Source organism: Cyprinus carpio, chromosome A10 (genome assembly GCF_018340385.1).
Source record: "Cyprinus carpio isolate SPL01 chromosome A10, ASM1834038v1, whole genome shotgun sequence".
Classification (NCBI taxonomy): domain Eukaryota; kingdom Metazoa; phylum Chordata; class Actinopteri; order Cypriniformes; family Cyprinidae; genus Cyprinus; species Cyprinus carpio.
In genome coordinates, this window is record NC_056581.1 from 19,222,374 (window position 1) to 19,510,731 (window position 288,358).

The 288,358-nt window shown below is 35.9% G+C and overlaps 8 protein-coding genes, 1 long non-coding RNA gene and 2 pseudogenes across 10 annotated transcripts; 4 read left to right on the forward strand and 7 right to left on the reverse strand.

Moving 5' to 3' along the window:
* Positions 1-11,104: 11,104 nt before the first annotated feature.
* On the forward strand, positions 11,105-13,012 carry LOC109072270 (C3a anaphylatoxin chemotactic receptor-like). The gene is made up of 2 exons (XM_019088532.2): positions 11,105-11,246; positions 11,448-13,012. The coding sequence occupies exon 2, from the start codon at positions 11,480-11,482 to the stop codon at positions 12,425-12,427; it is 948 nt and encodes a 315-aa protein (XP_018944077.1). The 5' UTR covers positions 11,105-11,246; positions 11,448-11,479; the 3' UTR covers positions 12,428-13,012.
* A 13,510-nt stretch (positions 13,013-26,522) lies between these two features.
* LOC109072269 lies at positions 26,523-28,031 on the reverse strand (annotated as a pseudogene).
* Positions 28,032-65,453: 37,422 nt separating this feature from the next.
* On the reverse strand, positions 65,454-67,078 carry LOC109056287 (C3a anaphylatoxin chemotactic receptor-like). The gene has a single exon (XM_042765761.1). The coding sequence runs from the start codon at positions 66,923-66,925 to the stop codon at positions 65,978-65,980; it is 948 nt and encodes a 315-aa protein (XP_042621695.1). The 5' UTR covers positions 66,926-67,078; the 3' UTR covers positions 65,454-65,977.
* Positions 67,079-84,446: 17,368 nt separating this feature from the next.
* LOC109091542 (C3a anaphylatoxin chemotactic receptor-like) lies at positions 84,447-87,219 on the reverse strand. Its single transcript, XM_019105317.2, has 2 exons — positions 86,579-87,219; positions 84,447-86,366 (listed from the first exon to the last, which is right to left on the reverse strand). The coding sequence occupies exons 1-2, from the start codon at positions 86,693-86,695 to the stop codon at positions 85,302-85,304; spliced, it is 1,182 nt and encodes a 393-aa protein (XP_018960862.2). The 5' UTR covers positions 86,696-87,219; the 3' UTR covers positions 84,447-85,301.
* A 181-nt stretch (positions 87,220-87,400) lies between these two features.
* Positions 87,401-120,235, reverse strand: LOC109091532 (adenomatous polyposis coli protein-like). Its single transcript, XM_042765651.1, has 16 exons — positions 119,949-120,235; positions 116,377-116,529; positions 104,762-104,846; positions 102,455-102,644; positions 101,188-101,296; positions 100,987-101,100; positions 100,794-100,877; positions 98,016-98,096; positions 97,245-97,343; positions 96,766-97,144; positions 95,765-95,860; positions 95,518-95,657; positions 95,351-95,428; positions 95,095-95,233; positions 94,820-95,054; positions 87,401-94,728 (listed from the first exon to the last, which is right to left on the reverse strand). Exons 2-16 carry the CDS (start codon positions 116,509-116,511, stop codon positions 88,371-88,373), a joined length of 8,322 nt encoding a protein of 2,773 aa, XP_042621585.1. The 5' UTR covers positions 116,512-116,529; positions 119,949-120,235; the 3' UTR covers positions 87,401-88,370.
* A 7,455-nt stretch (positions 120,236-127,690) lies between these two features.
* On the forward strand, positions 127,691-173,909 carry LOC109100044 (band 4.1-like protein 4). The gene is given in 23 exon segments (XM_042765652.1): positions 127,691-128,155; positions 141,656-141,760; positions 147,070-147,121; positions 148,727-148,805; positions 148,920-149,017; positions 150,129-150,249; positions 154,666-154,753; positions 155,001-155,089; positions 156,785-156,848; positions 157,420-157,511; positions 161,022-161,099; positions 162,002-162,117; positions 166,210-166,297; positions 167,698-167,775; positions 169,110-169,223; positions 170,352-170,402; positions 171,457-171,537; positions 171,722-171,841; positions 171,952-171,999; positions 172,082-172,150; positions 172,384-172,494; positions 172,591-172,669; positions 173,714-173,909. Coding segments are annotated over 23 exon segments (2,025 nt in total). The 5' UTR covers positions 127,691-128,056; the 3' UTR covers positions 173,819-173,909.
* A 7,672-nt stretch (positions 173,910-181,581) lies between these two features.
* LOC109065053 lies at positions 181,582-187,323 on the reverse strand. The gene is made up of 3 exons (XR_006161023.1): positions 187,048-187,323; positions 184,599-184,647; positions 181,582-184,503 (listed from the first exon to the last, which is right to left on the reverse strand). It is a non-coding gene; the product is annotated as an uncharacterized LOC109065053 (long non-coding RNA).
* Positions 187,324-197,431: 10,108 nt separating this feature from the next.
* On the forward strand, positions 197,432-203,107 carry LOC109065049 (serine/arginine-rich splicing factor 9-like). 2 transcript variants are annotated; one of them, XM_042765654.1, is made up of 5 exons: positions 197,432-197,553; positions 198,481-198,665; positions 198,751-198,947; positions 200,298-200,470; positions 202,447-203,107. In XM_042765654.1, the coding sequence occupies exons 2-5, from the start codon at positions 198,508-198,510 to the stop codon at positions 202,666-202,668; spliced, it is 750 nt and encodes a 249-aa protein (XP_042621588.1). In that variant the 5' UTR covers positions 197,432-197,553; positions 198,481-198,507; the 3' UTR covers positions 202,669-203,107. The 2 variants fall into 2 exon arrangements, with proteins under 2 accessions (XP_042621588.1, XP_018937606.2); XM_019082061.2 differs by having other exon boundaries at positions 197,438-197,553; positions 198,317-198,665.
* Positions 203,108-205,625: 2,518 nt separating this feature from the next.
* On the reverse strand, positions 205,626-206,443 carry triap1 (TP53 regulated inhibitor of apoptosis 1). Its single transcript, XM_019082063.2, has 2 exons — positions 206,162-206,443; positions 205,626-206,034 (listed from the first exon to the last, which is right to left on the reverse strand). The coding sequence occupies exons 1-2, from the start codon at positions 206,306-206,308 to the stop codon at positions 205,957-205,959; spliced, it is 225 nt and encodes a 74-aa protein (XP_018937608.1). The 5' UTR covers positions 206,309-206,443; the 3' UTR covers positions 205,626-205,956.
* A 4,899-nt stretch (positions 206,444-211,342) lies between these two features.
* On the reverse strand, positions 211,343-235,230 carry LOC109065031 (small G protein signaling modulator 1-like). The gene is made up of 26 exons (XM_042765655.1): positions 234,903-235,230; positions 234,767-234,810; positions 232,816-232,891; positions 230,314-230,476; positions 229,258-229,410; positions 229,089-229,156; positions 228,173-228,315; positions 227,943-228,074; positions 225,852-225,976; positions 225,716-225,781; positions 224,872-225,037; positions 224,660-224,786; positions 223,001-223,127; positions 222,850-222,914; positions 222,631-222,776; positions 220,547-220,675; positions 220,303-220,473; positions 220,132-220,216; positions 217,853-218,907; positions 216,480-216,604; position 216,254; positions 215,854-215,935; positions 214,630-214,739; positions 214,442-214,538; positions 211,719-211,886; positions 211,343-211,631 (listed from the first exon to the last, which is right to left on the reverse strand). The coding sequence occupies exons 1-26, from the start codon at positions 234,907-234,909 to the stop codon at positions 211,543-211,545; spliced, it is 3,720 nt and encodes a 1,239-aa protein (XP_042621589.1). The 5' UTR covers positions 234,910-235,230; the 3' UTR covers positions 211,343-211,542.
* A 10,600-nt stretch (positions 235,231-245,830) lies between these two features.
* LOC122134582 lies at positions 245,831-265,975 on the forward strand (annotated as a pseudogene).
* The last annotated feature ends 22,383 nt before the right edge of the window (positions 265,976-288,358 follow it).

Sequence of the window (288,358 nt, forward strand, 5' to 3'; positions counted from 1 at the left end):
GTCCAGAGAATATTACTGCAGTGGTTTGATCGAGATTGAGTGAAAAACCTAGGACTAGTTCGCAAAAGTAGGTTTTAAACATTTTTGTGAATTATTAATGAACGATTTGACTGACAGCAATGGTTATGCATGATGGGGAGATCCATCTTATGATATGACGACGTAGTGTATGTGTGAATATATGAACCTTTTTTGTACAATATATTTCTGTTATACTTGAAATATTGTGTTTTTGGAGACTTAATTTACTGTTATAGCGCCAACTATAGTCCGAGATTCATGAAACTTTGCATGCTTGTTAAGAGTAATCATACACATGTTGTCACAGAGTTTCGTAAAGGTTTGAGTTTTTGTTTAGGTTTTATAGGCATTTGGGTATATTTTGGCCATGCCCCTTGTCTAAATGACACCAAGTAAACAAGTAAACAAGGAAATTCAACATTTTTTGATAATTATTGATTAGAGAATTGCTCTGCAGTGGTTTGATTGAGCAAAAAACCTAGGACTAGTTTGCAAAAGTAGGTTTTTAACATAATTGAGAATATTTAATGAACAGTTTGATTGACAGCAATGAGGAGATGAGGAGATCTATCAAATGATATGCATATTTTGTTGATGTGTGAAAAATTGTACAATATAAAATCATTTACTTGCTTGAAAAATGCAATTTCGCCCCCCAGTGGCCGATTTCTTTCAAAATTCTTACAGATCTTAAGAGCCATGAGTTGAACATGGCCACTGAGTTTTGTTCCGATCGACCTCCGATAACCTTGTCAAATAGGTGCTTAGAATTGTTTGGCCAGTGGTGGCCATGTTTTTTGAGATATGCGAATGTCCTTATAGACACTTGTGCCTCTTCAGACAAAGACACTGCATGCCAATTTTCAAGTCGATTGGACCAACGGTTGCCTAGTTATTGCCATTTATGTGTTTTTTTCTGCCTTATAGCGCCCCCAAGTGGCAGAGGTGCGCAATTTTTTTTATTTGACCAAAGATTAAGTTTATACACATGTGTACCAAGTTTGGTGAAGATAGCTCATTCCGTTCAAGAGTTATAGCTTAAATAACATTTGGCTAAAATTAGCATAGACACTTTTTTGCGTTTCGCACAAAAATCGAAATTTCAACTTTTTTGGATAATTATTGATATTCAGTGTCCAGAGATTATTTCTGCAGTGGCTTGATTCCGATTGGGTGAAAAACCTAGGACTAGTTCGCAAAACTTTTGTTCGTGCTGACCCAAGGATTGCAACGATGTAAAGTTTTTGAGTCTATGACAAACGGTTTATGAGCTAGGGCCAAAAATGGCTGAAATTTTAGTTTTTTGTGATGTAGCGCCCCTGTTAGGCTGACTGGGGCGAGCCTTTGGATCCAAGTAGCGGTCAAGACTACTATAATCTGACCAAGTTTCAGCTCACTAGGCCTTACGCTTTGGGCTGCACGATCAGTTTTGGGGAAGCTAAATTGAAGTCAAATGAAAATCCTCATTACAAATGCATCATCACACAATCAGCCTGTGCACAAAAAAACACATTTACTGTATATGTTTAACCCAACGCATCATATAGCGCTCACAGCAACAACAACAAATTAGCGGCAGACACTTCATCACAAACAGGCAGTGTTTATAATAAGTAATATTATTATTGGTACAGTGGCCTAGTAAATGTCCTCAGTTATGTTATTTGTGGCTTCGATCATGACGTGAATAATAGCTAGTCAGTTTATCACCGTATTTTATTTTTCCATAGAGATCCCCACAGCAGAACTTGTCAAAGTTAGTGATAACAAGGCCATCTGTTTAGAGGAAAGACATGATTAAAACTATACAAAAATAGTTCTTATAAACCTTGATAGACTTAGGGGTTTGATTGTCATCACTTCTTTATATTGCGCTGTGCCTGATCCATTGGTACAGTCTATATAACACAAAATTTGATTCCTAGCATATAAAAACAACATTTCTTTCCTTTGACCACTTTGTACAAATCTCATTATGCGTTGTAATTTCTACTCAATAAAACAGACATGATGCAGTGCCATTCACACCCCACCAGAGGTCAGGATCTCCTAACTGACATGGACTTTAATGTGCATCAATATGATTGTTCAGTTTTTCTAGTCAGCTGGATGTGTTTCTCTGTTGCTTAAAGAAATAGTTCACTTCCAAAATGAAAAATCTGTCATCATTTACTCATCCTCCACTTGTTTAAAACTGGTATGAGTTTCTTTCTTCTGTTGAACACAAAAGAAGATATCTTAAAAAATGTTAGTATCCCATCACTTGGATACTAATACATATTTTTTAAGATATCTTCTTTTGTGTTCAACAGAAGAAAGAAACTCATACAGATTTGGAGGGTAAGTAAATGATGACAGAATTTTAATTCTGGAAGTGAACTACTGCTTTAAGACATTTCATCCCTCACACATAAGTAGTTCCCTTTCAAGGGAACTTCAAACTGCATCCTCTATGGGTCGCTATGGGGAACACCTCGTCGTGACCCGTGTCTGAAGCATACAAATGAAAAAACCCCAACGAGTTGGCCGGCGACAGCCTCTGACGTCACTACCGGTGCGATTATAAAACAGGCACCGGGAAAAACACGTCATTCTCTTCTTCGTCTTCACTGACTGTTTTGTTTGAAGCGTGCATCCTGAAAGAACCGGTAAGAGCGCTCTTTCTCTGTCTATCATGGCGGACTACTAGCAAGCGTTTAGACAATGTATGCATCCGTGTCGGCGTTATTTGACACCCGATGACACACACGATCTTTACGTGATTTGTTTGGGTAAAGAGCACGTACGCACGCGATGTCTTTGAGGAGGCAATCTGCGTGCATTGCGAGCGTTTTTCAAGGAAAAAGCTCCGCTCTTGTTCGTCTCTCTTTCCGAAAAAAAAAAAAAAAAAAAGGGAGCCATCTGCTTCCCGCGGTTCAGGACCCGCCGCTGCTGAGGCACGGAGGAGAATGAGCTCGTGAGAATTTCAGGTGGATCTGTCTGAATGGTTTAAAGAGGGACTTTCCCTTTCGCGCTCATAATGGCGGCGGACGAGAAAGAGCCTCAGGAGGATGATGTTATATCTTTAACACTTTCTGATACTGAGGTGTAGTGCTCTGCTGGGGTTTTTACCCAGGAAAAGCAGGAGATATTTGAGGATGGTGAAGAAGCTGAGGCTGAGCCTTCTCAATTCTCCTGCCCTGCGTATGTAGAGCTGTTGGAGTTTATGGATCGCGCCTCGATGAGCGTTATCTTTCCGACCATAGCCCTCCAGCTCAGGTGAGCCTTCCATTTCTGCCTGATCTCCATACTGAGATCGAAAGGAGATGAAAGAGGCCCGTTTTCTCTTCTCGCATCCATCGGTTTTTCAGCATAAGGAGTTTTGCCGACATCGAGGCGAGCGCGAAAAACGACTATGAGAGGATGCCCCCTGCAGAAAGAGCTTTCATTCTGCGGGGGAGAAATCCTCTCTTAAATCTCCCTCCTTGCCATCTAAGCCCCTTCAAGCAATGCATCTTGCTTAAATGGACAAGGCATACGCAAGCAGCAGGTCAGCTGTGGCTTTATTACAAATAAATGCTTCAAGCATATCAGACTGATCTGCTAAGAGACCTGGCTCGAGGCAGAAGGCCTTTTTCCTGATCAGGTAGCCGAGCTGCGCCGCACCACAGGCCTCTCTCCGGCTACCAAGCAGGCCACCTCTGCCAAGCGCAGTACTATGGCGGCCATGGTGTGGCGGAGAGACATCTGTGGATGAACCTGGCAGACATCGGGATATGAAGAAAGAAAAGGCTTTCTTCTCGATGCTCAGGTTTCGCCTTCTGAACTTTTCGGTATTTCCCTTGAGACGGTGATCGAGAATTTCGGGGAGACGAAGGCGCACTCCGCTGCTTTCAGATCCTTCGTTCCACGAAGGTCCAGGTCTGAGCCCGAACAACATAGGGGTCCTGGCCTTGTCTCGATCTGAGGATCAAAGACTGGCACAGAAGGCTAGTGTCGCGACTCACGCTCCTCCCCCACCTGCGGGGAGGGTTAAGAGGAATTGTGGGTCACAAGGGGGTAAGCAGATCCTAAGGGATGTGATCCAGATGAGGCAGCGTTCTCGTCTGAGTCAGAGTGATACTGAGGTATCTACTCGTTCCCTTTAGGGATTTTTAACTTCTGCTTTTATCCTCCCCTTCCTAATTCCCCTGTAACCTGATCGAGGTTAGGTGGAAACCTCTAACACATAACAGTCTCCTATGCTGGACCTATAATGTTTTTGGCTTGCTGTGTTCTATGTTCATAGCAACCCACCTTGACTGATGGTCCGGACTAAAGGAGGCGCCCCTTGAGCGGGGCTCCAGCGCAGGAGGGTGGGAGTATAAAAATAACCCTTTCTGTATATACTTATGTGTAAATGGCTGGTGGTTATGTGTCTACTAATAAACTCTGTGAGGTTTCCTTTGCAGTGCTCAGTTACAGTGTTTACTAAAACACTCGTCAGCACCAGCCATCCGGCTTCATGTTCCGGTTTTAGGCGGCTGAGATCATAGGTTTCTGCGGGAGCCTCCTTGATCATCAGGCCTGGCACAGCACTGAAGGGAATTTCATGGATGTCCGGCCAGGTCACCCTGAGGGGTCTCCTGGCCGCTTAGGTGCTGTCGCATCCAGCGGGAAGTGAAGGTGCCAGTTACAGAATGTCTTCTTGTATATGCTGCCTCAGGTGATGCTCCCCTCGATAGAGGTTTATAAAATTGGAGCTTGCCTCTCCCGTGCGGTTCAGCGCCTCTGCGATGCTTAGGAACCTTTAGGTACACACGCTAAGCTCTGTGTACTTTCTGAAAACCACATGGTGGTCAGTGTGCATGTGAACACTTTGCGCACTTTCTAAAAATCTACATATTGGTAAGTGTGCACGCAAGACTCTGCGCACTTTCTGAAAATCCTGTATGGTAAGGGTTACGCGCTCCGCCTCGTTCCCTTTCTTGAGATGATTAGACCTTGGTTCCTTGGGCTACATTCAGCCAGAGTGTATTTGTTTATACCCTTCAAGCATCGCTTCCCTCAACACTGAGGGGCTATTCGGGGGCAGCGAGTCTCGTGGGAGTTTAGCAGCGCTCCCCTTTTCCAAGAAGGGTCGCCTATGAGTGTGCTACTCTGGATTCAGGAGTTCTCCTCTCATATGAGACTGAGTTCACTGTTTTTCCCAGAGCGCTCCAGCATTATTTCCACAGATCGAGTTGATGACTCTCAAACATACTTTTTTGAGATGCACCATTCCATCTATGAGCTGCTCTATCAGAGTGCCACGAGAGCCCTTCCTTAGAACAGTATTTGAAAATCCATGATATGGTAAGTGTGCACGTGAAGTCCTTTGCACACTTTCTGAATCCACACTGTGGTAAGTTCGCACGCTAGTACTCTGCGTTTTCTTTCTAAAATCCTACATGGTGAGGGCTTCGCGCGGTTGCTTCGTGCCCTTTCTTGAGTTGGTAAAAGCCCCGTTCATCTTGGGTGCCACACCACCCATGTATCCTCGGATACCTATCTAAACAGGGTGTTGCTACTGGAGATTTGTTGAGACAGCTCCTTCAGCAAGCTTTTGCGGAAGCAAAGCTGTAGCCCCTGTGTGACAGGCAAGACTTAGTATAAAATGCTAGGTTCCTAGCCGTATCCCTTTAAAGGAATCTTTCCTGATTCCAAGCCTTTAGCTCTACCACCGGGCCGAGGCCCTAACAATTAAGTTGGGTATGTAGCTTAGGCCTTTGGCCATAAGGGGTATTGTCACAGACAGCCGTCTAAACGTCCCGGGGCAACTCCCATTGAAATGGTAGAGTTGGTGGTACTTAGTGTTCGCCATGATTCTGGCCTGCACTCACCTCCCCTCAGCATGGCGGCGTGGGTATACTGTTCCCCATAGCGACCCCTAGAGGACCGCAGTTCGAAGTTCCCTTGAAAGGGAACGTCTCAGGTTTACTGAATGTAACCATGGTTCCCTGAGTAGGGAACGAGACACTGCGTCCTCTAGCTCCCTGCCATGCTTATTCTCCTGGTACCTGTTTATATTCACGCCAGTAGTGTTTTCCCTCCCCCGGTGCCTGTTTTATAGTCGCACCGGTAGTGACGTCAGAGGCAGTCGCCGCCAACTCGTTGGTGTGTTTTTCATTTGTAATGCTTCAGACAACGGGTCAGGACGAGGTGTTCCCCATAGCGACCCCTAGAGGACGCAGTGTCTCGTTCCCTACTCAGGGAACCATGGTTACATTCGTAACCTGAGACGTTTTCTCTTTACCCAGGATGACATCACAAGGAATCAGCAGAGATTTGGATAAAAGCATTTAAAAATCTTAATGCTTGAAAATTTCTCACTGAATTCAAATTCAAACTGCCACCAATGTTGAGATTATGAATCGAATTTAAAATGAAACTGCAGAATTCATAATCAACAATATCACTGCAAAATGTATTACTAACATTAGCTGACAGCTCTAATGCATATATCCAACTTTATCTGCTTATTATACTCAGATAGGCTCAAGCAAAATACAAAATGGCAACTGGTTGATCATTTATATTGAAGAAGAGGACAGCAGCTTGTAAGTGTTTCATTTCTTTTCTCATTAGATTTTAGTGTGTTTACATTAGATTTTAGGGCAGGATTTTAAAAGTAAGGTTAAACTTTCTTTAAGACGTGTTTTTGAAAGAGCGTCACGACAACAAATGCACATTATTATATTTTCATAATATATGTTTCAGAATAAAATTATTTTCAGAATAACTGTCTAGATCAAATACTCTTGTCAAGTATCTTAAAAATTATTTATTTTAAAACCGAAACTTAATATAGGCCTATGCAAAACAACATGGCACAAATAGCTTATCTTAGAACATTTTAGCATGAAAAAACATCTAGTCCTTTGCTTTTTTTTTTTTTGCTTTTTTTTTGTCAGAAAGTTAAGAAACTCTCATTAAGTGCAAAATAATCTGCAGTGAAGCAGAGATATGATAGAGAAGGGATTTTGTTTTATGTTAGAATGTTTTTAATTTCTTAATTAGCAGTTCTCAATTAAATTTATTATGAAACTGTGCATCTGCATCCTCTGTTGAATTTCACCAAATGGTGAGTGGACTAGTTTACCTCAGTTATGTAAACATCAAGATTAGCTAAAGAGTTTTACAGTTTTAAAGGGTTAGTTCACCCAAAGTTGAAAATTAGCCTGTGTTTTACTCACCCAAGCATCCTAGGTGTATATGTCTTAAGTTGTTTGAGAATATGGAGAAAGACCTTTCCATTTATAAGCTCCAGCGCACATTACAAATTACCAATTCCATATTTCATCTATTAACTATAAATTCCTGAACTCACAACTGCAACAACCACCCCCCTTAAGATATTATTCAGATGATTTATTTCAAGATAAACCTTCCGTTGCAAATTCCAGAACGTCATTTTAGAGCTAATAACAGAGGCTTGAGCCATTGATGCAGAGAGAACGGTAGAAATAATTTATGTATGTGATTTCCATACATAAAAAAGGTGAAAAACATGGAAATAGTTTGTCATTTTTTACCATATTGTTTGTTATATTTTTTTGCTCAATGTCTTCTGGTGTTTTGGTTCTTTCCTGTTGTAGATAGCCCATGGTATAACAAAAATATTTTTCAATATACTTAACTGACACAAACTAGAGCACATACTGTAATTGTGAACTAATTCAATCACTTGCTAATTATTAACATTTTTAAGTGAATTGTTTTAATTAGCCTATTATTCTATGTTTTTGTTTGAAATAAACAGAGAACATCCATCCTTTGTTAAGAGTAGTAGTCACAATTTCAACCTGTAGTCGACTTATTTGGGGGATATCATATTCATAAATTAGTTTACACAAAGAACCCTATTGTTCAGTTTAAAGACGTTACAGTTTTGATTACTAATTAACTGGTTATTCTTTATTAATTGGTCATAGTTCGCAAATATCTCAATGAGGATATATATATTTTTTAGTAATTATCAAATATCTAATAAGGAACTACCTTTGTCCTAAATTTGCTACTACTTATTGCTTAGTTAATCTTGCTTCTCTATTAGTTATTATTAAAGGGGTCGTATGATGCGATTTCAATTTTTCCTTTCTCTTTGGAGTGTTACAAGCTCTTGGTGAATAAAGAAGATCTGTGACGTTGCAAAGACTAAAGTCTCAAATCCAAAGAGATATTCATTATATAAGTTAACACTCGTCCACGCCCTCCTGAAACAGCTCGTTCTAAAAACAGCTCTCCCCACATCTCTACATCACTATGTGGGAAGATTTGCATAACTCCGCCCAGATGTTCACGCAAAGAAAGAAGGCGTACCTTTTATTCTCATTGTAGTATTGTTGTTGCTGCCGCCGCCGTCATGTCGTATAGACGCTGTGTTTCACTGTGAAAGAGAAACTACTTTGTTTGGCCTTCCAAAAGAGGAAGATATCCGCTTCGTCATGCCTGGAGCTGATCCGTGCTGGTTGCTGAGGAAATACATCAACTTTGCACTGTGGATAGCCGAATTGGCTTTCACCGTGGAGGAAGCGGTGTCCAGCCCGGGGTCGTCACATGTGGTTGCTGCAAGACCAAGGTACGCTCCTTCGTAGAATCTGCCTGCTGCACCGTTCTCATGCCGCCTGCATCTGCTCACTCTAGACCGCGGCTCACTCTAGGCATCTGGCCGTGTGTGACGTTGTTCCATTGAGAAAGCGAAACTACTTTGTTTTTGCCTTCCAAAAGAAAACACGTCTAGAAATCATGCTTTTATCACGCCTATAATGGGTTTTATGTTTATGTCTCATCACTCCAGGTGGACAAGGCATCACAATATGTTAAGAGGTGTAACATTTCCATCACAAGTTTGAGGCATTTGGCCAATCAAGTTTGAGGCATTCGGCTATTGAGAATTGCTGGCCAATCAGTGCACACCTCGCTTTTCTTTTCTTTTTTTTCTTTTTATTAAACATTCATTCAAAAATACAAGTATGACAGAACATATGCCAAGGAAAAGAGCCAGGGGTTCAAGGATAACCGACCAATAAAAAACAAAAACAAAAAAAAAAACAAAAAAAAGAAAAATAAATAATAAATAAATAAGAAAATAGATTACACAACAAAAAACATACTCTTCCCTCAAAACATAAAATAATTATCAGATGGAAATTATACAAAAACACCAAAAAGTGAGCATACATTCAAAGTTTTAGTTGCCTTTTTGTTACAGGAGGTAGATAAAGATTTTATATAAATTTTAATATCTTCTAGAAAGTAAGAGAAGTGGGGCATGACTTTCATAACCTTACATTTGTGGATAAAATATTTTGCAAGGCACACTTTGCTTTTCAGAACAATGAGCTTTGTGAAAATCGACGCGTTTCAGAAGGCGGGGCATAGAGGAGAAACAATAATGTACAGTATGTGGAAAATAATGTGTTTTTTTTTTACCTTAAACCGCATGAACACATTTCATTACACCAAATACAAAAAATAATGTTCTTTTTAGCTGTGTCATATGACCCCTTTAAGTTAAGTGTTAATGTAGTACTACCTATCACTTCCTGCATAGTTACTTGTTAACAATGGACCATTACTCTAAAGTGTTACCGAAAAGTGTTTATTACATTTGAAATATGGGTATTTTTCTTATGAAAACGCATGGATTCGCTACAGGAGGCTTTTATTCACCCCCTGGAGCTGTGTGAGGCACTTTTATGGATGCGCGCTCTTTATTTGACGTCTTGTGGACTGTTCAACAGAAACACCCAATGACTGCACTGATAGAATCTGGAATAGCCAGGACAATTTTTAATATAACTCCGATATGATTCGTCTGAAAGAAGAAAGTCATATACACCTAGGATGCGTTGAGGGTGAGTAAAACACTGGCTAATTTTCATTTTTGGGTGAACTAACCCTTTAATGAACGTGTATTAGATCTCAGGTCCTGCAGCTGGTAATCATTTCTTTTGAGTTCTTCATTTTAATCACTATTTTCCCATCCCTATTCATTTTAAACACTCCTGCATTGTACTAAACTTAGCAATATTACATAGTCTTTCAATTAATATGATCTCATAAATGCATAATATTTATTTAAAAATAAGCAAAATGCTGTTTAAAATAGTTTTAGGTGAGGGGGTTTTGGCATGTCACACCACAGCACCACAGCTTCCCAAAAGCATTAAAACGATCCAAAAATAGTTCTCATCAGCCATGAAAGTTAGAGACTTGATTGTCAATTGATTGTCTTGATTTACAGAGTCAAGAGTATTATAAAATATAAAAGAGTGTACATCAACAATCTTCTATTGACTGTCATACTGTCAAAAAATAACATTTCTTTTTATTGACCACATTGTACAAATCTTACCATTATACTTTGCAATTTCTACTCCGTATACCACAACATAACCAGAGCATCACTTGTGACTGTTTAGTGGTTAATCTAGTCAGATGGACGTGTTTATCTGCTCAACACATTTAATCTCTCACACAAGCAGCTTCCTCACCACTTCTCCTCCATCAGACAAAACAGGAGTCTTTATTCGTGCTAAAAAAAAATGGCAGCATTGATTTGGATAAAAGGGTTTAAAAATATGTTTGAAAATCTCCCAGTGACTCACATTGTTAAAAGCCATTCAAACTCAAACCACCAGCAAACAATTTTGCATAAAGAATTCAAAAACACAATATAATAAACATCAATATAAAAGAATTTAAAATTCAGAATGAAACATTGCAGATTTAATAACCTAAAATGAAGACTGTTATATATATACTCACTAATACTATATAGGAAATCTCAATTGAATGATCATTTATATCCTCACCCAATGTAAACTATCCTCGTCCAGCTCTCTATACTATAAATACATATTAAATACAATATTAAATTACAAACAAACAATAATATAAATTATCCTTATGAATTTCTTTAAACAACTGTACATATAAATGATATGTAAACAAAATTGACTTGCAATTGGTTGACTTAATTTCTGCATTCTGCATTTATTTACATGTTTAGATGCTATTTTAGTCTAACATCAGTATTTTTTCAATGTATAAATTCCAGCTTAACCAGCTTTACAGAGTTGGTCATGATGTTTCGCAACTCGACAATGTTTGAAATGTTGCTGACGCATGATGAAGTAACAAAATTGAAGAAGTGGTATAAAGTCTTGAACATTAGAGAAGAAAACATTTACTGGAATAATTGTGAATCGAATCATCACAACGTGAGTCATGATTACTTATGTAGAGTTATTATAGATTATTTTGTACTTTTAATGCTAAAATAGCATGTTGCATGTTTGTGATCATAATTCAGCTTTGCCGATAATAGAAATGCATTGATCATATAATCATTTAGCTATAAAAGTTTCTTACACTTAAAATATGATTTATGTTTTTACATTGACAAAATGTGATATTAGCAGGATAAACCAGGCACTTCAGCTCAATCACTGCAATGGGGGATTATTATGAAATTTTGAAATATCCGATGAGAGTGATTTCTCAGGTCATCTGCTACCTGACCTTGATCCTCGGTGTTCCTGGAAATGCATTTGTTGTGTATGTTGCTGGATTGAAGATGAAGAAGACTGTTAATACAGTATGGTTTCTCAATCTAGCGATTGCCGACCTCTTCTGCTGCCTTCTCAATCTTTACTATGTGACCGAGATCGCTTTTGATGATTACTGGCCGTATGGATCCATCCTGTGCAAGATTCTCCCCTTCGTTACCCACATCACCATGTTTGCCAGTGTTTTCATCTTGAACTTGATTAGTCTGGATCGGTTTACTCAGGTGATCACACCGGTTTGGGCTCAGAATCATCGCAGCCTGTTCATCGCACGACTGTCCTGTGCAGGGGCCTGGATTCTGGCTTTAATTCTCAGTCTGCCTTTTATGATTTTAAAAGACACTTACACGGGAAATAATGAAACATACTGTCTGAATTATCAACCTGATTTATACTATTATAAAATGTATAGCAGGTTAAGCGTCATCAGATTTTTGTTTGGCTTTTTGATTCCTCTCATATGCATCACAACATGCTACGGATTCATCGCACGCAAGTTAGGCAGGAGTCATTTTCACTCTGGACGAGTGTTTCGCATCATGCTGGCTGTAATTGTGGCCTTTTTTCTGTGCTGGCTGCCGTATCACATAGTGGATTTGACAATAATGTATGGAGGGGAAACAAGTTTTAGGGCAGCTTTGGCACTGGATCCGCTGGCCGTCTCTTTGGCGTATTTCAACAGCTGCCTGAACCCCATTCTGTATGTTTTCATGGGGCAGGATTTTAAGAGAAATGTTAAACTTTCTCTAAGACGTGTTTTTGAAAGAGTTTTCTCTGAGGAGGGAACACAAATGACACACACCACCCAGTCACAGCAAACCCACTCACTGTAGTGAAGATAAGAACTCATTCAGTTTTCTGATCGAATTGTAAAACTATTTCATTATTTCCTTTCAAAAGTCATCAAGTCAAACTCAGCAAGTCATCTAACTTGTACTCATGATTCCTGTTGTTTTTTCAATCTCTATTTTTATTTTGTATTTTAATATTTTTTAGTGTTTTGTAATGATCTGTTGCCAAAGTTTAACATCAGCATGATTGAATACTAAGCTTTATTATTGTTTTTTTTGTTTTTTTTTGTAATCATCTTAGAAAAAGCTTGTAATGTTTCACTAATAGTGGCATGTGGTTTCTACGCAGAAGTTAATAATGAAAAATAAAAAATGAATATACATAATTTAAAGGTTGCATTTGTGAGTACAACAAAAACATTTTATTTTACTTATACATATTACAGTGATTGTCATTTTATGATTGCGCTGTTCACTGTTGTGTTATGCAGTTATCATATGATAATTTAAAGCAAAGTGCATGATGTACAAACAGTGTTTTACAAATAAAATGCAAAATAGAACAGTTTTAACTGATCATTCTTGTAATGTTCATTAAACATTAAATTAACTTGTTTGAATTTTTAATTTTGAGTAAAGTTTGTTCTTAATCAGTGCTAATAGTTTTTTCACCCAGTAATTTCATTGTGCTAACAGAAGTTTTCTCTAGGACAAGTAGCTAAAGCTTCATGTCTTCAATGCTAAACATCTTTTAAAAACATTAAATGCTTTAAAAGCAAAAGCAAAAGAAAGAATCAGTTACATCTTTAGACCAGTAGCGGTTTTTGGCACGGGCGAACTGGGCAGCTACCCGGGGCGGCATTTTTTCATGATACGTGGGGGGCGGCACGAGCAGTTAAAAAAAAATAATAAAATAATAATAATCCTCTGCGGCGGCGCAGGGGACAGTTCACCTCTGGGTCTCTCCCAAATGGAACGGACAATTTCTTCCAAATAACGTACATTTCATTCATAATATTATAAATACAGGCCTATAGTTCCTGCACATTTTTGTTTTTCTGAATTGTGTGAAATGACTAATAAAAATAGGTAATACAAAATGATTATGTGGTCACCAAGGTGAATTGGTTTAGTCTTGACTTCTGGTCGTGAGTAAAAGTGTTGGGGGGGGGGGGTGAGAAATCTGTTGATTGTCGAGTGCCAAATAAACACAGAGATGGACAGGAAAAGGTCAAAGCCATCAGGTGCCCAATTTAGAAAAAAAAAAAAGATAAGAAGAAGAGGAGAAACGAGCAAAAGATAAAGGTATGCAACTACGTTCTCTTTGTATGATTATTACGGTATCCATGTCATGAATGAAGGGCTAATGTAAATTGGTGGGTATAACTCTTAAGTTTGTTAGCCTTTTTGCTATGATGCTTGCTATTATTATACAACAATAATTTGGTTTTAACTCAACAAACCCGAGATCTAATTTCACCATAATATTGTGTTTGCAACAAAACTGTTACAAGTTCAGTTATTATTTATTTCCATCAGTTGGGTTAATATTAGGCCCTGTAATTAGCCAATGGAATTTTTAAATCTGTGTAGGCCTAATTATAATTTAAATCGGACTACTTTACAAATTGTATTTCATAAACCAACATCTCAGACGTTATGTCAATGACTTTCTGTTACAGAACAGGGCATTGATTTCATACATGTCCACTGTAGAGGACATCAGGACTTAAATCATGTTTATCGGGCATTTTGGAAGACACAACAAGTGAATATGGAAATAAATTATACATCAATATTCCTATAAAATAGATATTATTATTATTAAAATGTTGCCAATTATTACTCCAATTATTAACTTATAATATTTTTGCTCTCTGCTCTTGTTACATTTTTTATATTTTATATATTTTTGGCACATTTATGTGTGTAGTGTATATTTATTTAAGTTCTGATAACTTATACAGTCATATTTTGTGCAGAATTGTGTTCATTGTCTTTTGGCAATGTTGGAGGTGGAGATTGTGCACCTTAAAAAAGTGTTTCCTGTTGTAGGCAATAGTTAATAATTGGATTCTCTTAAGTGTGTTTTTCAAATGTTCTAATGAAGGATTTGTGCAACTGAGAAATATAATTTTCTCTTTCACTTATGTTGTTATAATAAAATATAACTGTTTGTGCAGAATTTTGTGGGGGGCACTCGAAGGGTGTCTAAGCCAGGGTGTAATTTAATGTAGAACCGCCACTGCTTTAGACACACATTTGCTGACAATTACTAAGAAAACTGACCGCTTTTAAAAACGTCCTCTTTTTCATTACGACATACCGTAGGCTACTCAGGTAATATATTGTCGCCCAGCTTCTGTGGCTTGTCTGCGGGTTTAAGCGACCCCAATAATGCAATATTTAGCCCCTGGAATGTGAATTTTGCCAGGGGAACCCCTCCAAAAACGTGTATTTTACATTTTACCCCCCGGAACGCAATTGGGCTAGTTTTGAGTAGCAATTGGGTGGGTTTTGTTGTGAAAACATGGCAAACCTGAACAAAACAATTTCCTCTTTTTCGTCATGACAGGAAAGTGACCAGGTGACCCTTGTTAAATTAAATTACAGATGCCATATTTTAAGTTTCTAGATGCTTTGCTGTAAATGTGAATGAATATTATGTCAGTCTTATCCAGTAGGCCCTCTCCCCCTACCCTCGTCAGGGAACAAAAAACCAACTACATGGGCATTGCTAGGCCATTTTTAGGGGTCTATTGCAATTGGATCCATAAACTGCACAAAAATAAGTTTTGCCTCAATCCCCTTTAAATTTCATATGAAAACAGCGGCAGACTTTAATCGGCTCCTCCCCGTCTTTCAGTGCGTTCTTTTTCAATACGCAGACCGCGGCGGCACAGAGCGAGAAACAGAGGTGTGTGTTCATCGATAGACCTGTTTACTGTACAAACACAAAATTTTACTGTATGCATTTCTAGTACAACCCTCTTTCCTTAGATCAAGTATGCAAACCTCTTTGCCATATGCACTGGAATGTGTATAATATTGAAATTAACATTTTCAAATGAAAATGGCAACAAGATTGTTTTATAAAATATGCGTTCATATGAAAAAAAAAAAGTGAAAGTGACATACAGCCAAAGTACGGTGACCCATACTCAGAATTCGTGCTCTGCATTTAACCCATCCAAAGTGCACACACACACACACACACACACACACACACACACACACACACACACAGCCATTTATGCTGCGGTGCCCGGGGAGCATTTGGGGGTTCAGTGCCTTGCTCAAGGGCACCTGGTATTGCCGGCCCGAGACTCGAACCTACAACCTGAGGGTAAGGAAGCAAACTCTCTAACCACTAGGCCACGAATTCCACCTTGTGTGCTTCATTTTCGCTGGAGGAATAAGGGATGAACGCAGTGAAAACTTAGGCTAGAGTTAAGGAACCGATTATTTCTCCCCCATAATATTTTGTATCTGCATCTGTGCAGTTCTTTGTCATAAATCCAGTTTACAAAATATCAAAATTTACTCCAGGAACTGACTCTGCCACCCCTGATGTAACACATTCATTGAATTGGCAGATTTGAAGAGTTTATTTCCACAGAAATTATATTTATTTTATTTAGGCCTAGATGGTGATTGTCAAATTATGAATTGCTTTAATAGAAATAGAAATGATGACTTTTTCTTAAAAATAATCTTTAAAATGTGTCATTTAAAAAATGTTTACATTTACAGTATGGTCTTATCTTTAGACACACATTTACTGGTAATTATTAAGAAACAACAAGTTCCTCTTTTTCACATTGACTACTAAGAAACAAGTTTCCCTTTGTTTGTTTTGTTCCATGAGACACTTGCCAGTTAAATGACAGATGGCTGACTTTAAGGTTTGCATCCTAAATGCATTATAATAAATGCAAATGTAAACGGAATTAATGTGAAAATGTTTTCTTATAAAACTTTCTATATTATAAAACTCTATAAAAGTGGCCTATTTCTGGATCAATGTGACCATTACTTCTGCATGTCTTTTGTAGTATAAATAGTTCAAGTGTTGCTCATCTGCAAGTCGTCCATAGTAATGCGGATTTGGCAACACTGCAAAGTTGTGCAGGCGCTGTGATGGGGAAACAGGGAAACTGAATTCACCGGAACACTGTTAGTCTGAAAGAAGAAAGTTATATACACCTAGGATGCTTGGGTGAGTAAAACACAGGCTAAATTTCAACTTTGGGTGAACAAACCCCTTAAAACTCTTTAGCTAATCTTAATGTTTACATACTGTAATTGAGGTAAACTAGTCCACTCACCATTTGGCAAAATTCAACAGAGTTTAAGTTTCAAGTTTAATTTATTTATATAGCACCATTTACAATGTGCTTTACAGCATCAGAATAAAATAGATAGTAAATAGAACATCAAAAAAGCAAATAAATAAAATCACAGCTAAAAACCAAAATTATATCCACATTTAAAGGAGCCATGTGTAATGTCTGGCAAAAAAATCTAGTCATACTCCACATTCCATACCAGATGGGGGCAGTATGCCTCAATAAAGTGAATTGGTCTACTCTAGAGTAACAAACGAGAAACCGGCATAGTCTCTATGCTCCGCCCCGCACTTCACAACAACCCTAGAGCCATAGCCGAAGCCTGAAGGACGTTTTGCCTCCAGAGGAACGTTGGGTGATGTCAAGTGATTTTGAAACATGTCATCTTCAAGCTACTCCCCTTCACCTTTACCAGTGAATATGTTCATATTCGTTTTGTTCATATTACATTTTGATTTGTATATACACATTATTTGAATTAAATTAATTTGACAGACAGCATTCTGTCAAACATCATTGGTCAACATCAGACAGCTGATGTTGACCAAGCTATCGCCAACCAACGTAACCAGAGCTGCCAAGCTCTCAAGCATTCACCGTGAGACACACGCAATTGACTCTTTTCACACGCTTTCAAAAACTTGACCGCTCTGAATATAGTGAGTGAGTGCGCGCGCGGCCGGGGTGCGCTCTCTCTCTCTCTCTCTCTCTCTCTCTCTCTCTCTCTCTCTCTCTCTCTCTCTCTCTCTCTCGGGTTCATTATCATCGAAGACATTTCAAGCTTCTTAGGTAATGTTACATTTTAGCATCAGCTTGGTAGAGACGGGCTTTGGTAGATAACAGGTGAAAACCGGATCGGATCTGTGGGTAAGTTATAGCTAGCTAATTATCAAACGCAGCTACGGTTAGCCATCGCTAACATTAGCACGTTTATCGAACAGCCTTCGATACATTTCTATGTTATAACTTCCCCGAAAAAATACGCAAACATATAAAACAAACTTCTAGCGAAATACTAACAGCATCTTACTTACCAATCCAAAAGAAATGTTGCAAGATCGGAGTCGAACCTCATTTCTTTCAAGTCCATCAGTTGTCTCCAGCGATGGAAAGCAGTGCCGATGTTTACTCTGGTTCGGCTCCTTTTCTTATCGGATTTGATTTGTGATTCCGAGCGCGGTTGGTTCCCTGTGTTTTCCCATCCTTCCGCTCTCTTCCCTGAACTGAAATGAAGTAGTGGGCTGTACCTTCCACATGATTGACATCAGGTTCAAGTACGCCCACAAGCCGTGCGAGTTATTCGTGTATATGCAGGTTGGCTGGTGGTTATGTTGCCCGCATACCGCCTCCCATGGCTGAAACTGGTATTACGACACCTGTCGGGCCGTGGCTAGTAATGCTAATGCTAATTAAGGTTGATATCTCTGCAGCACTATAACTTGATATTTTTTTAATGACATCATCGCCCTTATTTCTTCTCATTCTTTTGATGCGTGTAGGTCATTTTTTGGATATTTTTACCTCAATTTTTACACATGGCACCTTTAAAATATATAACACAATATATGACATAAAACCAGAATTGTCATCAAAAATCGAGTAAAGAGATGGAACATCAAGGGACATAGTAAGCAATGGAGAAGTAATGTGTTTTGTGTAGAGATTTAAAAACCTGTAAAGTAGGAGCAGATCTAACATGAACTGGTAGGATATTCCAGAGTTTAGGGTCTACAACAGCGAAGGCACGTTCACCCCTTTTCTTTAATTTAACTCTAGGAACAGTGAGCAATCTAAGATTACTAGATCTAAAAGTTCGAGAGGGGTTATGTAAGGAAAGCATTTCATTTAAATATGAGGGAGCTAAGTTGTATGAAGACTTAAAGACAAAAACAAGGATTTTAAACTCCACTCTAAAACGCACAGCCAGCCAATGCAGAGAAGCTAAGACAGGAGTGATATGGGTAAATTTACGTAGACCAACGGGAGATGGGCCAAGTTAGTGGAATTCATTCCACAATACAAGGAGTTACAGTGATCTAAACATGATGATATAAAAACATGAATTACTCTCTCAAATTCTTGAAAATTGAGGAAAGGCTTGATTTAAGAGAGAAGATGGAGATGAAAGAAACAAGACTTAACCACTGAATTTAATTGACTATCAAGTTTCAGCTCACTGTCAAGCAAAACACCCAAGTTTTTAACAAGGGTTTTGGCTTGGGATGTAACAAAGTGATTATTGAGATATTTTAAGGGAATGCCACTAGGGGGACCAAAAGGTATAATTTCAGTTTTCTTTTCATTAAGGTTGAGAAAATTTGATGACATCCAGATTTTGAAATCCTTCATACAAGCCAACAAAGTGTCAAAGGTGTACTATCAGAGTGTTTAAGTGGGACATAAATCTGGGTATCATCAGCGTAGAAGTGTCACGGTGTCTGGTTTGTGTATCCCTGGGTGTCCACTAGAGGTCTCACTTCCCCTTATTGTCACCCCCTTCAGAACTACATTTCCCACTAGCCTTATCTGCTCATCACTGTTCATTGTATTCAGCTGTCACCACTTACATTGTTTGCACCTGTGTATAAATACCCTGGTTGTTCTGTAATTGTTACGGAGTCCTTGTTGCATGTCACCCTGCTTTTTCCTGGTTCCCTAGTGGATGTTCGTGTTTCGTGTTTCGTGTTTCGTGTTTCGGACTGTTTTGGACTGTTTTGGACTGTTTATGTTTGGTTTTGACCCCTGCCTGGACTGTTTATGATTTTGGATTACCCTTTAATAAACACTGCATTTGGATCTACCTGTCTGTGTGCGTTTCGTGACAGAAGGACTCCGTCATGCTTAGATCTAGTGGTACGTTTTTTGAGGGTTCTCCCCCAGCCAGCGAGCGGGAGAGAAGGATCGGTTTTGAGGGAACCCGCCTGGTCATTTTTCGTGGGACCCGGGGAGGTCGCATAGGAGTGAGTGGGCGAGAGGAGGTCCGGCATCGCTCTCCACCATGGCCCCCCTTCGACCCGGGGCTCGTGAGGGACGGATCGGAGCCGCCATCTCTCCATCACGGAAGGAGAGGAGGAAGGAAGCACACGTCTGCCGAGCCTGTGTCTTCGGACAACACGGCCGCGGAAACATTCTTGGATTATTTTTCTAGGCTGTCCAAGATCCTAGAGATTCCCAAAAGTGTTCACGTCACGGCTGCTGAGCCAGCACCACAGTCCAGGAGGGTTGCCAGCCCAGCGCCACAGCACAAGATGGCCGCCAGCCCAGCGCCACAGCACAAGATGGCCGCCAGCCCAGCGCCACAGCACAAGATGGCCGCCAGCCCAGCGCCACAGCACAAGATGGCCGCCAGCCCAGCGCCACAGCACAAGATGGTTGACTCAACGCCTGAGTCTTCCGTCAAGGAGCCACCGGCACGCCATCATAGAGGCCGCAGGAGGAGGAGACAGGCGTCAGCCTTTCCTCAAAGCCCGGAGGACGTCCCCGAGCAGGCCGCTGCCGTCCAGGAGGACGTTCCCGAGCAGGCCGCTGCCGTCCAGGAGGACGTTCCCGAGCAGGCCGCTGCCGTCCAGGTGGAGGTGCCCAAGGTTCCCGATGCCGTTCCGGAGGTCGAGGCAGTGCCCGATGCCGTTCCGGAGGTTGAGGCGGTGCCCGATGCCGTTCCGGAGGTCGAGGCGGTGACCGATGCCGTTCCGGAGGTCGAGGCGGTGACCGATGCCGTTCCGGAGAGGTCGAGGCGGTGACCGATGCCGTTCCGGAGGTCGAGGCGGTGACCGATGCCGTTCCGGAGGTCGAGGCGGTGACCGATGCCGTTCCGGAGGTCGAGGCGGTGACCGATGCCGTTCCGGAGGTCGAGGCGGTGCCCGAGGCCGAGGCTGTGCCCGATGCCGTTCCGGAGGCCGAGGCGGTGGCCGATGCCGAAGCGGTGCCCGATGCCGTTCCGGAGGCCGAGGCGGTGGCCGATGCCGTTCCGGAGGCCGAGGCGGTGCCCGAGGCCGTTCCGGAGGTCGAGGCGGTGCCCGAGGCCGTTCCGGAGGTCGAGGCGGTGCCCGAGGCCGAGGCTGTGCCCGATGCCGAAGCGGTGCCCGATGCTGTTCCGGAGGCCGAGGCGGTGGCCGATGCCGAAGCGGTGCCCGATGCTGTTCCGGAGGCCGAGGCGGTGGCCGATGCTGTTCCGGAGGCCGAGGCGGTGTCCTTGTCCCATGCCGTTCCGGAGGCCGTGCCCGAGGTCGTTCCCGAGGCGGTGCCCGAACCCGAGGTCGTTCCCGAGGTGATACCCGTGTCCAAGGCCGTTCCCGAGGCGGTGCCCTTGTCCAAGGCCGTTCCCGAGGCGGTGTCCAAATGCCGTGACCTGGCACCATCGCCAGACAGTCTGCTCCTCACTGGCTCCCCGAATGGCAGGTTCCGTTCGGGCCACTCAAATGGCGAATTCCTCCCTGGCCATCTGCACAACGAGAATGGACTGATCCACCGTGGCCACCTGAACTGCCTGGCCCCTCGTGGTCCCCTGAACTTTCGGGTCCACCGTGGCCACCTGAACTGCCTGGTCCCTCGTGGTCCCCTGAACTTTCAGGTCCACCATGGCCCCCTGATCTGACCGAGCCACCTGGGCTGCCAGGGGAGCCATCGCTGCCGGTCCCAGTTCCCCTACACGGGCCTGGGCCCGCCATTCCTCCCCCTGTTCTGCCTCCACCAGTCCACCTCCCTCCTGGTCTCTTTGTTTTGTGTTTGGTTTGTTCTGAGGAGCATCTAGAAGCTGCTCCTTAGAGGGGGGGGTAGTGTCACGGTGTCTGGTCTGTGTATCCCTGGGTGGCCACTAGAGGTCTCAATTCCCCTTATTGTCACCCCCCTTCAGAACTACATTTCCCACTAGCCTTATCTGCTCATCACTGTTCATTGTATTCAGCTGTCACCACTTACATTGTTTGCACCTGTGTATAAATACCCTGGTTGTTCTGTCATTGTTACGGAGTCCTTGTTGCATGTCACCCTGCTTTTTCCTGGTTCCCTAGTGGATGTTCGTTGTTTCGTGTTTTGGACTGTTTATGTTTGGTTTTGACCCCTGCCTGGACTGTTTATGATTTTGGATTAACCTTTAATAAACACTGCATTTGGATCTACCTGTCTGTGTGCGTTTCGTGACAAGAAGTTAAACGAGACACCATGCTTCCTGAAAAGAGAGCCCAAAGGGGGCATGTACAGAGAGAAAAGTGTTGGTGCAAGTATTGATCCCTGTGCAGAGGTGGAAAGAGTACAAAAATATTCTACTCAAGTAAAAGTACCATTACATTAATGAAATTTTAATTAAGTACAAGCAAAAGTACCGGTCTAAAAATCTACTCAAGTAAAAGTAAAAAGTAGCTCATTTAAAATTTACTCAGAGTAAAAATTATTTAGTTACATTTTAACAGTGGGAGGGAGGCAAAAATGAAACAGGCCAAGGGTGTCAAACTCAGTTCCTGGAGGGCCACAGTCCTGCTAAACAGTTTAGATATAACCCTAATTAAACACACCTGATCCAGCTAATCTAATCATTTAGGCTTATTTGAAAACTACATGATATGTATGCTGGAGCAGGGTTAGAACTAAACTCTGCAGGAACAGAGTTTGACACCCCTGGGATAGGCCTATTAATCTCAAACTAGTTGTTTTTAATTAAAGGAATCAGTTATTTAGAAAAATAAGACATTTAGGCTGTTACCAGGCAAATCAGTATCAACAAACTTATCTTTTCAATGCAGAGGAAATGCAGAAGCTTCATCGGAAGTGGCATTGAGATGCATTTACACACTGTTTAGTGCAGGACAAGAATGTATTTAACCTGCAGTTACAAATGCATGAATAATGTTTTTATATGCAAGACATAAAATGTTAAATTCTCATTCGAAATTATAAGAAATTATTAAAAAAAATCAAAAGATACTTTAAATGTGAAATTAAAATGGGCAGTATGTGTCAGCAAGTCACTGTTAATAAGTGAGTCATTGTGATTGAACCAAATCATTTAAACGGTTGATTCATTCAGGAACTAAACACTGTCATGTTGCTCAGAGACACAAAACTGTGCTATGGTGGCTGTATATAGAATTATTATTTGTTGTAGAAATAGAGCAAAAACAGGCAATATGGTGTATAAAACGCAAAGTCTCTTAATTAACTTGTTTACTGACCTGTTGTAAATATATATATATATATATATATATATATATATATATATATATATATATATATATATATATATATATATATATATATATATATATTATATATATATATATGTATTATGTGTGCATATGTAATAATGATGATTTTTGGAGGAAAAGACGGCATTCTTTGTGTGATTTTGATTTACTATATGAAATGATATAAATACGTAAATTTTCTGCCCCTATATCTTTAATTTTGTAATCATTCTAAATGAAAGAGAAAACTACTTATGTGTGAGGGATGAAATGTCTTAAAGGAGTAGTTCACTTCCAGAATTAAAATTCTGTCATCATTTACTCACCCTCCACTTGTTCAAAACTGGTATGAGTTCCTTTATTCTGTTGAACACAAAAGAAGATATCTTGAAAAATGTTGGTATCCCAACAGTTGATGGGCACCACTGACTTCCATAGTAGAAAAAAAAAAAATACTATGGAAGTCAATAGTGCCTATCAAGTGATGGGATACTAACATTTTTCAAGACATCTTTTGTGTTCAACAGAAGAAAGAAACTCATACCAGTTTTAAACAAGTGGAGGATGAGTAAATGATGACAGAATTTTCATTTTGGAAGTGAACTATTTCTTTAAGCAACAGAGAAACACATCCAGCTGACTAGAAAAACTGAACAATCATATTGATGCACATTAAAGTCCACGTCAGTTAGGAGATCCTGACCTCTGGTGGGGTGTGAATGGCACTGCATCATGTCTGTTTTATTGAGTAGAAATTACAAAGCATAATGAGATTTCTACAATGTGGTCAAAGAAAAGAAATGTTTTTATATGCTAGGAAACAACGTCTTATGTAGACTGTACCAATGGATCAGACACATTTGTCACAATATAAAAGTTATGACAATCAAATCCCTAAGTTTCTCAAGGTTGATGAGAACTATTTTTGTATTGTTTTAATCATGTCTTTCCTCTAAACAGATGGCCTTGTTATCACTAACTTTATGACAAGTTCTGCTGTGGGGATCTCTATGGAAAAATAAAATACGGTGATAAACTGACTAGCTATTATTCACGTCACAATCGAAGCAACAAATAACATAACTGAGGACATTTACTAGGGCACTGTGCCAATAATAATATTATTTATTATAAACACTGCCTGTTTGTGATGAAGTGTCTGCTGCTAATTTGTTGTTGTGGCCAGGGGCACCTTAAGATATCCAGAGGCCCATGGGCTACAGCATTACTGTGTTTTTATTTTGAAACATGCCGTGCTCGTTTTTGATTAATTATATCATAGCCGTTTACAGTGTAATGATTACATTAAAACAATAAGGTTACTGTTTTACTGCGGAGAGTGGAAGCTAATGCGCACTTTGCAGGACATGGAGGCACCAGCGCGATCACTTGCATTTTTTTTTTCAGTGGATGCGCAGATATTTTTGCTCATAAAGGTAAGAGTAATACATCATTTGTAACTGTAAAGGGTCTACTTGTATTTGTGTGCACTCACAATATCAACAAAATGTTTTGCTTTTATAAAATAAAGAAAACAAACATGATGCGCTTTCTGCCGTCTCGTCTTGAACAGAAGCGCTTCACAAAAATGAAGAGAAAATCAGCAAATACATGCCTCACAGACATACTAATATATATATATAGAAAGTTTTAAATTACTTAATGAAATAAAACAAATCAAAAACAAAAACTCTTTCATTATAATTATAATCCGTAAAGATGGTCTTCTTTATAAAGGCGTGTCTAATGGGGAGATGGCAACTCAGGATCGGCAACTTCATCCTTGCGTCATGGACTCAGAAAACACTATTTATTAGTAAATAATTCAAATATCTCCTTACTGTTTCCCCCCGACACATTTATGGTAATTACTTTTGCCAATGCTTTGTGGCAAGCTTAAAGGGATACTCCACCCCAAAAGGAAATTTTTTTCATTAATCACTTACCCTCATGTCGTTCCAAGCCCGTAAAAGCTTTGTTCATCTTCGGAACACAATTTAAGATCTTTTGGATGAAAACCGTGAGGCTTGTGACTGTCCCATAGACTGCCAAGTAAGTTACACTGTCAAGGTCCAGAAATCACCTTATGTTGCGTATGCTCTTCTGTAACAGCTGCGTATGCTCTTCTGTATCAGCTGCGTATGCTCTTCTGTAACTTACTTGGCAGTCTATGGGACAGTCACAAGCCTCCCGGTTTTCATCCAAAATATCTTAAATTGTGTTCTGAAGACGAACGAAGCTTTTACAGGTTTGAAACTACATGGTGGTAAGTGATTAATGACAAAATTTTCATTTTGGGGTGGAGTATCCCTTTAAGGCTATTGCATGCATTTGAACACAGAACTGTTCAGCTCCGCTGACGGCACGCACCATGCATGCTGCTGCTGCTGCTGCTGCTGGACACTAAACACCGATGAGCTGCTATTGACAGCCGCGGTTGCACAGTCTCATGTGGTTTCCACCAGCAGCAATTTTTTTCTATCACTAATTGATGGATGTCTAAAATATTAAAAGAATGAGAATCCTTAAATAGGCACGGGGCCCGGCCGTGTCTAAACTATGATGTGAAAATTGGCCTGAAGGGTGTGAAAAAGTCGGGGCCCGTCGGGGCCGGTGCAGGGGTGTAGCATGTTAACGACATGCACACAGAATAGCGCTCATTCTATGCTTCTTTACTAGCACATTGTGCATTCCACTCACAGTACATCAGTGGAATATACCAACTATACAAACTGTGTGGGGGAAGCCTAAACTTAACTATTCACTACAAATACTACAAGCAGGGCGGCACTGAAAATGAGTGTGTAAGTTTGTTTACAGAAAGCTGTTGTCACTGCTGCAAACTTCCATATATACAAATAATTATTCGAAAAATATAATTTCCCAGCAGCCAGTAGGCTCCTCGGCTTCAGCCCCTTAAAGACCGTGCATTAATGCGCCCCTGATTGTGGCTGTGAGCGCTGTCGTGATGTGTTGGCTTAAACATATACAGTACATGTGTTGGTTTTGTGCACAAGCTGATTGTGTGATGATGCATTTGTAATGAGGATTTTCATTTGACTTCAGCTAAGTTAACTATGTTTTATTTTGGTCATATCATTCACTCTCGCTGTGCTAGAAGACACCATGAACTGGGCTGGTAGTTTGTTTTTTTCCCCCCGACGAGACTAGGGGAGAGGGCCTTTGGCGGGGTTCCCCTTGTAAAATTCACATTCCAGGGACTAAATATCGTATTATTGGGGTCGCTTAAACCCGCGGACAACCCACAGAAGCTGGGTGACAATATATTACTTGAGTAGCCTACAGTATGTCGTGATGAAAAAGAGGAAGTAGTTAAAGGCGGTCAGTTTTCTTAGTAAATATCAGCAAATGTGTGTGTGAAGATGTAACTGATAATTTTTGCTTTTGCTTTTAAAGCATTTAATGTTTTTAAAAGATGTTTAGCATTGAAAACATTATGCTTTAGCTACTTGTCCCAGAGAAAACTTCTGTTAGCACAATGAAACTACTGGGTGAAAAAAACTATAGCACTGATTATGAACAATCTTTACTCAAAAGTCATTCAAATAAGTGTTTTAAATGTTTAATGAACATTACAAAAATGATCAATTTAAACTGTTCTATTTTGCTTTTTATTTATAAAACACTGTTTGTACATCATGCACTTTGCTTTAAGTTATCATATGATAACTGCGTAACACAACAGTGAAAAAATAACAGCGCAATTATAAAATGACAATCACTGTAATATGTATAAGTAAAATTAAATGTTTTTGTTGTACTCACAAATGCAACCTTTAAATTATGTATATTCATTTTTTATTTTTCGTCATAACTTCTGCATAGAAACCACATGCCACTATTAGTAAAATATAACAAGCTTTTTCTAAGATGACTACAACCAAAAAAATAATAATAAAGCATAGTATTCAATCATGCTGATGTTAAACTTTGGCAACAGATCATCACAAAACACTGAAAATCTATATATTTTTTTTTAAAATAGAGAGAGTTAAAAAAAAAAAACAGGAATCATGAATACAAGTTAGATAACTTGCTGAGTTTGACTTGATGACTTTTGAAAGGAAATATTGAAATAGTTTTACAATTCGATCAGAAAACTGAGTGAGATCATATCTTCACTACAGCGAGTGGGTTTGCTGTGACTGGGTGGTTTGTGTCATTTGTGTTCCCTCCTCAGAGAAAACTCTTTCAAAAACACGTCTTAGAGAAAGTTTAACGTTGCTCTTAAAATCCTCCCCATGAAAACATACAGAATGAGGTTCAGGCAGCTGTTGAAATACGCCAAAGAGACGGCCAGCGGATCCAGTGCCAAAGCTACCAAGGAACTTGATTTCTCTCCGTACATTATTATCAAATCCACTATGTGATATGGCAGCCAGCACAGAAAAAAGGCCACAATTACAGCCAACATGATGCGAAACGCTCGTCCAGAGTGAAAATGACTCCTGCCTAACTTGCGTGCGATGAATCCGTAGCATGTTGTGATGCATATGAGAGGAATCAAAAAGCCAAACACAAATCTGATAACACTTATCCTTCTATACAACGTAAAATAGTATCTGTCTCGTTGATAATACAGGCAGTATGTTTTATTATTTTCTGTGTCAATCGTTCTTAACATCATAAAAGGCAGACTGAGAATTAAAGCCAGAATCCAGGCCCCTGCACAGGACAGTCGTGCGATGAACACACACCGATGATTCTGAGCCCAAACCGGTGTGATCACCTGAGCAAACCGATCCAGACTAATCAAGTTCAAGGTGAAAACGCTGGCAAACATGGTGATGAGCATAACGAAGGGGAGAATTTTGCACATGATGGATCCATACGGCCAGTGTTCATTAAAATCGCTCTCTGCCACATAATAAAGAGTGGAAAGGCAGCACAAGAGGTCGGCAATCGCTAGATTGAGAAACCCTACTGTATTAACAGTCCTCTTCATCTTCAGTCCAGCAACATACACGACAAATGCATTTCCAGGAACACCGAGGATCAAGGTCAGGTAGTAGAAGACCAGAGAAATCACTCTCATCGGATTTTCCAAAATTTCATAATAATCCCCCATTGCAGTGATGGAGCTGAAGTGCCTGGTTTATCCTGCTAATATCACATTTTGTCAGTGTAAAATCATAAATCATATTTAAAATGTTGTGTCAGATAAAAAACTTTTATAGCTAAATGATTATTTGATCAATGCATTTCTATTATCAGTGAAGCTAAATTATGATTACAAACATGCAAAATGCTATTTTAGTACTAAACGTACAAAAGTACTAAAAAATCATATTAATAACTCTACGTAAGTAATCATGACTCACGTTGTGATGATTCAATTCACAATTATTCCAGTAAATGTTTTCTTCTCTGATGTTCAAGACTTTATACCACTTCTTCAATTTTGTTACTTCAGCATGCTTCAGCAACATTTCAAACATGGTCGAGTTGTGAAACATCATGACCAACTCTGTAAAGCTGGTTAAGCTGGAATTCATAAATTGAAAAAATACTGATGTTAGACTAAAATAGCAATTTAAATAAATGTAAATAAATGCAGAATGCAGAAATGAAGTCAATTCATTTACATAGCATTTTATATATACAATTGTTTACAGAAGGTCATAAGGATAATTTATAATATGTTATTGTTTGTTTGTAATTTAATATTGTATTTAATATGTATTTATAGTATAGAGAGCTGGATAAGGATAGTTTACATTGGGTGATGATATAAATGATCAATCAGTTGAGATTTCCTATACAGTATTGCTTTATGTGAGTTTATGTATAACAATCTTCATTTTAGGTTATTAAAACTTGCAATGTTTCATTCTGAATTTTTAATTCTTTATGCAAAATAGTGTGCTGGTGGTTTGAGTTTGAATGGCTTTTAACAATGTGAGTCATTGAGAGATTTTCAAACATATTTTAAACCCTTTTATCCAAATCAATGCTGCCATTTTTTTTTAGCACGAATAAAGACTCCTGTTTTGTCTGATGGAGGAGAAGTGGTGAGGAAGCTGCTTGTGTGAGAGATTAAACCATCCAATCAACAGTAAAAGTCCATCTGACTAGATTAACCACTAAACAGTCACAAGTGATGCTCTGGTTATGTTGTGGTATACGGAGTAGAAATTACAAAGCATAATGGTAAGATTTGTACAATGTGGTCGATAAAAATAAATGTTACTTTTTTATACATTAACTTTTGACAGTCAATAGAAGATTGTTGATGTACACTCTTTTATATTTTATAATACTCTTGACTCTGTAAAAGAGTGATGACAATCAAGTCTCTAACTTTCATGGCTGATGAGAACTATTTTTGGATCGTTTTAATGCTTTTGGGAAGCTGTGGTGCTGTGGTGTGACATGCCAAACCCCCTCACCTAAAACTATTTTAAACAGCATTTTGCTTATTTTTAAATAAATATTATGCATTTATGAGATCATATTAATTGAAAGACTATGTAATATTGCTAAGTTTAGTACACTGCAGGAGCATTTAAAATGAATAGGGATGGGAAAAAAGTGATTAAAATGAAGAACTCAAAAGAAATGATTACCAGCTGCAGGACCTGAGATCTAATACACGTTCATTAAAGGGTTAGTTCACCCAAAAATGAAAATTAGCCAGTGTTTTACTCACCCTCAACGCATCCTAGATGCACTCTTCTTTCAGTGCAGTCAGCGGGTGTTTCTGTTATACAGTCCGTAAGTCGTCAAATAAAGCGTGCGCATTCATAATAAAACATGCCTCACATGGCTCCAGGGGTGAATAAATGCCTCCTCCCATACAGAAGTCGCATAGATTGAAATATATAACGTTTTCATATGTATTTAAAGTTAAATACTTAAAATTAAATAGAAGAAAATATATTTTTATACAATATATGTAAATATATTTTTAAATATATTTTAAAAATATATTTAAATATTTGGTTTTGGCCACTTTTAAATATATTTCACATACGGGTGCTGGTCATATAATTAGAATATCATCAAAAAGTTGATTTATTTCACTAATTCCATTCAAAAAGTGAAATTTGTATATTATACACATATAGACCATTGACACCTTGCACAAGGAGGGCAAGACACAAAAAGTCATTGCAAAAGAGGCTAGCTGTTGACAGAGCTCTGTGTCCAAGCACATTAATAGGGAGGCAAAGGGAAGGAAAAGATGTGGTAGAAAAAAAGTGTACAAGCAATAGGGATAACCAGACCCTGGAGAGGATTGTGAAACAAAACCGTGGATGGTCGATGAATGGCACAACAATGGGCATCAGGATCTCGTCACGGTATCTCTGTGCATTCAAAATGCCATCAATAAAATGCACCTGTGTCCGTTGTCCATAACATACGTCTGCCCTGTTGAAAAAACAGCATAAACTGGTTAGGTATGTTTTGACGCTGGGGTGCTGGTTTATGCTGGTCCTTTGCTGGTTTATGCTGGTCCTTTGCTGGTTTGAGCTGGTCTTTTGCTGGTTTGAGCTGGTCCTTTTGCTGGTTTATGCTGGTCCTTTGCTGGTTTATGCTGGTCATGTGCTGGCAAAGGACCAGCATAAACCAGCAAAGGACCAGCATAGTACAGCATCCCAGCATCAAAACATACCTAACCAGCAAATGCTGTTTTTTTTCAGCAGGGTGCCCATACCATAACCCCACCGCCACCATGGGTCACTCGATCAAAAAGGCTGACATCAGCAAACCGCTCACCCACACGACACCATACACAATGTCTGCCTTTCTTTGGTTATGCAAACCGATTGTTGCAGCAGCTGTCTGGGTGGCTGGTCTCAGACGATCTTGGAGGTGAAGATGCTGGATGTGAAGGTCCTGGGCTGGTGTGGTTACACGTGTTCTGTGGTTGTGAGGCCGGTTGGATATACTGTCAAATTCTCTGAAACGCCTTTGGAGATGGTTTATGGTTCTATGTATGGTGCGTGCCGTCAGCGCAGCTGAACAGTTCTGCGTTCAAATGCATGCAATAGGCTTAAGCTTGCCGCAAAGCATCGGCAAAAGTAATTACCACAAATGTGTCAGGGGAAAACAGTAAGGAGATATTTGAATTATTTTCTAATAAATAGTGTTTTCTGAGTAGGTGTCGCAGGAATGAAGTTTCCGATCCTGACTCGACATCTCCTCATTAGATTAGATCTCTATATCCACGACTTGGGGAAGTCGTGGCCTAATGGTCAGAGTGTTGGACTTGCAACCCAAGGGTTGCGAGTTCGAGTCTCGGGCCGGCAGGAATTGTAGGTGGGGGGAGTGAATGTACAGCACTCTCTCCATCCTTCAATACCACGACTGAGGTGCCCTTGAGCAAGGCACCGAACCCCCAACTGCTCCCCAGGCGCCGCAGCATAAATGGCTGCCCACTGCTCCGGGTGTGTGTTCACAGTGTGTGTTCACTGCTGTGTGTGTGCACTTTGGATGGGTTAAAAAGCAGAGCGTGTGCACTTTGGATGGGTTAAAAAGCAGAGCACAAATTCCGAGTATGGGTCACCATACTTGGCTGTATGTCACGTCACTTTCACTTTTATAGATATATTTATCATGTCTGTGAGGCATGTATTCGCTGAGTTTCGGTTCATTTTTGTGAAGCACTCCTGTTCAAGATGGCAGAAAGCACATTATGTTTGTTTTCTTTACTTTATAAAAGCACAAAGTTTTGTTGCTATTGTAAGTGCACACATAAAAAGTAGACCCTTTACAGTTAAGAATGATGTATTACTCTTACCTTTATGAGCAAAAATGATGGCGTATCCAATGAAAAAAATGCGAGTGATTGCGCTGGCGCTTCCATGTCCTGCAAAATGTCTTTAGCTTGTCTTTAAACGATAGGGTCTATCGCAGCCACCGCACTTGGCAGGAGTTACGTCCTGCTCCTTAGGTGGGTGGCTAGCATAGATGTCGCTCCCCTCAAACGTCTTCAACTGACCGCAGAGCTGCATGATTCAGACTTGTCGTCTTCACTGGGTTTTCACTTCACAGATGTTTTGTCAACTACCCCACGACACCTCAATGGGGCTTGACAGCAGAACCAGCATCCTGGAACTGCTCCCTTGGTCATTCAGGACTTTACCACTCAGCTCTGACCCCCACTCTCTCTGCCAGCCTGGTTTAGCCACCACTCGCTCCTCTCCAACCACAGCCATCTGGATGCTGTCTCTGCCTGCTTTGCTATATTGTTCACCAGGTTCTTGCGGGTTGCCCCTCTAACCCCAAGCATCCCCAATGCTCTCCAAAGTGAATGTCCCGGGAAACCCCTGCAACCCACCTCCACCGGTAGATTCCAGGCTCTCCAACCCCTCTGCTGGCTCTCCGAGATGAGGGACTGATACTTCCCTAGCTTGCGTTCATTTGCCTCCTCGATCCTTTCCTCCCAAGGGACAGTCAGCTCTATTAGGGCCACTTGCCTTGTTGCCTGGGACCAGAGCACGATATCTGGTCGGAGGCTGGTCATGGCAATCTCCTCTGGAAACTTGAGTTGCCTTCCGAGGTCAACTCTCATCTCCCAGTCCTCTGCCGTATTAAGGATCCCTAGACATCTGTCCTCCTTGCCTGCTTTCTCCCCAGGTCTGAGGAAGCAAATGAAGCGGGGGCCTTTATCTTATCTTTAAGTGTCTTTAAGCACGCATACAGTCGTGAGTTTCTGCTGGATGTCGGCAGAACCGCATTTTTGAGTTAAACTCCGCGCACACAGAACAGCTGCGGGCCCTCGGTGAGGCCTACATCATCACCGACCCCCACTGCTGCATCTCGCCCACATTGGAGGTGCCACAAGCGGCGTGAGAGGAAGCAGAAGAGGGGTAAGCGCGGAGGTATCTGGGCTAGGCTAACGGCTAACCCACACAAGCCATCTATCCCCACCATCGTACTGGCTAACATACGCTCTTTGGACAATAAACTGGACTACATCCGATTACTACGTTCAACTCAAAGGACTGTAAGAGACTGTTGTGTTTTTGTGTTCACGGAAACATGGCTTAGCAACAGCATTCCGGACTGCGCTATTCAGCTCTACCAGCTGATGTGCTATCGAGTAGGAAGAGCTCTCGTCGCGGGCGGTAAAACCCGTGGTGGCGGGCTTTGTGTTTACATCAATGACGCGTGGTGCCGCAATGCTATTGTGTTCTGCAAACACTGCTCACCCCTGGTGGAGTTTATGATTATTAAGTGCCGGCCGTTCTATCTGCCGAGGGAATATACTGCCATACTGCTCGTTTCGGTTTACATTCCCCCGAACAACAACAACAGCAAAAGGAACGATGCACTAAATGAACTGCACCAGCACATCAGTGAGCAGCAGACAGCAAACCCTGATGCTTTTCTCATCATAGCTGGGGATTTCAACTATGCTGACTTAAAGAGTGTGTTTCCAAAAAATACACCAACACATTAATTTTCCAACAAGAGGTAAAAACATTATAGATTTTGTTTACACCACACAGAGAGGAGGTTACAAAGCCCTCCCCCACCTCAGTGCCTCAGACCACATCACTGTCATGCTAATGCCTGAATACAGACCGCTCATTAAAGTCGCCAAACCAGTTCAGAAACAGATTCAAGTGTGGCCGGAAGGATCGTCAGAGGCTCTTCAAGACTGCTTTGATACAACTGACTGGAATATGTTTAAGCAGGCTGCCACTTACAATAACACCACTGACCTCCAGAAGTACTCAGAGACTGTCACTGCCTACATCAACAAGTGTATTGAGGATGTAACCGTCACAAAAACCATCACTGTCCGGGCCAACCAGAAGCCGTGGATGACAGGGGAGGTCTACAGACTCATGGAGACGCGGAACGCTGCATTCAGAGCTGGAGATGAGGTGGGCCTGAGAACAGCCAGGGCCAACCTATCCCGCGGCATCAGAGAGGCTAAGAGACAGTACTCCAGGAGGATAGCCCATTAATTCAGTAACAGCAGAGACACTCGGAGCCTGTGGCAGGGGAAACAGACCATTACGGACTGCAAGCCCCCACCACAGACCTGTGACAGCAACATCTCTCTGCTGAACGAGCTGAACACCTTCTTCGCTCGCTTAGAGGCACAAAACAGCTCCACTGCACAGAAGACTCCACCTCCTCCCAGTGACCAGGTGATGACGCTGACCCCAGACAGCGTGAGGAGATCCTGTTTGTTGCTGTCGTATGCCTCTAGTTTGAGCTCCGTCACGTTATTCTCTATCTTCTATTTTTTTATTGTTGAAATCTATTTTATACACCATCATTTTCATTTCTATAACGTGTGAATATATCCTCTATCGTATTCTACAAGAAAAACAATCAGAGCGCCTTGTTATCACTAGTTTTATTTTGATTTCCCGAGTCCGCTAGTAGCCTATAGCCCATTAGCATCACCAGCGTGGTTGTCGCTAAACCCGCGTGCATCGCTAATACTCTATTCACACACATTACAATTGCTTTACTCACTGTTACTTGCTTTAATGGCGGATGTTTGTCTACCTTTTGAGTGCAGGTGACGACACGTTCGAGCTGCATTCGGTGCAGCTCGAGCTGGAGGCCGTGGAGAAGCAGATTCGGGTCCTGGAGCAGAGGCAGTCCCAGCTGAGAGAGCGGAGAGCCGCGCTGGAAACCTCCCGGGCTGACGCTCACAAGTCCAGGGTAAGTATACAGCGCGCTGCTAACAGTCCCACCACCTCCACTCCGTGTGTTTCTCTGCACAGGCCTGGTGCACCCAGGACGCGATCTGCCCAGATGTCCTTCACGCCGGCACCGGGACACTACGGACCCTGGGTGCATCCGCAGCGGAGGACGCGAGCCAGGCCCCAGGCGACGACTTCTCCCCCTCCGGTCTTCGAGATCTCCACACGTAACCGCTTCTCTCCCCTCCGCGAGACGGAACGCGACGCTGTGATCGTCGGAGATTCCATCGTCCGACACGTCCGTGCTACGTTAGCCGAAGGTAAAGTGCACACTCACTGTCTCCCTGGTGCTCGTGTTCTCGATGTTTCTGCGCAGATACCCGCGATCCTGAAGGCCGACGAGAGCCCCAGAGCGGTCGTGCTTCACGCCGGGGTTAACGACACCACGCAGCGGCAGACGGAGACGCTGAAGAGGGACTTCAGGAGCCTGATCGAGACGGTTTTGCAGCACGACGCCCGCGGCGACGATCATCGTGTCAGGACCGCTGCCCACGTATCGACGAGGACACGAAAGGTTCAGTAGACTTTTTGCTTTAAATGAATGGTTATTGTCATGGTGTAAAGAACAGAAACTGCTCTTTGTTAATAATTGGAATCTTTTCTGGGAGCGACCTAGGCTTTTTTCGCGCTGATGGCCTGCACCCCAGCAGAGTCGGAGCGGAGCTGCTCTCGGACAACATCTCCAGAACTCTACGCTCCATTTGACTAGTAAGCCAATTCTCAAATAACTGCTATGATGGCTTTTGTTCTACCCACTTAAATAGAAGTACTTGCGCTGTCCAATCTATTAAGACTGTGTCTGTTCCCCGAATAGTGAGGTCAAAATATAAATTTAATGTAAGATCTAGAAAAAATCTTATCGTGATTAAACCAGAAAAATGTAAAATAAATGAACAAAAACAATTTTTAAAGTTTGGGCTCATAAACATTAGATCACTCACACCCAAAGCAGTTATTGTAAATGAAATGATCACAGATAATAGTTTTGATGTACTCTGCTTGACTGAAACCTGGCTAAAACCAAATGATTATATTGGTCTAAACGAGTCTACTCCATCAAACTACTGTTATAAACATGAGCCCCGTCAGACTGGTCGTGGGGGAGGTGTTGCAACAATATATAGTGATATTCTTAGTGTTACCCAGAAAACAGGATACAGGTTTAAATCATTTGAAATACTTATGCTTAATGTTACACTGTCAGATATGCAAAAGAAATCTATCGTATCTCTTTCTCTGGCTACTGTGTATAGACCACCAGGGCCATATACAGAATTCCTAAAAGAATTTGGAGATTTCCTCTCAGACCTGTTGGTTACCGCTGATAAAGCGCTAATTTTCGGAGATTTTAACATTCATATTGATAATACAAATGATGCATTAGGACTTGCATTTACTAACTTATTAAACTGTTTTGGAGTAAAGCAAAATGTCACCGGGCCCACTCATCGTTTTAATCATACGCTAGACTTAATTATATCGCATGGAATCGATATTACTGACATAGATATCGTACCTCAAAGTGATGATGTTACTGACCATTTCCTTGTATCGTGCATTCTGCGTATTAATAATAATAACTATATAGCTTCGCGTTATCGTCCGGGCAGAACTATTGTTCCAGCCACCAAAGACAGATTCGCAAATAACCTGCCTGATTTATCTCAACTGCTCTGTGTACCCATAAATACACATGAACTAGACAAAATGACTGGCAATATGGGCACTATCTTCTCTAATACTTTAGAATGCTGTTGCCCCCATCAAATTGAAAAAGGTTAGAGAAAAACGTACTGTGCCATGGTACAACAGTAATACCCACGCTCTCAAGAAAGAAACCTCGTAGTCTTGAGCGCAAATGGAGAAAAACTAACTTGGAAAAACAGTAAATTGCATGGAAAAAACAGTATGTCCAGCTATAGACAGGCTCTAAAAACTGCCAGGGCCAAGCATATCCACAAACTCATAGAAAACAAAAAAATCAATCAACGGTTTTTATTTAGCACAGTGGCTAGATTAACAAATAACCAGACGCCACCCGATCTAAATATTCCCAAACAACAAAATAATAATGACTTTATGAATTTCTTCACTGATTAAATAGATAACATCAGAAATGCAATAACAAATGTAGATTCTACAGCGTCTAATACTTTAGGTTTATCTATCGCACCCAAAGATAAACTGCAGTGCTTTACAACTATAGGACAGGAAGAGCTAAATACACTTATCACTGCATCTAAACCAACAACATGTTTATTAGATCCTGTACCCACTAAATTACTGAAAGAGTTGTTACCTGTAGCAGAAAAACCGCTTCTCAATATTATTAACTTGTCGTTATCTTTAGGTCACATCCCAAAACCATTCAAGCTGGCGGTTATTAAGCCTCTTATTAAGAAACCACAACTAGATCCTAGTGAACTGGCAAATTACAGACCCATTTCAAATCTTCCATTTATGTCTAAAATTTTAGAAAAAGTTGTGTCTGCTCAATTGTGCTCCTACCTGCAAAAAAATGATCTCTATGAAGAATTTCAGTCGGGTTTCAGGCCCCATCATAGCACAGAAACTGCACTTGTTAAAATTACAAATGACTCGCTTCTTGCATCAGACCAAGGCTGCATCTCATTGCTAGTTTTACTTGATCTTAGTGCTGCGTTCGACACCATAGATCACGACATACTCATAGATAGATTACAAAACTATACAGGTATCCAAGGGCAGGCTTTAAGATGGTTTAGATCCTACCTGTCCGATCGCTACCACTTTGTTTATCTAAATGGGGAGTCATCTCATTTATCACCAGTAAAATATGGAGTGCCACAAGGATCTGTCCTAGGTCCTCTGCTATTTTCAATATACATGTTGCCCCTTGGTAATATCATTAGAAAATACGGGATTAGTTTCCACTGTTATGCTGATGATACTCAACTGTAGGGTCAAAAATTATCAAAGACTTCTGTTTTCCTGTCCCAAACTATCTTGAGTAACAAAAGGGCCATTTGACATTCCTGAAGGCACAGAATTGCTGATATCGATCAAGGCCTGTAGGCCAACATGTTTACACATCGGGGGTCTGCTAATTGTCACACCTTTTGCACAGTGGGTGAAGCTGTAGTCTGCTGATTGGTCAGTTTGAATGTCTCACATTTGGGTTTCAGTCACATGGTCAAGGAAGGGATAAAAGAAGACTGTAAATGTTGCTCTGCTCTTTCTCTCTGCTGGCTTTTCTTTGCTGGAGCTCTCTTCTCAGGGCTCTGCCCTCTGCCCTCTCTCCCTCTTTTTTCTCCCTCTCTCCATCTTCCCCTCTCTCTTTCTCTCTCAGGTAATATTTTACATACATGTTAGGTACATTTAACTATATGTTTTACTACCCTTCATCTATTTTGTAACCAATTCAAGTGTAACCATAACAAAATACTGTTATTAAACCATTTCAATTATTAATTATGTGCTAACTAATCTTGATTCAATATTAACTTTGAAGTGCTACCTATTGCAATACAATATAGTCACTTAATAGCAACGCTCTCCCACATATTTAGCTATTGTAACTGCGCTTATTTCCGTCGTTGGTATAAGTGGCAGTGGGTGGTAACAGACTAGAAATGTACAGTTTTATACCATCGTGCTGATAACATTTCTTTAGTCCTTCGGGCAATCCTACAGCCTGAACCACTGTAGGGAAACCACCCTTACAGATGGTGCCGAAACCCGGGATCCCTTGCAGTGAGTTTTCTGAGATTTACTTTGGTTGGTCATCAGAATGAGGATTTTTTCACAGTTGATCTTTTGAATGGATTAAAGCCAGCCTTCTGACTACGGACTGGGTAAGTATGTTTTTTATTGTCCATTTGTATGATATAGAAATTAGAAGGTTATAAGAAGCTTCAATAGTCCCATTACTGTACAATCCGACAACATTCAGATTATCTCCTCAGGGATGGAAGGGAAAATCTCTAAAGCAAGTGATGCATTGTTTGCTTTATGGAGCAAAAAACTTGAGCCTACCTTGTGCAAACTCAAGAAAGAATATATTGATACTAGATGTTCAAATGATGAAATGTTCAAATGGTGGGACATACTTGGTAAACATCAAAAGAAATCAAAACATGGTGAAACAATTGAGGCTTTAAACTTCATAAGCTGTACTCGGCTACGTGATTTGATGAAACATCTATCTTCAAGTATAGATGCTAATTGTAAAGAACTGCATTCTAAAAATGCAGAAATACAAAAGTCAGAGGCAATGATTCAGAATCTTCAATCACAGCTAGATAAATTACTAGCTGAACAGTTAGCTCTGAGTGAAAAATTTAAAAATCACAAGGGCACCATTGCAGATCTTAAGGCTAAGCTAAATGAACAAAAGTTCATGTCTCCCAAAACACTCAACAGCGATGGGGCTAAAAAAGCATGTTCACTTCTTGGAAGAGGTGACTTCCTGTGATGATTCTAGAACTTTTAGTTCAGAGGAAGCATGTGCCACTGCTCAAAAAAGTGTGCCGATTTCAGTTCTTAAGGCGATGCAGCATCATAATAGCGCAGGGTCGTGGACCAGAACACATGGTGTAAAGGAAGCATTAGAGAGTCAGGAAAATCCTCAAACTTCAGAAGAAACATAGCAAACAACCCTGTGGTGAAGATAGCAGGTTTTGTAATTCCTGTCACAAAAATAGGCCATACAGAGGAAAAATGCTGGTCACTGGGTAGGGGTAGACCTCCACCTTATTTTCAGAAAGATAGGAAACCACTTTCTAAAGGCAGAAATCAATGCTCATTTGCAGGTAAAACTCTTAGTGAGTTGACTGCATTGTTCATGCAAGGCCTCCAGCTACTGACTTCACTTGCTAGTGGGTTAGCAGCTTAATAGCAGATAGTTTAATATGTAAACATCCAAATGTCAATTATCCTGTTTGTATTGTAAGGGTGGTTTCCCTACAGTGGTTCAGGCTGTAGGATTGCCGAAGGACTAAAGAAATGTTATCAGCACGATGGTATAAAACTGTACATTTCTAGTCTGTTACCACCCACTGCCACTTATACCAACAACGGAAATAAGCGCAGTTACAATAGCTAAATATGTGGGAGAGCATTGCTATTAAGTGACTATATTGTATTGCAATAGGTAGCACTTCAAAGTTAATATTGATCAAGATTAGTTAGCACATAATTTATAATCGAAATGGTTTAATAACAGTATTTTGTTATGGTTACACTTGAATTGGTTACAAAATAGATGAAGGGTAGTAAAACATATAGTTAAATGTACCTAACATGTATGTAAAATATTACCTGAGAGAGAAAGATAGAGGGGAAGATGTAGAGAGGGAGAAAAAAAGAGGGAGAGAGGGCAGAGGGCAGAGCCCTGAGAAGAGAGCTCCAGCAAAGAAAAGCCAGCAGAGAGAAAGAGCAGAGCAACATTTACAGTCTTCCTTTTATCCCTTCCTTGACCATGTGACTGAAACCCAAATGTGAGACATTCAAACTGACCAATCAGCAGACTACAGCTTCACCCACTGTGCAAAAGGTGTGACAATTAGCAGACCCCCGATGTGTAAACATGTTGGCCTACAGGCCTTGATCGATATCAGCAATTCTGTGCCTTCAGGAATGTCAAATGGCCCTTTTGTTACTCAAGATAGTTTGGGACAGGAAAACAGAAGTCTTTGATAATTTTTGACCCTACAGTTCCCCCCTTGGCACCGTTGGCCACACCTAAAGAGGCAAAAGGTGACACAGTCCATAGAAATATGATTTCTGTTGTGTGCAGATGTCATCTTCAGACTTCTGGTCCAGAAGTGTTGCAGTTGCAACTGGTCAGTCTTTGTTCTCCTTTCAGCCCTGAGATCTTCCTCAGATGGTGTTGCACCCTTCATAGATATGCAAATCGTCCATCGAATACTTCACTTCGAAGCAGGCACTGAAGTGGGGTAGAACCCCAGTGTTCCTCTTTCTGAAGCAGGACACGGGATGTGAACTTATGCAGCAGGGATCATGTGATTTAAAAAGAACATATGGCACAACAAACAGCAAAAATAACATGGCATTTAGCATTGGTCAGACATTTGATGTGGTCAGATTGAATTTGTCTCTGGCAAAAGGCCCTCAAATTGATGTACTTAAAAAGATGGTCAAGGTGAGAACAAAAGATGATCTGAAAAGCTCTTAAACTGTTTTTGGAAACATAAAAATAATTGCATTATAATAAAATTAACAATTATTGTTAACACCCCCCTTCATCAGTAAGAGTATCAGCAAATATTCAGTGTGACCAAATACAGAAATTAAAATGCTCAAAAACAATCATTGTTGCAACTGAAATGAACAACATACAAAGAAACAGAAATCAAATTAATTACATGACATATCAATGAAAATGTTTGTACTTAGGGAAGAATGAGAAATACTAAGTTACATCTCAAACTTGAGGAACAAACTAAGTGATTAGGTAAACCCAAAGAAAACAAAACAAATGATAATGGGATGAAATCTACAATTATAATACAGTCTGAATGTATAGACTTAAAAACATTTTTTTGCATACATTTTTGAGGCAGTATCAGACAGATTTGATCCTGTGTGCGAAGATCAAATGGTGTTATCTGTGTGTCTGTATTTAGCTGTGGCTATGTGTAAGTGTAATCATGCTCCAAACAAAAACAAGGAAGTTTTACAATTGTGATGCAAATTTAGTCCTGTAGTAACAGGGAGCCAGCCTGAGAATGTGAGTATGAGGTGTGATCTGGCTCAAAATGCTTCCATACCAATGGTTTTTGTCAAGGGGCATGATGATATGCAAAGTTCAGAGGTATTGGATCCTGTTGTGAGAAAAGCATTTTCATTGTTAAGACAATTGTGAATCACACTGTGGCCCCATGGCAATTCTAGGCTCCTGTACATGGCTTAACTGCAGCTATATGGTAAATAGCAGAGTGTACCACTCAGGAGACAAACAAACTCAGCATAGACACACATTCAACTTGAAATTGCTATCCAATTCCAGTATTACAGTTATTCTAATTTCAAACAAGACACATGGTCTAGATGCATAGCATCTACAACCTTAAACCTAAGTGTTTCGCACACTTACAGTAAAGCAGTCATGTATTTTAAAAAGAATAAACTCAACTAGTCTTTGTACACATGTAGTTATACAAACAACTATAATGTGCTTTATGCACACAATGTGTTTAGCGCAATTACAAATTTGAAAATACTGTAAGGATCCACCCGCCAGCCCAAAAAGCGGAATCCAGCGGCCTGGTCGAAGGTTTAATGCGTATTCGGTCTTTTCTTTGCGCTTCTGAATTTATCAGGATTTAGTTTGAATTTTAGTCTAGCTCCATGTTTAATCTGACTCCAATTTCACGTGATCATTAAATTTAGGCAATATTTCTATCAAAAGCTGATCACAGATATCGATTGTTTATTAATTTAGATATTTGAGTATTCTGAAAATCCCATACTTTTAATTATTCATTCATTGCGGACCCGGTATCGCTTTAGAAGTAACATTTCGGCCGATTGAATGCTCTTCTCGGACACAAACTCGTCAGTCTGATCTTAAACATTGGATGCAGGGTAAATATCTACCTTTAAGTCGGTCGCGCCCTGCTTACTCGTCGTACAAAAAGTATAGTTTTTTATATATTTACGAAAACTGCAACTTATTTAAGACAGTGATAGTCAGAAATCGAAATGGACTCAATTGATGTGCCCCATGCTCCATCTATTAAACCTTTCGTATGAACAATCCTGAACACAGATTTGACGTAATACCTTTGCTTTAATCTACTAGTAATAATGAATTAAGAATAATGCAGAATAAATCAAATATAACAATTTATTATCAGTCAGGTAAAATTGTATCATGCCAATTACATAATGAAAATAATTAGAAGCTAATTTAGAAAGGATAGTGTAATTGTAAATCACATTGTAATTGTGTTGCAACTTTGCTCCTGCACAAAGACACTGTAGCCATATTGGGAACAGCCAAGTGATCCATGCAGGAGGCACACAAATTTAACATAGTCACACATGTAACCGTTATCCTAATTTAAGACACATGGTCTAAAATGCATAGCAAAGCACTCAGGTGTTTTAGAGAATAAACTTAACTAGCCAATGTGTACATGTAGTAGCACAAACAACAACTATACAGTGTGCTCTGTAGGCACAATGTGTTTAACACAATTACATAATAGTATACCGGACTTCAGGAAGATACATAGTATGGAGCATATGAAATACACTCCACACTACGGGCTTTCTGGCAACAGAATCGCCCAGTAGTGTTTTGTCACTTCCCTTAAATACTCAGACCAGATAACAAAGAAATCTTCAAATCAGTTGTAAAACCATAAAAGACCTTTTGGTTGTTTAGGTTCCCGCGGTCACATCAGGGTCACACCTGGCTGGAGATAAACATTCTCACAGACCCCTAAAGGGGGACACACACCCTTCTCAGCAGAACACAATTCTACAAAAGTTTTCAATCTTTCTCATAATATAAATGACTACTTTGAAATTGAGACCATTTTACCAATCGCACACAGACCTTTAAAATGATAAAAGTTTACAAGCATGAATCCTGAAGATATAGTAAATGTTTTATGTGAGCGTAACAACTTTTAGATGCCTGGACCATGTGCCCTGGGGGGAAGGAGGGGTGAAGGTACCAAAGAGCAAATGGTCTTTCTTCTAGATCTTCCTATCTGTTTGTTTGGTCCACGAGGAGATCAAAGCCCATTGTTTTGGTGCATCTGCATTTGCATTACGAGAGTTCCTGAAAGTCTGGCTTCACAAAGAATTAATTTCATAAGGAAATAATTTCACTCCTTACACAACTATATATCTCAACAAGACCAGGTGAAACTTCTAAATTATCTAAGCTAACAGAGTGTGTTAAAAATGTAAAAGATTGGATGACCAATAATTTTCTCCTATTAAATTCAGATAAGACAGAGATATTACTTAGTGGACCAGAAAACATTACACAGAATCTCGTAGATTACAATTTGCAACTAGACGGATGTACTGTTACTTCCTCTACTGTAAAAATTTGGGTGTTATATTAGACAGTAACTTGTCTTTTGAAAATCATATTTCCATGTTACAAAAAACAGCATTCTTCCATCTTAGAAACATTGCCAAGTACGAAAACATGTTACCTGTTCCTGATGCAGAAAAGCTAGTTCATGCATTCATGACCTCTAGACTGGACTATTGTAATGCCACTGCTAGGTGGTTGTCCTGCATCCTCAATAAACAAGCTACAGGTAGTCCAAAAATGCAGCGGCTAGAGTCCTTACCAGGTCAAAAAAATATGATCATATTACCCCAATACTACAGTCTCTGCACTGGCTACCTATTAAGTTCCGTATCAGTTACAAAATATTATTACTTACTACTAAGGCCCTTAATGGCTTAGCTCCTGCGTACCTAACTAGGCTTCTACCACGCTACAACCATCACGCTCCCTAAGGTCACAAAAACGCTGGACTTTTGATAGTACCTAGGATAGCAAAGTCCACTAAAGGAGGTAGAGCTTTTTCGCATTTGGCTCCCAAACTCTCGAATAGCCTTCCTGATAATGTTCGGGGCTCAGACACACTCTCTCTGTTTAAATTCTAGATTAAAAACACACACCTCTTTGGCCAAGCATTCAAATAATGCATCTCATAATTTTGGACTGCAGTTATATCTGATCAAATGCGCATTATTATTCTTAAGCTTGGGTTAAACAAATTAATTTTACTTGGCTGGAACAGCAGCTACGCTAATTATGTCTCTATTTGTTTCTCTGCTTTGCCACGGGATTTACATCCCGTGGTAACTAGGATTTAAACAAGCTCCAGTCTGGATCCAGAACACCCGAGAAGAGATGACGCAAGCCCTCAGAGGACCTCACATGATGCTAACCCAGAGACAACATACAGAAATACCACATTTTGCTATAAGTTTGATTGCATAATTGCTGTTAATAGTGTTAATCGTCTGTTTGTTTACGTCTTTTTTACATTGATTTTTCTGAACATTTCTGCCATATGCACATGAACTGACAGTCACCACTGATAAGCTACTACTAAATATTGTAGAAACTTAATTTTCTGTAAAGTTGCTTTGTAATGATTTGTATCGTAAAAAACGCTATACAAATAAACTTGAATTGAAACTTGAATTGAATCCTTCAGCAGGATCAATGCATGCAAAGCTCCGGGTCCTGACAACATTCCTGGGCGTGTACTGAGAGACAGTTTGCATATCGGTTCAACCGGTCGACCGATGATGCCATCTCAACTACCCTCCACTCAGCACTCACACATCTAGAGAAAAAGGACTCATACATCAGAATGCTGTTCATAGACTTCAGTTCAGCATTCAACACAATCATCCCTCAACAGCTCAATAACAAACTGATCGAGCTGGGGCTCAACACTTCGCTGTGCAACTGGCTGTTGGACTTTCTGACTGGAAGGACCTCAGGCAGTACGGGTCGGCAGCAACACCTCCAGCACCATGACTGTGGTGGCTGGGGGCCCCCAAGGATGTGTGCTGAGCCACCTCCTCTTCACTCTGCTGACCCACGATTGCACACCATCACACAACTCCAACCTCTTCATTAAGTTTGCGGATGACATGACTGTGGTGGGTCTCCCCATCTGGGCTTCTCCACTGACTCGACGAGGAGGTTCATCGCTGCTGCAAACAGAATCACAGAGATGGTACATCCGGTAACGATTCCGACCTCCAATCTCTGCCAGTTGGTGGTGAAGTCACCAGAGGTGAAGCACATCTTAAAGTTCCCGAAGTAGTTCCAGAGCAGCTGCACCTTCTGGGGTGTGGTCGACCAACTTGTGTGGTACTGTGCCATAAGCATTCGTTAGGTCAAGCCACAGGACAGCTAAATCTCCCTGGTTCCTCTTCGTGTTCTCGATGATCTTGGAGATGACGCTGTTGTGATCGATGCAACCGGAAACTCCTGGTAATCATGTGTCAATGTACTTTTTGTTAATCAAGAACTGGGTCAGCCTCTTCACCAAAATTCCAAAGAACAGCTTCCCCTCCACATTCCACAGCGAGATTGTGTGGAAATCTTTCAAGCTGGAAGAGTCCTCCTGCTTTGGGATGAAGCAGCCCTCGGCAATAAGAAAACTGTCTGGCAGATGGTTCTTCCTCCACACTACCTTAAGTAGCCTCCAAAGACGTCTCCTCAGCCTCTCACAGTTCTTATAATCTCTATACGGAATTCCATTTGACCCCGGTGCAGATCTTCCCCTCGCCTTTCGGATGAAGTTATTGACTTCCTGCCATCTGGGCTCTCCGTCATCAAAGGAGATGGTTGGCTCCTCTGGGCTGCACAGCTTTCCTTCCAGGTGGAGTTCTTCCTCTCGCCTTGGGTCACTGTGCACTTTATGGAGGTACTCTTCTACCTCCTCCTTCGGGACCTTTAGCACTCTTGATCTTTTTACTCTAAGGAGCCCTGACAGGTACTTGAAGGGGTTTTTGTGAACTTGACCCTCTCCTTTTCCTGCCTCCTTCTATCCCTTTGCTGGCACTGCGCTCGGCGCAAGGTCTTTATGCGCTCACTAATGTTATCTCGCATCTCTTTAAGGGCAGGTTTTTCATCTTCAGGAGCCTGCCGAAAGACCTTCCTCAATCTTCTCAAATCACCTCTAAGTTTAGCAATTTCCCTGTTCACTCCAGCCTGCTGCGGGCCTTTGATCTGTCTCTGCTCCGTGCCAAAGTGCTCTACTCCCATATTCCAGATGATAGTGGGCATTGCCTTTATCTTCCTGCCAATGTCACCCATGAGGACAGACTCCAGGACTTGGTCTATCTCCCCGTCGAAAGATTCCCAGTCTTTCATGGCTGCTGCTGTTGGCCACAGCACTACAAAACAGCCCATCCTACTCTGATGTATCTTCAGACACCTATCGCCTTTGTAAACTTTTCCACACCTACAGACTCTTGTTGTTCAGTTGTTCTGAACCATTTTCCTTTGATCGTCATCCGTGGTCATATCAGTTGTCTGTCCTGTAGGTCGCTCATCCTCCCCCGCTCTCGCACGACCTTGGGGGCATCTTACAATAAACTTTTCCATAGCACCTTAAGTTGGGTTCCTCCTCACGGAGGAAGTGCTTTGGCTTGCCAAGCCTTGGCACCCCGTTTCTGGTCTTCCCCAGATGTCAGCAGTCTCTCCCCGCTGTCACCACTCTTCCGTGGTTGCCAACTAGTCTTTCCTAGTGGTCACAGGGTCACCAGATATGGAATGTCTTTAAATGATAGGGTCTATCGCAGCCACTGCACTTGGCAGGAGTTACGTCCTGCTCCTTAGGTGGGTGGCTAGCATAGAAGTTAATGCACAAACTATTTGATATAACGCAAATTTATCTAGGTTTAGCGTTTAAACATTGTTATTTTCTTGAACTGTTTTATATCTATAGATTTTATTTTAGGCAAGTCGTGATGATTTGAGAATGCCAAATTGTTCAAACATAGGCTATGATCAGATTACTGTCTGCCGCTGGCTGCTTGGTCGTTACTTTAAAAAAAACAAAAACGTATATTTAATGAACAAAAGTGCTCCAAATGTTTTTCTTAATTTACCTTAATAAAAAAAACTAATCAAAATATAATCACGTTGCCAGTACATACAAAACTGAACCATTTTAATAGCTGTAACAGTAGTATAAGCTGTTTTGTGAGAATGGGGAAAAATGCGCTTCATGTGGAAAACGCCTGTCCAATTCAGCCAGCAGTGACTCAGTACACCACGTTTTTATTTGCGGGTTTATTAAAATATACAATGAATTTCCATTATTCAGTTAACTTGCTAAAGCGGGAAAATAATGAAAATAAATGCCTCTCATGTAGCCTATGTGACAAGTTCAAGAATCATGATGATGAGCCGCGGCTCGCCAGGATGGGGCTTAAATGTCATAGAAATTAATTTAGCCCAAAACGTAGGCTACTTATTATATCCACTAAAATAACAAGATAATACAAATAAAATGAGAAAATATAAATTATGTATTTTATTATTATAAATTTTATTCATAGCTCAGACAAAATCATGATTGCCTCTCGTCTAAACCCCCCAACCCATAACAACACTGTTACTTGTAAGTGCAATTCATGTATTGCTTCATGCTTAAGCAAAATAAATATGACGTACATGCTTCTGGCTTCCATTTTTCCATTTTTCACACTTTTGGCACAGAAGTACTGCAGGCCTGTGAACTGTGATTTGCAAGCGAAAACAAACTGTTGCAAATGTCTAAATGACCTGTTGTGCATGTGGGGCAAAAATTTCCCGAAATAATCCGATATGTACAGCTCCATCTTTCTTTTCTCTGCGCTTACAATTTTGGCACGATTCTCTCACTAACTGAGATTTGCAAGCGTGAGGGGGAGGGCGGGTCCACCTTCTTGTAGCCAATCAAATGAGCCTCTCGCTGACTCTTCATTTACTCTTATATGATTGGTTCAGTAAACACATCATACGCCAAGACATTAATCTTCATTTAGTTCAAAATAGTTATTGCAGCAGGAATGGTACTTTTAACGTACACATACAGTAAAAAAAAAAAAAAAAAAAAAAAAAAAAAAAAACTTCATTAAAACATTACAATATGATATTTTATAAGTTGTGTACCATTATGCTACGTGTTCTTACTGAATTTGGAGCTGTGTAGTTTCCTTCTCTTCCTCAACAGGCTATATGAAATATTAGTTTATTGTAATATTATATTGTAATTTTGATTATACTTGAAAGTCTAGTATCTGCACTAGCCTAATACATGCATAATTTTACATATCTACTGATCCATTTTTTAAACACAAATTTGGTTCAATAATAATTGTACCAACAGAACCAACGGTAATATTTTTTTATTTAACGTTGTATTAAAAGGGGATTTTACAAAATATTACTAAAATATTCATTAAAATATTTAACTTATTCAGCATTTATCATCTGTAATACTATCGTGTAACCACTAGATGGCTGTTTAGCTCTCTCTATATATAAACATATAAACATGGCTGTGTGTTCCCTATAATAGTTGGAAACTTTGGATTCCCACATAATTAGTTACCTGAATTTTGACATATATTTAGACATTATTAAAGACATATTTATCAAAGTTTTTGCATTAGTCAAATCTGGACACAAAGAAAGCATTATGTTACTCATTCTTGCTTCATATAATAGCTTGATCAGTTACATGAAAGTAATCAGTGTTAAATACCATAAACAGAAACATGGTCTAAAAAAATGAACAAATTCATATTTAAGTAGCTTTATTGGCATGGTAAAAAGGTTTTACAAAGTATAGCACTCTGATATCATAATGTTGAGCATTGTCACATAGCATCATTTTGATTATAAAGTTTAACATCAGCTCAGTGGTGTAAGCAGATTATGAAAGTTCAATGTAAAGCCAAATCAAATAATGTTAACACTAGCTCACAATTCAGTATGAACACAGCTTATGAAAGGAACATGTTTTAAATAAGTTGTTATTTTTATTTATTTATTTATTTATTTATTTTAATGTATGTGTACGTTAAAAGTACCATTCCGACAGCAAGAACGATCCAGAACTAAATCAAGATTAATGTCTTGGCGTATGATGTATTTAATGAACTTATCAGATAAAGGTAAATGAAGAGTCAGCGAGAGGCTCAATTGATTGGCTACAAGAAGGTGGCCCCGCCCTCCCCCTCACACTTGCAAAACTCAGTTAGTGAGAGAATCATGCCAAAATTTAAGCGCAGAGAAAAAGAAAAGAAAGACGGAGCTGTACATATCGGTTTATTTGTGGGAAACTTTTTGCCCCACATGCACAACAGGTCATTTAGACATTTGCAACAGTTTGTTTTTTTACACATACAGATTGGTTCTATGCAGTCAATCTGTTTGCAGTTCTTTAAACTGATGTTTTCGCTTGCAAATCACCGTTCACAGGCTTGCAGTGCTTTTGACCGTCTTTTAGCGGAAAAAAAAAACGTGTCAATAGTGTAAGCGCGGAAAAATGGAAGTCAGAAGCATGCAGGTCATATTTATTTTGCTTAAGCATTAAGCTGCAGTTTAACAATAGGTACATGAATTACACTTACAAGTAACAGTAAAATGCTGCAAATATATTTTTTCTTACGCTTGAAACGTGATTTACATCTTTACAAAGCTTCTCGTGCATGCAAATTTAATTTACGCTTACAGTCTTATGTACACTTCCACAAATATGGAAATATATTAATATATATCTGCGTATGCAAATCTTTTTGACGTCATTTTACCCTCATACCTCCCCCACATTAGGCACTGTTTTTAAATTACACCAAACTGCAGAAAGCAAATACTCCAAAAGGTGTGAAGCGGCACTACGCAATGCATCCGCCTCTGAGCACAAAAGCACAGTGCTGCGCTTGCGCCACAATGTAAAGTGATAACAGCGATAAGTCGCTTCATCCATTCAGATGTGACACAGAATTATTGTTATGGTCGTGTGATATATAAGAACATTAAAGGTTTTGTAGTGATTCTGGTTGTAAACAGCCACAACAATGTAAACTCCACAAAAAGGTAAAAAGAAAAAAAAAAAAAAAACGCCAACACATAGGCTTGTCAATTCAGCACCATAGTAATTTACCATGGTTTTACTTCTTGTGACCACCATCTTACTAATAGGCCTAATTATAAGCAAGAACTTCTCTCTTTAGATGTTTAGTTCTAATTAATTTTAATAGAAGTAAAATGTTGATTCAGTAAGAGCCAGATTAAAGATAAATATGAGTGTCTTATATAAATTAGGTGTGTATTATTTACACATATTAATGTTCTTAAAGGGATAGTTAACCCAAAAATTACCATTTACTCAATATCATGTCATTCCAAACCTGTATGAATTTCTTTCTACCGTGGGACATAAAAAAGAAGATAATTTGAGAAATTCACAACATTGTCCATACAGTAGAAATCAAGGATAGAAGCAAAATGGTTTGGTAACATTCTACAAAATATCTTCTTTTGTGTTGCACAAAAGAAACTAAGTCATTTTTGCTGCATGCAGCTCCGCTGACGTGGCAAGTATAAACCAGGCTCTACACTCGAAGCGCTGAACAGTTCAAACGAGTTGTTTTTTGATGTTTCACATATGCAACAGAAATGGCAGCACTTATGAGTTGAACACCTGTTTTTATACAGTCTATGGTTGAACAACGCGGTGGTTGCGTCAGTGCTACTGCTCACAAAATTTAATCACATAGGCAGAAAAAAATGGTTGCAGTCAGTCCTGCAATTGAATACAGGTCCTTCTCAAAAAATTAGCATATTGTGAAAAAGTTCATTATTTTCCATAATGTAATGATAAAAATTAAACTTTCATATATTTTAGATTCATTGCACACCAACTGAAATATTTCAGGTCTTTTATTGTTTTAATAATGATGATTTTGGCATACAGCTCATGAAAACCCAAAATTCCTATCTCAAAAAATTTAGCATATCATGAAAAGGTTCTCTAAACGAGCTATTAACCTAATCATCTGAATCAACTAATTAACTCTAAACACCTGCAAAAGATTCCTGAGGCTTTTAAAAACTCCCAGCCTGGTTCATTACTCAAAACCACAATCATAGGTAAGACTGCCGACCTGACTGCTGTCCAGAAGGCCATCATTGACACCCTCAAGCGAGAGGGTAAGACACAGAAAGAAATTTCTGAACGAATAGGCTGTTCCCAGAGTGCTGTATCAAGGCACCTCAGTGGGAAGTCTGTGGGAAGGAAAAAGTGTGGCAAAAAACGCTGCACAACGAGTAAAGGGGGCCGGACCCTGAGGAAGATTGTGGAGGACCGATTCCAGACCTTGGGGGACCTGCGGAAGCAGTGGACTGAGTCTGGAGTAGAAACACCCAGAGCCACCGTGCACAGGCGTGTGCTTTTGAACCAGAAACAGCGGCAGAAGCTCCTGACCTGGGCTACAGAGAAGCAGCACTGGACTGTTGCTCAGTGGTCCAAAGTACTTTTTTCGGATGAAAGCAAATTTTGCATGTCATTCGTAAAATCAAGGTGCCAGAGTCTGGAGGAAGACTGGGGAGAAGGAAATGCCAAAATGCCTGAAGTCCAGTGTCAAGTACCCACAGTCAGTGATGGTCTGGGGTGCCATGTCAGCTGCTGGTGTTGGTCCACTGTGTTTTATCAAGGGCAGGGTCAATGCAGCTAGCTATCAGGAGATTTTGGAGCACTTCATGCTTCCATCTGCTGAAAAGCTTTATGGAGATGAAGATTTAGTTTTTCAGCACGATCTGGCACCTGCTCACAGTGCCAAAACCACTGGTAAATGGTTTACTGACCATGGTATTACTGTGCTCAATTGGCCTGCCAACTCTCCTGACCTGAACCCCATAGAGAATCTGTGGGATATTGTGAAGAGAAAGTTGAGAGACGCAAGACCCAACACTCTGGATGAGCTTAAGGCCGCTATCGAAGCATCCTGGGCCTCCATAACACCTCAGCAGTGCCACAGGCTGATTGCCTCCATGCCACGCCGCATTGAAGCAGTCATTTCTGCAAAAGGATTCCCGACCAAGTATTGAGTGCATAACTGAACATAATTATTTGAAGGTTGACTTTTTTTGTATTAAAAACACTTTTCTTTTATTGGTCGGATGAAATATGCTAATTTTTTGAGATAAGAATTTTGGGTTTTCATGAGCTGTATAACAAATCATCAGTATTAAAAACAATAAAAGACCTGAAATATTTCAGTTGGTGTGCAATGAATCTAAAATATATGAAAGTTTAATTTTTATCATTACATTATGGAAAATAATGAACTTTTTCACAATATGCTAATTTTTTGAGAAGGACCTGTATAACTAAAACAGGTTATTATTTCTTTATATCAACAATAAAATAAATATAAATAAAACTCGCCCACTCAGTTTTGTAATATTCTTTAATTTTTTAGTCCGTATGAAAAGGTGCATTTATTTCTATTAAAGGTACGTATATGTGGAGATGACAAGTTAGCGTCGCATTCGGCAACTGACTCAGAAAGCACTAGTTTATTAAGAAATAATTAAAATGTCTTCTTTTCCCCCGACACATTCATAATCACTTTGCCGATGCTTTGATTGCTGTATGCACAAGCCGGAGAGCGGAGTAGGCTATAGCCTAATACACCTGCCTATTTATTAATTAAAGAATGGTAAATATATTATTATATTAATCAATTTAATATAATGAGCGACTAGTTGACTAGACAAATCTTTATTCGGGGGCAGGCCTATTTAACACAAGGAAGCGCTACATTTTTTAAATAAAATGCTATATTGACATTACGAAAATGCTGGGAATTTGCTGGGATGCTGGTTTATGCCTGTCCTTTGCTGGTTTATGCTGGTCCTTTGCCAGCACATGACCAGCATGAACCAGCAAAAGGACCAGCTCAAATTATTATTATTACAGCAGCACATATGTTAAGTCTTCTGGAGCAATACTATACTTTTTTTGTGAATATTAGATTGACATTTAAACCTAAACATTGTTAAAAAAATTTATTTAAACTAGAGAGACAGCTGATAGATCTTCCTCATCTCTAACCATCACTCGCGCCACAGTTCTGAAGCAATATATTGGTTGAATATTTGTTTATTTAAATGGGGAGTCATCTCATTTATCACCATTAAAATATGGAGTGCCACAAGGATCTGTCCTAGGTCCTCTGCTATTTTCAGTATACATGTTGCCCCTTGGTAATATTATTAGAAAATACGGGATTAGTTTCCACTGTTATGCTGATGATACTCAACTATATATCTCAACAAGACCAGGTGAAACTTCTAAATTATCTAAGCTAACAGAGTGTGTTAAAAATGTAAAAGATTGGATGACCAATAATTTTCTCCTATTAAATTCAGATAAGACAGAGATATTACTTATTGGACCAAAAAAAACATTACACAGAATCTCGTAGATTACAATTTGCAACTAGACGGATGTACTGTTACTTCCTCTACTGTCAAAAATCTGGGTGTTATATTAGACAGTAAATTGTCTTTTGAAAATCATATTTCCCATGTTACAAAAACAACATTCTTTCCATCTTAGAAACATTGCCAAGCTACGAAACATGTTACCTGTTCCTGATGCAGAAAAGCTAGTTCATGCATTCATGACCTCTAGACTGGACTATTGTAATGCACTGCTAGGTGGTTATCCTGCATCTTCAATAAACAAGCTACAGGTAGTCCAAAATGTTGCGGCTAGAGTCCTTACCAGCTCAAGAAAATATGATCATATTACCCCAATTTTACAGTCTCTACACTGACTACCTATTAAGTTCCGTATCAGTTACAAAATATTATTACTTACTTATAAGGCTCTTAATGGTTTAGCTCCTTGGTAGTACCTAGGATAGCAAAGTCCACTAAAGGAGGTAGAGCTTTTTTGCATTTGGCTCCCAAACTCTGGAATAGCCTTCCTGATAATGTTCGGGGTTCAGATCCACTTCCTCTGTTTAAATCTAGATGAAAAACACATCTCTTTGGCCAAGCATTCAAATAATGCATCTCATAATTTTGGACTGCAGTTATATCTGATAAAATGTGCATTATTATTCTTTTGCTTGGGTTAAACTAATTAATTTTACTTGGCTGGAGCAGCAGCTACGCTATGCTAATTACGTCTTTAGTTGTTTCTCTGCTTTGCCGTAACTAGGATTTACACAAGCTCCAGTCTTGATCCAGAACACCTGAGAAGAGATGATGCCAACCCCTCATAGGACCTCAAATGATGCTAACCCTGAAAAAACATACAGAACTACCACATTTTGCTATACGTTTGATTGCATAATTGCTGTTAATAGTTTTAATCATCTGTTTGTTAACATCTTTAATTGATTTTTCTGAACATTTCTGCCGTATGCACATAAACTGACATCTGTCACCACTGATAAGCTACTACTAAATATTGTAGAAACGTAATTTTCTGTAAAGTTGCTTTGCAATGATTTGTATCATAAAAAGCGCTATACAAATTTGAATTGAATTGAACCATGAATACAAAATCATGAATATATGATATCATGACATCCAAAGACCACTTATGTGTGATATAATAGTGTGCCACCATTTTGATTCAGACTTAAATAGCAGAGTGATCTTAAATTTCAGTTTGTCTTTCATTCTGTCAAAGTCTTTTTGCATTTTGTGTTGGTTCAGAAGAATACCAGTTAAGTATTTTTAGTTCTGAGTATAGTTATATACTTAACTAATATAGATGGTAAAAAATGATCTTTTAAATTTCTGCTTGCACTTATCCTAAAGTTGCTTTGGTCAATAATGGCATCAGTCATTCAAGCTATGATCCTGGCAGAGCTACTACTATCTGAAAAGAAGACTCAACGGATTTTTTCAAGACACACAAGGTAGGACACACATCTTTATATTTACTTGGTAACATTTTAAACTTTTAGCTGAGATCAGCAGAAATGACTGAATAGCTGAACATTTGAGTTGTCTTAAATAGATAGTCCACTAAAGAATTAAATATCTTCGGATCACAAATTAAGATATTTTTTATGAAATCCGAGAGCACTCTGACCCTCCATAGACAGCAGCACAACTGAAATGTTCCCAGACCTAGAAACGTAGTAAGGACATTGTTGTAACAGTCCATGTGACATCAGTGGTTCAACCTCAATTTTACAAAGCTACAAGAATACTTTCTCTACACAAAGAAAACAAAAATAATGACTTTATTCAACAATTCTTCTTCTCCAAATTAGGGGTGTAATGATTCATCGATATGGATCGATACATCGATATGATGTCTGACGATACGATGCATCGATGACACACGTAAAATATCGATATCTGTAATATAAATAGGCACCTTATTTGGCACTTTCCACATTTTCACATAATGTCCGTCTATGCATTACCGCCAACGGGTGCATTCTCGCTCAAACTCAGGGATCAAGACTCTCTATAAGGACTGCTCAAAGGCACAAGATGCTCGGGATTTTTTGTGGAACAGTCGAGCGCTGTGTGAGAAGTTTTCAGCGCACATATCTGAAGCGCGTGCATACAGACAGCTGCACCACGTGAATACTAAATTGAGCTCTCTTCCACTTTTTTTGTGCATGGATGAATAAATACAGACAAAATTACATCAAAATGCTCGTTTTCTAGTAAACAGAGTCATTTAGTCAGAGGTCTTAACGTAAACAGTTCAGAAAGAAAAGGCATGTGTATATTAAATCCGTGAAAAAATTTTGTGAAAGCAAACTAATAATAAATCTAATGTTGTCAAAGAAAAATACAAGTGCTCACTGCTCCTGACTAAATAACCTTTGTAACATCAAAAATGATTAATCTATATTTAATTTATACAGTGAAGACTATGCAGTTATTTTACATTTGATTGCTACATTACAATACATAAAAATCTAAAAAACACAAAACCAAAAAACTTAAAAGCAGTTTATTTAAAAGTTTATTGTAAAATATTTATTAACTTGTCTTTGTTGTATTGTATTTATTTTCTGCTATTGCTCATAATTTGGTTACCTGTAGAAAAGATTTGTATCACTGAGCCCATAGTAGCAGCCAGAATTGTTTTTCCAATTATTTATTTTCTGTATTATTATAAAAATAAAAAAAATGTGTAGGCCTATTTTTTGTTGTTGTTGTTGTGAATGTCCCAATTGAGGTACACAATGTGAAAATTTCAGATAAATGTTCATGTTATATATTTTGGTTGCATTTTTGAGTTAATAAAAATGTAGATGGTTGTTTAAAATAGATTTATAATATCAAAATAGAAGTATATCGATCGATATACTTCTGTATCGAATCGTAATCGTGAATAATTGTATGTTATGAGTTACACTGTGACACTACAGTTAATTGTTTGATGTGTTTGTGTTTTATGAATGAGAACATAAAATATCTGTAAAATGAGGCTAACTTTGGAGAAATCAATTTAAAAAATTGGAATGTGTGTGAGTATTTGTGCATTCCAGTATAATATATAGCCTAGAATATTATAATTTCTAAACTACTAAATTAATTAATAAAACATTACATGATTGAAGTGTTTACTCATGGTCCATTGCTTACATTATGAATGAATTGTTAATTTAGAATTTGGTCTTTGGATTTAACTGTATTAATGCATTAAGCCATTTTTTGATTAATGGGTTTCTTGGGGACAAAACTCTTAAACTCATAAAAGTTTTGTCTTTCCATTTGGCTTATACTGCCATTATCTTAGCGATATATGGTGCTTACAAGAAAGCTGTGAATTGGTTGTTCCTAGTTGTTGCTTTACAAGTTTTAAGCACTTCTAAATAACATTGTAAGTTCACTGATTAGCTAATATTGCAGTGTAATTTTAAGTTTATTCGTCATATTTTCGTCAACATTCTGAAGATTATGAAATATTCCGGGATTTGGAGGTGCTAAAATGTTATAACATACAGGTTTTTTCTTTCTTTTTGCCCAGAATAAAACAAAACAACCCTAATCTGTAGCACTTAAGACATTTGACAAAATCACACACACAACTGGAAAAAGGTATTGCAGACTACACTGCACAGACGTCACGTAGCTTCTCACATATCTTCTCATGCAGCTTCTCACGCGAGAAAGGGGGCAACGAAAGTGTCACGCTTCTTATCACACGTCATTGGTCACAGCTTCCGCTCACTCTCACCCTCCCGGCTATCCGCAATGGTTTCATCTTCGCTTCCTTCCCCTAAACTGTTAACATCTTTTGATGCTAACAGTGCTACTGATACTTTCTGCTCCACTCTTACATCTTGTTTAGACATTGTTTGCCCCTTGTCTTCCAGGCCAGCTCATACCACCCCTTCAGCCCCTTGGTTATCTGATGTTCTACGTGAACATCGTTCTAAGCTTAGAGCTGCTGAAAGGTTGTGGCGCAAATCCAAAAATACTACTTACCTTAATGTGTATCAGTCACTCCTCTCTTCCTTCTCTGCTTCTCTTGTCTCCACTGCTAAAAGGACATACTACCATAACAAAATTAACAATTGGTCTAACTCTCGCATGCTTTTTAAAACATTTTACTCGTTCCTTTGTCCTTTGCCACGTTTTTCATTAATAAAATTAAAAACATCAGTGCACAATTTTCCGCACCACAATCCATCAAGCACATCTCACCAGCAAACATACACTCATTCACATCCTTCTCTTCACTCTCTGAGGCAGAAGTCTCCAAACTCATCCTTTCTAATCATCCTACTACCTGTCCGCTTGATCCTATTTCATCTCATCTCCTTCAAGCCATTTCTCCTGCAGTTGTACCTGCACTCACTCACATCATTAACATATCCCTCCACACTGTTTTTTTCCCCTCATCATTTAGACAGGCTCGTATAACTCCACTAATTAAGAAACCCAACCTCAACCCATTTCTTTTAGAGAACTACAGACCAGTTTCCCTTCTTCCTTTCATTGCAAAAACACTTGAACGAGCTGTGTTCAGCCAAGTCTCTGCCTTTCTCACACAGAACAACCTCCTTGACCGCAACCAATCTGGCTTCAGAAGTGGACATTCAACTGAGACTGCCTTGCTCTCAGTTGTTGAAGCCCTAAGACTGGCAAGAGCGGAATCCAAATCTTCAATACTTATCTTGCTTGATCTATCTGCTGCTTTTGACACGGTTAACTACCAGATCCTCCTGTCAACCCTACTGGCAAAGGGCATCTGAGGAACCGCACTCCAGTGGTTTGAGTCTTGCCTATCAGATAGGTCCTTCAAAGTATCTCTGAGAGGTGAGGTGTCCAAGTCACAACATCTAACTACTGGGGTGCCTCAGGGCTCAGTTCTTGGACCACTTTTTTTCTCTGTCTACACGGCATCATTAGGTTCTTTTATTCAGAAACATGGCTTTTCATACCATTGCTATGCTGATGACACTCAACTCTACCTCTCATTCCATCCTGATGATCCGACGGTAGCTGCTTGCATCTCAGATTGTCTAACAGACATTTCTTGCTGGATGAAGGACCATCACCTTCAACTCAACCTTGCCAAGACAGAACTGCTTGTGGTTCCAGCAAACCCATCGTTTCATCACAATTTCACCATGAAGTTAGGCACATCAACCATAACTCCTTCAAAAACAGCCAGAAACCTTGGAGTTATGATTGATGATCAGCTAACTTTCTCAGACCACATTGCTAAAACTGTCCGGTCCTGCAGACTTGCTTTATTCAACATTAAGAAGATCAGGCCCTTTCTTTCGGAACATGCTGCACAACTCCTTGTTCAAGCTCTTGTTCAGTCCAGGCTAGACTATTGCAACGCTCTCTTGGCAGGTCTTCCAGCCAGTTCTTTCAAACCTTTAAAATTAATCCAGAACACGGCAGCAAGATTAATTTTTAATGAGCCAAAAATAATACATGTCACATTGTGTATTTATCAATTTGCGCTGGCTACCAATAGCTGCTCGCATAAAATACAAGGCATTGATGTTTGCCTACAAAACCACCACTGGCTCTGCACCCCTTTACCTAAATTCATTACTTCAGACTTATGTGCCCTCTAGAACCTTGTGTTCTGCAAGTGAAATCGCTTGATTGTGCAATCCCAAAGAAGCACAAAGTCACTTTTACGGACTTTTAAATTAAATGTTCCCTCCTGGTGGAATGACCTGCCCAACTCAGTCCTTTGCCATCTTCAAGAATCAGCTTAAAATCGGCAGCGTCGGACCAAAAAGCTGTGACGGAACACACCGCACAGACTACAGCCGACGGCAAACTAACACGTGCGTTCTGCGCATGCGTGCGAGGAACGAGCTGTTCATATCAGCAGTTATTAATAGTATATATTCGTCATTCAAAAGGAGAAACCGAAACAAAGATATACGAGATAACTGCAGATATAAGAAATGTAAACAAACCAGGGCTTGCTTACTATTTTGAATATCAGTAACGTTAATAACTTTAATAATTTTAAACGGTTCATGTTGTTATGAAAACATTCGCATATTAGAATGATTGGAAGGATCACATAACATTTGAACAGCCTTCTGTCTGTACCACCTTCATTCACATGCTTGTTTTCATCACTTTTGCTTTAATTCTTTGCACTCACTCATTCGCTAAACTGAACATCCAATCAGAGCTCTCCCTCGCGCTGACGGCCCGACGTCCCCGACGCCGATTCAACATGTTTAATGGGGCAAACTGCCGCCGATATGAGCCCGACGAGAGCCGACGAGTGGAACACACCTAGCAAACTAGCCTGACCATCTCTCGCCGTCGGCCCGGCGATGGCAAACGGCCGATCGTTGGCTTGGTGTGTCCCGGGCTTAATTCTATTCTTAAAAAAAAGAATAGAATCATTACTATTATTTTTATTTATTATATTATTTAAAAGCCCATGCTACGTGTACTGCGTTTAAGCTAACTGAGACTTGTTATAGCACATATATCATTGCTCTTTTGTTGTTTTTGATTGCTTCCATTGTCCTCATTTGGTAAGTCGCTTTGGATAAAAGCGTCTGCTAAATGACTAAATGTAAATGTCATAGCAAGGTACGTGACGATAGATATGACTGATTGCTTAGTTAGCAAAGTAAATGCATAATTCACACCTCATACGACGATCGACAAGACATTGCTTAGGTAGCAAAGTAAATGCATAAATCACACCTCATATCCGCACACTTCAGTTTTAGTTTGGGACAGCCTTCGTCGCACCGCTGTGACGCAATCATTCTTCAAATGGGTCCTTCGGAGTCCATGAACTTCAGTTTGCACTTCAGCGTCACCTACTCTTTATGAACTATGAGCAGACTTGTTTGAGATGCGCTTCGCCTAGCCTGAAATGTAGGCGAGAGTAGGCGCCTGCAGTAAGGGGAGGAGTGAAATAAGCGCAGTCAAGACAAGTGGAACAGAAGGTGCGTTCGACTTCATGCAGCACTGCGCAAAACGCAAACGCAAAAGTCAGCTCAATCTGACCCAAAGCATTCAGCGGAGGCAAGTAATATTATATAGAAGCTTCATAGACAGTAAAAGAAATGGACACAGCGACCCCATTGGATTCAGCGGAGACAAGTGAAGTCAATTAGAAGCTTACTTCCTGGGGATCGAGCATACTGCGCAGACTCAAACTGAGCTTGATGACGTAGATGTGACGTGAACAACCTGTCTGACAATTGTAAGTCTTCTAATAGCTGTGCCAAGAGAAATCTGAATCATCCACCGAATCTTGCAGAGACGGCGAGCATGAACAGGAGCAAATTTTGGTAAGTATTCTGATTAATTATTTTGTCATTTTGCATAATCACAATCCCCCCGATTGCCTCATAGACAGTAAAAGATTGCCTGCGAGCTTCTCCTCCTGTTCATATGGTAATTTCTCTACTGTGCGACAGAGAGTCGCAGATTATGATGCAATCGTTAGCCTATTTTTAAAAAAACTGCTTCTACGGGGCCATAACGTAAGATACAAGGTAATGGAGCCTTTTATACATTTTCGTGTTTTCTTAGAAATAATTCATGGACAAATGAAGTCTTTAAACGCCTCAGATGTAAAGTTATTCGCTGTCAAAGTGACGCCAAAATGAATGGGAGTCAATGGAATGGTAACAGCAGGTGGGGGTCCAGAGCGACTGCAGGGGCAGACGGTGTCCGGCTTGACATGTCTGTTTTCAACTCCGCCCCCGACTGCAAGCGGTTGCTCTCGTTGATCGCCCGTCTGGAGCCGTGCTTCAAGTCGAACGCACCCAGATATATACAAGATCAAAGGCAGATATCGCGTTATTCGCACTCACGTGCTGTGTTGCTAATAAACATGATATAATTTCAGTTGTGTTGCTTTTATATGAAAATAAATATGATTAACAAGACACTCAAAGTGCTTGTTATTTAATTCTATACGAAATGTGTATTTATTATACATTTTTACTTTCATACAAACATGTTTTTAAGATTTTTATAGAAATATGAAAACAAACACTTATCTCACACAGAGATCGCACTGTCATAGTGTTTGGGAACATTCATGCATAATTTAAATACATAATCACATGGAACCAGATAAAAAATAAATAAAACATTTTAGAAGAGAACGGAGCATCACAGTTGTCTGAACCAATGAGCATTAGGCTGTGTCGTAAGTCAGTCGTTTCCCATCATGGTCTTGATCAGCGCAGTCGGTGGAGTGCAACTGCGCCCAACTGCACAATCCGACACAGCCGCCTCGCTGTCGCAGGAGTTTTTTGGCACAGGTCAGCGTGACATCAGAGCAAGTCAGACGTAACTCGGACACTTTTATAACTGGCATGCATCTCGTGGTGATCACTTGTGATCGGTTCTGCGCAGATTTTGCTCATCTCATACGAGCCTATTATGTTGGCTACCAGAGCAATAAACTTTACCTCACTTTACCTTACAAGATTTGAAAATCGGCTAGTGTGTCTTAGGCCTTAGTTTTTGTCCAGCTCCTCTATTTGTTGCATTTGTTAAGTCAGCGAAGTTGCATACGTATTTAAAGATAGTGACGTGAAAAAGCAAGCTAATTTTTCATGCAACAAACAAGTCAAGTCAGCCTTGTTTATATAGCGCCTTATAGCTAGTGTGTCAAAGCAACTTTACAGTGTTAAACAGGAAAAACATCAGAACAAATCATAAAACTCATCTATGCCACTTTTTTAATCTTAAAGTGCATGTTTGCCAGTTTGGTGATTAAATAAACTGTTTTTGACTGCCACTACAACCAAACACAAACTAAAACTAACCAAAAGGGATACTCCAACCCAAAATGAAAATTTTGTCATTAACCACTTACCCCCATGTCATTCCAAACCCATAAAAGCTGTCTTCGGAACACAATTTAAGATATTTTGGATGAAAACCTGGAGACTGTCCCATAGACTGCCAATTAAATAACAGTGTTAAGGTCCATAAAAGGTATGAAAGACATCGTCAGAATACTCCATCTGCCATCAGACGTGCAATCTGGGTTATATGAAGCGACAGGAACACATTTTGTAAGCTAAGAAAACAAAAATAATGACTTTATTCAATAATTACTTTGTCAAAAGTCTCCTCTGTGTCTCTCCATATCACCATATGCTGTGTATGCTCTTCTGTGCCATCAACAAGGATGCCCTGTTTCTACGTGTATTTAGCTTTGATTTGAAATAAAACAGTGCATCCTTTTATTTAGCAAGGATGCTTTAAATTGACCAAACATGATGATAAAGACATGTACTGTATGTTACAAAAGATTTCTATTTCAGACAAATGCAGTTCTTGTGAACTTTCTATTCATCAAAGAAACCTGAAAAAATTCTACTCAGCTGTGTTCAACATCAACATAATAATAAATGTTTTTTTGAGCAGCAAATCAGAATATCAGAATGATTTCTGAAGGATTGTGTGACTGGAGTAATGATGCTAAAAATTTAGCTTTGAAATCACAATAAATTACATTTTAAAATATGTTCAAATAGAAAACAGTTATTTTAAATAGTAAAATATATTTCAAAATTTTACTGTTTTGCTGTACTTTGGATCAAAAAAACGCAGGCTTTAAGAAACATTAACAATTTTACTGTTCAAAAACATTTGACTGGTAGTGTATAGGCAACTTTATTTTCTCTAATTTCTAGCTTTTAATTGGCTTAGAAATCAGATAACTGCTGGACAATATTCAATAATAATGATTTGTTAATGTTTATATACTACAAACACTTTTTTTATCACATAAGGCAGAATAGTTTCTATACTGTAATTAATGCTATGTCAATTAGCACTGCATTGTTCATATACTTTATTACCTGGAGATGACTTGAAAAACACAAATAAACCATATATGTTTCCAAACGTTTCTGTTCTTCTGTGGGAAAAAAAACTGTTTTCATACAGGATGGCTGGATGCTTTTGTCCATATTAGGGATTTCCTGGTATGACTTTCTGTGCGAGAGCGCCCTCTGGCTTCGAGTATGAATGATACACACACTGCACGGAGTGCACACTACTCCGTGACATTCATCTGTGTCCGAATAAAACATCAGGTCATGGGCTGACTGTCTCTTTTTTTCACACTGATCCAGAAATAGGTCACTTTTATAGCGTTTTATAGTATAGAACAGGGGAGTTCTATACTATAAAACTCCCCTGTTCAGCTCCAACCCTAATTAAAACTCAACTGCCTGTAGCTTTCTAGTAAACCTTTTGACCTTGATTAGCTTGTTCAGGTGTGTTTGATTAGGGTTGAAGCAAAGTTCTGCAGGGCTGTGGCTCTCCAGGACCAACGTTCGCCACCCCTGATACAGAACGTTTTATAACAGAACATTTTCACATTAATTGCGTTTACATTTGCATTTATTATAATGCATTTGTCATGCAAAGCTTAAAGTCTGTCATCTGTCATTTAATTGCCAAGTTTCTCATGAAAAAAAAAAACGAAAAAAGAGAAACTTGTTTCTTAGTAATTGCTAGTCAATGTGAAAAAGAGGAACTTGTTGTTTCTTAATAATTACCAGTAAATGTGTGTCAAAAGATAAGACCATATTGTAAAATATTTAGAATTTTTTAAATATTTTTTTTAAATGACAAATTTTAAATATTATTTGTATTAAAAGTCATCATTTCTATTTTTATTAAAGTAATTTATAATTTGACATTTACCATCTAGGCCTAAATAAAATAAATACAATTTCTGTAGAAATAAACTCTTCAAATCTGCTTATTCATTGAATTTGTTACATCAGGGCTGGCACAGTCAGTACCTGGAGAGCTGCATCCCTGCAGACTTTAGTTCCAACCCATGCTCCAACACACAAACCATGTAGATTTCAAATTAGCCTGAAGGACGTGATTAGCTGGATGAGGTGTGTTTAATTAGGGCTGGAGCTAAACTCTGCAGAACTGAGTTTGACACCCCTGTGTTACATCAACAACCATTTTCTCCCATATTTGAATGTTTCCCTCCGAGCGTTTGTGGCTCTGTTATTGGCGGACCAGCTATGAAATACAGACGGCCAAGCAACAGTAAATCAACGAGAGAGTAATTTCAAATGACAGAAAAATTGACAATTCATGTCTTTTCTCTAAATGGACGGGCCTTGTTATCACTAACTTTATGACAAGTTCTGCTGTGGGGATCTCTATGGAAAAAGAAAATATGGTAATAAACTAGCTAGCTATTATTCACGTCAAGATCGAAGCCACAAATAACATAACTAAGGACATTTACTAGGCCGCTGTGCCAATAATAATATTACTTATTATAAACACTGCCTGTTTGGGATGAAGTGTCAGCCGCTAATTTGTTGTTGTGAGTGCTATCGTGACGTGTTGGCTTAAACATATACAGTACATGTGTTGGTTTTGTGCACAGGCCGATTGTGTGATGATGCATTTGTAATGAGGATTTTACATTTACGCATTTAGCAGACGCTTTGAATAAAAGCGACTTACACAGCAGTCAGGCTATACATTTTTTTTTTTTTATCAGTATGTGTGTCGCCTGGGAATTGAACCTATGACCTTTTGCACTGCTTACACAATGCTCCAGGTTCTGCTGGTGACAATATATTACTTGAGTAGCCTACAGTATTTCATGATGAAAAAGAGGAAGCAGTTAAAGGCGGTCAGTTTTCTTAGTAATTGAATTACTAAATTGTAACTGATTATTTTTTACTTTTGCTTTTGCAGCATTTAATGTTTTTAAAAGATGTTTAGCATTGAAAACATTATGCTTTAGCTACTTGTCCTAGAGAAAACTTCTGTTAGCACAATGAAACTACTGCGTGAAAAAAACTATTAGCGCTGATTATGAACAATCTTTATTCAAAAGTAAAAATTCAAATAAGTGAATTTAATGTTTAATGAACATTACAAAAGTTATCAATTTAAACTGCTCTATTTTGCTTTTTATTTATAAAACTTTGCTTTAAGTTATCATATGGTAACAGCATAACACAACAGTGAAAAAATAACAGCGCAATTATAAAATGACAATCACTGTAATATGTATAAGTAAAATAAAATGTTTCTGTTGTACTCACAAATTCAACCTTTAAATTATGTAATTCATTTTTTTTTCTTCATAATTTATGCGTAGAAACCACATGCCACTATTAGTGAAATATTACAAGCTTTTTCAAAGATGATTACAACCAAATAATAATAAAGCATAGTAACAAATAAAAATATGTTTAAAAAAATAGAGAGAGTGAAAAAAAACAGGAATCATGAATACAAGTTAGATAACTTGCTGAGTTTGACTTGATGACTTTTGAAAATAAATAATGAAATAGTTTTACAATTCGATCAGAAAACTGAATGAGATCATATCTTCACTACAGCGAGTGGGTTTGCTGTGACTGGGTGGTGTGTGTCATTTGTGTTCCCTCCTCAGAGAAAACTCTTTCAAAAACACGTCTTAGAGAAAGTTTAACGTTGCTCTTAAAATCCTGCCCCATGAAAACATACAGAATGGGGTTCAGGCAGCTGTTGAAATACGCCAAAGAGACGGCCAGCGGATCCAGTGCCAAAGCTACCGAGGAATTTGATTCCTCTCCGTACATTATTATCAAATCCACTATGTGATACGGCAGCCAGCACAGAAAAAATGACACAATTACAGCCAACATGATGCGAAACGCTCGTCCAGAGTGAAAATGACTTCTGCCTAACTTGCGTGCAATGAATCCGTAGCATGTTGTGATGCATATGAGAGGAATCAAAAAGCCAAACACAAATCTGATGACGCTTATCCTTCTATACATTTCAGAATTGTCTGAATCAGTTTCATAATCCTTGCAGTTTGTTTTACTATTTTTTTTGTAAGTCTCTTTTGACATCATAAAAGTCAGACTGAGAATTAAAGCCAGAATCCAGGCCCCTGCACAGGACAGTCGTGCGATGAACAGGCTGCGATGATTCTGAGCCCAAACCGGTGTGATCACCTGAGTAAACCGATCCAGACTAATCAAGTTCAAGATGAAAACACTGGCAAACATGGTGATGTGGGTAACGAACTGGAGAATCTTGCATGTTATGGATCCGTACGGCCAGTAATCATCAAAATTGCTCTCGATCACATAGTAAAGAGTGGAAAGGCAGCACAAGAGGTCGGCAATCGCTAGATTGAGAAACCCTACTGTATTAACAGTCCTCTTCATCTTCAATCCAGCAACATACACGACAAAGACATTTCCAGGAACACCGAGGATCAAGGTCAGGTAGAAGACGACCAGAGAAATCACTCTCATTGGATATTCCAAAATGTCATAATAATCCCCCATTGCAGTGATGGAGCTGAAGTGCCTGGTTTATCCTGCTAATATCACATTTTGTCAGTGTAAAATCATAAATCATATTTAAAATGTTGTGTCAGATAAGAAACTTTTATAGCTAAATGATTATATGATCAATGCATTTCTATTATCTGTGAAGCTGAATTATGATTACAAACATGCAACATGCTATTTTAGCATTACTTAAAAGTACAAAAAATCATATAAATAACTCTACATAAGTAATCATGACTCACGTTGTGATGATTTGATTCACAATTATTCCGGTAAATGTTTTCTTTTCTAAAATGTTCAAGACTTTATATCACTTCTTCAATTTTATTACTTCATAACGCTTCAGCAACATTTCAAACATAGCTGGGTTGTGAAACATTATGACCAACTCTGAAAAAGCTGGTTAAGCCGAAATTCATAAATTGAAAAAAAATACTTATGTCAGACTAAAATAGCAATTTAACATGTAAATAAATGCAGAATGCAGAAATGAAGTCAACCAATTGCAAGTCAATTTTATTTACATAGCATTTATATGTACAATTATTAACAAAAAATTTATAAAATTAATTTAAAATATATTATTGTTTGTTTGTAATGTAGTATTGTATTTAATATGTATTTATAGTATAGAGAGCTGGACAAGGATAGTTTACATTGGGTGATGATATAAATTATCTTTCAACTGAGATTTCCTATATAGTATTGCTTTATGTGAGTATATGTACAATTGGGGGAAATATTTATTTGATCCCCTGCTGATTTTGTAAGTCTGCCCACAAAGAGCTGTCAAAGTATGTCAGAGACAAAATTGTAGATCTACACAAGGCTGGAATGGGCTAAAAGACCATCAGCAATATGCTTGGTGAGAAGGAGGCAACTGTTGGTGTGATTATTCGGAAATGGAAGAAATACAAAACAACCATCAATCGGCCTTGGTCTGGAGCTCTGTGCAAGATCTCGCCTGCTGGGGTAAGGATGATCATGAGAAAGGTGAGGGATCTGCCCAGAACTACACGGGAGGAGCTTGTTAATGATCTTAAGGCAGTTGGGACCTCAGTCACCAAGCAAACCATTGTCAAGAGTCAAGAGTCAATAGGCATTTATTTGTCATTTGCATAGTTAACACTGGGGAAAACTGGGCATTGAAATGCTTGTGACAAGGCTCAGACATACAGTGACAATAACAAGACATAAAAGACATAGACGTACGTGTAGAGCACTGAGATTTGTGAGTGACTTCAGTGCCCATAGGCAGAAAAAGACACAGACATAGCATTATATACAAATAATTGGCAGTAACAGATACAATAAAGGTAGACAGTGTTAAGAGTTATAAGTATTCATAAGTAGTCCTGAGGTACTAATATGATTATTTGGGTAGAGCGGTGTCTAAAATGTCATTGTAGAGTGACGCAGAGCTACATGAGAGAAAATTAAAGTGGCAATGCAGATGCAATAAATAAACTTAAGAGCAGCACACATTCCAATTGTATTCCTGAGTAGAGCAATGTCCAAAATGGCATTGTAAAGTGTCACAGAGCTACATGAGGGAATATTAAAAAGTGGCAGTGCAAGTACAGTAAAAGTAAACATTTTCACATGAATTTGAAAGTCTTTATGCAAAATAGTTTGCTGGTGGTTTGAGTTTGAATGGCTTTTAAAAATGTGAGTGTCAGGGTCTGTTCCATGTTTTGTGTGTGTTCCTGTCCCCATTGTGTTATTTCCAGGTGTTCCCCATTTGCATTAATTTGATCCCAGATGTGTCTCGTCTTCCTATTGTCTTGTCCTGTGTATAAATAGTGTTCCAGGTTTGAGATCCTTTGTCGGCTGTTGTAATGTCTTCATGAGAACCTGTGTTTCCCCATCATTATTATATTAAAATTCCATGTTGAAGAAATCTCCAGCGTCTCCTTGCTCCCTGCTTCCTGTGTAATGTGACAGAACAGCCTGCCGACACAGTAAGTGGTGCAGCTTTTCTCGTGTTTTTGTTTTGTTTTAAAAGTCTTTTGTTTTCCTTATCACGTCATGAAATATGCATGAACAAACTATGTTTATCGCCATGGCTCAGGAGAGTCGCGATCCGATTAATATATGCGGGGGCGTCTGTGCCACTCGCCCTCGCCAGCTCCCTCGAGGGGGAAACCCTTGCGCCACTTTTCCGGATCGGGATGACGTTCTATCATCCCACAGAGCTCCCAGACACCACCGACCTCGACTGGAAGGAGACAGTAATCCTGTGTCTGGAGAATCTCCGATCCAGAACCCCTCCACCGGCCGTTCCCAAGTCAAGCCCGCCGCCTGTTAATGTCGCCACCCAAAAGAACATTAATATGGCAAGCCCAACGAACATTAATATGGCAAGCCCAACAAACATTAATGCGTTAATCCAGTGTCCGCACCTCGTAAGTGCCTTCCAGAGCGTCCTCAAGTGCCCTCTCGTCCAGAGCTCGCTCCAGTGTTGGCTTCAGCCCTAAAGCTCACTCCAGTGCCCACTCCTCGTAAGCCCCTTCCAGAGCACCCTCCAGTGCCTGCTCCTCTAGAGCTCACCCCAGTGCCTGTTCCTCTTAAATACCTTCCAGAGCACCTCCAGTGCCCGCTCCTCGAAAGTGCCTTCCAGAGCGCCATCAAGTGCCCACTCCTTAAGTGCCCGCTCCTCCAGAGCTCGCTCCAGTGTCGGCTCCAGCCCCAGAGCTTGCTCCAATGTTGGCCCAGGCCCCAAAGTTCACTCCAGTGTTGGCCCAGACCATGCCTTTTCCCCCTGATCCAGAAAAGGAAGCTAGGAGTGAGGAGCAGCGCAGGCCCCAGAGATCGCTCCAGTGTCGGTCCAGCCCCAGAGCATAGCCCACGGAGGGCTCCCAATCCCCAGTTAAGCCCAGGGAGGGCCCCTGATCCCCACATCAAGCCCAGGGAGGGCTCCTGATCCCCCGTTAAGCCCAGGGAGGGCCCCTGATCCCCACATCAAGCCCAGGGAGGGCCCCTGATCCCCACATCAAGCCCAGGGAGGGCTCCTGATCCCCCGTTAAGCCCAGGGAGGGCTCCAGGCTCGGAGTACAGCCCCATAAATTTCCCCAAGTATTTTTTTTTGGGGGTGGGGTAGTAAGGTTCCAGCCATAGATGCCGAGGCAGAGGCTGGGGCCGCGGCCTCCCGAGTGTCCTGATCCGCCATGGCGCCTTGAACGGGTTCCGCTCTGGAGGCCACTGTCCCGTGTCTGTCCTGAAGGACCTCCAGAGATCCCCCCCCCCCCATTGGATGTTGTACGGCGTGAGGAAAAGCCTTCCGGAGGGGGGGCATTGTATCAGACTCTGTTCCATGTTTTGTGTGTTCCAGTCCCCATTGTGTTCTTTCCAGGTGTTCCCCATTTACATTAATTTGATCCCAGGTGTGTCTCGTCTTCTAATTGTCTTGTTCCTTTGTAGTTCCTTTGTCAGCTGTTGTAATGTCTTTCTGAGAACCTGTGTTTCCCCGTCGTGATTATGTTAAAATTCCATGTTGAAGAAATCTCTTGCGTCTCCTTGCTCCTCGCTCCCTGTGCAACGTGACAGTGAGTCATTGGGAGATTTTCAAACATATTTTTAAACCCTTTTATCCAAATCAGTGCTGCCATTTTCAGCACAAATAAAGTCATGTTATGTCTAATGGAGCAGAAGTGGTGAGGAAGCCGCTTGTGTGAGAGATTAATGCTGCCTTCACGTGCTATAGGAAATGTCCTATTTCCCACTTGTGAAGTCGTGATTACAAGCTTGTCGTATTCAAGTGCTTTGTTGTCAGAAAGAATAAAATGTAGCATCCCATTGGTTCAAGATCAAGTCCAGTTTATTTTTAAAGCACATTTAAAAAAATTAGAAAAAAAAATAAAAGATTAAGTACTCAATAGCAGCAAAACAGTTTAAAACAAAACACACTTATAAAGTACACTAATAGTAGCAAAAGAGTTTAAGACAGAACACTCTTATAAGCCAAAAGCAACAGAGAATAAATAAGTTTTGAGACATGACTTGAACTCAGACAAAGTGGAAGCAGATCTTATATAGAGTGGGAGCTTGTTCCACAGTGTCGGGCTGGCCACTTCAAAGGCTTGATTACCCCTCGATTTTAGCCAGATTTTGGGTATCTGAAGGAGGAGCTTATCTTTGGATCTAAGGCCTCTGGTGGGAAGGTAGGGTTGAAGTAGATTGGACAAATAAGAAGGTGCTAAATCATTTAATGATTTAAAAACCAGAAATAAAATTTTAAAATCAATTCTAAAATTAATCGGAAGTGAAGGGATCTCAGAAGGGGGGTAGTGTGATCGGATTTCCTCTTTCCCTTCAGGAATCTCGCCGCACCATTTTCAACAACCTGTAGGCGTGCCGTTTGGGACTTAGATATACAAAATACAGGGAATTGCAATAATCCAGGCGAGAGGTAATAAGAGCATGGATAACAGTCTCCAAAGAGCGCTTAGGAAGAAAAGATTTGATTTTTGATAGAGAGCGAAGAGAGAAAAAGCTGGACCCATTGGCCGTGCTAATCTGCTTGTCAAATTTGAGTCAACTATCTACCATCACACCTACATTCCGTACTTGGGGAGAGATTAATTGATTTAGAGATTCAAGGTCAAGGTGATTTCTTGGCCTGAATTCTGAGGTTGTCTGAGTTCAGAAAAAGATAAGGAAAAAGATTGCCTAGAGAACTGTTATTTTTCCTAGACACGGGCATATAGATTTGCATATCATCAGCATAGCAATGAAATTAAACATTATGTTTCCTAAAAATGGGACCCAAAGGGAGAAGATAAAGAGAAAAAAGGACAGGAGCTAAAACAGAGCCTTGAGGCACACCACAGGAAAGATTGCTAAGAGATTGCTAAGAGAAGAAGAGAAACGTTAAATTTTTACTGAGAAAAGTCTATTGGTTAGAAAAGATTTAAACCAGCTTAAAACAGCCCCCCCAACCCAACGCAATGTTCCAGCCGAGAGATCGACAGTATCAAAAGCAAAGGACAGGTCTAACATTACTAAAATGACAGAGTCCCCCAAATCTGTTGCCATATAAATATCATTGAGAACTTTTACAAGAGAATTTTCAAGAATAAGATTGTTAGTCAAGAAGGTCTGGAGCTGTAAAAACACATTTTTTTCCAATATCTTTGAAATAAATGACAAAGTGGAAATCGGATGAAAACTCATTTCTTTAGTACAGGTGTAACCGTGGCCATTTTCAAACTAGATGGTACAGCTCCTTTGTTGAAAACTCAGAAGCGAAGACCAAGAGACTCTTGGGTAATCTTCAGCAGGACTCTTTATTGAGAATGCGCTGCGTGGCAGTGCAGTCATCAAAAGTCTAACTAAAACAGTAATGCTTTGTCGTTTATATCCATTCAAGGGGAGGGATACATTCAGTAGAGGTGGAGAAAATCTAACCCATAGCATGCAAATGAAGTACAGGAATCAGCCCGACGCCAGCATTTTCCCAGCTTTGATCTCATCAGCATAACAGTATTATTCAAATGCATAGGTGCTAATCCAATCAGCCTGACAGTATCACCCATACCTTCACATTATCATAGAGACAAAGGCACAGCTGTGCCTTGAGTTTAGCATTCACCTTTAACTTAGGACCCTGCCCTATAGTCAGGAAGTGCATGAAGATAAAAGGTTAATGTCTCAGACACCTGGGCTGCTTGAATTGATCTTCTTAGAATATCATAAATAACTTATTTAATATACATACACAATGTACATAACTTTATTGGTTTACCATTACACTGGAACCAAGATATAACATTTTATAAATTTGTAATCCCACAGTCTTACTTTGAGAGTTCTAATAACTCTCACATAATACAAATTTAAACCTTCATAAGTCCATTCTATGGCCTATTTTTGATAACATAAGCCCCCATCTTGTAGTCATGTAACTTGAAAAAGGTTACAGGCACATATAACTTATTCTGTGTCCTAGATTTACTTAGGTGTAATAGTTATTTTTAGAACCATAACTGTTAACACATACAACATGGATGGTAACATGTCGTGGAAACTACATGATGACAGAAAACCATGTAGTATATGAGTGGAAGTCCTGAAGTCCATGGCACCTGAATAGCTGTGAAGTCTGTTTTCTGTCGTCCATTTCCCACGTAGATTCACTCAGATGACTCTTGGTCCTCATGAAGCTTGTTCATTGGTGTCTAAGGTGATGCTTTACACCAGGGTGCTGCATATGAAGGTGACATGGCATGTACACATACCTGCAACACAAAAAAACAAAGAAACAGCAGACCAGCAGTATTCATGCATAGACATTTTTAGACTTCTGTTGATCGTATAGTGTTGTTCTCAATCTAGTTTTAAGTAATTTGACACCTATGGACCAGTGAGGTGGGGATGAAACTACTGATAGGAGAAAACCTATGAGGAAGTCTTCACCACAGGGTTGACCCCGAGGCCTGTTGCACTTCGGTTCTTCCCTGGGCTCCCCACTGGTCTGTGTGTCCTAGTCTGTCCGTGTAGTTGGTGTGCAAACTTTACTGTGCGACATGTCCATCCTCTAATGGAACATCAGTCATAAAAAAAAAACATCATAACCCAAAGAGGATAAATGAGTGACTGGAGTGTGCTGTAGTATAGGTTTGAAGGCTGTGAGTGTACTTAACTAGCGTTCTCTCAATGGAAGGAAGTGGCAGTAACCTTTCTGTAGTTTCATTTACAAAGAATCTTTCATCTTTGTTGTACATTACTGGGGAAGTTAAGCACTCACAGCCCTAACAGTTAACACCTGAGCAAGCTGCTCCAACAGTTAGGTGAAGTGGGGAGGGGCTGCTTCAGAGTGGGAAGTAGACTGAGTAGGAGCTGAGTAAAGCTGTTAATTTCTCCTAAAGCAGGGATCTCCAACCCTGCTCCTGGAGAGCTACCATCCTGCAGACTTCAGTTCCAACCCTGCTCCAACACAGCTGTCTGTAATTATCAAGTAGCCCTGAACACCTTGATTAGCTGGTTCAGGTGTGTTTGATTGGGTTTGGAGTTGAAATCTGCAGGACAGTAGCTTTCCAGGAGCAGGGTTGGAGACCCCTGTCCTGATGTCTTCTTGCTTTTCCTACAATCTTTCATCCATTGTCCAGGTTTACCACAGTAATGACAACTGCCCTCCCTCTTAGGATTTTTACGTTTCTGTCAGCTCTCTGTGTTGACCTGGAAGGATGCTGCTGCAATCCTTACTCTGGGCTTTAACATCAGAGTATCTTTCTCAAGTAGCTAGCCTGTCTATGTTACTTCTGAGAGTTCTGTTAGACCAAGTTAGATCTAGCAATGGCAAGGCTTTTCTGTACTCGGCTACAAGGCCATCTGACCATATGCTGACTAATGGTCCTTGTGTCATCTAGCACACTACCAGGATCATCAATTATTCCACTGTAAGTTACAGCTGACTAACAAAACCTTTCAGTGTATTCACTCACAGTTTCTTCTTTCCTTTGCACACAGTTAGTGATTCTAGACCAGTCTATTTTGGGTCCCATAATATTTTTTTTGAATTTTCAAAACACCTTCCCTCAAATCGCCTTTACTGGCATGTTGTAGTTCAGAAGTAACAGTAGACTCAAAACGTGTTGAATTCAGATTGTTAGAATTTGTGACATCAACTGTGTGTCCTTCTGCTAACAACATGTCAGAGATGCATTTTGCTGATCAATGCTCTTCTAAATTCAGAAACGTGTGCGTGGTGAGGGTAAACTCTGGGATAGTCTCTCTATATCTTTAGGTCTTAGTGCTTTGGCAACAGTTTGTACTTAGACAACAAGAGTTCAATTCCCTCAATTCCCTGAGATCTTCTCCTAGTGCCACATACCTTCACTGAATTTACAGGCACACCAAATATTGATTGGATGGCTACATCTGTTTCAAAGAAAGCTTGTAATTCAGGATAATTGTTATCAGGCTGACTAACTTCTTCCACATCAGTTTTTGCTGCAGCTTTGTTGCAGTTCAATTTCTTAGTCAAAGAGGATGCTCTAGCTCAGAGCTCTTTGTTCTGTTCCTCTAGCCCAAGTCTTGTCTGGATGAATCTCATATTTCTGCGTTAGTCAGATAATGCCTTTCACATTGTTCTTACGAATACTTGCTCCTAGTACCTTTTTACACTCATCTACAGACCAAGTCTTGTCTGGATGGATCTCATATTTCTGAGTTAGTTCTTGTCTAACTTTCTCAGTGACTATTAGGTTCATTTGCACTCCTAACAGTGATTTGAATTCACTATCTGACCACAAGGGAGTCGTGAGACCACCTTTTTCAGTTGTGGGGATCAATCTAGCATTCTTTCTTAACATTTTGTGAGTTTCTTTGTTACCACACAATCAAAACACTAAAACTTCTCTTATCAACAGAGGGTACACTTGTTAACACAGATCAACTATTGTTAACCTTCCTTGCAGAGCATAACACAAATTACTAGCACTTTACGCTAAACTTCCCTGCCAAAACAGAGGGTAACCAATTCTTCCCTGCCGAAACAAAGGATAACCAATATTAGCATGTAATGCTAATCTTCCCTGCCTGAACAAAGGATAATCTTCATCCTCTAAAAATAATTTTTTAGAGGATAACTTAGTTAACCAAACCCTACAGCTGTCTGTTAACTCTTCTCTGACGGCGCATAGGATAACACATTTGTACTGGTCTTAAAGGTTCTTTTGGATAGAGTGGTACTCACCAGCCCTTGGTTGTACAGAAAGATTCAGTCTGGAATGAAGTCAGATCTCTATCCGGGTCACAGCACCAAAACTGTTGGAAAACTCAGAAGCGAAGACCAGGAGACTCTTGGGTAATCTTTAGCAGGACTCTTTATTGAGAATGCGTTGTGTGGTGCTGCAGTCATCAAAAGAAGTACAGGAATCAGCCCGACACCGGCATTTTCCCATCCTTGATCTCATCAGCATAACAAATCAAATGCATAGGGTGCTAATCCAATCAGCCTGACAGTATCACCCATACCTTCACATTATCATAGAGACAAAGGTACAGCTGTGCCTTGAGTTTAGCATTCACCTTTAACTTAGGACCCTGCCCTATAGTCAGGAAGTGCATGAAGATAAAAGGTTAATGTCTCAGACACCTGGGCTCCTTGACTTGATCTTCTTAGAATGTCATCATCTTTACCTCAAAATGTAATTCACAATGTACAAACCTTTTTTAGTTTATATAGCATTACATTGGAACCTAGATATAAAATTTTATTAACTTGTAATCCCACACCTTCAAACAAAGATTTGTTAAATAGCGACACCTGCTCCAGGCCGACAGTGTCAAATATTTGTCTCAAATAGAAAGGATGTGTAGTGTCATGCGAACTAAAGGAGGATTTGAGTTTAAGCATCACTTCCTTTACATAATGTAGAGAGACAGGACTGAAAGAAGTCTACAGGACAGAAGTCATCTTTGTTGATATTTCCTGATCGGAGATCGGAAACTGGGCCCTCAGACTTGAAGCTTTATTGCCAAAATAACTAGAAAAATCCTCACAAAGTGCCAAAGACAGGCAGTGAAGAGAAATTACAGTGGGGTTTAGAACTGAGATAATAACAGAAAAAAAGAGCTTTTGAGGTGAGGTGAAGTGAGGTGAGGTTTCTCAATTTGTTTAAAAAAAATAGGAAGCCTTGGCTTTCTTAACAGCATACTGATATGATATGCAATTATTTAAGATGTCATAAGAAATCTGTAATTTGTCCTTTTTCCACTTGCTTTCTGCAAGCCTGTCTCAAGGAACGAATACTATGATCAACCCATGGCTCGATTTAGATGTAGATTTTGGCTTAAAGAGCTTAAAAGGAGCTGTAAGGTTTAAAGTATCTGTCCATGTGGTTGACAATCATATAAACATTCACCGCGCTACATATGCAGTTTGCTGACAATTCTGGAATTTCAGTCAAATGTATGCTTATTTCTCTGCTTATAAATCATACAATATGCTTTGAATTATCATTCATATATAGCCTATAAATACACTACTTTAGCGACAAGACAGAGGGTGTAGTTGATGGGAGAACAGCATTGACAGCAGCAATGGTTGTCCTCTCCAACATGTTTAAAGTTTATGCCCCACCCAACTCGGAAACCCTGGTATCAAAATTCTTACCAAATTTCCCAGTAGTAAATATGGCTCGAGAGGCGTTCACGTCTAATTTCCGATTAGGAAACTCGTATTTACAATAATTCCGATAGCATGTGAAGGCAGCATAAATGTGTTGAGCAGATAAACACGTCCATCTGACTAGATTAACCGCTAAACAGTCACAGGTGATGCACATTAAAGTCAGTGTCAGCAGGTAGGAGATACTGACCTCTGGTGGTGATGTGTTATAGGCTACTGAGGACAACCTGAGGTAAGATTTGTACAATGTGGTCAATAAAAAGAAATGCTTTTTTTTTTTTTTATATAGGCCAAGGAATTAACATGTTTTATTGCGTACCAATGGATGAAACACTATTGACAGTCAATAGAAGATTGTTGATGTACACTTTTATATTTTATAATACTCTAGACTCTGTAAAAGAGTGATGACAATCAAGTCTCTAACTTTCATGGCTGATGAGAACTATTTTTGGATCGTTTTAATGCTTTTGGGAAGCTGACATACTGTGGTGTGACATGCCAAACCCCCTCACATAAAACTATTTTAAATAGCATTTTGCTTATTTTTAAAAATATATTATGCATTTATGAGATCATATTAATTGAAAGACTATGTAATATGGCTAAGTATTCTTATTATGCGAGAAGATACAGTGTGATAGGAGAGACATGAAATATGATGACACCACTGGCCAATCAAAATCAAGTATCCCACAGAGGCCAGATGTCATATAGATTACAATTTGCAATTTGCAATTAGACGGATGTACTGTTACTTCCTCTACTGTCAAAAATCTGTTTGTTATATTAGACAGCATCTTAGAAACATTGCCAAGCTACGAAACATGTTACCTGTTCCTGATGCAGAAAAGCTACTTCATGCATTCATGACCTCTAGACTGGACTATTGTAATGCACTGCTAGGTGGTTGTCCTGCATCCTCAATAAACAAGCTACAGGTAGTCCAAAATGCAGCGGCTATCGTCCACAAAATATCAATAAAAAATTATAATACCACCAAAAAACTACAGTCTCTGCACTAGACACCAATAAAGATAAGTATCAGATACAAAACATTATAACAAACTAAAAAGGCCCCTAAATACTTAAAATCAACTTACCTAACTAGTCTTCTACCATGCTACAATCCATCACGCTCCCTAAGGTCACAAAACTCTGGACTTTTGATAGTACCTAGGATAGCAAAGTCCACTAAAGGAGGTAGAGCTTTTTCACAATTGGCTCCATAAATCTGGAATAGCCTTCCTTATAAAGATAGGGGTTCAGACACACTCTCTCTGTTTAAATCTAGATTAAAAACACATCTCTTTGGCCAAGCATTCAAATAATGAATCTCATAATTTTGGACTGCAGTTATATCTGATCAAATGTGCATTATTATTCTTTAGCTTGGGTTAAACTAATTAATTTTACTTGGCTGGAACAGCAGCTACGCTAATTATGTCTCTATTTGTTTCTCTGCTTTGCCACGGGATTTACACAAGCTTCAGTCTGGATCCAGAACACCTGAGAAGAGAGGATGCCAACCACTCAGAGGACCTCAGATGATGCTAACCCAGAGACAAACATACAGAACTACCACATTTTGCTATAAGTTTGATTGCATAATTGCTGTTAATAGTGTTAATCGTCTGTTCGTTTACGTCTTTTATTGATTTTTCTGAACATTTTTGCCATATGCACATGAACTGACAGTCACCACTGATAAGCTACTACTAAATATTGTAGAAACTTAATTTTCTGTAAAGTTGCTTTGCAATGATTTGTATCGTAAAAAGCGCTATACAAATAAACTTGAATTGAAAAAACTTGAATATAGAATAATGATTTTGTCCAAATTAAAAGACAATTTGAATATTTAATTATGACAAAACAGTAATTCTAAATTAAAACATACACTTATCAGCTTTAGCTAGAATATCCTTTTGAGATGATATGCTCTGCAGTCATGTGATATGTGGCATAAAAACAGAAATCTATAGCTTAGCAAAACTAATAAGTTCTGTATCGCTGTTACACACACAAAGTAATGGTATAGCATTAGTAGCTATTACATTAGTAGTATACTGTGTATATATAGACAGAATATTTATGGACATCAAGATAAGTGCCAGCAGACCACATCCTATCAGTAAACACACCATTAACCTTCTCCAAACTTAAGCATCTCAAAAAAATAATAATAATCCCCAAAAATTTAAAATTGCTAATTAAGAAATTAAAAACATTCTAACATAAAACAAAATTCCTTCTCTATCACACCTCTGTTTCACTGCGGATTATTTTACCATAAATGAGTTTCTTAACTAACAAAAAAAAAAAAAAAAAGTCAGGAAGTTAATATCTTCTTCTGTGTTCTGCTGAAGAAGATATTTTGAAAATTGTTTGGTATCCAAACAGTTGATAAGCACCATTGACTTCCATAGTAATTATTTTTCCTACTATGGAAGTCAATGGTGCCCATCAACGGTTCAGATTCCAACATTTTTCAAGATATCTTCTTTTGTGTTCAACAGAAGAAAGAAACTCATACCGGTTTTGAACAAGTGGAAGGTGAGTAAAACTGAACAATCATATTGATGCACATTAAAGTCCACGTCAGTTAGGAGATCCTGACCTCTGGTGGGGTGTGATTGGCACTGCATCATGTCTGTTTTATTGAGTAGAAACTACAAAGCGTAATGAGATTTCTACAAAGTTGTCAAAGAAAATAAATGTTATTTTTATATGTTAGGTAACGGGTTTTGTGTTATTTAGACTGTACCAACGGATCAGGCACTTCTGTGCAATATAAAACAGTGATGACAATCAAATCCCCAAGTCTCTTAAGGTTGATGAGAACTACTTTTGTATAGTTTTAATTTGGGGAAGTTGGCGTATCCTGTGATCTGACATGCTAAACCCAATCTAACACCACTTTAAACAACATTTTATTAATTCCTTTATAAATATAATGCATTGATGAGCTCGTATTAATTGAGACTGTGGAATATTGGTACTTTTACACTGCAAGTCCATTTGAAGTTGCATCCTCACTTCCTTCACAACACAAACAGTGCTACGGACACTTTTTGTTCCACTCTAACCTCTTGCTTGGACAACTTTTGCCCGCTGTCATCTAGACCAGCACGCACCACCCCATCTGCCCCCTGGCTGTCCGATGTTCTCTGTGAACATTGCTCTAAACTCAGGGCTGCAGAGAGGAAGTGGCATAAATCAAGAAACTCTACCGACCTCAGTGTGTATCAGTCTTTCCTCTCTTCCTTCTCTGCAAATGTCTTCCCTGCTAAAACATTGTACTACCACAACAAAATTAACAACTGTTGTGATGCTCAGACACTCTTCAAAACTTTCTCTTCTCTTCTTAATCCGCCTCCACTTCCTCCTCCTTCGACTCTTACAGCTGACGACTTTGCAGTTTTCTTCACAAATAAGACAAGAACCACCAGTGACCAATTCTCCACACCGCAGACTGGGGATAACTTCACAACGACTAATGCACACTCTCTCTCCTCCTTCTCTCCACTCTCAGAGATGGACGTTTCCAAACTTATCCTCTCCAGTCATCCTACTACTTGCCCACTTGATCCGATCCCCACTCACCTCCTTCAAATGATTTCTTCTTCAGTCATACCTTCACTTACTCACATTATCAACTCCTCTCTTCACTCTGGAACATTTCCCTCAGCATTTAAGCAGGCTCGGGTAAGCCCACTGCTGAAGAAACCATCTCTAAATCCAGCACTTCTAGAAAACTACAGACCGGTATCCCTTCTTCCATTCATTGCAAAGACACTTGAACGAGCTGTGTTCAACCAGCTCTCTATGTTTCTTGTACAGAACAACCTCCTAGACAGCAACCAATCTGGCTTCAAAAGCGGCCACTCAACTGAGACTGCCCTGCTCTCGGTTACTGAAGCCCTGCGACTGGCAAGAGCAGCTTCAAAATCCTCAATACTCATTTTGCTGGACCTGTCTGCTGCTTTTGACACCGTTAATCACCAGATTCTCCTGTCCACCCTCAGAAAAGATGGGCATCTCTGGAACCGCACTCCAGTGGCTTAACTCCTACCTTTCTGATAGATCCTTCATGGTGTCTTGGAGGGGTGAAGTTTGTAAGTCACAACAACTTGCTACTGGGGTTCCTCAAGGCTCAGTACTTGGACCACTTCTCTTCTCCATTTACATGACGTCATTAGGATCTGTCATTCAGAAGCATGGCTTTTCCTATCACTGCTATGCTGATGACACTCAACTCTACTTCTCATTCCAACCAGATGGTAGTTGTTCGCATTTCAGCCTGTCTGAGTGACATTTCTAGCTGGATGAATGACCATCACCTTCAGCTCAACCTTACTAAGACTGAACTTCTGGTGATTCCAGCTAACCCATTGTTTCATCACAACTTCTCTATACAGCTGGGTTCGTCAACCATAACTCCTTCCAGGACAGCCAGAAACCTAGGAGTTGTGATGGAACATCAGTTAAGCTTCACAGACCATATTGCTACAATGACCCGGTCCTGCAGATTTGCCTTATACAACATTAGGAAGATTAGACCCTTCCTGTCAGAGCAAGCCACCCAACTTCTTGTCCAAGCTCTTGTTGTCTCCATACTGGACTATTGCTCTCCTGGCAGGCCTTCCTGCATGTACTATCAAGCCACTGCAACCGATCCAGAATGCAGCAGCGAGGGTCTGTCTTCAATGAGCCAAAAACAGCTCATGTTACTCCTCTCCTCATCAGGTTACACTGGCTACCAGTAGCCGCTCGCATCAAATTCAAGGTACTGATGCTTGCCTACAAGACGACCAATGGCACAGTGCCAACTTACCTAAGCTCATTAGTTCAATCTTATGCACCCTCCAGAAGTTTGCGCTCTGCAAGTGAACGACGCCTTGTGGTGCCATTCCAAATAGGTTCAAAATCACTCTCACGGACCTTTTCCTGGACTGCTCCCAGCTGGTGGAATGACCTCCCGATCTCAATTCGAACATCTTTTACTCATTTCAAAAAAACATGCCATGCCTGCACTTAACCAACTAATACTAGTACTTACCTTTTCTTTTCTTGTATATCATATTCTTATATATATAAAAAAAAAAAAATCCCTGGCTACGTGTTCTGTACTAGACTAAGAGACTTGTCATGGCACTTGTATACTGTTGTTGTTCTCTTGTTGATCTGATTGCTTCTGCTGTTCTCATTTGTAAAACAAATACAATAAAATCCCCCCAAAAATTAATAAATGTAAAATGTAAATGTGAACTAGAGATAACAAAGTTGTGTTTAAAATGGATTTAAAAGAAATGGTGACAAGTTGCAGGCTCATTAAAACACATTATGAATCAACTTTAACCTAATAATGCTGAGAGAGCAGTGACACTCTGTTACATGTATTAAAAAGAGGAACATGCTTAAAGTGGAAAATACTGAGATAAGGGATTTCTTCTGAAAAAGAGTCAGCAAAACATTAAAAAGTTGTTTATGCTACCGTTCCTTTAATGTGTCATGTCGAAAGCAGTGACACAAACTACTTACAGTTTGGTGAATGGTGAAATACAAAATGATTTTCTCCAGTCGTAGTGGATGTCCAATTTCATTAAAAAAATAAATAAAAAAAACATTTAGGTTAGTCAGCATAAGACTTTTTATGCATTTACTCATAATGTCAACACTGTGTCAAAGTCTGTCACAAACTTAAAAAATAAATGACACTTTATAATAACAACAATAACATGGTAAACATGGTTATTGTAGTTAAACCATGGTAACCACAAATTAACCATGGTTTAACCATTGTATTTGTGGTAAAACTGTGGTTACACAAATGACAATCCCAAAAAAAAAAGATTACTAAACATTTACTATAATAAAGCCATGGTTAATTTTCATAAGGATCATATTTAAGCTAAATTTATACTTGATTGTAGAGGAAACTACTATTCATACAACAGACATTTAAGTAAAAGTACACCTTTTTGCAGAAATAAGGAACAATATTCACCCAATCTGTTATTTTCACAAAATAAATACCAAAAGGTTGACCAGGACCAAAACAAAGCTACTTACAAATAAACTAACAAAATGAAATAACATGAAATATGATTTGGGTTTAAATAGTTTTATTATAAAAAAAAGAATACTGAGTAATGATATAAAACATCAAGAACATCCATGAACAAAAAAAAAACATACGTGACTGACAACGTTATTAGATTAGATTCAACTTTATTGTCATTCTGCAGAGTACAAGTACAGAGCTAATGAAATGCAGTTGTATCAGCTGAAATATCAGTTATAGCCTACAGTTTAGCCTCGTTAAATATTTGGCCACAGAATGACACCACAGACTAATCAAAATCAAGTCTTCCATAAAGCCCAAATATCCTTCTGAGAGCCAGGGGAGAAAAAAAAAAGTTTTGTGAATTATTGTTATTATTATTTTTATGTCACTGCATTGCTCAGTGCATAATTATCAAATGGAGAAAAACATTTTTTAAATAAAAAATAAATAAAAAAAAAATATAGTCTTTTAAGTAATGATTTTTTACAATTTTACAAAAGTTTAGAGAAAAGTTAAGGATGCCAGGATTATTTAAAAAAAGAAAGAAAAGAAAATAGTCTTTTAAGTAATGATTTTTTACAATTTTACAAAAGTTTAGAGAAAAGTTCATCTGTAAATTTAATTTCATGTATGAAGTAAAAAAATGAGTTAGTATTATAGTAAAAATTACTCAACCCATATGCTGGGTTAAATAAACAACCCTATTTGTCAGGTAAAATGAATCTAAAATGTTTCTGTCCTAAATTTACCCAGCACTTGGGTTAAAAATAACCCAAATTGGGATGTTTTTAACCCAGCGTTTTTTTTAGAGTGCAACTAATAACTTGGCAACATTTTCATAAGAATTTCGATCTATCATTTCTTGTTGTGTTTCCCCAAAATGCCTGATTAACATCCTCTACAGGAAGACATGTCCTCTACAGAAGACATGCATGAAAATTATGCCTTGTTTCATAACAAGTCGTCATATTCCGATTTGAAACCTCTTGACATTTTTCTGAGATGTTTATTTACGACAATCATTTTGAAAATTAGTCTGATTTAAATGATAATTACAAAACATTATACTTCCCTAAGAGTGATACATTTGATCATTCTGTCAATATCAGTCTTATTTAAAGACCAAGAAGAGGAAGTGTTTATGGTCAAAGCTCCAAACGTGATATCTCTGAAAAGCCCTGAATGTGCTCTGTACAGGACACCCAGATCAAACTGTGGCATGTATGGTCTAAAATATAAATATCCTCTACACAGGACAGAAGTCTATGCCTGGGTCCCAGGAGGATGTAGTACTGAATAATCTTTTGTCCAAATTAAATGTCAATCTGAATATTTAATGATCATTACAGTAATTCTAACTTTAAACATACACTTCTTAAATTGAAAAGACAATCTTGATCAAATACAATGCAGTAAACAGTAAAATATTCAAATCTGGATTGATGTTACACACACAAAGTAATAGTAAAGTATTAGTAGCTATTCTTAGTAGTTTATGTAGCCTATTGTATATACAGACACTGGAACTTTGCATTTAAGACAGAATATTGATGTATATGTAGCCTGTTTTATTGACGATGAGTGTTCAGCCTGTAGAGCACACACGATCAGTAAGCACAGCATTAACTTCCTCAAAATACTGCACCTGCCTAAAAATAGCATCAGTATTACAGACTGCAAGCTGTACACAAGAAATCTCATCGTCATGATTAATTCAAGTAAAAGTGAATAAAAACAATGCACCAAAAATTGAGCATTGTTAATCAGAAAGAAAAAACACTCTTAAAACAGATGATTTTTCATGATTTTAGATGCACTTAATGAATTTCATAATTTCCTGACAAAGACGGAAAGCAGAGTGGACACTTCCTATTTAAAAAAAAGTGCTAAAGTAAGCCCTAATGCATATCTTAAGTTTCAGTTTTTAAAAGAAGACAGGAACAACATTTTTTCAAGATATTTCACAGGAGTATTTGGTCTAGAAAACTATTCTGAGAAAAATTCATATGATGTCTAATCAGAAAACACCTAATGTAATTTGGTCAAACTAAAAAATGTCTACATGTCACTGCATTCGATAAAATATTAAAGCAAGAGTAATGAGTTTTGTTTAAAAGTGCATAGGTTCAGTAAAGAAAAATGACTGAATAAAAGAGCTCATATCTTCACTACACTGAGTGCATTTGTTGTGACTGTGTGGATCGTGATGCTTGAGTTCCTTCCTCAGAGAAAGCTCTTTCAAAAACACGTCTTAGGGAAAGTTTAATCTTACTTTTAAAATCCTGCCCCATGAAAACATACAGAATGGGGTTCAGGCAGCTGTTGACATACGCCAAAGAGATGGCCAGTGGATCCAGTGCCGAAGCCACATTGGAACTCGAGTCCTCTCCGTACCTTACTATCAAATCCACTATGTGATACGGCAGCCAGCACAGAAAAAAGGCCACAATTACAGCCAGCATGATGCGAAACGCTCGTCCAGAGTGAAAATGACTCCTGCCTAACTTGCGTGCGATGAATCCGTAGCATGTTGTGATGCATATGAGAGGAATCAAAAAGCCAAACACAAATCTGATAACACTTAACTCCAATGTCGGAAGGTTGGAATCACCTTCTTCATCAGCATGAAAAGTGCAAAGCGTGCCTGAGCAAACATTAGTAAAAATTTGCCTTAATAACATAAAGGGCAAGCTGAGCGACAAAGCCAAGACCCAAGCCGCTGCACAGGACAGCCGCGCAAGCAACAAATTACGATGATTCTGAGCCCAAACCGGTGTGATCACCTGAGCAAACCGATCCAGACTAATCAAGTTCAAGGTGAAAACGCTGGCAAACATGGTGATGAGCATAACGAAGGGGAGAATTTTGCACATGATGGATCCATACGGCCAGTGTTGCTTAAGGAGGATCTCCGCAACACTGAAGGGTATGGAAAGGCAGCACAGGAGGTCTGCAGTCGCTAGATTGAGAAACCATATTGTATTAACCGTCCTCTTCATCTTCATTCCAGCGATGTACACAACAAACATGTTTCCGGGAACTCCGAGGAGAAACGTCAGGAAGTAGATGACCAGAGAAAGTCTCCTCATGGAATTGTTCACCTCTGAAGACACAGGGTCTGTCTTACTTTCATTAAAACACCACAGACAATCAGAGTATTCACTGGAGTAATCGTCTGTAAATGCCTGGTTCATTTTGCTCGAGTTGCTGCTGTCCAAAGTTCTCTGTTTATCCTATAAATATCACATATTATCAGTGTCAAACATTTCAATTAATTCATTTAGCAGATGCTTTTATCCAAATGAGGAAATTAACAAGCAACATTCAATATTATTAAACATTATTTTCAATTTTTTCCTAAATAGTCACTTATATGTTGATATGGTTTGAATCACACTCAAGTTTTACAGATCCAATATAAATGTCTTACAAAACTTGTACTCACCTCACCAGCTGCTCTGTACTCACTAGCGATCTTTGCCCCGCTTACCCCTTTAAGGCGGAACCACAGGAAATGGAAGGAAGTCTTACTGTTTAGATTAAACAACTTCAAACAACTCATTTCCTTTTTACCAAAATATAATTTTCAGTATTCCGTCAAGAATGCTGTTCTTGTAGCACAAACTGAAAGAGTTCTGATCTTCTGATGCGGTCTCTCACATTCTGTTTGCTATTGTGGTAAAACAAAACCACAACTGGAGAAGCATAAAGAAGCTGTGAATATCCACAGCTTTGTAAACTGCCAAAGTAACATGATTATAATTGCTAAAAAAAAATGGCTGCCACCACCAGACAACCCAAAAAATGAAATGTGTCCTATGTGTACTAAATGAACTATGTATGGCAGAAACATAACTATGTGCATTTACAAAATGTTGGTTCATTATAGTCATGATTGTTGGAAAGTACGGCATTCTTGAAAGCTGACTAAAAGAGAATCATGAAGGAATTTAGATATTTATCTGCCTTACCAAACTGGATGAGTAACTGGTTTACAGTAAGCGACCCAAGAGTTTAAAATTATTTAACTCAATTTAGATAAGACTTTTTTTCTCTTTATTTCTGGGAAAAGAAGAAAGCCCCAAAAATATGAGATCACATCATTTATTGGGTTTACTTATTTTTTCTTTTGCGTAAAAAAAAAAAAAAAAAAAAAAAAAAAAACTGGATACAAAAAAAAAAAATTCAAGATGTGTAAAATTAAAAAAAAAAAAAAGTCTAGAATAAACAATCAGGTCATAGTCACAGAAATGATACCATTTGTGTAATTTAATATATTTTATTGGAAATATTTTGCAAACATTGATTTGCCCACTTTATTCCATGATAAAAATAAACTCAAATAAAATGTGATTATTTACACCATGGTTTTGGCAAAACAGTTGAATCTAATTATGTGCTTAAGTACTAAATAAAAGGGGAAGCAAATGAGCTTTTAAAAAGATACCAACACCAAAACCTATAGAAATAATTTAATTTGCAAACATTACTTCAGACCTTCCAAGACCATTGTTTCATCGAAAAGACACCCGGCTCATCTGGAAACAACTATACACAAATAGCAGAGCAATGGAACTATGTTTTTTTATATAATCTATGTCAACCGTCAACATCATTCAACAGTTCCAAGGGTTATTTCTTGCTTTCAAAAATGCACACACAAAAGTGTAAAGTGTTACACTACGGATATCAGTACAGGTCTTATGTCCACAGAAATGTTATCTTTATAGGAAATACTATACCACTGAATCGGTTCATGCAAGGAGAAAATCCATTATGTAACATACAATATGCAACAGTAAGAATGTGTTTAACATTTGAATTAATACAGGTTTATTGTTTGTTCTAAAAAAATAAAAAATTAAATTAAATGCATTAGTATTGAATTCCATCAGAAGTTTAACAGCATCCCAAATAGTCCATCACTAGTCAATATTCTTGTCAAGTCAAGGTAAATACAGGACACTGATGTGTGGTTAAATTAAATATATACATAATCAAATCTGTACAGTACAAATTGTCAAATATTTTTGCCCTCCCTACTGCTGCTTCTCTGAATTCGAAACCAACATTAGCTTAAACATCAATCAACCAGCAAGAATAAGTTTCTGAGTACAGGCTGCAACAACAAGAAGTTCTAAGAAAGTGGCCTCCACAGAGGATTTTCCACAAAAGGCCAGAGTCTGTAATAAGTGTTTTCTGGTTGTCGCTATAAAGGTTTATGAGTAAGCCCAAACTTAGACGGAAGTGACAATGTAAGACCCACTTTCAGTCGTGTCTCCTTTAGTGTCTCTCTTTTTTGCATTGCTTGTAATAGGTGTTGGGATCTGGGATGGTCTTGGAGTTGTGCTGTCGGCACTACTCTTTCTGGGGCTTGGTGTGTAATTAAAAGGACTTACCCTAGCAGCCACAGCACCACTAGGGGAGCTGTGTTTGCTAGAGTTAGTTGAGCTAAACGGCGTGCGTTCAGCAACTGGGAATTCATGGACCTCTGTGCCAATGTTTGGGTTACTTGGTGCAGGCTTGATATCGGTGACTTTTTTATCAAGAGACTCGCTACTCCTGAGTAAATTCAGATTTGTTTCTGAACCCAGGTGGCCCATAGCTCCATTCTCACTTGCTAGTGGCTGTTTTGAGTGTGATTCGTTTGAGTCCCTGTCACAAGGTAGCCCTTTGTTTGATTGACTGTCAATAACGGGAGGTGTGTTTGCTGTAGGTGATTTACTAGACCTTGGATTGTTTATGGGACAGTCTTCAATTCTCACCCAGACATCTTCTGTCTTGGACATAGCAGCACCCATTGAATGAGCAGCATCACCAGTTGGATCTGGTAAGTCTAAGGTCATAGAAGGTGCATATGAGTTTTCACTCTCTTTCATTTTCCTCCATGTTCCTTTGCGTTCCAGGCCCCCCTCTTTACTTGATTTCTGAGGAGGATTAGCGGGTTGCCGTTCATCCTCGCTTCTTCCTTTCTCACTGGACTCAGACGAAGCAGAGAGAATGGAAGAGCTGCTGCCGGTTCTTTTCCAAGTGCCTACTCTTGGGAGAGATGATGAATGTTTGCTTTGCTCCCTTTTCCATGTCCCCGTCCTGTTGATTGGGAGCCTGGAAGGGCTTTCTGAATGGGATCGGGAGATGTCATGCCTTCGGAGTGACTTTCCATCACCATTCTCTGCAGAGTTCTGACTTTGAGGGGACTTTCTCCAACCACTTCCCTGGTAGGGTAGACTAAGTGACATATCCGGTAAGGATGGACTAGATACTGGAGTCTGTGACTGGCTTGGAGATGAAGGAGACAAGGACTCGAAAGATGCAGACTCCTCTAATTTCCTTTTTAGTGTTGGACTAGGGGCTTCTTTGATAAATGTTGACTGACGAACAAGTCCAGGCTTCTCGGACCGGTCAGACTCACTCCCACTGGATTTGGTAGATGACATTCTGGACAACTCTGCCTTCTTTGAAGGGCCAGAGGCTCCACACTGATTTAGACTTTTTGAGGCAGATTCACTTCTAGGAATTCCACTGGTACTTCTTGGCAAACCACTCTGCTTTGTTGGTGTCTGCTGGCCCAGTTGCCTCCCTGGAGAAGTGTAAGCCATGCGTCCAGATCCAAAAGATTTTGCTGAAGCAGCACTGGGGGATGCAGTACGAGGCAGCTGGGTTAATTTGCTAGATTGGTTCAAACTACTCCTACCAGGTGAAACTGAGGCACGGCCAGGGGACTGCATGGGCCTTGTTAGAGATTGCTGAACTGGTCTAGAAGGTGTGGAGTCTCTAGACCCAGATCGAGAGGAAGCTTTACTTGACCCTCCTTGAGATGATGCTGCATCCCTGGCAGGATTAGGTTCAGAACTTGCTGGGATTTTCATAGTTCTTGGAGAGTTTCCAGGACCAGGTGCTTGGGATGGTGGTTTTGACATTTGGCCACGTGGAGGGGTTTGTTTGGGTACCGGACTGGTGCTAGGAGAGCTACTCCTCACACCAGGAACATGAATCATTGTCCTCCCTCTGGAGATCACAGGAGCTTGTCTGTGCTGAGAGGGCATGCTTTCAAGACTGGGTCTGGGCTTTCCTGTGATTAGACTTTTATACACTTTCTTTCCTCCTTTCAGGCTCTTAGATTCTTCCTCTTTCTTTTTGGACTCTAAAGTGCCTTTCTCACCAGGTTTTACTATCCTTGGCCCTTTATTTGTAGCAGGCTTATTGTCCTCCTGATTTAAAGGGAGGTGGAAAGGTGATCCAATGGAAATGCCCGATTTGAGAGACAGAATAGAGTCTGAATCAGAGGAACCCTGTCTGGAGAGACTTGCTGCAGCCTGATGAAGACTGCTAACTATAGAATTGGCACCCTCTTGAATGGCTTTCCAATCAAATGATTCGGAGTCTGGTGATAAGGCTTGCTCTGAAATAGGGCTATGTGTGTCTGTGAGATCTAATATAAGATCTGGTTCCTCTGCTAAAATACCATCAGCCGACATGCTCTTTTCTTCCTTAACCCCTGGTTCCTCAGTCTTATTTCTTGCTGGCTGTTTCTTTTTCTTTGGCATTGCAGAGCTGATACATTCTTGGAGAAGATCATCTTCAGAATCAATACTGAGAGAGCTAAGGGAACTATTTCGAGAGAAGCACACAGGGGTGTCCTCAACATGAAAGGCCTTTGGCGCATAACCAGAGGCTTGTGGCCTGGGCACTTCCATCTGAGTTGCATCATCTTTGTGTGAGCAATCTTTGTTGTTGTTTTCTTGGTCAATGTCACTTAATGAGCTCAGGGATGAGTTTCTTGAAAAACATACAGGTGTGTCTTCAATGGAAAACTTTTGCTTTTCATCGCACACTGCAACTGTATTTTCTTTGGGTGCTTGTGGAAAACTTGGTTTTTGAAGGGGTTTTGTTGGAGCTGTCTGAAATGCCGATACTCTGTTGGTGTTTACTGGCTGTTCTGCACTGCACTTCAAAGGGGGAACTTTTCTTTGCTCTTTATCTTTTCGCAGCTCAGCTTTCTCTTTAGACAAGTCAAGATCATCATCCTCAAAGTCAAGTGAACTCAGTGAATCATTGCGAGAGAAGCAATAAGGAGTGCCCTCAATTGGTGTGTAATGATGCGGAGAATCAAAGGCAAACCCAGGACGTGTCCTCACCTCAGGATTAGCAGGCTTATCAGCAAACTCTCTTGTGACTACTTTGGGCTCTTGCTTTTCCATTTCTTTGTTTTTATCTGGATATGATGCTGCTTCTGACAAGCTATTAGGAGCCTCTGGCCGTTTGAGCATCCTTGCTCTGTACTCACTGCTTTGTGGCATAGGTTTTACAGGTGAAGTTGGCTTTTTCTTTTCTAAGTCTTGCTGAACTAGGTTGCCAGTGGCAGTGGAGGGATGCTGAGCCTGTTCAGGCATCTTCTGCACTCTAAATGGCTTGTGAATTTTGCCTTTGGGCATTGCCGAATTGATACACTCTGCAAGAATATCGTCCCCTTCATTCTCAGCCAAGGGAGACTGCATGGGGGGTGATAAACTTATATCTTTAGCCTCTGCACTTTTCCCCTCTGGCAGAGTGTCTCGTCTTTGACCAGATGCTTCTGCATGGGGAGCTGAACTTTCAATACCCGCCATCTCATTTGGGGGTGAATCAATCGTGAGGTCACTGAGAGATGTTGCTGTGGAAAAGTTAATGGGTGTTCCCTCCACACAGTACACCCGGGGCATGTCTTCACAGTGTGTTAGGGTAACATGTTTCTGCTGTTGTCCTCTGTTTTGTGGTGGCAACAATTTATAAACAGGGAGCTGACTTGGTTTGCGAGCCACAGATGGGGGTATTCTAGAGGTGCTTGAGGGTGATTGCTTTTTCGTTTTTCTTGATGATTTTGTTGGCATTGCAGAGTTTATACAGGCCTCTAGAATCTCTATGTCATCATCATCATCCGAGTCATCCAAGATGTCTTTTCCAGGTTCAGTTGATGATGGTGGTTTCTCTTGAACCCTGGGCTCTTGGATGTCTTCTTTCTCAAGCTCTGCTTCATTAGTATGGTCATCCTCATGAACTGGGGGCATTATCTTTAGCTCAACATCTTTCTGAATAAAGGGTTCATCTAAACTTAGTGCACTAAGACTCGAAGCGCAAGAGAAGCCATCTGGAGTGCATTCTGTGGCAAAATGTAAAAGAGTATCATTATCTGGTAAAACTTGCACTTTCTGTACAGCAGCACTCACAACTGCATGTCTTGGAGCTAAATCACGTTTTTCAGAATGAGGTGGCACAGTAACTTTTTGTTTCACTGACGTGGATCGTGGGGGTGGAGGCGGTGGTGTTTTGCTGCGACTTGGTGGCATTGTTTGTCCAGGGCTATCAGGCAGATCACTTGGACTGATAATCCCACTTACCATCCCACTACATGGCTCACTCTGCACAGAACTTGCAATGGAATGACTCTCAAAACTTTCAAGGGAGCTGACAGATGTGCATCTGCTGAACATGAGCGGAGTCTCTTGTACATAATGTTCAGGAGGACTCTTTGGTGTTTGGGCACCACTTTTGGATGGTGATTTAGCACCTGATGAAAATTCCACTGTTTTGTGATGCCTGGAAGCATCTCCATGTCCCAAGTGATGTCGCGGAGGCTTGATGCGAACATAATGGCCTGATGATTGGCTGTCAGTTGTGCGTTGGTCAGATGCAATGTTACTTGTGGATTCTTTTTCTGACATAGGTAGATTTGTGTAGTTTTTGGCTGAGTTGACATTACGCTTGCAGCTCTCCATTTCATCTTCCTCTGAGGACAATGATGATAAAGAGCTACCACGTGAGAAACAAATGGGTGTGTCCTCCACACAATACGTCTGTAATGTTTCTTGATTTATCGTGGGAGCCTTGCATGCTGGGTTCTTCTGAACTGCTCTTGTTGGTCCTCCTCTGCTTTGAGCAGACGAAGGGTGGAGTTGCTTTTGCCTACCCTGATTCTTTAAAGATGCCACAGAGGAGGAAGTATCTTGGCTCAAATGATCTTTGCCAGAACCTTGGGTAGAGGATGGCTTTGAATGACTAAACATGGCCTTCTTGGAGGAAGTATCAGAGTACTTCAAACTGTAATCAATAGGTTGTTCTGCATGATGATCCTCATTGTATTTCATGCTGTAGTTTGGAGTTTGCTCATCAAGCTGCTCTTCCTCTGAATAGCGCTCACTGTAGTTTGTTGGTTTGTCATCGGCATAGTCATCCACAGTGCAGATAGTTTGAGAGATCTTTTTGTTAAGTCCATGACTTGACCCACTGTTAGTTTGTTCATTTGAGCCCCTTGACTTAAATCCATGCAGGTCCTGTTGAACAAACCTGGGCTGGTACTTTTTTAGTTTATCTTCACCTTCACTGCCAGCTTCAGTGTACATAGGGTATCCTGGGCTTTGAGATCTCGGTGGTTTCTGATCTGGTCGCTTCATTTCATCGTCAAGGAGCTTAGGCCTTGCCCACCTTTCATTCTGGCTTGGGCTTTGTCGACCAGAGTTGAGCTGTTCATCAGAATACTTCAAACTGTAGTTAATAGGTGTGTCCAGATCTCCATTGTCATCTTCCATGTGATTTGCATTGTGTATCTTATGGGCAAGGTCTGCAGGATATTTTCTGTAGACACAGCATTTGCCTTCATCATCTTCTGAATAGGAATCCACTGAGGGCTTCATTTGACCTCTCTTTCCATAGCCATCAGTGCTGTTGACACTATTCAGACTGTCATTAGAAGCTCTGTACTCCACTTTGGGCATTGGGCACGGTCTGCCCGAAGGGTCAGTTTTGTTGTAGCTGTACATATTTTGGTGACCATGAACAGCAGTTTGGCGCCGTATCATGTCGTCTTGCACAACGTGAGGGTCTGGTGTGGATCCTGCGGTTCTCTCATCCATACTTAGGTGCATGCTCTGCACTTCCTCCATAACTACTGCAATTTGAGCTGCAGTCGTGGGAATCTGCACCATTCGCTTGGCAGCCTCAGCATCGGAATGGAAACCCCTTCGCTCTCGATCTAGACTTCTGTCCCTCTCGGCTCTGACACTTTCTCCATTTCCTCTGTTGTCTCGGGATGATGGGCTTGAGAGCACTGGGGTGTTCATATAAGGTGAACGAACGCCGACTCCACTGGGGTTATAGCCATCGGATCGACAGACACCATCATAATCGCCGTAGACGTTATGCTTATGTCTTGGCTTGGCCCTATGGGAGGCTTTCGGGCTTAAGTTGTCAATGTTATCAAAGGTTTCAGAGAGGTGCTGTGCATCTAGCTCTTCAATTAGTGCTTTCTGTTTTCTTACATGGAGGGACGGTAGACTGGATCCAGGAGACATGATGTTGGCATCCTTATACTTGGTGGGCCGATTTGCCATGAGGTTTCTCAAAGCAGCGGCACTTCCCATAGCTATCATCTTGTGCTTGGAGTGAATAAGATTCTTCAGCATGCTAACTGCACCCATATCCCATAATGCCTCTTGATCTTTTGCGTTCCGAGCAGAGAGGTTCCACAGCGTCCCACAGGCATTGCTCACTATCGTCAGACTGTGTGATTTAAGGTGCTGAAGAAGAGTCTGAAGGCAGCTGTTTTCCCTTAATATTTGCCTGAAATAAACAAAAAGAGGAAAAGGTTTGCTGACATGTGGACATAATAAAAATCTGTGAGTGTATTCAGCTTTCATACAGCATACTCTACCTGTGCTCCTCATTTGTGGCAATTAGGCTTGATACGTTTCTCAAGATGCCACCACCACTTTCTATAATGGCAAGGGTGTTGGTTTGGCTTCTGTATGTTAGAGTGCTCACTAAAAACGCCAAAGCTCCAGGTACAGCACATATATCAGCTTTGTTTTCAGTGCAATGTGCTGATAAGTTCCAAAGGGCACTCAAGACGCTTTTTAATGTGGATTCCTGTAAGATAAGTAGTAAGACTATTTCCTTAATGACTGAACAGCTTGTTTGCATTCTGACGACAGAAATGTCTAACACTGCCAACTTCTCGCAAGATCTTCTTACTGTTCACATCCGCCGCCATGACAACATCCACAAAGACACTCAAACAATTCACATCAGCAAACCATGAGAGATTCCTCAAAACACTGGCAATTACCTAAAGCAGTATATAATTTCTTAGTACAATAAATTGGGATTAATGCCTTTCTTTTTTAAGAATCAAGTATAGTAAAACAAAAAGCTAATTATAACATGAGTTTCCAAGCAGTTATACCTGCTGTAGGTCCTCACTCTCTGACTTCAGTTGAGCTACCATGGCCCTCATGCAACCTTTCATTGAGCAAAGTGTAGCCTATGGGCAAAACAAGAAAGTAACAGTTAAATGCAATAATAAACAATGAATGGAAATCTATCCATATAATGCTGAGAGAAATAACACACCTTGTTGGCTACATCTCCAAAGGTTAAATTCGTTAGAGCCATTCCAGCATATCGTCTTAGTGTAACACTGTAGTGATCATTGGTAAGACCGTAAATCTCACAGTCAACCTGCAGCAGCTCCCCAATAGCCTGAAGGCCACCTGCATAAAAAATACATTGAAATATTCAGCCAATGAGATTTAAATTTTAGGGGTTTCAATGTCTAACAAGAACAAACAGGAGGACAAGTTTCATTTGGAAAACCTACCAAGCTCATTCATCGCATGCCTGTGCTCTTCATCAAAGGAAAGTTTCATGAGAACACAAACTGCTGGGCAAATCTGATGCTCGACTGGTGAAGGCACTGCAGTGAAAGCAAAAGTATGTTAATGAGGTTGTACAGCTCCACATGCTTAAAATAATTCACAAACCACCTTCCCATCAGAGCATTTAAAAAAAAACAAATATTTATAAAATAAAAAAAACTATAAAATAAAAGTTTTATAAAATAAAATAAAAATTATATAAAAAAAAACAAATTATATAAAAAATAATAAAATAAAACAAATATTATATGAAAAACATCAACTTAACAAATCAACTTAAAAAAAATGTAACTAACTGAATAAGTACTAAAATTACTAAAATAAAAATAAATTATTATAAAATATAAATATGAAATAAATAAATATTAACAGTAATAAAGTGACAAAAGCACATAAAATGAATAAAACAAAAACTTCACATATAAAAATAAAACCTAATTCAAAATATAAAAAATAAATTAAAGCTAAAAAAAAATGATTAAAAAAGCATATAAAATTAATAAAACAAACTAATTTTAAAATAAAAAAGCAAATAAAAATTAATAAAAACATTTTTAATGAAAACTATATAAAATATATTTAAAATATATACATTTTAAATATATAAAAAAGATCATTCAAAATATTAATAAATATTATATGTTCTTTAATGACAGCTAAATGTGCACAAAATTTGCTGAAATTAAAAGAACACATTTTACTATGTATTCACTCAAAATTAACTAAAAAAAAATGAAATAAAATAAAAAGATAAAAAAACTTCTCTATTTAAAACACAGTAAATACAAAAAAAAAAACCAACAGAAGGATGCAAAACCACTTCTATTTATTACACACAGTAACTACAACTAAAAATACTGGTACCGCAAGGATACCATGTCACGCCCCTCTGCGCTATTCCTGACAGCTTGCATATATCATTGCAAGATATATTGGGTCTCACTTGGGTTCTTGTCCTGGTCCACGCCGCGCTCATGGCTTTCCTGCCACTCCCAGCACGTCTCGCAGTAAGCTCTGATCTGCTCCAGCAGGTGGAGCACCCGGATCTCCTGCCGGCCGCGTTTGTCATCGGGCTGCGAGTGGATAATGTTATGCAGGGCGGCACTGGCCCTCGCTCGGGCCTCTTTGCTGCCGCGAGAATTTCCAAGCAACACAGAGTCCTTGTCGTTGCCATGGAGGAGCTGGATGAGCAGCGGCAGGCAGCCGGATTGACGCATGGCGATGCAGCTGTCCTGAGAGCTGGACATGGCCAGGAGCGTGCGAGACATGTCGTCTTTATCATGGGTGCCCAGCATGGACAGCAGCGAGTACACCATTTCCACCTGAGCATATGCAGACTTGATTAAAGTGATGCATGATGTCATTATGTTTTCAATCATCACAGCAAATCATTTCAGCATTGAGAATCTAGCACTAGTTAACCTTAGTGCCCAAATGGCTGGTCAGTCGGCGTGGAACGGAGTAACTTCCAGCACTGTTTATCTCACTGGCGGCGTCATGATCGGCCCGAGAAATTGAGCCCTGACAGACAAAAACATACAAAGCAGATTCAAACAATATTCTTTATAATAAAAAAATGTTAAATGCACATGTCTTCAGCAAATAGAATCAAACACCTTTAAAGTTTTAAACACTAAAATCTTCTTATTTGTCCATTGTGTATGTTATACACCCTACAAAAGGTCAATACTTAAATATGTATATATAAATATAATTTATTTATTTTTAAATGTATGCATTTCATTTAAATGCATTTAATATTTAAATACTTAAATTTATTAAAAAAATGCACGTCTTCAGCAAACCTTATCAAACACCTTTTAAAGTTAAATAAAGTTGCACCTAATCCAGTGATATACCGCTCGCACCATCTGTCTGAAAAATACCATGCGGCCTTAATGCAAGTGAAACAGTATGGAGTCCAAAAAACCTTCCTGTTTCTGCTTAGAATTTCAAAGTCTAACCAGATCTCTATGACGAACAATAAAACCATTAGCATCTGCATTCAAATCATTATTATTCAAAGCACACCGAAGCTTTTGGCACAGACTGAAAGAGCTATTAAAAAAGGGCTGAATCCTTGGCACCCACTGGCAGAAAAAGGGGCCACTGGTGGACACTTCTGTTCATGAGACCATCAACAAAATGAGTCTAATTTAGTGGGAGACTACTGCAAATAGATACAGTACTCACCTGTGAGCAGGCCGCATTACCAGCGCCAGCATCTCCTGCAGCGTGAGCTCCTTCGGTTTGCGTCACAGGCTCATGCTTGACCTGAAGAGTCAATAAGGAGGAAAATGAATTACACCTGCAATGCAAGTCACTCTGTGCAACCGAGGTGAAAGGCAGGTGGCTACAGGAGACGGATAACCTGTGTAATCAGCTCTGTGAGGTGCGGATGATTCAGTGCATAGAGATACAGAGCGAGGCTGAGTCTTCAGCTACAGGACAGAAGCTGCAACAGCATCAGGCTCTTCTTGACCTACATTGGCTCTCATTCAGCCGGCGGGATTATGGTAACAGGGGAGGAAGGGCAAAAGTGTCCAATAGGATTTATCGACTCAAAGGGAAAATCACATGTGCAAACTCTGAGCATGCATACTATTTTACTATATAAAAGAGTTGTGCACTAGAAATGGCAATGTTTTTATTTTTATTATTATTTTAAGTTATGAATGTATAATTAAATTTATAACTTTATATTTAAATGCAAATGTAATATTTACTGATAAACAGTCTATAATTTTTTCTTTTTATGCTCAGAATATTATGTTACAGGAAGGGAAAGCTCTGTTTCATCAGTATCACTTGATATGTAAAACGTTTAATCATAAATAAATACGGATAAAATAATTGATTATTTGGTTTATGTATTTAAGTACATTTGTGTATCTATGCTTTCTTACTGTCAATATTGCAATTTTTCTGTTGAAAACCAATGAACTATAACATTATAATTCTAATAGTTTAGTATTTATATATATATAAATAATAGTTTAGTATTTATATATATAATCAGTAAGAGCCTGATTTATATATATATATATATACCTATATATATATATATATATATAGATATATACTATATATAATATATTATATAAATTAATAGATTTTATAAAATATAAATTTTTAATCATTTGTTTTATCAATTCACGACTACACCTTAAAGAAATTAATAAAATAAAATGTATATTTTGAATGCAATGCAATCTAATTAACTTGGATTTTTCATGTTTTCAGATTTTGTTTTAACTTTAGTTACACTGTTAATTTTTATGTGCCTTTGTCATTTTATATATTATAATATTTATTTTTTATACACTTATTTAAATAGCTTTATTTATATATTTTTTTTGTTTTATTAATTAATGACTTCAATTTTAAATTAACAAATAAAACGTAACTTGAATGCATTACGAGATGCTCTGGATAAAAGCATCTACTAATGCATGCATGTAAATGTAATAAATGCAAGCATTGCTAAATAAGCTCCATGCATCCTAAAGCTGTGTCACGCTACTGTTTTTTTACGCTCAGCCTAACAGAACACGATCCATTAGTGCAGCCTGCTCATTCAATTAAACTTTTATGGCTTCCCTTTTTATGCACAGATGCATTTTCTGTGCACCATTTCCATGCATTTCTGTACAAGCTCTAAAAGAGGAACATTACAGACTGGAAGAAGCGCAGCAAACACTGATGCAGAGATGGAAATCACATCCTTTCTAAAGCAAAGGAATTAAATGTGCGAAGAGGAACAAGCACTTGCACAATCTGACCACAAATTTCCATAATGACAACATATACTGCATAAAATGACTTTCACTTGTTCATGTGGACACAAAAGCCATTTCTGGAAATCCGTTTCAATCCGTTTCAGTCCGCTCAGGTCGGATTTAACGTAGCTTTTCACGTTCTCACACCACGTAAAACGGGACTACGGGACACACAAATCACAACTGAACAGCTGTTATACACAGTGTGGACAGTCAATCATTTAGATCAGATTCCAATCGGATATGCACAAAAATAAGATTCGGACTGACAGTCTGAACACGGCTAAATTGACGTCATAACACTGAGCTTTTGGGGAAGCAAAATTTTAAAGGAATAGTTCACCCAAAAATGAATATTTGCTGATAATTCACTCACCCTCAGGTCATCCAATATGTAGATGAGTTTGTTTCTTCATCAGATTTGGAGAAATGTAGCACTGCATCAGTGTCTCAGCAATGGATGCTCTGCAGTGAATGGGTGCCGTCAGAATGAGAGTCCAAACAGCTGATAAAAACATCACAATAATCCACAAGTAATCCACAGCACTCCAGTCCATCAGTTAACATCTGGAGAAGACAAAAGCTGAAACAAAACCAGCATTAAGATGTTTTTAACTTCAAACTTTAATCCATAATAACGCTTCCTCCAGTGAAAAAGTCATGTGGTTTGAATCAGGAGAGAAATCTGCGCAGATCAAGCACCGTTTACAAGACAAATCGGCTCTAAACGAATACGTGGCTGGATTTTGATGTGAGAGACAACAGGTGATGCACTTTTTCACTGGAGGACGCGTTATTATAGACTCATATTTTAGTTAAAACGTCTTAATGCTGGATGTGTTTCATCTTTTGTCTTCTCCAGATGTTCACTGATGGACTGGAGTGGTGTGGATTACTTGTGGATTATTGTGATGTTTTTATCAGCTGTTTGGACTCTCATTCTGACGGCACCCATTCACTGCAGAGCATCCATTGATGAGACACTGATGCAGTGCTACATTTCTCCAAATCTGATGAAGAAACAAACTCATCCTGATCTCGGATGACCTGAGGGTGAGTGAATGTTCCGCAAATATTCATTTTTGGGTGAACTATTCCTTTAATTTATTTATAATTTTAAGTACTAATTACTACTAATCTTGAGTCTGATGTTCGATCATGACTTATTATAGACAGCAGAATAATCCAGTACCTCTGCGTCGGCTGCCTGGGCCTGTAACCGTGTCTGAATCCTCAGCATGTCTTTTTCTATCTGCTGTATCCGAGCCACACGGCCCTGAGGACAGATGATGGAAACTTCATTACTAAACTCTTGGTTTCACACTCTGAATTTAGAAGTTCCAGTTTCAAATCATAAGTCTCTCAGTTTCAGCATCTCAGCCCACCTGCGCTCGTTTCTCCATGTCCTGACACGTGCCCAGCTGCTCCTCCATGGCGGCTCTGATCTGCCGGGCTTCGTATTCCAGCTGCCTGCGCGTCATATCGGTCTGCAGAGAAAACTACAGCAGCAGAAGCAGCGTGAAGCTACAGAGATCATGCACTGAATCTGATGCACTGAACGCCGCATGCACACTGTACATACTTACATTCTCAGTCAGCGGCAGACTGTCAATCCTTTTGGTGAGGTTTTGTAACTGAGCATAATACCAGTCTTTTTCCTTTTCCTCCTTCTCAAGCTCTGCCATCAACAAAGACCTAAAAAAAGCAAAAGCATTTCAATTTGCTTTGAATTTTACACTCTCTAAATTTGTTATAGATCAAAATGTAAACAGAGGTAAAAAGGGTAAATTTTTTGAAAGTGTGATGTATACATAATCTGAAAGCTGAATAAATAATCTCTCCATTGATGTATGGTTTGTTAGGAGGACAATATTTGTTTGAGATGCAACTATTTGAAAAGGACTGGAATCTGAGGGAGCAAAAAAATCTAAAAATTGAGAAAAATCATCTTTAAAGTTGTTTCAAATTAATTCTTAGCAATGCATATCACTAATCAAAAATTAAGTTTTGATATATTTACGGTAGGAAATTTTCTAAATCTTAACATCAAAACCTTAACCTCATAAAAATCCTAATGATTTTTGGCATAAAAGAAAAATCTATAATTTTGACCATACAATGTATTTTTGTCTATTGCTACAAATATACCCCAGACACTTAAGACTGCTTTTGTGCTCCAGGGTCACACATGCGAAATTTTTTTTTTTTTAATATGTTTTTAGCTAATATATATTAAAATATCTGCATATATTTGATTAAAAATACAATAAAAACTGTAATATTGTGAAATATTATTGCAATTTAGAATGACTGATTTCTATGTGAATATCTGTTAAAATATAATTTATTTCTGTGATGCGCAGCTGTATTTTCAGCATCATTACTCCAGTCTTCAGTGTCACATGATCTTCAGAAATCATTCTAATATGATGATTTGCTGCTTAATAAAAACATTTCTGATTATTATCAATGTTGAACACAGTTGTGCTGCACAATATTTTTGAGGAAACCTGATTTTATTTTTCAGGATTCACAGATGAATAGAGAGTTAACATTATAAATGTCTTTACTAGGACTTTTAATCAATTTAATGCGTCTTTGCTCAATAAAAGTATTAATTTCTTTCAAAAGCCCAAATGGTAGAACAGTAGTGCATATATCAGAATATTTTGAAATGAACTTGGAAATAAACACTTTTGTAATCAAAGGAACTTACCATCAGTCACAAATTGTACCACGTAAATCTCATACAGTAGCAAAACCCTCTGTGAGCTTTAGAAGAAATCTTTAATTAACCTGCTTAACGAGATCTAATCAACCATATGACCTTCATCTGATGCCCTTCTCGCTCACCGTTCCTTCTCCAGCTCCTCCAGGTACCCAGCGCTGTCTCGACCCCCGCCGGTCACCCCTCTCCTGGGGAAGGAGCTCATGGGGCTCGGGCTGGGGCTGCTGTCAGTCGAGTGGGCCGAACCGGAGCCCTGCAGAGACGCCTTGGACCTCATCTTCACACCAGAGAAACTGCTGGGGTCATGACTCATTTCTGCAGGACAGAAGAGAAGATGATGATGACGGGTGCCATTGTACAGCCACACGTAACAAGTTAAACTGCAATGCAAAATTGAGTTGCATCGGTGTATAAGACACATTTTATATTATATATCGAAATAAACGTAAAATGCATGAGAATAAAACCTTTATAAACATTATAAACACTATAAACATGTATTTCAGCTCCTCTCACTCCACAACAAATCCCTTTCGAAAATAATCATGATTAATTTAATACAATTTCAAGAGATACAATGTAATAAAAAATACAACATAATATAAAATAAAATGATAAAACAATATAATATTAAAATGTTATATAAAATTTTAAAATATATATAATAAAATAAACAACAAATAAATAAAAAATTAAATATTTAAATATAAAAAAAAAACGATATTCAGTAAAGGAATGAAAAATAAGTATAAAACAAACAAATTATAGTGACATTGATTATAACGATCACCAAAGCATACATTCATGTATTTAAAGCAAAACAGAAATTACTGGCATGTGTGAAATGCAGTATACAAAGACACATATCTCTCTCATTTGACACAAAGATGCATGTTTTGCATGCTTGACACTAACTGCACATTTTGATAAAAAGCTTGGCTTATATACTCGAAAATGCAGTACACTAAACTGAAATGAAATGACACAAGTGAGCAATTTAGAGCACACTACTTAGTAAGTAACCACAAATAGCATTTGATTCTGACAGCGTCTGACATGACCTTGTTGCTAAGTTAATGACCAGCATATGCCATGCATAACAATACACAGCACACACAAATACTGAGTGAAAACTGGACCAAAGCAAGTTATTTTTTAAACAGCTTGCTTTTTTTAGTAGCACACCTGTAATTGTCTTATTGCAAAAAACTAGAAGCAAAACTAGAGATTTTGGGCTCTTTTGCTTCCAGAACAGTGAAAAAAAAATTCATTTAAGTGTTTGTTTTATTACACAATATTTGCACCGCATTCCTATCTTTATTCTGTTTATATATATATATCTATCTATATATATATATATATATATATATATATATATATATAAACAGTTTTGTTCTTACATCATTTTCCTCATTTATATAACATTGTTATATATAAAACATGGTGGATTCTTTTTTTTTTTTTTGGCCTGATAACAGTGTTTTCTGATTTATGGAGTGATAAAAATGTAAATCCAAAATCCCTTTAACTCTAATATGTAAACAAAATCAAAAAAAAAAAAAAAAATCAGATTTCTGTTCAGGAAATGTATGCAAATTTTATTGTTTGATTTTGTTTACATATTAGAGTTAAAGGGATTATGGATTTAAATTTTTATCACTCCATAAATCTGAAAATACTGTTATCAGACACACACACAAAAAAACATTTCCACCATAATTTAATTAGATAAAACATAATTTGCATATTTATAACTTTCAGAAAACCTGTAATACCTGACCTTGACAATAAAAATAAATAAAAATTATAAAATATTACAATGCCTAATATATATACATATATATATATATATATATATAATATATTATATATATATATATATATATATATATATATATACATATATTTTTTTTTTTTTTTTTATACAAATGCGAAAAAATTATATAAATTAGAAAAACAATAACACAAAATAGCATAACTATACAAAAACATTAAAAAACAAAAAATATATAATACAATAACCATGTTATATAAAATATGTATTATTATACATACCGTAAAATAAATAAATAGATAAATCTAAATATTTATGATCACTTGGTAGAAATTGTGTCTAGATGTTTGACTCCGCAAACATCACAAATCAAATATTAACTGCATTTCAAATTCTTTTTTTATTAAAGGTCTAGTCTACTAATATTGCAAAAGTGATGTCCTTAAATCCTAAAATAACTAGCAGTTTACAGCTATAATAACTTAACATAACAATGTAGTTATTAGTTAAATGGGGAAAGTATCATGATATCTATTAGTTGAACTTTACTTAAAAGCAATCTAGGTGGACAGCTCACTTAATTTGTGTAACAGAGCAAGATTATGATGCTAAAATATGCATTGCTCAAATGAACGCTGAATAAGTCAACTATCCTCACCTTTAATTCTTTCCAAAAATTCAATCTGCCCTTGCGAATCTTTGGAGTCCTCTTCAATACTTCCTTGTAGGTGCTTCAAAACCTCCTAAAAGAGAAACAGACCTTGTTCTTTACTTATTCCAACACTGAAGATACACCGTCTGTATGTGGGGCAGGGTGTTAGAAGCCATCGTTAGATAATATAACATGATGCACAGAAGGAACCGGAAAAAAAGCATAAGAGATTTCCATCTCCCACCACATGTAAGAAGACTTCTTCAGCCTGTGGGTAAAGCGGAGCTGATAAAGAGAAGAAAACTTCCATCAAAGAGCTTCGAAGTGCTTTGAAGAGAGACATAAACAGCTTTGAAGCTCTAAAGATGCACCTGCTGCTTCTTTACCACCATTGTTCGTGATCCATCCGTCATAACCAACCATTTATCTCTCACTGAATCCAAATGAATTTTTTATTAGCACTCGAAGTTACCCAGCTTTACACATCAGCAAACACAGCATTATGCCGTACAACAAATGCAGCTAAGTTTGGAGATTAAATGACTCTGAATTACTAGAATCTTACATGACTAGATTTTTGCTTTTTAAGAAGAAAACAAGATGCTACGGTGTTCATGAACTAATGAATCGATGACAAACACTTCAATGAATCATTCACCCAAAAATGAACATTTGCTGGAAATTTACTCATCCTCAATCCATCTGAGATGTAGGTTTTTTTTCTTCAGTAGAACACTAAAGATAATGTTTTTAGCTGAAGATGATTCATAAAATGCAAGTCAAAGGCTACCGAGAGTCAAAACAGAGCATAACAGGCAACACAAAATTAATACTCGTGGCTCCTGACGATATATTGAAGTCTTGTGATGCAAAATGATCAGAAACTGAACATTATTTACAACATTATTACCTGTAATCCAGAGACTTAGGTAAAGGGGGAATCTGATTATTTTCAGTGTTTCAATTAACTGGTTCACAGTTTGTTTTAAGTAATCATGCAATGTTGAAACATATACACAATTATATTATTAAAGCACCCAACAATGATGTGAAACATGGATGTAAAGCATATAAAGTGATTAAACTAGTCTCCATCAGCTCACCTTTTTACAAAAACAATTGGAAACCATTACAACGTGTTCAGTTCTATTAGGAAACGGTACATACACCTGCATCTTGCACGGCCTCTGAATGAGTAAACAAACAGCAAATGTTCATTTTTGGGTGAATTATGCCTTTAATGTTAGAGGTTTGATCAAATCGTATAGTTACTAGAAATGACTGTTCAACATGTGCATCTTGGCACAATGAAAAACACATTTCCAGAACTTACCGCTGAGATTTTGCTCAATGTCCATTTACGGCTTCATAAAGATCCTAAAACCATATCAAATACGAGACATATGCAGAGCTCATTTCATCTCTGCGAGTTCTCCAGCGTGTTCGGAAGCCGAAAAAGCCCAAACAATGTGACTGCCTTACAGGAAGTGGCTACCTCCCCCCCCCACCTCATCCCATCCCGGAGACCCAAAGCCTCACGGAGAACACAGATGCTTCCCCATTCGGCTCAAAGCACCACCGTTCCCAAACGGCCCGGGGTCACTGCATCCACAGAGAAGGCTGGAGGTGTCCAGACGGGAAGCTCGACGTTTATCTTCCCTTATCCAGTAGAAATGAGCAGCACGGGGTTACTCTGTGTCTCAGAAGAGCCATCGGGTGTTTTTTCCCAAGGGAGCGTGACGTCACACTTATAGGTCTCAGGAAACAACATCTTCATTATATGGGAGGGATCACATGATTACAGACTCCTTTACTACACTGTGAGTCAGAGAGATGACATGACAACGTTATTATTCTCTGTCTGCTTGTTCAAGACAATGTGGAATTGAATGGCTTCTATTTTTGTTCTTAAGAAATGTGTCTGGTCTTATTATGCACAAAGTAAACTTAATTAAATTAAAAGAATTTAAGCATATAAAATATAATAAATATTTAAATGCATATATAAAATAAAAATAAATATAAAAATATTAATTTAAAAATTAATAAAAAGTAATAAAATAAGCATTATATGTAATATAAAAATTTTAATCACAAAATTAAAAATATATCAATGTATAAAATAAATATATAATATAATAAATTTAAAAATAAAAATATGTAAAAAAAACTAATTAATACAAAAATGTAACAGTAAAAATGAATCAAAATATATAAATAAAATAAACAATATAATATATACATTTGAAAATAAAAATCAAATAAACATAATACTAAACATAATTATATAAAATAAAACAAATAATAAATATATAATAAAATAAACAATATATAATTATATACATTTTTACATAAAAAAAAAAAAAAAAAAAAAAAATAAAAAATAAATCAATAAAAATAAAAAAAATAAATAAACCAAAAATTAAATAATTATATAATGTAAAAAAAAATGATAAAAAAAATAAAAAATTTACTTTAATAAAATATATTATTATTATATGAATTTAAAAACAAACTGGATTAAAATGATAATAAAACGTAATATTTACGATCAATTGGTTCAAAACCCTGAAGAATAGCAACGGTACTAGATGTTTGACTTATTAACATATCAATATTATTAAATATATTATGTAAGTTAATTGCATTGGGAATTCTGATCCATGTTTTAAAAGGTCTAGTCTTCTAATATAAAAAAAAAAAAGTGATTTGCTGACATCCTAATATAACCTTTATGGGAGTAGATTACAGCTGTAACAACATTTTCAACAGCCAAATCCACATCCGGATGGACTTCAGTATCCTAATGCGTCTCTGAGGCTATAATGGAGTCCTGGTTTTGCTCTTCCCAGAGTCAGTGTCCGAAGGAATCAGGTTACCGTGATGCAGATGCCCTTGGTACAATATTAGAGTCATCATCCACTCATGTGTGGAGCTGCAAGCACACAACGCTTTTAAAAATGTCATCCTATCCTCCCAGAAAAGGAAATCAATGCTCCTAGGCATCCATCTGCAGGGAGCCTGAAATACCCGCATCTCTGAGCCCTATCTAGTGTGCGTTTATCTGACCTGGAGAAAACATCACATGACACACATGGTATGCACTAAGGAAAAAACAAGCATGGCGACAGACGACAAACCAGATCTAAAACATGAAATTGGCCACGCTTCTAAAAAAAAAAAAAAAAAAAAAAAAAAAGATTGCGGACATCAAGAAAATGACGTCAATGAATGAAATTATCCGAGATTCCCCATCAACTTAGCCTGTTTGTTTGAGAAAAAAAAAAAACAAACAAGACTGAGAACTAGTGATGCACTGAAATGATTTTTTTACTATAACACCAAAACTGAAATTAAAGTTTTAATTTAGTCAAAAACTAAATGAAACTAAAGTTTAATAATTAACACTCAAAATATTAAAAAAAAAGTATTATTTAAATTGCACAGGGTGTTTTTATTGAAATACAAGCATTAAAATAGAAATATTTAAACAGCAGCTGTATTTAAAACTTGTTTATAAAGCGATAGTTCCGGTCCTTGATTCTGATTGGCTGAGCCGCGTTCAAAGCTTTTGTTAATGACTCTACAAAGTAACATGCACCTTTGTTTACGTTTGTGTGTTGCTCGGCAACCACTTTGTTGGAACCACAACTGTTTCTGAGGAACTACATTTTTTGGTGGAAGAATACTGTTTTTATTAATATCACTACACTTTATTTGCTCCTAACTTTACTACGTTTATGGAATAACCATTTTATAAAAGCAGTAAGCCCCGTGAAGCCATGGTTTACGGTGAATTTATAACAGCTAAGGGGCGTTGATAGGCACGACAGATTTATTCAAATATACATAAAATAAAAAAAATCAGTCAATGATTTCGGTCCTCAAAAACCATTTCGTCCAAAAACAAAAATTATTTAAATTTTTTTTTTTTTTTTTTTTTTTAAATTTTGGTTGCCAAAATCAGTGTTTTTAACAATATTACACATTTTTTGAATTTAGATATTTTTATATTTATATATTTGATATATATTTATATTTTCTGTTTTTATTTTAATTTTAGTTCAAGTTATTTAATTTTTTTATTCATCTATATCGTTTCTATTAATTTTTATTTTAGTTTTAGTTTTAGGAATTTTAGTTCATCACGTTAGAAAAATGTTGTTTTGGCAACTAGCTTAAACTTAGAGTTTTAATATTTCATTTTATTTCAGTTAACATTTATTTTATATTAAGTTACAAACATTTTTTTTAATGCTTTTAGATTTAGAGAACTATAATAACCCTGGCTAACATTTGGGTGCATCACTACTAAGAACTGAGTTTGGAGAACATTATACACCCACAAACACACCAGCTAGACCTACAAAGACCTTTAAAGATGAAGAAGAAAACAAGATCTGAACACAAGAGGAAACATCGACACAGATTTTCCCCCTCCAACGCTGCACTTGTCTGGGCAAGGTGCAAACTACGTCCAGTAAATCCAGCAGAGATGCTTTATAAGAAGATTACAGCATTCTGAGTCATTACTGTAGCGACTGAGAAGCTTTGTATGGTGTGGGCATCGTTATTAAGAGTTACTGAGCTCATCCATCGAGAAAGTGAACTTGGGAACCTCTAACATCAACGTGACCAAATCAAGGAAGAACTGTGTCATAAATCAGAAGCATTCTGGAGAGAAATGACACACCTCCTGTGACTCATGTGAACCGCTGGCACTATAACATCAGCTCGAATTGGAAATGACAACCCACTCTTGGCTTTACTAGAACCAAGAAACAAGCGATAAATCCTCTCTCTTCTTTGTAGCCTATGTGAAAAATGCCTTTACTGTTTCTGCAGTGCATCGAATTGTCTGTACACATATCTAGACCACATAGACTTGCCAAAAAATAAACCATATCTAAGAATGGGGATGAAAGATTTAGAGGGGAAAAACTGTTGCGATTTTTATGAAAAAAAGTGAATGCAATTTAAAATTTGGTTAAAAAACATTTCCAGGTTTATTAGTAGTGCTGCACAAAAAATAAAAAATAATACAAAAAATAATAAATATTAAAATGGCAATATTTCACTGTAAAATAAAAAGATAGAGTATTTAAAAATATAACAATTTTATTTTTACATTACATCTCAAACATTATAATATTAATGTAGAAAAAGATTTTGGAAAAAAATCCAAGTCCAGGCACTCAATAGGATGCAAAAGTTAAAAAGCCTTTAATAGTTGGGCTAAAGCATTAAAACACCAACGCGTATCGGCCCATTGGCCTTCATCAGGGTGTTGGTAACAAACAGACAGAATCACGCAATACTTATAGTTGCATTGGTTTCAGGTGTGCCACTCTGGTACTTGCAACACAATTTTTGGCCAACTATTAAAGGCTTTTTAACTTTTGCATCCTATTGAGTGCCTGGACTTGGATTTTTTTCCAAAATCTTTTTCTACATTTAACCCTTCCAAGAGCACCAGAGGATACAAGGGATTCCAGCAGCGCTCCAGTTCTCTTTTGTCTAGTATTATAATATTAATATTTTTATATTTCAAAATGATGATATAAAATTTTAAAATACAGATTTGCTGTGCTTAACTGTAGTACTGCACAATAATATTTATTAGAATTTATCAGCACAAAATTAGTATTATGAGTATTTATTTATAGTACTGTTAGTATTTATTAGTACTAAATAAAATGTAATATTAATTAGTAGTAAATAAAAAAATTAATATAAAAATAAAAATAAATATACTTATTATAATATAAAAAATATTATTATTGTAATATTTCACCGTGCAATAAAAATGAAGTATTAAATAATATAAAATTATTTTATTTTTATATTACAATACTAAACTAAATTCCTTAAATTTTCAAACATCAAACTTATTTATTTTGACAGAAAACTAAAGATAGGATTAATCGTGCAGCCCAGTCCCAGAATACAATCTCTACTGATTAATGACACTGCACTGATCATAATTGGACAGACAAAAGTTAACACAGAATTAAATTAAAAATGCAAAAATTAAACTGATTATAATATTTTTACGTCTCCTAACCAGGCATGACAAGTTAAGCAACTATAAGTCATTTCTCTGAAAACCCAAACGACTCTTGCATTGCTCTCAAGTGTTGATAAATGAAAATGCTCTGGCCGTTTTATTTGTGAGCGCCAAGAGGGGAAGCCCAGAAACGCTGTTTATTTTCTGCCTGCAGATGTTTGTTTCAGCTGCCGGAGGGGAAGGGAAACGACAGCAGGATGGAGCGGCGCTGCATTCATCCAACAAACAAAGACAGGAAGGGAGACACTTTCTAAATTAAGCCGCGAGCATCTCACAGGCTGAGAAACGGAAGGGGCCTCTGAACACTTCCGTGAGAAATAGGAAGAGATTATGATGCTGGAAAAACTGGAGCAAGTAGATCTCGTGAATAAAAATGAAAGTGTTTTTCGTTTAGAGACCCCGAAGGGCATTTCTGATGAATGAGAAAACCACTGCAACGTTGAGCCAGTGTTACCTCGGACAGAGAGACGGAGACGCAGCGCTTTAGTGCTGCAGCTTTAAATGGCAAGATAAGAGACGTCTAACACAAATGCTTTGGAAAAAACTGCGTTCCTAGCAGCATTTCATCTGTACGAAGTTTCATCGGCAGAGGGCAGCACCTGGAGACGCCTCATAAAACCTCATAACACATAAAACGAACAATATTCACTGCAAATAATGAAGAAATCGTAAAGAATTTAAATTTTACATAAATATACATTTTTATTTACATTTTTTTTTTTTGTTATAAAAAATTATATATATGTAAATTATAAAACATTAAAATGTTTGTTTAACTCTTTCCCCGCCACCATTTTTGAAAAAAGTTGTCAGCCACTGCCAGCGATTTTGATGATTTTCACAAAAATGTTATGGCCTCCAGTATACTTTGCTGTATGAATATTTGAATATGCAATACACCTAAATAAAGATCAGAGCCTCTTCTTTTAAACAAAATAACAATTTTATTCTAGCTTGAAGCATTCCTTTTTTCCAGCAACACTTGAATATAGGTAGGTTTATAAAAAATGCAGAATTTTGAGCAAAAATCTAATTTTTATCAAAAACTACATCTGGATGATATTTAGTACGATTATCAAAGCATAAATCCAGTAAATCGCTTCCATCAACACCTCCAAAGCTTGCACAGACATATACCACTTACTGGATCATCATTTTACTCCATAACATTATGCAGTTTTCATTTATATGCTGTCTATTGCTGATGGTCGCATTATTTTTAATATGCATCTGTTTACATAAAAGATCGCTCGTTTCTCCGTCCTGTTCATGTGTGTTTTTGTTCAGGAGGTTTTGTACTCGTTCAGAAGATGTGTAATAGCGCCCCGAGTGTATAACAGTGAAAACACGAAAAGCCGCAATAACTCGTCTTTGGCGGGGAAAGAGTTAATATATTAATATATTATAAATAGTATATATATATATATATATATATATATATATATATATATATATATATATATATATATATATATAAATGCGGTGAAAATTAGCACGTTAAGCATGCAAATTTTTTTTTTTCAGTTTTGCGTGTTACAATATTTAATGCAAGTAACGTGGGGCGGAACTAGGGTTGGCCACAACTGCTGCTTCGATCTCTTTTTTTCTTGACAAGAATTGCGTTAACTTTATTTCGACGCAAAACATCTTTAGGATCACATCAAACAGGAGACTTTTCAGAAGCGCACTCCAGCTTAACTCGGCAGCTCTTAAAGCAGTCACAATAACCTCATAACAGCTGCAGTGATGCTGTTCATCACAGAATAAAAGAAAAAAGAGAGAAAAATCACTTCTGTAGCTTTAAGGATTCATCTATATTCCATTTAGAATTTAGGGTTTATTTTATATGGTGATATGGCACTATATGAACAAGATGATATAAATGATCGTATTGTATTTATAGTAAATAACCAAAATCACCAAACAACAAACTATTACACTGCTAAGAGATTTTTTAGAGCAGCATCACTTCTGTAGGTTCTCCATGCACAGCACAAAGAGCCGAATAACCGATAATGCAATTGTTGATTATAATCATTACAGATTTTATCGATTAGTTGTTGCAGTCCTAGAAATAGCAGCATCTCAAAACTAGAAAACAGCATGAACTCTGGCCTCCGCAGCATCTGTCACAGTTAAAAACCCAGCTTCTCATTAAGTGCTTAAAACACTATGATTACGTCTGGGGATGGCATAACCGCTGGCATCAGGGCGTTCTGGATGTGCCCAGTATCAGATCATCCTGATGAAAGAGGTTACGTCCAAAAGCTCTTACATAAGCCAAACATCAACAGCAATATCACTTCTTTTATTAGCCATGTGTGTTATCTTCCATTAACAAGCCTCCGCAAGCCTTCATAAGAGTTTAAATCCCCCAATCAGAGCTTATTTCTTAAAATCGATACATTTTCTGCCCAGTGGTTTATTTAATCTTCCCAATCTGGCAACCAAGCTCACATGCTCTCTATATATGTGACCCTGGAGCTCAAAAGCAGTCTTAAGTGTCTGGGGTATATTTGTAGAAATAGACAACAATACATTGTATGGGTCAAAATTATACATTTCTCTTTTAAGCCAAAAATCATTAGGATATTAAGTAAAGATCATGTTCCATGAAGATATTTTGTAAATTTCCTACCGTAAATTTATCAAAACTTAAATTTTGATTAGTAATATGCATTGCTAAGAACTTCATTTGGACAAATTTAAATGCGATTAGATTTTTTTGCACCCTCAGATTTCTAGATTTTCAAATGTTTGTATCTCGGACAAATATTGTCCTATCCTAACAAACCATACATCAATGGAAAGATTATTTATTCAGCTTTCAGATGATGTATAAATCACAATTTCGAAAAAATTGACACTTAAGACTGGTTTTGTGCTCCAGGGTCACATATTAAAAAAAAAAAAAAAAAAAAAAAAATCGAATGTAGAAAACATCGGCAAACATGTATGTTGGAGTTCAGCAATCTCAAATAAATGTAATTAAGGCATTAGTGAAATTCTGTTTTCTTTCACGTCATCATTTTGTTTTATTTGTTTTATTTCCATCATCAAATTTTCGTTCTATTGATTGGTGCTTATGTGAAAGTGCAATAATTCTGATGAAAGAAAAATTTAAATGACAATAATCATGATTAATAACCAACAATCATCAATTTCAACACACGAAAGGAACTCATACAGGCTCGGAGCAATTTGATTGGGAGTAAATAATGACAAATTTCATTTTTGGCTATTTAAAGGGACAGTTCACCCAAAAATGAAAACCCTGTCATTATTTACTCACCCTCAGGTTGCTCCAAACCTATACGAGTTTCTTTTTTCTGTCGAACACAAAAAAAGATATTATGAATAATACCAAACAACAGATCAGCACCATGAAACCATCAAAATACCTCAGAAGAAAATAAATACCGTGGAAGTCAATTTTTTTTTTTTTTTTTTTTTAAATATCTTTTTTGTGCTCAACTGAAGAAATAAACTTATACAGGGTTGAAACAACTTGAAGGTGAGTAAATGATGACAGGATTTAAATTTTTAGGTGAACTGTCCCTTTAAGGCTACTTTTACTACAGCAGCCAGTTAAAACAACAATTAGTGTTAGTTACGACATATATTCATGACTATATATTTAAAACCTATGAAAAATATGAAAGCATGTTCATGAGCCAATCAGTTTGCTGTAGTTATTGATGTCTCGCTCTTCATTATCACATCAGAAACATGGCACATGTTGACTTTGAGTGTCTCCCAAGTGAATGAGAACAGTTTAGCAAAGAATACTGGAACTCTACGCAGCAAACTTAACGCTATTAAACACCGAAAACAATCACTGTGATCTGCTGACAGCTAAAACAGACTCCTTTAGTGCTCTTACATCCGTCATATTCACTGAACCAAACAAAAAAAGCCGCTCTTCCCCCTGAAGGACTTCACGACGTATGAACATGCAGAGAGAAAATCTGCTTCCGCTTCAAAGATTCCTCCTTAGCAACACGGATCTCACATCCCCCTTCAAGAGACGTTCACACGTGTTAAACAGTGATTTATCACTGAGCACTCGTCTGAACCTCGTCTTGAATCCGGGCTGACAGTCTCGCTCTAAAACCAGCACATTAGCCAACTTCTAATGTCTCGGCACGCTCATTTTGGGCCTGAAGTTCTTTCAAAAACCCTCTCTTGGTCTTTTTTGTCTTCTCTCCCGAGACTGCCAGGTCACATCTAATTTCTTAATGCCCACCTAGCAGGCTGTCTCTTCCACTTCAAAAGCAGGACTCAAAGAAGAGCCTGCGAACCCTGCCTTTGGTGTCAGGAGCTGAGAGAAGGAAGGGGACTTGGTGGAAAATCAGTGGCAATACAGCGTTTGGACGACAAAATGAAAAAAAAAAAAAAAAAAAAAAACAGCGTTTGGACGACAAAATGAGGAGCTGACGACTTCAAATACAAACCCTTTGAGGCTGAACAGAACCTGACTGGAGGAAGGAGGAGAACGTACAGTAGTCTAGTTGTATAGTTAGTCTAGTTCTAGTTCACTAGTTTACTCACCAGTTAGCCGGTAATATACTTTACCAATTCTAACAATGCCAGATAAGCGTGATCATCAAATCACAGAGAATTTATTGTAACATGTACCTTATAATGTGAATTTAATAAATGCAACATGTGCCAAACATCTTTCCATAATTTTCTGTTGTTAAAAGAGAAACATTAGTATTAGTAAATATATATATATATTTTTTTTTAATAATAGCACTTGTTATTATATCATTATAGTTACATAAATATTATTATGTAAACTAATTATTATTTCATCAAAAAAATAATTTCAATATTATTATTCATATATTTCATATAATTTTTTTAATAAAACATAAAAAACAATAAAAATTATAATTAAATTAACAATAATAAATAACAATAACAGCAATTAAATGTGTTTCCCCAATTTATTCTGCCTGTTTTTTTTTTGTTTTTTTTTTTGTTTTATAGCTGGTATAGCAAATTTTCTCAAGTCAATATTATTTTTTTCCCTACATCATAATGAAAGATTATGAAAACTATTTTATTCCCCAGAATAATGTGTTTGTATATATATATAAATGTGTGTTATACTTTTTGGACTTTTGGTTTTTGGACATAAGCTTTTTTTTTTTATATATATACTTTTTGGACTTTTGGTTTTTGGACATAAGCTCAAGATCTTTTCATGTGTTATTCTACGACATAAAATAGATCAATAATTCCACCTTGTGCTTTTTTAAAGCTTTTACTTGTCTTGAAAACTAACAAGTGGCTAAAAGGGACTACTGAGGACATTAAATGTCATTTATATTAACATTTATGCATTCATCACATCAAAAACAGATAAACTCATCTACTCAAAGGAACCAGAGTGATTCTAACTCACAGGTTTGCTATAATAATATCCCATCGCTGCAGCGCTTTATGAGTCAAGAAACACATGTTAAGTAGGTAAACAGACTTGGATTATATTTCATGTAGTCAAGAACACAATTAGGCTGCTGCATGACACAAACAGATGCCGCACCTTCATATTAGACGCCTCGGTCTCCAGTTTGGTGAGGTGGTTGGAGTTGTCCTCGAGCTCTTGTCTCAGGTTGGAGTTCTCCATCTTCAATGCCTCCACTTGCTTCAGCAGCTGATCATAAGATGCTGCAGCCATCTTGGACTATCTCTTGACCTACAACGACCCAGAACAGAGGAACGATCACGTGTGGTTCAGAGTCATGCTCGGGGAACACGGCTGATGTCAAAATACACAGAACACTGATCTATAATAGAGAATATATATAGATCAGTCTATATAACACCTTTAGAAAGGATACAGGTTTGGAACTAAATGAGGGTGAGTAAATGAAGACAATATTATTTTCTGGCTGAACACTTATAAAGTTTATAAAGATTAATTGATTTGACCAGTATATTAGTATATATTCAAGTTTTTATCAATTAAGAAAACTAATTTGTTTATATAGCACATTTCATAGACGATGGTAATTCAAAGTGCTTTAAATAAAAATGATCTAAAATTAAAAATATATAAATAAAAAATAATAATAAATAAAAAAGAAAATAAAAAATAATAATAAAAAAAATATATAATTTTTTTAAATAAAACAAAAATATCAATAAAAGCAAAGAACGATTTAAGCTTACAAAATTTTAGCTAACAAAAATATCTGCAGAATCAGCGGCAACATGGTGATATAACAGTATATGGATCACAGTACAATTATCTGTATTTCCTTTGTTTAATATACAGTTATTCACTAAACTGTTTTTTATATATTGTGCAATTATATATTAGCTCATTTGGATTTTGGTCAAGCAGAAATAATTAAACTGCGCAGGGAGGGAACTAAAGCTACTAAATATATATATATTAGTTATATTTATATATATATATATATAAAAAAAATAAAAAAAAATAAAAGATATATTTTAAATAATATATATTTTTACATTTTTTTCCACAGTATTAGAATATTGATGGCTTGTGGGGTAAAAGACTGCAATATTATAAAAATTGTAGATTATTTTTTCCTCCTAGCAGAAAGATTTTGCATGCAAAATAAAACACGCAGTGAAAAGAATAAATTGCGAAACATGATTCTTAATGCACGTATGAGGGGTTGGCCCGAGGGTTTCCTCTTGAGTTTGGTCTGTAAAAGCCCATCAGTGTCAAGAGTCGATCATGAGTGAGCATCATGCTCTGAACTGGTCATGACACTCACGAAGAATACAATAACAAACGTGTGTGTGTGTGTGTGTGTGTGTGTGTGTGTGTGTGTGTGGATGCTAGAGCCGATGCCAGTGAGTCCGGTCAAGCAAACGGTTCAAACAGAGAACGTGGAGCTGCGGTCATGAAGTTCCTATTTTTATCTCCATCCTAAAGTGAAGGCCTGATCAACCATGTGGAAAAATCTATCGCCACTAAATCACCACTGACATGCTAAAGATCAACGGCAAGCCCTGTTCAGCATGACTCTAGATTTCTGTGGCTGCACAATAATGCGTGCAATCAGGAAAAAAAAATACATTTTGCATTTTATGAAGAACCTGTTTTCAGGTCCAGCAGGCGAAAATGCTGCATCTGATCACTTAGTAAATTAAAAGCACATCTCTCCTCAAAAACACAAAGAGGATGCACATTTTGAACTTGAATACTTAGAGTCAAGTGAGCAATGCAACTATGTGCATTTGCCCTCAACAATTTCAACAGTTTTTTGCCAAAGTACTAAATTATAACATATCTCAGCATTAGGAATATTAATAGCTTGCGATTCAAAATATTGCAACATTATCCAAATACAGATTTTCCAGCAAAAACATGTAATGGTAAAAAGAACATATTGTGCATGCATTAGAAAAAATACTCAACTTTAATATGTGCATTTGCCTTTAAAAACAGGTTTTTGCCAAAATACCAAATTATCATCTCATTATGAATATTAATGGCCTTCGAAGTAAATTATTGCAACTTTATTAAAATATAGATTTTCTAGCAGAAAAAGGAGAACGGAAAAAAGAAAAACATTGCATGCAAAAGAAAAAACATTGAACTTTAATAATTATGAGCATTTGAGCAATGCAACTGTGCATTTGCCTTCAAAACGGTTTCTGCTAAAATTGCACAGGGCAAAAACTGTGAAAGGGAAAAGTGACTGTGCATGTCATGACCATTTCACAACATGCACAATAAACTCAATTCCTTCCATTCCACTTCGACCAGGTTCTGTTTAACCTGGTTTTACATTAACCAACACAAACAGCCTACATTACAAGCAGCCGGTCAATGTGTCGGGCTAATTTGCAGCTGTGACCAATCAATGTGACTCCGCTACAGATTCTGCCACTGTTTCCAGGGCATCCACGGCCATTACGAAGAAGAATTTATTACAAAGGGGAATATACTATTCCTATCTGCCTGTTTATTACAGATTAGTCAGATTTCAGAAGGGAATTAAATGCAGGAGATTCTGACAAAAAAAAAAATGCATTAAATATCTTTGGTTTGCATAATCCTCATAACTACATCATAAAGTAACATGACTAATTAACCAACATGGATGCGTATGATTTAATTAGGGCTGTTATGAGGGCAGAAAGAGTCCAATTGACACAGAAATCTGCTGACACACATTTTGTGCATAAACAAACACTTGCACTTTTAAAAGCAAAAAAAAAAAAATAACACAGTTAAAGGAGAAATTCATGTATATAACGATGCATTTTATGCTCACAAATAAGAATCCTGCTGAGTGTAGGCTTCGCAGTTTTATAGTTAATAAATCCATCATAATAATGAGTCATGAAAACGCAATTAATAGATTTACAAACCTCTCTCTGGCATGTAGACAGAGCAAAATGGTCGACATCTATTCAGCAAAAAGGCTCTAGGTATGAGACAGAATCAAAAGGAAACAGGGAGGAGTAAAAAGGAGAAAGACTCATTAATATTTCAACACTTGTGATTGTTTGCACCTTCACACGTCTGCATTGTTCCAAGCGTTTTCCAAATCCTGTGTGCATTTATTCCCCAGAGGTGCTTCTGATGTGTTAAAGCAGACACCTCTTCACCAGCAATGCAAGATACAAAATTCCCTGCAGTCGAGATTGCCTTCCCTCCGCGCACAAAGACACGCCGAGCAACGACATCCCAGTCTCACATGCACCATCTAACCTGCCAGACCAACCCACAATGCTGTTTTGCACCAACATATCCAGTCTGCTTTGTTCGTGCATCGCCAGCATAATCAGAAAAAAAGGCTTTTCTTTCAACAGCCCCTTCATCTTGTCAGGAGCAATTACTGCTTACATTTAGTATGGAATCCGTGTCCATCGCTATAAATAATCAGCCTTCTCGCGCATCTGTCCTCTCACAGCACAAAAGAGGCTTTTTAAGCATCCTGGCGAACAAGCACGAATCCCAATCTATGCACATCCCCCCACACCCTCTCATCAAAACAAAAGGCTTATCAGCACCGCCTTGCTGTACCACAAACACGCTATTATTTCCTCTGCGCTGAATAGCCGGAACAGTAGACGACGCATCTGCACGCTTGCATCGAGAGATCAGGGCGTTAAACGGAGACTCACCCCATTCTGCACCAGTGACAGACTCCATCCCAGCAACACATCTACTGTGTCAGTTGCCGGAGAGCATCCAGCCAGCCCTGAGTCACATGGGCGAGGGCTCGGCCAATCAGAAAGCAGCCAGTTCAGGCTGGTGTTGGTGCAGTGGCTCACCATACAGCTGCTTCCCTTGACTGGCTTTAAAAGCCCTTGCGGGGGGGCGGAACGGCGGAAGGTCACATGACCTGATATACAAAAAACGGATCGATACGGCAGCCTAATCACGGATCATATAGAATGCTCAACACATTAAAGCAAAGTTATGAAGCTGACAGATGCAACTGAAATCTAAACCAAAATTCGATAACCAATGAATCAAATCGAAACCAACATCTCACAAACTGCATTTGCAACAATATATGTACAAAAAAGTAAAAAAAAAAAAAAAAAAAACATGATGTCTGACTTTGCATAAACACACGCTTTACTAATTATTGTGTGCAATGTAATTAATTATTATACGATATGAATAATTATATGCAATGTCAGACATTATTTATTAAGTAACTTTCATTTAAATTTAAATTATTTTATTAAAAGAAAACAAATAGACAACAATTTAACATTATGCAATTTGGATGCATAATTTAATAATTAATGCATAATATTAAATAAATCATTTATAACATTTAATTGTGCAATAATTTAATAAATGCAAGCGATTCTTCAGATTCTTACATTTTGCATGCAAGATGCACAAGTACACTATTTCTATAAATATAATCTAACCAATCAAATAGAAAACTTGCGCTAAACTATTAATGTACAAAAATCCCAATTTAAAGGAAATGTATCACAGTGTCTACTTTAATAATTATATGCAATGAATAATTTAAGTTTTTGCAATGTCAGACATGTAATTATTAAATGGTTTTTAGAATGCATAATATAAAATTAATTTAAGTTATACATTTAATTTTATAGTTATGAATTAACAACTTTAAATTACTTGTAATACACATTCATTTAATACCTTTATCCAAAGCCTAAAAAAAGCCTAATTTAAAGGACATAATGTCTGATATTTCATGCACAGTACGACCGATAAAAGAATCATTTTAAAACCCTACCATTTACATTTATTCATTATAGACTCTTTTATCCAAAATTGAATTTTACAGTCTACAGAAGAAATATCTGACTTTACCACACGAGATGCACAAGCATTTCCACAAATATACAAAACCAGCACAGTATGCATGAAACTCGAGCAGAACAAATGTGTAAACCTTTCAATTATAACAAAAGGTTTAACTTATGATTTACATAGAAAATTGTTCTGTTTGTGTTTCATGAAAAGGAGCCACAGTTTCACAGATAATCTGAAGACACAACCCAATGCACACACAACATTTGCTCCAAAACTAGAGGACATAAAGGGTTTTGTAAACAGCTAATGCTCAGAAACGGGTGTCTCTTGTCCACTAAAAGAAGCAAAGCCATTAAATGCTAGCCGCATACATCATGTCCAAAATCCAGCGAATACAACAAATAAAAGTCTATCAATCACTGTCTTAAACAAATAACACATCTCTTAGTTCATAATCTGTAAAAAAAAGTGAAGTTACTGTCCATAACCGTGCGTTTACTGTACTGTACAACTTTATCATTGCAATTACAGTCTCAAGAGTTCCTGAATAAGCCTTTGTGAATAATAAATCGTGCTCTATAAGTGGCTGTGATTTGCGTTCTCAAACTGAGGTGCTGAATAGAGAACACAGACAGAGGGCTTTCTCTATATACGCTGGAAGTGTTTTTTTTTTCTTTACATGTAAATGAGCTTTGGGTCTTTGAGAGCTGAAAATGGACATGTTGGTCAGTCCTCTCTTGCGGAGCAATTCAATGGGAAACTGTCCACACCTTTTCTTCCTTGTGTGGGAAAACACTCCAAATAGCAGAGAAAGGGCTACTGTTTCATGCCATTTAAAAAAACTTCAATCTATAATTTCCTTTCTTAAGCATCCCCGTTCATTTAGTGCCAATGAAGTGTAGGATCTACGAGACAAAACACCAATATCTTACTCCACACTTGACGTGTTCCACCAAAAATCAACTTTTCAGGAAGAACTTAGAAGACAATGACTGTAACAATAACACATTCTGCTATTTGAAACCAACTTATATTGTAAAATACACCAAAACAGGCCAAATCTCACAAAACTAGATTAAATATTAATAGGTTTGTCACGGTCAAGTTTCTTCAGATTAATCTCAGAAATACAAACGCATCAAAAATGTACATTCTGTCGTTATTTATTAATATTTGCTTTACTTATTATAAAGGGTTTCGGCACGTTTTATAAAAGGTACAGTTAAAGACTTTTTAAAGACCAGGTGAAGAAAGTTTAAGGAATAAATTGAATGGAAAACAAACCATCAATTCGGTCTCTAAATGTAAATGTCTTGCAATGCTTGAAAAATACAATTCAATCTCCATTATTTTTCTATTCATTTTGCAAAAAAAAATTAATTAATTACAAAAAGTGATGTTCCTTCTTAGTATTTTGTCTTGTTTTCCAGCCTAAATATTCTTAAATCAAGATGCATTGACTTAAGAAGCAAAATTACATAAAATACGTCTTGTTTTATAAGAAACTGATCAAAATGACGCGAGTTTATGATTAAAAAAAGAACAAATATCTTCCAATGCGCTCAGAAACAAACACTTAATCTGAGCCCATGGACAGAAATTTCTTCTTGTTCAAAACAGCAACGCAATATCGCATTCATTATCCCAGATGAATCGCCTTCGATAATCAACGCGATAGGTAATGGGCGATCGTGTCTAATGGTTTAGATCATACGCATCTAGTCATAAATCTGGTTCCTTGATTAGCGCTAAATCGCCATCACCTGCTTTCAAATGGAGCGGCATTTAATAGACAGGAGGAATAGATCACTCTGTTAAGCTACGCAATATCGCGTTGATTATACGACCATAGCGATTCATCTGGGAACATGAAAGCGATAAAATTGCTCAGCTTGTCAGTGCATCTACGGCTAAAAGAGGATATATTAAATGCCGCTCCATTTGAAAGCAGGTGATGGCGATTTTAGCGGTAATCAAGGAAGGCATTTTATACTGATTAAATGCGCATGATCACTAAATCGTTAAAGGATTGTATCGCCCAGCCCTACATTGTGAAAAAATCCTAATCTAATCTTAAAAATTTTTAAATAAGACAAAAAAGACTCCATAATAACACCCAATTCACCAAAACCTGACTTTTACAACCATAGAATACAAACGGAAACATTACAAATAAAATATACTGCTCACTGTTTTGGATTTCTGACTTTTATCCTAAATCCATATTTATAAACAAAAGAAACATTAAAAAATAAAAAAAAATATTATAAAGCACACTGCTTTTGCCATGCAAAATACAATAAAAGACAATAAAAACAAATCAAGTAAATAACAATAAAAAAATCAACAACCACCACAAAAAAAATTAAAAAATTTTAAAAACCAATAAGGCAAACCATTTATTAGGCAATTAAACTATTATAATAAATAAAAACATCACAAAAAACATTACTAAATACAGTGTCAAAAAAGATTAACATAAAAAATCATATGACACTGGAGTAATGATGCTGAAAATTCAGCTTTGACCACAGGAATAAATTACATTTTAAAGTATATTAACAGAGTAACGCTGATTAACGCGCATCTGAAAATTCAGCTTTGACCACACTGGAAGCTTTTAAATTACATTTTGCACAAACATTCGTATATAAAAGCTCGAGCGAAAACGCAGCCGGATTTAAATCATACTGCTGGAGCCCATAATATTTTACAATATTATGTTTTTTGCTTTTTCATTAATACCTTTTTTTTTTTTGGATTTCTGATCAAATATCCTAAATCCAGGATTTATAAACAGAAGAGACTTTCTTAAAAAATAAAAAAAAATATTATAAAGCACACAGATCCCAAACTTTTGCACAATAACAACTTACAATAGAATTAACAATAACAACAAATAATCTTAAATATAATTTAAATAATTTATTTTAAAATATTTTATTAGAGAGAAAGGAAATGCATTGTCAACTTCAAATAAAAGCAGTAAAATAATTAGCATTAAACTACACAGTATCATATTAATACGTGAAGCATTTTTCTGATATGTTTTTTTAATAAAACAAGGTAATCGCAACGATTGCTCACATTCTGAGCTTTTTTGCACACAGCCTTTTATAAAGAGAATCAAAGCATCATTAACAGAATTAATACGCTGATTCGAGGCTCAGCTTTAAAAGCGCTACTTGTTTAAGCACACAGCCTTTTATAAAGAGAATCAAAGCATCATTAACAGAATTAATACGCTGATTAACACCCAACAAAGAATTTTTTATTTAAACAAACACTAATCAAGCTTAAAAAATTACTTAACCTACCAAAAAAAACACTCTCCCTCTTCCACTAAACGCAAGCCGGAATAAATCCCCGGGAATCATACTGCTGGAGCCCAGTAAACGGATGTGTCTCGGTTTGCTGATTAAATCATGTGTTTGTTGGAAACTTTTTCTTTTGTGTGAGTGATCTTTTGCTCAGCAGCTTCAGTCCCCGCGACGCTGCGCCATATTGTAAGTGGACGCGCATGCGCAGTGAGCTGTGTGCGCAAAACGCCACCATGCGGCAGGCAAAATAACTGCTTCATTCTCTTCAATAATGTTTAGACGTAATGGATAATAATACTATGGCAGCCCGTTTCCGCCACTGAATAAAAAATAAAACAAGGTTATTGTGACTTTTTATCTCACAATTCTGACTTGACTTTTTTTTTTTTTTTTTCTCCAGAATTGCAAGTTTATCTAGTAATATTATTCTGACTCGCAAATTATTAATTATTATTCACTAGTATTTTTATCAGTATTACTTATTCTGACTGGAAGCCCGTTTCTGCCACTGAATAAAAAATAAAACAAGGTAATTGCAACTTTTTATCTCACAATTCTGACTTTTTTTCTTGGAATTGTGAGTTTATATCTTGCAATTGTGACTTTATAACTCGCAAAATAGTAATTATTATTACTAGTATTAATAAAAAATAAACGTAATTGCGACTTTAAACGTAATTGCGACTTTAATAAAACAAGGTAAATCGCAACTTTTTATCTCACAATTCTGACTTTTTCCAGAATTGCAAGTTTATCTCACTTAATTCTGACTCGCAATTACTAATTATTAATACCACAATTATTACCATTATTAATATGGAAGCCTGTTTCTGCCACTGAATTAAAAAAAAAAAATGGTAATTGCTACTTTTTTATCTCACAATTCTTACTTTTTTTCTCAGAATTGTGAGTTTATATCTTGCAATTGTGACTTTATAACTCGCAAAATAGTAATTATTATTACTAGTATTAGTATCAGTATTAATATGGAAGCCCGTTTCTGCCACTGAATAAAAAATAAAACAAGGTAATCGCAACTTTTTATCTCACAATTCTGACTTTTTTTTTCCAGAATTGCAAGTTTATCTCACTTAATTCTGACTCGCAATTATTAATTATTATTACTAGTATTAGTATCAGTATTAATATGGAAGCCCGTTTCTGCCACTAAATAACAAAAAATAAAACAAGGTAATTGCGACTTTTTATCTCACAATTCTGATTTTTGTCCCTCAGAATTGTGTGATATACGCAACTCTGAGATTTTTTCTCAGAATTGCGAGTTTATATCTCGCAATTCTGACTTTATATCTCGCAATTAGTAATTATTATTACTAGTATTAGTATCAGTATTTATATGGAAGCCCGTTTCTGCCACTGAATAAAAAATAAAACAAGGTAATTGCGACTTTTTATCTCACAATTCTGACTTTATAACTTGCAGTTTTGAGAAAAGAAGTCAGAATTGTGAGATAAAAAGTTGCAATTACCGTGTTTTTTTTTTATTCAGTGGCAGAAACGAGCTTCCATATTAATACTGATACTAATACTAGTAATAATAATAGTAATACCACTACTACTACTTCTTCTACTACTACTACTACTAATAATAATAATATCAATACTACTACTACTATTAATAATGCATTACAAGTAATATGAGTTACATAATCAGGTTACTTTTTTCAAGTAACTAGTAATGTAATGCATTACTTTTACATTTACAAGAAAATATCGGAGTTACTTTTTCAAATAAGCAACGCCATTTACTTTGTTTTTCCATGTATTGACTGACAGCTCTCCTGTCCACATGTTGAGAGAAACTGGGAGTAAGTGCAGAGGTGTTGTGTGAACATGATGATACTGTAGTTCTAGACTAAATTTCAACATGTATTTACTCATTTAATTTTATTTAATTTCATTTTATTAACCAGAATCTCACCCCCTTACAAACCAACATCAAAAACACTAATAAGCAAAAATTACTTTAGATAATTTACTTTAGATTAATTACTTTAGTTTCTTTTTTTTCTAAAGAGAGAAAAATGAGGACAAGGCAGATGAGAAAATGTAACGCAAAAGTAACATAGCGCATTACTTTCCATAAAAATTAACTAAGTAATGTAAGTAGTTACTTTTTTTAGAAAGTAACACAATATTATAATGCATTACTTTTAAAAGTAACTTTCCCCAACACTGACTACTACTACTACTATACTACTACTAATAATAATACAGTGTTTGTATTATATAATCATGTAATAATACTGTACAAATAATCATTCAATCATTGTACTAAATACATTTACAAAGTAAGATAACTGTATTTATTTTTATTGTCACTGTCCTTGGAACAACAAAAGACATTAAACAAAGTGACAGAAAGGTTTTGAAAGGTTTTGAAACAGTAGCAATAACTGTAGTTACTTTAGTGTTTTAGCACAAATGCAATGGATCATTTCTGCAGAAAAAGAAAAAAAATATAATAACCATAATTTTTGTATAATAACCATAATTTTGTATTTTTGTAGAGAACATAACATACTCATGCTCTCACGAAGTTGAGGAAAACATAATGTATTTTAACTTAAATTATTTTATTTTATTTAATATTTTATCATTTAGAATTATTTTTAAATTAAATTATTTTAAAAAGTAAATGTATCGAATTATTATATCATTTACCATTATTTAAAATTCAACATTATTTATATAGATCCTTTATTAAATTATTTTATTATATATGATTAAGAGATTTTGCACCGTTTATTATAGTGTAATCTGGATAGTAGAGATTAGAATAGAACAACTGACTTTTGAGCAGACTTTCAAATAGAATTCAGTGACGTATAGAAGATTTTTAGAGTACAATAACCTTTTGTAGAGAATGTTTCATACATTCATGTTGCTCACAGCAAGTTAAGAACATAATGTACTTTATAATAAATTATTTTATTTAAGATTTTAATATTTGACCGAAATATTTTTAACTAATAAATTTGAATTTATTAGTTTTATTTTATAAATTCAATTGATTTATTAATCACTTTTTTCACTTTATTATATAATTGACCATTATTTAATATTAAATTATTAATTTATTAAATTATTTTATTACAAATAATCATTATTTATAATAAAATGTTGATAAATAAATAAATGCATGAATGAATGATACAAAGAATCACTGACAGCATTATTAGAGGAAAGGATGTGCTGAGTTTCCAACAGGTGGCAGGACAGTCTTGCTCATGACACACTGATGTGCGCGCGCGCTTGGGAGGAGTCACACACATGAACAGCCTCTCGGGCTGCTTGGCAACACACAGCATGAATCCAAGTGAAACACGTTCAGTGTACCAGGAGATTTTGATGGGACACTTGGATCAGTCCAGCTCGACACCAGCAGCTCACGTCGCCTGCAGGCCGAGAACACAACTAAATGTTCGGGGACTTACTTCCAGGAGCGCGATGAGCCTTTCCACATAGACTTTATTCATCTCATGAGCTCAGATGGGACGTTCGGATGGTGCAAACATCAGGTGCATGAGGACTGAAGAGGAGAACATGTAACAAAGGAGGACACGAGCTGGATGATGGACAGGTTTCTGTAGGTTCTTCAGTTCGGATCAGAACTCTGTGTGGATCTTCTCTAGTTCAAGATGAGCTGTTTCTGTTCAGTCCAAGAGGAGTTTTACTGTGAGGTTCTGCTCCTGGATGAGTCCAAGCTGATTTTAACCACCCACCAGCAGGGAATAAAGGTAAAATATGCTTTTATAATAAATTATTTCAGTGCATATCCTCAGAAAATGAACTATCCTGATCCAGAGGGCATGTAGACTCTGCTTTTCTTTCTTACCACACAAAAGAACAATGTAGATATATGTTGTGTTCCGTGTATATATGCCATGTAATATCATTGTAATTCATCATACTGATTTTGAACAGTTCCTGTGTGTATATTGAAGAGAGAGGTCCACACCCTGACCCCATGAGCCCAGCACACTGTTAACCAGATGATCTGGTTAAACACAACGAGAGAACAGCCTCATTATATATAGCTGCTGAACAGGGACTACGTCAGATTTCTGTTTTAAAGCAGTTATGGTGTGTGGAAAGAAAATGAAACCTGAAAGTGTACACTAACTAGGAGGTACCATGGGAGTTCTTGAAAGTTATGAGCAAACGTTATTAAAATGTTTGTTCAAAGTTATCTGGTCTGTAATAAAGCACAAAAACACACAGTATATAGAAACGTAACGTTTATACATTGTTCATAGACATTGTTCATAGAAACATTTTAGTTGGACGTTCTAATGTTTCTTAAATGTTACTTCTTTTTTCGGAACGTTCAGAAAACATTCAAAAGTAACGGTCGAAATGTTTTCAAAATGATAAAATGGAACGTTCCCTTGAGGCTTGTATATAACCAATATATTTTTAAAATTTAAGCTTTAAAAAAATGTAATATATACATACATACATTTGTATAGTGGTCAAAACGGTTGAAGTTGTATCCCAGCAAACAAAAATATGTTCTAAATACAATATGTTAATGTTTCCATTAAATTATGAAAACGTTATTTCTGAATGGCCATGAAAGTCGGGTTTTAAAGTGTTTTTTAAAATGTTAAGGAAATGTTCCATTTTAAATTTTTCCAAACGCAATGGGAATGTTACTTTTGAATGTTCTCTGAACATTCTGAAACAAATTACTAACATTTAAAAAAAATAAAAAAAAAACCTAGATGAGCGTCCAACGTTTCAGAAATAAAACTTTCCATGAACACATCGTTCATGGAAAGTTTTATTTCTGAAACGTTGGACGCTCATCTAGGTTTTTTTTTTTTTTTTTTTTTAAATGTTTTATGCTAATATTTGAGAACATTAATATTAAAGACCAGATAACTCAACCAGACATTTGATTAACGTTCACAGAAGCTTGAGAGAACGTTCCCTGTCAGCTGGGCTATTACTGCTCTTCTCTATGATTTGAACAGAGTATGGTCAGATATCAGATTGCTGGTTTGTTATGAATAGTTAATGGGCAGAGGAGCAGGAGGATCTTTAGCAGGTCTTTAATGTACAGTACATGAGGACTACAAAACTTTGATAAATGGGGAGTCTTTGGAGTTTGACACTTTTTTCAAAACAGTGTAGCTTTTAGCTGATATCTGCAGGGAGGAGGTAAAAACAACAATGTGAAGGACTCAGAAATGCATTTTCATCAGAGTTTTATTAGTTTGTTGCTGGTCATGTAGTTCATGGTCGTCGAGTTCAGGTTGAGATGAAAGTTGATGAAAGTGTTCTTGTTTCCCTCCATCAAGGACGCTGAAAAAAACAACACAGAACAAATTAAATTTTGATACTTTCACTTAAAATTTGAAGCTTTGGTGTTGCTGTGGAGGTCCTAAGGTGGTTGCTAGGTGTTCTCTTCCCTTTCATCAACCTTAATAATGTGTGCATGTGATCAAACCTTTAGCACTAACACTATAAATGAGCAATAAAAGTATTTTTGCATTTAAGTGCTTTATTTGTTCTTATAAAGCCATGCATTTGCTCATGTGCACAGATGCTCACACACATAAAACGCTGAGCGGTTCACACACACACTTACGACACAAAGGCCTCATTGATTTGACCCAGACGGCGGTGTGTGTAGTTGTGTGTGAGGAACAGAACGGCTCACATGTTTCCATCATCACAAAACAAAGACAGCAACTCAGGGACCGCGCTCGAGTCGAGGTGATGCTCTCCTGACGTTTGCAAAGACATTTATTTAGAGTCTGAGCAGATTTAGACTGTCTTCCTCTGTTGTGTTTCCTGTGAGAGAATAGCAGCGCTTTCTAAACAATAATGACCTTTGGCACATTTCAAAACAAAAAAAGATTATTAAAAGCCGTTATTGTGAAGTTCAGAGGTTCAGGATTAGGCTACAGTGCATGAGAATTGGTCTGAATATTGAAATGTTTTCATTGTACAGTGGTGATATCAGATATTTGAGTGAATCTCTGGCTCACATTTCACTCTAAAATTGAAAAGAAATTAAAGGAAGTAAATAAGAAAGTTTATTTTTGTGACAATTAAACAAATTTAAACCACCAAATTGTCTTATTTTAATGCAAAACACACACACAATAATATGTAATCTTAATTGTAAAGTATTTCATGTCATGATAGTGTTTGTTGCGCTGCCTTTAATTTATGCTTTCAATAAAAAAGACATGTTTTTCCTGTTATATTGAAAGAAGGGGAGGGAGTGTGTGGTGTTTGGGAGTGTGCTGGCTGCTCCAGACAAAGGCAGAGGAACCCCGGAGATGAGATGGAGCAGATTTCCTGGGGCTGGACTTGAGGTGGACTAATGCAAGTTCTGGATCAAATCCCACACTGATGCGTTTAATGGGATTCCACATTTCACAGCTCACATTAATAATGATGATGAGCCTAATTAGTTAATTATACAGTACAGAAGAGGACAGAATGAAATTATTGACCGTTTTGTTGTGCCGTCTGACCATTTAAGCCCATTATCTGGCACTCATCTTGTAATGACAGTGTGCCATAAAATATAATAAACTGTAGACTAGAATAAACCGCATTCGCAGCTCATATGATGTGCGTTTTTATGCATTAACTTTTCCCCATGGTAAAACAATTAATGCATTAAATAAGTATATCTTTTTTATTTTAAAAGTGCATTAAGTTTTCTTTTTAAGGAATGAGTTAGTCTGTAGTATGTAAGGTGTTTTAAATATTTTTCAAAGAAGTCTATTCTGCTCACCAAGGCTGCATTTATTTGATTTAAAATACAGTAAAAACTGTAATATTGTGAAATATTATTACAATTTAAAGTAACGGTTTTCTATGTGAATATCTGTTAAAATGTAATTTATTTCTGTGATGTGCAGCTGTATTTTCAGCATCATTACTCCAGTCTTCAGTGTCACATGATCTTCAGAAATCATTCTAATATGATGATTTCCTGCTCAAGAAACATTTCTGCTTATTATCAATGTTGAAAACAGTTGTAATGTAATAGAAAGTTCAAAAGAACAGCATTTATTTGAAATAGAAAGTATAGACATAGACAAGTATAGTATATTTAGCGTAGTTTTATATGAAATATAGAACTCATTGTTTATGGGGGGATATGTGTATTTACATGTTTCTGTGTGTACATGTACGTGTGTGTGTGTGTGTGTGTGTGTGTGTGTGTGTGTGTGTGTGTGTGTGTGTGTGTGTGTGTGTGTGTGTGTGTGTGGTTTTGTCGGAGACAGGCACAGACAGACTCCAAACCTGAACTCTGAAACCCCTGACAGCACAGAGATGTTTTATTGGCTCTGCCAACATCTCATTCAAGAAAGGAATTCACTCAGAATATTCTACACACCCATTGTAACTTTCTGCCAACCAACTGTAAAATTTGAATAAAATTACATGACATTTTTTATTAGTTTGATGACAATGGTGGCTAATATTAAACACCTTGAACACTTATATCAAGAATACCATGCCAACAACACCATTGTAAACATTCAAAACAAACCCAAGCTAATGCCTATGATACTTTTTTATTAGTGAATACAAGTGTGCCGGAGAGATATACGATATTCATTGTCCGTTGCTTCCAGTGAGCCTGTCATACAGCATTCCTCCGAGAAACCTCACCTCACAGCTAATTATCTGAAACCTGTAATTAAAAACAATTAGAATTAAGGTGTTATTTAAAACACATATAAACACCTAAATATTGCTCTTAAGAATTTAAACCATCATTCATTACCCCCAAGAATGGGCTCTTTTGTTCATATTTTAGATTCATTATATATATATATATATATATATATATATATATATATATATATATATATATATATATATATATATATATATATATTATATATATATATATATATATATATATGGTCCTTGAATCTGATTGGCTGATAAGAGTGTGATATTAGAGTAATCTTTGTCTTTGTTGCATTATATTCAAATGGTGACAGTCCAAAAATAGAAAAGAACACTTTTTATGTTTAAATACTTCTTTTGCATGCCTGTAACTCAAGAGATATTAAAGATACCTTAATATCCTTTTAGATTGTGGTTCTTGACAAACATTTCTTTTGGTATCTTCATTTTTAAGGCCCTATATTTCGATTCCAAATATATGGGGATTCCACTGCCACTTGATGTCCAAATGGTTGAATTTTACCCATTTTCACTGGCCGAAAACCAAAAGTACAGCGTATAATTTTACTATAATTTAGTAAAGTCGGTTGGCAGAAGGTTACCATGGCTGTGAATTTCTTTCTTGAATGAGATGCTTGTAAACCCCACAGGAAGTTCAACAGAACTGGAATGGAAATTCACAATTTACTGTACAATGAATTGGCAGATGCCTTTATCCAAAGCGACGTGCACTGCATTTAAAGTAAACATTTGATCAGGTCATGCATTCTCTGGGAATCGAACCCATGAACTTGGTGTTGCAACTGATTGAGCTTCAGGAATGCATTCAAATTCTTAATATCTTTGATTTGATTTGTGCTTTCAGTACAACAGTATTACTTTCAATATCTTAACATGTATAAATCCACCTAAATCCCACAGAATTCCGCTGATGTTGTCGCAAAATGGTGCAGACATGCAAAATCCATCTGTGGATTGGATGTCAGCAGTGTTTGTGTGTCAGATGAGGTCAGAGGATTTAACAGACATTTGAAGGCGCGAGAAAAGAACATGAGAATAATCTCTGCATCAGCGACTTTCTTCAGTCACACTGAGGGTCGTAATCTCTCCTGTCAAACGCAGAATCAACACTGATCGCTTTGTTTTTCTACAGACACATTCCTTCAGCGTGTGCAGATGGCAGAAACAGTCCTTAAATGAACCGCCGTTGGCAGTCAGAATGCTAATTATTCAGTTGATTGAGCTCATTGAGGTGCTCATCAAATTTACATCAACGATCCGTTTGAGAAGAGCTTTGAATTATAAAAGACTGATCAAAAATAATCAGGCCGGTTTGTCGCTCTTTTATGCTTTATTTAAACCTTAAAGAGTCATCCCAGAGCTATTCTGAATCGCGTTAGGCTTAAAAACTACCTGCTTCAGTCTTTAGTTTCATTCCAGGCTTCTGTCGTTTATAATGGCCTGGTAGGTTCCTTTCGATGTCGAGAGCAAGCGTTCAACAAAGGCTTTCAGAAACGCTCATCCGTCATCAAGCTGAAATTTCCACGGAGAGTATTTCAACAAGCCTCATGCATATGAATTATTACTGATGCAGGAGTCTAATTTTAAATCCGTCTGCCGTGCACAAACTCTCCCAAAGCGCAGAGCTCCAGAGAGACGTGGTTTCTGGGTTTTGGTTCCCAGAGAAACATGGAATATTCAGTTTCTTGATCTGTAGACTGAATCATAAACTCAAATCCAGTAGTAGGGGAATCTCTTATTAAAGAACTAAGAAACATACTTATCTGTTCACATCCTAAAAAATTAGCGTAGGATTCACTTTGAAACTATTTTCGGTCTGAAATTGCTAGTAAAGATCACAAATGATTGCAAAGAAACGCTAATAACACATTGTGAAACATACACCAATTTACAACTTCTCACTTATAACAAAATCCAATTAAAAACAACGACTTTTTTCTACAGTGTAGTATATTTAAGTTCTAATTATATTACGTCTGCTAGGGGTAAGCAGACACAATATAACACAATTCATTATAAATTTATTGTAAATCACTGAAGAAGAAATAACAGTAAATTTGTAGAATTCGTTAAAGGGACCCACGACCCAAACAAGATAAGATAACAATAAAGCGGTTCGTTTAACAACGATAAAGAGCTCAATCAATAAAGTGGTATGTTTGGTATGTTTCAAAACTTTCTTTTCACAATCTTGGCATTTTTGAGATCTTTTCAGGAACTCTGTAGGAGAAACGTGTGAGATTTCTCCTTATTCGGGATCTCAGGACAATCTCTCTCTTTTTTTAAATTAAATTCATCATAAATTAATGTAAATACAACGAATCCTTCCATTACGTATTAATACTTTTAGTATATAAATAATGTTTTCTTCTATTCACATTATTTGCTTTAAGAATTTCGGGCTTATATAATTGTCATTAAAAAGGCTTCACTTTCTTTATGCAAAATAGAATTTATTTCTTTCTGAAGTTATCTGAAGATTTTTGTTTCTCCAAAAATTTCCTCAAGATATTTTATTTATTTATTTTGCCTTTCTCTTGAGTTTGAAGATTTTCAGAAGATTCTTTTTCCCAAAATTTTTGGAAGAACATTATGAGACTATGGAAGCTTGTTTCCGCCATGGCATAAAAAAAATAATAATAATAAAACATTTAAAAAGGTAATTGCAGCTTTTTATCTCACAATTCTGACTTTTTTTCTTGCAATTCAGGGGGAAAAATCTGAATTGAAAATGTATTAAATCATATATACAATAATATAAACTCAGAATTATGACTTTTTTTCTCAGAATTACGAGATATAAACTCACAATTGTGAGTTATAATGTGAGAATTGTGAGTGAGAAGAGTACGGACCTCCTGCAGTTTTCTTCCTTTAATCTCACTGCTGTGTCGGAGATGTTATTTAGCTTTCCTGCGGGGTTTTCCCCCCCCCCAAGTAAATTAGTGTGCGATTATTTATTCACGTTTCATGTTTTGGTTAATGTTTGGTTTGGAGCTCAAAGCGCATGTTATCAGTGTTCGGTGTGTTTATTTGTCTGTAATTTCCTTTGCCTCTGATTGCATATGTTTGCTCCAGTCATGGTGGGATGTATTGCAGAACATAGACAATACTGTATATGCGGTTTGCTTTTTTCCTTGTGTTCATGTTTTTTGAGCATGATTGCATTGAAACAGCATGTTTTTTGGACATGCACCATGCAAGTCCCATATAAATACCAGTTTGGTAATCATTCTGCAGTATATCTCAGAGGGTCTTCTGATAGCATGCTTTTTACCTTGTAAAGCATTCCCTAAAGCATCCTGCATTTTTAACCTATTGTTTGCATTCAGTAGGTTTGTAAAATTGCTGGTTAACAATACGCCGTGACTCAAGACCGTGCTTGTCAAGTGTGCTCCTCAGTGCTGGTGTAAACCGCCGCTGCTCCATGAGTCGCATCTTTGTCTTTTATTTTTGAGTAACTATGGAAACGGGGAGGGTCTGTGCCGCCAGCGTAGAGGGGGTTTGAGACATCTGGACCGTTTCCAGCAGAAACCAGAAGAGAAGTGGCTTTTCTGTTGTGATTGGTCATTAAAACACGCTCACGTCCCACAGCGCTTTCTACCTTTGTGTCTACTGTGACTTCTCAAAGCAGAGCTTTCACTGTCTAAGTGAAATCAAAAGAATTTTTTTTTTTTTAAATAGCCTATTAAGGGTTATGATTTTTCATTGCTTTGTCATTCTTTTTATTGTAGGTTGTTCTCAGGACTATTTTTTTATTATTAATTTCATCATACAATAAAGGTACAACTATTAAGTACAGCAAATATCACCATAATGTATTGTGCTTGTACAATTATTATTATTATTTTTTCACACATTAGAAGAATTTTGAGGCTAATGTGTTTATTTTCATTGTCATGAAAAATGCTTCATTTTCTTTATGCAAAATATAATTAAATTCTTTCTTTGTCTTGAGTTTGAAGAGAAATACTCTTTCAGAGAATGTTCTCCACGTTCTTTCTTAAAGAATTTTCTCAAGATTGCGTCTCCACATATTTTTTTCAACAATCTTGAAAATAAAGATTATTTTTCCGATATTTTTGGGCTTATTGTGTTTAATTGACATGAAAAAAAATAACTTCTTAAAAAAATAATCATATTATAAATATAATTACATTTCAAAAAAAAATTCTCATCATTTAAAAACAAATAACTCATTAATCAACATCCCAAATAATTTTTATCAACATTCTTTTTCAGATTTAAGCAAATGTGTTTTTCATAAAAAAAGGCTTAATTTTCTTTATGCAAAATATAATTGCTTTCTTTCTCGTGAGATTGAAGATAAATATTTTTTCAAAGAATTTACTCAAGATTTTTTTTCACCATAGAATTTTCTCCACATTCTTTCACAAAGAGTGTTTCTTAATTTTCTCAAGATTCTTTCTCCACAAATTTCTTAAGATTATTTTTTCAAAGAATTTTGGGCTCAACGTGGTTAATTGTCATGAAAATGGCTTAATTTTCTCCTGGAGTTAGAAGAGTTTCACAAAGAATTTTCTCAAGATTTTTCTCAATGAATGTATTTTGTCTAATTGACATGAAAAAAAATAATTTTGCTATCAATTTCTTAATGCATTTTTCAATCATTTTCTTTATGCAATGCATAATTTCTTATTTTTTTTTTCTCTTGAGTTTGGGGTGCAATGTGACCTGGTCATGTTCCTGACAGTTTTCGTCAGATTCACCCGTTTAGGCTCTTTCAGGTCTCTGGGGGAGTGAAGGAGCATCTGCTGATGGACACACACACACACACACACACACCAGCGGTCAGCAGATGGTCGGTCCTCGTTAATAGTGACCCCGTTGCTATGGGAACAGCACGACAAGTCAAAGAAAGTTAATTGTTTCAAAGAATCTCCTCAATGATCGAACCTCCAGAATCTCACGGGGATCGGAGGAAACCTGTCAAGAGCACATCCGGGTCATATTTCACCCCCAATCACATGTTTTAGGACCATTACCAGTTTCTTTCAAGGCAATTAAGCACATTTTCCCAATTGGTTTATTGACTTGGTGTTTGAGTTGAGATATTAGTGTAATTGTTTGGATGTTCTTCTTTGTTTAATTAAGCAAATCTGGATGAGTGTTAGTAAAAGAGCAGAAGTGTGTGAGCATCTTTTATTTGATGAGCTCGTGTTTTCAGACACACGATTCTGCTTTCACTAAACAAATCTCGTTAGTTCATCTGTCTGATTGACCGTCCGAAAGGCTTCGTTTCACCACAGATCAATATTTAATTATTAGATCTGTGCCTGTGCTTGTTTTATTTACCTCCCAGTCTGCGGTTATTAACAAACTGTCATGAAAATATTAAATATTCTTTCTTTCTCATGAGTTTGAAGAGAAAGATTGAAGAGAAAGACCATTTTTAACAAAGGTTGTGTTCAGAAGGTCTTGCTACAATATTAATTAATCTACTTTTGCAGTATGCAGTATGTACTGTATAATTTTATAATAATATGTGATTTTTTTTATATGGAATAATATATATTTTATATATATATATATATATGTGTGGTCTTATATATATATATATGATTTCTCTTTGTATTTGGATTTAAAATGCATTGCACAGCTTTAAAAAAAAATCTAAAAATGCTGTAAAGTTGTTGTTTTTTTCCACTTGTCCCTCAAAATCAAGCTGTTATTAGTGCACACTTGAACACTAATCGGCTGTGGCTTCCTTATCAGCATTTCTATCCGATGGAAAGAAACAGACTTGGGCATTAAGTTTCAGTCCCGGCGCAGGAAAGCTTTGCCTGGCTAGTGTTTCGTTTTTATCTACAATAGGTGCATTTCTCTACACAAGGAAAGCCATTTCCTATCTATTCATTTCACTCTTCCCTGTTGTTTGAACGTTCCCACCCTGATCTGCGCTGAAGTCTTATCAGGAAGAGAGATACGGCAGGAATGCGGAGGGCATGTTTCAGGAGGATGCTTGGTGTTTGCAGTGTGTCGTGTTCAGCTCTCCTCCTGGGCTTTTGGGACTTGAATTACGAAGCTGACATCAGAGGGGTTTTTCCCTGGTAAGACCGTACCTGTGTTCCTCTGCGTGTTCAGCTTTGATAGATATTCCGCCATCGGCTGAACCTAAGCGTCTTAAACACACATACATCATCTGTGAGCACTCAGCGTCCACAGCACAAAACTATGTCCTTAATAAACCTGAGTTCACCATAGTTGACAAATCATGCTGTTGTGCAAACTGTTAGGTTTATTCCTGTAGTTCTGTTCAGAGAGAATGTTGTTGCTTAAATTTTGCTCATTTCTGGTTTATTGAGTTACTTCTGTTAACCTGTTACCTTCATTATTTAATGTATGTATGATGTGCAATTGAAATGTTTTTACTCCATTTTTATTTGAGTGTTGATTATGAAATAAATGTGATTCATTAATTGATTACGAAATAAACATTATTTTCAGTTTTCCGCTAAATAAAAACTTTAATTTGGGCTTTGTTAAAAAATAAATTTTGATGCATCTCTTATTTATTTTATTTATTTATTTATTTACATTTTTAATTTTTCTCCACAAATGTTCCGTTTTCTCAACATTCTTTCTCACAGATTTTTCTTAGCATATTTAAAATAATAATAATAATTACTTGCAGACCTATTTATTATTGTTATATATATAGTTATCAGATATTCTTACATTTTTCTTCTGATTATTATCAGTGGATTTCTCTTTGTGTTTGGATATAAAATGCATTGCAAGGCTTTAACTTTCGTTCTAAAACCACATTCAATTCAGTAGTTGTAAATAAAAAAGACTAGATCATTACATCATGTTTTACAAGAAAATTAAATTTCAGTTTAAATCAATTTAATTCATTTCAGTTTACTAGTAATTTCTAAATGACAATTATTTCAAAGTAAATTTGAAAAGTTACATCTCAAAAGAGAATGTGATTGCTCAGATTGTGATTTAATCACGTTTCATTGAAGTATCAACTTTGTCTCAGATGTTTATCTCAGTTTTTTTAACGATATCAATCAAAACAGGCCCAAATGAATCAATAGCTGTCATACAGTAAGAGTTTCGAGCTATTAAATGAGCGTGGAGCAGCTCGGCTAATTTAATTTAAAAATCATATTGAGATCTTTCATATTCAGACTTTTGGATCTGGAAAATCTGAGGCATTTTTGAGACACGTGTGAGATTACTGGGGTCTTTTTAGGAGAAACCTCTCCACTTGCTCTCCGTTTAATTGTATTGCTGTCTAGGTGAAGAGATCTTGTGTGTGATTTCTGAGTCCTGTGGGTTTGCTGCTGTAGCTAGATAGAGTTTCAGATGTGAAGTTCATTGTGTTTCACCCTGCAGCGTGTAACAGGAGTGATCGTGACATACGTCCCTTTGTGTGTTTTCTGTGTGTGTGTTCTTACAGCAAACACACACACACACACACACACACACACACACACACACACTCCCGGCGGGCAGAAGCTCCTGCAGGTTTCCTCTTACTCTCCGTGTGTCATACGTCTGAGCTGCAGTTGCACAACTATCAGCAGAGATGTCACATAAACACTGAAGATTTATGACCACAGTAAAGATTTTATTGGTGTTAACGTACTTGTTGCATGAATTTACTAGCACGAAGATGCTCATGACACAATGGTTTATTCAAAAGGTTGTGGTTGGTACAATTTTTTTATTTTTCATGTTTTTAAAAAGAAGGCTCTTTGCTCATCAAGGCTGGATTTATTTAGTGAAAAATGTAGTAAAAACAGTAATGATGTGATATATTATTACAATTTAAAATAACTTCTATGTGAATATGTGTTAAAATGTAATTTATTTCTGTGATGTGCAGCTGTATTTTCAGCATCATTACTCCAGTCTTCAGTGTCACATGATCTTCAGAAATCATTCTAATATGATGATTTGCTGCTAGAAAATGCATAAATATCTTCATAAAAATAAATATACATAAATATACACTACTGTTCACAACTTTGAGGCCACTGTGAGTTTTTTTAATTCATACTTCATCAAAAGTGTCAGTAAAGACATTTATAATGTCACAAAAGATTTCTATCTCAAATAAATGCCGTTCTTTTGAACTTTCTATTCATCTGTGAATCCTGAAAAATAAAATGTATCAGTTTCCACAGAAATATTGTGCAGCACAACTGTTTTCAACATTGATAATAATCAGAAATGTTTCTTGAGCAGCAAAAAAGATTTCTGAAGATCATGTGACACTGAAGACTGGAGTAATGATGCTGAAAATTCAGCTGCACATCACAGAAATAAATTACAATTTACAACATATTAACATAGAAAGCAGCTATTTTAAATCATAAAAATATTTCACATTTTATCTGTTTTACTGTATCAAATAAATGCAGGCTTGGTGAGCAGAAGAGCCTTCTTTCAGAAAAGTCAAGTCTATAACTCATTGTCAGTGTGTGACGGACTGAAACCCATCGGTACACGTGTTTCTTTGGTGTCAGCTGACATCACAGCTGTGTTTGTGAGTGATAATCGCTTATGTCAGATAAAGGTCACCTCAGCGTGTCTGAGCTGAAATATCAAACAACTGTAGGACATTAAGAGCAATATTCAGAAACAAGGAAAAGATCGTCAGACGGATTAGTCAGTGGTTTCCTTTATCTGAACTCTTTTTACCTCTATTTACTTAGTCATTCTTGGCTTCATTGGCATTAGCGGTTTGTTTTCATGTTGTGACCGGTGTGTGCACAGTTCATTTATCATAGGTGCGGTTTCTAGTTGAAAGTAACCTGTCAAACACTGCATTAAATCAGAACAAAGCCACAAACCCTCCTCTCACTGTCAGGAGAGATGCAATACGGTTGAGCTTGTAACTTGCTGAGAATGTGTTCACCCTCAGGCCATCCAAGATGTGGGTGAGTTTGTTTCTTCATCAGATTTGTAGAAATGTAGCACTGCATCAGTGTCTCAGCAATGGATGCTCTGCAGTGAATGGGTGCCGTCAGAATGAGAGTCCAAACAGCTGATAAAAACATCACAATAATCCACAAGTAATCCACAGCACTCCAGTCCATCAGTGAACATCTGGAGAAGACAAAAGCTGTGTGTTTGTAAGAAACAAGTGCTTGATCTGTGCAGATTTCTCTCCTGATTCACACCAGAACACTTTTTCACTGGAGGAAGTGTTATTATGGATTATGGACTCGTAGTTTAGGTAAAAAGTTTCAGTTTTTGTCTTCTCCAGATGTTAACTGATGGACTGGAGTGCGGTGGATTACTGTGATCTTTTTATCAGCTGTTTGAACTCTCATTCTGACGGCACCCATTCACTGCAGAGCATCCATTGCTGAGACACTGATGCAGTGCTACATTTCTACAAACCTGATGAAGAAACAAACTCATTGACATCTTAATTGGCAAGAGTGTGGGTAGATTTTCAGCAGATTTTAATTTTTTGAGTGTACTATTACTTTAATGTTGTTTGCAGTCTGAAAACTGTTTATTCATGATGAGATTTCTTATGTATATTTCACCTTCCTCCACAGAAATCAACCAAGGGTTCTGTAGTGCTGGACTATGTTTTCAGTCATCTGAACCTCGCTGAAACCGAGTATTTCGGGCTTCGCTATTGTGACCACAGCCATCAAACGGTGAGTTATTGAAGATTTTATCCCAAATCAGCTCTTAAAGAAACAGATCACCCCAAAAATTAAGATTCTGGCATTGTTTACTCTCCCTCATCTCATTCCAAAACTGTAGAACTTTTTTTCTGTTGAACATATATTTTAAAGAATGTTTTGGTTCCGATTGGCTTCCTTTGTACTTTCTGTCCAAATAATGGAAGCCAATGGGAACCAAAAAAGTTTTTTGTTTGTTTGCTTTCGATAAAAAAATAGAAAAACAATCAGATGAGGGCGAGTTCATTTTTGGGTGAACTATTCCTTTAAGGAAGTTTGCTAAGACATTAACTGGCATAAGGTCCTAAGGGTCATGTCTGAGGTTAAGGATGGTTAGTTTTACCCAGGGGCCAAATTTTGAGTAAGAAAATGTGCAGCATTGTGAAAGAACACAACAGTCATTACCTCATTAGCTCAACCAAATACAGAGGTGTTTCCCACAATGCCTTGCGGGCCCTGTCCCATGAGCCTGGATTTATTGCTGAGCATGCACTGTGCGAGAGGCACGTCATAAATTTAATTTACACAAATCTGTCAACTCTATGAACAAAAAGAGACAGAAGATAAAAATCCCTCCTCAAAACGGGTGTAATTTACACAGAAGCATGTTTTTTTCTGCTGTGTGGGTATAGAGGCATAGATGGTGCATATAATTGTAAGGCACAGAGAATTCCTTCGGTGGAGACATTTTTAACATGCTGTTATACATTTAAAATAAAACATCTGTCCACATCCTTTGGAGGAGAAACTGCTGCCTTGTTTTGAACTTGTTATTTACATTTCTGGGGAAAAAAAATGTAAGATGTTTGTTTGTGCAAAGCTGATTCTAGAGTGTTGCTAGGCAGTTGCTAAGGTGTTCTGAGTCTTTAACATCTTGCAATTCAGTAATTAGTTATTACTAAATACATGCTGAAGTTCAGTTGCTAGGGAGTTCAGAGTGGTTGCTAGGTCATTGCTATACCGTCACTAGAGTGTTCAATGTTATTGTCATTGCTAACATCTTGATATTTAGTTTCTAGGGTGTACTTGGTGGTTGCTATACTGTTGCTGTAGCTATGTTGATTCAATAACATCTGATTCATTAAAATTGCTAGGGAGTTCAGAGTGGCTAGGGGTTAGGGTGTTGCTAGGTCAGTGCTCTATGGTCACTAGAGTGTTCATTGTCATTTTCATTGGTAACATCTTGACATTTAGTTGCTAGGGTGTTCTGGGTGGTTGCTAGGTTGTTGCTAAAGTGTTCTGAGTCATTAACGTATTGAGGTTCAGTTGTTAGGGAGTCCTGAGCGGTTGGTAGGTTGTTGCTATGTAGTTGCTAAGGTGTTCTCAGTCATTAACATCTTACAGTTCATTTCTATTGAGTTTTGAGTGGTCGCTAATCAATTTCAACACATTTACAAAGGTGTTCTGAGTCATTAACATCTTGCAGTTCAGTTGCTAGGGAGTTCAGAGTGGTTGCTAGGTCAGTGCTCTATGGTCACTAGAGTGTTCATTGTCATTTTCATTGGTAACATCTTGACATTTAGTTGCGGGGGTGTTTTAGGTGGTTGATAGGTTGTCGCTAAAGTGTTCTGAGGCATTTACATCTTGCAGTTCAGTTGCTATGGAGTTCAGAGTGGTTGCTAGGTCATTGCTATACCGTCACTGGGTGTTCATTGTTATGGTCATTGTTAACATCTTGATATTCAGTTGCTGGGGTGGTTTAGGTGGTTGCTAGGTTGTCGCTAAACTGTTCTGAGTCATTAACATCTTGTTATTCAGTTGCTAGGGAGTTCAGAGTGGTTGCTAGGGTCATTGCTATACCGTCACTAGGGTGTTCATTGTTATGGTCATCTTAACATCTTGATATTTAGTTGCTGGGGTGGTTTAGGTGGTTGCTAGGTTGTCGCTAAAGTGTTCTGAGGCATTTACATCTTGCAGTTCAGTTGCTATGGAGTTCAGAGTGGTTGCTAGGTCATTGCTATACCGTCACTAGGGTGTTCATTGTTATGGTCATTGTTAACATCTTGATATTTAGTTGCTGGGGTGGTTTAGGTGGTTGCTAGGTTGTCGCTAAAGTGTTCTGAGTCATTAACATCTTGCTACTCAGTTGCTAGGGAGTTCAGAGTGGTTGCTAGGTCATTGCTATACCGTCACTAGGGTGTTCATTGTTATGGTCATTGTTAACATCTTGTTATTTAGTTGCTGGGGTGGTGTTAGGTGGTTGCTAGGTTGTCGCTAAGGTGTTCTGAGGAATTTACATCTTGAAGTTCAGTTGCTAGGGAGTTCAGAGTGGTTGCTAGGTCATTGCTATACCGTCACTAGAGTGTTCAATGTTATTGTCATTGCTAACATCTTGATATTTAGTTGCTGGGGTGGTTTAGGTGGTTGCTAAACACTCTGCTACTCAGTTGCTAGGGTGTACATCTTGAAATTCAGTTGCTATGGAGTTCAGAGTGGTTGCTAGGTGCTATACCGTCACTAGGGTGTTCATTGTACCGTCATTGTTAACACTTGGAGGGTGTTTTTAGGTGGTACCATCACTAGAGTGTTCTGAGGAATATACATGTTTAATTTCAGTTGCTATGGAGTTCAGAGTGGTTGCTAGGTCATTGCTATACCATCACTAGAGTGTTCATTGTTATGGTCATTGTTAACATCTTGATATTTAGTTGCTGGGGGAGGTTTTAGGTGGTTGCTAGGTTGTTGCTAAAGTGTTTCTGAGTCATTAACATCTTGCTACTCAGTTGCTATGGAGTTCAGAGTGGTTGCTAGGTCATTGCTATACCGTCACTAGGGTGTTCATTGTTATGGTCATTGTTAACATCTTGTTATTCAGTTGCTAGGGTGTTCTAGGTGGTTGCTAGTTTGTCGCTAAAGTGTTCTGAGTCATTAACATCTTGTTATTCAGTTGCTAGGGAGTTCAGAGTGGTTTTGCTAGGTCATTGCTATACCCCTAGGTCGTTGCTATGGTCCATTGTTAACGAGGTTGCTGGGGTGGTTTAGGTGCTAGGTTTTAATATTATTCTGATCATTAACATCTTGTACCTAGGGATTCAGAGTGGTTGCTAGGTCATTGCTATAACCGTCACTTTTATATTATGGTCATTTTTAACCTTTTGATATTTAGTTGCTTGGTTTTTTTAGGTTTTCGCTAAAGTTTGAGTCATTAACACTTTGCTTCAGTTGATGTTCAGGTTTGAGGTCATTGCTATGTTAGTTGTTGTTTGAGCATGCTATTTTAGTTTAGCTTTCATTTAATTATCATTTTTGCATCAGTTTTATTTTTATATTTCCGTTTTATTTAATTTCATTTGAGTAATTTTGATTACTTATTTCCGTTAGCTCCCAAGACATTTCTGTTTTGCATAAAAGCTTTAACCTGAAACCATAACACAAAACAATTATATTTAATATACTTATAACATTGATGTCTAATAGTTAATATACATTATATTACTTCAAAGTCTGTAGCCGGGGTCCTTTCCTCAATACAAGTTTGTGGGATTTTTTTACCTGTTTTGTTCTTCACCAAGTAAAAGTGTGAGTCTGATCACTTAGTAAAATAGTAAAGGTTTGTTCAAATCATCTGCTATGACTGTAGTAAAAAATCCTCCCTTGTTCTTGGAAATAAAGACTCTGTCTGTTGAGTTTTTGAGCTCTTCTGTTCAGTGAAACAGCAGCTGCTCTAATGTGATTATTAGATGAGTCGACTCAATTAACGTATTCTAATTGAATAACGCACAGCTCTAATCCTCCTCCCGTCTGCACACACACCTTCACTCAGTTCTTATTGTTTGCACAGATGTTTGTTTGCTTTGCCTCTCTCTGTCCATATAAAGTATTTCTTGCATGCTCATTTGCACATTCATTAAATGGCATATAAATCTTGTCTGCAAGGCGACAGCCGATAGCATTCCCTCCTGACTTCACTGAAATATCACCCGACAAGAGTTGAAAACAAGAAGAAGATCTTCAGGCTGTGTTCGTTATAGAGTTAATTAGCTGAAGCGCCTGATAGATTGAGCAAATCACTGTTAGTGCCCTCATAGTTGATGTTGTGATTGCTAATGGAAGCATCGCTTTAATTATTGCTTATAGTTGGTGTTAAAATTCAGTTTTAACATTGTCCTGTAGCGTATCGTGTTGTCATATTTACATTTACATTATATTTAAATTTTGTCATTTAGCAGACGCTTTTATCCAAAGCAACTCACAAATGAGGACAATGGAAGCAATCAAAACTAACAAAACAGCAATAATATGCAAATGCTATATTAGTATATTATTAAAGTGTTATGTTTTAATTTAACTAAGAAACGTGCAGCATTTAGCCCAAGCAATAATACAAGAGACTTTTATTTAATTTTATAATTTGTCTTAAATCTTATTTTATTACATCCCTACTGGATTCCGATTCCATCTGTGTTTTCCGCATCGCACAAATCATCCGCTCTAATCCTGGCATCACGAGGGTGAGTTTTGCACAGGCAAATTGTAAAAAATCATATTAGCTTTTAAAGGGATACTCCACCCCAAAATGAAAATTTTATCATGCATCACTTACCCCCATGTCGTTCCAAACCCATAAAAGCTTCGTTCGTCTTCAGAACACGATTTAAGATATTTTGGATGAAAACCGGGAGGGCTTGTGACTGTCCCATAGGGACTGCCAAATAAATAACAGTGTCAAGGTCCAGGAAAGTATGAAAAGCATCGTCAGAATACTCCATCTGCCAAAAATCATGACTTTGGGACAGTCACAAGCCTCCCGGTTTTTTTTGTTATCCAAAATACCTTAAATTGTGTTTGAATCACGAAGACGAAAACAGAAGCTTTTATGGGTTTGGAACGACATGGGGGGTGTCAAATAAATCTTTTTTTAAGTACACCAAAAACACCACAAAAACATTGTCCGATTAAAGTCTCACCAAAACCATCACAAAAGCATCATTCGACCAAATTAAGAATAAAAGAATAAAATGAAGATATGAGCTCCAGATGATGCTCTGACGTGCTCCAGCTTCATGTAAGAATGACAGAATGAGCTCCAGATGATGCTCTGACGTGCTCCAGCTTCATGTTTTATTGATGAAGGCCACAGTGACTTTTTAACGAGTCTGTTTGAGCGGCCGCTTTTATTAGGCCTCATATTGTGCCAACACTTGCATGAATGAACATCTCAGCAGCTCCAAGCTCAAAACTGAAGTAAAGCTTCAGTTCTTCTCACAAATGAAAGCTCCATGCTTCAGTTATGATGTTTCTGATGTTTTGATCTGATCACATCTCCTCTCTTATGTCTACAGTATTGGCTCGATCCCTCAAAAACACTCGCTGAACATAAAGATTTGATAACAAGTAAGTATGCACTGCTTTCTGTTTAAACACTCCTCAGAAATCTTCAGAGGCCGTCTTTAATGCATCATGGGGGGAAACACTGACCTAATGATGATCCTTCATCTTCAGTGGAGATTAAATATGGATCGGCACAGAAGGAGCCGGAGCCGTAATGATTCTCCTGATAAAACTCACATTGCATTTCAGATGATAATTTGGAAGTAATTATGCACTTAAACCCGTTTGAATATGTAGTAATGAATGCAATTATGTTTGTGTGTTTAGTTGCACAGCAAGCTGAGTATTTGCATATCTACTGTTGTGAATGTAGGGCAGAATTTACAACACATTTGTTTAATTCAGTAATTCACTCCTCTGGGAAATGAATGCATTATGTATTGGTCGGTACAACCTAGCTATATTGCTAACCGTATTGTTTAAAACGTATCCAAAATAACCTTGACCAGGTGTGGTAGTTTACCAGGAAGGTAAATTGGTCACTTTATATTAGATTTTCTTAGATGTACAGCATAATGCTATGTGTAATTATTTCGTGCAACTGCTAAAAATGACCTATAATTCTTCTTTTTGCTTTTATAATTAATTATAAGTGCATGTAATCTGTGTAACGATGGCAGTGTGTCCAAACCAGGCTTGTTTGGAAATAATTGTGAACATGCAACTTTTCTTTCCAAAGCAAAATTGCATACTACTGCGATACGGCAAAAATATTGCATCACATTTTTTTAAGACAGGATTACGATCCACAATTATTTTATTATTTAATTAATTATTTTTTTAAAGACTTTTACAAGTTACTGAGCAGTACAGCCAAATTCATTTTTCTTTATATTTTTCACTTTCATTTTATTTAATTGTTTTTTTTATTATTATTATTATTATAGAATGTTCTTTTATATTTAATAATTACATAATAACATATTATATAATTTTACATTTACGTATTTATTTAACTTATTAAAATATAAATTAACTTTATATAAATTTTATAAATTTTATCATTTAATTTTATGTATTTATTTATATATTTTATACCTTCATGTCATTTATTTATTTAACTGATTAATGTTAGTTTAGTTTTATTCATTTTATCATTTTATTTTATTTATATATTTTATACTTTCATGTCATTTTTTTATTTCATCATTTCATTTTACATGTTAATTTATTTTCATAATTTTTATAATTTCATTTTTTTAATTCCATTTCATTAACAGATTTGTTTATTTTCATAATTTCATTTTATTTGTGTATTTTCAAATTTCCTTTAATTTATTTTGTATATTTTCATTTTAGTTATGTGTCCTAACCAGGCTTCATGCTGTGGGTAGCCACGCCCACAACACAATCTTATTGGTCCAAAAGCTCAACATTAAACATCAGATATCTTCTGACTTCATGTCATTTATTTACATATTAAATCATTTCAATTTACAAATTAATATATTTAAAGTTAAAATAATTTCAGTTAATACTACTAATATATATTAGGACTGTTTAGGTTTATTGTACCAGTAAATTCATTTCCTATAGGTATTTTCTAGACGTTTTCTAGACGGTAGATCGCTGTGTATTTGAGTTAATGGGTTGCTTTCTTCTTTCCAGCTGGACCTCCGTTCACGCTCTACTTTGGGGTGAAATTTTACGCTGAAGATCCCTGTAAACTGAAAGAAGAAATTACTAGGTGTGTGTTCTGTGTACTGTATGGTGAGAATAAATCAGCACTATGTTGATATTAGAGGTGCATATATTCAGTAATATCATGCTCTTTACTGTCTGTCTTTCTGTCTTCTGTCAGGTATGAGTTCTTCCTGCAGGTAAAGCAGGACGTCCTGCAGGGGAGACTGCCCTGTCCATTAAACATCAGCACACAGCTGGGAGCGCTTGCTATTCAATGTACGAACAAATCTGTACCAGGGGATTTAATACAGCAAATGTTACTGCAGTCTAGATATTTATACAGAAATAAAGTGTCAGCAAATGAGTTATAAGCTTCCCAACCTGTTTTATAAGATGCTCTCTAAGATTAATAATATACTGTAGTAAGCACTTTTATGACTCATATTTTTGTGTAACATGAAAGTAAAATGTTATGTTGTGACTGTTGTAATTTTAAATTAAATTGTTTGGTATATTTTGATCATTTGTAAACGATTAATCACACCCATATAAAAGTTTTTGTTTTGCATAATATATATGTATGTTATGTGTATATTTATTATGTATATATAAATACACACACATGCATGTATATATTTCAGGAAAATTTTATTTTTATATATTAAATATATTTATTTATAATATAAATTATATGAATATAAATATAGATAAATACATATAACTATTTTCACTATATATATATGTGTGTGTGTGTGTGTGTGTGTGTATATATATATGTGTGTGTATTTGTATATACATAATACATATACACAGTACACACATATTATGCAAACAAAAACTTTTATTTTGGATGCACTTATAATTTTATTTTAGCATTTTATTTTTACTTATTTTATAATTTCTTTTTTACAATTTCTTTTTATGCATTTGTTCTATAATTAAATTTTATTTATGTATATTTATAATTAGACTTTATTTATCTTATAATTTTATTTTAATTCTTTTGCAATTTCTTTTAATTTATGTGTTCATATGATTTTAGAATTTCAATTTATTTATTTATTTTATTTATTTTATAATTTCAATGTTTTATTTCTTTGATTTTATAGTTTTATTTATTTTTCATTTCACTTTATTCATTTATTTGTTTGTCTAATTTCGTTTATTTTAGAATTTACATTTATTTATTTATTTATTATTAGAATTTCATTTTATTTTTATAGCTTAATTTTATTTAATTTTATAGAATTAGCAAAAGTTCTGGCAATTTATCATATAACAGCCAACATTATATTATATTATATTATATTATACAACATTATATTATATTATATTATATTATATTACATTATATTATATGATGTGGTGTCCTCTTTGTCTTCTACAGCTGAGCTCGGAGATTACGACCCTTACAAGCACACACCAGGTTACGTGTCTGAATATCGCTTTGTCCCCGACCAGAAAGAGGAACTAGAGGACAGCATCGAACAGATTCATAAAACGCTTGTGTAAGACAATAAAACACAGTACATCGCGCACCTTAATCTGTAATAATCCCGTCACAGATTTGATCAAACACCACACTCCTGATTAAACTCTTAAACATGTAGAAGCTCTTTCCACGGGAATCGGGTTTCATGTGCGGGACAGTAGAGATTTCTCCTCTGGCCGTCGTCCATGTCTTTGTAACGAGAGCCTGTGTGCATGTGGAGGGGCGCTGGGCTGCACCTGTCCCATCATGCACCCATCACTAAAGATGACAGAGGAGCTTAAATGAGCTAACAGGCGAGAGAGATGTTAATGTGCAGCTTTCCTGACCAAAACAGAATGACACTACTATACAAGGGTGAGCAATATATGGCAAAAATACCATATCATTCAAATATTATTGTTGTTGTTGTTTTTTAAAAGGCAGGATTGCAACATTTTAAGACAAGATGCAGTGCAATTAAATACAACCAAAATAAAATTAAATTAAAATAAAATAATTTAACATAACATTTTATTTAAATAAAATAAATAAATAATGTTTTATTTATTTATTATATTATTTTATATTATGTACTTATTTTTATAATTTTATTCATTTTTATTTTATATTATTCACTTTTTCATTTATGTATTTTTAAATTTAATTTATTTTGTTATTTTATTTAATGAATTTATTTTATAATTTCAATTTATTTAATAATTGATTTATCTTATGATTTTATTTATTTATTTATTTTAGATTTTTTTATTTATTCATTATTTATTTATTTATTTATTTATTTTATTAAATTTTTATTCATATATTTTTATTAATTAATTTCATTTTATTTATTGATTTGTGCATTTATTGATTTATTTTAGATTTTTTTTTATTCATTATTTGTTTATTATTTATTTATTCAATTTTTATTCATATATTTTTATTATCTAATTTCATTTTATTTATTTGTGTATTTTTATTTTATTTATTGAGCCATACATCCAAATTAAAATATTACATTTATTAAAAATTATTTATTAAAATTTGTTAAAATATATATTTATACAAGGTAGCAAAATATAAAAGAAAAAAAAGAATGACAGACCATTTAGACCCAAATAGGGATGGACTAAATAAACAAAATCTTATTTCATTTCACTTTATTTAATTATTTAAAAAATTGGACAAACAATATGACAAGTATACAATATACAACAGATGCAAATGACATTTTTTTATAGTAATCATGTACAGTAGGTCTATTTAACAGCCGTACTCAAGAAAGACATTGATAATCAAACGTAAAAAATAAAATGAAACTAGCTGAAATAAGTTTTTTTTTTTTGCAGTAGTAAAAATGTTTTTATGGTTTTAGTTTTGGTTAATAATAATGCTGCATTAAAACAATGATCAGCTGTATTTTTATTAACAAACATTAGCAATAGTTGATGTAAAAAAAGCTCATTAGTTCATTTTAGTAAATGCATTAGCTAATGTTAAGAAATTTCCTTTTTTTTCTTCCTTTTTGTTTCAGTAAATGTTCTGGATGTTACAGTATGACACAGAAAATCATGTTCAGACTCTGTTTTCCAGGTTCACTGTGCTCATATTTCAGTCAAATCTCGTAGCTTTCTCAGGTTTCCTCTGAGTTTGTGTGTTTGACTGCTGATTGTCATGTTTTTTTGACTCTTAAAAGGCCTGAATGATTGTTGAGAGCCGCGTGAGGAGCTGAAGTTCAGCCGATCAGTGGAGAAAAACACATTATACCTCCCTCACAGAAGCACTGCAAGATAAATCACATTATTAATGCGTGTCCTTGTGTGAAAATACAACAACAATTCCCTCAAAACAAGCTTAAATCCCTCGGGCAGTTCTGATTGTCAGGTAGTGTTTTTCATGGAAAACAGGGCAAAGATAGAGATTGGGAGCCTGATGTATTAGCGTGAGGTCGCTGAGAGAGACAGACGTGAGGGTTTGGACTGAATTAAAGCGTTCATGTGAATGACAGACAGCGGTAAAATGAGAAACTCTGATCAGGAATGCTGGAGCGCTTAAACATGTGTGAGGATGAAGAGCAGGAAACATGAGACAAGGAAATAAAGAGAAGGGTTAGGGTTCATTTTTGAAAAATAAAATACATATATATATAAAGAGAGAGAGATTATTAAAGATTATAGATCGATAGATACAGTGAGTATAGAAAAGAATAACCTCCTTTAAAATAATTTAATCAGTGCAAATTATAACATCCAAGTGAAAGATAAAACACGTCAGAAAGAAAATACAGTCGGTATATTTTTTATACCCACTTTACATAAATAGATATATTACACACAGCAAAAATAAGCAGATTTATACAAGTATATTTATTATATATATTATATTTTATTATATTAAACAATAAATTTTTGTATTTATAAATGTATTTGTATTGTCTATATTTTTATTATATGATTTTATAATATTATAATATTATTTATATTTTAATTATATTATTTAAAATATATTTGTGTGTGTAATATAAAATATTTTGTGTGTATATATAAATATTATATATAAGTGTTGTTTATTTATTTATTATTTTATATATATATATATATAAGGCTGAAAGTGTTTGTTTCTATATAATATGTGTTTATATTGTATTATATAATTTCTATATATTGTTTGTCATTTTGTTAGATTTTTGTTTATAATACAAATGAATCTATATATATATAATAGGGAAAAACATTTTATTATATTATATAATATATATATATATCTATATATATATATAATATAAGAAAATATATTGTCTATATATTATGTCTTTCTTATTATACATTTATATTTACAGTTTATAATGGAAAAAAAAGTCGACATTTTGTTTGTTTTCATTATCAGTATTTTTTGTCGAGCCCCCGTTTGAGAGTTTTTCCAGTGATGTGTGTGCTTTTTGTTTTGATTTTGTATTTATAATATATATAAAACAAGAATACATACTCTATCTTTTTTCTACAATATATTGTATATATAGAAATACATGCTATTGTTAAATATATATATATATACACATATATGCACCACTTGTTGTAGTATACTACGGTTTGACTTGCACACTGTTTTGCATACTATATAAACAGCATGCGCAGTATGCTAGAGTTCCCTTCTGCACGCAGCCGTAGACAAAGAGAAACGCAGTTAAAGTGTGTCGACCCTCTGTGAGACAGAACAAAAGCATCATGAGTGTCCCGTCTGTGTTGCATCATATATCTGTACGCACTGAAAGCGTCGGACATTAAGAGCAATATGCAGCCGCATGCACTCGACCCAAATGAAAGAGACGAATGCAGCGAGACCCCAGGGTGCCTGAAAATGATGAGGCCCAACACTTATAATACAGCATCTACAGTCAGCAGAGACCCGTCCACACCGCTCTGAGAGGATCCTTAATGCATTCATGCACATGTGACCACAGCAACACGACAGATCACACATTTATTCATGCATTGCATTTTTTTTAATAATTACAAACTGTACCAAAATGTTATTTTATATTATTATATTAAATATTACATTGTATAGTGATGAATCATATATACATATACAGTGGGTATAAAACCCACATTTTTTATACACATATAATTCAAGAAAGGCATCCCAAGAAAAAGTGCAAAAATTTTTATGAAAAAATTATTATTTACACTTAATTCACATACGTTCACTAAGCACAGTTTATACAGTGGACAATATAAAAAATATAATAAAATATAAGTAGTATTCATGATTAAATATATAGTAGTATTCATATATTTTTAAAAAAAAATAGTTTTAAAATAATCGTTTCACAGACATATGATATATATATAAATATATTTGTTATAAATTATATATATATATATATATATATATATATATATATATATATGTATAACTATTAAATATTATTTTTTTTTTTTATTATATATTTTTAAAACTCTATGCACTTTTTCTTGGGTCTGCTTCTTGAATTTCCTTATACTGGGATCTGTAGATTTTTCTCTTATCTTTACTGTTGTGTAAGATCATGCTCTGACTCCACGTTCCTGCATTAGTGTTAGTAGCTTAAATAAACATTGTTTCAGCATGACTGCTTTCAGGTTTGACCTCCCTGCAATCAGTCTGTTATTCAGTCTGTGACAAACACACATTTACAAATCACTGATTTCCTGAAATAGTTTAAAGCAACGCTGAAAATCACGTTCAATCTTTCTGTTAATGATTGCAGTTTGAATGTTTCCTTTCTTTTGTTTATGCTGCTCTTGTTTACTTTGGAATTTAAAAAGCTTCTTCCAAAACGGTTGTAATTGTTTTGAAGTGTATTTTGGTGGTTTCTCTGCTTCCAAAAACCAGGTTGTAATTGTTTTGAAGTGTATTTTGGTGGTTTCTCTGCTCAGTTGTGTGTTGTGTGTGTGTCGTCCTCTCTGTTCAGGGGTCAGGTGCCTGCCGAGGCCGAAAACAATTACTTAGCAATTGCCAAAACACTAGAAATGTACGGCGTGGATCTGCACCCTGTGTTTGTAAGTTCAGCCCTTTTACATCAACAGAGCTCTTTCTTTTTATTTGATTGGATTTGATTGTATAGAATATCAATGTTTGTCTTTTCTGTTAATGATTCAGTTCTTTGCATTTCTTCTCTGTTCTAGCTTGATTCCTAATCCAGCTTTCCAATAATCCTGGCAGTGTACTCTCTGAATATTGTCGGCTCTGATGAATTGCTTGTGTTTGTTTTTATAAGTCGCTTAATGCATAAATGTGTGTTTTCAGGGAGAAAAGCAGTCTGAGTATTTCCTGGGCCTGACGCCTGTCGGAGTCGTGGTTTACAAAAATAAAACGCAAGTGGGGAAATATTTCTGGTAGGTTGATGCATAAACTGAATTTTTCACCTATTAAAGGAATTATTCCCCCTAAATGAAAGCTCTGACAGTATTTACTCACCCGCATTTCATTCAAAAACTGAATTAATGGTGTTTTTGTATTTTTAGAACAAATCTTTTATATATGGTATGATATATGCTATGATATGATACTTTAAAAGAACAAATCTTTTAATGAGATATGAAATGAGATGTATGATATGATAATATATGATCATATATACGATATATGGTATAATATGATATATGATGAGATATCATATTATATCATATGTGATGTGATATTATGGCAAGCCGTTTTGACTTTCATTCATTCACAGGATATTAATTCTACACAGGATATTAATTTTACTAGTAACAGTGGCTATTTTTGATATCAGGAATTAGATTTCCGCTAGTATAAAAATTTATTATCTTTATATCAACAATAGACGTGCGTCTCATCACAGAAATCGGGTTTGTGATTCTTGATATCAGGAATTAGAACTTCAACTAGTAAAAATTTGTGATTCTGATGAGAGCAGTCAGTAGCACTAATAGAGAGATACAACCATGATCGGATAATAAGAGCAGGTCATTTGTGATTCTGATGAGAGCAGTCTCTGTTCGTACTAGATACGGTCTCTCAAGGTCTCCAAACTCAGCCAACCCTAATTAAACACACCTGAACTAGCTAATCAAGGTCTTACTAGGTATACTAGAAACTTCCAGGCAAGGCAGGTTGGTCTTAATCCTGACTGGTCTTAATCCTGACCCTCACAGACACCAGAAGGAACAAAGCTGAGAGGATACTGCCTTTTCCAGCACTTTTGACAGAAAAGGGAGATTTGGGATCGGTCTGCAATTAACTAATTCTCTAGTATCAAGTTGTGTTTTTTTTAATGAGAGGCTTAATAACAGATTTTGGGACATTTCCTAATGACATTGACAAATTCATAATATTCAGAAGAGGATCTATGACTTCTGGAAACACCTCTTTAGAAGCTTAGATGGAATAGGGTCTAACATACATGTTGTAGGTTTTGATGTTTTGACAAGCTTATACAATTCTTCCTCTCCTATAGTAGAAAATGAGTGGAATAGAATGAATGTATTGAATAAATACCTGGGGTTGTGTTTGTTCTCTTCTAAAAGAGATGAAAAGGAAGCAGATCTAGCAGTTTTTAGAGCTTTTCTGTAAGTGGAAGTACTTTCCTTCCATGCAATATGAAATACCTCTAGTTTTGTTTTCTTTCTTTTTTATTTTTATCTAGGTGAAAGAATCTCTATGTTATGAGAATTAACTGACTTGTTGATGATATGATGATATGGTATGAGATTAAATTTATGATATGATATGATATCATATATTATATGACATGAAATATGATATGTAATGATATGAGCTGTATATCATATATCTCATATCATTATTATATCATACCATATATCATATCAGATATGATATATGATATGATATGAGATATATGATATACGGTATGACATGAAACAAGATATATGGTGTGATTCTTTAAAAGAACAAGACATGATATATGATACTATATGATCTTATACAACATAGGATTACTTTTTGTAATATTTTATATTAAAATTGAAAAATTCTGACACTCTTTGTCTGTTTATTTGTTTTTACATGCATTGTTAAATAATTAACTTTTAATATGATTTTTTCAGGCCAAGAATTACAAAAGTGTATTTCAAGGAAACCCAGTTTGAGCTGCGGGTTATGGGCAGAGATGTAAGTCTTGTTTTAATAAATGAACTGTGTGCATGATATTATTGCCTAGCTGTAATGTTAATTTCGGTTGTACGTCATGGAGATATTAAGATATCATAAACATTAACATCATGATTTTGTGTGCAGCTGCTTTGAAACGATGTGCATTGTGAAAAACTCAATATAAATCCATTTGACTTAACTTGATTTTTGACTGTATTCAAAAAGACTTTTTCCAATTCCAAGGAAGCAACAAAATTCATGTATAAAACTGCTTTACTTTATTGTAACTGCTTCCATAACATCTTGAGCTCTGTGTGGAAAATCCTTTATGAGGAGTCAGTGGAAAGTCCATTATTGATGGAGGTTTATGACTGGCCTTAAGCCTCTTGACAGAGTCTCTAACCCGTTTCCTCCAGGGCCCAATTTAAGCTGCAGTGAAGTGTCTTCTCGTTCTAGGACTCTTGACCTTCTTCATCTGACCTAGTGAGATCAGACTAATGAAAGCACATGAGGGTTACCACCGGTGATGAACATTTAACATGAAGTTTATACACATATCTATTTAAACACAGCGTCCTTGTGTTTTCAGTGTAATGAGACGTCGTTCTTCTTTGACGCTCCCAGTAAGACGGCCTGCAAGAACCTGTGGAAGTGCTGCGTGGAGCATCACACCTTCTTCAGGTACAGCAACAGAGATTTTCTGATCTACTTAAAAAAACAATAAAATAGTAAATCAGATGGCAGGAATTGAAATATTATTCAATTTCATGGGTACTAAATAATGCATGTCCAAAAGACATAGTAACACCATGCTATAACAATTATTTATGATTTTATTTGTGCTGCCAAAATTAGTGCTTTAATGCATGCAATTAATTTTTTCAGTTTAACGTGTTCAAAATATTTAACGCAATTGACGCAGGGCCAGAGCTAGGGTTGGCCACCAGGGACATCAGTAGTATCACCTTCAGGCATAAAAAAAAACATTAAACAAATATTACTGTCTTTAAGTTGTTTCTACATTAATTTGAAGATTGAATGTGAAATTATTGCAATATAAAAGTATAATTAAAAACTTTAATGTTAGGTTGGATTAATCGTGATTAATTTCAGGGGAAAAAAAGTCGATTAATTAGTAATTTTTTTAATCGATTGATATCACTAGTTATATTTATTTACTATTATAGTTTAATATTTTAAATTAATTTTCATTTTTATAATTTCAGTGTACATTTTAATATTAGTTAAATTTTTAGTCATTTTAAATGTGCTTTTTTAATTTGTTTTTGTTCATTTTAAATATTACCATTTAGGTTTAATTTATTTTTAATTAAGTGTTAGTTTAATTTCAGTTTTAGTTGTTATTTTAGTGTTTCAAATTAAACTAAAATAAAATTCGAACTGAAAAATTTATCTAATATTTATATTTTATTTTATTCAAGCTTTATTTCAGTTAACAGGTTAAATTTAACATTTCTCATTTTCGTTATAAAAATGGAAATAAACCTCAAATATAAATAAAACATAAATAATAATATTTAAAATATACAAAAATGAATAAAAATGACAAAAGCTCATAATAAAATGACTAAAAATTTAAGTTAACTTGTTAAGTGAAATAAAATTTAACCTGTTAATTAAAATAAAGCTTGAATAAAATAAAATATAAACATTAGATGAATAACTAATTTCAGTCAGTTGCCATGGCAACTGTTCTATTTTTTATTTTTTTAAGTTAAAGCACTAAAATTGCTATCTGGAAATAAAGTAATAAAAGCTAAAACTGAAACAAATAAAGTAAACGTAAATAGTTTTACTTAAAATAAACAAAAACTAATAAACATGACAAAAACATAAGCTAATCAAAAAAAAAATATTATAGTGTAAAAATAATGCCAAATGCAAATAATTTGAATATGCATCATGCATGATTAAGTACACATAATAAGTATAATTTGAATTTCTGACATATATAAAATTAACATCTAATATACTGTTTAATCAGGTAAGTTAAAACATGTGCGTTTAGTGGTAGCATTTAATAGCAAAAATATCATTTAATATGACAGAATTGACCTGATTGCATTACAAGCACCAATAAACACACGAATTTTAAGCCTCAGTTCAGTAACAACTACACATTTACACTGCATGAACCTGCTTTAGATTTTTGGGGGGATTTTTTTAAGGGATTACAGTCGTAATGTTGTGTAATGATGTTCCAACAACCTCATGCACTTTCAAAACATCTTAATCCGGTCTAAACTTCTTGTTTTAGCACAGAAAGCCAAACCCGCTGCATTATGCTCTCCTGTACGCTCTTCACCTAAACCAAAGGGCCCTTCAGATTCCCGCGGCTTTACTGAGGCTCTTTATTTTCAGGAGAAGCTTTTGAGAGCTGCGTTCCAATCCTCAGCGTCCCCTCACGCGTTCACAGTCCTCTCTGGTGTTTATTTGATCAGAGCCGTCTCAGCCCCCTCCCCAAGCAGCTTTACTCGCTCAGAATGCAGGAGGCTGGAGGTTTCTGCTGCTAATCCGCGTGTGAAACTCAAGCGATGGGAGAGATTTAGACAGCTCACACCTCCAAACTCTGTGCAAACTTTACCATTAAGAATACAGAATTATTGGTAACACTTTACAATAAGGGCTCATTTGTTAACATGGTCACGCTTTATTTAAAGGTCCAATTCTCGCTATTAACAAACCATTAACTACGACTTTTGCCTCAATAAGCTCTTAATTGGCTGCTTATTAATAGTTAGTAAGGTTGTTGTTAGGTTTAGGTATTGGGTAGGATTGGGGATGCAGAATATGCGCTTTATTAGTACTACTACTACTAATAATAATAAACAGCCAGTATGTTAATGATAGGCATGCTAATATGCAACGAGTTAATAGTGAGAATTTATCCCTATACTAAAGTGTTAATGCATTAGCGAACAATATATTCTTACAACATCTTTAGTTAATGTTAGTTTACGATAATTCACAGATAGTTAGTAGATATTGAAATATGTGTTATTTTAGTATCATTAAGATATTAATAGAGTTTTTACAATATTTTTAATTCATTTTTATTTTATTCATTTTTTTTTCCATTTTAAAGTTTTAGTAATTTTGTTGTGTTTTGTCATGTTTATCATTATTTTTTATGTGTCTGTATACTTTTTGTATTTTTACTTCTATTTCATTTTTAGTTATTTTTAGTACATCATGTTAAACTAAGTGAAAATGATAAATGTTGCTTTGGCAACAATTCAAAATTTTGTTTAGTTTAAGCAGAAGCATTAAAATTGCTGACTGAGAAGTAAAATAAATTAAAAATAAAACTCAACTAAAACCAACACTGAAATTAAAAATTAAAATAAACAAGAACTAATAAAAATTACAAAAGCACATAACAAAATTACTAAAAATGTAACTAAAATCAAAATGAAAACTGAAAGTATAAAAATAAAACCTAATTCTATAAAAAAATATAAAAGTATGGAAATAATAGAAAACAATTCTGATCAAAAGCAAATACGTTTTTGACATGGTCAGTTTTTTCAGTATACATTATTATATAGTATGCATATATTCATCTTACAAAAATCTGCTATTTTTGGTAACATTTTAACTGTCAGAAATATTATTTAATAATACAGAATCAACCTAATTACAAGAACCAATAAATGCACACTAATTCTTCTTCTTATTTTTTTTTTATTATTTTTGTATAATATTTTCCGTTTCTGTTTTAGAAAATAAAACAGGACTATCCAGACCACAAAAACAAGCCGAATCATGTTCTGTCATCAAAACACACAGATCTCCGAATGTTTTATCCAGCAGAAACACCGTGGTGACAAATTATACAGAATACGACATTCTTCAGTTCTAGTCTGGTCTCTCATTATGTTTTGGCTTTTTATTTCTCTGCTGGTTGGTTCTGCGTTTTATCAGAGCTGCGTGTTTACAGCTTTTGAATTTTAATGAGAGGAAAGCTCTCCTTAACACTCGTTCTGTAATTTAGTACATTAAAATGTGGGTGTAAACAACAGATTTGCCCCACAGATGTTTGGAAGGAGGCTATGAAACGACATCCATGTTTCATCAGGAGTGAAAATGAAATGGAGAATAAATTAAAAAATGTTGTTCATCTAAACGTCAATATTTTTGTAAACATTCTTAATAAAATGTCTTTTACAGAATGCCAGAGAATGAGTCTAATTCACTAACAAGGAAACTGTCCAAATTCAGCTCTCTGGGCTCGAAGCATCGCTACAGGTTAGTAAATGAGAAATGAAATTAATACTTTTATTCATCAAGGACGCATCAGATTGATCAAAAGTGACATTAAAGTCATTTATAATGTTTCAAAAGATTTCTGTTTAAAATGAATGCTGTTCTTTGAACTTTTTATTTATTAAAGAATCCTGAAAAATCAAATGTATCACAGTTTCCACAAAAATATTCATCAGCACAACTGTTTTCAACATCGATAATAATCAGAAATGTTTCTTGAGCAGCAAATCATCATATTAGAATGATTTCTGAAGATCATGTGACACTGAAGACTGGAGTAATGATGCTGAAAATACAGCTGCACATCACATAAATAAATTACATTTTAACAGATATTCACACAGAAAACAGTTATTTTAAATTGTTGAAATATTTCACATTTTTTACTGTTTTTACTGTATCAAATTAATACTGCTTTGGTACGCAGAAGAGACTTTATCTTTAGAATGTTGATGTCATAAATCTATAGTCAGATAAAAGCACAAGACATGAGGTATTGAGAAATGACCTTTAATATGTACAGACAGCTATTAGTCACAGACAGTGATATAATGCTGAATGTGTGTTAAACAGCAGTGACTCATTTTACTGTCCTATATTCTCAGGGTTAGTTATTAAATAAGCATAAAACAGCAGCATCACATCCATCAAAATGTGGACTGAGCTCAAAAAAATAAAAGGCCAAATAATTGACAGACTGCAAAATGAGTTTTTAAAGGAAAACTTCTCCAAAATAGCAAACAAAAAAACATTTGTTTCATACGGAATAACATGCATTTTAATTTTTGAATGAACTATTCCTGTAATGAAAGAATTCCTTTAATGGCATATTTTTTATGGTGGTGCAGGAGGAGTTAAATCATAAAGTATATTTCTGCTTGTAGTGGAAAGACTACGATGCAGATTGGACGAGAGCAGTCTGTGACTCTACCGCGACCCGACCTACAGGTGATCCGAACCCACAGCAAGACCTACCCGAAGAGAAGCACACAGTCTGCAGGTGAGCTGCACCTCACACCCCATTTACACCCTCCGGACATCACGATGAGAGGTGTGCTGTTTCCTGACACATGCAGCTGCACAGAACACCCTAGCAATTACTTCACAACTGTACAAAACACCCTGGAAACTACCTAGCAACCACACGGAACACCATAGCAACTACCTAACAAGCATGCAAAACACCCTAGAAACTAACAACTGTACAAAACACCTTGGCAACTACCTAGCAACCACATGGAACACCATAGCAACTACCTAACAAGCATGCAGAACACCCTAGAAACTAACAACTGTACAAAACACCCTGGCAACTACCTAGCAACCACACAGAACACTATAGCAACTACCTAACAAGCATGCAAAACACCCTAGAAACTAACAACTGTACAAAACACCTTGGCAACTACCTAGCAACCACACGGAACACTATAGCAACTACCTAACAAGCATGCAGAACACCCTAGAAACTAACAACTGTACAAAACACCCTGGCAACTATCTAGCAACCACAAAGAACACTATAGCAACTACCTAGCAACCATGCAAAACACCCTAGAAACTAACAACTGTACAAAATACCCTGGCAACTACCTAGCAACAAAGAACACTATAAGCAACTACCTAGCAACTAAAACACCCTAGAAACTACCTAACAAGCATGCAAAACACCCTAAACTACCTAGAACACAAAGAAAAACTAAGCAACTACCTAACAAGCATGCACAACACCCCTGAAACTAACAACTGTACCTACACCTGGCAACTACCTAGCAACCACACGGAACACTATAGCAACTACCTAACAAGCATGCAAAACACTCTAGAAACTAACAACTGTACAAAACACCTTGGCATCTACCTAGCAACCACACAGAACACCATAGCAACTACCTAACAAGCATGCAGAACACCCTAGAAACTAACAACTGTACAAAACACCCTGGCAACTACCTAGCAACCACACGGAACACTATAGCAACTACCTAACAAGCATGCAAAACACCCTAGAAACTATCTAACAACTGTACAAAACACCCTGGCAACTACCTAGCAACCACACGGAACATCATAGCAGCTACCTAGCAAACATGCAAAACCCCCTAGAAACTATCTAACAACTGTACAAAACACCCTGGCAACTACCTAGAAAACAAACGAAACACATAGCAACTACCTAGCAACCATGCAAAACACCCTAGAAACTATCTAACAACTGTACAAAACACCCTGGCAACTACCTAGCAACCACACGGAACATCATAGCAGCTACCTAGCAACCATGCAAAACACCCTAGAAACTATCTAACAACTGTACAAAACACCCTGGCAACTACCTAGCAACCACACGGAACATCATAGCAGACACATAAAAAACACAAAAAACCCTAGAAAAAACTATCTAACAACTGTACAAAACACCCTGGCAACTACCTAGCAACCACAAAGAACACTATTGCAACTACATAAAAAAAAAACAAAACATAATACAAACTAAACAACAAAGCACACACAAAATACTACACACAAAAGACCCTAGAATCCACATAGCCTACCTCAGCATGCAAACAACCACACAGGGAATAACACTGGTAAACTACCTAGCACACACAGCAACCATACGGACACATAAAACGACCAAGCTGCAGAACACCCTAGAACCCTATAACTGTACAAACACCTTAGCAACTACCTAGCAACCACAGGAAACATCCTAGCAACTACCTAGCAACCACGAAGAACACCCTAACAGCTATCTAGCAACCATACAAACACTATCTTTATGTCCAAGTCTGATACAGTCGTGGTGTTGAACGACAATAAAACAGACACATGTGTGCGATCAGTTGAATTTTTGTGAAAGCATGTTCACTTCAACGCTCCGCAGGCATGCGATTGAGATAAACGCTGTTGAGCATACATCAGTTGAAAATAAACAACTGTACAAAGCATGTTCACTTCAACGCTCTAGCAGGCATGCGATTGAGAGCAAAACGCCTAGCAAGCGGCAAAGGCAGGAATGTGTGTGTGGTGTGTGTGTGTGTGTGTGTGTGTGGAACACCATAGTGTGTGTGTAGCAACCATGCAAAAAACACCCTAGTGGTACTAGTAAAAACTGTACTGTCTGTGTGTGGCAACTGTGTAACCACACGCGAACATCCATAGTGTATGTAACAAGTGTGTATGTGTGTGTGTCTGTCTACGTATCTGTCCTGTGTGTACTGTGTCTGTCTGCCAACTGTGTGTGTGTGTGTGTGTGTGTGTGTGTGTGTGTGTAACAACTGTGTGTGTGTGTGTATTACCTAGTGTCTGTCGGTGTGTCCATAGTGTGTGTGTGTGTGTGTGCAAACACCCTAGTGGTGTGTCAACTGTGTGTGTCTGGCAACTACCTAGTGTGTGTGTGTGGGTGTGTGTACCTAAAAGTGCAAAACACCCTAGAAACTATCTGTGTGTGTACAAAACACTGTGACAACTGTGTAGCAACCACACTGTCTGTAGTCTGTTGTGCATGTGTGTGTGTGGGAAGAAACTTGTCTGTGTGTGTTGTGTGTGTGTGTGTGTGGCAACTACCTAACAACCACAAAGAACACTGTGTCTTGCAACTGTGTAGCACCCATGCAAAACACCCTGTGTGTGTGTCTGTCAACTGTGTTCAAACACCCAGGCAACTGTAACAACCACAAAGTGTGTGTGTGCTGTACTTAGCAACCGCACAGAACACCCTGTGTGTGGTGTGTGTGTGTGGTGTGTGTGTCTGTGTGTCTCTGTCTGTGTGTCAAACATGTGTGTGTGTACTTCTGCAACCATATAGTCACCGTGTGTGTGTGTAGCACACCACAACCGCATGTGTTAGTGTGTGTGTGCAACCCAAACAACAAAACACTCTGTGTGTCTGTCTGTGTGTCCTGTGTCTGTCTGTGTGTGTGTGTGAATACTCTGTGTGGTGTGTGTAACTCTGTGTGTCTGTGTGTGCAAACTGTGGTAACCGCCATGTGTGTCTGTCCCTGTGTCAAACAACCACACAGTGTGTGTGTGTAACTGTGTGTGTTGTGTCTGTCTCTGTGTCGTACTGTGTGTGTGTGTGTGTGTGTGTGTGTGTGTGTGTGTGTAACCCATGTGTGTGTGTGTGTGTACCACAGTGTGTGTCCTGTCAACCACGTCTGTCTGTGTGTCTGTGCTGTGTGTGTGTGTGTGTGTGTGTGTGTGTGTGTCCATGTCTGTGTGTGTGTGTTGAAGGTTAATTACACTGTCAGCTGTGTCGGTGTGTGTGTGTGTGTATGTTACAAAGAAGCGTGTTGTGTGTGTGTGTGTGTGTGTGTGTGTGTGTGAGTGTGTGGTGTCTGTGTGTCTGTGTTAATGTGTGTGTCTGAAAGCTGTGTCTGTGTCTGTGTGTGTGGGTTGTGTGTGTTGAGTGTGTGTGTGTGTGTGTGTGTCTGTGTTTGTCTGTGTGTGTGTGTGTGTCTGTGTGTGTGTGTGTGTGTGTCTCTGTCTGTGTGTGTGTGTGTCTGTGTCTGTGTGTGTGTGTGTGTTTGTGTGTGTGTGTGTGTGTGTCTCTCTCTGTGTGTGTGTGTGTCTGTGTGTGTGTGTGTGTGTGTGTGTGTGTGTGTGTGTGTGTGTGTGTGTGTGTGTGTGTGTGTGTGTGTGTGTGTTTCTGTGTGTGTGTGTGTGTGTGTGTGTGTGTGTGTGTGTCTGTTTGTCTGTTTCTGTCTATGTGTGTATGTGTCTATGTGTGTGTCTGTGTCTGTCTGTGTCTGTGTGTGTCTGTGTGTGTCTGTGCCTGTGTGTCTGTGTGTGTGTGTCTATGTGTGTGTGTGTGTGTGTGTGTGTGTGTGTGTGTGTGTGTGTGTGTGTGAAGTGACACAGATCGGCGCGGGTCACTCCTGACCCCGACGCATTGTTCTGCCCAACACTCGCACACTTAATCATGGAAACGGCTTTCATTACCCGAAACAATAGAGCAGACACTAGAGAGGGCTTGAGTGGAGGATGCAGATGGACGCAGGAATTGTTCTGGTGTACTGCATGGACACAGTAACATCACACTGATGTTTTTGGCCTCAAAACACTGATGTTTGGGAATGATGTGCTTTAGGGCGGAGCAACGGAGGCCAGTCGGTCACCAAGATGGAGAATGCGACCGAAGGCCAGTCCAAAAGCACTGCACTTACACCGGTCAAGAGGTATTCAACACCTTCATTAAGTGTTATGTGATTACAGCCATCCAGAGGACTGTCTTATTGCTCTGGAGTCACTTTTTCACTGCAAACAATGATTTTATTCCAAATGGAGACTGCACTGAATCTCCTGCATCTCAGATGTGTCTCCTGAGAAACAGACCCCAATAATCTCCTCCATTTTCACTGATAAATAGAAACCACTTTCTCCCAGGATCAAGTGATCTGAGCTGCTTTGCACGTTCATTTTAGAGACTGGATGTCAACTACTGACTCATTCGAGTCTATTTTTAATTCTCTTAAGGAATTTTAGGAGAAACATCTGAGACAATGTTTTTGAGAGTTTTGTTTTCCAGCAAAAATATCTAAACATGCTTTAGATACATTTGCTTGAGAACTAAAATAATTTCAAATACTGAACATTTTCAGAAACATGCATCACAATTTTATTATATTCTATGATTAAAACTAATACAAAAATAAACGAAATCCAAAGGGAAAAGGGATTATTTTACTGACCCCATTTACAGATACTTTTCTTGTGTTAAGCATAAACTCACTTAATTTTAATATTGTTTTTCACTTAATATCAATTTAATTTGATGCTTACGAATGTGCATATATTTTTGTACTGAAAAACAAGACAGAAGTACTAAAGAAGAACAATTTCTTGCAGTGTAAGCATTCTTAAATCCAGATGCATTTACTGGAGAAGCAAAATGACTTGAAGTTAAGATGTTAAGTCCTGTTTTCTTGATCAGAATTAAGTGAGTTTAAGCTTAAAATAAATATCCGGCGATGAGGTCAGAAAAATAAACTTAATTCAAAGGGCAAATTATTTTTCTGACCTCATAGACAGGTATTTCTTCTTGTTTTAAGCATAAACTCATTTTTATGCGTTTTTTAGAAAACAAGACTTAATATCTGAAGTCATTTTCTCAAATGTAATAGATGTTTGGACTGAAAAAAAAAAGACAAAAATACTGAGGAAGAAAATCATTTTCGGTTTAAGACACTTGATGAAGTTCTAAATTGTTTCATTAATGTATCAACTTTGTCTCAGATGTTTCTCCTAAAATTCCATGAGAGAACTAAAAATAGACTCAAACGAGTCAGTAGTTGACATCCAGTCTATAAAATGAATGAGCAAAGCAGCTCAGGTCACTTGATCCTGGGAGAAAGTGAAAAGAAATGTCATATTCGTATTGAGGTCTCCTGAAACTGGAGGAGATCTGTGTGAGATCACTGGGATCTTTCTCTCAGGAGAAACATCTTTGAGAGGCAGGAGATTCAGTGCAGTAATCTGGAGAAACAATTAAGATCTCAGTTTAGAGTGTCAAGCTTTTAGAGACTATCACAAATGAAACCCCTGAAGTCAACACTGTTTCACTGCATTTTCCCCACAGTCCCAAAGCAAAGACAGACAGCACTTCAGAGGCGCAGAACAAGCCCAGTGCACCATGGGAGGAAGACCCCTCACAAAGGTACGGCACTGAGAGTTAAAAATTAATAACACTGAACATAGATATAGGTCATAATTACCATTGTGCTATTGGAATATATGAGTATTTTTTTTATTATTTTGTACAGTATTTATTGATATTTTGAATGTTCTATTTGTATATTTTCAGTTTTCGATTTAATTTTAGTTGAAGGTTTAATTATGTTATTATGTGCTTTAGTCATTTTTTAGTCATTTGTTTTTTTTATATATATATACTGTATATATATTTCTTTATAGCTTTAATTTCAGTACTTTTATCTGTATTTAATAATATTTTGAATTAGCTTTTATTTTTATATACAGTATTCTGTTTAAAAAATTAATGTGCTTTAGTCGTTTTTTAAATATATATATATATATATATACCTTTAATTTTGGGCACTTCATCTTAGTTTAGCTGTATTTATTAATATTTTGAATTAGCTTTTATTTTTATATTTTCTATTTAATTTTTATTTTTTATGTGCTTTAGTCGTTTTTTTAAAAATAATTATTTTTATATACCTTTAATTTTGGTACTTCATCTTAATTTAACAGTATTTATAAATATTTTGAATTAGCTTTTATTTTAATATTTTCTGTTTAATTTTTTTTTTTTTTATGTAGGCTTTAGTCATTTTTTATAATTATATAATATATATATTTGTAATTTTATCATTTTTAGTAATTTTGTTATTTGTTTTTTTTTTGTTATACCTTTCTAAATAGTTATATTAATATTTATCAAGCTTTTATTTTAATATTTTCATTTGTAATTTTACTTTGTTATAATAATTTTGTTATTTTTATTTAAATTTTAGCATTTCAACTTAAACTTTTTCACACATTTCACTTAGTTGTATTAATTTATATTTTAGCTTTTATTTTTTTCAGTGTTCATGTTAATTTAAGTTTAAGTAACGTATTTCTATATGGATTAAAATTGAACACTTACCATTTAGTTGAATTTATTTATATTCTGAATTAGCTTTTATTTTATATATTCAGTCTTGATTTTAATGTAAGATTGTTTTAGTAATTGTGTGCTCATTTTTCTTAATTTTTTTATATTTATAGTTTTCATTTTTAGTACTCCAGCGTAAGCTTATTTTATTAAACTTATTTTATTTCATGTAGTTGCCAAATTAATTTTTTTTTCTTTAAGCCTTTTAAGTTATTCATCTAGTATTTCTATTTTATGTTGACATTATTTCATTAGTTAACAATAACAGCACTGATTTATATTCATGGACTACTATGCCATTGTAGTTTTGCATCTGTTTTATCTGTGCATTCTTGTCCTCTCTAAGCCGTCCCATCTTTGTTTTTCCTCAGCGGTCTGTACAACTCGGCCAGCGAGCGGAACAAATCTCCCAAATTCCCCAAAGCTCACAGACGTTCACCCTCAGGAGGCAGCGAGAACGAGACGTCTCACTCGGCCCGCCGCAGGTGTGCACATACATCTCGCTTCTGCATTCAGACTCATTTAGGACCTCGAGTGTTGATGCATTTGAAGACGTGCACAAGAGTCATTAAACATCAGCTCTGAATCTCAATCCAGATGCATTTGCTCCCTCTAGTGGGCATGAACTAGAACAAATATATTTTGTAGTAAGACGCCAAACACAAAGAGTTGCATCCAGGGTTATTATCATTAATTAAAACTATTAAAACATTTCTGTTAATTGAATTAAATAAATAAAACTTGAATGAAATTAAGTAAATTTATTGGCATTAAAGTCTTATTAAAATGAAATATAAATATTAAATGAAAAACATCGTGCCAAGGCAATATTCCTAATTTTCATTTAGTTTAATTTGAAGCACTAAAACCTTTATTTCTACCTAGAAATAAAATAAATACAAATTAAGCAAACTAGTTTTTGTTAAATGAACTAAAGCTTAAATAAAATAAAATATTAGATGAAAAACTTAAGTTAGTTGCTAACGCGATATTTCTAATTTTCGTTTTGTTCACTAAAATTGCGGACTGGAAATAAAATAACAAAAAAAGAAACTTAAACTTATTTTATGTTAATTGAATTAAAGCTTAAATAAAATAAAATATAAATACTAGATGGAATGGTTATTGCCAAGGCAACATTTCAGTTTTTTTTTAGAAATAATACTGAAATAAAAATAAATTAAACTTAAATAGAAATGTTTAAAATAAACAAAAAAACATGCAAAGCAAATAATGAAATTACTAAAAAATTTAAATGAAAACTGAAATTTTAAAAATAAAAGGTAATTTAAAAAAAAAACTCTGCTTGCATCTGAATGAAAATTTCTTGATTTATTTTAGTCCTTTTAAAAACTGAATCTATTTATAAAAGGTCTTTGGCTTCATATAAACATGGTTTGATGTTTCTAGACTTTTCTAGTCTCATTGTCTGACAGTAAAGGAGCTTGAAGTTAATCATCAATAAGACGTGAGTCCAGCCGCAGGCGAGGAACTGATGAAAGAAGGGCTGAGAATAAATAAATACTGATAAATCCTCAAAGCAGTGCAGGCAGTGATGATGAAACAGTCCGTGTTTCTCTTTAAACGTCCTTCACTGTGTTGTGTCTCGACAGGAGAGCTCCAACCACTGACGACCCGCAGGCCAACAAACAGTACAGGAGGAGGTTCCTTCTTTTATTCGCTCGCTCCTTTAGATTTCAACAGCTTCACAACTAATATAATATAACAGAAAGGAAACAATCAGTGTTTGGTGTCGCGCAGCTCTCTGTTTTTTTTTAATGCATGTTTTTCAAGACAAGACAGATTCTTGGAGTTTGTCGCTGGCTGGTTTTAAATAGAACCAGACACATTTTTTGCATTTTTTTTTTTTTAGACAAAATCTGCAGAATGGAGTGTGTTAAAGTACTAGTTCACCCGAAAATTAACATTTGCTGAAGATTACTCACCCTCAGTTCATCTGAGATCAGGATGAGTTTGTTTCTTCATCAGATTTGGAGAAATGTAGCACTGCATCAGTGTCTCATCAATGGATGCTATGCAGTGAATGGGTGCCGTCAGAATGAGAGTCCAAACAGCTGATAAAAACATCACAATAATCCACAAGTAATCCACAGCACTCCAGTCCATCAGTTAACATCTGGAGAAGACAAAAGATGAAACACATCCAGCATTAAAGACATTTGCTGTTTGGACTTTCATTTTGACGGCACCCATTCACTGCAGAGCATCCATTGCTACATTTCTCTAAATCTGATGAAGAAACAAACTCTTCCTAATCTTAGATGAACTTAGGGTGAGTAAATCTTCAGCAAATGTTCATTTTTTGGTAAACTATTTCTTTAAACATAGCTGAGTGTGCATCACTGTTATTGGGAACTGAAAGCACAATTAAATTAGTTAAAATATTAAATAAATGGACATGCATGTAGATGGGGTTTTTTTTGTTTGTTTTTTTTGCTACAAAAAACTTTATTATAGTTTTAATTTTTTTATAATTTTTTTTTAGGGAAGGTGTTCTTGCTCTATTTTTTGATAACATCTCATTGGAACAGAGATACAATTTCTTGTATACTGAAAAAAAAATATATGTATATGTATGTATTGTTTAAAAGTTGCATCCTTGTGATTTTTATCAGTTTTTTCTAGAACTATTCAGGAATGTGTGTCCCTCTTTCATTCTGTCCTGTGACCTTTAACCCCTCTGATTGGCCCCTTTATATCACACTCCCCCGGAAAAAACACCAGCAGCAGCAAATAATACAATAACAACAACAAACAACATAAAAAAAAAAGAAACCGGTGGGTTATTGAGCTGTCAGGACAATAAAAGAGCTCAGGGCTCCTGGGATATATGGAGATTATAAATTAAGGTGTTATAAAAACTATTATTTTGGGTCACTGGGAAAATCTTTGGGAAGAGCAGGAAATCTTTGCAAGAATTGATATCATGATATAAATGCATTCACATCTCTGCAACCTGCAGGTCCCGTCAGGAGAATGAGATGGTTGATTCTGGTCCGCAGTGGGAAGTTGTGCTGCGCAGACAGAAAGAAAAAAACCCCAGCGATCCCAACCATCGGCGCTCGCGACACCGCTCACGATCGTAAGCACCTGGAACTATTAACCCTGTAAAGCCTGGCATATGAAGTCATAGTCAGAAAATTCAAATCGGCGTGACCCGACCCTCTTTGAACTTCATCTTTTCTATCACAGACGAAGTCCTGACGTCCAAGCGAAAGAGCAGCTCTGGAAGCACATCCAGTGAGTTTAATAACACTCTCAGAGACTCTATCTCTGAAAAACAGAAGACAGACGGTGATGATCATGTTGTGTTTGTGTGCAGAAAGGAGCTGGTCGATCCCTCAGGTCTCTCTGAGGAGCAACTAAAGGAGATTCCGTACAAGAAAGTGGAGTGAGTCAAATAAAACAGGACAGCCAATATTTCTACAAACATTGGCATCCCATAAAAATGAATGTGTGTCTCTGTCAGCGTGTTAGAACTCCCTGTGCAGTATGCTGACAGTTAACATGTGTTAAATCTCTAAAAGCATTCCTGATGAGCTGAATGTGTTTGCAGTAACACAGAAAAGAAGCTTTTAAGGACTTAAACCCTGCATGTAAACTACTGCATGTATCTGGTTTCAGAACACAAGGTGACCCGATCAAGATCCGCCATTCACATTCTCCCAGGAGCTTCCGGCAGTATCGACGCTCCCACTGTTCGGATGGTGAGCGGTCAGTGCTCTCCGAGGTCAAGTAAGTCCATTCTGAGCGGTCAATGGGATTTTTTGTATCACATTCGCTGATCTCAGATCAGAGTCATTTCTATTGTCTTTCCACTCACGTCTGTAGCTCTCGGACCGATCTGGTGCCTCCTCTCCCGGTTACACGCACCGCAGATGTGCCCGGTTCCAGCTTGACCCCTGCACAGGTCAGACACACACCTCCCTCATTAATTGCATGCTTAGATATTTAAAGGAGTAGTTCAACCATAAATTGACATCTGCTGAAGATTTAGTCACCCTCAGGTCATCCAAGATTCTTTCTCAGATTTGTAGAAATGTTGCATTGCATCACTTGCTCACTGCAAGTGAATGGGTGCCGTCAGAATGAGAGTCCAAACAGCTGATAATCCACAAGTAATGTATTCCACAGCACTCCAGTCCATCAGTTAACATCTGGAGAAGACAAAAGCTGAAACAAATCCAGCATTTAGACAGTTTTAACTAAAATATCTATATCTATAATCCATAATAACACTTCCTCCAGTGAAAAAGTTTGCTGGTGTGAATCAGGAGAGAAATCTGCACAGATCAAGCAGCTTTTAAACAGCTCTAAACAAATATGTGTCTGGATTTTGATGTGAGAGACAACAGGAGATGCACTTTTTCACTGGACGAACCGTTATTATGGATTATGGAATCATATTTCAGCCAGAAGCAATGGTCTTAATGATGGATTATTGATTAAAAATTAAATTTATTTATTTATTTCTTACAAACATGCAGCATTTGTCTTTTAAAGACATTAACTGATGGACTGGAGTGCTGTGGATTACTAGTGGATCATTGTTATGTTTTTTATCAGCTGTTTGGACTCTCATTCTGACGGCACCCGTTCACTGCAGAGCATCCATTGCTGAGACACTGATGCAATGCTACATTTCTACAAATCTGATGAAGAAACAAACTCATCCTGATCTTAGACAGCCTGAGGGTGAGTAAATGTTTAGCAAATGTTCATTTTTTGGGTAAACAAACCCAGTAACTAGTTAAAAGATACTATTGCACAAATAAAAATATACCTTTAGAGTCAGAGATTCTTCTGATTTCAGTTGGTTTAAGCAGACTCAGTTTGTCGTTTTATGATACTTTTGGATCAATTTGGATATTTTGACAGCTTAGTTATTTAATCAGCATCTGCTGTTTGCTCACTGTAATGTGTGTGCGCTTATTTTTGTTCCTTTCGGACGAAGAAGTGCTCCAAAGACACTCTCTCAGAGAGCTCCGAGCAGGAGGCAAAAAGCACCGCCAAGGTGGTGAAGACCGTACACACATCTCGAGTGAAAACAGAGACGTGACCGTGTCAAGGACGAACGGCAGGGTTGCCAGTGAAATGAAAAGTCAAGCTCTGGTGGAGATGGAAACACTGAAAAAAACCAAATACTCAGAAATTAGATTCAAAAAATACCCATACCATAAATCAGAGTACAATGTATTTCTTCACTGGATGCATGTGTCCCTTTATAGAGGTTTTGTGTATTACAAAGAACACTGCAAACTTAGAAATTAGATTCATTTCCTACTGACAATCAAATGAAGGACGGTGGACTGTCTGTCGGTGGTGTTAAATCTGAGATCGCAAACATCTCAGACTCTTCTGAACACATTTTCGTACAGTATTAAACGTCTGTGAGCTCGAGCAGCACGTGGGAATGATGTAAGCAGTGCTTGGTATTATTATTATTATTGTTGTTGTTGTTCGTTGTGTCCTCAGATTTTAGAATCAGCTCTGCTGTAGGAAAAGTTGCTGCTGTATTTCTATTTTTGTTTTTGCACTCGTATTTCTGTTTAAAAATCGCTGTAGATAAACTGGAAGCTGGAACAACTTGTCAATAAATACATTACTGTACATTCATACTGGGGTTAATGTACCTGTCTTGTGTCTTTGCAAAAGCAAAGTGGTCTGGTTTAAATTATTTCGCTTTGTGTATGTCTTAGCATGTTATCCTTTGAAATGACACACTGCAGCCAGCAGAGGGAGGCAAACAGCTTGGTTATTAAGTGTTAAAAAAATTGCATTTACAAAAAATCAGCTGACTGGAGCAGATCTCAACATTAGGTCTTTTAGTGAAAGAACCAGAATTCATGAATTTGATAAAATAAGAATTTTTTTTTTGTCCTTACTATTTTGATTACATGGTAAAAAAAAAAAAAACAACCGGCGATAAGGTGCTTGAAAAGCTCTGTAACTTGGTAAGATGTTTAAAGTAAGGTTAATTTCACATTATCGCTGTTACTATAGCGTGTATTTTAGCCAAAACCAAAGCTATTCTGTTTACAAAGCAACTTATTACATACAGAAGATTGAAACAATATTTCCAATAGCGTTTCTTATCAGGGTTGCCAGGTTTTCACAACAAAACCCCTCCAAATTGCTACTCAAAACCAGCCTCCCGCTCTCTCTCATGAAGTCAACAAGGAAGTGACTAAAACTGTAATTCATCGACTGGCCGCTAGAGGCTGGCTTCAAAAGGGAGTTAATCCCATAGACTCCCCATGTTAAAATGCCCAACTTTACAGCAGAAAAAAAAAAAAAAAAAAACATGTTTACAGCCTGGTTCAAAAAAATATTCATATATATATAACTATATTAAACCTCAAAACAACTCATAATAAAGTTAATTTTTATAACTCATCCATTTAAATTATATTAAGCCTTAAAGTTCTGCATAATTAAAGGCGTGGCCACTTGAGTGACAGGTGGATTGCCGCTGCTGACACTGCCATCGAGCTAGGTGGGCGTGGTTTCAGCAACCAGCTCCCGCCTCTTTGCCCATATTCGATTATCTGGGAGTGGGCGGAGCATTAGTTTTACCTTTGCTCGCAGTTATTCTTAGTGATGTGAACCTTAACCCTCAAGTTGGATTGCAATATTTACCGTTGCTCAGCGAATTTTTGGGGCGAAATCGTCATTCCTTTAGACCTTGTGCACCAGAGAAACATGCACGCTTTCATCTTTAGAATTCTGTCTTTGAACCTTCCGTTTCGCAGTCTATGTTATCTATAGCACATTTCACTGTTGAAGAGTAGTTATTTTTCTGGTGAAGCAGTTTGTAGGTATTGTAGAAATCCGTTAATTAAATCACGTTTATCAGCGAGCATTGCAATGTTTCGAAGCACGAATATTCATAACGATTGTCAGTAGGCCTCTAATCAGCATGAAGCGTCCTTGAAACAGAACAGTGAGGTTCACTCTTTCAAAATTTGTAGCCTACGACTGTACCTTCACGCTGTGGAAATACAGACGAAGACAGAAGACAATGAGCGCAGCGCTGAAAAGGGGCGGAGCTACATAAGTACTATAGAGTTTCGCGTGAGGATGATAAAGTTTCGTGCACGATTTCGTCTCATATGGCAAAAAATATATATATTTTTAAAATATACAAAAAGCACTGATAATATTTTGCTTATATTTCAATACAAGTAAATACACTCGTATCACAGTTATTAAAGTTAACTAAAACTAAAACCACAGAAAAGTTAAAAGTTACTTGTTAACTGAAAAAAAACAAAAAAAAAACATTTTATTTAAGATAGTTACCAAGGGAACATTTCTCATTTTAATTTAGTTTAACAAAAAAAAAACTAAAGCTCCGCCCACTTTGAGCTTCAAAAATGCTCTTCATAGGAATCTACAGGTGACGTCACGGACACTACTAAAATACACTTATACAGTTTAACCTCTTCAAAACAATCCAAATGCTCAAAACTAGCCCAATCGGGTTCTGAGGGGTAAAATACACGTTTGTAGGGTTACCCTGGTAAAATTAGCATTTCAGGGGCAAAATATCTATTCAACCCGCGGACGTGAAAAACAAACGCAGACTTGGCAACAATCAAAAACTTTTCGTCAGCGCACTAAGCTCGCGAGTCGCGCTCGGGAGGTAACCATAGCAACAGCTGGCCGCTCCCGCGCTTTCCGCGAGGATCAGCATGAGGTAGGTCAGCGAAATATAAATGTTTGTTCCACACTTTATTATAGCTTTACATTTATGTAATTATTTATGTATTAATACATTTACAAGTATGTCACACATAAATGCAGTATTTTGTTTGAAAAGTTTTTAATATAGGCTCGTTTGGGTTGCGAGAGACAGGAGTTACTCAATCGCTTTCGGAAAATTACTTCAGAAAATAGCATCTGAAATGGTTAACCTCTTTAAAAACAACGTATATTTTGGAAACTGAATGAATTTTGTAAGCTGGTGTAGATATGGGCATCTGCAAACGCTTTGTATGTGAATGGATACTAAGCCAAAACAAAATCCCTCCTTTCGATTCTTCCTTTAGAAAGTGTCAATCAAATTTACACTAGACCTTAGCAAAAATGAGCTTTGTGTGCAAAACTTTGGCATGTTCCAACATGAGACATGAAATGACGGTTTATAACACAATAGAGCTCTTGATAGCACGTTATAAATAGATTTAAAGAAAATGTTTGACTGTGAAAAACTCGCCAGGGGGTTGCTGGAGTGTTGCTAAGTATTTGTTTATTTGCAAGTGTCAAAATAATCCATCAAATCTATGATATTCAATATATTATAAAAATATATAAAAATAAATAAATTTAAAAAAAAATTAATTTGAGATTGAAAATATATTTTGTTTCAACATAAATACCAAAAATATTTCAAAATACATTAAATAAATTCATACTTACGGTAGCCTACATTTATATATATTCACACGTGATACACAAGTTTTTCTTCAAATGTGACATATTCAGTGTTGTCTTAATATTGAAATACTATTATAGTTTTTGTTAAACTAAATTAAAATGAGAAACGTTCCCTTGGTAACTATCTTACGGTTTAATTACTAAATAAGCTCTTGATAGCACGTTAAAATGGTCAGAGTTTTGACTGTGTGAAAACTGGCCATATCTGAAAAATTGCTAAAAAGTAGGCAAGAGTCACAGCCATCGAATATGATATTCTGTCTCATATGAACCGTAGGCCTATATGTTGGATGTAACGGACTATATTTTGGAGATTGAAAATATTTTGTTTCAGCATAAATAAAAAAGTATTTCCAAAAAAATTTTTCAAACATACTTAAATAAATTCATACTTACGGTAGCCTACATTTATATATCAAAACTTAAAAAACAAGTTTTTCCTCAAATGAAATACTAATATATTTCTTTAATAAACAAAAACAAAAATAGGAGAAACTTTCAAACTAAAACAAAATTAAAGAATTTCCAAACCCAACTACATAAAATAAAATAAGGTTTTTTATTTTTTTTATTTCAGTTAACAAGTAACTTTTAACTTTTCTGTGGTTTTAGTTTTAGTTAACTTTAATAACTGTGATGTGAGTGTATTTACTTGTATTGGAATATATGGAAAGCAAAATATTATCAGTGCTTTTTGTATATTTTTAAAAATATATCTTTTTTGCCATATGAGACGAAATCGTGCACGAAACTTTATCATCCTCACACAAACCTCTATAGTACTTATGTAGCTCCGCCCCTTTTCAGCGCTGCGCTCGTTGTCTTCTGTCTTCGTTTGTATCTCCACAGCGTGAAGGTACAGTCGTAGGCTACAAATTTATGAGTGAACCACACATTTTAAAACCTTCCAGGTCTACTGACAATCGTTGTGACATTCGCTTCGAACATATCAATGCTCATGATAACTTTAACTCTACAATAAGTAAAACTGCTTCACCAGCTAAAATACTCTTCAACAGTGATGCTATAGAGCTACTGCAAAACGAAGTTCAAAGACAGAACTCTAAAGATGAAAGCGTGCATGTTTCTCTGGTGCACAAGGTCTATAGGAATGACTGGATTTCGCCCAAAAAAATTTGCTGAGCAATGGTAAATATTGCGGTCCAGCTTGAGGGTTAAGGTTCACATCACTAAGAATAACTGTGAGCAAAGGTAAAACTAATGCTTGACTTGGCAAACACCATGTAATCTAAAGCTAGCAGACCGTAAATCTTTATCATCACAGATTTTCATAATGTTTGATGTTCGAGGCTGTACAAAGACCATGTTTGATGCTCTTCAAATGCATCAGGAGCATGTTTGGTCTGGTAAAGTGAACATGTGATGTTTCTCCAAGGTATTGGTGAAAGTGTGTCTTTTTAAGTGCTGTTGTGTCAGGTGTGTTTCACTTCCATTCCTTCACCTTCCACTGAGCTTCTCCTGGTTTCTTTAGACGACTCCATCTGAATTCTCAGCTCAAACACAACAGATTTATTTGAGTCACGCCACCAGAACAGAACAGCACTGACACACTCAACAAACTAACCTCATTTAATTTATTACAAAGAAAAAAAAAAACAAAGAAAGCCAATATACAATCACTTCATGTTTGTGACTGTTTCTACAACAGACCCTGATCATTTCATAGAAAGCAAAGCCATTATTTTTCAGGGTTTCCGTTAATTATAACAGCTAACAGAAACTTTATTTTTTTCTTCTCATGCATAGTCACTCAAAAGCATTTAATTTTGTTAGATAGATACAAAATATCAAGCTAGACAGCATATGTTTTAAAGAACAAAATCATAAGCACACATTTCGTTTGGGTTTTTGTTGGTGTTCGCCAAGGTTTGATAGTTGTTTTAGGGTGGTTTCTTAATGTCTTCACCTGGTTTATCATCCACAACATAATGCAATGATGTTTTTAAGTGCCCAAATGAATTCTGTGGTGACTGTAAATGAAAACCAGAGCTGCAGCTGTCCAGACGAGCAATGACAGTCATCTGTAATAATTGGATAACTGTGCTGTTTAAAGGGAAGGACGGTATCCTGTTTACATGAAGCTCATTGCACAAGGCTGTTGTCCTGCAGCGCTCAGAAAACAGGAAGTTTTATAGGGCACTAAGCTCAGATAATCTTGTTGTATGCCTTCCCAAATGCATTCGTTGAGTAGAATATTGCTGCAGAACACAAAGAGAAACTTCAGTGCCATTGTAGTGAAATCCTGTCCAAGTTCCTGCAGCCTAGAGGATGATAAAACCATTGCATGAACCCTAACAATAACTGCACCAAATATGAGTGCATTTGGACACTTACAATGTATGCATTTCATTTCTTTAGATTAAAACTACTGTTTTCCACTTGTTTTCGTCATATTTTGTTGTTTAATGCAAGTTGAAGGACACTGGAAGCCTCACACATTCAAGTATCAAATGGCCACGCCGCTCTTACATTAAAAATGAGAGCTGTGCAATAATTATGGAAGCCTGTTTCTGCCATGCAATAAAAAAATAAAATAAATAGAGACAAACTATCCCAAAATTAGTGTATTTTGTTACAAAAGTTTTCTATTTGAAATAAATACTGTTCTTCTTTTTACTTTTTACTGTTTCCAACATTGATAATAAATCAGCATATTAGAATGTTCATCAAAGAATCGCAGGTTCCAAAAAAAAAAAAGATTATATTTCAAAAAAATAAAAAACTGTTTCCAACATTGATAATAAATCAGCATATTAGAATGATTTCTGAAGATCATGTGACACTGAAGACTGGAGGAATGATGCTGAAAATTCAGCTGTGCATCACAGAAATAAATTATATTTTAAAGTATTTTAAAATAGAATACTCTTATTTTAAATTGCAATAATATTTCACAATATTACAGTTTTTTCTGCATTTTTTATCAAATCAAGAAACCTCTTTAAAAACATAAAAAATCTTATTGATCCCAAACTTTGGAACAGCAGTGTGTGCATAGTGTGCATATGTGTATGTGTGAAAATGTAATCCTCTAAATAAATAGATCCTGATTTAAGTGACATAAGTGTCTGAATAATTTGTGGGACTGCTGTATATGTGGTTTTGAAAATGTAATCCTCTAAATAAAGGGTTCCGGAGTTTGTTCTCTAGTATCCTTTCAGTCAGAAACAGATTTAAGTAGATCTTGTTTAATCCTGCAGTCCATTTCCGTAGAACTGGACACCTTCTAGTTCTGCCAAAATGTGGTTAAAAGCACCAGAGTTATATGATCATAGTGTGCACATGTTTGTTAATGAAAGCCCTTTTTGTGCAAAGAGATCATTAAAGCCAACAGATGGGGAAGCGAACAGATTTGAAACCAGGATGAAATGGTCACTGATGAGCTTCAGCAGAGCTGTTGTCCATTACAGAGACGTTTCGGTGCCATCTGCGGAAGACTCTCAGACGTCCAAACGATCAGCTTAAAGGAGGATCTGTGCCTCGGCATTCCAAATTCCAGCTCTGAATTCCGCTCGGAGGCCCTTTCCATGTGATTACAACTGTGAAAAGATTTCTTGTCCCCTCAGAATATAACCACGGAGTCTGTGAAACAGACATAATCACAGAGCGGGACTTTCCATAGTAAGCCCTGTGGTTTATTAAAGGACAGCGTTGGCGTCTGTATGAAAACAAACTTGAACTAAAAATGAACAAGAACTATATGACATCATCACATTTGTTTTCTTAATTATCTACTGACTGGGAAAAACACTGAATATAACCAATAAAGAATACTGTGAGTCTAAGAGCACATTGAAAAAGTGAGGTTTTTTTTCATTTAAACTTGGGTGAAAAATAACATAATGTGCTCTACTGTTAAAGTTTGAGGTCAGTAGGATTTTTTCATAGTTTTTAAAGAAGTCTATTATTGCGATAACACTAGAACTGTAAAAATAGTTTAATATTATTTCAATTTAAAATAAGTGTTATCTATGTGAATACATGTTAAAATATAATTTATTTCTGTGATGCGCAGCTGTATTTTCAGCATCATTACTCCAGTCTTCAGTGTCACATGATCTTCAGAAATCATTCTAATATGATGATTTGCTGCTCAAGAAACATTTCTGATTATTATCAATGTTGAAAACAGTTGTGCTGCACAATATTTTTGAGATACGATTCATTTTCTAGAATTCTTTGCTAAATAGAAACAACATTAATTTGATACAGAACCATTTTAAATGCCTTTACTGTCACTTTTGATCAATTTAATGCATCCTTGCAGATTTAAATTATGCATTTCTAAAAACCCCAAACTTTTGAACATTACTCCGTAAAACGCAATATTTGAATTACAAGACCAATACACAACACCAGGAATAGCGAGAGCTTGCATATTTATTCAACTACAGCTTAAGTTTCAAAATAACATGATATATACCTGTGCATCCTTATAAAGATGACAAGGCTAGACTTCATGTTTTGTACACCAATCATACACTTATTACAGAATAATTCAACACACTACAAGCTATAAACTGGCTATTTACAACACAGTTGGCATATCTAATCTATGAGAAGAAACCGCGAGGAGAATCATTCAGTTCAGAAACAAAAGGAAGAGCAGAGAGCATGCGATCAGTAAGCACTAAAGGAGAGACTAAAGCAAGCTGGGAAGGTCCCACTGTCGTGGGAAAATAAATGGAAGACTAAGAAACTAACGTGGGCTTTCCAGTCGGACTCTGAATTGGGATTCTTAAAAGTATGTGAACTGGAAGCAAAGACAAAACTGCAAATACCGAGTGACGATACTGTGCTACTTTGATGAATAGATATAAAACTTTGGGTTCGCATCCTTAAATCCAGGAAACTCATGTACAAAACCAGCTGCGTTGGTTTTGCTGCTACATGTTTTGCATGTAAGGACCCCGTGTGCTAAACGGATGAGCGTTTTTGTCCTTGTTAGACTGGTGTAGGATGATAAATCTGACCTCAGCTGCCCTGTGTATGTACACTATATAGACCACCGTCACCTGGGACTGTGCACAGCTTCGCTCTGATTGGAACACATCCTTGATGCATTCGAAGTTCATTGCTAAACAAAACCGTGCAATCGGCTGCGTAAGGACCCCGTCCTGTAAGTATGAGAGTTTTTCTATTGCCAGAAGTGACTAAAGTGCCAGGAACTGTAATTAAACCTTTACATTAAAGGGTAAGTAGTGTTAATAATTGCAGTTTTGTGATTGCTCCGACTGTCTACAGTTTTGCGAATAATCATCTCCGAGTAAAAAACAAAACAAAACACTCTCCAGCAAATCTGTTTGTCTGTCCAATGAGAAAGCCACACAGAAACAGCGAGGGGGAATAAAGTCGATCCGATCCGAGTTACGACAACCAGACAACAAAGAACCAACACCTCCTCCGAACATGAAAATATAAAATCAAACCCATCTGAGCTTCCTTACCCAAGGAGCAGATTAAAGTCCAAAATAGCACCATTCATCAGTGTCTCAAATCCGTGGCAGCATCTCAGTCACTTACCACAAGGAAACAATGCATCTCTACAGCTATTTCTAAATCACAACGTACATGATTACACTTTAATATACTGGCAAAGCAACAAAAAAAGTTAAAAAGCAAAACTTAACAAGCATATTCTAAAAAAAAATGAAACAAAAAAGATGAACTCTGTAGCTTTTCTAGTAACTGCGTGAGAAGTGGGGACTCTTAGCCTTAGTAAATACTGTAAGGTGTGAGTACTGAGTGACGCTGACATGGTTTAGTGATGAAGACGTATGGATGGAGCCGAGCGAGACGTCAAAGTGTTCCTGTGAGTGTGATTTTTGGGAGTGATAGACTGTCAAAATGGGAATAATAACCGATAACCAACCGGTTAACAGAAGTGCTAGTTTTGATTCCAAATACTTTTTAGAGAAATTTAAATAAATAAAAGTTACAAAAAATACATTTAAATTTAAATCTCATTTGCTTTTTTATTATTATTATTATTATAAATACTCCAGGGTTCCCACAGAATTGATGTAATAATTATTTTAGTGTAACTGATCGATTTCAAAAATCATGTTATGGAACGATTTCTAGATGATTAAATAATTGAGAGCAGTGCATAACTCAAAAACAGAAATCATATTCACTTTCCATGACTTCTACACAGTTTTAGACATTGTCGTGTATTTTTCAGATCGATAAATCACAATTTTAGGATTCACTGATATTTGACCATGCACTGTTACTAAAAATTTAAATAAAAATTGAAGTTGCAATAAAACAGAGATTATCTGAGTATGTTTTACAAGAATATACTTTTTCGGTCTTTCTACTTAAAAATTTCTTAATAAATGCAATGTGTTACTCGCCTTTCTTTACTTCCAGTTTCTGAGTGAAAATTGTTTGTACACCATGTGTGTGTGAGAGTGTGTGTGTGTGTGTGAGAGAGAGAGTGTGTGTGTGTGTGAGTGTGAGAGAGAGACAGAGAGAGAGTGTTTGTGTGTGTGTGTGTGTGTGTGTGTGTCAAATGTATTTAATTTTGGTGTGAAATTTGTTTTTACGTCTTTTTTGTGAAGTGTATTTAATTTCTGATTGAAAATTGTTTCTACACTAATTTGTTTTTGGGTATTTTTTGTGAAATTTAATTTCTATGTTTCCTCACCCATTTTTTTTTTTTTTTTTGGTGACTGAATTTTCGAGTGAAAAAATGTTTCGACACCAATTTTGGAACCGTGACATTGGTATCGGCCTTTAAAAACACATACTGCTCTAGTGTTTGTCACACTGGGTGTCAGTAACTGTGGACATTTCTTGATGGGTTCGTTCACAGGAATTCACAGAAGTATGAAAGAGTCCAGCCGTGTAAAGTAGAAGTGGACAAGTGGAAGACGTGCCGCTGCCGCGGGACCCCCGAGGGCCCCTGTGGAGTTTGCAAACACAGACATGTGGGTCTTTAGTGAAGCTCCAGTCTGTCAGGTCTGTCTTGAGGTGCTGAGTGTCTTTACTGCCGCCCCCTCCGAAGAGCATATCATCAAGGCTTAGAGTCCCAGGTTTTTCTAAAATGTTATTAATCACATAGATGGGGAAACAGCCCCAGCGTCATAATTCATCTGTACCGCTCGCCATAACCATAAAAAATAAGGATATACATGATTTAGGAAATAAAAAATAATATACATGAGGATATAATTTCCCCAGAGGGCCGTTCTCTATCCTGCTTCAGAGAGAAGGAATGTCGATCTTTCGTGGTCGTTCCTCTCCGTGCCACCGGGTTCAGGAACACAGCCGTCAGCTCTGAGGAAGTGAACGCACAATAGCGGGAAATCACCGAGCGCTCGGGATGCTGGGATGTCATCAGAACACTGTGATTACTGCAGGACTAAACCTACCTAGTGGGATCCCCCATTGCTCCTGTTGGTGTCATGTTGAAGAAAGAACCTGCAGGACAGAGAGACATTTTTATATCATCAGTTATTATTAATATTATTCCGTCGTCATTTACTCACCTTCATGTCACTGAAAAACAGGTTTGAAACAACATATTGGTCTGATTGAAGTAAAAGAGCTTGCACCCAAGATGCAGATTTTTCATTAATATTAATTAAATGTGTTTCCCATTTAATTATATATTTAATTTATATATATCCGGCAATATTATATTTTAAAAAAAAAAACATGGTGAAAGATAAAACATAAGCCATAAACTGTACCAATATTTAATTTTTTTGATCAAAACATTGCATACTTTAATTTAAAGTAAAAAAAATATATATATATATATATATATATATATATTTCTCTGATTGGTTGAGATTCTTATGCGGCATCATGGGAAATTGAGTTTTTCACCAGGAATTCTGCTGTTACATTCTCTGATTGGTTGAGATTCTTATGCGGCATCATGGGAAATTGAGTTTTTCACCAGGAATTCTGCTGTTAAACACAATCGTTTAAAAAATACGTTGAAATAATCCAGGGCTGATGGCTTCAACAAAAACATATACCATTATTTAAAGGAATAGTTCACCCAAAAATTTAAAATTATCATGGTCTCATATTTTAGCCGGAAGCAAAAGACTGGATTTAAAATCGTCTTGATGATGGATTTGTTTCAGCTTTTGTCTTCTCCAGATGTTAACTGATGGACTGGAGTGCTGTGGATTACTTGTGGATTATTGTGATGTTTTTATCAGCTGTTTGGACTCTCATTCTGACGGCACCCATTCACTGCAGAGCATCCATTGCTGAGACACTGATGCAGTGCTACATTTCTCCAAACCCGATGAAGAAACAAACTTGGATGGTTTGAGGGCGAGTCAGTTTTCAGCAACTGAGTGAACTATGCTTTAACAGCTTTGTAGCTCACAGGATGTTTCTAATAAGTTATTATTAATAATAAATTCACCTATGGAGAAAATGAACGGAGTCTTCTAGAACCCGACTGTTGCACACATTTCTGAGATGCATGCATAAAGTCTCATAAATTAAAGGTCATAATCTCTCTGAAGCAACAGTCATCCTCCTACAGTCCTGTGGAGTCAGACTTATACAGACGATACACTCCATGCAAGCCTGCAAAAACTGCACCGAAGACAAATGCAACCAGCAACAACAATGCAGCACATGCATTTCTTTTCTAAAGCAAACACACATGTTTGCATTCGCTAACCAGGCACATGCCTCCCATTGCACATTCCCGACTGCATCTTGGAGCGTTTCCAAATCCAGTCAAACGAGGTCACTCTTTCCCCCGCCTCAGCCCGCCATACTGAGCGCTCATGAACCCGATGAACCCAACCGACTACTGCAGAACAGACTGATTGTGGATACACACCCCTGCTGTATGTATATATATATATATACATTATGCAATATATACTATGCATATATATAGCATATATATATATATATACAAAATTGACCATAACTGCATGCATACCAAAAAAAAAGAACTCCTAAAATTGACCATAACTGCATGCATACCAAAAAAAAAGAGGACTTTATGCATGCAGATCCATTTAAAAACAGACCTCTTTAAAATGCATGATGCTGAATTCAGTCTAAAAGCAAAGGAGACACGTCTCCGTCGATGCCCGTATGCATGACTTCATCTCAGTGTCTAAATTTAGGACTGTTGCATGCATGCAACTGCTCTGGAGCTCCCTACACAGTCCTGATCTGTCACACAGATGCGTGGTATTCCTGCTCCGAGGACGCTGCATTCTGCTGAATGAGGTGGAAACGGTGAGGAAAAAGACATCTTGTCCTAACATGAACTGAGAAATGAGACGCATCCACATGCAAACGCTATCTGGCTTTCCCAAACCCCCAGACGTGCTGATAAAACCGAAAACAGGTTAAACACCACACTTTAGTTCAGATGCAAGTTCCCTACAGTCACATCAGTAACCCAGATAATGCTTTAAAGCTGGATTTGTGTGTGTGTGTGTGTGTGTGTGTAGGTGGCAGACTGGGGAGTATACAGTCAGTCTGTGTCTGGGTAAAATAGAACATTCAGTTCTTGCAGTGGGCTGCTGCTCTTTTATAGTCTTCGTTTTATTAATCCGAATCTAGTAACGTTAGATCAAGTGTAGACTTTCCTGTTCTACAGCAGACAGAACAAAGGAGGCGCTGAGACATCAGCACATATACAGAGGCACTTTCGTTATTCCTGTTTTTCGATTGTATTCCCATCTGTCACGCTTTTTTTTGTGAGCTGGGTACAGTTTTAAATTCCGAAAAACACAATTCACGCATTATCTTCAGAAGAATAGCTGACCAGCATTAAAGTAGTGTCGACTCGACTAACTTTTGGCGAATGTGTGAAGGTTTACTTACACATAAAGTATCTGTTTTTGTCCTTTGCTGTAAAGTTGCTGCTGGAAAAGGCGTTCGTGGACGACAGCGGACCCGAGCTGCAGCCTTGCGGGGCTCGGACACCCCATACAAGGCTGCGGGACTGGGGCGTCAGGATCTCAGCTGCTTCCACTGGCTGACTGCATGAAATTCAACAGAGAGCTAATTTTGACCGTGCTGGACCGGGGCCAAGCCCCCCATTCCGACTCTGCACTGCAGTTGGGTTCAGACGAACCGACGATTACCCGACGGTGGGCGGGATCTGCGAGTCTCCGCCCCCTCTCCGTGCGGCGCGGTTAAAGTATGGCAAGCCGATTTAGCATTTAATCTATAAAACGTACTTTTCATGCTACTAGTCCTTATTTTTTAGTAAGGTGAACTATTGAAAATTTTGATATGTTTCGATATTTTGGCATTTAGATACACGCTCCGAACCACTGTTTCAAAACAAATGATTCGCAAAAGTTTCAAAGCTTCATGAAGCAGTGTTTCAAAAGCGGCCATCACTATTACGTACAAGTACTTATTTGTTGGCTACTAGTGTTAATTATTTTGCGACTAGTACCTTTCTAATTGATACTAGTTGTTATTCATTATCATTAGATACTAGTTATTATTTTTTAGATACTGGTAGTCATTCATCAGATTCAAATACCAATTAAATAGACACTAGAACTTACTCATTAGACACTCATTATACCAAGATGGCGGCGCGTCCACACGCAGCGGCTTCTCTCTGTCCCGACAGAACGGTGTTTTCGTGTTTTTTGTCTTGTGAGTCGCAGTGTTTTTGTACGTCGTCATCGCGTCTGTCTGTCTTTAAGCGCGCATACAGTCGTGAGTTTCTGCTGGATGTCGGCAGAACCGCATTTTTTAGAGTTAAACTCCACGCACCCGGAACAGCTGCGAGATCTCGGACTACTCCGGAGGCCTACATCATCACCGACCCCCCACTACTGCATCTCGCCCACAGCGGAGGCGCCACAAGCGGCGTGAGAGGAAGCAGAAGAGGGGTAAGCGCGGAGGTATCCGGGCTAGGCTAACGGCTAACCCACACAAGCCATCTATCCCCACCATCGTACTGGCTAACTTACGCTCTTTGGACAATAAACTGGACTACATCCGATTACTACGTTCAACTCAGAGGACTGTAAGAGACTGTTGTGTGTTTGTATTCACGGAAACATGGCTCAGCGACAGCGTTCCGGACTGCGCCATTCAGCTCGACCAGCTGACGTGCTATCGAGCAGACAGAGCTCTCGTCGCGGGAGGAAAAACCCGCGTGCGGCGGGCTTTGTGTTTACATCAATGACGCGTGGTGCGCGCGATGCTGTTGTGATCTGCAAACACTGCTCACCCCTGGTGGAGGGTTTTGATTATTAAGTGCCGGCCGTTCTATCTGCCGAGGGAATATACTGCCATACTGCTCGTATCGGTTTACATTCCCCCGAGCAACAACAGCAACAGGAACGATGCACTAAATGAACTATACCAGCACATCAGCGAGCCAGCAGACAGCACACCCCGATGCTTTTCTCTCATCATAGCTGGGGATTTCAACCATGCTGACTTAAAGAGTGTGTTTCCCAAAAAATACACCAACACATTAACTTTCCAACACGAGGTAACAACATTTTAGACTTTGTTTACACCACACAGAGAGGAGCTTACAAAGCCCTCCCCCTCCCCCACCTCGGTGCCTAGACCACATCACTGTCATGCTAATGCCTGCAAACAGACCGCTCCGTTTAAAGTCGCTAAACCCAGTTTCAGAAACACAAGATTCAAGTGTGGCCAGAAGGATCGTCTGAGGCTCTTCAGGACTGCTTTGATACAACTGACTGGAATATGTTTAAGCAGGCTGCCACTTACAGTAACACCACTGACCTCCAGGAGTACTCGGAGACAGTCACTGCCTACATCACCAAGTGTATTGAGGATGTAACAGTCACAAAAACAGTCACACTGTCCGGGCTAACCAGAAGCCGTGGATGACAGGGGAGGTCTACAGACTCCTGGAGACGCGGAACGCTGCCTTCAGAGCTGGAGACGAGGGGGGCCTGAGAACAGCCAGGGCCAACCTATCCCGCGGCATCAGAGAGGCTAAGAGACAGTACTCCAGGAGGATAGCCCATCGTTTCAGCGACAGCAGAGACACTCGGAGCCTGTGGCAGGGGATACAGACCATTACGGACTACAAGCCCCCACAGCGGACCTGTGACAGCAACATCTCTCTGCTGAACGAGCTGAACACCTTCCTTCGCTCGCTTTGAGGCACAAAACTGCTCCACTGCACAGAAGACTCCCACCTCCTTCCAGTGACCAGGTGATGATGCTGACCCCGGACAGCGTGAGGAGATCCTTCAGCAGGATCAATGCACGCAAAGCTCCGGACCTGGGCGTGTACTGAGAGACTGTGCAGCAGAACTCACTGATGTCTTCACAGACATTTTCAACAATCTCACTTAGTCAGGCTGTTGTTCCCACATGCTTCAAAGCTACCACCATCATTCCAGTCCCGAAGAAGCCATCTCCATCCTGCTTCAATGACTACCGTCCTGTTGCACTTACTCCCATCCTCATGAAGTGCCTTCGAACGGCTAGTCATGCACCATATCAAGGTCTGATGCCCTCCCCCCCTCCCTGGACCCATTCCAGTTTGCATATCGGTCCAACCGGTCGACCGATGATGCCATCTCAACTACCCTCCACTCAGCACTCACACATCTAGAGAAAAAAGACTCATCATACGTCAGAATGCTGTTCATAGACTTCAGTTCAGCATTCAACACAATCATCCCTCAACAGCTCATTCACAAACTGGTCGAGCTGGGGATCAACACTTCGCTGTGCAAACTGGCTGTTGGACTTTCTGACTGGAAGACCTCAGGCAGTACGTGTCGGCCCATTACGCAGCAACACATCCAGCACCATCACACTGAACACTGGGGCCCCCCCAGGATGTGTGCTGAGACCCCTCCTCTTCACTCTTCTGACCCATTACTGCACACCGTCACACAATCTCCAACCTCTTTATTAAGTTTGCGGATGACTGTGGTGGGTCTCATTAGCAACAGAGAGAGACACAAACTACAGGAGCGAGGTGAGCCCCTGGCCGGGTGGTGCAGTGACAACAATCTCTCTCTGAACGTGGAGAAGACGAAGGAGATTGTTGTTTGACTTCAGGAGAGCGTACACTCAGCATGTTTCACCTCTGACCATCAACGGTGCGACTGTGGAGAGAGTGAGCAGCACCAAGTTCCTGGGTGTGCACATCACAGAGGACCTCTCCTGGACCGACAACACTGCAGCACTGGCCAAGAAATCACAACAGCGTCTCTACTCCCTCAACAAGTCCTACCAGAGCCAGAGCCCCACCCCCCATCATGTACACCTTCTACAGAGGCACCATCGAGAGCATTCTGACCAGCTGCATCACTGTGTGGTATGGCGCCTGCAACGCGTCCTGCCGGAAGAACTCTGCAACGCATAGTGAGAGCAGCTGAGAAGATCATTGGTGTCTCTCTCCCCTCCCTCCAGGACATTTATGGAACCCGTCTCACTCGCAAAGCCCTCTGCCATTGCAGGTGATCCCACACTCACCCCGTCACACAGCTTCTTCAGTCTGCTGCCATCAGGGAGGAGACTGCGGAGTCTCCAGGCCAGGACCAGCAGACTGAAGGACCAGCTTCATTCATCAGGCTGTCAGGAAGCTGAACTCGCTCCCGAACTTGCCCCCCCGTCCCTCTTCTGCCTCAGGCACCACTGAAACATTATGAACCCCCCCCCCCCCCCCCAGGGTCCCACATCCCCAGGTCCTTCCACCCCCCCTCCCTCTAACATACGATGACATGCACCAGTCACTTTGTGCAGCAGTGGTCTGCTCACTACCTCATTCACTCATTCACCATGGAACTGACATCATTCTACCACCTCATCAGTCAATTTAATAAAATAAACTGCTCTTGAGCCCTTTGTCACTTTGTCACTTTTAATCAGACTGAATAAGCTATTTTTTTTATGCACTAAAAATATTTTTATCTGCACTGTTTGTTCACTGGTTTGCACTCTATCTGCCATGTGCCTTGCGCTGCTTTTATTTAACCTTATTTTTTATTTTATTTTTTTTCTATTATGTCTTTTTACATTCCCTTATTGTATAGTTTTATCTTATATTTTATATTTGATCTAGATTTTTTAGGCTCTACTGTTCGTGTTATCTGTATGCACCGGGGGTCTGAGAGTAACGCAATTTCGATTCTCTGTATGTATGTCACTGTACATGTGGAAGGAATTGACAATAAAGCAGACTTGCAGACACACAAATAGAAAAAAACCTATTAAATAGTTACTAGTATTTATTATATAATTACTCATTAGATACTAGTACTTATTTTAGATAATAGTACCTATTAAATAGATACTAGTACTTAGTCATTTAATACTATTACATATAGTGACTAGTAACTGTTCTGTTGTTACAACTAATTTAATTTTTTTGTCATTGACTTCTATGGGGATCTGTCATTCAGATATCAACTATTCAGTTCTGACTAGTAGATATTCCAATAATGAGTAGTATATTTTTTTAAAGTACTAATAAGTATTCATATAGTGTTTAGAAGTACTAGTATCTAAAAATAAGCACTAGTAGCTAATGATTAAGTACTAGTGTTCAAATATGGAATAGATACAAGTAGCTAACAAAACAAATACTAGTAGCCTGAAAATAGATACTAGTAGGTTTTAAGGATTTAAATGTTATTACGGCTTGCCATAGCTAATGTTGTCCGGTGAGACACAAAAGATCGCAGGCTGAGCTTCCAGTACATATTTTTTTATGCCCTTCACTAGCAAACTTCCCTCCGTCTCGTTTACTCGGATGTACGTCATTGATTACGTTGCATGAGTGCTCACTTTTTTAGCGGAACCCTTGGAATGGCAAACAGTGAAGAGTTAAAATATGAGCATTGTCTTTTTGACCCACCCTACCTTAAAATGTACAAGCCACTAAGCCCCGCCCGTTTGGGGGGATGATGAATGTTGTGCTATCCAATGAGAGCCCAGCAATGTACATGTGCTTGAAATCGATTGGCGGACGCCTGAAAAGTCGGTTTGTAGTTTTGAAACTGACAGTCAACGGATTGAATATTTAAAAGAGACAGTGCCATATTTCTCTTTGTGGTGAAGTATGAGACGACAGCTTTTATTTTTTCATTAGTTTATTATCGCAGTGCATCTTAGATTAGAGTGAAAGCAAATACACAGATGAAATTAAAGAAACATTAAATAACATCCTTAAAACTTACTGAGGCTTCTACCAAAGCACTTAATTGAATAAGCCAACATTACTATTGCAATCTAGTAAAAAAAAAAAAAAGGTAGCAATAATATTTCAATATAATGAAATAATAACACTTCTCCAGTACATTTAGGACCCAGTCCCAGTCACAAATATATATAGTGCTGTATTTATGCATTAATTTAGAATTTCTTTACTTAATTATTTTAATTATCTACATATTTACAATTACATTTTTTAATAAATTTTTTTATTTACTATTTAAGTAAACTTTTATGTAACTATATGTAATTTTACTGTGCAAATACAGTTTTTGGAGCTAAAAGGTCATTTCCTGAAGTCTTTGCATATTACTTTTTTATTTTCTTTAATAGCCTTATTAAATTTCTTCTCTTTTTGTTATCAGTAATACTTAAGGATCTTTTGTCTCTTGTCATTTACTTATTTATTTCAATCAAATTTCATTTGTTTATGTATCTTATTTTTATTTTAATCTTATTTTTACCGTTTATTTGTTGTATATTGTTAATTTTTATTCCACCTCTTATTTTATTTATTTATTTATTTTAATCTTATTTTTATTATTATTATGCTTTTTTGTAGCCCATGACTTACATCAAGGTTGTTTTATTATTACAGAAATGTAAGTCCAACAAATGAACACTTATAACTACCAAATTTCCTATACACTGAGCGTAATATAAAATATATAAATAAGTATTTTTTTTATAAATCCATTCAACATATGAAGCAATTAAACTAACTCAACCCAAACTGAACAATACTATCTTTAAACCAGCCCCATAATAGTGACCCACAGATTGACTCCTAAATCAGTCAGATACTGGATCATCTTCCTGCAGAGCTCCTCATAATGTCGCTCCTCAGGATGTATCCTATTATAGAAGCTTTTCCGAAGGGCTGCCAGGGCTTCATGTGTCCATCCGTGATGTCCGCCGCCTCCACGGCTCCCCCGCCGTCAATACAGATGGCCTTCACTTGCTCCGGCCATAGGCCTCCACACAGGCTCAAAAATTAAATACAAAAGTTTAATAGAAATGCCTCACATATGTGCATGCAAATATGACAATAAAAATACTTATATTTATTAATATTAATATTTATTTCATTTTACTTTAGTCTTACATGCAACTTACATCAATGTTATGAATAAAGGCATAATTCTACTGTATATATATATATATATATATATATATATATATATATATATATATAGATATATATATATATATATCTATATATATAGTTGTAATATATAGTATAATATATTTTTTTATTTTTACAGAACAGTTATAAATGCTATAATAAAAAAACTTAATGGTTTAATTAATTATGTTAGCATTTATGTTGAAAAAACTATAAATGTTTTGTAATTATATGTATTTTTACTGTTAAATTTATAGTTTATGGAGCTAAAAACTATGAATTACCTTGTTTAAAAATAAAAAAAGATATAGTTAAAGGTAATTTCCAGAAGTCTTTGCATGACATATGATTACATTTTATTTAAACAATTAAATTCGTCCTCATTTTCATTATCAGTAACGTGCATTTGGGTGATTTGTGTTACATTTCAGCTTATTTAATTAATGTTTAACATTTTTGTCTGATGTTTTTTGTCTGAATATGTGTATTGACCTTGTTTTATGAGCAGGACATGGATTTATGATTAAATGTGATTCATCACGTGGCTTCTTCTCCATTATTATGGTGGTTATCAATACATCGTGTGGTAAAAAAAAAAAAAAAAACATATTTTGTCAGATCAAGTAGACTGGTATTAACATATAAATTCATAATTTACATGATTTAATTAAATGCATGGTTATAAGTTGTAAAATATACAGGCCTCTGAAACTGTAAGCATTGTCAGTATTGTTACACTGAATTTCTGACAACTACAGCTGGTGGTTTTTTTATGTACATTTAATGCAATATTTTTATATAATCACAGGACACCAAAATAATGCAAAAACATTAGCTAAATAACTTTACATGTTATATAAAACACTCTCATTATGCGTTATTATCACCAAATCTTAGATTCAATCTTTTTGTCAGCTTGTTTTCTTCCAGTTAGCACAGATTTTGTATTTCTTTTGCGAACGTATTGGTCGCAGGCCTCACTGATATGAGCTTATGCACCGGTTTTTGAATTAAAACAGCTTTATTTGTGAAAATATTCGCTCAAATCCTGAGGTGCATGTGCTCAGATCCATGAGATCAGTGATAATTACCAGCATTACCTCAAATCAAAACATAGAAATTTGATTAAAAATAGACTTATACCAAAGACTAATACCCTTAAAGGAACTTGGCTTATACTCACACACTCAAACTAGTTTTTAAGACAGTGGCTGTATTGCAGCTGGCCCTTAATGAGTTTTATAGGACATATTTTGCTTTTGTAAAGAGAGACACTTTCTTGATCTGTCTAGCTGAATTTATCAGAGTATCATAATGCACTGTTGTGTAAATAGTGTGTTTAGGAACTAGTTCAGTGGATTTGTACACCCGTGTCTCAGTATTTGTACTGTCTTATCCTCTCTGTTGACATACTAAACCAGCCAGTGTTTACATACGACTCCTGTTTCAAAGATTCTGCATTCATCTCTAATCATTTCAGCTCACCGTATAAATGCAGCATTTACTTTATGAAGTGATATCAGTGATGTATGACAAGTGGACAAAACTGATCGACTTCTACACCCTAACATAATATTCACCAAGTGCAGTTTATTGAAATCCAATAAACAAACAAATCGATGACTTCTACTAAACTTGGCATTAAGCAGAACTGAACTAATACAGCAGTGTTACCATAAATGAGATACTATTATAGTTTTATTAATATTTTCAGTTATTTGTATTTGCATATTTTCAATTTTCATTCCGTTTTAGCAATTTTTGTTGAGTGTTTTGTTTGTATGTTTTAATTAATTTTTATTTCAGTTTGAGTTATTCGTGACGCTTGAGCACAAAACCAGTGTCAATTTTTCGAAATTGAGATTTATACATCATCTGAAAGCTGAATAAATAATCTCTCCATTGATGTGTGGTTTGTTAGGAGGACAATATTTGTCTGAGATACAACTATTTGAAAATCTGGAATCTGAGGGAGCAAAAAAAATCTAAATATTGAGAAAATCATCTTTAAAGTTGTTCAAATTAATTCCTTAGCAATGCATATTACTAATCAAAAATGAAGTTTTGATATATTTACAGTAGGAAATTTACAAAATATCTTCATGGAACATGATCTTTACTTAATATCCTAATGATTTTTGGCATAAAAGAAGAAGAATTGATAATTTTGACCCATACAATGTATTTTTGGCTATTGCTACAAATTAATTAAAATTAATTAAAAATAAAATTTAAAACTAGTTTTGTGCTCCAGGGACACATTTAAGTACATCAAGTTAAACTAAATTAAAATTAGAAATATTGCTTTGGCAACTAGCTGAAATATATATATATATATTTTTTTTTTTTTAATTTTATCTTAGTTAACATTCTAATTATGGTATTATATTTTAATTATAATAAGCCTTTGTTCATAATTTGTCTGTGTATTTTCCTTATTGTAAGAATTTAAAGAAGAACAAAAAGTCATTGAAAAACACATTTAACACACTCATGCATCTTCAAAGGCTTTGATCCGAAATCACATTATGAAACTAACACAGTATCCTTACATTTATTGTACAGAATTTGTACAATAAGCTGATGTCATAAAAGATATAACCGCGGCCTGCCTACCTGATCAGTCCTCGTTAAAGCAGAATTGCATGATCACATCACTTCCCAAAATAACCCCGAGATCTCCAATCATGACCAAAGACAGAGATAACAGTTCTCAATACAGTGATCCTGTCTTTATATATCTTTAGCTCTTATCCAGTCTCGGGAACCCATCCCACTCGAGACAGAGCAAAGCTGGCTACTGTTTTCTGTGAATGGGGCGGGACGCTGCATTAGTAGAAGAGCACACCCCTCTGTGATTTGATCAAAACATCTTGTTTCATGATTTATGAATCATCTGATGTGGGAAATCCTTCTCTGTAACACACACACACACACACACACACACACACACACGGCGCTCATGTTCTGTCACGTTGCAGTGTGATCCACATGTGCTTACAGAGAATGCAGACTTGCGTTTAAAACTTTAAATAATCAGTAAGTGTTTTTTAGTACAATATGAACAGATTTATGAAGCAGATTCATCATTTATTCAGTGTGACCTATACAGAAATTATTGTTACAGGTTCCTGATGTATAAGTCCTAAAACACCATAATGCCATGATACTTTTTATTGACAATGGAAATATGTATATATATATATATATGTAGTAGCTATTTTTATGCTTTATAATATGAATTACATCAGTGTTATTTTTGTATCATTAAGATACTATTATAGTTTTTATTATTATTTTAAAAAAATATTTTAATATTTTACGTTGTCATTTAAATTCGTTTTTTTAAATATGTATTTATAATTGTTTTACCAAAGTTCTAGTTTTAGTTATTTTACTACATCAAGTTAAACTAAATGAGTAAGAAATGTTTTGTTGCAAAATTGTTACTAAACATTATTATTATAAAAATAAAAATAAAATAATGACATTTAAATAACTGGATTAGCCTGTAATTTTAATATAAATATTTATATTTTGAATAAATGCTGACCTTTTAACTTTTTATTCATCAAAGAATCCTGAAAAGAGTATCACAGGTTCCAATAAAATATAAAGCAGCAAAACTGTTTTCAGTATTGATCATAAATCATCATATTAGAATGATTTCTGAAGATCATGTGACACTGAAGACTGGAGTAATGATGCTGAAAATACAGCTGCGCATCACAGAAATAAATTACAGTTTAACAGATATTCACATAGAAAACTGCTGTTTTAAATAGTACAAATATTTCATAATATTACTGTTTTTTTCTGTATTTCTGATCAAATAAATGCAGCCTTTGTGAACAGAAGAGACTTCTTTAAAAAACATTAAAATTCAAAATCTTGTTCGCTGCAGTTGCTCGTCTCCGCCTGAAGGGGGCGGAAGTGTGTTCCACTTCCTGATCCGGGAGGCGAAGAAGCGTGTGCGCTTGTTTATCCTCGGTTTTTATCACGAGCTGCAAATCTCAGAGGTAAATCAAACTATTAATTTCACTTACATTTCACCTTCAACCGCATTCGCGCACGAGAAAAAAAAATCCCGAGCTCGCTATTCGCATGCGTTTGTCATTTAGCTTCGAGCCGTTGTGCTAACAAAGGAGCTAGCAGCTAGCATGCTAACACGATAATGTTGTAAAACGCAAACATATCACGCTTCAAAGCTCATTTAGGTGAGCACTTCACATACACATCAGTGGAACCAAAGAGGTTCCAGTTGATATTATGAATGAAATCGTGATTTAAATACGCGAGATGAGGGATATTAGCATTGTTAGCAGCTGTATTTGCATTAACCGTACTCCGTCCTTTTATCAAATTATCAGTAAAAGTAGATTAAACATGAACAGATTACATGTTTAACTATCCAAACTCACGTATTTGAACAGTGGTTCTCTCTACAAACGTTGGTTTCGCAGTTACTCATTACGTCCTGCTTATAATATAATGACTAAAAATATTTAACATATTAAAAGTCATTTTAATAAGCCTTAGCATGTAAGTATAGTCACTTAATATGTCTAAATGAGAGGATATTAGCCTTGCAGAACAAGTTTAATCATGATTCGCAGGCTAAATGTGATTATATTAGCCCTGCAGAAAAAGTTAAATCATGTATGGCAAGCTAAATAGTCATTAAATGTGTTTTGCACTGATGTTTGATGGAGGATTTGCAGCATCAGGCCCTCGTCTGAAACTCATGTGTGTTCATTCTGATTGATTCTCCTTGTTTCTAAGATTTCAGACTGTGGTCCTGGAGGGTCCTGTGCTGGTTTTCTTGACCTCGACATGTACTGCGACCGCCAGAGTTAATAGTAGAGTAAATAGGGACCGTTAGAAGGACGGACTAGAGTTTGGATGTTCTGAACGTCTTGACGCGGAAACGCTGTATTTCCTCGAAGGCTGCAGGTCCGGCGGGGTTCAGGAACATGTCGGACGGACGGATCTACGTGGGAAACCTTCCCATGGACGTCCAGGAGAGGGACATTGAGGATCTCTTCTACAAATACGGAAAAATCCGGGATATTGAGCTGAAGAACAACCGAGGCACCATCCCGTTTGCCTTCGTGCGGTTTGAGGATCCACGGTGAGTCGCGCGGCCTCCGAGAACACGGACGAGGCTTTTTCACGTGTAGAACGAGACTTAGGAGCACTTTCCTCTCTTCCTCTAGGGATGCGGAGGACGCCGTCTTTGGGAGGAATGGATACGGATTTGGAGACAATAAGCTGCGTGTGGAATATCCACGATCTTCCGGATCCAAATTTAGTGGACCTCCGGGAGGAGGAGGAGGAGGAGGAGGAGGAGGAGGACCGCGAGGAAGGTTTGGACCTCCGTCACGCAGATCTGAGTTTCGCGTTATTGTGACGGGTGAGTGTGACGGGGTTCGAGGCTAAAGCACCTTCACGCTACAATAAAACATTTCTGATAACAATACTTCAGGGTTGTTATAGTTAACTAAAACTATTAAGAATTCAAGTGTTAACATTTAAAAAAAAATTCAAAAATGTAATTCTGAAAATAAAATGTTGACTAAATCAGTATAAAAAACATTTATCATTTTTATTTAGTTCATCTTGATGTACTAAAATAACTAAAAGTGAATAAAAACTGTATAGACGTATTTAAAAACACATAAAAATTACTAAAACCAAAAATCTAAAACCAAAAATCTAGTTTAAAATATTAATATAAGATTATAGAATGATACTAAAATAACATGCAATTTAACAATATTATTTTACATAAAAACAATAAATGAATTATTAAAAATAAAAAATATATATAATCTTTAAAACTGATATTCTAATATTTTCTTAGGATATTCTTTTCATGAGTATTAAAGGGACAGTTCACTTCAAAATGAACATTGTCATAATTTACTCACCAAACCCGTAATTCATCTTCAAAATAGAAATTTAATAGAAGTTTGTCAATCTCATTATTGAAGAAATCTTTAAAGATTCAAAAATGTAATTGTGAAAATAAAATGTTGACTAAATAAGTATAGAAAATATTTATCATTTTTATTTAGTTTATCTTGTTGTACTAAAATAACTAAAACTGAAATAAAAGTGAATAAAGACTGTATAGATGTATTTAAAAACACACAAAATTACTAAAACTAAAAATATAAAAATAAAATATAGTTTAAAATATTAATAGAGATTATAGGAGGGTATGAATGATACTAAAATAACATTTTATTTTACATAAAAACAATAAATAAATTATTAAAAATAAAAATTATATAAAATCTTTAAAACTGATATTCTAATATTTTCTTAGGGTAATTTTTTTAATGTACTTCCTGAGTATTAAAGGGACAGTTCACTTCAAAATTAACATTGCCATAATTCATCTTCAAAACAGAAATTTAACAGAAGTTTATCAATCTCATCACTTAAGAAATCTTTAAAGATTCAAAAAGGTAAAAATAAAGGTTTCGATCCAACCGTCTCTTTAAATACTCAAAGTTCATTAGTGATTTTTTTCTCTCTCGATATCATTATTTTATTAATCAAGTATAAATAATAATAAAAAAAAGATATTCATTTATTTGTTTGTAAAATAATACTGTTAAATTATTGTAAACAATTTACTGAAGATTCATTTATGAAAACTCAAATAATGCAAAATGCGATCGTTTGTTTGCACAGATGTTTGCAGAACTGACAGTTTAAGACTGTAACACATGAATGCGTTTGGCTCTTCCTGCAGGGCTTCCTCCCACCGGCAGCTGGCAGGATCTGAAAGACCACATGCGTGAGGCCGGAGACGTGTGTTTCGCTGACGTACAGCGTGACGGCGAGGGCGTGGTCGAGTTCCTCAGACGAGAGGACATGGAGTACGCTCTGAGACGCCTGGACAGCACAGAGTTCAGATCACACCAGGTCAATACAAATAAAACTCTGACATATTCACTTCATCCCTCTGGGGTTTATTATTTATTTTGTAATTATAAGCTTATTCAGTGTTTGAGATCAATCTCTAATTGTCCTTTTGAAGTGAGGCTTCTCATGCGTTAATGCTTTAACCCTTTAAGTGCCACCCCACATTTTTGAATATAGATGTGAAAGTGCACTATTCAAACTTAAGTTGTTAGAATTCATGGATGCTTTGGAATACAGACCTAAGGTTGGACTCATTTTTAAGAAGACAATCTGCAGATTATTGCAGGAGTGAAATCATTTCAAAATGTTTAAGTATCAAAAAGTTAAATAAGTTTACATTTACGGTTTAGAAAATGCACTTTATCATTTTTATTTTATTTTACATTAAATAAATATTTTTCAAAATATTTTTGAATCCAAAATTGCTATAAAATGAAAGCCTTATGTCTAAATAAGTTATGTTCCAAATTTGAAGTTGATATAAAAAAAAAATTGAGGTTCCTGAGAGATTTTATTTAGGGCGTCATACCACAAACACCCACCGGGTGCCATCACAAACGCCACTGAATTTTTTTAAATGCATTTTTCTCTCACAAATGTCTAAATATCTCTGTCAATATTACTTCTATCACAAAATAACCACCAAATATGGAATCTTAAGACTCAGACCTTTCTGACGATATGTATTTTGTCAAGATTATAAGATATAATACATTTTGTAAAATGACACCTGACTCCACCCACTAAGGGTAAGGAGACTGCCAAAAGATATTAAAGTACGATTTCCATGGTAACGCAATGTCCGATTTCAAAATGGTTTTCACAGGATGAATTTTGAGGTTTTACGTTTTCAAATGATTTGTTAGTTATGAGTATTACTAAGATATGTGACAGAGAAAACAGACAATGAAAAAAAGAGCGCCAACGGGCCCGCCGGTGGCACTTAAGAGGTTAATTCCTAGGCGCAGATACATATTTATACCAGGGATGCACCGATAACATTTTCAGATTGACCGATTATTAAACCGATACTGATACAATACTCTGTGTGTTGACCTGATCGTCTTTTTTTTTTTTTGTGTTAAACACAATCAACTAAACATACACAACTTCATTATACAGAAAAATAACAAATGAAAAACAAAAATAATCATAATCTATGACAAAAAATACTGTTATAAATGATTAGGCAGCTAAAGTCCCTCTAGAAAAATCATGAGTGCACAATCATTTTATAAAATCTAAACATTTAGTGAAATAAAAGTGTTCTTTCAACTTATTTTATTTATTTACATTCTAGTTCTGCTATATATTTGTTTAATTATTAAAAAATGGGGTCAGTAAGATTAATAAATGAATGCTTATATTCAGCAAGGATGCATTAAATTAATCAAAAGTGACAGTAAAGACATTTATAATTCATAAATTTTCAAATAAATTGAAGTTTCTATTCATGACAGAATCCTGAAAAATAAAATGTACCACAGTTTCACTGAAACAACAGCACTGAAAATCCAGCTTTGATCACAGCAATAAATTACATTTTAACATATATTCACGATATTTAAATTGTAACAATATTTCAAAAAATGTTTTACTGTATTTTTGATCAAATAAATGCAGCCTTAGTGAGCAGAAGATACTTTTTTAAAACAAAAAATCTTACCTAACTTTTAAAAAAAATAATCTATAGTTTAATATTTTTGCTTATGATATATTATTAATTTTGCATGGACTTCTGATTCTGATGATATAATATATAAAATATCATTTTAAACAGAAAATCAGTTTTTTTTAACCTACTGTTTATTTATAATTAATGCAAATCTATGTAGCTGACCAGGTTACAATTCACTGCATGTTATATCCTGTATATAAAATACATATTGTAAAAATTCAGAAATGGTGTTTTTGTCCGGTGTCTCGTGAATCAGTGGTTTGTTGATTCATTGTTGAGTTCATTGTTTGTGTCGCAGGGAGAGACGTCCTACATCAGAGTGATGGAGGAGCGGGGCACAAGCTGGGGTCGCTCGCGCTCCCGCTCCAGGTCTCGAGGACGGTACTCACCCCCGTACCAGAGCAGAGGGTCACCGCCGCCCCGTTACCGTTCACCCCCGCGTCACATGACCCGCCACAGCCCTCCCCCCCGACGAGCCTCGCTCCAGCACCACAGCCCGCCCCCGCGCCACTATCGATGAGCGGCCTTCTCCACCCTTTTCTCTCTCAGTTTTGTAATTTACATTCCACTGTAGGAGCCTGAATGGCCTCGTTCACCGTTCAGTTCACGGAGAGCTTGCGAATGTGTTAATGATCACGAGGATGATGCTGTAGATGTTTACAGATGTGGTTATGATTGCGAAAGATCTGAAGATGAATAACCCGTTTTGTCCTTTGTGATGATTGACACGAGGCAACAAGATGTGTTGTTTATGATTAATCTGATCCATTTCATAGACATTGACTTTTATTTTATTTTATTTTATGATTTGAATAAAATGCTGCAATTTTAAAATGTTTCTTTCTGGAATCTCCCCGTGTGATTTATTATTTTTCTCTTTCTTGTTTTGTATCATGTGATTTGTTTGCATAATCTTTTCTTTTTTTTTGCAATTAAAGCATTAAATCAAAGTTACTGTACGCCGAGTCATTTTTACGAACTGCTGTTACAATTTTTAAAAATACAAAAATCAAGTCACTGAATTATTGGTCATAAAATTGTGCATGTTAGTTTATTTTACAGTGCGTTAATTTAAAAAATGCATTATTAAATGCTTGGTGATGCATTGACTGACGTTAACATATATTTGATTAAGATTATTAAGTAGTTTACAAATAAAATATCGCTCGTTTATGTTAGTGTAGTTAATAAGAGCTTATTGTAATGTTAACAAAATTTCATAACAGTTATTAATTTTTAATTATGCAGGGCTCTCAATATTTCTTTAGAGGAATATTTAATTAATTAGATGATTTGTTTTCCATGTAATATGTAATTGCTTAAATCTTTTAATTTAAAGCATTGCTAACAAATGGAAAACATGATTAAAAGCATGGAAATGCATTGTTCTTTAAATGTGTGAGAAGCCCATTTCAGACTAATTGGCACAATCAAACCTTTTAGTTTTAATTTTTGCATTGGTGTATTTTTATTATTATTATTTTTATTAGATTTCAATAAACAGTTAATTCCATTGGTGTAATGGACTGATATATTCTGATTTGACTAGAGTCATTATTTTGTTAGGCCAATCAGCGCTCGCCAATGACTGAGATGGCCAATCAAATCAAAGAAGGCGGGGCTTTAGTGCTCACTGGAGTCGAACGTGAACTTCAGCGCCACGCGTCAGTTTTAAAGATCAGGTATGATTTACTTTATTAAACATGTAAGATTTAACAATTGTTTTACGATATAAATGTTAAACGACCAAAAGAAACACTAATCGTTTTTTTTCTGTCTGTCACATATCGGTGGTTAGAGTTTAAAATATAGGGTGAATCGTTTTGGCGATTCGAGTAACGGCTGTTTCATTACTGAACGTAGCGAGACCAAAAATATATTTTGCCGTTTAGATTTTTTGACATAATGGTCATACGAATAAAAGTTCATGGATCCATGTTTTAAAATAAAACAATTCTTCTTTGTTTTACTGTTTTTCTTTTACGAATCATTTGTTTCGAACCAGCGATTCGGAGCGCGCTTCAAACCGTCACGAGTCACCATGGAAACGGATTAACGGACGCTAAGAAAAAGCGCGCCATATCGCTTCTTTCTTCTTTCGTTCGACATTTACATTAGTGCACATCGTATGGAAGAAGAAAAAAATAATATATAAGATAAAATTTTCCCCCCCAAAAACAAACATACACTTATACACCCCAAAAACAACATAACAATTATATATAACATTATAACAAATCTACCAACCAAAAATTCGGCCAATTCGGCCAATCACAACGCGCTGGATAGCTGGCCAATCACAGCACACCTCGCTTTTCAGAGCGATGAGCTTTGTGAAAATCGGGGCGGGGCATAGAAGAGAAACAATAACAGTATGTGGAAAATAATGTTGTTTTTTTTAACCTTAAACCACATAAACACATTTCATTACACCAAATACATAAAATAATGTTCTTTTAAGCAGCATCATATGACCCCTTTAATGACTTGACTATCCAGCTCTATAAAATACACAAAACAAGCCATGCAAAGGAATATTATATAGAGACTTCATTCTTTATGATATTAGATGATTTGTTAATTGCATTTAATAGATTGAAATATCAAAAAAACACTTGAAATTGGTTTGTAAAAGGTGTTTTAATGCATGTCTTGCTGTTTTGTTGCATTTACGGCGTTCTGACCAGTGCTTCTAAAACAGATTATTTTGCAATTGGTTCAAAGATTCGCAAAGCTTCGTCACAGACTGAGGCCCACCGGACACTTTGTGGAAAAAGCAAAACAGTTGTTCTCTTTGATGGCTTGCAATGAAAAATAATGAAAATGAAAATAAATCACCCACTGCCACACTGTTCTACATTAACAAACCTTTTCTGAGGCGCACAGAAAACTACAGAAGCTTGCTTCCACCACGGAATCCAAAAAAAAAAAAAAAAAAAAAAACGAAAAGCCTGCAAATTTTTCTTGCAATTTTTTTAAGCAATTGTGAGAATAATGTTATAATTGTGTTATAAACTAATTTGCGTCATCAAGTTCATTTCTCACAATTCTAACTTTATTCTTTATTATGAGGAAAAAAATAGATATACTCCTATATATATATATATATATATATATATATATAATATATATATAATAACAAACATAGAATTCAGAGAAATAAAGTCAGAATTGTGTGTGTGTGTGTATATATATATATATTCTGAGGGAGAAAAAAAAATCTGAATTATTAGTTATAACTTAGAATTGTGTGGTAAAAAGTTGCAAATACTTTATAAAGAAAAATTTATTCCATTAACAAAAAATTGTGGAATGTAAACATAATTAAGAGGAAAACGGTCAAAATTTTGAGATGGACCTTCGAGGAAAAACAACATAAATGTTTTCATAAAGTTTTCTATTTCTGTGAAATAAATAAATAAAAAAAATAAAAAATAAAAAAAAGAGAAAAATCTAAACTCAGAATTCTGAGAAAAATCAAATTATGAGACATAAACTAAAAGTTGCCTTTACCTTTTTTTTCTGTTAAAAAATTATTAAATATATCATCGCAATTACCTTTTTAATTTTTATTTCACGGCAGAAACAAGCTTCTGCAGAAACCCGCTGCACCTGGCAACCCAAACACAACTAACTTAGTCTCTTCTTAATGCACACATGCACAGTGCATTCTCCTGCATGTTATGAAACATACACGAATGATGAATAAACAGGCAGAGCACTGGATGTACAGTGGTAGTCTCAGCAGTAAGTGTCCAGTGCTGCAGTCCATGTCTCATCCCAGTCCACATGAAACCCAATCAGGGCATCAGCTGTCCGCTTTCTCTCTGTTTGGACCCATGAACTCCACACCTTCTACAGGGATGTCCTTCTCCTTGATGGCTTTCTGTAAATAAACACGAGAGCATCAGACAGCAGCCTGCATACAGAGTCAAGACTGCTGCTGTCTACATTGAGTGTTTTCTCATTATTTCAGATTTAAACGTTCACGTGTATGTATAGAGCTGCGGTACCTGGACACACGTGTGGTATTTGAGGAATAACTCGCTGCACGGATCCGCGCTCCGGTCTCCCTTCAGGAACTTCTCGGCGAACCAGCGGTTAAAACACTGGTCATACTCGCGCTTGAGCTCCGTGCAGCCCTCGCCGACGCTGTTCATCTTCACACCCGCCCCAGACACCGCGGCTTAGCGGTCTAATGTCGTCGTGTTCTGTCCGAGCCGAGGAGAGCTCGCTGTCGATTCCGTGATCTCGCTTGACTTTGCCGATACCACGTGGTCTCGCGTGGCGCACGATGATCACGTCAGCAAAGCGCGTTTAAAAGTCCCAAGGACAAAACTGCTAAAATAATTAAATAAATAAAAATGTTGGTAAAAAATAAAACAAACGGCAAAAGAGAGAAATGTTCTGCTTTAAAAATACATAAATAAATAGGTGGGAGAGACGAAAGGCGATATTTACCGAAGAAACAGAACTATTTCATTCTTCACAACAATAAATAGGTTAATAACTAGTTAATAAAAATATGAAAGTAGAACCATTTCCTTCTTTACACACACACACACACACACACACACACACACACACACACACACACACACACACACACATATATATATATTTCAGACTGTTCTGTGTTGACTGTCCTTCATAAATAAATAAATGTATGCATACATACATAAATAGTTAATAAAAATAGAAAAGTGCTGAAGGTCAATATTTACTTAAGTAGAAATACTATAATAATAATAATAATTAATCAAATTATTAGTCAATATTTACTTAAGTTGAACCATTTCATTATATATATATATATATATATATATATATATATATAAGAAATATATATATATAAAAATTCTAAATAAAATAGAAAGATGTTAATAAAATCAGGAACGTGCTAATGGTTGTCAATATTTACTAAAGTATAAGCATTTAATTCCTCCCCAAATAAATATATGAGATGCATCACGTTAATGCACATTTTATTCATTTGATCTTTTCATGCTGTTATGTAATGCATGAGAATATAATTTGTATCTCGCTAAGCATTTCATTATAGGCTGATTATTAAATCTAAATATTTTTGATTACACTTTTGGATGTTTGTAATCATATTTGTATATTTGTAATGTACATCAAATATACAAGTATATATATTTTCCCACCAGTCAAGTAAAACACGATTCAACAGAAAAACAGTCAACACATACATTTATTTAAATATTATAATACAGATTATATCATATGCAGCACGCAGTTCTGACAATATACTATGTAGTTTCACAGAGAACAATAAAAATATATACGTTTCCAATACAGTTTCAACAAATCTTTAGTGTCTGTCGTTGTCAGTAGTGAGGCTGTGAGCCGAATACATCGATCAGAAGTTTTTATAATTCACACGTCCAACATTTGTAGATATTGTTATATTGTGAGCTACGTACAGCGCCATTCAGTGTAAGCTAATGTTACAGAGCATAAAACAGCAATGCATACAAAGAGATGAAGGTGCAGATATGACGGGAGATAGTGTCGATAACACTGGCACTTCAGCCGATCGCTCTCGATTACAGCAGATCCAACAAGTGTTGAACATCTGGGACACCATACAAAAGTTTGGCTGCTGGTAGAAGAGCACGCCTGCACACACACACACACACACACACACGTGTCTATATGGCAGATATCAGATATACATGAACATCAAGCGCTCTGCACACACGTCCCTGAACAGAGAAACTTAAGGCAGAAAGATCAAGACAAATGAAACTCTGGATTGTTTTTACAGTAAAGTAGCTTCACTGAGTGAGGTACGTCATTGTGTAGCAGCTCAACAGATTCTCTGAGTGATGAAGACATGACGGTTAATGAGTGAATGCGGTGAGAACACGTCAGGCTCACATTTCACCCCAAAATCAAAAGGAAGAAATAAAACCTGCATAAAGGAAATTCAGCCTCATTTTAAGAACATTTCATGACAATTAAACACATTTTACAGTCAAATAAATAAATAAAATCTCATTTTCATTCAATGTACGGTAATGTGACAATTTTACATACATATACAATATATATATATATATATGACCCTGGAGCACAAAACCAGTCTTAAGTGTCAGTTTTTGGAAATTGTGATGTATACATCATCTAAAAGCTGAATGAATAATCTCTCCATTGATGTATGGTTTGTTAGGAGGAAAATATTTGTCTGAGATACAACTATTTGAAAATCTGGAATCTGAGGGATCAAAAAAATCTAAATATTGAGAAAATCATCTTTAAAGTTGTTCAGATGAAGTTCTTAGCAATGCATATTACTAATCAAAAATTAAGTTTTCATATATATACGGTAGGAAATTTACTAAATATCTTCATGGAACATGATCTTTACTTAATATCCTAATGATTTTTGGCACAAAAGAAAAATCAATAATTGTGACATTTTTGTAATTTTGGCTATTGCTACAAATATACCCCAGGACTTAAATTGGATACTCCACCCCCAAATGAAAAATTTTGTCATTATTCCTTACCCCCCCTGTCGTTCCAAAACTCATAAAGTCTCCGTTCGTCTTCAGAACACAATTTAAGATATTTTGGATGAAAATTTGTGACTGTCCCATAGACTGCCAAAAATAACAGTGTCACAGTCGCTAAAAGGTATGAAAGTCTCATCAGAATCACTCCATCTGCCATCAGACGTGCAATCTGGGTTATATGAAGCGACGGGAACACTTTTTGTAAGCGAAGAAAACAAAACAAAATAACAACTTTATGTCATATTCCTTTGTCAACAGTCTATGGGTGTCTCTCCATATCACCGTATGCTGTGTATGCTCTTCTGTATCATCCCGCACCACAAGATGTGCTGTTTCGTTCAAATCAAAGCTAAAATACACGTAATCAAAGCGCATCCTTGTGGCGCGGATGATATTGACACTGTAATTTATTTGGCAGTCTAGAGGACAGTCACAAGCTCCCGGTTTTTCATCCAAAAGGTGGAGTATCCCTTTAAGACTGTTTTTCTTGGTCCAGGGTCACATGTATGTGTATAAACATTAAAAATGGAAAAACCCTCAAATAATGTTTTACTATCCCCATAATAACATTTATCTTTATACATATACAAATAAATATATATATAAAAGCATTTAAAGTGGGTAGTCAACATTTGTGGACCACATGTGGATCAAAAAAATTCCTCAAAGTTGTCCTAAGAGAGAACAATGTTTTGGTTTTAGGTTTTAGGACAACTTTGATGAAAGGTTTTTGATCCACTTCAAATGTTGACTACTGTGTGTATATATATATATATATATATATATATATTTATATATATATTTATGTATGTATTACATTATACATTACATTACACATTGTATATTACAATGATGATGATATGCAAACATGCAAAAGTATAAATGATCCTAAAAATAGATTGCAAATCACTTATTTTTTTCATTGTATATGAAGGTGAAATTTGAGGGAAAAGTAAATTAAACCTATTTTTAAGACCATTTCTTGCCAAGTAAGCACATTTCACCACCAAATAAATAAAATCTAATGTTCATTACTGTAATGTAGCCACATTACAAATATACAGTAGTCAACATTTGAAGTGGATCAAAACCTTTCATCAAAGTTGTCCTAAAACCTAAAACCAAAATGAGTTCTTGTCTTATTACAACTTGACTACTGTATATATATATATATTTACACACTTATAATACTTCAAATGTTGACTACTGTATATATATATATATTTACACACACACACACACACACACACACGGGCAGACTTAACCAATAAGCAATGTAAGCAGCCACTTAGGGCCACGAGGCCCCATCTGATATTGGTAAAACATATTTGGCAAGCTTTTTTTGTGTTCTGTAGAGCATCAAATGTTCACTCAGCACTCAGAACGCAGAGAGAGCGAGCAAAAGGGATACATAAAATAGCACATAGTCATTGTGTTGGGCTCCGTACCTGAAATTTGCTTAGGGCCCCCAAATCACTAAGTTCACCCCTGCACACAAACGTCATTTTTCTACAGCCTTCTTTTTTTTTTCATTTAAATTAAAAAAAAATTACAATAATGATTTACTATATTTTCACAAAAATATTAATGGTTCTAAAAAAAATAATGCAAATATAATTTCTTTTATTTCTTCATATTTAGTGGTGAAATATGAGGCGAGATTCTCCCAATCAGCTGAAAATAATAATTCACAATAATTCACTTTCTTCCCTGACGTGAACAGGTGCCGTCTCTTTTTCCGTGCAAACATCACGACGTGATGTGTGAAGTACGCAAAACACCTGCAATAACGATTATGTCTTAATTTTCACATATTTAAAAAATAAATAAATATACAGCATCATTTTTAATACTTTGTGCTTTTGTAAACCTGTCTTGCGTGCACGCCATTCATAATCATCTTTATACATTTCGAAGCCATTTGTTTACATCCACGACCGCATCTCTTATATATTGTCAGTCGTATTTACTCGTACAGACCCTATGTAATCAAAATCAGTTTAGCTTTGAATCCATAACTCAATAAATGTCAAATGGGTGATTTGTCCAGCTCAAACTTCCTATTTCAATATGCATTCTCTTTAAATTAATCTGAAATATAATAAATGTTGATATTAAAGGGATACTCCACCCCAAAATTAAAATTTTGTCATTAATCACTTACTCCCATGTCGTTCCAAACCCGTAAAAGCTTCGTTCGTCCTCGGAATACAATTTAAGATATTTTGGATGAAAACCGGGAGGCTTGTGACTGTCCCATAGACTGCCAAATAAATAACAGTGTCAGTATCATCCGTGCCACAAGGTTGCGCTGTTTCTACGTGTATTTAGCTTTGATTCTAAAGACAACAGCGCATCCTTGTGGTGCGGATGATACAGAAGAGCATACACAGCATACGGTGATAATGAGAGACACATAGGAGACTGTTGACAAAGGAATTGTTGAATAAAGTCGTTAGTTTTGTTTTCTTCGCTTACAAAAAGTGTTCCCGTCGCTTCATATAACCCAGATTGCACGTCTGATGGTAGATGGAGTATTCTGACGACGACTTTCATATCTTTTATAGAGCTTAACACTGCTATTTACTGTGCAGTCTATGGGACAGTCACAAGCCTCCCGGTTTTCATCCAAAATATCTTAAATTGTGTTCCGAAGATGAACGGAGCGTTTATGGGTTTGGAACGACATGAGGCTAAGTGATTAATGACAAAATTTTCATTTTGGGGTGGAGTATCCCTTTAAAGTCTGGGCAGATGAAAACAACACTTGTTTGGCATTTACTTCAGCTGAGGGTTTGTTTAACGGCCAAAAACAGATACCGAGCATCTTCAGAATGCTAATGGAAGTCAGTTCACTTGTTCTCAATCAGGATCTGGACTTTGTGCACCAGCTCTCGGGCCGTGAGCAGCAGCTTCGGGACGTCGTGACGCTCGGCCATTTCTAGAGGAAGACATAAAGGACAACAAGCAGCACGTCACGCTGGCTCTGATTTTGCACAGCCCTATGATGACTGGTCAGTCGGCTCACCGTTGAAGAACTTGATGATGTCGGTGAAGTCCATGTTGTTCTCCAGGATGATGTCGCGGTACAGCTCCACCAGCGCCAGCGCGATGAACAGCACGAAGTGCTCCGAGGAGGCGTAACGCGCGGCCCAGACGGTCTCCCACACCGAGAACACGTCATCGTACACCATTTCTGACAGAGAGGGGAACAACAGCAGGTGACGATCTCTTCAGCTCAAAACAACCAGGAATGACATGTTTTTAAGAAATGTAGAGGAGAAAAAAGTACGATATCATGCTTTGCAATGAAGTAAAGTAATAATTTCTAAAAAAAAAGAAAAAAAAAAAATCTGTGTAGTCGTGGTGTGTTCTTAGAATGATTATTTCATGTCCGTAGCACAAATGTAGCAAGTAGAACTACTGTATTTATTTATGATTTAATATTAAAGGGGCTGTATGTAAGTTTTTGACTCTACTAAAGCATAAAAATACCATAATATGTTTGCAGGTATTTAACTATTTCCCCGCCAGCATTTTTGAAAAAAGTTGCCAGCTGCCGCCAGCGATTTTGTTGATTTTCTCTCAAATTTGATGGCCTCCAGTATATTTTTACACAAAAATAAAGATCAGAGCCTCTACTGTAAAAAAGATAAATAAAAATCAGTTTTATTCTAGCTTAAAGCATTCTTTTTTTATCAACATTTGAATATATGTAGGTTTCATTGAGCAAAAAGGTGGATAGACAACACCACTTCCTGGATTGAGCAAAAAGGTGAGAAAATCACATTTTTATGAAAAACAACATCAGTACAATAATCAAAACAATAAACAAAGCAAAAAACCCACAAAAATCACACACAAAGACACCACATACAACACCACTTCCTGGATCATCATTTTACCGTAAGACAGGGCTCCAACTGGGCGACCATAAATATTAATTTGCGAGAGAATGTTTTTGCTGAGGTCTCCAACTGCGATATGCCCGCCCGAAAGCTCCTCAGGATGCTGAAAAGGTTTTCTCACATTATGATTATGCTCATTCTAGCAGCGCCCCCCGTCTTGATATAACGACTCGGGCCGAAGGTTAATACACACAAACTACACTGAGTGTTGAACCTAGCCGCGTCCGTACAACAGTTTTCACGAGGAAAGCATTTAACCAAATTATTGCCATTCCTTTTCACAACACTTCGTTAAGTACTGAAGACACCCAAGTGGATTTGTTTTCAGTGGACTTTTGTCCCATTCTTCTTCCTGCAAAACAAGGTAGGTGCCACCAGAAGCAACTACGAGTTTCGTTGTACCAAATTTTGCGCTTTCAACAATGGCTCCACACATTCTCTTTTGGAGAAACACTGCAGGTGCAGGCCAGTCCAAGTAACTCGTACCCTCTTTTTTCCTCCGCGCCATGACTTGTGTAAATGTTTTGCAGAATGTGGGGTTTTGCAGTGTGTCCTTGGTGAAGCATGGACGTCCCTGGAAAGCATGTCTTCCCCCTTTCTTCTTCTTCCCTCTCCCTCTTTCTGAAGGCAGCATATTATGCATCCAAAAATCTCTATGTACTTTTCAGCACAATGCCTTCACAGAAGTGCAAGTTACCTTTGCTGGTGCAACTGACACAACCCTAACCCACAACAATGACGTTCCCTTGGCCGGACTGTGTTGTGGTAAACATCTGGATGATCCTTTTCCCTTCCCTTTGCGTCATGACAGGCGGCCAATTCCTACCCCCAATTATGAAATTGATTATATCGCACCACAGTACACGTTTCCACGGGTGTGATGGTACCAGCGCGATGCCTCCCGAGCCCCAGGAGAACCGACAGTGTATTTGGACACTGTTCAAATAGAGTGCTTCCTTTGGCACAGTACAGTTTAACTGCTGGCATTTGTGGAGTGAACTACATATTGTGGTCGTTGACAAAGGTTTGCCAAAGGTAGGCCGGATCCCATGTGGTGATATCGCTTATATATCAAACATCTTGATGCTTATGCAGTGCCACCTGAGGGATCCGGAGATCACGGTTGTTCAGCTTAGGCTATCCGCCCTTGTCCCTTTACGCACTGAAATTCCCTCCTCTGGAATTTGGACTGCAATACCTTAGTGAAAATAAAACCCTATCTTTCTTGGTGTCAACACCTTGAATTTAGTTAAAGGCACACTATGCAAGTTTTCGCCACTAGAGGTCGCCAATCATAATTACAATCAACCTGTCGCCTTTTCAAAACAATCGTTTATTCAATTTTACCTCGACGTAGCCCCTAAATGATCCTGTGGCCATCTTTGAAGGAGAGTGTTGCACGTGCTGGGATGACAGTATTGATTTATTAGCAGATTTGCATGATTTGATGGATGTAAAACTGAAAATATTTTTAATTCACCTGTCTGCACTTCAAATACCAAAGTTATTTAAAATAACTACTTTCCTTACTTTCTTTTTTTATTTTTTATTTAATTTGCGAATAATTATATAGATTTGGGGTTTTATAGAAAAAAAGCGAGCAAAGAACATTTAACGTTATATTGTCAAAGAACAGTAAGCCTGACTTCAGTCTAGCGTGAGTGCATCATACGTACATCTGCACTTTGTTGTTTATGATGAGAGAATACACTCAGCGGCTGTCGTAATCGATTTAGTTTAACTGCAGCAGCATTTCTGTCCACATGTGTTGCCATAGTTATGTAATATTTATGAGCATTTTTGTTTTGCATTGCAGTCTAAACGAGACGCCGAATGCGCTCACCTCTCTTGAAGTCCAGGAGGAACCAGCGGTAGCAGAAGTAGAAGTGTGTGTAATCGCCGTTCTGCTGCATCAGCTCGAACAGCTCCGCGTCCAGAATCTGAAGAGGTGTGACAGAATCATGAGACACGCACACAGTCTAAACATCAGCAGATTGTGTGTTTGAAGAGTGCGTGTGGTTGTGGGTAAACCTGGATGAGGGAGCGCATGTTGGCGAAGTGTGTGTCCATGGCTCCTCCGTGAGGGAAGTTCTGGTTCATTCGTTTCATGAGTTCAGAGAAGCAGCTGAAGGCCATGGCCTCTGATTTACAATCAAAGATCGTTCAGAAACACATAATCACGTGGAAATATAAAATAGGCTCATTGCTTTAGTTTAAAATCACAATATTTAACCTTTTGAGACCCTGCAAAACATTTTAGGAAAAAAAAATAGTGTTTTTTCATGTCATTACATTGTTTAGAGCATTAAAAATCTTTTATTTTTTTTTTATTAAAAATGATATTTCATTTATAAGTTATGCTACATCCTTGGTAGAAGACATCCAGACTCATTTTTAATTTTTTTTTAAATAAAAAGACATGAATAAACATGCATAGGCAAAAACAATAGATTTTTTTTTTTTTAAATCACCAATACATTTTTAGTTTTCAGGAATTTTATTTATTTATTTTTTTTTAATCACCAATACATTTTTAGTTTTCAGGAATTTTATTTATTCATTTTTTTTAAATCACCAATACATTTTTAGTTTTCAGGATTTTTTTATTTTTTTATTTTTTTATTTACCAAACTTTGTATAAAAATCATTCTCAGTTATGTTATAACAGAATGATTTGATATACAATTTTTCTTTATGCAAAATGTGTGTAAAATTGCCATAAACAGGTTTTCTCATTATATAAAATGTATCTATAAACTAAAAATCTAATTTGCATATTCATGTATTTTTGGGGCAACATGTGAAACAATGAAAAAAAGAAGTTCAATAATGGGAGTAATAATTGACAAGATTTTCATAATAATATTTCATAGGAATATTGAAATATGATTTCATTCCCTATTCATTTGTTGTGTCTCCCAAAATGCGTAATAAACATGCTTTTAGTCCCGGTGTCCTCATATGAGGACATGTATGAAATCAACGTCATGTTTTGTAACAGAAAGTCATATTTTGATTTGAAGCCCCATAACATTTTCCTGAGATGTTGATTTATGACACACACTTTAAAAATTAATTATAAATACAAAATATTATTATATTTCCATAAGAGTGTCACAGACTTAAAACTGTGGCATGTACAGTCTCAGAGAAATTCACTAAAATATAATGTCCTCATATGAGGACGCAGGGTCTTTTTTTGTTGTTGTAATATTCACATTAAATAATTGTCCCATCAACTCAGAGTGAACGTACCATCATCCAGGATGACCAGCAGGGGTGCTAATAAGTCACACATTCCCTGGACGTATCCGATGTCGAGGTGCTGCCAAACGTACTTAAAACACAAAGAAAACATGGTAAGATCCCCATTTACTTTTAGATTTTGAACAATGATACACTCCAATCTGCAAACAATTGATCAAAAATCAAAAGTGACAGTAAAGACATTTAAGATGTTACAAAAGATTTCTATTTTTAAATAAATGCTGCTCTTTTGAACTTTCTATTCATCTGTGAATCCTGAAAAATTACACATATCATGGTTTCCACAGATATATTGTGCAGCACAACGGTTTTCAACATTGATAATAATCAGAAATGTTTCTTGAGCAGCAAATCATCATATTAGAATGATTTCTGAAGATCATGTGACACTGAAGACTGGAGTAATGATGCTGAAAATACAGCTGCACATCACAGAAATAAATTACAATTTAACAGATATTCACACAGAAAACAGTTATTTTAAATTGCAATATTATTTCACACATTAACTATATTTTTGATCAAGTAAATGCAGATCTGGTGAGCAGAAGAGACTTATAAGTGAGCAATATTCGGAGAATATAAACTGAAATATAAGATGAGCTTTATTTTACCTGCACATGATGTTGCGCAGTTTCTCCAGGTTGGTCGGGGTGAAATACCAGTAGTTTCTGTCACATCGCTGGACGTCTTTATCAATGCGGTGCAGATTGAGTGTGTACAGGTCCACCAGCTCCTGCTGCAAAACAAACAAGGAGACAGTATAAATCTTTGAAGATCACACACATTTACAGGAACAGTTCAACCAAAATGACAACGTTAAAAGTAACACTTTTAAAGTAATTCAAAAAATTAATTAAATTTGGGTCTGTGCCTCACACAAAGCTATTGAACAAGACTTCAAATATAGTACATGAGTCCTGTTAGAGACTGCCAGGATGCTTTTTGGAGTTTGCTGTCTCGTGATCACAAAATAAAATAAAAACATAAAAATAAAACAAAATAAAATATTTATTTATTATCCTCTGTTTGACCAAAGATAGAGCCCAAGGAGAAATAGAATCAAAAATAGAACCAAAATGCACAAAATAAATAAATAAAAACACAGTAAATAAACACAAAAACATACCAGTATCAGAGTAAAAAATAACGGATGTCATAAACTAAACTAAAATAATAATATTTATTAAATAAATATTTATTTTATTTTAAGTTCCCATTGTATGGAAGGTATTTTAAAACTAAACTTTACATTTTATTTTGAATTGTGTCACTATTATTGCGTGAGCATTAATAAAAAGCTTTGTAAAAACTGTATTTGCATTTTCTTTTTCAGGTTTGCCTTTGCATTTTAATATTGAGATTGCAGTAAAAATTAAATAACAAATCACCAACTGCATTTTTTATGTTATTTTTTATTTGACAGGGACAATGCATTGTCACAGAGAAAATTAAAATCAAAATTAAATCAGTTCATTTGTAATTTTTGCACATATTTTGCATTTTTTTTTCACATATTTTCAGTTTTCTATAATGAAATTGTAAATCTGGTTTTCATTTTAATTTCTATAATTGAATTGATTCCTTTAAAATTGGCAGAAAATACCTTCCATACCACTGGCAATAGAAAACATAAACTAAACTAAAATATTAATACTTACTTAATTAATTAAATGTATTTATTTATTTAATTAAAAAAATATTTATTTTATTTTTATTTTATTTTAAGGTACCATTGATCTTGACAATGCAAGTCATAAACTAAAATAAATAAATAAATATATAATTTGTTTAACCAGTTGTTATATATATATTTATATTATTAATTTATTTATCCATCCATCCTTATATTTTTCCAGATCTTTAAAATACAAGTCCTAAACGAAACTAAACAAAAAATTTAACACATTTTAATAATATGTTTTATGGAAGGCACAATGTCATTTTGTGTGAATGATCCCTTTAAACTGATGTTTTAGTGCCATACCGAGTAGGTGGTCCCGATAGACGACACTGGAGACGCGATGTCGTTCTTGTCTCCTGCGACGGCTAGAGAGTCTGGTTTGGGGAATAAGTTGTCCATCTCCGGTTCCTCCTCCTCGGAGAGCGCCGAGTCCGTTCCCTCCGGACTCGTGTTGATGCCTGGCTCCACGCAGAGCTCCAGAGCCGGCGCCACGGGACGAGCCCAAGTCAGAGGCGTCCTGGACACGCCGCTCTCCGAGGACATATAAACCACCGAGGACGCAATCTCCTCCATCTCCAGCGCCGAGGGCGAGTCGTCAGACATGTCTGGAGATTGTTTGGATAGGGAGGTGATGGGAACGCAGCTCTCCGACTCGGATTCGGTCATTTGTCTGATAATCGATCGGGTCCTGCTGAGATCGGCGTCGTTCTGGGTTCGTGTCACATTCTGCGCTTCAGATGTGAGTTTTCCCAAAGCCTCAGGGTTTTTGTTTTCATCCGTTGGAGAGATTTTGAGAACGTCCAGCGATGGTTCGCCTTCGTCCACTTTCGAAGCCAGTTTTGGGTCAGTCTTCGATTTCGTGTTTTCTTCTCCAGACGGCGGAGACGCACCTCGTGGATCTCCAATCTCAGCCTGTTTTGACTCCGGGGACTCGTTCGATCCACTCACGTCATTCTCTTCAGATTTCCTGGCGCTGTTTTGCATTCCAGCTGCGCTTTCTTCTGAATCTACATCCTGAGATCCGTTCGAAGTCTGCAGCTTGTCACTTTCCAGAGGTTTTATCGCAGCTTCTTTGACCGTATCCTGAGTAGTCGAGCGCTTTTCCGGTCGCTCCTCTTTGGTCTTCTCATCTGATGGCGGCTCTCGGCCTGCGGTTTTGGGCCCCGACTCTTGCGTGGACGTCTCCTCTGTGCTCGGAGAGCAGTCTGAGAGCGCCGAGGTCACGGAGAAGTTACGGGACGACGGGTGTCCGGAGTCTGGAGAACTGGTGCAGTTGGGCAGAGTGCCGTTTGGGATTTTGGGCTGCGGCTTCCCGTCTTTGGGTTTGGGCTCAGATTCGATCCCACCCACCCCACATAAACAAACACAACACCATCCAAAAAAAAAAAACACAGCAAACACATCACATTACATAACATAACTTAAAGTAACTGGTTATGTGAGCAGTATATCAGAAATAGAAGAAGTTTATGAAGAATATTCATTAGAATTTATTTTATTATATTTTTATATATATATTAAAAATATAATAACATTTAAAAAATAATAAAAAAATTAAAAATAAAATAAAAATAAAATAATAATATAAATATAAATACTTTTTAAATAAATTTATTAAAGTAACCACACCAATCATTTTATTTATTTTTTTAAATTAAAGTAAACATTTACATTGCTGTTAACATTAAGACTCTTATCTTACTGATTAATGAATAATTTATATTTCTCCTTATTTTAGGAGTAAAACATCATACATCAGTATTTGTTAAATATGAAATATCAGGTTATGTTATATTATTTGTTATATTTGTTTGTTTTATGCTCACATATAGCATAATATAATAATACCGGTTATGTGAGCAGCAGAAGCTATAACAGAGTATGAATGATTATGAAGACAAGCACTTTTTTTCATTGGAATATAATATTAAAAATAAAAATTATAATTATAAAATAAAAAAAAACAATTACAATTATAATTATATTAAAAAATCTATAAAATAAAAAAAATTAAATAAAAAATAAAAAAATTAAATATAAAAAATTATATTAATTTTTAAGAAGTGCATTAATCAAGTAAATATCAATAGTATTTGATTTAAAGTAATTATTATATTAAATTAAAAATATGTTTAATTAAATTAGATTTGTGAAATATTAAATATCAGGTTATGATATTATTGGTTAACATTATTTTATCCCTGCCAACATGAACTTGGTTACATCAACAGATAAAACAAGGTATTTCAGAGATTCATTATTATTATTATTACAAAAGGTTCAGACAATTTTTTTCTTGTGACATTTTTAAAGATACATTTATTATGAAAGTAAATACCCATTGCATTTTATTAAATCAAATTATTATAGTTGTATCTCAGCCAAATATTGTTCTATCCTAACAAGCCATACATCAATGGAAAGCTTATTTATTCAGCTTTCAGATGATGTATACATCTCAATTTAAAAAAATGACACTTATGACTGGTTTTGTGCTCCAGGGTCACATTAGTGTCTCCTCATTTTAAGAGAAGCACCTGAGACAAAGCATGAATCTGATCTGCGAGAGGTTGTGTTGAGCGTGGCGCGTCTGACCTGAGTGCTGCTGTTGGATTCGCTGTGTGTTCCGGCGTGGCTCTGTTTATCGGAGCTGCTGCTCTGAGACGACTGCAGAGAGAAACACACAGGCATTCAGTAAAGCTGCATGCAGCACACACTGCACATATACAGGCCTCTCGAGCGCCAGCGCTTACATCCGTGCTGATGGTGGAGTCCTGGCGCGACTCGCGGTCCACGCTGGCGTCGGACGCACATTTGGCCAAAGCTGCGGCGTGCTGCTCCTTCTCCCGCTGACGCACGATGGCCTCACATCCCAGCCACTCGCTCATGGTCTGCTCGTAACACGCTCGAATCTGCTCGTCCACCTGCGGAGAAGGGCAGGGTTACGCTCCTCCTGCGTCCGTCTGGTCTCTGGATCAAGCAGTGACTTGTGCTCACCTCTCTGCGCTCTGTGAGGCTCATGCTGAAGTGATAGTGTCCCAGAAGGAAGGGCCAGACCTCCTTACGCAGAGACGGCTCCACGCCGCCGTAATACACCAGACGAAGCAGCTCCTCCTCCTTGTACGCCTGCACAGCAGAGACACTAGCAGTTTTCATTCACATTTACAATATGTTTTTATCTTTGGAATAATATTAGTTTTTATAAAAAATTCTAAATGTTATTTTAACAGGTAAAATTATTTGAATGGTATCATTGAGATTCAATTATAATTTTTATTAATATTTTAAGTATGTTTTTAAGATGACAGTATCACTGAGATACTTTTAGATTTTTTTATTTAAATGCTAAAAAGATATCTTAAATATACCATTTTATAACAGTACAATTGAGATACTATTATAGTTTTGAAAATATTTTTGAATTGTTTTTACAGTAACACATCATATCTTTGAGTTACTATTATAATTTTTATTAATATTTTATGTAACCATACAATCAACCATACAATAATATAATTTATATAAAAATATAAAATGTATTAATATTTTAAAATTACATTATCATAAAAATCACATTATAATTTAGATCCTAATATAAAATTCTAAATTAAATGCTAAAAATATGTTTTTTAATTATGTCTTTATAACAGTATAATTGAGATACTATTATAGTTTTGAAAATATTTTTGAATTGTTTTTACACTAACATCATATCACTGAGTTACTATTATAATTTTTATGAATATTTTAAATAGTTTTTTTATGGTACCATACTAGCATTGAGATTCAAATATAATTTTTATTGATATTTTAAGTATCTTTTTAAGATGACAGTATCATTGAGATCCTATTAGATTTTTTTATTTAAATGCTAAAAAGATGTTTTTTAATTATGTCTTTATAACAGTATAATTGAGATACTATTATAGTTTTGAAAATATTTTTTAATTGTTTTTACAGTAACACATCATATCTTTCAGTTACTATTATAATTTTTATTAATATTTTAAATGTGTTTTTAAGATGACAGTATCATTGAGATCCTATTAGATTTTTTTTATTTAAATGCTAAAAAGATGTTTTTTAATTATGTCTTTATAACAGTACAATTGAGATACTATTATAGTTTTGGAAAATATTTTGAATTGTTTTTACAGTAACACATCATATCTTTGAGTTACTATTATAATTTTTATTAATATTTTAAATATTTTTTTATGGTACCATACTAACACTGAGATTCAAATATAATTTTTATTGATATTTTAAGTTTGTTTTTATAGTAACAGTATCTTTGGGATAATATTATAGTTTTAATAATATAATTTGATTTATTTATATACGAAATATATATGTATATATATATATATATATATATTATATATATATATATAATATATATATATATATATTTTTAATTATGTCTTTATAACAGTATAATTGAGATACTATTATAGTTTTTAAAAAAAAAAAAAATTGTTTTTACAGTAACACGTAGTATCATTAAGTTACTAATAATTTTTATTAATATTTTAAAAATGCTTTTAAGGTAACAGTATCACTGAGATATTATTATAGGTTTTATTAATATTTTCGATAGTTTTTTACAGTACCATACTATCATTGAGATATTATTATTATTTGTATTAATATTTTAAATATGTTTTAAAGATAACATAGCATCATTGAGACACTATTATAGTTTAAAGTATATTTTTATAGTAACCGTATCTTTGGAAATATATTATAATTTTTATTAATATTTTCAATGGTTTTTTTTTTCCTTTGGTAACAGTATCATTGAAATACTATTATAATTATAATAACTAAATTATAATTTATATCAATTTTTAATTACATATAAAATCACTGAGATACTACGATAGTTCTATTAATATTTTAAATGTTTTGACGGTAACATCAATTTAATTTTAGTACATCAAGCTAACTAAATAAACAAAAGGTTTTCTTAGCTACTAGTTGAAATGATTGTTTTAATATTTAACACACATTTCAGCTCATCATTAATGAAACCTCAAGAGGCTATAGATCAAGTGCACTAGATAGTGAAGGTCACATACAGTGCTGTCCTGTAGAAAGGTCTTCCACACGTCTGCGGACAGACCGTCTCTGGCATCATAAGGGATGTCCGGCTCGATGATGGTGGGGTTGACCAGAGCAGACAGGTGCGTGCGGACGGTGGACAGGTGACGGCAGTACGCCAGCCCTTAAAAACACACATCACGTCATGAGAGCGAGCACGAGTGCGTCACAGACCGTGAGTCTGACGGGATACGTACAGCCGTAGAAAGCGCGGGAGATGATCTGGTGCTTCATGGTCTCGCAGAGCAGCTTCAGCGGAGCCCTGTTTCACACACACACACACACACACACATCTTCAGTCACGCTCAAACCATTCATCTCACACACTCAGCTGAGCGGCAGACTAGCCTGTCATGGTTGCATCCGTTGGGAAGTCCACCGTCTGACGAGCCGTTCTGCGAACAGGAAGAACAAGACGACTTCCTGGGAGCCGGCTGCCACAAGTTCACCGTCTGATCCATCAGCTCCGGCGCCACTTTAGCATCGAGAAAGTCAGTTAGCATCATATTCACGCTCATCCTGCTTCAGACATCGGTCAGATACACACACATATGAAAGAGTCTGGGATCAGTAAGAATTTATGCTTTTTTTACAAAACAAAAAAAGCCTCTTTTGCTCATCAAGGCTGCATTTATTTGATCAGAAATCTAGAAAAAACTGTAAAATTATTAAATATTATTGCAATTTAAAATAACTGGTTTCTGATTTAATATATTGTAAACTGTAATTTATTTCTGTGATGCGCAGATGAATTTTCAGCATCATTACTCCAGTCTTCAGTGTCACATGATCTTCAGAAATCATTCTAATATGATGATTTATTATTAATGTTGGCTTCATATTTTCTTTTACACTTTTTCAGGATTCTTTGAAGAATAAAAAGTTAAAAAGAAGAGCATTTATTTAAAATAGAAATCTTTTCTAACAATATACACTACCGTTCAAAAGTTTGGGGTCAATAGATTTTTTTTCTTTCTATTTTTTGAAAGAAATTCATATTTTTATTCAGCAAGGATGTGTTACATTGATAAAAAGTGACAGTAAACGATTTCTATTTTGAGTAAATGCCGTTCTTTTTAACTTTTTATTCATCAAAGAATCAGCAAACAACAAATCAATAAAAAACAAACAAGAAAAGCATGATTTATTTTTTATATTGCATGCTTTTTTTCTTTTATACCATGAAATGATATTCACAGTATGAAACAAATATTAATATGGGACATGTGACAAAAATATACAAATCTACTATTGATATCCATTTTAAAAATATCAAATTTTTCAAATGTACTTTATAATAAAATGTGTGTGTGTGTATATATATATATATATTATTGTTGCCTTAGGAACTTTAAAAACATGTTATGTATTTGGACAGTAGATGGCGCTGTAGACTTGTAGTTTACAGGGTTATTAAAGTTAAATAAAACCATTAAAAAAATGCTATTAGAAATAAAATAAACATGCAATGCTATAGGAAATACACATAAACAAAACAAAATACAAAAAAGTAAACTTTTAACATTTCAGTTACTTACAAAGGCAACATTTCCTATTTTAATTTAGTTTAACTTGATGTACTAAAATAAATAAAACTGAAATAAAATGACTAAAAACCTATTTAATTACAAAGAATAAAAACATTTAAAACGAAAATATTAAAAGGACAAAACACGTTAAAATTACTAAAAATTTAAATAAATTCGAAAAAATATGAATTAAAACCATAATATTATCTCGATTATACTAAAATAATTCTGTTTATGTTCTATTCAGAAGAAAATATATTTTGACCATTTTTATTTCGTTTTAGTTCGTTTTGAAGCAATCCAGGACAGTGTTAAGTTTTTTTTTCATTGTTACGTTTTGAATTTTTAATTCCATTTATGAGGTCATTTTTTAAAATTCCGTTTTAGTTTCAGTTATCGATACTGTCCTTGCTTGTGAACAGCCTTAATAAAACACCGCACATCTGAAGATTATCAGACGAGCATCACGTTAACATACCGAACTCCTGCCCGCCCGGATATATGATCCGAAACACATAATCGGTGGCTTCATCTTCATCTTTATCCGAGAAAGACTCGCAGGATCCGGGCGGACTTCTCTTACGCAGTTTTGGAAACACCTTTCCCTGAGGAACAACACAGGGTTGATCTCCAAAAGAAATGTTTCTTATTCAAACCTCTGCAGACTGACTGTAATAGCGCTGGGCAGACCTTTCCTCTTTGTGACCAGAGCGGAGGATCTAACTGTCCGTGAGGAAGGAGGCCCGTCTCCAGACACGTGAGGAACTGCAGCAGGTGACCGCCTTTAGGGAAGCGAAACGGAGGCCTCTGGATCCCGTCCTGACTGACCAAGACCACAGTGCCCCAACTCAAACACACACACACACACACACACACACATCAGACAAACCTTCAGACATCACGCCAATGTGAGGACTTCATTTAACCCTTTAAAGCCACTGTATCAGATTTGATACACAAAGGCCTCTGTTAAACCCGTTACAAACTCAATCTCCTCCATGCTTCTGTCTCTGACTGATAGTTCAGAGTTTATCAAGTCAAAGCTCTTTTACTGTAACTTCACGTGTCAAATCTTGAGTGATTTTGATCAGAATAACTGCAGTAATATCTCCAGATGAACTCTTACTGGACTGAAGCAGCTCAGCTTTACTTGATTCTCCATCAATCATGTTTTAGAGTCTCAAATCTGATCATCAGGATCTTTTGAGGAGCGTTTGTTTTCCAGAAGCTGTACTTTCACTGTTCCTCAGCGGAGGAATGATCTTCACAAGCCTCCAGAACATCTCACATCTTCTGAGGAGCCTTTATTTCTTCATCTTTTAATCACTGCTTCATATTAGAATCTGCACCGAATTGCATATTTTAGCTCGGTTTGAGTCTCTGAATAAAACTGAGCTGTTTGGTCCTTTATATAAAACACTAAAAGCCTTGCATTAAATACAACACTCAACAACAACAACAACAAAATAAGACATGCAAGCTGTATTATTTCATATGCCAGGGTTAGAGATGCTCAGTGTTGATATATTCACCGTGCTGATGGCAGTGCAGATAGACGATTTCCTCCAGACGGATGCTCATGGCGTAATCCCAGTATACACTGCGGAGAAATGAAAGATGATTTAAAATCGATCCCACAAAGCAGACGTCACGATCACGACGCACCGCACCTTTTCTCGTAATCGATCTCCCCCACGTTTCCGTTCATCAGCTGGTTCGGCGTCCACTTGAGCGTCATCAGATCGGCCGTCTGGTGCAGAGAGAGGTATCCTGGGATTGCTTCCATGTCGTCCGTCTGAAAGACCAAATGTCAAGGGTTCGAAAGATAACATCCGTTCAATCTTTGGAGGAAAAAAAAGTCTGAAAGTGAAAGAAGAAACTATAGATTCTCTATTTTTGTCACGTAAGTTTTTGTCGCATGTCCTTTATGTGTTTTTTAAAGGTTGAATTGAAATCAAATTCTGCCTTACTGCTCTTAATATTTCCGAAAAACATGTTTCAGATCACTCAAACCGTTCCTAATGAGGTTTGATGGTACTGCGTCCAAACAAAATCTCACCCAAAGCTCATTTTTTGAGATATCAACCTCAAACTTGTTCAGATTTTTGTTTTAGAGTAAAACATGTTTCGTAAAACAAATATTTTATATAAAATGTACATTTTTTTATTTTATATTTACATAAACTTCCGTAATTTTTGGTAAAATATAATTTTTATAGCTTTTCTCACTTAATAATCTGCCCCTTTCTTTAAAAAGAGACCAACCTTAAGTCTGTGCTCCAAAGCATTCATATATATATATATCTTATACCATAAGTTTGGTCAAAAGTTGGAAAAATTACTATTTTTAATGTTTTTTGAAGAAGTTTCTTCTGCTCATCAAGCCTGCATTTTATTTGATCAAAAAATACAGAAAAAAACAGTAATATTGTGATTAGGGCTGTCAAAATGTTGTTCTATTAATCACGATTAATCACATCCAAAATAAAAGTTTTTGTTTTTACTAATATATGTTGTGTCAGCATGTGTATATTTATTATGTATATAATAATGTACACACACATTGCAAGGATGTATATATTTAAGAAGAATATGTTATGTTATATATGATTAAATATATTTATATATAATATAAACATAAGAATATAAATATATAAATGTATATACATGTAAATATTTTCTAAAATATAAATTTATGTGTGTGTATTATATATATACATAATAAAAATACCCTGTACACATACATATATTATGTAACAAAACTTTTATTTTGGATGTGATTAAATCATTTGACAGCCCTATTGTGATATATTATTACAATTTAAAATATTGTTTTTAAATTTATTACACTTTAAATTATCATTTATTTCTGTGATGCAAAAGCTGAATTTTTAGGATCGTTATCACATGATCCTTTAGAAATCATTCTAATATTGATGATTACAAAAATATCAATATTTGATGCAACAGTTCAAGGAAAAGCTGCTTACTTTTTTTTTAGAACATGTGATTTATTTTAGGATACTTGATGAATAAAAGGTTCTGAAAAAAAAAAGCAGAAGCTATGTTTTTAAAATTTGATAATGACCATAATATTACAATATTTCACTACTGGTCAGTGATTTTGGGGTCAGTAAGTATTTTTTTTTTCTTTTTTTTTAATAAAATCAATGCTTTTATTCAGCAAGGATTTGTTAAATTGATTTTAAATTGTAAGTAAAATAAATATATTACTATTTTTACTATATTAATATATATTCTAAATGATCATGATTGATAGACTGGATGTTACATGTGACACTGAAGGCTGGAGTAATGATGCTGAAAATTTTGCTTTGCATCACAGGAATAAATATATTTTTTTATATAGTATATTCAAATAGAAAACTGTGTATTTTAAGTTGTAGCATAATATTTTCACAATATTACAGTTTTTTCTGTATTTTTGATCAAATAAATGCAGGCTTGATGAGCAGAAGAGACTCTTTCAAAAACATTAAAAAAGTAATGTTTTTCATGAACTTTTTGTCTGTACTACTGTATATAAAAAAACTTAATTTCTGATTATTAATATGCATTGCTAACAACTTCATTTGAACAACTTTATAGATGATTTTCTCAATATTTAGATTTTTTTTTTTTTTTGCATCCTCAGATTCCTGATTTTCATCAGAAAAGTTGTATCTCAGACAAATATTCTCCGATCATAACAAACCATACATCAATGGAAAGCTTATCTAAGTATCGTCTACAGTACGTACCGGCTGCACCAGGACATTGTTCTTCCCGAAGAGCAGCGTGGCTCTGGAGTTTTGATGAAGAGACTGGACGTAATCCCGCGCCCAGAGAGACGGCCGGTCCTCCATGCTGCCGCTCGACTGTCTCTTCTGGATCTAAAGAACAACACACACACATCCCGCTGCAGTCCGACACAGATGCATGGGTTTTATCCGAGAGATGAACATTAAGCATTCAATGCTGGACGTCTTACGAGAGCCGGGCGTTTGGTGGGGGAATCCTGCCGGCAGTGTCCGCTGTGAATGCGGTGTCTCTGCACCAGTTCATCAGCCGAGGGGTCTGTCCAGAAGTGATTGGCCGTCTTGGCTTTTGTGTACTCCAGAGCACAGGGACCGACTGAAACACACACAGAGGAATTCATCTTAACCTCTATGCATCATAATATCCCAATTACACTATCATATGCACACACCACACACATATATTAAAGAGAAATTATATTATATTAAAGTATAAATACACACACACACACACACACACACACACACACACACATATATATAGATGTCAATATATATATAATATATATTGAATCAGGAGTGCCAGAAAAGACATTCATAATGTGACAGAAGATTTCTGTTTCAAATAAAATATCTGCTGCTGTGTTTGTGTTCAATAACAAAAGACAGAAAAGACACACATACTGATCAAAAGTGACAGTTAAGACATTCATAATGTTACAAACGATTTCTACTCCAAATAAATGCTGTTCTTTTGAACTTTCTATTCATCTGTGAATCCTGAAAAATAAAGTGCATCACTGTTTGCACAAAAATATTGTGCAGCACAACTGTGTTCAACATTGATAATAATGAGAAATGTTTCTTGAGCAGCAAATCATCATATTAGAATGATTTGTGAAGATCATGTGACACTGAAGAGAAAATACACAGAAATAAAATAAATTACAACATAAAAACACATAGAAAACAGCTGTTTTAAAAACAAATATTATTAAAAAATAATAATATTTCACAATTTTTACTATATTTTTATCAAATAAAAGCAGACGAGATTTCTCCTTAAAAAAATGTAAGATCTTACTGAACCCAAACTTTTGAATGGTAGTGTATACATAATATATACATAATTAAAAAACAAGCTGATACCAAGCAAAGATGCGAGGATTGGCCCGTCAACTGGATCTCTCAGAAGAGCTTCTCTTTCATAAAACTTGCTGGAAAATGAATAAAAACACCTCTGTTTAATTTAATTCATTCACATACTGCAGCCTAGTTTGCATAGTTTATAGAAGCTCTGTCTGTTATGAGTCTTCACCTGCTGTTCTCCACCAAGTACAGGACGATTTTATCCAGCAGCTTCTCTGTGAGCGCTGTGCGGATCCACAGGTGTTTGATGGCCAGCGGCGACGGGTTGAGAGGCCGCGGCTGTTTCCGGACGCTCTCTTGACTCACCTGACCCTGATTTTGTCTTGTGTTGTCAAATAACATTGAATGAAATCAAATTAATTGACCCTATGCACTACAGATACTCAATACTCAAATACATGACTCATCAGTCCACAATCATTCATTTCAAACCAGCAGAAATATTTAATATTTACTAATTCAGTAATGATAATAATTAGTAATATTGCTAAAAAATTTAAGAATAATTACATATAAATAGACATATTAATAATAAAATATAAATATAATTGATTAAAATTATATGTATTTATATTTTATATATAATTGATTAAAAATAAATAAATATAATAATATTATTTTTCTTAATTATTTTACATTTGATTTTATTATTGTCATTATATGTTTCATTTATATAGAACCTTTAAAAAAGGAAAAAAAAAAAAAAAAAAGATAAATGCCAGAAATGTGAGAATTTTATTTAAACATAGCAATAATAATAATAATAATAATAATAATAATAGTTAATATTACTAGTATTAGATTAATAAATAAAATATAACATATAAATAAATAATTGATTAAAATTAATATTAACGATGATAATAATAATAATTACTATTATTATTATCATTATTATTATATTATTGCTATATATTTTTTATATAACACCTTTCTAAGGATTAGGAACAGACAAAGAACACAGGATAATGCCAGAAATGTAAGAATTTGCTCTAATAATAATGTTAATAATACATTAAAATCAATATAATAACATCCTTATAATATATATATATATATATATATATATATATATATATATATATATTATATATATATTATATATATTATATATATATATATATATTTTTTTTTTTTTTACTCAATGTAATTTATTATTCTAAGGAATAGGAACATACAAAGAAAACACTTGTATTGTATATGAGCACTTTGTATTGTTTCTCACTTGTTCTCGATGGTTTGCTCCAGTTCCTGAACCTTCCTGCAGAGTTCGTCAGCTGCTGGAAACATCTTCCCCACCTTCATGAAGAGAGCCTCCAGCTTGTTGCTGCGCAGGAAGCCAGCGGCCCGTCGCTTCAGACCGTGAAGAACACACGCTTCCACTACACCTGCACAAACACAACAGATCTGAAAGACTGAGTCTGTTTAACTGAGAACATCTGCTGGATTACAGAAGGAGCTGAATAATCACACACACACACACACACACACACACACACACACACACACACACACAATGCCACGTGTTAGTTGGAGGTGGTTTGACACAACGGATATGATGTGTGTGTGTCTCATCAGTCAGACGAGTGAACCGAGTCATCAGGTTAGTCCTTTCAGCAGCCCACGCACCATACTGTCACACACACACACACACATGCTCACACACACTCACACACACACATACACACTCACACACACATGCACGCACGCACACACACAAACACACATATACACACACACACATATACACACCCACTCACATACACACACACACGCATACACACACACATACACGCACACTCACATGCACACACACGCATGCACGCTCACACACATACACTCACACACACGTGCACGCACACACACAGGCACACACACGCTCGCACACATATACATACATGCGCACACACAGACACACACATACACACACACACGCATGCACAGGTACACACACACACACACACATGCACGCAAAGACACATACACACACACACCACAGACATCAGCACACACTCACACATACGCACACTCACAGTACACACACACACACACGCATGCACGCACCCACACACACACATACACTCACACACACGTGCACACAAGCACGCACACACACACAGGCACATACACTCACACGCCATGCACGCAGACACACACACATACATACGCACACACACACACACACACACACACACGTGCACACACTCACACATACACATTCGCACACACACACACATACACACGCACTCACACACACACGCACTCACACACACACACACACACACACACAATCATACACACACACTTAACAACTGAGAGAGAGCTGAGACTAAAACCTGCTCTAAAACAGCTCATCATCTGGCACATGCAAATGCTTTATTGTATGCTTATGTATGCTAAACAATGTAAAAAAGAGTTATTAAAGGTGCCACAGAATGCAAAAAATCACTTTTTATAATGGCAAAAAACCACCCACTCCTTGTTTTATAATCCCAATAAATCATAATCAGTCTCTCCACACGAGCAGTTCCAGATTTCTCACTACTGTGACGTCATACTCGGGGAAAGTCCCGCCCATTTGTGACGCTCTCTGCCCTATTAGCATAGACCCCGCCCTGAGTGAGGAGCAGCGGTCCGCCATACCTGCTGGAGGTACAGTGTCAGCACCAAACAACACCAGCTCATTTTCATTTAAAGGGGACAGACACTAAAAACAGCGCATTTTGGATCATACCCTAAAAGTGGCAATTTCAACAAGCTATAAAAAATTATCTGTGGGGCATTTTGAGAGTAAAACTTAAAATAAAAACTCTAAAAAAAACATAAAACAATTTAAAAAAATGTATCAACCCACACTATTATCATAGTCAATTAAAACTAATATTAAAACTGTTGTAAAAAATGTTGTTACTTGAGTCCCGTTAATTAGTATAAATTGTTAAGTCAATTAAAACTAATATTAAAACTAAAAAAAACATTAGTTGTTACTTGAAAAAAAAAAAAAACATTATTTAACCTGATTTAAAATATTAATAAACCTGGAATAAAAAAATTATAAAAACTATATATATGCTACTAAAAATTACAAAAAACACAAGAAAACTACTAAAACTTTAACTAAATTTAAAATGAAAACATTTAAAACTGATTTAAAATATTAATAAAAATTATAATAGTATATCTGTGATACTAAAATAACACTGGTTCCCTGAAATAAAATGAAATTTTCATTAAAAAACTTACCAACACATACCAACTTAACGCACTAAAATAACTAAAAAATTATCAAAAATGTATATGTATTGATATATATATATATATATTATATATAAAATATATATTATATATCTAAATATAAAATAACTATATATATATATATATAATATATATATATATATATATATATATATAAAATAAAAACTGCTTCAAAATACTACTAAAAAAAAACCAAAAAAATAAAAAATTCTACATAAAATTAAATTGAAAACAGAAGATCTAAAAAATAAAAACTGCTTCAAAATACTACTAAAAACTATCCACACACTGACATGATTTGAGATGGTTTCATATTATTATTACTAACAACAATAATTGTCATTAAAATACTTATAATTAAATAGTAATTAATTGCAATCCACAAAATAATGACAAAATTGATTACAACTATTATTATTATTATTAATTACTAAACTGTTCTTTGGGGGTTTTTAAGGGAAGATCATCTTACCGCAGAAGGAGAATATGTGACTGCTGTCTTCATGCACAAACTTGCGTGTCACGGCCTCCTCCATGATCTGCTTGACCTGAAAGTCCAACAAGCTTTCAGAAACCGACACCTGAGAATCTCAACCTCCTCGCGGCAGTGTTCAGCCGCTGAGGATCATGGGTAACTGCGGTGAGTTGAACACGCTCTCTTACTCACGGCTGAGTCTCTGCCTTACACTCATAATGAGAGGAGAGCATGTGCAGATGGACATATTTGCGCCGATCACACTTTCAGTCGTGATGCTGCTTTTGAAATCATACTCATACGGTGCACGTCCAACGATATAAACAACACCTTCATAAAGAGTGATCAATCACGACAGATCTGTTGTAGAGTCGTTCCAATCCGAAGCTCACGAAAGTGTGTTCTAGTGTTATTATTTTTATTTAAATTTTCATTTTAGTCAATGTTTTAATAATTTTGTTGTGCTATTGTGATTTTTATAAATTTTTACTTTAATTTTTTAGCTATTTTAGTACATAAAAATAAAATGAGAAATGTTGCATGTTAGCTTATATATGTATATATATATATTATAGACCTCAAAAGCAGCCTTAAGTCTCTGGGGTATATTTGCAGCAATAGCAAAAAATACATTGTATGGGTCAAAATTATTGATTTTTCTTTTATTTCAAAAATCATTAGGATATTAAATAAAGATCATGTTCCATGAAAATATTTTGTAAATTTCCTACTGTAAATATATCAAAACCTTAATTTTTGATTAGTAATATGCATTGCTAAGAACTTCATCTGAACAACTTTAAAGATGATTTTCTCCATATTTAGATGTTTGTTTGCACCCCTCAGTTTCCAGATTTTCATATAGTTGTATCTAAACAAAATACTATCATAAAACAAACAACAAATCAAAGAAAATATTATTTATTCATGTATAAATCTCAATTTATAAAACATAACACTGGTGTTGTGCTCCAGGGTCACACGACAAAAAAAAAAAAAAAAAAAAAAAAACACACACACACAAAAAAAACATCTAAATATACACATGCATGTGTGTGTATTTACATATAAATAATAAATATATACAATACACATATATTATATAAGCACAGACTTTTATTTTGGGATGCGATTAATCGATTTGACAGCACTAATAATTATTTATATTGTTTGTAATATAATAATGTATCAACATATATTTATTATATTTATATTTCTGAAAAGCATAGTAATTAAAGTTTTTATTTTTATATGCTATATTATAAATTTATATGGTATATTATATCATTATACTCTAATTATTTATTAACTAATAAAGACTTATATAATATATTTATATAATGACTCAAGGTATTAATTTATATTATGGATGCTTATACAATTACATTATATATATATAAGTACCAGGGTATTATCATGTGCTTCTATCAATGCATCATGGTTCTTCATTGTATTATAAAGGATAATAACTTTACATTAAGGAGTAAAAAACACTCTGATTTTGTTTAGATTGTCTTTCTATTGCATTATGCTCTTAATAAGCACTATAAATGTCAGTCGAATTGTCTAAAATGAATGACTGACGGAGATGATGCTCAGTACAGTAACAAATACATCCATGATTTTACTATTATCATGCCATTATGTGATTCGATCACTGTACAGCCACAAAGACAATATGACACATCTTCATCAGATGGCTGATGACATGATGCCACACCAGAATGACCTTGTTTAGATGCTCCTCTTTATATAAACACACAGTGCACGACAGTCTAATGAGCAGATGTTATCATCATCAGACGTGCGTGCGTGCGCGCGCGCGTGTGTGTGTGTGTGAGTGTGTGTGCACATTTAGCACATGCAACCCATCGAGTGATCTACAGCCTCTATCGATCATCTAATCAATATCTGATAAACAACGAGACGCACGCAGAAAATCTCCCACCTCTTTCTTGACGTTGCGCAGCAGCCTCTGACGCGTCTCCGCTTCTGTAAACAAACACACAGATTGTCACGCGGACAGAGCTCACCCTGACGGGCTCGGAGCGCTGTTTCTGCACGGATGAGGCTGAACGGCTCACCTGCCATAGCTGCTGTCCGCTGCGACGCCGTCCGTGCGAGGGATGAATGTGCGCAGGAGGACAGCGCGTCCTCGTGAGTCAGAGCTGCGCGCGCAGGGTGTGGCGCCTCGCATCAGCACCGCGCCGCGTCAGTGACCGATATCGCGCCGATCATCGGACCGATCTCCGTCGGGATGCTGCGGTTTAGCAGCGCTTCTGATCTCTAGTACATCAGGATGATGTTTATGTGTCGGTCCGACCTGCTGCGATTGGTCACGCGAGCGCCAATCACCGAGCAGAGAGAGCTTTTGGATACAGACTAATCACACAGAGACTACCATTTAAACCTGAAATGTGTGTGGAGATAGAATGCATTATTCCAAATAAATAGATTATGATGCATAAATAGCCTAAAGAGATTGACAAAAATTAAACATGTAGAATTAGAGTTTCACAAACATTAATTAAATTCACAAATTAATAAAATTAGATTTGCAAATAAAAAGAAAACATATTCACAAATATTACTTTTTATATCTACAAAAACGCAGCTATAACCTGCCATTCATTTGTGGATCGGCTCTCCGGACATTTTTGAACGGCTTTCTGTGCATTTGTTGGATCATTGGCGCATTATAGAAATATATATAATATATATATATATATATATATATTATATATATATATATATATATATATATTGCAGAGAACAGGAAGATGCAAATATTAGCAATACAAATTATAAACATATAAAAACAAACAAAGAATGTAGCAAACACCCAGTTAACAATTTTTGGTTCCTAGAATATTAGTTTTTATGGTTTGTTTTTGGTCAGCCAGGAAAGTTTTCTTAACGGAAACAGAATGTTAGTTTTTGGTTTCCAGAACGTTATTCTAACGTTAAGGCGAGACACTGCAGGTGAATAGGTAAAAAAAAAAAAAAAAAAAAATTAAGTAATATTTATCACCTTACTTACCCAGTTGATTGATTACATTGATAATTGCAAACATTTTTTTGTATGATGCAAATGAGGCATTATTAAATGAAATATGCGCTAATTTGTTTAAATTTCTAGTACAAAAATCTTAACACTGGATGAAGTCAGTTTCAAAATTCTTGTTTAATTTTTTTAACATATTAGAGTCAAATGTTTATACAGAGGGAATTCTGGGTATCTCTTTTTGTCACTCCATAATCAGAAAATACTTTGACAGCTAGAAAACAATATATTTTCACAATTTTGGGGGGAATAAAATGTTGTAGGCTATATAATCAAGAAAATTATATATGAAAAAATCCCTCTGTAAAAACCTTCAGAATATAGACAGGAATAAAACTGTAAAGTTTGGTGTGTGTGTGTAAGTGCCGCTGAAGTGAAGATTTATGGCTCAGTGTTGGAGAAAAAACTCATTTTGAGAAAACAGCCTTTAAAAATATGTATTGTAATTGAAATCTATTGACATAAATAGATAAAGTGCTATTTTACAAAAATCCATTAACACTGTTGTTTTGGATGTTTTCTTTCCATACAGTCCTGAAAAAAACCTTCTCTCTCTCACCACCGAAGAAAACGGACGAGCAAAACGCCGCACAAAAAAAGACACGACGCGCAACGGCCGGGCGCTCGGCGCGCGGCCACGGGGCGGGACTCTCCTTCGCCTTTCTCGTGATTCCGGGAGTCTGCGCCGCGCGGGCCCGAAGCCATCGCGGAGACCCGGGCCGCGTCCGCCCGTCGACGCGTAACCCGCGTGGAGAGAAGGAAATGCGTCGCGCCCTTGCTATGTGCTTCTTTAGGTCGTGTCAGCAGAAGGGACGCAGAGATGGGAAGGGGGAGTCCAAAGAAGCACGACGCGTCGTGCGTCTGTGTGGCATTGAATTTATTTACTATACTATTTTTCACACTTTGAGTGGAATTACTGAAATAAATTCCTTTTTCCACGACATTCTAATTTATTGAGATGCACCTCTATATATTATGGATACGTATCATGTTAATCAAATTTGTTACTAGTATTAGACTGATTGAAGTACCCTAATTGTTAATTTACTATTGTACGTAAAAAACAAGAAGATTAGACCACCTTTAATAAGGTGTTATTCAATGGTACCATTGTTTTATGCCTTTTTTGTTTGTGTGTGTTTGTAACAGATTTTGGTAATTGGGTACCGACCCGATCATTACTACGGATTTATGGATGGTGAGGGTAAAGTTGTTCTAATGAAACATTACCTTTTACAGTTTACAGTTAATGTAAACAGAATTACAGTGGAGACAGAGAGAGCAATTCTTATTCATCAGTTTAAGAACTTACAAATAATTTTTTAAAATAAATATTTCCTGACATTCATTAAAGACATGCTTCGTTCTTTATGACGTGTGTTTATTTTCTTTTTTTACATTTAACATTTAGCAGATCTTTTATCCAAAGCAATTACATTTACCCCCTGTATCATATAAAACATCTACCAAACCATTTGGTGTAATTATTTGTTGGGACGAGGCGATAGTTGGCATGACATTTACTGCTTACCCAACCAAAATCCCTTTCAAGGAAAGTCCGTTCTGAATGGTGAATCCTCAAATTTTCACAAACCTGCTTGCCGGACAAATTGATTAAATGACATTTCAAATCAGCAAACCCAAAACTGAAATGAAGTGCCCTATAAATTTTTTGTTTTTTTTTGCCAATAGCATTAAAAAGCTTATTTTTCCCGACTACAAAACCCGCCAATGGGGGTATGTGCAGTCATAAAAGCGTGGAATCTCGGTTTTCAATGGGAACCCAGAGCCTCTAATGGTAGCTTCAGTGACACAGTAACTTTTCAGTTTTTTTCAGAAAGGCGGGACTATACCACCATATTTTTAAGCATAGTTTTTTTCCATTCAAGTAATAGGAGTGGAATGGTCTTTGAATATCTATACGGGTGCAACCAAATCACAGACTGTCTGAGTAGGTATACAACATTTGGGAAATTTTAATTTAAATTAACCATTAAAAAGTATGTTTTTATATGGTTTAAAAGTAAAAAATTTGGACCTCCCAAAACCCCTAGAAGCAAACCTGCAACCTTTGAAAAAAGCATACGGCAAAGTTAATGCCCCCGGCAAATGGGAAAGTAGCCAAGGCCCCTTTTGGATGTCGGGAGGAAGGGTTCGCGCTGAATAAACACTTTTTTGAGGAAACTGCTTATCATTTTAATTAAACAACAGCCTATCGGCTAATCTTCAACATTTTTTACACTAAACTACTTTTTTGGGTTTAACTATTTTTAGCTTAAACCCCAAAAAAAAGTGTTTCATAAGAGAAGTCACTGACCTCTTGGGAAAGGGATTCAGTTACGGAAATTCTCATTCATAAACGAGACTGATGTCGACAGCTCTGACTGAAATTCAAAGACATCAAGGCTGTAAGTGTTGGTTTCAAGGCATTTATCCAAATTAATGTTTTTTCCCAAATAATAAATAGGCATTTTTTAAAACTATTTGAGCAAAAAAAAAAAACATTTATGAGACAGTTCTTGTCAATTTTTATTGGTGATTACAAATATGAAATTTAATCTTTAAAATTGGTGAAAAGTTTTGGGGAATTTGATATTTCCCCATTCAAAAGCTGCACTTTGCCCGAGGCTTTCAAAAAGGCCATTGAGTGAATGACTACCCTTTAAAAAGGGCCTTTTGGGAATACAGACCCTTTCATCTCCCAATAGTAAGACAATCTCTGGTACTACATCCACTTTGATGTTACTGTCACATGACCTACCAGCGTCAGTTGCGTTGCTTCACTGCCATTCATAAATCCTCTCATGTGGCCTCATGGGTCGAGATAGTAAAGGCCCATTGAATGTGCAATTCAGAACTGAGAGGGAGAATTAGGATATTTAGGTACTTTTCGCCATTGATTTTCAAATACAAAATATCTAATAGAGACGCCCCTCACATACTGTTTTTCAATGACTATATGGTAGGGAAGTATGTTTTAAAAAATTGTACTAGTATTTAGACTGATTGGGAAATACCCTAATTTTTTTAAATTTAACTATTTTTACCCTAAAAGACCAAAAAAGATAGGCCCCTCCTTTTTAAAAAAGGTGTTATTAAAATGACCATTGTTATGCCTTTGGGGTTTGTGTGTGTTGTTTAAAAGATTTTGCAAAATTTGGGGCTGACTGATCATGACTACAAAATATTGATGACAAGGGGAAGTCAGCTTTTAATGAACATTGCATTTTACAGTTTACAGTTAATTAAGACAGAAGTACCCGTGAGAAAGAGAAAGCAAAAACTTATTCAGTGCCAGTTACAGTTAAATTACATCCATTATGATGTTACTACATGACCTACCAGCGTCAGTTGCGTTGCTTCCTCTCTGCCATTCATAAATCCTCTGATGTATTCCCCATGGGATAGTAAAGGTTTTTTTAAAAAATTGAGAGCTGTAATTTTTAAAAGTGTCATGTAAATGATATATAATCTCTAGATTAAAATTTAAATACAATTTTAAAAACATATTTACACCTCAATTTGTACTATTTTGTGTGTTTGAACAGATATGTCTCTGATGTAAGCACTGCTCAGACCCCGGGGGATCCAAGTCTGAGGACACAGAATCAGAAAAGTATGAGTGAGTGGGGGAGACAAAAAAGAAAAAAAAAATCTCATATATGACCTGGCTAAACCTGGCTGAATGTAGCCTGATTTAAAACAGCATTTTAAATAGACATACCAAGAGCATGCAGTATCTATGCTTGTTTGTGCATTCTAACTAAGGTAAATGTGTTTTAATGTTAGACTTGAGATGTTTTTTCCACATGCTTAAATAAAAACTCAAGATTACATTCAGTGCCACAAGGTTGTAAGCAAACAGTGTATATAAATGGGTTTGAGGAGATGGACACGAGCCTTCACGTGGCCCCCTCCGGGAGTAGCAAGAAATGGTGCAAGAACCAGCTTGCGAAACTAATGTCGCCAACCAGTCATTAGCTAGCTGGCTGACCGGAGTACAAGAGACCGAAGGACACTGTGCGTCCGGATTGTCAGGACGAGTGACCAGCCCGACCTACGAGTAACCATAGGTCTGTCGGTGTTCCCAACTTAATGTAGAGGGACTAACCACCGCCAAAATGGAAGTCATCTACAACCGCGCTGACCGCCACCCAAAGTAGCAGACGTTCCTCCTCCATGAGACACACCGTGGACAGTGATAACCTCCCAAGCTGCCCGGGTTTCCAGGCTTGCTGGGTGCTACCCACAGCAAACAGCACGGCTTGCAACCTTTGTAAGGAACACCCTTAGGTGGACAGCCACTGGCCAATCTCCTCCAGGCTCGAGTATCGATGGCGTCCACTAGGTGCAGACCACAACGTTGTGGCAATTCTACAAGCCCCCACCTCAATGCTGACCATGGATCACTTCCACCGCACCTGCACCCGCCATCTTCAGGACGTTTACTGCCACACATAGATTGGGGTTACGCCATACTACACCAAATGGGAGATTTATGCAATGGGCTCCAGTGCCAATGCGTTGCTGCGTGTTCGACCCCAAGAACCTACCAAGCTTCTTTTCAGCACGCTGGAATACCCACACACCCGGACCTGGCTTTTCGTTTGTGTGGCACACGGCTCACAAGCCAGAAGACGTGGTCCTGGATGATTCCCCCGCTCAACCACCGCCGTCCCATCATAAAGGTCCATCCCTGGTGCACCATTGTAGGGAACCCGTCAGGAGATGGTGAATTCGTAAGGCAAATTGGCAGTCATTCACTGAGGAGACAGAAAAGCATCATTCTGTCTCCCAGATCCAGACAACGCTGATGTTGATGCTGGGTATGCAGCTTACTGCAGTGCATTACTCCTTGGACCGGCTGCATAGGAAAACCATCCCGTGCCGCTTTAACACAAATATACATTTCCGCGGCCTGCCGGATGGACGGTGACTCGCAGCCACCTCCTGCATGTACACCAGTCAGGCAAGCTCCAGGGAGGAAGTTGAGAATAATCTGCCCAACGTCGGTTACTTTCTGCAGAAGCTAGATGCCACCCGTAGGTCAGGTGGATATAAGTAGTTCAGTCAATTTGGACTTCACCCCTCCACCGAAGGCGTGGCTGACAATAAACCAGCTCACAGGTTAGAACACCATCGCCCCGTGCCCATACGCAAATGCCAATCGCTTCCCAGCTCCTTAAGAACAGCTGTTTTCCCATGCGGATATAACTTTGCCCCGCCAAATCACACCAGGTGACTTCCCCTGTATAAGATCGCTAGTGTGGACGCCCACGTGTCAGGGGAATTTACAACATGCTGAACTCCAGACTGCACTTGAGCAGACCAAACAAGGGAAAGCACCAGGCCATATTACACATCCACTCTGAGTTTGTGACTCACCAGCAGTGTAAGAACATCTGTATGGCTCTTCCTTCTACTCGACCATGCCTTCGATGTCCAGCGCCGAAGATTATGCGCCGCGCTGCTGTTATACCCTTCCCACCAACAAGCCTGCGGAGACCCACCAACTCCTACCGACCATCTACTGATCTGTGTTCCATTTAAAACCCTGGAGAGGCTGATCTATAATCGTATCGAGCCAATAGTGGACCCTCAACCCCACGGGAACAAGCGGGCTTTCCGGCGCGGTCCCGGTCAACGGTTGACCGGGTGACACTGCCTCACCCAAAAAAAAAAAACGAAGACATTGATGACAGCTTTCCGGAAAAACAAAAGGCTGGATGTGCTGCCTTGATCTTACAGCCGCTTATGATACAGCCGCTTCGATATCACCAGTAGCTTCTCGTCTTCTCAACATGTGAATACTGTGCCCCAGCTGGGTGCATAGTACCACACGCCAGGAAATTCGACACTGCCATAAACACCGCCCTGTCGTACCTATAACTGGCTGCCTGAATTCTAAACCCTGTCTACCATCTGCCCACACTAGCAGGAATTGCCCCGGCCGTCCCCTCCGTACAGAAGGCTTGCTACCCCTCGCTCTTGCAAGGAAAGCCCAAAGATGTCGAACTGGCCATATCCTTGCACCATCCCAACCACAACAGCAAACTGCCTCCTCATAGGACTAAAGTCCCGCCACCCGTACAACAAGCGCACAAGACTCTGCTCAGGGTCCATCCCTGAGTACCTTTCCCCAGAGGAATGGCTCGCGGCAGCTTTGAAGCATGATGGGAGTCAGCAGACCCTCAGGAATCCACCGTTACATCTTTGACCTGGATGGCGGTCTTGAAGGAGAGGATCTTGCCACGTCGGCAATGGACTCTGGCTAACCCCTGCGACTGGGGTGGGACGTTACAAAGCATCGATGATGGAAGTGGGGCCTGGAGGACAGAGCATGTGTGAGTTGGGTATCCAGGCATACCGCGAGCACAAATCACCACTGTCCACTGTAATAAACCACCTTCGGAGGCCGGCCTCTTCGAGGGACTGAGCTGAGAACGTGGCTGAGTTCTACTGAGCTGGACATTTTGATGACGACCACGAAGAAGAAGAACGAAGCAAAGGGGTTTTTGCTAATACACCAATGAAGCACAGAATAAATGTCATATATTTTGGTCATTTTCAGTAGTAAAATCATCCAGGTTTTTTGGCAAAAGGTTGTAAATGCATTTGCTCTATGTGAAATCGAACTGGGCTTCAAGTTCCTTTTAAGGAAATCTGTTCATTCGGGGGCCATTTTGAATGCCCCGGGCACATTTTACCATCCCAAAAAGTTAGGAAAGGGCTTTTGTCCTGAAGTTCGATACTCAATTAAAAATATCAATACTAAGGTGTTTTTCATTTACCATGATTTTGTTTATTTAACAAAATAAAATAATGCGTACAATATTCATTGTGATCTGACGAATAACCCATGTTTAGCGACTAATCTTGTAGTATAGAACTATTTTCCTGCTCCTCTTAACACACACAAATGGTGTGCAAGTCATCAATCCAATCACGTAGAGCATTCAAGTCGACTTCTGACAGTGGCTGTGTTTCCTGAAAGTATCAAAGAAACAATTGATGCGTTTGAACGGCGCCCAGAACAATGCTCATGAGAAAGTACAGAAAAAAAAATCATATATTTTGAGTTATTCCAATAATAAACTGATAGCCTACATAGTTTGTCAATCACATTATTTAAAGTCAACATTCAAAGTTCATATGATCATGTTTCGTATGTAGCATAAATAATACACTGTCAGAATAAAAGGTTGCATGCAACACACCTTCACTGGCAGTTCCTTATGAATGCCATGGTTTTACTAACGTGACCGTAGTTCACTATAGTATCATTACAATGTTACTCGTAACAATTTATAACTTATAAAATGTAAAGTTCAGTTTAATATCGTATCAGTATCGCTATCCAACGATACCTGGCCTTAAAAGTATCTCCTTGTTATCGAAACAATATAAGTGGTATCGCCCTGCTCCTCTAGTGGTCCTCTTATAATTTTTATCAAGACTTTTACAATAAAAAAAAAATACTAATGTAGAATAGGCTATATTTTTTTCCTCCTGTTTTGGACCCCACTCATCTGGATGCTCGCGTTTTGAATAGGCGTGGCGATTTGTAGACCTCGGAAGTACACCCACTGCTATGATGACTACACTTGTGTATGTTTGACAGCCTTTTTTGAAAGACAAGCCAAAGTGACCACCCTAAAAACAGTTCTCACACTTGTGTGCATGCAACTCTCTGTCAGTATCCATTTAGGTGCCACAGCATCGTCTTTTGGGTTCAGTCTTTCTGAAAATCCTGTGTTTGAATTGTGCCTTGTTTGTAATGACTCCATGGTAAGAATTAAGTGAACAAAGGAACCAAATTTTTACTGCTTGTCTGGATCTTCATTACAAATAATAATAATAATAATCCATAATGTTCTTTTTTGTGTGAAATTTCCAATTCAAAACCTTTTTACACACATTTTTATAATTAAAAATCATCAATTCATATTCACCTTCCAGAGTTCACTCCGAAATATTCCATCTTCTTAAAACATACGATGTATAATATTCACAGGCAATTGTTTTGTTGTGTCCATTTTTTTTTTCACTTTACAATTCGCTTCACAAATTCGTGGTTCAAAATCAGCAGAAATCCAGCATTGCGACATCCGGGAAACTGCAGGAATAGCATTAGAGTACCGATGCCATGTCTGTATCTCCTGTTAGTCGCTCACCATCACGTGTTCCGCCAGTGGGTGTTGATGAAGACCAAGCACAGGTCGAGCGAGTCATTCATGCACAAAAACTGATTGGCAGAAATGGAGTCAGCGGTAGGTAAGAACCTTATGATTATCAGGGCCAGTATGTATACTGCAGAACAACTTTTAAGACTGAAAAGCTGTGTTATGTTTAATTCAGCATCTTCGCTGTTTTTCCCAGTGGTACCCACAATGTAGCAGCTTTTCCTCTACCCGAGGAAGATTATAAATGCTAGTTTACCCTACAACTGATGATACAAAAAAATATTGCATCTAACTCTTTTTAGTTTTTGGCTTCTTACGTTTCCTTAACTTTATATCATGGCTTGAGTGACGCTGATTTTGTAATACGGGGTTTTCCCTCTTATGTTACACTCGAGTCGCCTGTAGCATAATGGAATAAACAAACGCAGAGTTTGCAGCAGTAAGTCTTGATTTGACAAAACCCGATAAAGCCCACCTTTGTTAAGATCAGGTTCCACTGGCACAAAGCTCATATAAACCTTCTCTCTCCACCTCAGAGTTTGAACCAGAGTTTGCTGCATTGCAGTATTTTATTTGTCATTAATTTTATAATTAAAAAAGCAAATATTGGTCAGTGCTGATATGGTCACCAATATAAAAATGAGTAAATATATTAAATTATTGTAAATATAAATTATTCTAAGTATTTTATTTGTCATTAATTTTATAATTTTTTTAATTATTATTATTATTATTATTGTTATTTTTTTATGTAAAAAATCAAAGTTAAAAAAAAGCAAATTTGTACAAATAATAATAAAAATAATTAATAAAAAAAAAATACAAAATTAATCAATATACTAAATAAAAATATAAATAAAAAAAAAATAATAAAGTAATATTTATCAATATCTTTAAATTAAAAATGAAGTTACAAAATGTAAATATTGGTAAACGCTGATATGGCTGATATATTATTTTCCTTAATTAGTGATAAAAATAAATACATTAATTTATATTAATAACTATTGTTAAGAATGTTTTATTGTAAAATAAATGCTTTAATTTATAACAAATATATTAGTAACAAATGCATCATTATTTTAATGAGAAATTAATATAATAAAGTCTAATATTGGTTGGTACTGATACGATCACTGATATAATACTCCTAGTTTTTCTTTAAAAATAATTATTGATAATTAATATTACTAATAACATTATAATAGAAATACTATTTTATTATAATGAAAAAATCAATCTTAAAGTTAAAAATGGATTAAAAATGCTACCGATATAGTCACCAATATATTGTACACCTAGTTTTTCTTAATAAAAAATTATATTCGCATATTATTATACAACATTTTAATTATACAAATAAATTATTTACATTATTATTAATAATAATCAATTTATCAGAAAGTTAACATTTAAAATAAAAAAAGCTTATACTAGTCAATACCACTCCTATTTCTTCTTAATTACTTATAATAATTAATTTATTAGTTGATGTTATAATTACTATAATATTATTTTATTAATAATAAAAATATAATCTTTAATGAAATGCAAAATATGATTTAAAAAAAATGTTGTTAGTCGCAGATATAATCACCAATATATTGTGTGCTCCTGGTTTTGATGTTTTCGTGCATCTTTCTCCTCTGAATAATACGTCTGTTTTTCAGGACGATCGACCGCTCCGTGTTCAAGCCCATCGTTCAGATCGCTGTACTGATCGCCTCCCGAGTCGCCAGACTGCATCAGCCGGCCGGCCGCCACCATGGCAAAGCGATTCATGAATGAGGCTCGTGGAATCGGCGGGGTCTGTTGGATCCTGGTCTGTAAGCCTGCTGCTGTAAAAGCTGGCGGTAAAGCGCCTTTACTTCAAAGAATCTGCCCCTTTGCTCCTCCTCCAAACGGCAGATTACCGCCGTTCGCCCTGTGTGCTGGCGCTGGTGCACGTAAGGCTCGTCAGCCTGGGTTCCTGCGCCCTCCACCCTCCAGAAACCGTCCGGTTAAAGTTCATAGCGCTGCCCCCTACAGTAAAGGAGTTCCGCTGATGGCTGCTTTTCCGAGCAGTCCTAAGACAATGCACGCTCTTCCAGTGCAACAACCACGCATTCCTTTCTCTGGGAAGAAGCTCCCCCTCATGGAAGCTGCGTCAGAGAAGCTATTTCCTCTTCCTCTGTCTGTTCTGTTTTTTTATCGGAAGCTTTGTTCCCACCCATAGATAAAAGCATTTCATCTCTTACACCTGACTTCTTTCCTTACAATACTGATTTTTTTTTATTTTCAACTTTCTGAATCTCCCTGAATCTTTCAGAGATATAAACAAAGCTTTCTGCGGAATCCTACAACAAACCACGTGCACGTCTGGAATTCAGCATACTCTGGATGAATGTATCAAAGTTTGGCCATGAACTTCTCATCTCCAGAGGGGGCGCTTAAGCATTTTTTTACATTTTATGCTGTTTCAAATTTCATATCATGCACACGCAGAAGTTTGCGCATGCGAAATAAAAAAGTTTGGTCTCATCCTGAATTATTGGTCAGTTGTACTGTAGGACATATGTTCTCAGTGTAGTAATAGCCAATCAAATTGTAAAATGCTATTTCTTTTAAGTTATACCATCGTACACATTTTTTTTCATCCATGTTGTAAATTTTCAACAGTAAATCTCTGTGCAGCTACCGGGTTTGCCAGGAATTGAAATGGTTTATAAAATTGATAATTTAATTAAAAAAGATAAATTAAATTAATGTTTTATGCCTTCGCTTGATTGATTACAAGAAAAATTAAAATACACAACACAGAATATAAATAAAAAATAAATAAATACAATTTATAGGGCCTTATTGTTGTAATAAATAAAATAATTAAAATTATTTTATTTCAATTGATTAGATTGATGCTTTTTGATGATTAAAATGTATTTTAAATCCATTTAAAATAGAATATCCAGAAAAATTAAAACCAAAAACACAGAATTTGGTAAAAAAAAAAAAAAAAATGGAATTTGAGGGGAAAAAATTTAATATTTCACACATTTAATAATAATACTTTCTGATTGGTAAAATTTAATGTAACCATTAAAACAGAATTAAAAAATTAAAATGGAGAAAATAGAAAAGAATGAAATTTAAACAGAAAACAGAATTTGTTAAAAAAAAAAAGGAATTTGAGGTAAAAAAATAAAATATATTTCACACATTTAATAATAATACTTTTTGATTGCTAAAATCGAATGCAAACTACTAAAACTATTTAAAATTGGAAATGGGAGAAAAAGAGTAGGCAGTATCAAACGTAAACAGCAGAAACAGAATTTGGCGCAAAAACAAAACTGTTTTCAGAATTGTGGAGGAATTTTCATTCTGTGGTGAAAAATAAAGGTACCACAAGATAGCAACCCAGGATTGCGGAGAACCCGCTTGCGCATCTCCTTAAAATTTATTGATGCAGTTTATATCTTGGCCGATTAAAAAGTCTGGCAGCCTTTCGAATTTTATTTCTTTATATTCCAATGTCAAAACAACAATCTCTCGACATCCGCAGCTTTTTGTATTTTCTCCAGATGATCTGCGAATCCGGACGCGCCCACCGCGGGTCGGTAAACCAATCGAGGAAACCAGATCTCCCAAGGTCGTCTCTCTCCTCTCAACAAAGATCTCGTTCCAGTCACTGACTCTCCTTTAGTGGTCCAGCACAAAAGCTTTCCCTCCTGTCAGAAGTTTGTTCTCCTGTCCGCTCAGGTATGATTCATCCTCTCGTTGTGATGTTCTTCAGGTCGTTCCTCTCTCATCACTGTATTCAGGGCATCCACATCGGAGTCACACAATCCACAAGCTGCGGCCGGTGGATCAGCTGCGCCACCTGCTGGTGAGCAGCGCTGGAGGAGAGAGCGAGGAGATCGAGAGGTTCTTCAAGCTGCACGGGGTGAGCGACGGCACACTTAACCTCTGAATGCAGACGCTCTCGTGTGTGTTTGATGATAAAGACACGTGTTTCTGCTGTACAGGAAGGGCAGGCGTGTGCCACGGCGCTCATCTTGGCCTGTTCCTCAGCGGCGTGTGATCGAGAGGTTTCTGTTTGGGCCACACGAGCCTTCTTCAGGTCAGATATGAGAGATTTCTTCCCAGGCTTTTGACAAAACCAGTCTTAAGTGTACATTTTTCAAATTGCATAAATACAAAAAAAAAATAAATAAAAAAAATAAAACCTCCGAAAAAATACCAGAAAAATTTAAATACACAAAATAGAATTTCTGAAAAAAAAAAAAAGAAAGAAAAATACAATTTATAGGGCCTTATTATTGTAAAAAAAAATTATAATAATAAAAAAAAATATATATATTTATATATATATTTTTGTGATTTCAGTTGATTAGACATTCTTTTTGATGATTAAAATTTAATTTAACCATTAAAATGGAATATCCAGAAAAATTTAAAACCAAAAACACAGAATTTGGTAAAAATAAAATATATTTCACACATTTAATAATAATACTTTCTGATTCACACTGAATAAATAATCTCTCCAGGTTTGTTATAATCGGACAATATTTGTCTGAGATACAACTATTTGAAAATCTGGAATCTGAGGGAGCAAAAAAATCTAAATATTGAGAAAATCATCTTTAAAGTTGTTCAAATGAAGTTCTTAGCAATGCAGTTATTACTAATCAAAAATTAAGTTTTTGATATATTTATGGTAGGAAATTTACAAAATATCTTCATGGAACATGATCTTTACTTAATATCCTAATGATTTTTGGCTTAAAAGAAAAATTTATAATTTTGACCCATACAATGTATTTTTGGCTTTTTCTACAAATATACCCCAGAGACTTAAGACTGCTTTTGTGCTCCAGGCTCACATTTTAACAGACATTTTAAACTTTTAGTATATGAAAAATGGTATGTGGAGAGCCGGAAGCTGCTATGAATATTTATTTGATTTATTTGATGCACTCTTTAGGAAATTAAGATTTTTTTAATGCATTTCATCCATTTGGCAGATGCTTTCATCCACATAAACTTACATTGCATTTATGTTGCAACTTATATAATGCAGATAACGTCAAGCGTGCAAAACATTTGGGATTCAGTGTCGCTGCGGAGAGGTTTAGTGCCTGGTCAAGCATGTTTTTTCAAGCCAGCCACAGCCTACAGTTGTTTCCGTTTCGCTTTAAATAAAATAGTTTAGGCTTGGCGTTAAGAATAAATGTTGGTTATAAAGAATAGCACTGTAATTGATTTCATAGATGTATATATATATATTTTTTTTTTAGTAGTGACAGATTTGTAAGTATTTTTACCCAAAAAAAAGCTTTATTTTATTTTTTGTTTTTTATTCATTTCTGTTGCACGTAGAATGACAGTTTTATATATGTTAATTATTTAGTTTATTTCTTTTTTTTTTTTTATAGAGACATTTTTTGAAGTATTGAGCAACAGCACACACAAAGTGCATCACAGAAAGTTTAGAATAGATATATATTATATATAATAATAATATCGACCAAGATGTTTTCCCGAATATTCTACCTTTCAAGATGTTTTCTCCCTAATATCAAAGTACCATGATTGCAATGTGACTTTTGATTTTTTTTTTACAATATAGTTCAATAATCAAGAAGTTAAATTATATGTGACTTACATTTTAGACACAATATTGACAGTTTTTTGCTCAATTTTTGTTGAGAAGAACTGCACAGAAGAACTGTTGTGTGTCATTAATAAACTCAGCAGTGATTCCTTACTGAATAAATCCACGTTTTTGAACGAATCGAGTAAGTGAGTGATTGATTCAGTAACCCGTTCATAAAGAGTCACTTGCATGTTTCTGAATGAATCAGCCATTTGAACGATTCGGTTGAATGAATGACTAAATGACTCAAGGCAAGGCAAATTTATTTATATAGCACATTTCGTACACAATGGTAATTCAAAGTGCTTTACATAAAAGAAAGAAATAATCATGAAGAAAAATAATTAAAAAACAAAAAACAAGCAATTTTAAAACTTTGAAAATTATTTAAAGTCACTCATTAAAACTGGTGCTTTGGTTTCGTATTTAAAAGTATAGCATTTTTCCCAGAGTTTCTTATTTGTATGTTCAAAAAATATCTAAAACATTATTTATGCGTTTGCAATTTTGTGGTGTACGCATTTATGGCACCTCTGATTAAATGCATCTAATGCGGCTTCAGATGCAGCGTCTGTGTTCGTTGAAACTGATTTCAACTCTACAGTATCTTATTATTCTAACTGAATTAGTTGCTCAAATGTAAGAATTTGACATGAAAGATGACATTTAATAAAGTTTGGAAAAAGTCATTTATAAACATAGTCGGAAATAACATTAGTTTTGTTATGCAACTCATTTTTACCTGTTTCCAGTCACAGAGCACTTTATTTTGAGAGTGAGAAAATATCGTTAACTTTGTGCAGTTTGGGGGAAATGATAACATTTAACATTCTTTTATGAATATAACATTTTGCATTTGAATTTTTTTTTTTTTTTTTTTTTTTTTTTATATGCTGTCAATTATAGTTTTTAGAAAAAAATGGATATCGGCCAAGAAGGTGCATCTCTATTATACACCAATGTGATTTTCAATTTTTTTTTTTTTTTACAATTTTGATCCAGTGCAACAATTATTCCATTCAAAATGAATTGAATGACTAAATAAAATGTACCTTAAAACCATTGCAATATTCACAAATCATGATGTTTCTTAATTATATATGGGCAACAAAATCGTCATGAGTGTATTGTGAGTATTTGGTATATTGCACGGCTTTATCTCTGCAGTTTTGACATGATGTATTAATAAAGAAGGTGTTTTAATGCAGGTACGGTGGAGAGGCTCAGATGCGTTTCCCATCAGCCATATTACTGCTGCCTCAGTAACATGACCGGCCCCTCTCTTCAGCTCCCCGGGTGTGCCAGGTGACTAACATCTCAACCCCGCCAAGCAGATCTTTGTTGTTTTAACCATGAACCATGTCAGTCACTAATACTAGCAGCCGGCTGTTGATTGGTCAGTGCTGACTAATGTCTAATCTGTGATTGTAGGATCCCCGGTGTCTGTCGGCAGCCCCCTACCAAACCCCAGTTTTCTTGCGACACCTGCCCCAGGTATAAACCGCTTCACTAATCCGGACCGATCCCGCCTTGTTGCTTCTCGCGGCGCGGTAATGCTGCACGAGTGACACGTCATTAAATAATCTCGACTAATACGTGATGAACCCACACCGAGAATCTCCAGGCAAGAAACCCCCCGCCGAATACCAACACGCTACACCCACGATGACCAGCCGCTGGACAGCGGCGTCTACCTTCCGCTGGACCTGAGGTCATCTTCTCTGGAAAGCACAACGGCATCAGTATCTACTTCACTCGTATACTGGGGTCAGTCAGCAAATACAGACTAATGGGACTCTATGAGCGCTTGTAACGGTATTATTGAAAAATTATTACGCTTTGGAACAGGAACATCTGGGACGGGAGTCTATCAACATATACCACCGGATCACCAACGCGAGTAAAACTGTCACCACCAACAGTAACAAACTGATACTATAGACCAATAAAAAAAAATTTTATAGAAATTTATTTACAGAATTGTTTTTTTATTATTATTATTATTTATTGTGAGTAATGACCAATTTTAGAGCATTTTTACCAAAAAAATTAAATGTTTTTATTATTTATTTTGTATTTATTTGTTTGTTGTGACTGACAGATTTTGGAACATTAAAAAAAAAAAAAAAAAAAAACTATTTAATTTGAGTATTTAATTGAATACTGATTTATTTATTTTGTTTATTGGAAATAATAACAGATTTAGAAGCATTTCTGCAAACATGTTTTATTTCAGTTTTTTTTTTTTATTTATATATTTTGGTTATTGTGAGTGACAAATTTTGGAGCAGTTTTACAAAAAATATTTTTGTTTATTTATTTTTATTGTGAGAAATTAGATTTTAGAGTTTTTTTGTTTTTTTTTACAGAAGTGCTTTAATTTGTTTATTGTGAGTCGCGGCAGATTTTGGAGCATTTTTATAAGAAATAAAAAAAAAAACTTCATTTATTTTGTTTGTATTTATTTTGTTGCGAGTATTTAATTGAATACTGATTTATTTAGTTTTTTGGGAGTAATGAGAGATTTTGAAGCATTTCTACAAACATGCTTTTTTTGAGTAAATTTTAGAGCATTTTTACAAAAATGTTTGTTTATTTTTTTATTTTAGTATTTTTATTGTGAGTAATGACAGAATTTAGTTTTTTTTTTTTTTTTTTTTGCAAAAGTGTTCTATTTTTTTTTTTTTTTTTTTTTTTTTTTTATGTGATTAGTGACAGATTTTGGAGCATTTTTACACAAATACTTGTTATTTTATTGATTGATTGATTGTGACTAATGATTTGTAATTTTGTTGCATTTTACATTTCTGCTCCGTTTGCCTTCCAGGGTTTTTGTAGTGCATCACTTCCCTCAGTTGTTCAGCCAATCAGAAATCTTCTCTGGCTGTCAATCATTTAGTGTGTTTAGGTTCAGGTTGAGATCACCTCCAGCACCGTTCAGTGTATTTCCTGACGATGTTCTTTGGTTTTAGCTGGAGAGCACAGCCAGTTCATCTGATCTGGAGCTCGTACTGATGGAGCTTCAGGGTTTGAAGGAGTTCCTGGACAAAAACTCCCAGTTCAGTCCAGCTTCTCTGGGTGTGGGCAGGTAGGTGGCCTTCAGATCCTCTCGTGCTCATCTTGTCGTGAAGCATGTTGGGTTTCTTTCTTACTTGACCTCTTCACTTTCATCTCACCAGCAAACCTATTCTTTATTTAAATAAATCAAACACAGTTAATTAGTTTGTATTTACTATTTATCTATCTTATTCATTTTTGACTTTTTAAAAATAAATTTTAGTATTTAAAATGTTTTATTCATTTACTAATTTTTAGATATGTAGTCGCTGATTAATTTTTTAGTTTGTTTTATTTTAAATGCGTTTTTAAAAATGTTATACTTTTTTTAAGTTAAGAAAATTATATTTTTATTCTATAAATATAAATTATTTTTTTACTTTTTTATTAATTTAGTATTTAATTTGTTTTAAGTTTTATTTACAAATTTTCAGTCACGTAGTTAACTTTTAGTTTTATTTAAAAAATTTGTAAAAATTATATACTTATGACAATTTATAAGATATATTTTTTTCTATAAATATATTTTACCATTTTTATATTTATTTAGTATTTAATTTAAGTTTAATTTACTAATTTTCAGATATGTAGTCATTGATAAAATTTTTTTAGTTTGTTTTATTTTAAATACATTTTAAAAAAATTTAAATACATTTTTATAAGATAATAAAATTATATTCTAAAAATAAACAAATATATATAATTTTTTTTTACTTTTTTATTAATTTAGTATTTAATTTGTTTAAATTATTTAGACATTTTTAGTCATGTAGTTATTAAATTTTAATTAAATTTTTAATTTGTGTTTTAAATGCATTTAAATTCTATACTTTTTATAAAACAATTTACAAGCTATATATTTTTCTATAAATATATTTTGCGATTTTATATATTTATTTAGTATTTGTTATAAGTTTAATTTACTATTTTTTTGGTTATGCATTTAACTTTGTTTTATTTATTCTTGTCATTTATTTAAAAAAAATAAAATATTTTTATATCCTATAAAATAATAGCTTTTAAATTTGTTTAATTTACTTATTTTAGGCTTTTTTCACATTTATTTAGTGAAATGTATTATTCATTTAAAACTAAAAATATTTAAATACTTTTATTACTGATCTTAATTCCATTATTTTGGTTCCTAATTTTTATTAACAGCTCTGAATATGTAGCTTTAACTGTGGCATAACCTACTTGACCTCCTCAGTTTCAGCTCCCCAGCAAACCTCCAGCAAAGGCTTCTGGGATTCATGCGTCCCGATGGCTCCAGCTCTCAGCAGGTGCAGCAGGAGCTCCAGAGGAAGTACCACAGTGAGTTCCAGTGTGTTTCTGTGTGTGTCTGTGTATCTGTGAGTCAGGTGTTCACCATCTTCTCGTGTTCAGGTTTGCTCCTCAGCCGAGGCTCAAGCTGCATGAGAAAGCGCTTCAGGTCATGCAGCAGCTGGTCCATCGCCAGATCAGACGCTGACGCTTGGAAGCTCCTGTGTGACCATCAGTTCAGCCTCATCATCTCCGAGATGCCCAAAGTGCGCCGCCAGCTTTCTCAAAGATGAGCAGCTGTTCACTGTCAGATTCTTGATGCTCAAACATTGATGTGGTTTTCTGTCTCCGTCCAGGAGTTTCAGGAGCAGATAAAGGCGGTGAGTTTTAAGGATGTGGTTGTTTTGTGGACGGAGCTGAGCCGGCGCCTCATCACGGCCCTCATTAACGCGGTACATCAACCACACAAAACAAGATGGAAAAATAATAGGCACCACCTGAGAGACATCTGCCCTCTGCTGTACAGCTGCGACGACAGCATCTGCTCCAAGGTACCTGCGCTTCTCAATGAGACAGCCACACAAAACAAGATGGAAAAATAATAGGCAGCTGTGGGAAAGGAATCAGTGTTTTATTTATTTTATTTAGTTTTTTTTTGTTGTTGGTGTTTAGTTTATATATGTGTGCTTTTTTTTTAAAAAAAAAAATGTATTAACTTTTTTTTTTTTTTTTTATTTATTTACTGATTTCAGTTATTTAGTTTTTAGTTCAGTTTGAGTTTAAGTTTTTATATTTGTTCATTTCTTGTGTAGGTATTTTTTATTTATTGTTTTTATTTGGCTTATTTTATTTTAGTTTTTAGTTAATTTTTTTCATTTTTTCTTAATTTATTACATTTTTTAGTTTGTATTTTATTTTTATTTATCTTAGTTTCTGCTTTTTATTTATTTTATTGTTTTTTTTTTTATTTCAGTATATTAAGTTATATTTTTTATTTATTGTATTTCTTTATTTATTTTAGTTTTATTTTTTTTTTTAATTTACATTTATTTAGTGACTATTACCTTTATTAGAAAAATAAAATAATTATTATTATTTAGCTTAGTTATTTTATCATTTATTTTTATTTTGTACTTTTGTCATGAATTTGTTTTGGTTTTAATTTAGTTGTTTTAGTTTTATTTACTTATTTTAGTTTTTTATTTTTATTTTACATATAGAGAGAAAAGCATTTTTTATTTATTGTTTTTATTTGGTTTTTTTAGTACTCATTTTTTGTATTTATTCAGTGTATTATTCATTTTTTGTATTTATTGGTTTTATTTAGTTTTTAATACTTAGTTTTCGTATTTTATTAGTGTAGCTTTTTTATTTATTTTTTTTATTTTTAGTATTTAGTTTTTGTATTTATTTATTTATTTAGTGTAGCTAATTTTTGTTGTCGTTGATTTTTAGTTAATTTTTATTTATTAATTTAGTTTTTATTAATTTTGTAATTTGTATTTTGCATTTTTTTTTTTTTTTTTTTGCCTTTTTAGAACATTAAGTATAGCTAGTTTAGCAGCCTTTATTAACTTTAATTTTACTTTCTTTTTTTTATTATTTACTATAAACAGCTAAATATTTGAAAAATAAGGAATAAAAAAAAAATGATATAAAATTTTTTTTTAATTTAATATATATATATTTTTTTTTACCTATTTTAAAACCGGAAGCGTTTGAGATTCATCAGATCTGGTTCCCTCCCGACAGGCCAACGAGCTGCTGCAGGGCTCCAGACAGATCCAGAACAAGCTGGAGAAGGAGCGAACGCTGAAGGAGTCCCTGCTGCTCTCTATCAGCAGATCAGCCACCACACAGACCTGCCCCCCTCGCTCTGCTCTCAGTACCGCAAGGTGAGAAGACCTGAACCCGTTCACCTGCTTCTATCGTTATATAACACCCTGATCACATTCTGTCCTCGCCCCAGTGCGCTTCTATGAGGGAGTGGTGGAGCTCTGTCTCACGGCCACGATAAGAAGGACCCTCAGAAGCTGGGGCTGCACTTCTACAGGAACGGCGCAGCCGGAGGAGGACTCCAGCGGTCAGCAGGCCTTCCAGCAGCGGTCAGTACACACACAGTCTTTCTGTAGTGCTCATGCGGGAGTCGAGCTGTAACTCTTGTGTTTGTCCAGGCTCTGCTGTTTTAAATGCATCACGGACACCATGCAGGAGCTGGTGAACCAGAGCAAAGCCGCCCCTCAGTCTCCCAGCGTCCCCAAACAACCCGGACCCCCCGTCATGACCTCTGACCCCAACATGCTGAGCAATGAGGGACGCTGCCGCTCATGATCTCATTTTTTTTTATTATTATTATTATTTTATATTAGTATTTAGTAATTTTATTTAATAATTTTATTTAATTATCTCATTTTCTTATATCATTATTATTAATTAATATTATTATTTGTTTAAATTTTAGTAAAGTGATTTTCTTACTTTTAATTTTTATTTAATATTTCTAATTAGCTTTAATTTTTCCATCCAGTTCTGATAGTTTTAGTACTTCAACTTTATTTTCAGTTAGTTGCCAAGGAAACATTCCTATGTTTAATTTATTTCCTCTTATATTTTTATTGTTAGTTTTTTATTTCTTTTTTTTTTTTTGCCTTTTTTCAGTTTTAGTCATTTTAGTACTTCAACTTTTATTTCAGTTGGTTTCCAAGGCAACATTTCTAATATTTAAGTTTTTCCTCTAATATTTATATTTTCAGTTTCATCTTATAATTATTATTATTATTTAATATTCCTGTTCTAGTTATTTATTTATTCTTTTTTTTATTTCAATTAATTTCTAAGTCAGCATCTCTAATGTTTAAGTTTTTCCTCTAATAATTATATTTTAATTTTAATCTTATTATTATTATTATTATTATTATTATTATATTCCTGTTCAAGTTTTATTTATTTATTCATTTATTTATATTTTTATTTCAACTAGTTTCCCAGGCAACATCTCTAATGTTTAGGTTTTTTGTGTAATATTTATATTTTAATTTTAATCTTATAATTATTATTCTTTTTATTATTTTTTAAAAATATTCCTGTTCAAGTTATTCATTTATTCATTTATTCATTTTTTATTTCAACTAGTTTCCATGGCAACATCTCTAAGTTTTTCCTCTAATATTTTATATTTTCATTTTAATCTTAAAATTATTATTATTATTATTATTATTTAATATTCCTGTTCAAGTTTTATTTATTTATTCATTTATTTATATTTTTTTATTTCAACTAGTTTCCATGGCAACATCTCTAAGTTTTTCCTCTAATATTTTATATTTTCATTTTAATCTTAAAATTATTATTATTATTATTATTATTTAATATTCCTGTTCAAGTTTTATTTATTTATTCATTTATTTATATTTTTTTATTTCAACTAGTTTCTAAGTCAACATCTCTAATGTTTAGGTTTTTTGTGTAATATTTATATTTTAATTTTAATCTTATAATTATTATTCTTTTTATTATTTTTTTAAAATATTCCTGTTCAAGTTATTTATTCAGTTATTCATTTTTTATTTCAACTAGTTTCCAAGGCAACATCTCTAAGTTTTTCCTCTAATATTTTATATTTTCATTTTAATCTTAAAATTATTATAATTATTATTATTTAATATTCCTGTTCAAGTTATTTATTTATTCTTTTTTTATTTCTATTAATTTCTATTATTCAGTTATTTTCATTGTTTTATTTATATTTCTAGGGGGGGTTTTTTTTAGCCATTTTAGTCAACATTTCTAATGTTCATTTATTTATATATATATATATTTCTAGTTACCTTTGTTGTTTTCTATTTTTCTATTTTAATAGTCCACTTAATTTTTAATTTTTTTTCCCCATTTAGTTTCCATGGTTGTTTCTAATGTTTTTTCCCCTTTTAATTATATTTTTATAGTTTTTATACATTATATTTTCATACTTTTTTTTTTTTTATAATCTTTATTTATTTTAGTCATTACTTCAAGTCAAATTTAATTTTGGATATTTGCCAAAGCAACATTTCTAATGTTTGTTGAACATTTGTCCCTCTATTTGTTTGTAATTTCACTTGACTTGAGTTTGGTTTCTCTCGCGATCGGGCGGTCATCGCTGATCCTGACTGGTTCTTCTCTCAGTTCGAGCAGATGCTGGGTCTCAGCCAGAGATCTCAAGACGAGCTCTTCCACATCGCGCTCTATAACTGGCTCATTCAGGCCGACCTCAGCCACACACTCCTGGAGGTACCAATGACCTGCATACACACACAGCCTGGAAGTCTCTCTGCCTCGAGGTGTTTAGTGTGTCTCCTCCTGTGCTCCAGGTGAACTCTCCGACTCGAGGATCATCTGATGCACATGATCAAACAGGACCAGAGTAAAGTAAAGTGCGTAACATGGACCTTCTGTGGCGATACTCCACGAGAAGAGCAGAAGCTTTGGGAAAGCGGCACACGTTCTGGCGCTGGCTGGCAGACATGCACAGGTGTGCGATGCTTATAATAGTTCTCATGACCATGCGTTTAGATACTTAATACCCTTAATAATCCTAAACATCCTTCAGAAGGGTTTGTGTTGTGTGTGCAGCACGGAGATCTCTCTGAAGCAGCGTCTGGAGTACATCTCCAGAGCCATCCTCTCCGCCAAGAGCTCGTCCTGCGTCTCCCCGCGCCTCTTCGCTGGGGGCCCGACGGAGAGTTCCTGCATGAACTGGAGGAGAAGATGGAGGTACTGAGAGAAAAAACAGCTGATGACGGTTCAGTTTGGGGGGAAAATTCATTTATTTCAATATGATAAATGACTTAATATTAGGATGCACCAAAATTCTGGACTGAAACCGAAAATTCTGGATGCACTTGGCCGAAAATGCTTTTTAAATAATTATTTATTATTTTATTAAATAATGTAAAATAATTTTGTAGGACTTTTTAATTTAACTCAATTATAATAATGCTAAATTTAAAAATTCAAGCCAATAAAATTGCGCTATATATTTTTTAAATATTTTTTTGTCTTTCAGCTAAAAACCGAAAAAGTCATGTTCAGTGCATCCCCTACTAGTTATATATCAATATATCTAATATATATGTAAATAAAATAATTTATTCTGAAAGTCATGTTTTTATCATTATATGAAATATTAAATAAAGTACAGTTAAATATTACAATACTTACAATAGTAATAATTCTTAAAGTAAAACAATGAGTGTTTAAGAAAAAATTATATAAATTAATATTGTAAAATTGAAATATTAATATTACAGGGAGACCTTGTTGTCAGCAGACAATTTAACTAAAAAAATCTTTTTTTGAAATAAGGATGAATATTTGATGAAACCTAAAATTCCAAAAACTTAAATATAAATTAGAAATGTTGTCATGGCAACTAATTTTAAATAATTCAGGTGAAGTAGTAAAATAACTAAAACTAAAGCTAAATAGGAATATTTAAAAAAATAAATTTTTTGTGAGAATTGTTTTTTAGTTGGTTCATTAATTCTTTATTAAATTTGAAGAAACTTAACCATAATTGTTTTTTTTTTTTTTTTTGGTTACTTTTTTTTTAATTCAACTTTTTAATTATGTTCAGAACCACATTTTATTATGGCGACTAAGTAAAAAGAAAAAGTTTCTGTTGAAGTATTAATTACTAAAACTAGTTTAATTTGCATTAAAATGACTAAAACTGAAATAAAAATAAAAGCTGCAAATATAGAAAAGAATTAAAAAGACAAGCCGTTTTTTTCTGAGTGAATATATATATTTTTTTTAAATACTTTTATGAACCAACAAAAAAAAATCAAGATCAGCAATAATTATTTTATTACTTTTGAGAAAATGAACGGTAACTGTTTTTTAATGCTGCTTTTTTTTTTTATTGAACTTTTTTCACAGTTTTGTTATTGCAACTGACCTTACATTTAGTTCAGTTAAACTAAAACTGAAATAAAAATAAAAGCTACATAGAAATATAAAAAAATTTAAAGACTGAGTGAATACATTTTTTTATTTTTTTTTTTAATACTTTAATGAACCAACTAAACGAAATCAAGATCAGTAATAATTATTTTATTACTTTTGAGAAAGATTAATGGTAGCTTTTTTTTTTTTTAATGTTTAAACTTATTTTAATGCCTTCTTTTATTGAACTTCACACTTTCAGAACCAAGTTCAGTTATTGCAACTGACCTTACATTTCAGTTAAAGTATTAATTACAAAAACTGAAATAAAAAATAAAGCTAAAAAAGACATTTAAAAAAATAATAAAAATGGCAAAAAGCACATGAAATTGCCTAAACTACAGTTAAAATGAAAACTACAATCACAGCACTGGCTCGGAGCTGAACAGTGAAGCATGCAGTCGCGTGTATTTATGTACTGAGATCTTTGTGATTGATCACAGCATTGAGTTATTTTACTGTGATGCTGCAGGTGGTGCGCATTCAGGTGCAGATCCAGGAACGCTCAAGAGATAGTATTCCCAGCATCCTTCGGGTGCAGGGAGCCATCACGCGCAGCTGGACTCGGAGCTCATGGACATCACCAAGGTAAATGAAGGCCTTGCCCGTGAAAGCAGCTGCTGATCCCATGTGTTTCAGAAACCTGTCTCTGTCGTGTGTCTGTAGCTGTACGGAGAGTTCGCGGATCATTTCCGGCTGTCGGAGTGTAAGCTGGCCATCATCCACTGCGCGGGACATTCGGACCCCATCCTGGTGCACTCGCTGTGGCAGGAGATCATCCAGAAGGGTGACCGCTCTTGCTCTGCACTTCCTCTTCCTGTGCTGTGGGTCATGTGACTGACGGCTGCTGTTGTGTTTCAGAGCTGAGCGACAGTGTGGCCATGAGTCCGGCGGACCGCATGAGAGCGCTGAGCCTCAAGCTGGTGTCTCTGGGGAAGATATACGCCGGAACACCTCGATACTTCCCTTTAGGTACCAGAGCGTGTCCCTGTGGTCTGTTTTGTAGATTACATCCGTGTAAATGTAGCTCATGATCGGTCTCTTCAGATTTCCTGGTGAAGTTTCTGGAGCAGGAGGTGTGCCGGCTGAACTGGGACGTGGGTTTCAGTCACCTTCACCATGCAGGAGATCGGAGTTCAGCTTCCACGGCTGCTGGAGGTTTACGACCAGCTCTCAAGACGCTGGTGCGACGATCTGCTGCAGCTTTCTTTATCAACCACAAGCCCACAGACTGAATATCACACCACACTCTCTCAGCATCTCAGATCCTCTTAAACCTTGCTTTACAGGAATTAGACATTTATTGTCTTTATTCTTTATTATTATTATTTTAACATTTTTCTTTATCAATTTATTATTATTATTTTTTTATGTATTTATTAGTCCATTATCCTCTTAAGGATTGATTAATGGTAGTTATGCATTTATTTACCTACATATTTCAATCTTTTATTTATTTATTTTTTAACTGTTTATTGCTTTAGTGCTTTTTTTAACAAAACACTTACATAACTTTTGAAAAAAAAATAAAGAAGAAAAAAAAACACTTAATTAAAAATATTAATATATAATATATTATATATATAAATATTTTTTATTAGTCCATTATCATCTTAAGGATTGTATATATATATAGATATATATAATATATATATATATATATATATATATATAAATATTTTTTATTAGTCCATTATACTCTTAAGGATTGTATAAAACAGTAGTTATATATTTATTAACTTTTATTATTAGAAATTTAGTATTTTTTTTTATTAGTCCATGATTCTCTTAAGGAATTAATTAATGGTTAGTATGCATTTTATTGGACTTTAGTATTTATTATTGTTTATTTTTTTTTTTTTATGAGTCCATTATCCTTTTATCAATTAATTAATAGCTAATATGCACATTTATTTGCTTATCTTAAATTATTTTACAAATAATTAAGAATTCTTATTTGTATTAATTGAATGCATGTATTAAGTTTATTAACCCGTAATACTATTAAAAATTGCTTTCTTGACTTATTTTTAAAAATATTTAATTTTATTAATAATTATTAATCTTTCTTCGTTGTTTATTTATTGATTTATAATACTCTTAATGATTTATTTTTTAAAGTATTTAATATTTATATATTTTTATTTTTTTATTTATTAATCATAATCATCATAAGGATAGCTAAACAGTAGTTATTTTTATTTATTTTTATTTTTATAAATTTTCCTATTTACTTATTCATTTATAATTCTTACATTTCTTGTCTAATGCTATTATTTATTTTTTTTATTAGTCCATAATACTCTTAAAGACTGCTTAACAGAAGTTATATATTTATTTACTTATGTTTTATAATTTATGTAATTACTCTTGCTTAACAGTGGTTATTTTTGTTTTATTTATTTTTTTATTTCATATTATGTTATTTTTAGTTGTATTGTTTTTCCTATTATTATTATTATATTATTATTGCTGTATTGAAGGTCAAAGGTTGGTAGTCTAACCGACAGTCAAGATTCTGAAGTGTAAGAAGTCGTCACAAAATACCGAAGTGTTGTGATGATAACTTGTTTCTCTCAGGACCCGTGCTGGCAAGCGTGTGAAGAAGCCGACTGCACCTGGTGGAGTGCATACCATGTGCCCCTTGTTCAGGGCAGAGCTGTAGATACGTGAATTGAATCCCAGCCGAGTGCCCACATACGACCGGTCATGGACCGCCACATCTCTAGTGCATCAGATTTCATGTTATTCTGTCCCCAACCGTGCCGTTGATTGCAAGACGGAGGTTACACGCAAACGCTTGTCTGGATAACATACCTGGGGTATCTGGTGGAGATGCCCGTCCTTGAGTCCGAACGCGGCCGATGCAGGACCATTTACGCAACTTTTAAATGCTTCAGGCACAAAACTGGAGAAGACCTCCATTGATGACGGTCAATGTTTTGCTCTTGATGTACAGTCTTCAGGACTTCAGTCTTTAATATTTACGGAAAATGAATCATGTTGACACTCATCACAGCCCGAAGTGTAAACACGTCAGATATGTATGCTTGGGTGTGCATACGTGTTTTGTGGTCAATCAGCAGCAGATACGAAGGTGTGGGGCATACAGTTAATTTAATTTCGAATCGTTGGTGTCTGTATGTGTTCATAAAACTTGTCCGAGGAGGCACATTGTTGTCAGATATTTGTCCCATCCACGCTAACTTTCCCCCTGGATGCTGTTTTTTACGGTCCTTTATTGCGAATGTTGGTGTGTTTGTTTACTTGTTGTCAGGTTTCAGCCGAGAGACACTTTTATGGAGAACACATTTTTATGAAAGATGAAACTGTCAACCACCTTCTAGTTTTGTGTACATATGTATGCAAATGATTTGAAATCTAATAAAAACAAGAAGTTTTGGTTTTAAATTACAATTGTGTTAAAAGGTACCTTTCTCGAGAGAGTAAATAAATAAATGTGGTTGGTGTGTAGTATATATGTTGTATGCGTGTTTGTATGTATATATGTGTATGTGTGTGTATGTGTATATATATGTAGGTCATATGTTATATGTGTGTGTATGTACGGTATATTGGTGTGTGTGTGTGTGTATGATATGTGTGTATGTCTGTGTATGTATATATATGCTGTATGTTTAGTATGTGTATGTAGTGTCTATGTTAGATATGTTTTTATTTATATATGTGTGGCGTGTATATCTATATATATCATATATAAGTATAGATATACCTAGGAGGTTTTAAGATTTACTTTATCATATAGCATTTAAATCATGTTAATTTGAATAACAAGTTATACGTTCTCATACACGAACACACACAAATTCTTTATAATTTTTTAATGGTATAATATTCCAATTCTGTGTTTGCCATCGTTAATACTTATAATATATTTATTGGAAACACTTTACCAATGTGTTTAATATGTTCACCTGCTGAGATAAAAAAACAATAGAAGCGATCACAGAATTTGGAGAGGTTCTTCGGGTTATGATGGGAATTTAATGGTCAATGCTGGCATTAGAGCTCTATTATTGGTGGCTGTTCAAAACTCTAAATCTATGGAATAGACACACACTGAAGGAAACCAGTTCTCAATATTAGTGTCCAAACCAGCTCTTTTCAGTGCAAGCGTTTTTAGTGCAGTGTTCCTTTAAATGTTATGAGACGGCGGATAACTCCGCCCCTCTTTCAAGCCGCTGTTTCTGGATATTCCGATGTCACTGGCGGAGTAAACAGAAATGTTCATGAGGTTGCTGTAGACAAACCTGCCTATTGATACAGATGTTGTATTATTTGACCAGTTATGAGTTTCACTACAGTTATTTCCTAAAATAATGAACTTTCGGAATCAAGATAATCCAAGGTAATAAAACTGATTAAAACAGTGTCATGGGATAAAATGTATTGAGTTGTTGTGGATTCAGACTCGTATAAAAAAATTTGGGTCATTTAATGGGTAATCCATATATAGATACAGAGATATATAGATATAGATATATAATGTATATCTATATATAGGTATTATTAAACTATTATATATGTATAAACAGAATAAACCATGGCAACTTCAGGAGTTGTCCCAGTATATATATAATATATATATTTAATAATGAGATGTTCAGGAGTTGTCCCAGGATTTTGTCACTGATTTTTTTTTCTTTTTTTTTCTGTTCATGCATTTTGTAAACATAACTCATTACTGTCTAGAAAAAAGATACTTTACTAGCCAAGGAGATTGATCCAAAACTGTGTCATGAAAAACCCATTGATTAATTAAATAATAACAGAATCAAAATGAATATTATTTTTTCTATGGATTTACATAAACGATGATGAACTACATTTATTTTAAATAATATGACTTTTTAACTGTAGATGAACAGTTTGTTACCTTTTGCCACAATACTATAATAACACAAAAAGAAAATTAACTACAAATAATTTAAACAATATCACTTTTATTTATTTCTATATAAAATAATAAAACAGCAAAAGGAATGATTTAAAATCAATGTGATGTTACAAGATTTAGTTAAAAGGAATGATTTAAAATCAATGTGATGTTACAGTTAAAATAAGTGAATAAATGCACAATTTATTTCTATATAAAATAATCAAATATTAGAAAAAATATATATTAGTTTTTAAAAATAGTGTTTAAGTAAGAATAAATAATGCACTATTTATTTCTACATAAAATAATCAAATATTAGAAAAAATTGTGTTTTGAAAATAGAAAAAAAAAAGCACTATTTATTTCTACATAAAATAAACAAAAAAAAAAAAATAAAAGAAAAATATTTATTTAAAAAAAAAAATAAACAAAAAATAAAAATAATAAATAATGCACTATTTATTTCTACATAAAATAATAAAATATTTAAAAAATTGTTTTAAAAATTTAAAAATCAAATCTTAGAAAAATATGTTTTTAAAAATGCGTTTTAAAAAAATAAAATAAAAGAATAAATAATGCACTAGGTATTTTAACATAAAATAAATCAAAATATTAGAAAATTGTGTTTTAAACAAGAGGTTTAAGTAAAATAAAAAAGCATATATGCCTAGTTTATGTTCTACATAAAATAAGTATATATTATTTTAAAAAGTGTTTAAGTAAAAATAAAAAGAAAAATAATGCAGCTTTTTATTTCTAATAAATAATCAAATATTCGAAACTAGTGTTTAAGTTAAAATACAAAGATCGATAAATAATGCAACTATGGAAATTCTATAGCAATAATGTGAACATTGTCTGTGTGCCGATTTTCAAAAAAGAAATATGGAAATCCAAACCAGGCTGTGTTTGCATTGAGGAAAGTCAGACTTTGCCAGCACTGGAAAACATTACTCGCATCTGATTTGGGTTTTGTCCAGGGCTTCGAGAAGTTGCTTGAGGAGTTCACAGATGCGGATCTGGACCTGGACGCTCTTTCTCAAAGCACCGGCTGCAGATGTTGACCGTGAAGGACTGTGGTATTTGTGTGTGTATCATTTGCATCTTGACTGTTTGAGTGAGCTGTCAGCACAGAATAAACACGGATGGCTGGCAGGTGCGTGCTGTAGCTGGTTCACTTCCACACGCAGAGCCTCCAGAAACCATTCAGATGTCTTCAGCATTTACTTGTGTGTCAACAGTTGTTTACTGAAAACCCTTTAATAAAATCTGAGATTTAATACAATTTCATGTCTCCCATTTATTAATAACCCAATCACCAATAACACATTAAATATGAGCTCTGAGCAGAAATTATTATGTTTTCAGATAATTTCTTCAGATTAGTTTTATTATAGTGCTATATAAGATTAAGGCATACAAATAAAAGTGTTATGTAATAAGATAATGTGTGAATGTGTATATTATAGGCCTATGTATATAGAAACATGCTCACACATATCAGAGTAATATATTTTGAAATATATTCATATAATCTATATATAAATATATTTATTATGTAAATACAATTTTTCCCTGTATAAACATAACATATTTTTCTTAAAATATATAATGCATGGTTGTGTAATTTATATATACATGAGATAAAAATTACACAGTAACAAACACATACTATGTAGTCCAAAAACAAACTTTTATTTTGGATGCGATTAATCGCGATTAATCGTTTGACAGCACTTCTATTTTTATTACTATTTTTACATTACTGTAAGCTTCATAAATAGCATAATTGATTTTTTTGTACATTTATGTTTTTTTATTTCTAGAGCTTCACGGAAAGCATTTTTCGAAATTATAATTTTTTTTCTTTATTGAAAGAAACAAAAAACGTCACTGCGTTACAATAAAATGAAAATCAAAATGAACAAAACAAACAATAACAAAAAAATCACTAAAAAAAATAACAAACAAAATATTTAATAAACTTATCAGTGAGTTTGAGATATTTAACAATAAGTGACATCTCAGCTAGAAAGACATCAAACAAAATCTGTTTATCACAATGAACCGAAGTGATTGTGCGTCGTGAAGACGTCGTATTTCGGAGGGACTTTTATTTTGTCGCTCGGCGTCCCGGTCCGAATGGGTTGTGGTTTGTCGCATGGCGGACAAGAGCGATGAGTGTGAGTGAGGACGATGAACGTGTTCGCCTTGTCACCAAACACATTATTCCTCTTAGATTACAAAACAACCGGTAGTACTTTTTGTAAAGGTACAAATTTAATAACAAACAACAACAACAAAACAGAAATGCTGTAATACTAGAAATAGCAGAAATAAAAAATAATAGCTCAGATTTTCCCTTTAGATATTGTTATTTATAATTTTTTTACTACCACTTATATTTATTTTATTTAAAGATAATAATAATAATAAGAGAAATTCTATAATAGTAAAAATATTATTATTGTTTAATAATATTAATATATTTTTAATTATTTTATATTTGTTATAATTTTTTTTGCCTGTCACCCAAACATTATTCATCATTCAGAAAATACAGCATAGTACTTTTTGTAAAAGTAAACATTTTATTTGAAAAAATAAAAATAAAAATAAAAACAAAAATAAACTAATTATTGTTTTCTTTTTTAACTACCACCTATATTTATTGTATGTAAAGATAATAATAATATTAATAATTAAAATAGAAATTCTGTAATAATATAAATAGCAGAAATTAAAAATATTCCCTTTAGAATATTATTATCGTTTAATAATTTTAATATTGTTTTTAATAATTTTATATTTGTTATAATTTTTTTTTTTGCCTGTCACCCAAACATTATTCGTCATTTAGAAAATACAACATAGTACTTTTTGTAAAAGTAAAAAATTTATTTGAAAAAAATGTATAAAAAAAATTAACAAAAAAAACAAAAATCATAAAATAAAAAAAAAACAACAGAAAAAAAAAACTGATATCAACATCCCACCACTACGTCATCGGGCCTCCACTTCCTCCTGCACTCGGCGCTCAGACGGAGGATGAGGATGAGGAGGATGATGTGAGTGTATTTTTCATCTTTCAGTGCCATATGCACAACTAATACTAATGCATTTTAATTCAACATGAAATGAATTCACTTTTTGATTTGTTTATTTTGTGTTTATTATTGTACTGTAAAAAATAAACATGGCAATATTTGATGCCATTATGGTGATGTAGATGAACAAAGTATTCATCTACATCACCATAAAACTTAATAAAACCTATTTAGTAAAGAAATATATTTTATATGAAGAAAATGAATCCTTTTGTTTTTTTAGATTATTATTTTTTATTTTTATTTTTTTAGATTTTGTCTTTGTTAATTTAAATTAAGCACATTTCATCTCCAAATTCTCATTTACGGAAGAGGATTAGGGCCAAGCAATAATAATAAAGAAAAATAACATCTCGAGATTAAAGTCATAATAATCCGAGATTAAACTGGTTAAATTTCAAGAAAAATGTCTAAATAAAATGTTGAAAATTAAATCGTTAAATTTCTAGAAAAAAAAGTCTTAATTAAATGTTGAGAATAAAAACATATACTGCATATAAATATTATCAAAATAAATATTGAATATGTTATTTAAATTGTATTGTAAAAAAATGTGGTCATATTTTATGCATTTCATTAATGCTGATGTAGATGATTATATGTAGTATTTATAATTTATGTTTCCAATGAAAATCTAATGAGAATATAATAAACTATACAGTAGAATATAAAAGAGAAATTAAATTTGACATATGAAGCCTATTTTTAAAACCATTAAGGTTTATTTTTTGCACCGTGTCATTGATTTAATTATGTTTTTAACATTATGAAAGTGAAATTGCTTTCCTGTTGACCTTTTGACCTTTAAATGATTAAGACCTGAAACATTATAATGTCAAGTGAAAGTATTAATAACTTTGATCCAAACCGACTTACAAAAGAGGAACAAAAGCAAATGTTTCCAGTGATGTTCATTCAGACCCTGAAACATTATAATGTCAAGTGAAAGTATTAATAAGTATTTAAGATGCATTAGTTTGGTTTCAGAGCGAGAGCAGTGTAGTGGCTGAGTGAGGGTTCTTCTATCTTTGTTGCCTGTGACTCTGTGCTGGAATGATGCTCTGCAGTCTCAGTTGGTGTGTTTGTGGGGAATGTGTACGCTGACGCCACTACGAGGTACACACTGCATGACATCGCATCACTAGTGTGTGAGTGTGTGGGTGTGTGGAGAAGAGGGTGGTGTGTGTCGAGAGCTGTGAGTAGGGCAGTATGTGAGGGTGTGGGTGTGTGGTGTGTGGTGTGTTGTGGTGTGTGTGTGTGTGTCAAGAGTGATGAGGGTGTGGTGTTGTGTGTGTGTGGTGTGTTCATAAGAGTGTGTGGTGGCACACACACACACACGCACCCACCACCTCGCACACACACACACTCACACACACACACACACACACACACACACACACTCTCTCTCTCTTTGTGAGGGCCGGTTTGAGTTTTAGTTCATCGGAGTGAGGACATTTTGTCCGCTCCTCACTTTCTGAGAGCTCTTTAAAGCTCTGTCTGATGGTTTTAGGGGTCAGGTAATAACTGGTAAAGGGCAGGTTCAGGGTAAGGAGCTAGAGATTGCATTGTGTCAGTGTATGTCCTCACACAGATAGCTGTACAGAGTTGTGTGTGTGTGTGTGTGTGTGTTGTAAATGTCGTGGTCTCTCTGTGACGGTGTGCAGACGCACTTCTTTCCCAGGCCTGTGGTGTTTGAGGGCCTCCGTGGGCCGCTTTGATAGATGTGTTGTGGTGTTGGAGCGCTCGGCTCCAGGTGTTCTGAAGTCACAGATCACACAGACCTGCGTGCGTCTGATTGGAGAGCACCTGCGTGCGTCTGATTGATAGAGCTGGGTATCTTGTTCTTGCGTTAAACCATAAAACTACATCCGTCGTCTTCTTCTTCTACTGAATTCAGACATCACGAGACTCAGTTTTTGGCCTTCAGGAGTCGCTGAAGATGTTTGTGTTTCTGTGACAGAATCCAGTGAAGAAGATCCCGGATTCTCATGAGATAAAAAAAGCGTAAGTGGATTACATCATCTGACCCTGCTATGACCTCTGTGTTCAGTCGACGGAAAATCAAAAGTGATCAGTTTAGTTTCTAAATGAGCTTTTCCTTCATCTCTTTAGTTCAGTCTTCACTGTACATATTAAGTAAAAAAAAAAACTGTTAGAGCACAAGACTTCCTTCCTAAACGTCAAGTCACATCTATTAACAATAATGTTTATTAATTAGTGCAATATTATTTATAAGATTTACATTAAATTTTTTAATATTATAATTTTTTTTAAATTGATTTATTATTAATTATTGCATATTATATTATTTCTAATTAATATATATTAATATTATAATATTAGATTATATATTTATATATATATTTTCTATGTGTTTATGATTTCACATATCACAGTTGAGCATGTTTTCAAAATTAAAATTAGCTTTAGATAGATCTAATGATATTAATCTATATGGAATTAAGTTATATGAAGTAAGATGAATATTTTAATATATTATTATTCGACTGCTTGATTTGTTATTTAGTTAATATAACTTATTATAAAATATATAATAAATTATTAGATAGGTCTTATTATAGTTTTGTCCAAATGTCATCATACCCACAGTATTGACATTTTACAATACTTTTTTAAAAAATTCAGCCATTATAACATTATTATTTCTTGTGGTGATATATATTCCTACCATTATTAATATTAATTTATACAGAGGACAGTCTATTCATACACAGCTATATTAATTTTCTCTCTCTCTATCTCTCTGTATATATATATAATTATGATATCATTGACTTGACAAAAAGACAAGTTATTTATTCATACAGCGCTTTGTACAGTACAGAAGGTTTCAAAGCAGCTTCTCAGATATAAACAGGGAAATATCAGTGTCAGTTAATCATTCATTTAAAACAAAGTCAAAAATTTTTCAGAATTGAAAAGAAATTCAATTTTCAAAGCAGCTGCACAGAAGACAATGGTTTCATTATTCAGCTCAATTCAGTCCAAGTGTTACTGAGTATTAATGGTCTTTTAACCTGATGACACTCATTTCTGATGATCTCCTCTTGAACATTCCGGTCTCACCACTTGATGCTTTATCCTACTTCGGCGCGACGTACTAAGCTCTGCAATCTCTCCGATACCTACACACCTCTGAACGCTTTACGATCCCCCCGAGCCTCCCGTGTGAATGGTGAGTGCCGGTGTGTCCTGGGGTTTTGATGTGTTTCACCTCATCCGTCAGGAATGAGCCCAGATCTGCAGTCAGATCAGATAAACGCAGCCAGATGCTGGCTATCTCTGTTCTTTTGTTTTTCCTAGAAATCCCCCTAAAAACCCAGCTGACTCAAGATATTGCTAAAAATATATAAATATATATTTTATTTAATATATTATTTTGCAAAAAAAAAAAAAAAAACAAAAAAAAATCTATATAATATATTATATAATATATATATATATATATATAAAATATATTTTGCATATATTATTTAAATTGTATTGTAAAAAATCAATTATATTAAATATTTGATGCCTTTAACCTATGCTGATCTAGATTTTTTTTTTTTTAAGTATAATTAATGTTTTATAGTAATGGAAATCTAATTAAAAAATATGCATACATACAACCTATTTTTAAAACAAAGTTTTTAATTAATAAAATAAAATAAATTCAATTCAATTAATTACATTTTATCCCCAAATTACCAATAATTTCATGCTAAAAAATGTTTTATAAAAATATATATATATATATGTATATATGAAGAAAATAATTTCTATTTTTAAACCCATTCATTTTTTGCATTCCCAATTCATTTATTCCCATAAATAATCCAGTTAATCAGATAAACAAAAACAAAATATAAGTAACATTGTTCTTGTCTCCTATTAAAAAAAAGAACATAATTCACATTTTACATATGAAGCCTATTTTTAAACAGGCCCTCGTTCTCCGGTCAAATCAGATAAACGCACCCAGATGCTGGGTATTTTTGTTCTTGTCTTTTGTTTTTCCTTGAAATCCCCTTAAAAGTGGAACCCAATCCACATCCACATATCCTGTGTGCGATTTACTAAACCTCCACGGCACATTACCAAGTTCATCAACCCAGGTACAGTGGCATCCTTTTACCAGCAGACGCCGAGCAGAGCGCCAAAGAAAACACGCGGCCCACAAGAGAAGAACACGCTCCCCCATGTGGAAAGCCCATAAAGCTGGTGACCTCTCTCGTACCACTGCGCTCAATCTGACTTCAGCTGTGCTGCATTCAATCTAAGATTCTTCTTCTCAGCGCTCTCACAGAGTCATCGACAGCGTTTACAATCTCTCTCGTACCACTGCGCTCAATCTGACTTCAGCTGTGCTGCATTCACTTTCAAACAGTGTAGCGATGATACATAGCTTCCTACTGGACTCAGTTTGCACAGATTATCTTGTGCTTGTACTGTATTAGTGAAGCTTAAGTGCTTGAATCGACTCGTCAGGAACATATCCAGACATACGTGTTGCTTTAACATTAAGACTTATTAAAGATCTTTGAGGCTTTTTTATTTTGTCATTTTAATGCACATTTTCACCATTAGCTGTAATGCAAAAATAATGATATATAATTTGAATTGTGTTTATGGATCATGGTAGCGTTTGTTGTGCAGCTTTTAATTTATTTAAATAAAAAGTAATTGTATTGCAGTGATGGGAATAAAAGAAAAGTAAAAGGTCTGGATGCACTATTATAAAGTTTGGGATCAGTAAGATTTGTAAAGAATTTTTTTTTTTTTGAAAAAGTCATCAAGGCTGCATTTATTTGATCAGAAATACAGAAAAAAACAGTAATATTGTAAAATATTATTGCCATTTAAAATAATGGTTTTCTGTTTTAATGTACTTTAAAATATAATTTATTTATGTGATGAAAAGCTGAATTTTGCTGCTTAATATTTTTTTTGGAACCTGTGATACTTTTTTCAGGAGTATTTTTTGATTAATAAAATTAAAGAAAACAGCATTTATTTAAAATATAATTATTTTCTAACAATAAAAGTCTTTATTATCACTTTTGATCAATTTAACACATCCGTGGCTGATAACAATGAAAAAAACATTAACTCTTCTTTGAAAAAATAAAAAAAATAAAGCAATTTTTTTTTTTAACTGACCCCCAAACTTTAAGTAACTTTTTACTCAATTGTTACAAAAGATTTCAAGTTTGAATAAACACTTTTATTTGTAACTTTTTACTCATCAAATAATCCTGAAAAGTGTTTCACAGGTTCCAAAAAAATATTAAGCAGCAAAACATTGATAATATATCATCATATTAGAATGATTTCTGAAGATCATGTGACACTGAAGACTGGAGTAATGATGCTGAAAATACAGCTGCGCATCACAGAGTTTAAAGTATATTAAAGTACAGTAGCAAACCAATATTTTAAGTTGCAATAATATTTCACAATATTACTGTTGTTTTCTGTATTTTTGATCAAATAAATGCAGCCTTGTGATTTGTGATTTTGTGGTCTCTTTTATATTGAGCATTTCTTGTGTAATCGTGTCTGTGTGTGTGTGTGTGTGTGTTGTTGTGTGTGTACACAATCAGGTCTCTGTGGTGCTTGGTGATTCATAAAATGCAACTCAAACAACTTCCCTATTTTTCATAATAAAAACACAAAATGAAAACAAGCACCTGGCCATTTTTGAGAATAAAAATGCATAAGGAACACAAAATTAATATGTTTCTCCTGACGATATACTGAGGTCTTATGAAGCGAAACAAACCGGTCTGTGGAAAGAAACTGAACATTTATTTACAGTATTATTGACCGGATGATCCAGAGCCTGCAGGTAAACAGGCCGGAGTAGAGGACCAACCGTTCACGAACGAATCATTCTTCTGAATCGGTATCGGGTAACTGAACTGGATGAACAGTTCAAAATAGCGGCGTATCTGATCTGATCTCTGAATCAGTCCGTGGCTCAAGCAGCACAGATCTACAAGTTACTCGATCAAAACTCACTTTCAGATGCTTGACAGTCACTCCGAATCCAAATGAGCCAAAATAGCGGCGTATCTGATCTGATCGGATCCTCTGATGAATGAATCATTCAGCGCTCCAGCAGACACTGAACTGAGGAAACAAAGCATCTTAAAGAGAGTTTTGATTGAGTTCGTAGAGGGAGTTGTTAGAGCCGCTCTTGGTTGTGCTTGGGGGTTCCGTGGAACGGGTGAGGTGCTTTCAGACAGGTGCGTTGTTCAATGCACTGATTCAGTTGACTAGTTAGTTGTAGTGTGTTTATGTAATCCTGCAAGTGTTGACCGAAAACATATACCGCGGATCCGTATTATAAAGCCCCAAATAATGATATGGACAATATGGGGATGTTTAACGGGTCTAAAGCATATAAATGGAATAAGAGTAGTCTTCATCAGCTCACCTTTTTATTTTCCAACTAGTCAGAGGAAAGCATTAAAACGTTCTGTGTAAAGTGGTTCAGTTCCACACATGCACATATCAGCGACTCATTGGCGGCTCACGTGTTGAATGTTGGAGGACGTGTGTGAGACTGCGAATCAGTTCATTCATCAGAGGATCAGATTCAGATAGCAATACCCGCTATTTCGGCTCATTTGGATTCGGAGTGACTGTCAACGGCTGACTAGGGTGGAGATTGTGGATCGAGGAGTAACTTGTAGATATGTGGCTGCGACGGGCCACGAACTGAGGCAGATGCCTCCAGTTCGAGGGTGGTGAACTGATTCATTCCAGTTCAGGTAAAGAACACGAGAGTCAAAGAATGATTCGTATCGTGAACCGAACATCACTCATGGACTGTTTACCTGAGGCTCTGGATCACAGGGGAATAATGCTGGTACATAAGTTCAGTTTCTTGGCACAGACCGGTGAGGGGGGGCGCTTCATAAGACCTTAATATATCGTCAGGAGCCACGAGTATTAATTTTGTGTTCCTTATGCTTTTTTTTGATTCTCAAAGTGATGGTAGCCATTGACTTGCATTTAATGAATCATCAAGGACTACGCCTTCAGCTAAAAATCCTCTTCACTGTTCTACTGAAGAATCTGGGATGGCCTGAGGATGAGTAAACTAACAGCAAATGTGCATTTTAGGGGTGAAACCTATCCCTTGAATTGTTAGGTCCAGAGGTTGAAAAAAAAAACTAATTGTGACGATATGCATCTTATCGAAGCTTTTTGGGTGATTTGTGCTCCGTTTGGTTCAGTATCTGCTCTGTTCACATGGTCTGTTCACATTGTTTGCTGCATCTGGACGTTGTTTGTTGACTGAGGCGTAATGAGGTGTACATGACGGCCACTAAATATTGCACCTGGTCCTTTGCCCCGTGACCACACACAACGTCCACGTCACAAACATAGTTTAAAGACACGCCACAATTACTGCAACACCACCTGCGGATGACTCGTCACGTCACTAATGGGAGTGTGGGGGGGGTCAGACTCGCCACAGTTGCTGCTGCAAGGACTGCTTCCACTTGCTGTTTGTAATTCAGGTTTTCTCTCTGTCAATGTCGCACTTCATGTACCCTAGAGAGTGCGTTTCAGCGTCAAACATAAATATTGTTTTGTTCAATCATTGTCAATGTCTTGTTTTGCTGTTGAAAGATGCCAACTGGACATCCATAACAGAAGTGCTTGAATTCAGTCAGTTTTATTATCATAGTTATTACTTCCACATGTGAACATGCTCGGTGTACACTACAGACACACTTGTATACTGTTGTAGTATTTAAAGGGGTCATATGACGCAGCTAAAAAGAACATTATATTTGGTAGTGTATTTGTGAATGAAATGTGTTTATGCGGTTTAAGGTATAAAAACACATTAATTCCCATATACTGTACATTATCTGTTTCTCCCTCTGTGCCCCTCCTCCTGAAAACAGCCCGATTTTCACACAAAGCTCCATCAGCTCGAAGACAAAGCGAGGTGTGCTCTGATTGGGCCAGCTATCCAGCGCCGTTGTGATTGCCGAATGGCTCAAAGCGTGTGTGTGGAGGAAATGTTACGCCTCTTAACACCATTGTGAAGCCTTGTCCCCTGGCCAGAGCGACAAAGGACAATAAAACATAAAAACCCCTTATAAACGTGATATAAATGTTTTCAGTCGGTTTTTCTTTTGGAAGGCCAAACAAAGTAGTTTCGTCTTTCACAGTTGAAACACACAGCTCTTATACTCATGGGGGCGCGGCAACAACAATACGACAATGAGAAGAAAAGCTACGCCTCTCTTTCTTGGAGTGGGGCGGGGTATGCAAATTTCCACATACGACGTGGAGATTAGGATGTGTGGCGTGTTAGAACGAGCTGTTTCATGGCGGCTCGTTTGAGGAGAGTGTTTTAACTTAATAGACAGAATATCTCTTCTTGGATTTGAGACTTTCGTCTTTGCAACTTCACAGATCTTCTTTAGATTCACCAAGAGCTGATAACCACTCCAACGAGACAGGAAGATTTTAAAATCCCCATCATATGACCCTCTTAATAATATTAACTTTTTTTATCTTTTTTTTTTTTTTTGTTTTTGTTTTTCTAGTATTTTTTTGATGTGCCTTTTATGTATTTTTAGTATTAGTTTTTGTATTATTTTTGTTTGGGGGTGCGGGGTAAATTGGTGAGTTCTGGCTGCAAAGTATGTGATCAAAAAATACACAAAAATTTTGAAATGTTTGATAATGTACAATAGCTATGTGCTATGGAAGCTTGTTAAAGTGTAAGTTATGTATGTGATGACGCAAGCTGTATTTGCAGGCATCAGGACTGCCAGTCTTCAGTGGTTCCCATGATCTTAAGCAAGCATGCTAAGATGCTGGGGGCGGCCCTTCAAGAAACATTTCTGATTATTATCAATGTTGAAAACAGTTGCCACGATTGGTGTGCAATATTTTTGTGGAAAGTGCAATAAATTACCATTCAAAAAACTGGGGTAAGTTACTATTCGGTGAAACGACAACAAAAAGAAATTAATTATTGTTTATTACATCGTTTTATCAAAAGGACAGGGAAGAAACATCGTGTAGAGTGTACAAAAGATTGTCAAATACAATGCTGGGCTTTTTGACCCTTCTGTTCATCTGTGAATCCTGAAAAATAAAATTAATCACAGTTTCCACAAAAATATTGTGCAGCACAACTGTTTTCAACATTGATAATAATTCCAATCTTTATTAATAACGGAGTACCAATGATAATCAGTAATAATTCAGCTTTGCATCACATGAATAAATTATATTTTAAAATACATTACAATAGAAATCCAATTATAATAAAAATTCAAAAAATAACTCACAATACAACATTTTTTAAACAAAATTAAAAAAAAAAAACAACAATAAAAAACAGAAACAGGAGAGACAAAAACAAAAAAAAATAATTATAAAATAATAATAATAATAAAAAACAGCAAAAGAGGGCTAAAAAAAAGATTACCTCAAAAATTAAACTAAGAGAAAATAACTAACAATAAAATATTTAAAAAAAAACATGAAATAGTCATTATTTATGTAACTTTATTTTTTATTTCAGTTTTAATATTAGAATAAGTTTAGTAGTACTTTAATACTGTATTTATTTCATTTTAGTGTTTAATATGATTTTATTTTGGCTTAATTTTCAGGAATGAAACGAATTTTAATGGTTTAAAGTAACGGTTTTCTGTAGGTGGTTATTAGCGGTCAGTCACTGAGGTTTGGTCATACTGAGGTCAGTAGCTCCAAACAAACCATCTTTTGTTTCCTGTTTGGAGTCACTGACTGACAGGAAGCAGTTGTGATGCATTATCCATCCTTATAAAGGATTTCTTTTCTCAAACAATGCCAGATATCTGCTCTGAATTTGTGTTTTGTATCCCTTGAGGTCAGTGTGTGTCTCTGGGCGTCTTGAAGGTCAAATGAACAAATGCTGCGATCCGATATTCAGAACGTATTTGTTATGCGGCAGATGAACGGCACGCTTTAATAATGTGCTTTAAACAGCACAGCATGTGCTCATCATTACCAGGACCATCACTGGACAAGCTTTATTGTATCCTCCAACAACTATATAAATAAAATTTTTATGCATTTCACTTCCACTACAACAACCTCCTTTTAAAAAAACAACACAAAGAAAACCAACATCGAAACACTGTTTTCATCTGTAGAGTGTGAATGTGAAACATAAGGAAATAATGTTGGACAGAACATCTTTTTATTCATGTTAGGCTGATATTTATTAGTAGTGGTGTTTAAGTCAAGAATCAATCTTAGTGTTTGTGAAAAAATGCCGCTCACAATTTTACAATTATGTAAAAAATTTGCTTTGTTAGTATTATTTTGCTCCACTCACACAACCTTAGGTTTAGAAGTGGAGAAAGTAAAGAAATTATAATAAATTACGATTTTATGATAATGTACACTGATTAATCATTTATTATAAGACCAGAAAAATGTATTTAGAAATGATCTGCTTTGTTTTCATGTTGACTTTAAAAATATGATTCAGATTATTTTTTATTATAGGGCTATTTTATTGAAGTGCATAATGTAATAAAACACTAAAATCATAACTAATGTACATGATGTATTATATCAAATGTCTGCACGTGCCACAGATTGTTTGTACACTTGTACAGTGCAATCAATTCCTTGTTAAAATATTGACTAAACCAAAGATAACTTCAAATCAAGTCATATTTATATATTAATATGATTCAAACTTTTGAATTTTTTTCTAGATTTTAAAAAAAAAATAAAAACATTATTCAAATAATAAATTATAATTAAAACCATATTTAATTTATGAAAGTTGGTTGCTAGATTTGAAAAAAAAAAAAGTATGAATTGAGGCAAAGGATTTTTGTAATATATTCAGATTGGATATCCTATTTGTTAAGAGGAATTCAAAAGGATGTTAGTGAGTTGGATGCTATTATAATCTATTTGTAATAATTTCCAATTATTTATTGTAACGTCTATGGCATATTTTAGGTTATTCGTGGAATTATCGCTAATTATTTATTGTAAGGACGTCATTCTTTTTTTTGTGAAGGAGTCAAATTATTGATTGAATCATAATACACTGGGCATTTTTAATTATTTATTTGTCAATTATTCAAATAAAAATATATATTAAAAATATTTCACATATTATATATATTAAAATATATAAAAAATATTATATATATTTCAAAAATACAAAAAAAGGGGGATTGATTTTTGTCAATTATTCAAATTATTTAGTGAAACATTTATTCAGATTTTAGGGAGTGAAGTATGTCAAATGATTTATGTGGCAATTGTATTATTATTGGTAGTTCCTTAGTATTTATTATTATTTATGAGTAGGTATTCAAATACTTTTTATTTGTTTATTTATTAACTGTTGTTTAAACCATTTGAATAGAAATTTGGATGCAGATTTTAGTTGTAGGGATTTTTGACGATGATCAACCTGTGTAATTTTGGGGCTTGGAATTTGCAGGGGGGGGGGCCCGGTAGCGTCCTGAATCATCATCAAATCTGTCGAGCTGTCTCTTCTTAGTGAGTCCACACGGCGAAAGCTTGAACGACCGCTGCTGATGGCATCCTAAAAAAATTTCCACATCGTTATGACTGGAAATGAGTGTTGAGCAGTCGTCGAATGCGTATTCTTTCTGCTAATTAAACTGCGTTTCCACATCGTTATGACTGGAAATGAGTGTTGAGCTTTGTTTCCGCATGCATTTGTGTTTTCATACTTCGAGTGTGTTCATGGACTTTCCTGAAAACCATTTGTTCTTGACTTCAATACATAATCCCAGGGGATTGTGGGTATTTCACTGGGCGTGTTGTGAGTGATCCAGAGTTTGATGTTAGTCACTGAAACTTTCCAAACAGCACGGAGCCAAATGCATGATTGTCTTAATCAAATTTAACATTTATACTCCGTATTAAGCACTGAAATATATTCCTCAAACACGATCCATTGTCATAACTCATAACTTAAACAAAACCGATATGTTTTTTAATCACATTTCTTTTTATTTGATTAAAATAACTTTTATAGCAGTCATCAAGAAAGTGAGTCAGATTCAGTGATTCACTTTTTCAGACTGATCGTTTTGGCCAATTCAAGAATCGCCTCATAAAAATCATATTTTAAGATTTTTCTTTAATCACTTAGAAAGCAGGTTCTGAATCAGATTCAGTGAGTCACCTGATTAAGTTTTAGAGAGTCGTTTGCCAGACTTTTTTAATGAAATTCAGTAATCTGTTCATAAGAGCCATTTGTTCATACGAATCGAGTCTTTTTGACCACATTTGAATGTTTTTTCCTTTAATTAAAGTGCAACATTTTATGGCAGTTATTCAGTTAGTAAATGAGTCTGATTCAGTGAGTCATTTGTAAGACTGGTCTTTTTGACCAGTTCAGGAATCAGTCTATAACACTCCTTTGTTTAAACGATTCAGTTTTCACATTTTTGAGTTTTTCTAAATTAAAGTAGAAATGATGGCAGTGATTTTGTCAGTAGGTGAGTCTGATTCAGATTCAGGGAATCATTTGTCAAACCGCTTTTTTTGTTTAATTATTATTATTATTATTATTATTAGCCAATTCAAGAATCAATTCATAAGAATCATTAATAAAAAATATAGAATAAAAAAAAAAAATTATAATATATATTATTATATATATATTTTATAATATATATAATTTTGTATGTATGTTGTATGTTGAGTAAAAAAAAAAGAAAGTCACGTCATGAAGTTTCTTTTTTTTGTCTTTTGTCTTTCTCCTTCTTTTCCTTTCTTCGTCTTCTCTTTCTTTTTTTCTTTTTTCTTTTCCCGTCTTTTTTTCATTTTTTCTTTCTTCCTTCTTCTTTGGTTTCTTTCCTGGCCTCCTTTCTTTCGTGTTTCTTTCTTTTCCTCTTGTTTTTCCCTTCCTTCCTCTTTCTTCTTCTCTTTTTTTTTTCCTCTTTTCTTTTCAGATTTCCCCTTCTTTCCTCCCTTCCTTTCTTTCTTAGTTCTTTCCCCCGCTGCTTCTTTTTTTGGACTGTCCCCTCTTTCTGTTCTTTTTTCTTTTTCTCCTCCCTTCTTCCTTCTTCTTTCTTCTTCTTCTTTCCTTCTTCCTTTCTCTTCTTTCTTCTTTCTTGATCTGTCTTTCTTTCGCCTTTCCCCCCTTCTTATCTTTCACCCCTCCTTTTGGTATTTTTTATTCTTTTTTCTTTCTTCCTCTTACCCCCTTTTTTTCTTTTTTTTTTTCTCCTTCCTTTCTTTTTCTTCTCCTTGATGACCTTTTTTTCCCTTTTTCTTATTTCTCTATTTTTCTTTTTTTTTCTTTTTTTTTTGTTACTTTTTTTCTTTTTCCTTTTTTTTTATTTATCTTTTTCTCTCTTTTTTTTTTCCCTTTTTCTCTTTTTTGCTTTTCTTCTTTTTTTTTTCTTTTTTTTTTTTTGTCTTCTTTTTCTTGCTTTTCTTTTCCTTTTTTTCCTTTTCTTTCTTCTTCTTTCTTCCTTCTTCGTTCTTTTTCTTCCTTTTCTTAGGTTTCTTTTTTTCATTTCTTTCTTGTTCCTCTTTTTTCCTTTCTTTCTTTCTTTCTTCTTCTTTTTCTTTCTTTCGTTCTTTTTTTTTCTTTTTTTTCCCCTTTCTGAGAGTTTCTTTCTTTCTTTTTTCCTCCTTCCTCTTTTTTTCTTTCTCTTTTTTTTCCTTTCTTTCTTTTTCTTCTTGTTCTTTCTTCTTCTTTCTTTTTTCTGTTTTCTAGTTTCCTCTTCTTCCTTCTTTCTTCTTCTTCCTTTCTCTTTTTCTTCTACTTTCCTTCTCTTTTTTTCCTTTTTTTCCTTTTTTTTTTTTTTTTTCTTTTTTTTCTTTTTTCTTTCTTTGTCTTTTTTTTTTTTCTTTTTTTTTTTTTCTTTTTCCTCTTTTTTTCTTTTCCCTTTCTTTTGTTTTTTCTTCCTTTTTTTCCTTTCTTCCTTTTTTTTTTCTTTTTTTTTCTCCTTTCTTTTTTTTCTTTTCGTTTCTTTCTTCTTTTTTTCTTTTTTCTAGTTGTTCTTTTTTTCTTTCTTTCTTTTTTTTTTTTTCTTTTTTTTTTTTTTCTTTTTTTTCTAGTTTCTTTTCTGTTTCTTTCTTTTTCTCTCTAGTTTCTTTCTTTTTCTTTTTTTTTTTTTCTTTGGTTTTCCTTTTTCCTTTTCTTTCTTTCTTTTTCTTTCTTTTTCTTTTTTTGCTTTTTCTTCTTTTTTCTTCTTTCTTTCTGTCTTTTTCCTTCTTCTTTTTCTTTTTCTTTTTTCTTACTTTTTTCTTCTTTTTCCTTCTTTTTTTCTTTTTTCTTTCTTTTTTTCTTTTGTCTTTCTTATTTTGTTTCTGTTTTCTTTTCTTTCTTTGGCAAATTCCGAAATGGTCTCCGAATCCTTAATTAATTACTTAATTTACTTCATTGACAGCAATTATGGAATGCAGTCAGTAATGAATGGTTCTGATTCAGGGGTCATTGGTCCGCACAGGCACGGACACCCTTTTCACTCACTAATAACGCTCAGTCCTTGTCTTTGTGATTCTATATTTTAGTGGTATGTTGGTATATTAAATATTGTGCAGTTTTCTTGTATTTTTTGTTGTCTACCGCAGCATGTCAGTGGGAAGACCTTTAATTCGTTCCGCTTGTTACCAGATAAGCATTTCAGTCTCTTCTGTTGTCAGACTACTCTCCTATATGCTATTGACTCTTGTCTGGTTTGTTTTTCTCATTTCTCTTGTCTATTATACAATCTCACATCGCTAAAAGTTCGTGATATTTGTGGTAGCACCATAGGGCGCTTTTGCTTCACAGCCTCAAAACTACAGGCCTACGTTCAGCCAAACACATTTGCGTTTTTTTTTTTGCAGCATTCCAGTTCAGATGTTTCAGTGTTCACAGCCTCAAAACTACAGGCCTGTGAAATTTTATATGCGTGTAAACCTTTGCACCGAGTCGGATTATGCCCTCATTGTGTTCCCTTATAAAAGCAGACTGGTTTTACTGTACGTGTGTGCTGAACCTCTGAACCGTGGCGTTACAGATGTGGCTCTGTTTTATTCAGTTGTAATATAGATTCTGGAAGTCTTCCCTTGGCACGTTGCAGTGCATGTCGCAGGCGGTTTCAGAGGAGGAAACGGGGAGCCGTTTAGCTTGAGGAACAGCTGCAGATGTGAGCCGTCCCCGGTGGGACATTATATCAGTGCTGAGGGCCTCACAGAGCCCTGGAACGGGGGCCACATGTGTCCTGTGATGGCTGGTGAGGCTGCTGGACGGCCCGTGCATCGGAGGTTAACAGGGGTCACGCGGGGGTCTAGATGGACTCGGTCAGCGCTGTACTGATGCCCTGCTCGCTGTAGATTAAACCTGACACGAGCGGTTCCTCTTCAGGGCTCATGGGACGGATGAACCTTGAGTCTGACCCTTTGTAGAGACTGAAACGAGATGTTTTATCAAACTTACTAGTAGGGCTGGGCGATGTAGCCAAAAATATTTTTCCAAATCATAAAATATTCATTTACCATAATGGGGAAGGAAATGCTTTCCACATGTTTGTTAAATGTTGTTCACAATTGAACCCCGCAGAGCTACCTTTTAATGTTTTCCATTTTTATTTTTATCAGTTTATCATAAAAAAAGGTGTCTAAATAAATGTATTAATAAAACTTAGATTTTCCCTACAATGACGTTTTAATATGGAGAAATCTGGAACCACTTGTTTGGAAAGACCGTTTATGATTTATTGGGATTATAAAAAAATGAGTGGGTGGATATTTACTGTTATTGGCTGGTTGTTTTCACACACTGCGGCCACACAAATATGTGTTCAAACACCTTATAAAAGTGATTTTTGCATTCTATGGCACCTTTAATGAAAAAATACCTTGGTTGTATGGGATATACCCTCAAAATATTATTGTTATTATTTTAATTATTAATACTTTAGAAATAAATTTTAGTATACAATAATAATATATTTGTCAAAATTTCTTCAAGTTAAATCAGACTCTTACTTTGAAAACATTATTATTGTTAATAATAACAGTGATAATAATACTTGAGAATTACATTTTAGTATGCAATAATAATGTCATAATTTCTTCAAATAAAATCATAATATAAAATCATATATTTTTTTTGTATTTATTAAATAATTTAATAAATGTTTTGTAATGTAATTCATCTAATATAATAAAATATTCTTTAATTATTAAAAAAAAGTATTCATATATATATATATATATATGTGTGTGTGTGTGTGTGTGTGACCCTGCAGCACAAAATCAGTTTTAAGTCTCTGGGGTATATTTGTAGCAACAGCCAAGAATACATTGTGTGTGTCAAAATTATAGATTTTTCTTTTATGCCAAAAATCATTAGGATATTAAGTAAAGATCATGTTCCATGAAGATAGTTTGTAAATTTCCTACCGTAAATATATCAAAACTTCATTTTTTGATTAGTAATATGCATTGCTAAGAACTTCATTTGAACAACTTTAAAGATGATTTTCTCAATATTTAGATTTTTTGCTCCCTCAGATTCCAGATTTTCAAATAGTTGTATCTCAGACAAATATTGTCCGATCATAACAAACCATACATCAATGGAGAGATTATTTATTCAGCTTTCAGATGATGCATACATCTTAATTTAAAAAAATTGACCCTTATGACTGGTTTTGTGCTCCATGGTCACACATATATAGATATAATTTATATTATTATTATTTCATGTTTTCCAGTCTCTCGCATCATGCTGTGACAACTTAGAATAAGTTCCACTTTAAAATATCTCTCGAGACGAAACTGCTGCATTGCGTCTCATCCAGCTGTTTCTGAACATCATAATGCATCTCAAAAAATAAAATGCTTCCTGCTGTGGATAAGCGTGCTTTCCTGCAGACGATCCGTCTCGCTGCTGTACGCCGTGATTACATGCTTTATTTCTGGGGTGAAGCATTCCTTTAACGGGGTCCCGTCTGAGATGAATGCATCTCTTGTGTTGGGTTTGCAGACGGGGAATCCGTCATAAATAGAGCAGGTTTCAGCACACATCCGTAAGGTCACGGATCGCTCACAGCGGTGCAGCTCTGAGGATGATATAGCACAGAAAAGATGACCCTCATTCATCTGCGCACTCCTGCTGCCAGACCCTCTTTGTGTCCCTGGTTCCTTCTGCTCAAACAATCCAACTATAAAATGCTTGATGGGTCCCTTGGGTAGTAAAACGCTCTTTAAGAGAATGCAATCTATCAGCCCCGCAGGGCCTTTAAAAAAATCATGATCAACGGACATAAAGCAAACTGTTAGTTTTCATTAACGAGGACCGTGTGTACCATGACCTCACACACCTCCAACAGACGAGTTCAATAGAAGGGTTAGGCGGCTAGTAAGGTCACCTAGGTAGACTGATCACCCACTGCACAACTTTTCACCTTCATGTAGTGCGTCCTGCGCTCCCACCTCCCATGGACGCATTCACAACACCACTCATGAAACAAGACGTATGCAACTATTTTTCACATGCATAGCATGCATTGCAAAAAATATAAGAAAATGTATTATTTATTGAATTGATTAATTTTGAATTGATGCAGCTTTAATAAAAGTTTTTTTTTTAGTTGTTTTATTTTTTTTTTAAATTTTTGGTAAATTTTTTATTTTTCTTTTTTTTTGTTTTTTTTTTTTATGTAATATAACTTTTAATGTAATTTTTATTCTATATTAAAACACAGACATAGCGAACAATTTGAATCGCTAAAAATGCTTTAGTTGAAAATTTATGTATTTTATTCATTTACTTATTCCTAAACATTTTACGGAATAAATGAAATGTGTTCATACAGGGTTCAGGTTTGGTCTTTCTGTCACCAAATTGCATTTATTTGATCAAAATATAGTAAAATGTCCGTTGGAAATATAGTACAATTTAAAATAATGTTTTCTGTGTGACTATCTGGTTAACACTGTAATTTATTTTTTGATGCGCAGCCTGGATTTCACGCATCATTACTCCGTCTCAGTATTCACATGATCTTCGAAATCATTCTACTATGATGATTTGCTGCTCAAGAGAACATTCTGTTATTTTCAATGTTGAAACACAGTTGGCTGCACATATTTTCGATGGATTGTGATTCCATTTTAGTTTCAGGATTCACAGATGAACAGAAAGTTCCACAAGAACAGGCATGTATTTGAAATAGAAAATATTTTGTAACATTAGAACATGTATCTTACTGTCACTTTTGATCAATAAGCATCCTGGGTGAATAAACGCATTGATTTCAATGCTAGATTTTCATTATAATTTACATAGTGTTTTTGTTAAGGCTTAATTTTAAGGTTCTATACGTATGCACATATATTGATAATATCTGAAGTGTCCGGTTGGTTGAATAGCAGGATGGAATCAGTTTATGCATGTGTATGAATTTCTGTGTATAAGCACTCAGTGAAATTTTCTAATCGTTTTTGATCAGTTAGATCCGTACAAAATTTGTCCACGTCTGTCCCTCGGCTGGGAACGGACCAGAGACCAGTGATGACAGACGTTCAGGAAAAAAGGACTTGTATTAATGAATGTATTTAAGATTTTTTGTCCAGATCTGAAATGTGTTCAGAGCAGAGTGTATTTTTGGAAAGCGCTCTCTTTGTTTCGGATTAGAGAGATCTCATAAGGCCTCGGGTGTCTTTGTGCTACATCGTGCTCCTTCTTATCAGAGTTAATTACCTCTGAGGAGGGCTATGTTGGTTCCAACACGCTCTCTGATGCTCAATGAAAGTATTGAGGCCTGTGTAAAAACACATCGCTCTCTCTGTCCTTCGAGAACGTTCGTCATCGCTCCTCGAGGTACACATCAATACGCCTTCGCTCGCTTATTTAATTGTAATTGTGTATTGTTTTCTTTTTTTCTTGCTGAACATAATTTACCTGAAAATTTATTTTAGAGGGGGTGAACTTAATACAAAGAAAGGTGCTGAATTTAGATTAATATCTCGTTAAAGCACCTACGGCTAACAAATATTAAATGTAAAATTAGTTTATTTTAGTTTATTTTGTATTGCTATTATTATTTATTATACTCTAATTGAAATAGTACTTATAACATTATATATATATATGAATTATAGTATCCTAAAAAAGCTATAAATATAGGTATACATTATTAATAATTCTCTGTTCTAATCTATTACTGGAGTGCAGAGCTAAAATTATGCTATAATACTATATTTAATACTATGCACTATTATAAATATTTTTATTTTCTAAAATATACTGTGTTTTATTTTTTACACTTGTATATTAATTGTATTGTATAATAAACGTGTTATTAATAATTACCTTTAGCTTAAAATGCAACTTTTTAATAGAAGATATTTTGTATAATATTAGAAATAGATTTTCATATAGATATATAATATATAGTAATATATATATATACGATATATATATAGATATATTAAAAAACAAGATGGTAATGAAAACAGTTTAATACCGTAGTTGCACTGCCTAAAAAAATTCCAAGTATAAATGTAGTTTGTTTTATCTGAATTTTTGTCCGGTGTATGCTCATTTTGTAAAATATCAATAACCTAGGTTACTATGTGCTATACGGAACTTATATAGCAAAATTGTAAAATGGCATATTTTGATCACAGATAATTAATTATTCTCATATCATGCTGCTGTAATTAGAGAGTTGCACTGCTTAAAATTACTATGTATTTATATAATAAGTAAAAAAAAGAAATCCATTTAGAGTTTGTTTTTAATTTCCCCATGATCTATACTTTATAAAATGATTTACAATTTAACATTAAGATTTTATGTTCATTTATTCTTACATTATATAAAAAAAAACTAGATATGAGTTTTGGTTATTCCATAACTCCATAACCATATATGGGACCCTGGGCACAGAACAGGATCTTAAGGGTGAGATTTCCCTATGATTAACTGTAGTAATTGAGTTGTATTAAAAATTATTTACTGATTTAACATGAATATAAATGTATAATTTTAATATTGATGACTTCATCGATAGTAGTTTTCTATTATTGTATATAAAAAAGGGATATATGATGTTTGGTTTGTTCAATAACATCTATAGAGACAATAATATCTTGACCCTGGAGCACACAACACCAGTCCCATAGTTGCAGTATTTGAGGTTCGAAATTGAGGATGGTTACGTAACACGATCCTCTGAGATGCTGAATAGCTGACATAAATACTTCGTTTTCTCGCAGTTGATTTATGTAATGGTTGTTGATTAGGTCGGACAATAGTTTGGTCTGGGATACAACGACTTATGAAACTTCGGA

Excerpts from the sequence above, each read along its gene's own strand:
- LOC109072270 (XM_019088532.2), top strand. The coding sequence starts at position 11,480 with ATGGGGGATTATTATGAAATTTTGAAATATCCGATGAGAGTGATTTCT.
- triap1 (XM_019082063.2), bottom strand. The coding sequence starts at position 206,308 with ATGAACAGCGTCGGCGAGGGCTGCACGGAGCTCAAGCGCGAGTATGAC. Across the intron at positions 206,035-206,161 it reads AATACCACACGTGTGTCCAG|AAAGCCATCAAGGAGAAGGA; the intron begins GTACCGCAGCTC and ends GTTTATTTACAG.
- LOC109091532 (XM_042765651.1), bottom strand. The coding sequence starts at position 116,511 with ATGGCTGCAGCATCTTATGATCAGCTGCTGAAGCAAGTGGAGGCATTG. Across the intron at positions 101,101-101,187 it reads GTCTGCCGCTGACTGAGAAT|TTTTCTCTGCAGACCGATAT; the intron begins GTAAGTATGTAC and ends CTGCTGCTGTAG. Across the intron at positions 95,429-95,517 it reads TTGGAGATGTAGCCAACAAG|GCTACACTTTGCTCAATGAA; the intron begins GTGTGTTATTTC and ends TTTTGCCCATAG.
- LOC109056287 (XM_042765761.1), bottom strand. The coding sequence starts at position 66,925 with ATGGGGGATTATTATGACATTTTGGAATATCCAATGAGAGTGATTTCT.
- LOC109065031 (XM_042765655.1), bottom strand. Across the intron at positions 225,977-227,942 it reads ACAATGTCCTGGTGCAGCCG|ACGGACGACATGGAAGCAAT; the intron begins GTACGTACTGTA and ends TTGGTCTTTCAG. Across the intron at positions 220,474-220,546 it reads GCCTCACAGAGCGCAGAGAG|GTGGACGAGCAGATTCGAGC; the intron begins GTGAGCACAAGT and ends CCTTCTCCGCAG.
- LOC109065049 (XM_042765654.1), top strand. The coding sequence starts at position 198,508 with ATGTCGGACGGACGGATCTACGTGGGAAACCTTCCCATGGACGTCCAG. Across the intron at positions 198,666-198,750 it reads GTGCGGTTTGAGGATCCACG|GGATGCGGAGGACGCCGTCT; the intron begins GTGAGTCGCGCG and ends CTCTTCCTCTAG. Across the intron at positions 198,948-200,297 it reads GTTTCGCGTTATTGTGACGG|GGCTTCCTCCCACCGGCAGC; the intron begins GTGAGTGTGACG and ends CTCTTCCTGCAG.
- LOC109091542 (XM_019105317.2), bottom strand. The coding sequence starts at position 86,695 with ATGAGTTGTTTGAAGTTGTTTAATCTAAACAGTAAGACTTCCTTCCAT. Across the intron at positions 86,367-86,578 it reads AGTACAGAGCAGCTGGTGAG|GATAAACAGAGAACTTTGGA; the intron begins GTGAGTACAAGT and ends TGATATTTATAG.